The sequence below is a fragment of the Doryrhamphus excisus genome, linkage group LG13 (assembly GCF_037039965.1).
Source record: "Doryrhamphus excisus strain RoL-2023G ecotype Guam linkage group LG13, RoL_Dexc_Guam_v1.1, whole genome shotgun sequence".
Lineage (NCBI taxonomy): Eukaryota > Metazoa > Chordata > Actinopteri > Syngnathiformes > Syngnathidae > Doryrhamphus > Doryrhamphus excisus.
This window is the reverse complement of record NC_136369.1, coordinates 8862243-9150600: the sequence shown is the minus strand read 5'-3', so window position 1 is coordinate 9150600 and position 288358 is coordinate 8862243. Positions and strand designations below refer to the sequence as shown.

The 288358-nt window shown below is 39.7% G+C and overlaps 2 protein-coding genes across 21 annotated transcripts; both read right to left on the bottom strand.

The window, feature by feature from the left end:
- Positions 1–84151: 84151 nt before the first annotated feature.
- On the bottom strand, positions 84152–206526 carry sox6 (SRY-box transcription factor 6). 6 transcript variants are annotated; one of them, XM_058088518.2, is made up of 17 exons: positions 206494–206526; positions 186232–186303; positions 179912–179962; positions 166162–166402; positions 162731–162941; positions 146655–146744; positions 134559–134731; positions 133121–133189; positions 121224–121347; positions 118123–118202; positions 110015–110164; positions 108170–108350; positions 107885–108072; positions 97866–97971; positions 90509–90682; positions 89202–89418; positions 84152–87799 (listed from the first exon to the last, which is right to left on the bottom strand). In XM_058088518.2, exons 3-17 carry the CDS (start codon positions 179944–179946, stop codon positions 87490–87492), a joined length of 2349 nt encoding a protein of 782 aa, XP_057944501.2. In that variant the 5' UTR covers positions 179947–179962; positions 186232–186303; positions 206494–206526; the 3' UTR covers positions 84152–87489. The 6 variants fall into 6 exon arrangements, with proteins under 6 accessions (XP_057944501.2, XP_057944500.2, XP_057944502.2 ...); XM_058088517.2 differs by lacking the exon at positions 206494–206526 and adding an exon at positions 205118–205647; XM_058088519.2 differs by lacking the exon at positions 206494–206526 and adding an exon at positions 205118–205645 and having other exon boundaries at positions 121224–121344.
- A 7820-nt stretch (positions 206527–214346) lies between these two features.
- plekha7b (pleckstrin homology domain containing, family A member 7b) lies at positions 214347–282471 on the bottom strand. Of its 15 annotated transcripts, none has more exons than XM_078795560.1 (30): positions 282422–282471; positions 281456–281532; positions 281290–281347; positions 250692–250775; positions 246407–246506; positions 244431–244535; positions 243068–243140; positions 242536–242636; positions 238140–238318; positions 236209–236589; positions 235490–236030; positions 233179–233262; positions 231313–231447; positions 230667–230720; positions 229035–229115; positions 228351–228419; positions 227284–227364; positions 226393–226542; positions 225526–225627; positions 225301–225412; positions 224897–225099; positions 223836–224027; positions 223612–223729; positions 223383–223474; positions 222032–222253; positions 220561–220791; positions 218636–218769; positions 218313–218461; positions 216719–216871; positions 214347–214849 (listed from the first exon to the last, which is right to left on the bottom strand). In XM_078795560.1, exons 2-29 carry the CDS (start codon positions 281466–281468, stop codon positions 216732–216734), a joined length of 3984 nt encoding a protein of 1327 aa, XP_078651686.1. In that variant the 5' UTR covers positions 281469–281532; positions 282422–282471; the 3' UTR covers positions 214347–214849; positions 216719–216731. The 15 variants fall into 15 exon arrangements, with proteins under 15 accessions (XP_078651686.1, XP_078651680.1, XP_057945269.2 ...); XM_078795554.1 differs by lacking the exon at positions 282422–282471 and adding an exon at positions 281633–281952; XM_058089286.2 differs by lacking the exon at positions 282422–282471 and adding an exon at positions 281633–281952 and having other exon boundaries at positions 223383–223468.
- Positions 282472–288358: the final 5887 nt, after the last annotated feature.

The following is a 288358-nucleotide window of genomic DNA, read 5'->3' as shown; positions in this document are numbered from 1 at the left end:
TATCTGCACTAATTAGGCGTCATTGAGTCCATGATAGCCACACACAATAATGTGAATAATTCAGTAGAGAGATATATTTATGTAATTAATTGTTGATCACACTGTATTAAATTGATCTAGAGCACCTTCACAGTTAGGGACTTAAAACATATGTGTGTAGAATGTTTATGATTGATTTTCTTCTCAGTGTTCTGTTTTTTTTTTTTTTTTTAACAATCCTTAATCTTACATTGTCAACAGTAAGAATCCCAATTTGGTATTTCATCCATCTGACAATCCCACCTAAAATCACTCCCCTGCCTTTCTCTAACGAGGTTGAGAATTAGTAAACCTGCCTCCCAGCTCTCAAATGTTCCTTTCCTCCACCCATTTGCCCTCCTATCTCCATCCTCCTGCCATCTCTCTGTCAACAGTGGTTTTGCCTCTTACCACAGATCAAACGCACCTGCCAAGCCCTGCTAACATTCCTGGGCATGTTCACTAATTACCCACAAAGCCTTGCAGATTTATACCCCAAATAGGGGATTTGCCTCAAATCAAGGGCGGGTTTGAATTGGGATTACAATGGTTTTTATTTGCTCATTTGGGGAACACCCTCCTGGGACCATGTTATTATAGATCACTTACAGCTAATAGACCTCCTTTTTGTTCTTTTATGTATAATATTGCAAATAAGCATCCCCCATTGTATTCTCTATTTTGCATATTAAACACAAGCGCAGTAAAGAGCATTGTCCTAACTGACAATTTGTAGCGCACCTAATTAGGGAAAAGCTACACAATTCTATATTCACAATAGAGGCACAATCAGACAAGATGAAAACATGTACACATCATCTTAATGTCATTAATGTTATTAAAGAGGACTTATGATGCTAATTATTCAGCCCTTTTGTACTGAGTTGTGGAACCCCTGCAGAAAGCTTTCTAGATCTTTCAGAATCTGCACCTTTCCAAAATGGTCTGTTTTAATTTGAATTGTTGTTGTGGTTGTCGCTAGTTATAATAAGCTTGCAAACACCAATATCGAATGCAGCTCATGCAGCTATGATATAAGATAGTATTTCTATCCGTTTCGTTTTGAGTGTGACCCTCTGGAACAAATTAATAACTTTAACCAAGGCACCACTGTATACTAAAAGTGTTTTGCGTTAACATTTTTGCTTGATTGAAATTAACTAATTACATTTATTATTATAATTATTATTATTTTCAATGGATGATGGCCACTGCTGTCGATCAAGAACGAGAAGGCTCAAGTGTGGCGTTGGTGTGAGAGATATGAAGGTAGCCTCAAGCGTAAGTGGTAGAATGAATGTGAATGGCCAGTTCGTAAAGTGACATTAAATGTTTAACGACAGCTTCAGTTGTTCAGCTGATGGTATTTCCCATTTATTGCTTAGTTTTTAAAAAATGTTTTAAGCTTCTTGCTCAAGTAAGTCAAGACACAACCGGTTGTTCATCAAATGTGTGTGTGTGTGTAAAAACCTATTACATAGCCTTAATTTGAATTTTGGATGCCTTGAAAAAGTATTTAATAAAACTGTACCTTAAAATGTGCCTTAAATGTACCTTTTGGATTTGTGTGTACTTCTGGTACTTACAGCATTTTTATTTTGCATTACTTCTTAATCCTATAGCGTCCATGTGATGTAGTATTTTTAATTTGCTGCATTTTCCCATGGTGTGTGTTTTGTAGTGTAGATTTGTAGTGTAGATTGGTGTGTTTTTGGAACATTTCTGTGTTCGGAGCATTTGGACATTGCTGTGAGTTTACCCCCGTAGGCCATTGTAAATCACACATAGCCACCCCCCCCCCCCCCCCCCTGCACACGCATCCACACATCACACAATAAGAGATTTTCAAAGCAGAAGAATAAGTAATGCAGACACCACATGTCTGTAACCTGACAGAAACAATCCTCAGAGCTTCTCTTCAAAAGCAAATGAAGAGTCTTAATAAAGGCTTTCATAAAATGATCTCCTTTTAAGTGAGGCACCTTCCTTCCTTTACCATTCAACCCCCTGGTGAGCAAAACCTCACCGCATCAGTCTGACTTCCACCAATCAATAAGCTCTCTTTAAGGCGTAGTTATGCTTCCCCATTGCAGCATCACATTGTTTTTACACCAGAATGAGCACATACTTATCTAGATTTTTCTGCCTGCTGATAAATAAAGCACTAAAGTTCATGACCTGAATGTGGTTGTAGCAGGTTATTGCTTCACAGGTTTCATAGGAAGGCCTTATCTTGCATATCATTTACCGGTCAAAAAAAGACAATTTAGAGTAAGTGTTGTTGACTGGAATATAATCACTATAACTGAGACTGTGTGACTGTGTCATCGAAGACCAGATGGTGGAGCTAAAAACTCAGAAGAGAACAAGGCTTGTTTTCACATGTTCCTTCTCTTTCAGTTCTTGATTAGATTTGGAGAGCATATGTATGTGAGTACTGTGGTCTGTACTGTGTGTGTGTGTGTGTGTGTGTGTGTGTGTGTGTTTACACCCGGATAAACAACACTTACTGTAGAAATGAAACACGGCTCATTTTGTAGTTCTTGGCTATGGATGAATAATGGCTGAATTCAACTCTGCTGAAACAGGAACACATTCCACAATCTGCAGAGCTATTAAGTAGTGAAAAAAATACACATACATACATTTATAATTAAAAGAATTCAATGCTTAACTATCTGTGTTGATACATTGATGCTTTGAAGTGCTATGTAATTTCATCTCATGCTATACCGTATTGTAAATTTGCATCAAAAACACTGAGTGAAAGAGTATTGAATTTGATACAGAAAAAAGTTTTTGTTTGCAGATAAAAAGCGTCAGGCGTTGATTCGGTAAGCAAATACAGGCAGTCCAGACTTTAGCTTGCGGGAGTGCCAAGAAGATAGAGCCTGGAGACCCTCTTTTGTCGTTAAAGTCTCATGTTTGGTATCACTTGGCCTTCTCAGCGAGCTATATAAACAGACAAAGACCACTGGATAGTGTTTATTGTCCCTTGGCATATTGTAACAATAAAATGCATATATTATTAATGACATATATTATAATAATTACATTTTCCACCTATAACACAAACACATACTGTATATGTTGACTTACACTGGATTGGTTTTAGCATCTTAAATGCACAAAATGTACCAAAGGGGTTTTTTTCAGTCTTCAATTTTTCTGTATGTTATATGTGTGTTTAGAATTGAGAAATGTAGTTTTTTTATGTTTCATTTTTAAACTCATCAAAAGCTGTTTTTCAAAAGCAAACATATTTTTGTACTGTATTTTGTTCCCTGAGTGTATTATGTCAAACTTTATGTCATTGTATGGTCATATCACCTCGTAATAATAATAATAATAATAATAATAATAGTAATAATAATAATACATTTTATTTGTATAAAAAATACAAAATACTCAAAGACACTCAACAGAAGAATGGAGTTGAATAAAAGCAAGCAAACAGAGTAGAAGACACACCAAAATACAACATTAATTTGTTAATACACAGTTAAAACATGTGAAAAAGCGGGGCGGGGCACAGTAGTCAGACATAAAAAGTTGAACATTAAAAACAGATTTAAAGAGGTGGGTTTTTAGTTTTTTTTTTGAAACTGGGAAAGTCAGGGCAAGCACGGAGTGAATGGGGCAAAGAGTTCCAGAGGGTGGGGGCAGCGATGGAGAAGGCTCGTACTTCAGTACGTGACAAAAAAATAAAAAATACAAATAAAAAAATAAAAAACAACAACAAAAAAACTTAAACAATATTAGGAAAGCAGGAAGTGAACAAATGTAACAGTTACTGATTGTAAAAGTAGGGTAGGATTTAATAAGCTTTGCTTCTTCCTACTCCTTTTGGACATGTGGAACTGTGAACTGATTATGTGATGCATTCAATTGTAATCTGATGCATGTTCAAATGAAATAAAACTATTACCATGATCTTAAAATGAGATACTGTGATTATGTACTGTATTATTAGTAATTATTACTGTGCAATGTTCAGGTGTTTGGACAAAAGAAGAATTAAGCAGTAGATTAAATGATATTTCATTCCAAATGCATGCTGCTGTGTCTACGAGCTTTAATTGTTGACATTTAAAGGAATTTTTTTGTATGCATCTCCACTGTTTATGTAGATAACATTCCACTTAATTCCAAACTCTCCTTAATGTCTATCTCGGGGATATTCGGGTCAAATAAGAGGCACACAAACAATCAACTCTGTACAGAATGTTGAGACATCTGTGGATTTATTCACCCGTGTCCCACTCGGACCCTAAGGCCATCACAAACACCTGATGGCTTTACCTGGTGGCCCTTCACTCACTCACTGGATTGACATATCATGTTGTTAGATTTGGCAGGTGTTCATTCCGTGGAGCATCGGTAGCAGGCTTTCCATTTTATCAGCCCCTGGTTGGGGCACTGGCCAAAATAATTCTGCTGCAATTACCATATGTTGTGATTGTGTTTTTTGGAGCAACACTATAACATCTGTGTTATACTGGCATCCGGGGGCACACTGCAAGAAACTTCCCCACTCTACATTCTTCTTTGCATCTACTTAACATGTGTTCCCTGCAGTACTGATTTGGACACTATTTCGGAGCAAAGTTAAGTTCCTACATTTACATTCAAATCATTGGTGTTCCTTAAACACTTTTACACAGCAGCGTTGCATTAACGGAACACATTAAACAACAAACAGACACATTTACTGATGGAAGCCTCAATGAATTACATCAAATTGGCAAATGAGAGCCGCTTCCAAATGAAGACCACATTAGAGGATTCACTGGCCTACACAATTAATTATCTCCACAAACCTGTAACATCCATCAACTCCACAGCAAAGCAGGTAGGAAGTTAACATGGCATCCACCAGGGACCGGGATGAGGCAGCCAAATGGCTGGTGGTGAGCCGGTCGGTGTCAGTGAGGTCTCCGAGTGATGGTGCTGTGCTGGACTGTCATTTAACAACTCAAATTCAATGTATTTGTTATCGACATAATGCCGACCATGATTTTGGCTTAGCACCTTCACTTGTCATAATGAACCCCCCTGAATATCATAAAATAAATAATAATACTTGTCCATTTTACTGTATTTTCTTTATGATTCCAATCATTTTTAAACATTTTCTTAAGGAAAAATCACAGGATATATTACATATTATAATTTACAGTTCCATATGTTCAAAAAGGGGGCGGCATGGCGGTCTAGTGGTTAGCACGCAGACCTCACAGCTAGGAGACCAGGGTTCAATTCCACCCTCGGTCATTTCTGTGTGGAGTTTGCATGTTCTCCCTGTGCATGCGTGGGTTTTCTCCGGGTACTCCGGTTTCTTCTTAGTCATTTTTTTCACACGACTAAAATTAAATTGAATGTGAATGTGAGTGTGAATGGTTGTTTGTCTATATGTGCCCTGTGATTGGCTGGCTACCAGTCCAGGGTGTACCCCGCCTCTCGCCCAAAGACAGCTGGGATAGGCTCCAGCACCCCTGCGACCCTCATGAGGAAAAAGTGGTAGAAAATGAATGAATGAATGTCCAAAAAGGAGTAGAAAGAAGTAAAGCTTTGCTCATTCATTCATTTTCTATACTGCTTATCCTCACAAGGGTTCGGGGCATGCTGGAGCCTATCCCAGCTGTCTTCGGGCGAGAGGCGGGGTACACACTAGACTGGTTATTATACATCATGACTTTCTACAGCCTGGTAATGTCTTTAATGTAAATGTGACATCATTATTCTTTCTAATCAATCATATACACAGAAATGTCATATGGGAAACACTTGCGATACTGATGCTAAATTTGGTTGCTAGCAAGAATGGCCAGAATGTAAGGGATGTCTGCATCAATAATAAGTTCAGAATTATTTTTATTATCTTGTTTTGCATGAAATATTATTTTTATTCTTTGTTAAATGTAATTAAATGTTAATATTTGTGTGTGTCTGGAACGTATAGGTGGGATTTCCATTACTTCCTATTGGAAGAATTGCCTTGGTTTTGTTTTTTTTGTTTTTTTTTTATTAATGATGAAAACTGAGTTTCCACGGTAGTAGTTATACTCAACATTCTGTCATTTTGAATTAAATCAAAGGAGGACATTTAGGCAAAGACTTTCACATACAGTAGTTTCTGTAAACAGGAAAAAAAATATTACGTTCCTCTTGTTTAGGCTCAGTCCCGTTTACCACGTCTGGCCATGCCCTTGCAGTAAATCAAACTTTACAAGGCAAGATGGATTTCTCTCGTCTCAGATTTATTATCTTTGACATGAACACATGAGGGGGCGTTTAAGTCAATTATGCCGGCATTGCTACCTCGCTAATTCATCAGAGCCAGAGTAATTAATATTTCAATTAACTGAATTTGTAAAAAAAAATGAAGCTCTTAATAGCTTTCTGTACAGTCCATGAATGAGTCAATGACAGTACTCTCACCAATGCTTACTGAGAGGTACCAAAGGTAAAGAAATAGTAGGGCTGTCAAATGATTAAGATGTTCGGATCGGATTAATCACAGATTTGGGTTTTAACTGATTAATCATGATTAATCTCATTAGTAACTATGTCTGAAATGTGCCAATTTTTCTGTATTCTGTAGTCTCTTTAATAGTAGTATTAGTAGTCGCTTTACTAGAAGTAGTACATTTGAAAACATTTTAAATCACGTTATTATGAGCAATGAACAATGGAGGATTGTGTTCAGAGACATCACGTCATTTAAGGTAAATGTAATTTTTTTCAGTGTAATTACCAGCATACTTAAATGTAGCAAATTGTACATCTGAATGAACACTGTTTTCAAGAAAATATTCAGTTTTTATATTACTATTTCGTAGCGCGCAGACCTCATAGCTAGGAGGACCAGGGTTCGATTCCACCCTCTGCCATCACTGTGTGGAGTTTGCATGTTCTCCCCGTGCATGCATGGGTTTTCTCCGGGTACTCCGGTTTCCTCCCACATTCCAAAAACATGCTAGGTTAATTGGTGACTCCAAATTGTCCATAGGTGTGAATGTGAGTGTGAATGGTTGTTTGTCTATATGTGCCCTGTGATTGACTGGCGACTAGTCCAGGTTGTACCCCGCCTCTCGCCCGAAGACAGCTGGGATAGGCTCCAGCACCCCCGCCACCCTCATGAGGAAAAAACGGTAGAAAATGAATGAATGAATGAATGAATATTACTATTTCAAAAGATTGCATCTTGAAAATGGTTAGAGATAAAGGCATACTTTAAACGAGAAAAAAAGTTTGTGACGGAAGTAAACATGCTCATCAAAATGTCTGATCCACTTGTCATACTCTTCTTCTGTTTCCTGTCATGCAAACACAGCCATCATCATTTACAGTGGAATTTTGAACTCCCTTCTCCACTATTAGAAGAAGTGCTGCACATTCTGCCAAGACTGTTTTTTTTTAAAATCCCCCACTTCGTACCCACCACCACCACCACCATTTCCATAGTTTTGACCACCGTTGCTTCATGCACCGTATGTTGTCTTTTACATATGCTTTTCAAACTGTCTTGTTCCCAACAAATCATTGACAAATCTCTCATTTCAAGTGTATAATTAGGGAACCCAAACACATTGTTAACTTCAATTTGAATAGCACTTAACACTGGAAGAATCATGTTGGAGAAAAGAGTACATCAAAGCAAGCTAGATGAAATAAGCGACAGGCAGAAGAATATTCCGATTCCAAATATTGTGCCTTTTAATAAGGCTTTCTATAGATGACAAGGAGAGAATAGTTAAACTGTCATGGTTTGTCAAATACTTGCTTTGTGGAATACTTGCTTAATTAATGCGAATGCAGTCAGAATCCATTCGTGAATTTGTACCACTATAAGATGTTAATCATATCCAATCATGCACAGGCGTTCTCTTGAAAATATGTCTGTTTGCCTTAAATATCAGCTATTGCTGTACATGTCAGGAACACTCAGATCAAGTAAACGTAATTTCACAGATTCCTTTACAAATTGTAAACCACACTTTTATTTTTAGAGAAACATTTTCAATGCCAGGGGTGTCTATGATTAAACATTTTGTTCAAATTAATCACAGTTTTCAAATGAATTAATCATGATTGATCACCGTTTGGCATTATGTTTGATATATGCCCATTTGTGCTGTATAAAGCAAGATAAATGACAGGACATGATATATAAATGTGTATGTAATAACAGCTTCAAATGAACAGAAAGTTTAAATCAATCATCAAATTATTTGCCTAACTGACCTTTTATGCTCATTTTTCAGCACTTTATATTGATTTGTGGACTCCTATAGAGTAGGTAAACACTTGTGTAAACACAAGCTTTATAGTTCTTCCAGAATCTGCACCTATTCAGCTGTATTTTTTGGATGTTGTGGTTCCTGTAAACAACCATCTGTTTTAATTTATTTCATCTACATCGGGCCTGCAGGCACGCCCACTCCACTGTGGGTGGTCACACTCACCCACTAGCTGCAAACGGTATAGGACTTGATAATAAACAGCGATGTATCTTTTTAAAATGCCGGCTTTTAACATACAGCCGTATGTGTTGGATTCCGAATCCGGTCCGGAAGGAGAAACTGGACAGTTTGATGTTTCTCAAGAAACAAGTTTACTTCAAGACGTTTCTCAATGGTAAGTAGCTCTAGCATCTGCAACGTCTAATGTGGCAACTAATTGTGGTGGAAAACACAAAATAAACACAGGTAGGACACTGATAAATTGTTACTCACTGCTTGCTCTTCTGACTCTTTCACGCCACCAAGTAACATTGGAAAGTTTGCCGGCTAGTCCAGCTGCATACTGGCCCATGTTCACAACGCAGTCCAGTGTGAAATGCTGTTGACAAATTAAAATGCATTTCTTTAAACTATAGAGAATCAGGAACTCCTCTGCGAGCCATTGCTAGCAAGTAAACAGAGGAGCAGAGCTTGGAGAAGGGCGGGGAAACAGAGTTTGGGGAAGGCAGAGAGCTTTGCCGACTTACAGCCATGCCCATATAAGGAATCCTGCCCCTCTGTGACATCACAAAGGGGCAGTTTTACCACGCCTTTTGAAACCGAGCGTTTTGAGCCATCCCAAACTTCTTTTAGGGCTCACTTCCAAATGCTCAAACCTCATTATCTGAAACTTTGGGATCGTTTAACACGAGAATACATTCTAAGTGGAATACATTCTAACTAGATTTATAGGTCAGAAAAGTGGAAAAAGCACAATATGTCCCTTGTAAAGCAATAGTAGCAAAATCACACTTTAATCATGTTATTATGAGCTATGAAGGACTGCATTCAGGGCCACCATGTAACTTAAGTTGAATTCACATGTTTGAAGTGTCGATGTATTTTCCTGGCTTTCTGAGCATAGTACTTCGGCAATCAGAATTAAGTTAGAGGTCTGAATATCTATTTACTTCTTTTCTTTGTCTTTTGCCTACGATATCGCTTATCAACAATAATTTGTTTTACAATTATTGTCCTGCAACATTTGTTATTGTTACAGGTCTATGTTCAAGTTACAAAACAATGTCAGACAGTGTGGGGACAATAAATATGCAACATAACAGAGAAATGTGGCTTGACATGATACGCATGTGTTAATGATGGTAAAAATAAAAATAAATGACTTACCGCCGTTAACACGCTATTTTTTTTTACAGCCCTGGTTTTGATTCATTGTAATGATATGCAGTTGTAGTTTAGTTTTTTTCACTGGTAAGCAATAGTGTAATGTGATGAACTCCCTTGACAGCAACAAGAAACATAAAGATCAACTGAGCATAAACAAGCTGGAAAATGTTCCCATTCATATTCAATTTAAAAATTCCTATCTCTGTGTGTGTGTGTGTGTGTGTGTGCATGGTGATCGCATCCTACCGATTGCCTGCGCTTGAAGTACTGTAGATTGCCGCCTTTGACATTTTCCCATTGTGCATGGTGCTGCAGCAGGCAATAATTAAATATCAGGTGCATAAGCTGCTCTTTAATTTGACATGTGTGCTCGAGGCAATAAACACATGTGGTGCAGTGGGGGCTGCATAATTGCAGGGGAATAAAATATCATATCAAGAGTGAGAGGATCATTGTATCAGGTACCCGATGACAGCTCGTTTGATCATTATGCCAGGGCTAAAGAGGTTCGCTAATTAGTTGTCATTAAGACTCACCCTCTAATCAGGGCTCGCTCTTGCATAACAAATGTCCCCATCACATAAGTGAACAATAGCTTTAACCCTTTTAGGCCATGCGGATGCTGACACATTGGTGCGTTGGCATCTTCTGCTTGTTTTGTGACTTTAATTACAAATGAATTACAAACGGCTGCTTTATGCAGTGTAACAAATGCTCATTTTTAAACACTGCGGAACAGTTTTACTCCTTTCTAAATTATTTCCCTCATAATCAAATCATGTCTACAGTAATATGCAGCTTGATTTACTATGCAGAATAGATCCAACATACGGTCCGTGAGCAGAGATAAAGAAAGACTGCTTCCGTCTCACAGCAGCACAGATGCATTATATCAGCATAAGTGGGAAGGACTTCTTCAGACAACACCCTTGTGAGCGGACCCCAGATGTCTCCGAAACCTCGCTTGCCTCTCGCCATAACTTTCAAAGATGGCAGAAAGTGCTCCGGTGAGACACCCATGCATTATTAGCTGACAGTCCCATATAAATAATAAGGCACATAATGCCAAGTGTGAGTGCTTGGGGTTCTCCGCAAGGACACGCAACAGGTGCACCTCTCGTCGCCGCATCTCCATTTTGTTCAACAAAGCCTGCCTGTGCGAATAACTTCTTGTCTGAAAGCTTTGCCTGATCATTCTTTTATGTGCCACTTCGCAGAATGCACGACGTTCACAAGACCTCATGATAATAGGCTTGTCGGGATGCAGAGAAAGGAGCGAGACGCTTGTCAGAGTGCATATATCCAAGTCCCACCCGAGGGAGATGGCTCAGAGCACGACACATCAGTTACAGGACACCGAGAGACCATCTTCCTTCCTCCTGACATCTCGCAGTCTAATGGTTATCATGTTAGGGAGGGCCCGTGCTCTTGTCTGGGCCTGGCCTGTAGTCATGTGGAATCCATTAGAGGTCGCAAGCGCACAGGATGGACGGTCGATTAATAAGACAGAAGTAAGGCACTGGCAGGGGAAGAAAAGAAGTTGTTTTTTTTTTTATCTCTGTGTTGCACTGTACTCTCCATACGGGCTTGTTAAAGCAAACAGATGTAGAGAGGGAAATTGAAGAGGATGTCTAACATCATGGTTGCACTTCTGAGCCAAGTCTCTTGTGTAATCACAACAACATGCCAAATGGAAGCTCTCGTTCTGGCCACAATATTGAAGCAAATTCAAGTTGCTTGGAGTTGGCTTGAATGACCCGTTATATATTGAGATTACCACCGAAAACCACAACTGTGGTAAACAACTTTAGGCAGGTAAAATATAAACAAAACAATATAAAAAAAGCCCTTCAGGCACCTAATGTTTCACCTATTTCAAAAGGTTGTAGCTTGAAAATAGTTAGAGATAAAGACATACTGTAAATTTGAGAAATTATCAGTTTGATGCAATATTTGTGATGGGAGTGAATTAGTCAGGTCCCTGTCTACGTGATACTGTCTCATCAAAGTATCTGATCCACTTGTGATACTCTTCCTCATCTCTTGAGCATCACCATCCCTCTATCGATCCATCCATCCATTAATTGTGAATAAAAGTGCATTTATTTTTCAAGGACTATACTGCGATCCCCAATTTTTTTGTATTCCCACTATCCCCATTACCATTAGCGGTGTTTTGACAAGCCATCACATCCCCTCCTGTCACTCCAAACATGGTTTAGAAAAGCACCGGCAAAAGTATATGTAGTATAAAGTGTATTAACACCTACAGTTTGCATGGAACCACAGTCAAAAATGTACTTATTCAAAATAAGTTAATAAATGATTTCTGTCTCATGGTTAAATACAGCTTATCGTGAGTCAAAAATTTGCATATTTGAGCAAATTGCATGCATTCTTGACCTAAAGCATTTTCAAACAAATATAACATTCAGAAACTCATTCAAAGATGTGATATGTAGTAGTCTACACTGGTCACTAGGTGTCATTCATGTTCCTGTAGCAATTGGTGTTGTTTTGAGCTGCTGTTCAGAGTGTGGTCTAAAGAGGGCAGTGCTGCATGCTGGGTTAAAGCTTGCTTTTACAAAATTAGTCGTAGAAGAACAGAACAAGGAAGTGTTCATGCTGTGTTTTGAGCCTTGCCTGTAACTGTAAAAGTGACTATTATTGAATGTCTAGATGTCGCTAATAATTTTCAAAACTGGTCGTAAACATGTTTTCTATGCTCTAACATTTATAAATATGGAATCCTAATTTGTGGAATTTTGACTATGAATGTCCGATATTGGCTTTTTTGATGAAAACTGAAATGCTGATATTTGCCAACTCTCAATTTCCAATAGCGGTATGGGTAACATGACAATCATTAATCATTTTCAACTTTATTATTATTATTAAATTATATTATACTATTATATATATTATATTACTAATTATTCATTTTCTACCGCTTTTTCCTCACGAGGGCCGAGGGGGGTGCTGGAGCCTATCCCAGCTGTCTTCGGGCAAGAGGCGGGGTACACCCTGGACTGCTCGCCAGCCAATCACAGGGCACATATAGACAAACAACCATTCACACTCACATTCATACCAATGGACAATTTGGAGTCGCCAATTAACCTAGCATGTTTTTGGAATGTGGGAGGAAACCGGAGTACCCGGAGAAAACCCACACATGCACAGGGAGAACATGCAAACTCCACACAGAGATGGCTGAGGGTGGAATTGAACCCTGGTCTCCTAGCTGCGCTAACCACTCGCTCACCGTGCCGCCCTATTAAATTATTATTATTATTATTAAAATGTTCAGTAGCCTTTTTTATTGTAGCCTGTTTGATTACAAACTCAGCTTTACAGATGCCATGTATGGTCTGTAGTGTGTGCTGTGGGAATGACATCTACAATCTGTATTTTTTTTCTTTTATTCCTGGCCAAAAAAGGAGTCTGTTAATTGTGGGCATGGTGTATAGTCAAACTAGAGACAGATAACAACCATTAAAAACAATACAAATAATGGTATTGTTAAGGCGAATGCTTGTGTGACAAAAACACGCAAGACCTGCCACACAAAAATCCTAAACTGAGAGTGCTGCGATTAACTGTGCCACCCAAGCCAAGTCATTAGCCTCCTCAGCACCTGCACAGTTTCCTCCTACGTAAAGAGCTGTATAAATTAATCACACACATCCGTATGCACTTTGATGCAATTTATAATGCACATTAATGAAGGCTGACAGCTGTAACTAAAAGGCAGAATGATCACTTACAATTCAAATAAAAATCAGAGTGCAAAAACAAAAGTCATTTACACGACTTTTTTTTTCCCTGTCATGCTCTATTTTCATCATTATCCAGCTTTGATTTGTGCTGTTTTAGCGAAGGACGAGTGCATGTGAAAAGACTAAATGATCTGCAAATTGATGCGACACCGAGGCTGTGTCTCCCTCCCGGGCATGAGCTCTAATTGTGCATTGTGTGAAGGTGTAGTATGTGATGATAGAAAGAAGCTTTTTTTTTCTTCACCTCATTTTAATCTCAATGTCTGATCAGCTGCCTTTGTTGACTTACAGCTTGTTTAGAGGCTTTTGTATACTTCTACATCTTGCTTTATCTTGACTTATATATGAGAACTTATACAGTCTATTTTGTCTCCATGTTTTTGCACAAAAGGGGATTTTTTTTCGTGTCCTACGTTTCCAATGAAGAAGTAAACAGGAACTACATTAACGGCCAAAGATTATACTCACAGGAAAACATCATGAGCAAAACATTTCAGCTGACCTTCAGAGATCCTTAATTAAATTTTGGGCGTGTGGCGATGCTATAACTGATTTCATTCTTCATTATGGCCTGTAATGACATTTCTCAGCTGTCAGAAGCATTGCAGGGGGTTTGCTTGTGTGGCTGACGATGAATTAACCATTATACCGACCTCGGCAGCATCACCATAAAACAGAGATGAAGAAGAGCTTAGTGAACCCAAAAACTGCAGCACTGAATGTTTGCTAAAAAAGAATTACTTTTGAAGAGGCAAGTGGAAATTGAAACCGTATGCCTTTGTCATTTGGTAACCTACAACAACAAGGCGCATGCTGACTCCAGCACAAACCCATATGTCTTTGACCCAATTAAAGACTTTTAAAGACTTCTAAGGATGTAATTAGGATGTCAGTGTGTGTGGGTCAGCTGCAGTGTAGCATCCAGTGCAAAAGATACATTGCAAATCTACAGAAAGCCCAGCTGCAACAGTGAAGATGTGCACAGAGAGGGATGCCCTGAGCCATGATTTACACACGTGTAAAAAGTATGGCATTTTAAATACTAGTTCATATGCACCCAGTAAGCAGACCTGTAATTTGTGTTGAAACGAAAGCGCAAGGGAAACCTTTGTCACTGCTTGTCACCTGGTGATTGGGGTCTGAATAACCATAGTTTTTGAAAATTAAAAGGCTATCTAAAATCCTGTACCCTTGATTGACCCTTTAGTCAACTCTCAGGAGGTCAGGGCATGGGAAATGAAAAATAGTGAAGCATCACGGAACTCGTATCACAGATTATGTACTCTGTGTCAGAGTTTTTACTTTTTAGTACAACAAAAAGTTTATTGGTTACAGTTTATTGGTTTTTGATACAATTTATCAAAAACGTTGTCCAACATAGTAAATGTAAGGATTTTTTAGGACCGTACCCTGATATGCTGGGATTATGGTGAGCTATTCTGCTACGTTTTCTCTTTGAATGTGGTTTTTAAACTCCACAACTCCCCAAGAGACAAAATAACAGCTTAAAAAACAAATAATAAACCATGATACCAATAACAATATTTGTTTACTTTATTTTTTAAAGGGGACCTATTTTGCTTTCCTGGCTTTTCTGACCTATAAATGTAGTTAGAATGTTGTATTCTTGTGTTAAACGATGCCAAAGTTTCAGATAACGGGGTTTGCGCATTTGGAATTGAGCCCTGAAAGAAGTTTGGGATGGCTCAAAACGCTCGGTTTCAGAGCGCGTTGTAAAAATGGACGTTTGTGATGTCACACATGGTGGGCTTCCTTATATGGGCATGCGCTGTAAGTGAGATATGTTCTCTGCCCTCCCCCAATCTCTGCTTCTGTGTTTACATTGTTAGCAATGGCTCCCAGGAAGTGTTTCTGTGGGTGTAAGGAAAAGCTACATTTGTTTACAATTTCTAACAATGCAAATATCAAGCACACGTGGTTGGAATTCCGGATTCCATACCAGCAAAATAAAAATATCAGAAGAGCAAGCAGTAAGTAACAATTTACCATTGCCCTAACTGGGTTTATTTTATGTAAGTCATGAAACAAGATGTTTTCTGAGTAGCATTATAGAGTGTGCATACAGGGAGTTGGGTTCATTCATTCATTCATTTTCTACTGCTTATCCTCACGAGGGTTGCAGGGGCTGCTGGAGCCTATCCCAGCTGTGTTTGGGCAAGAGGTGGGGTGCACCCTGGACTGGTCGCCAGCCAATCACAGGGCGGGGGAGCGGGGTTGCTAATAGCAATTTCCCACAACAATCAATGGATCTCCCAGAGTTTTTTAATCACTTGTAGTCCCGTAAAAAAAATGATGATGTAGAAAACCTAATGCTAAAATTCTAAAGCTACTTACCATTACCATTTTAAAAAGATAAATCGCTGTTTATTATCAACTCCTATACCGTTATAAAGTTGGATTCAGCAGCTAGCAGCACAACACTGGAGGTCCTCCTAAGCACTTCAGAGAGTGACCAACCACAGCGGAGTGGGCGTGTCTGGAGGCGGGCCGTTGTTGGAATTCAATAAAAAAAAAAAACAACATATTTACAAGAAGCACAAAATCCAAAGAAACACAGCAAGAATAGGTTCAGATTCTGGAAGATCTAGAAATTTTTGTGTGCTAGTTATCGTGTGTTGCTGGGTCCGCTTTAAAATCATGTGCAGTGGGATTGTTGGGCTGTATAATCAAGGCCTTGAGCAGCATGCCATTGCTGCTGTGGTTGGATGCAATAAATTCAACTTCTTCAAAGATCCTATGGAGCTATGGATCCACATGCCTGGAGGATCCCATTGGCTGTCCGTCATGAAGGTTGTTACTGGAACCGAGTGCAGCCCAATAACCTTCGGACGGCATTTGCAAGAGAAGGCTTTGTAAGAACAAAAATCTGTCTTCATAGGCCACACCTCCATCAACGCCAAAAAACTGCTCATTTGGAATTTGCACTGAATTTTTCCATTTTTTTCCGCTTTGGCGTTTGATTTTGAGCTGTTTGCGAATACTCAGTGGATGCGGATGGAAAATAAAAACAAGGTTGAAAAACATCTCACATTAGCCTATGTATAATCACCTTCAGCCCAAGGCAGCCACTTGTTTTTATTTAAAAATGCTCAACTACTGTATGTTATCAAATTCTATGCTAATTACCAAATACACCTAATATATATATATTTTCTGTTCACAAGCAGAGAAGACGAGTAAGGTGTGGAGTCACAAAAAACTCAATAGACGTTAGATGCAATGCACAAGTTAGCCAGGGCTCTAGCATCAGAAAATAAGAGAACATGAAAATAAATCACAAAGAATTAAACACTAATTAAACTTTGTATTTTCATTTATATTTATGTACAATATATATCCTATATTGGTCGGGCTGTAGTTTCTGGGTCATAAGGACCTCATGTCCTCCTTCATACTCCTCCATATGAGGCCATCCAAGTGAAATACCAGTGGCTTTGTTAAATATTCATCCCCTGTCAATAATTAAATGCTCATTATTTGAACCTGAATAGTGCTGTGATTCCAAATTTAATGTGCTTCTAATGCACGGGGCGATCGGCATGTCTAATAGCGAGGGTGCATGATGAAAGGTAGATAAGTACAGTCATACCCATTCTTCTGGAGGAAAAATAATCCATGTTCCGGATGAAATATTTACAACACTTGTCCAGACTTTTTTTGAAGAACATCTGAGCTTTTGTATTCCGTGACAGTACAAGGTTTGGAGCAAATGTCAGTGAGAAGAAGCTTGTTATGTTTGCCCCTTTTTTTTTTTTAGATATATTAAATCCTTTATGAAGTGCCACAACATTATCAGCCGCCCACGAGGGACGTTATGACGTTACGCACAGGCCAATTTAGGTGATAGCATACAAGCAGGGCATGAATATACAATAAATATGCAAACAACAAGATCTGATACCCAAAGGCAGGATGCTTCATGATAATACAAGTATTGTCCTGCAGCCATCTTGCACACTAAACTCACAGTGCTATCAATTAAATATTGGAGGAAGTCATTCCATCAAGTCTTTTTTTTTTTTTTTTGCCTCTTTCGTAGGATTTGAAACACATCATTTCTTTCTTTGATGTCAGGCATTTTTCATTGTTTGTTGTTTATTATGATCTGCATACGAACAACTGAGAATTACCCAAGCTCCATTCTCGACTGTCTCACAGCTAGTGTGTACGGTGCGTGTACATGAGCTCTTGTATGGCTCAAGGACCTGTCTATGATGTAAACACAGGGAGGGTAAACACACAGGCAGTTGACTGCCTCCATTGTTATTATCCTGTTTGTATAATTAGCCTTATAAATTGCTCACATCAAAGGAGCTGTCCCCTGAAATACCTCCAATGTCTGTGTTGCTGTGAAAGACTGCACTGGGGGTGCATCTGTGGTCCTTGTCCCTTTGAGACATGTTCAACTTCTGTGGGGCATTCATTCAGTTTAAGCAGGGAATTGTAGATGTAAAAGTCTTTTGTGCTTATTTGTGAGTATTTTTCAAAGACTATCCGTATCATTTTCTACTGTGTTAGGAGAGGTTAAAACCAATAAATGAAGCCAGAGAACTTGAAAGGCAGTATTGACCCAAAATAGACCAGCACCCTTATTATTGTTACTTACTTCCAGCATGCACCTCAGTTTAGTCATTCATTCATTCATTCATTCATTTTCTACCGCTTATCCTCACAAGGGTTGCGGGGGTGCTGGAGCCTATCCCAGCTGTCATCAAGTGAGAGGCAGGGTACACCCTGGACTGGTCGCCAGCCAATCACAGGGCACATATAGACAAACAACCATTCACACTCACATTCATACCTATGGACAATTTGGAGTCGCCAATTAACCTAGCATGTTTTTGGAATGTGGGAGGAAACCGGAGTACCCAGAGAAAACCCGAGAAGAACATGCAAACTCCACACAGAGATGGCTGAGGGTGGAATCAAACTCGGGTCTCCTAGCTGTGTGGCCTGCGCACACACCACTCGATCACCGTGCAGCCCCAATTCACTCATCAATATTAATTTATTATTTACTGAGAAGGCGGCACGGCGGTCGAGTGGTTAGCGTGCAGACCTCACAGCTAGGAGACCAGGGTTCAATTCCACCCTTGGCCATCTCTGTGTGGAGTTTGCATGTTCCCCCCGTGCATGCGTGGGTTTTCTCCGGGTACTCCGGTTTCCTCCCACATTCCAAAAACATGCTAGGTTAATTGGCGACTCCAAATTGTCCATAGGTATGAATGTGAATGTGAATGGTTGTTTGTCTATATGTGCCCTGTGATTGGCTGGCGACCAGTCCAGGGTGTACCCCGCCTCTCGCCCGAAGACAGCTGGGATAGGCTCCAGCACCCCCGCAACCCTCGTGAGGAAAAAGCGGTAGAAAATGAATGAATGAATTTACTGAGAAAATGATCCAAAAATCTAAGACAGAATGCAGACCTGCCAACATGTATGCATTCTTCATACTTATGGTACGTATTTTATTGCTTTCGGTTTATGTCTGAAAGCCTATTTGCCCAACACCCATATGTAGCGCCTATGTAGTACACTTGAACGCATCATCATTGGAACACAATAGCGCGTGGACAGCATGGAGACCACATTGCTTTGGGTAATAACACAAAGAACGGGAGACCCACACCACGTGGAGTTGTGTTATGTGGTACTGTGAGTAATTAGTCTGTGCAGTATTTTTTTTTGTAACCGCATGCAATGACTATTATATATGCAGTTATTTATGTTTTATCATTTAGAAAGATCGCGTACACAGACCGTAAAACCGCAGCTTGTAAAACATTATTTCCTGTGTGGGTGTACTATTCGTTCATACAGCCCACCTCTGTGAATAAAAATGAGTGTTGTGACACATAAATTAATTCCAGTTGCAGTAACACCCCCATTTTATCTTTAATTACCACCGTTCACTGCCAACGATGGAACAACAACAAGCTAAAGGTAGCAATCAATTAATTTCTTTAAGATTGGCAGGTCTGCTGTTTGTTAATAAATGCAACCAGTATTGTACCCCGCCTTTCGCCTGTAGTCAGCTGGGATAGGCTCCAGCTCACCCGTGACCTAAATGAGGACAAGAGATGGATGCTTTTCCCAGACACACGCCCAACACTTCCACAAAATTTCAAAGAAATTGGTTATAGTGGATATTTTTTGCAAACAAATAATTCACCACTATGACGGAAATAAATATGTATTGTATATAATTTTTGGAAAAGCCGTTTGCCATCAAGACAAGTTACCAAATATCACTGAAGGAAGTAGAGCATTTACATATCTGCGTGACCTTCTGCCCGTTTCCACACAGTGCCAACACAGTGAATATTACAGTGGCTTCAGATGAATTCATTTCTTGGTAAAGAAACATTGGCGGTACATTTAATGACCGTTATGACCTGAAGTTAAGTATAAAGATGGGGAAGCGAAAGATGGGAGATGTGCTGATTCGGCTGCACTCTTGAGACGCAGGCGTGAACAATGATGGCTCGGCAGCTGGAGAGAGTGATGAGAGACAGAAAGTGTCTGAGTGGGTTTGCACAGATTTGATTGACATTACCAAAGCTGCTTCTGCCATCAATTTCATGCTGATTATTAATTAATGTATGTTACTTAAAAGCATATGCAAAATTAAGATTTAGTCACAAAAACACATTTTATATGGTATTTAAAGAATAATATGCATAATATATCACTTGTTAATATTTATGGGAAGGAATTTCAAGCATTTCTTGTCTTGGGATGGTCCGCTACTTAAAGTGTTGACTCTCATGATCTCAATTAATAACTAAGAAAGTGAAAAAAAAATGAAGGAAACTGGAAGCTTTTTACACAGAGGAGAAAAAGCTGTCAAGGGGAATTTACATCTTAGTCAAACTCACTAATGTGTAAAAAAAAATGATTAGCCTCTTTAAGAACATAACAGGATGAGTATGATGTTTTCATTGGTTATAAATCTGAACATATATATTTTTTGTCAAATGAATTTTTTGATCTGTCACTCTGATTTTCAAAAAACATTTTTATGCTTAAGCACCTTAAATGCTAAATTTGTATTGTTCATATGTAATAATAACATTAATTAATTAATTAATTCATTTTTTTATCCTCATTAGGTTCGCAGGTCTGCTGGAGCCTATCCCAGCTGTCTTTGGGTGAGAGGCGGGGTACACCCTGGACTGGTGGCCAGCCAATCACAGGACACATATAGACAAACAACCATTCACACTCACATTCATACCTATGGACAATTTGGAGTCGCCAATTAACCTAGCATGTTTTTGGAATGTGGGAGGAAACCCACCAAGGGGGAGAACATGCAATCTCCACACAGAAATGCCGATGGAAGCATCCCTAACTAATATTACATTGTACTATTTTAGTAGTACAAAATTGTGATCATTAATAACAAAGGGCGTAATTGCTTTTATATCAATATGGGGATATTGTCAGTTAATTCAATCTTGCTTTCCTCCAGCAAAAATGTTACCATTCTCGCCACCGTGGTTAAAGTTGCTTCCTTTGTAAAACAGTGCACGCCACGAGTCATCTGTCCTCATATAGCTGTACCCTGTATGTATGGAAGTCACTGGAAGGTCCTTCAAGAGTACACAAGGTTTTTGAGATAAAATAAATCTCTAAAAATCATTCTGCCAAGCCCTCAAGGGAGCGAAGCCATGAATTGACAGGCCCTGTGTAATTCTTGACAGAGGAAAACTTTGTGTACAGACATTCTCGCCAACGCGTTATTAAAAACATGAGCATGGTGGAAAATAAGTAAAGAAAGAAAAAAAAAATACTGATTAAATTTTAAGCAGCCGGCGGGCCGATAGTTTGCCTGAGGCATATTTGTCAGTTTCAAAGGGTGTTTTTATTAATTTTGTATTTTGCATTTTGTTAGTGGAAAGAGCTTAATCCACCGGGAGCGCCACAAGCTATAGCCAGCAAAGCCTATAGTGGGGAGGAAGGAGACGCATGAGCGTGCAAGCACATTTAAAGAAATCAGATCTAGATCACCAGCACAACCCACAGACCCGCCACCCACGACCTAAAACACACATTAACCACACATTGCTCACCGGAATTGTACACACAATGAACAGAAATAATATTTAACCACTTTATTTAAAAATGTATAACATTTTTCTTTGAACAGAATCAAATATTTAATTTAACTCTTTACATTAAAACCTTTTTGTCCCAATGTTATTTTTCAACTAGGCTCAATTAATTATTCAGTATGCCTGTTGTAGGGGGAGATTATACAAAATAATGAAATAACATAGTAGCACTCACAGCAGGGCCGGACCATCCTGTAAACTGTAGACCCTCCAACTATATGTACCCAAATTTAAACATTTATTCCTTATTCACTTAGGGTCCTATTCTTCCATGTGTAAGGCGGAAGAGCCTTACACATGAGTAGATTCTGTCTGCATGTGATTCTCTCCCTCTATATCAGGGGTCTCAAACACGCGGCCCGCGGGCCAAATGTGGCCCGCAGGACACTAGTTTGAGGCCCCCGCCTTGATATGAAAGTTTAATGTTAGTGCGGCCCGCACAAGTTTGATATGGATGCTGTATGGTATCATGTACCCAGAAAAATTTATTACGTTTGATTAATGTTCATGTTAAAGGTTAAATAACTGTTAATAGTTATCCTCCCTATCCGTGTGGAAGTGGTAAGTTTTTGGCTATTTAAGTTTAAAGGAAATAACTTGAAGGCTACCGTTTAGGTCGCTAGCTCTCTAGTTTGCGAGTTAGCATGTGTCTCAAGACCCTGCAGTTGCGCAATATGTTGTAAATAAAAAGAGTATAAATGTGACTATAGTCGTGTTTTGTCATGTCTACAGGGCTCTAATAATGATTTGTTAATTTTAATCTGAAAAAAATAATTTGTCTACCCACCAACTATATGTGGTTTCTTAAGTTTTTATTATTTGCCGTTTTATTGTTATTATTATATTTATTTATTTATTACTGATTGATTGATTTTCTTTATTCTTGATTTGTTTATTTATTTTTCATCTTATTTTGTGTAGAAAAATAAAAAGTAAGATATTTGAGAACAGTGGAATGTTTTATCAGAGCTTTTCTTGTAGAAAATCAAAACCAAAGCAAAGTTCATTCATTTTTCTGTTTTTAATAAATGCGTTTTTTTTTTTTTTTTGGAAAACCTAATGCGGCCCAGTCTCGCCCAGACCCTAGCTCCAGTGGCCCCAATTAAGTCGCCAATTAACCTAACATGTTTTTGGAAATGAAATGAACACACCATTTTAAATGATGATTCAGTGATGAGTCAACCTTATGATTCGATGTTTCAACAAAATAAAGAGAAGAACTTTAAGAGAAACTTGTATTTTCATACTTCCAATTCCAGACAGATAGTATTTCAAACAGCACTGAGCACGACCAACACAGGCTGCCCTCAGGCTTTTATTTGCAGAAGTTTTAGCTCCCGGCTACGACCGAACACTATTCAGTCAGAAAACAAAGCTGAGCAAGCCCTGTATGTAAGTGTGCACAATTCACATCACCGCATATGGCAATTTTCATAGAAAACTGTCAGTATTTGAGCAAGGTAAATCTTCTAATCCTTCCAACAGCTTTAATCATCTTGAAAAAGAAATGGCTATTAGCGATGTGTGTTCCATCTTCAAAATCACCTTTTATTTGAAAATACTCATAAAGCATTTGTGTCAAATCAGTCAGAGAGAGCGGTTTGAAGTATGCTACTTTGTTGTGTAAAGGTGAAGGAGTTAATTAGGTGATGGAAAGGTGACTGATGCTATGTACTGTATATACAGCACATACGACAGGGAGAGAAGCCAAGTGGGCTGCTAATCATGCCCTCCGCCCCGATACGGCAGCATTCATCTCCAAGCAAATGTTTTTGAAGTCAAGACTGTCAGTGCACTGTAACATGCACTCACATTTATTGGATTTCATCGAGACATCATGCTTTATCAAGATTGATTTTGAATAAATCTCAGATAAAGTACTAAATTACGTTTAAGTGACACGTTCAAAGATGCACACTGGGTTTTTTTTGTCTTTTTGGGCTGTGAAGGAAATTGTGGAAGTATAAAATGGCATGCATGCTAATCTAGGTCACTACCAGTACCTTAGATTTTGTCTGACTGGTATTTTATTCATTCATTCATTCATTCATTTTCTACTGCTTTTTCCTCATGAGGGTCGCGGGGGTGCTGGAGCCTATCCCAGCTGTCTTTGGGCAAGAGGCGGGGTACACCCTGGACTGGTCGCCAGCCAATCACAGGGCACATATAGACAAACAACCATTCACACTCACATTCATACCTACATTCACTCACTCACATTCACATTAACCTAGCTTGTTTTTGGAATGTGGGAGGAAACCGGAGTATCCGAAGAAAACCCACGCATGCACACGGGGAGAACATGCAAACTCCACACAGAGATACCCAAATGGAGATTGGAACCTTCTGAATGTGTGCCCACATCCTAACCACTCATTCACCGTGCAGCCAGTACACACATGAATAATAATAAATATAGCAACCTCTGATCAATCCATGTCCATTTCAGACTTAAAATAATGTACTGATGTCCCATCCATTTCTGGTTAAACCACAACCACTTTTGTTTTTTTTAATTTTATATCACAATTCCAACTGTTCAAATATGAGCAGGAAGAAGCAGACCTTATTGAATCCTACCATCTGTTTGTTTCACATCCAATAGCTAATATATGTCCATGTTATCGTGTATAGCTGATTTATAGGAGTCCACAACCTAATACAATGGGCTGAAAAATGAGCATAATAGGTCCTCTTTAACATTTCAATAAAACAACAATGACAAAATATAGGATGGACAAACTGCCTTTTTTTTATTAAACTGAGTCACAAAACATTGCAGGTATATTTTGAAATGTTTTAAAACTTTGCACACAGAGATGGTCGAGGGTGGAATTGAATCCTGGTCTCCTAGCTGTGAGGTCTGCGCGCTAACCACTCGACCGCTGTGCCGCACCTTCCTGGTATTTTTCAAATTTGACAGTTTGACTTTGGGGTATTTTATGTAGTGTACGTACATTGTGTGCTGCCAATACTAGTTGGTGCAACTTGAATCTGGTCAGGTGGTCTCAAAACTCTCATTTTTAGCAAAAACCTTCCATAACAACTCTACAAAAACAAGTTCAATCCTGAACTTTAATTCACCTTGAAACAAAGTCATCCTCTAAATCATCCTAAGAAAACTATTCAGGGTATATAATTTGTACAGATACTCCGGGAGGAGGTGCAAGGCCCTCCCAAATGGGGTTGAGGATGAAACAAGGCCAAGTTTTTCTTTCTAAACTCTGTCATCAGCATATTTACTCACCATAAATCCTCTGCACAATGATTGACGTTCTACCTCAATTGAATATTTCATTTGAAAGACCCTGCTGGTTGAAAATACTATTTTATATTCTCAAAAGCAACGTGATGACATTTAAAACATTTGATTTCTAGTTGGATGTGTTCCTGTTCCTCATTCTGTATTGAAGCATACAGGCACAGCACCTCATTGTGCTTCGAGGGACAATAATTTCTACCGACTGCTGGCAGAAATTGGTTAATTGATCACAGGCAGCTTTCCAAATCAAAGGCCTAGAGAGCAATTAGGAGCAGGCCTCAGATATGATTATGAATTCATTAAGGATGGCATTAATGAATTGTTAATGACAAAAGAAGGGCGATGCTCCCTTTTTGTACACACGTTAAAAGAAAATGACAAGTTGTCAGAACAGTTGTAAGTTATGGTCATAGTGTTCATAATGATAATTTAAAGAGGAATCGCACTTTTAGGGGAATTTTGGGATTCTATTTTGAAACAAATAGTAGTAGTTCTGATTAGAATTTAGCCATAAATTAGCTGCACTGCTGTATAAACCACAGGGGGAAATGTTGCGGCTTACACACCGGAATTTACAGTACACAAATTTTAACTACTCAACTGCAGCAACTACAATAACTAGAATATTATGGTATATGTCAAAGACTATTACAGAGAGATACAATTGCAAAATGCAATACTTCTAAGTCTTTCATTCTGGTATTTGATTTTGCTTTTAGCGCCTTCCGTGGAAAAAGAAAAGCCATTTTTGAACATGTAACAAGGAAGTTAAAAACCTTGTTTCTCTCAAAGTCCGTTTGTCAAAGTCCCCTGCCACCAGTAAAACAATCCACCCGTAAAGGATAGAGTAAGAACTGATGAAGACCCACAAAAATATATCATTGAAGTTAGAGTTTAGTAGAAAAATCTACCAAATGTCAAACCCTTTCACATCATCATGCACATTAAAATCAAAATGTGATCAGCAAAATTGCTGTCACTTGGTTGCAGAGTGGATACATTCTTCACGTAATTCCATCACCTCTGTATTGCTAGTTAAACTGTGGTACTCTGTGCCTCAGTGTTGTGGTTGGTTGTCTTTTAGGGTTTCTGCTTCAGTGCTCTTGGATAGAACATGACAGTTACATTAATGGATCCGTGTAAATTGCTGTCCACATCTAAGAAACAAGCAAAATTGAATACAAAAAAACCCATCAATGTGACATTCATTACCCATGTGACTGGATGAAATACAACTACATTCGTTGTAGGGGCCCCCAAATGGCAAGTCTTCTATAGTGAGCATCACTTTAACCAACCAAATATGCCCATACAACCCATACAATAACTATATTTTCTTAATATTTTTTCTCTGTTTTACATTTTTTGTAGGAAACATTGAACAAGCTTGTGATGGTTGTTTAGATGGTGGTTTGGCCGGTGATAAAAAGTAAGTTGGAAAACTCTGTTTGCAGTACTGAGACCAGTACAGTGAACAAGGCTGACACATTATTTCCCTGTTTGCCATCACTGCACGTTTGCATGAATCACCGATTTCATAGACCATTAAAAAATTATTAAATAGCAAAGTCTTACCGATCATGTACACACATACACAGTACACATATGGTATATCCATCCATCTTCTATGCCGCTTGTCCTCACTAGGGTCACTGGGGGCTGTAGTTGACCCCAGACGACTTCGGGTGAGAGGCGGGTAATACACCCTGGACTGGTCGCCAGCCAATCACAGGGCACATATAGACAAACAACCATTCACACTCACATTCATACCTATGGACAATTTGGAGTCGCCAATTAACCTAGCATGTTTTTGGAATGTGGGAGGAAACCGGAATACCTGGAGAAAACCCACGCACGCACGAGGGGAACATGCAAACTCCACACAGAGATACCCAAATGGAGATTGGAACCTCCTGAATGTGTGCCCACATCCTAACCACTCGTCTACTGTGCAGCCAGTACACACATGAATAATAATAAATATAGCAACCTCTGATCAATCCATGTTCATTTCATAAAATAATGTACTGATGTCCCATTCATTTCTGGTTAAACCACACCCACTTTAGTTTTATTTAATTTTATATCACAATTCCAACTGTTCAAATATGAGCAGGAAGAAGCAGACCTTATTGAATCCTACCATCTGTTTGTTTCACATCCAATAGCTAATATATGTCCACATTATCGTGTATAGCTGATTTATAGGAGTCCACAACCTAATACAATGGGCTGAAAAATGAGCATAATAGGTCCTCTTTAACATTTCAATAAAACAATGACAAAATATCACAAAACATTGCAGGTATATTTTGAAATGTTTTAAAACTTTGCATGCATGACCAAAGCATCATACCTTTCATGATACCTTCTCTCTTATGCAAAGATCATGTCTTGATCTGACAAAATCTGAAGTGACTTTGATCAAATGTGGAATTGCTACTGCTTCTGCTTGGACATTAACACTTTGTCAGCTGTTGAATTTCAGAAAAAAACCCACATGTTGTAAACAAGTGATGCTGGGATCGGCAGTGCACCGCCTGACTATCTGCGGTTTACTAATGTACCATTCATAATCATCTATCCATCCATTTTCTATGCCACTTATCCTCACAAGGGTCCTGGGTATGCTGGAGCCTATCCCAGCTATCTTCAGACAAGAGGTGGGGTACACCCTGCACTGGTCACCAGCCAATCACAGGGCATCATAATCATCTAATTATTTAATTATACTATATAGGAGACAGAAGTATTTGTTATCGATAACAATTCAAATCTTTTTTTACTGTGCAAGAAACCTTTCAATGGAATTCTCCCAATGTTTGATATTCATGAGATGAACAAGATGTAGAGGGACAAAGTAAAACAACACAGCGAGAGATCTTCTACTACAAAGACCCTGGTGAAGATCACGGGCTTGTGTGATATGAGGTACACTTGAAAGTACATCTAACACAAAAGTTGATCCGTGCTCGAGATGACCACACCATGTCCCAAAGACATGTCCAAAGATGAGTGAGTCAGTCTGCCTCTGTTGTACTACCAAATGTTCAGGCCTTACTTCACAGTCAAGGACCCGCTCTCATTTGTGTTGCACTGCACAATTTGGAAGCGAGAAACACAAGGTATTACTTGAACATTAAAATAAATACATTTCCATATGTTTGGTTCTTAGCTGCTATTTATCCACAACCCAACAGCCAAATTTGCCCTCCTAAGCTATTGACTCTAAGTCCGAAATTAAAATAAAATTAAAAAAATTGTTAAACTATTTAAGCCATGTCTCATTTTGTCCGAATAGTTTTATGTGATTAATTTTAGAATTGTTGGTGTGGTGAGGAGTGCTGACGGAGATAATTGATATTTCTATTATAATGTAATTGCTGAAGGGATCCTAGCAATATACTTTTTACCATATGCGGTTCATCATGATAACAAATGACAGTAACTTATAACTTGTCATAAATCCGATGAGCCCCATTGTGACAGAGTATTTAATTATAACATGTCTAATTGAAACACCCCTGGAACATAGTGGGATGTCTTCCTGGCTGTAGCAGGTTAAAAAAACATAATTAATTATGAGGTACCTCCCTCCCTCTTTAGTCTAAGTCACTGGTGTTCCTGCCTCAGTGAGCTGATGACATTTTCGGCCTCCCTTTCATCTTTCAGAGAAATGAATGGCGTGGCAGGAGCGTTATCAAATGAGCTGTAGAGCCTAGCCAGTGAATATGTCATTGAGTGTGACTTCTCCCTGAGTGAATTGTGATTTATCTGTATGGCTCTCTCGTCAGGTTAACTTCCTCGCATGCTGGCACCCTCACCCCCAGCTTGTATTTGACAGGCTGAGTCCATCAACTGGGGGGGGGGGCTCTACCTCTGAACAATGGCGTACCTGTGTATGACCCTCTATTCTTAATTCTTAAAATCATTTTTTTTTACAATTTTACATTGCACTGCCAACTGTCATGACTGAACATCTTCACTGATTAAGATAAAAGTGACCTAAATCCTGATAAAATGGTTGCAAAGTATCATGAGCATTGGCCCAACTCTGCAGGTTTTTCTTGGGTACACTGTTTTTGTTAATACAGTCTCAATTGCTTCCATTTAAAATTGCTAAAACAGCAATCTCTCGTTTATCATGGGTAATTGGTTCCACATAAGACTGTGATATGTGAATTTCCACAAAGTAGGATTCATGCTATATAAATTGCATAGAGGGTAGAAAAACTGTTCACAAAGTTTTAACATTACTAGAGCCCTCTGGACATGAACTAACACCCCTATAGTCACCTTTACACTTATTGTTATCCACTATTTAGTAGACATAATAAGTATGTAAACATGTAAATATGCCATTTAAGACTTATTCAATTATAAGGGTATCTGGTGTGGGAATATAAATGTTTGAATTTTAGCTTGGCGTGGGTTACGCCAACAACAGCAGCACATGTTTTAATCAGAAATGATTTGCCACATTTTTGAATGCTTCTTCTGAATGCCTTATATTTGTATTTTTGTTCATGTAGCCATATTTATGCTTGAACGCATAAAATGTCCATCATTTTATGTCAATAGGGCTGTATTGAAACACAAAACAGCATGATATATTAATGATATATTAATTAATGATTAATTAATGATATATTAATTAATATTATTTTTTGAAACCATGCTAGAATAAAGTTGGGAACTTCGAACTGTGACGAATGTACCTGTAAAGAAATTACAGTTTTGTGCAGAGATATATTTTCATTTTTTTTATTTGCTCACATGTTCTATTTAAACAAATTAACAAAAACATGTTGAGTATGTCTGCAATGGAATGCCATCCATGGCCACAATGGCTGTAAAATAACATGATGGTATCTGATATGGGTTATATGGAGTATTTCTAATTTCATTAGCATATTCTTTTCTTGCTTTAAGGCATATTTTATGATAATTTGAAACCTATTGTCAAATACTAGATATATGATGTATACTGTGTATATATGAAATCAGAATAACTTGAGATAATATGAGAAATTTACAATGTCAGAGAAATTGCGGTAACAGAGCAGAATAGTAACGACTGCACAAGCAAACGCGCCAAATCACAAATGTTCAGTATGAGCGCAGGCCAGCGAGCGCCAAAGGAAGAAGGAGGAATGGTGCCCAAGAGTGTGAGTGTACATTGGGCATTTACTGTACTCTCGATGAGTCCTTGAGTTTTAATTTCATTCTGCAGCTGATGTGAGGCCATTGACTCAAACATTTCTTTCCAAGTAAACTTTTCAGAAACTTGCAGCACATACCGCTTGAACTTGTTGACAAGATGCTATCTGATCTTCCTGCACAAAAAGAGCCACTTGAGAGTTGTTTATGCCTGAATGAAGTTTGTGTGAATAACTAATGCATTCATCAACCTACTGGAACACTGTTTGTGTTAGACAGGCTTTACTGGCTTATCAGGCAATCGATTACGGGGTGAGGGCTAATCCAAGAACATCTATCTACTCATCTATCTATTGTAGAAATGGTGATGCACCTTCCCAAATCTTCTTTAAGGCTTCATATCAGCCGACGTCACGCCCATGCCGTTCTCTGTTTGAGCTTGATTAGCAAACGGCTGAACCTGAACTACTGTGTTGAAATGCTGCCAGCAGACTCTCACCGCCAAATCAAAAGACTCACTGCAGAATCAAAAGACTTCAGTCTTTTTCTGCATAAACATGAGCGTAATGGAGGTGTGGGTGGTGGTGTGTTGTGTGGAATTCTGACAGCCCCCTCCTCATCATATATCCTTTCACCTTTGCTGTCAAATTCAAAATTTCATGCAATAAATGCATGATTTTAGAACAAGAAAACATAGATAAATTGAAATTAAATTATTCAAATGTATGGGCTTTACTAGACCGATGTATCCATTGCATCTCTTGCTATTCTTCTGGACATGATGTAGTCGAGTTGACTCAAGATTGTAATGCTTGTCCAACAAGACTTTCACTCGCCTCCCCTTCCATTAACTTGTACCCCCCCCCCCTCCTTTAAACACACTGAATGAAAGCAATACATAATAAAGACTACAAGAACATCTCATTAGAATAATGGCCATCAAGAGAATGCAGCCCCTGTGCTGCTGCTCACTGTCAAGTTCAGACTATTTGCTCTCGCGCTGCCACTGGTAAATGTCATGCAAAGAGACAGGTCATTTACATTTTTGATAAAATGATACTGCATTTTTTATTTGTCTTTGAAATTAAAGACTTCTTTAATCATTGTGGATGGAGAGGGACTTAGCCGGCGTACTCATGTGTTTCTGATTGCGTTAGAACTGATGTGGCGTGGCATGATGGATATTTAATAGTTGTGCTGTCCCTCTGTATCATGTCAGGATTCTGACACACACACACACACACACACACAAATGCTGCGATGCTCTCCAGGCCTGCACAGGATTGCTTTAATTAGTAGGCCCATCATCTCGGTTTCAAGATAAGCGGAGGAATTAGCAGTGCGATAGATGAGAAGAGATAAGAAAAATGTTTAAAACAATGCATGGTGACAAGATGCCATTCAAAAAGACTCGTGCAAAGTGATCTGCAGCATATAGAGTCCATGAGGTGCCCGTGGCAGCCTTGTAGCGCCCCAGGCGGTGCACTGATCATACCTCTCCCTCCGCCTTGTCATCCTCTACAGCTATGTGATTTGTACTTTGTGGCATAAAACTGACTTAACTTGATTTAAAACATCAAATGTTGTCATGCCAATAGTAGAAACCTCAAAGAAACGGCAACCACAGTTGCGTCACTAGTACCACGGAAACATTCATCAGCAAACTGGCAAGTCTATTCTTGATAATCTAGAGCTATAATGAAGGAACATAAAACGGCCATAGAAATTTGCCTAGAATACTTTTTATAGAAATAAAGAGGATAGATGGGAGCAGAGGCCAGAGAGCGATTATGTGGGAGAGAACAGCCACTCTTATGCTGGCACCTCCAGCGTGCGGGCCATCTGCATAGAGGGCCTGGAAATTGATGACAATGCTAATCACTGCCATGGAGGCCTTACTGGTGTGGATGAATGGCCATCACAGCCTCTAAACACATTGAGTAGTGCTCATCACACAAGGTTTTTTGTCTGGGCGTGCCAGGTCCACAAGCCTCCACTGGCCCCGCCCCTTTCCTGTACACACTCCATCCCTCTGTGGCAACATTTGTTTGGCTTCCTCTCAATTCAGGAAGTCTTGGTTCATGTCCCAGCACACATTAATTGACTAGACTAGAGGATACTCAGTCATTTCCTATTTCCCTATTGAAGCAATTGTTGTTCGTTATTCTTATTCATCATTCCCACCCACCCCCAAATTTGATCATGATGTGTTTCTTGTTTCTGTATCGGTCGTCACTTTCTTTCTTTCTCACAGTGCTTCATCCAAGAAACATGTCTGTATGGCCATTGGTCAGTGAGGTTCTGTAATGGAGACACGTGTCACACAATGAGGCAGTGATGTACTGTAGCCTGAGGTTATATCAAATAATCAAAGTTGTCTAGTGAAATTGTCTAGTGGTTAAGATCGATGTAGGTGGATAAACAGACTGTCAATTGCTTCTATTCTCAGAGAATTATAAGAATAAATTGGAAATGAATTAGATGAGCCCATAGAAGATGGTTAGAGGGCTGCTTGTGGGCCTTGGGGCCTGTCATGGTGATATTTCATCCTGATGGTTTCCAGCTGTAGCGCTCTATATTGTAATCTTGAGTGTGAAGAGGACCAGCTGCCTGGCAGTTCTAGTTTTGACTGCCCCTCCCTGGGGGGGGGGGGGTCACCTTTTCAAATGTGTGTTGTAAAGTTAAAATGAGATGCAACTTTATAAAAGAAAACAAAGTAATTACATGCCCTTTTGTAAAAGTTTGCAAGCGTACTCGTAATGTCGCTTGTATGAATGTGCTTCACTTGTTCATTCTCTTCATTTGAATGTCCTCTTGGCTTTCAAAATCCAGTCCCAAGTAAGAGATAAAAGCCCAGACAACTGCATTACTGCCCATCTTGTCAGCTTTGTTAAATTTAAACTCCATCTTTGCCTGCCAGGGTCTTAAAAGCTGAGCTGGCAGAGCGCGGGACAAGAAGTGACAAAAGCAGATGGCTGCAGCTGTGATTTGAGGAATGAAGAATCAACTCTAAATGCATTTTTACACATTTACAAGGCGTCCATTCTGTTCCCTATGAATCAATAATAGGCAACATGCGGGAGACCCAAGATACAATTATCCACTCTGAAGTTTCCTCCCTTGTTGCCACAATGAGCATTAAAGTTAGCATGCTGTCAGGTGCAATGTCATTCACGTTTCCTTTTAGCTCCAGTAAGTCCGTCTCCCGGGAATAACATATTTCTCTAGCAGTCATAAATTGGAGACTATTCACAGTGTCTTCTAATACAAAAACAAATATAAACACTGTACTGTCCCGTCAGGTTTAATATTAATTACAATCTGTGTTTTGTCACCTTTAAGTAGATGGTATCGAACCAACGCAGCTGTTTCAAAGATTGTCTGCATGCTTCATTTGGATGACTCAAGTCCCTCAGCATTGCTTTGGATATTGAGCCGTTTCATGCAATTATGAAAACCTCATTGCGCGCATAAAAGATCCATAAATTCAATTACTGTTTTCTTTTGGATTGTGTTGTGCCACATCAATGAATTGAGGCTTTTTTTCCAATTCAATGAGTTTTGAATGAATAAAGAATAGTCGACAGTAACATCTAAAGAGAAACATCCACAGGGGATGCTGAGACTGTTGTGTAAGGGCTACACTGGGAGGCATAAATAAATGCATAAATTGGCTCCAACTGTATAATTTGGATACAATGTTGTTCCCTTAACCAGCAAATTCTCTGTTGAGTTCCTGTAATCCATACTCATGGATATGGAATTGTCTTGAGCCATAGAATTGCTTCATAAAATGGAAAAAAAAAACCTTGCACAGGCATGTACTTTAACATCTTGCCTCATGTTCCCTTGTGTAGTTTCATGGTGTGAGGAACAGGGCATTTAAACATGTGAAAATATAAAATGCAGTGACCAAAACAAATATAAATATCTTCATTGTGTAACTCCAGGTGTAAATTATAAAAAAAAAAAATATGTGCACTTTTGGACATTTCCCTGTGGAGGGTGTGAGTTCGCCCCATATTTGGTTTTTACTCCTCATACATCGCCAAAACAGGCATGTTAGGTTGATTAAATCTCCAAATTGTCCATAGGTATGAATGTGAGTGTGAATGGTTGTTTGCCTGTGTACCCAGTCTATGCTGTATCTTCCCTGGGATAGGCTCCAGCATACCCAGCACCCTAATCAGGACAAGCGGTATAGCAAATGGATGAATAGTTGTATCCATTTCACTGAAATGTACCATTTACTTTTTAAATACACAAGAAGGAATGAGTCGTCTTCAAATAAATATGCTATATATCCTCTACACTGTATGAGCTATGTGAAGTTGGTGTCAATATTTAGACAAGTGGTGTCTAATTATTTTCAATCGATGGCCACATATGGGGAAATCGAAGGATGTGGAAGCCATTTTGACACTGTATTTTGTAAAAAGGCAAGTATTTTAAGACAAATGTTTGCGTTATAGTTGACAAAGCACATTACTAACACCTGTTATTTCACCTCTTTTTCCCGATTGTTGTTGTTGTTTTTTTTATTTTATTTAATTTCTAGAATGTGCCGCAGGCAAATTTAAAAAAAAATGAGATTGGGGCCGCAAATTCCCCAAGGTCGTAGTTTGGGCACACCTGATTTAGACAGAACTGTTAAACAGATCCCTGAGACATGAGAATCTCTCCTCTCTGTCTATTTACTGCAAACGGTTTTTCTACATAACATGGAGCGTGGAGCCACTCTGAAGTAACGTGAACATATTGGCTTGCATTTCTCGTCTATTTCTTTCTATTTCATTTCCAAATATTTTAACAGGTACAATTAACTGAGCACTGTTGTCACTGTGCTTTGTGAACTGTTTAGCTGATAAACTATTTCATTAAAGTCATTTAAATAAAATACAGCACTTAAAAATACATATAGTGTTCTTTTATATGGTACCTGTGTGATGTATTGGCAATTGTGTGCACACACATTGAAAATAAAAATAACCTCAGTCTAAGAAATCAGGAATAAACAGACAGTTTGACAGACCATTTGGTTAGGACAAATGCTAGGCATGAAAAATTGTTTGACGCTCTTCCATAAAAGCAAGTGGCAACAACCCATCCTTTAGCAAGTGGTAATGGCCTCTTGCTGTTAGGTTCAGTAGAAAAAGCTATTCATACTGTTATGTGATTGAAAAGAAAATTGAACCCTTTTGATATTATAAATGTGTCTATTACCGCATTTGCACACAAAATTTCTATGGAAATTACAGAGAAAGAAGTGATTCTGTGGAGGAAATATTTGGCTGTGATACACTGGGCTTTGCTCCTGTCTGAATATCAATATATTGTGTCCATTCTCGATAAGTCTAAAACATTGATTTTTCACCAGGTTGAAAGGCTACAATTACCATACTATATGAAAAGAACTTACCTATCGGATGAATATTTCAAGACGGTCATAAGAAATTTTACCTATTTGACAAGACATCTTGAAGGTGCAGCTCATATTTGAGTTAATAAAAAGCTCACTCGGGGAAGGTCAACTTGATACGGAGCACTAGAAAAAAAATCTGTGCAATCGTCCCTCGGTACATCACGGTTTGAAAATCGCTCCCTTTGCGGTTTTTCACAAATTTTTTCAATTTTTTTCACAAATGCATTAATTAATGTTTGCTGTTTTGTTTTTGCTGTTGACTATAGACGATTCACTCTTCATGCTCTGTGATTGGCGTGTGTAAAAACTAGGGATGAGCGAGTATACCACTATCTGTATCTGTTCATCCACCTAAATTATCTGTACTTGTATCCGTACTCGGGTCATAAACTGGAAGTGGGTGTGTTTTAACCAAAAATGGGCAGAGCTTAAAGTTGGTCTTAAATCTGTGCATGATTTCAAGTCTGTAATTGATTTGGATTGATCAGAAGTTGCTATATGTATATGCACAGAAGTGATCCTTGAGACTTTATTCTTTAATTTTGTATATGTATTATAATTATTTCATATGTATGAGCCAAACCTCCTGAAACAAGCAGAAAAAAACAGTCTGTGATTGATGCACGACCGTGCCCACTGTGTTGGAAAAAATGCATCATGTAGTTATGAAACAAGTTTAATATTGCAAGGTGCAATATTATGAACAAGGTGCATTCATACTCGTATCCGGCAAAAATGTATTATCCGTAACGGATACTCATCGTGAGCTCACAGTGAATTTGACCTTGATTTTTTGTCCACTGTTTTAAGTCTGCATATTCATTTCATACCAAATTGTTTTTTTTTTAAATAACTATCATTATAAAGCAGTATCTGTTCGAAAGTCTTTTTTTTTAAACATTAACGTCTGTTATACTAAGTATAACATTTTGTGGCATTGTCTTACTGTTATTATGATCAAAAAGTAGTTGGTTTTGAAAATATCACGTGATTTGGAGTTCGTGTCCATGTGTGGAAGTGTTTGCTGTGATTTCCAAGTGTCCCTGAATGCAGCCATAACTTGTGGCCAAGAAGTTAATATGTGATGCACCTGAATGCACCATTCATCGAAAAAGCTAGCACAGCACTGACAGCAGTTTGCTAGTTTGGATTATGCTTGCTGAGTATGAAGTGTCCATTATCTGTAATGTAAGAAGAAGCATGTCAGGAATAGAATATAGTACAATAATGTACAGTATTTAGCACCTTGGTACAGGTAAGGATGGCAGTGGAGGAATATTTGCCCATTAAGTTACTTTAAAAAAAAAATTCTTGTGGTAAATATTTACTAGATATTACTTTTCCAATGCGTTCACCATTTAGAGATGAAGTAAGTACCATAGTACTAGTTATTTCTTATTTCATCATCAGCATATGTAAATTAGGGAAATAGTTTAAATGTCTTTTTACCAATTAGACACTGAGATAACGATTAAGTTGGGATTTACATGAATGAGGTTGTTAATTTGTTCAGATTTAAGTCAGAGTTTAGCCATCACCGGAATCATTTTAGAGTATTTATTTTACATACGGCAAAAATACTGGCAAAAACAACAAAAAAAGAATTTGTATTGAAGGTACTACACCTAGTAATTTAACCCGTCATTGAACGCAAGCGGCTTTCTGATCGTTACACCACAACATTATTCAATTGCCTTAATGAGTGCATTTAAAGACTATTCAGCGATGCTCATATTTGATGTCTCAGGCCTGTTGTAAAACATTTTGAAGTCTCGGCAAATGGCTGTAATAGCTTCCTTTCAAAATGGTGATAATGATTATGGATGTATTCAAATGAAATTAAAACTCAAAGACTGCAATGCAAGTCAGTGTAAGTAACTTGAGAGCATCAATCATTTTCGCCAAGCTTACAGGACCACTGTCAATTCACACAGAGGTGCATTTGATGTCAGGCACAAAGGAAGAATAATTGCTTTAATTCAAAAGTACATGTTCAATGATAATCTCAATGAATGATCAAAAAGATATGTTTGCATTATGCTCAGGAGCAATCCAATTCCCAAGTTTTAGGACAGATTTTCACAGAATGTTTGGTAAATTGAAAAGCAGATGTTACTGTTTTTCCGCATTTGACACATGAAAAAGAAGTTTCTGCCTCAAGAGACATTAAAACCAACACATCATGATTGAAATTGGTATGTCGCAGAAGTTGGAATATCATTAAGAATCGTTCACATGTAAAATAAAAAGCAAAGTATGCACTAATTTTGGTCATTTGCTGAAGTGTTTCATTAAAAGTGAGACACTTTCAAGGCCAGCCTTGGAGAGAAAGTTGCTTCTTTCCCTGCACGGATCTGGAAAAATCCCCCTGGTTGTTAGGCTCCTCATTGGAAGTTGGAAAAAGTGCTGGGATTTATTTCCAATGTGATGGATGTGACCTGAGGACAACAGCAGAGGCATTTGCATGTGATTAGCAAGCCTGTGATTGAGTAGATGCACAAGTGGCATGCTGCGGTGTGCTGCTGCCATGTCATGAGGTTGTCATCCGGTGCACACGTGTGTGTGTGTGTGTGTGTGTGTATTTGAGTGTAAAACAAGCTCATTGGCTGCAGGTGTGAAAGTAGCCTAGGCTGTGAACTCCACACACTTCCTCTCTCACTCATTTAATTTCTATTTTTCTCTGATTTGGTTTTACACTGCTGCTGTGTGCTGATTTGCATCTGCTTTTGACACCCTTGTACAAGTCACTCGCAAACCTCTCCAACACGCACTTTCTCTTTTCCAAAATACACACACACACACACACAAAACGGTGACATTGATATTCCATCTTTGTACTATCATCACCGATAGATTACATCCAAGTTACATTAGAGAAAGCGGTGTCATAATTTTGTCGTCTGTTTTGTTTTTCGGTCCTTTCGTCTTACATTTGGTCCACTTTTTGACACGTGTGGGCGGCTATAGGCTGTCTGCAACATATGTTTGTGTTCATAGCAGTGTGTTTACGACAGGGATTTCAAGCATGGTTGCAGAAAGGAAGTGATAATCAAATCTGTAATCCAATTAATTTATCCAAGCAGCAGAATGAGCCAAATGCATCAAGCTGCTCTCGTCATGGACCTGTTCTACGATGGACCTTAAATCAAAAGCACAACATTAAGAAACAACATAATAATTACAATGTGAATCAAGACACCAGGCAGGGTTCATTTCTCTACGCATCATTATTCCATCAACTTACTTCCATGAACTGAAAAGGATGCATATGGCCCACACATTCGCTTTCTTTGTTTTAGTAAACATTTCAAGTGTGAATAGATACAGTCGTTATGTCCTTGTAGTTGAATAACCGGCATATCATACTATAGCATAAAACCCTCACTTTGGAGTGAAAAAATTTGTAAATGAAAGAAAACCTTAGTTTGTCCATATTTAAGGTAATTTCTGTCTGTAAAACATAAACTTGATTTATCAGAATATTTTTACTCTACAAAACTAATTCACTCAATGGATTTGGTATGTTATGTATGGAATTAAATGTTAATTGACTGCATTTTAATGGTTTGAAAAACAAGAGTTAAATCATTGAACAGCCGACCCTCATTTTTGGTACATTTTTTCATGTTAAACACAAATATCATTCGTGTAATTTCATGTTATATTGTATTTGAAATTTCACAGTCATCTATATTGTTTTTAATACATCTTTCAGTAATCGCTGCTTCCTAATACATAGTATGACACATAGTATGGGACACTGTTGAACAGTTACACCACAGGGGGGCGTTTGGGCGTTGGTTAGTTGGGAAGGCTACAGATTGCTACAGGTTACTGAAGAATAAACTGCTATGTTGGGAAGACGACTGTTTCAGGTCAGGTGCACTACTTGGCTACAACCAGCAGAGGCACTGTTGCTCTAGGATCAACTAGTTCATGATCAGCTGTAGCAGGGATAACCAAATTGTCCAAAACCTGATTGTGTTTGGCCAGTCGATCTCTGGGATTTCGCTGATCAATTGCAAAACATATTAGCAAATATACGGCACGGCTGTCTAGTGGTTAGCGTGCAGACTTCACAGCTAGGAGACCAGGGTTCAATTCCACCCTCGGCCCTCTCTGTGTGGAGTTTGCATGTTCTCCCTGTGCATGCGTGGGTTTTCTCCGGGTACTCCGGTTTCCTCCCACATTCCAAAAACATGCTAGGTTAATTGGCCATAGGTATGAATTTGAGTGTGAATGGTTGTTTGTCTATATGTGCCCTGTGATTGCCTGGCGACCAGTCCAGGGTGTACCCCGCCTCTCGCCCAAAGATAGGCTCCAGCACCCCCCGCGACCCTCGTGAGGAAAAAGCGGTAGAAAATGAATGAATGAATGAATTAGCAAATATAATGTGCACATATTCTGAACACTAAAAGTGTCTATATGACTTGCCGCTCTCAGCTTGAATCCCTGCCTCTAAGACCTGAGACCGGAGATGCCAGCGCATGCCACACCAGCTCGCCTCGCCCTGTGACGTGCACCTCAAACAAAATCTTTGCGCTGTGGGTCAATGTGCATGTAGTGGTGTTTGTGATCCCCTAAAACTGTAAACATACAGAAGACAGTGTAGTAGGCTGTTTTGTGGGCAACTTAGTTACTGTACATTTTGTCTAGCTGCAGGAGGGACACAAAAATCTATAATTGTGTTTCTATAATTTTGAAGGCTGGGCATATTTTTCATTATTAAAATTAACCTTAAACATATCTTGATTAGTTTCATTGCACTGACTTTTGTCGGACGCCCAGTGAGAACAGGCGGTTGCTTGTCTTGATGGAAATATAGAACAGAATGGAACAATGGTAAGCATGTGCAAGTCATAGGTCAGTCTAATTATGTATTCTTGCGAAAAAGAGACCTGACCCCATACAATCCGTACAATGATGCAATGATTTTCTAAAGACAACGTGTTCAATATATTTAGCCGATGGAATGGCAGGACCAGGTGGTCAATCATTGTCCCATTCTCAAAGCCCTTGATGAGCACTGAGAGAGATCACAGAAATAATGCATCATTGTTCTATCTAATTACAGCATGTCACAGACAAGAGCGTATTTGCATTTTAAACAAGTGCTTGTCCTGATTGAGGAACCATTGTTTTTTCATCAAATGTGAACACGGATGGCACGCTCCTTCTGAACGTGGATCACAGCTTTTGGAGACGCACCCTACAGAGCATGCAGTCACTCTCAGACATTTTCTATCAGTTGTTCAACATATTCTTTGATATATGCTTGTTTGTTTGTTTTCATTTCTCTTACACTTATGCATACTTCATGGATATGTTTTCTCCAACTGATGATTAATTTCATCTTGCAGCCTTCTCCAAGGTCTTTTTTTTTTCTATCTCCCGTTCCCAGTTCAAGCAGAAATGAAGAGAGGGTCTGAAGAGAAAGGGACAGGAAGACGAACTAAAAAAAAAAATAAAAAAATGCTAGACTCAAATATGATTTAAAGCTTTTTGACTGCTCTTGCACTATTTTCTTAGAGTGGATTTGAAGCAGGGCCGGGCTGCTTCCGGAATATCTTACAACCTCCTCAGTGTCTTTATCTACAATTCCACTTATTTACAGATCACTGAAGGAACATCTGTTCCAACACTTGCCCCAAATCTAAGAAGTGATGTTTTGCAATATACCATTTAATTTTTAATGCCGAAATTCAGTTCTCTTTCAAAACACAAGAACGTTCATAGATCAGCTCCTTTTGATGACAACTAAACAACATCTAATAGCCTGGAAATATAGTGGAATTCAAGGGATAAACAAAACTGCAGCAAACAAACCACAGTAATGGTAAACACTGCAAGTTGACAATAAACGCATAAGTTGGATACTACTGAACTTTCTCAGACACAAACAAGTCTTTGTACAAATAGTTAAGTAAACATTTATATTTGGCAGCATGCACACTCAATATCCTCATAGGAAATTCATAAAATAGTTTTGGAGCAGCAGTTTGGCGGTTTGAACCCTGGTTCATCCACTTTGCCTTCAGTGCTGCCCACATTGGTGTACAGTGTGAGTGGGTGGGCAGTCGTGTTTCCATCAGTCGACCACAGCACAGTTGTATAAAAATATAGATTACCATCACTATCAGTGATTACAGAGTGTGCGAATAATGTGGTTTGAGTGTAAAGTGGTATTTTGAAAGCTGCTCTGTATACCCAACCCACTATTTTTATGTTTTTTTTGCAATGTGAACAAAGAATAATGGAATGATTACAATAAAAATTGAAAACCTAAGGACCACACTGTAAATGTTCAAGGAAAGTATCAGCGACTTTGACAAACAGGCACAATTTATCATTTCAAGCTGCCGATCGTTGCCGCTGGTCGAAGATGTGACGCACCTGCATCTGTTCATCTGCACTGCAATTGAAGCTGGCCTAATGCCAACACTCCTTGCTTCGACTTCTGCCAAATGCTGCATATATTTGATTTACAATACACCATAATAAGCCATCACCTTAATTATTGCAGAGCGTTTATCATACTCGACCTTTCTTGTGCATACTTTAAGGAGCCACAAAGTATGGCTCACAATACAAACATTTGCATTTAGCCAAAAAACAATGGTCACTTTTCTCCTACTCATTTTTAACTTGTAATGTTTTTTTTTCTATCAGAACATCCTTCACATTTTAATAACATTGCTTTATCGTATATGCTACTTACCTGTGCTCATTAAGCATATTATGACAAAATTGATTTTATTGTGTGACGTGAGTGAGCAGTCTTTCCCGGACTGAGCTGAAATGTAAATAATAGTCTTACACTGACTGTTTGTATTGGATTCAGGAAATGGAACACATTTCATTACATCATGCGGTATATTCGCCTCACAGTGCAGTGTTTTCTTCCACTACTACCACAATGTAAAAGATTTGCTCATTACATAGCTTTTATGTACGGTCCAGGATATTTGCAGATAATGTTTTCACCCAGAGGGGAGTTAAAACACGGAGTAACAACCATAGAGCAAAAATAAAATCCAGTAGTGCTCATATTGTCATAAATGTAGAAATGATATTTTTTTATTGAACAATACACAATGCAAAAGTGTTTACAAGTACCCAGAAATGATAAAAAATAGAGTACATAAATACAATATAGATTATTACTTGGTTATGGCTATTGTTTAATTAATTTTGAACATGCACACAATCACAGTAAATGTCACACAACACAATTCACAATTCCCCATGTCCGAGAAGGAGTAGAAAGAAGCAAAGGTTATTCAATACTATCCATCATCCATCAATGACCATATATTTGTTCATTGTTCAACAGAGTCAATGATGGTAATACATTATTAATAACCGATTAAGTAGTTGAAGTAGTTATTATTTGACTATTAATTGACTGGCTTTTTACTGTGTCATTGTTCAAATTTGTTTAAATGCACATTTGGCATTGCCATTTTTCTTCTTTATCACTCCATGTTGTTGGTACAGGACAGAATCTTTGCATTGGTATACTCTCAACAAACATCAAAACACAACACCAAACAGCCGATAAACATATTTGCTCCAAGCCCCTCTTGGTTTTCAGCCTTTTCAGTAAATATCACAGGTTTTGCTTCCTCTCTTGCCAGGAGTGTTGTCATTGTCAGCGGCCTCACGTTGCTTTGACAGCTCGTAATCACACCTCTCGTGTCACCAGTCACTGTCCCAACAATGCTGCTTCTTCTGACTGTCAGTCACCGTCACGAGGTGGCATTTTCTCTGGGCTATGGTTGAACATCTGGACGGCAGGTCACATGTGACCTATCATTCTTGTTCAGATTGTTAATATTCCGATATGACTGTCCTATTTCCTCGTGTCAATCTAGAGGCTGCAAAGGCTGCTGACCCCATATTGAAAAACATATAAAACATAAACCTAGATTGAAAACATAATTCACACTGAAACACCACGTTCTTCTATTTCCATTTTCTTTTTCCACCATGTGGTTCAATACATTTTATGCGGTAGAAGTTGCTCCCACAAGGCCAAGAATATGAAAACTTTTGTCTTACACTGTCCGTCTTTGGCAAAAAAAAACTTCAAATGGAAGATACATCAAACACTGAAGCATAACACTTTGATCTGACTTTGAATGCAATGAAGTTATTGTCGCATTAAAATTTAAGGACTGGACTAGAAAATAGAATACTGGAGAGAAATCCTGTATTGAAATAGTATTTTTATACTGAAAATAATAAAACCTCCATATCTTTGAGATGATGAAGGTCTAACTTTGGGTTAGGGTTGGGTGATATAGACCAATATATGACGGATGATGGATAATGCATTTTTGCCGGATACGAGCATGAAACTAGTACATTTCGACATTATCCATATGCTCATTATGTATTCACTCATGCTCTGTGATTGGCCAGTCACACACAGTGACTGCCTCACCCGAGACCGACTCTGCAAGCGGCAGACAAAGTGGTCCTCAGCGGTGCCTCGTCCACGTACAAGACGCAATTGGGAAGTTGGCTCGCTGTTTGTCACAATGCCTCCACTTGATTATATTTCTTCAGCTCTATTTTGGTTTATAGCTAAAGTTACTTGTTAAAATTGTACCGTAACATGCTTTGCAGCGCTGCACAGCATTGTGCAGACCTACATTGACTGGCCACAACATTACACTTGATGCCGCACAGGGGAAGCATTAAGCATTCTGCATAAATGGCCGACAAAAGCGGGCTAAAATATCACACCCCTCTCAATATGTTGCAGTTTGCACCTTGCAATCTTAAACTGGTTTCATAAAATACACTGTGTTTTTAACAAGACAGCAGGCACGATCGTGCATCAGTCACTAATGGTGTTTTTTTTTTTTCGTCTGCTTGCTTGCTGGTGATAAAGTCAGTTGGAAAACTGCTTGTAGTACTGAACAAGGTGCTTTTGAAAAATACAGTCAACAAGGCTGACAGATTATTTCCCTTTCTGCCATGTTTGCTTGAATCACCAACTTTACACAGCTCATCAAACATAACTAAAGAATAAAGGCTCAAGGATCACATACACACACACACACAATACACATACAGAATAATAAACAATGCACATTAGCCGTTAGCGTTTCTATCTCACATTCCCCATGCTGACTGACATTAAACATGGTTGATACTGTCTTACATATATAGCAACATTTATACCGTCTTTTTGCTGTAGCCTCTCCTCCTCCGTATGTACACGGGGATCTTAGCGTAGCGACGGGGTGCTCAAAAAGTGAAAACAATGAAGCAAAGCGGCAAGGTACAAATGTAAAAAGATGAACATCCATAGCTGCACACTTGCTTAAGGGGTCGGTATGGCACAAAAAACAATAAGAGAGTAACAAATAAAGCACTATTAAATGCTACAAACACTGCAAAAGCTAGCTGCCATAACTTGAAACATGAGGCCACCGCATAAAATCCAGTCTATAGCAAAATGATGGATATGCTTGTTTTTAATATGGTGCTTAAAAGAAATATTGATATTTTTAAAACATCCCTACATTGCTCAGCCCTACATTAGGTTATGTGAAAATTCATGTTAACCATGGTTTTTGGTTTGAGTTAGTTAATCCACAAAGCAGAATACAGTTTGAGGTTTTCATGCACTTCAAAAACAAACACACAAATATCCACAGAGGCTTTTAAAGGACATGTGTTTGCCTGTGTTGTCAGCAGACCTCACTGTCTCGTGACGTATTACCATGACAGGCCGGACAGTATAATTTACCACTGATTAAACAGCAGGCTTCTTAACAGAGAGCCAAGGTTCATACGATTAACACAACTCATTTTTATGCAAGCATATATCATTACAAGAGTGGCATGCTCCAGCTGCAAACACAAGCAAACACTGCATCTTGTTCTGTCAAGGTAACGTAGCCTCGTGTTACAAGGCTCACAGCAGAGCCCAATAAAAAAAAAAAACGTAGGGACTGCATGTACGAGGTTACTAAAAAAAGACTAAATGTGTGCTTTTTTTATCAGTACATCTCGAAAGCTCATATATATTTCTGTAAAAGTAAAATACACTGGTCAGTGTAATAGGAATGTGTGTTGAGCATGCTTAACAGGTTACATTAAGGAACATCATGTTGTCACTTGCACAATTCAACATGTCTGAAAAGGAGTTAGAAGAACAAAAGTGTATTTAATCCTACACCTTACTCAGTTTGTTTACATCCTGTTGTCCCATTACCATTTACTAATAGAGAGTTAAAAAACTAAGATACAGTGAAGAAAATAAGTATTTGAACACCCTGCTATTTTGCTATTTCTCCCACTTAGAAATCATGGAGGGGTCTGAAATTTTCATCGTAGGTGCATGTCCACTGTGAGAGAGATAAACTAAAAAGAAAAATCCAGAAATCACAATGCATGATTTTTTAACAATTTATTTGTGTGATACAGCTGCAAATAAGTATTTGAACACCTGTGTATCATCTAGAATTCTGACCCTGAAAGACCTGTTAGTCTGCCCATTAGAAGTCCACCTGCACTCCATGTATCATCCTGAATCAGATGCACCTGTTTGAGGTCGTTAGCTGCATAAAGACACCTGTCCACCCCATACAATCAGTAAGACTTTAACTTGTAACATGGCGAAGACCAAAGAGCTGTCCAAAGACACCAGAGACAAAATTGTACACCTCCACAAGGCTGGAAAGGGCTACGGAGCAATTACCAAGCAGCTTGGTGAAAAAAGGTCCACTGTTGGAGCTATCATTAGAAAATGGAAGAAGCTAAACATGACGGTCAATCTCAATCGGAGTGGAGCCCCATGCAAGATATCACCTCGTGGGGTCTCAATGATTCTAAGAAAGGTGAGGAATCAGCCCAGAACTACACGACAGGACTTGGTCAATGACCTGAAAAGAGCTGGGACCACCGTTTCCAAGGTTACTGTAGGTAATACACTAAGACGTCATGATGTGAAATCATGCATGGCACGAAAGGTTCCCCTGCTTAAACCAGCACATGTCAAGGCCCGTCTTAAGTTTGCATATGACCATTTGGATGATACAGAGGAGTCATGGGAGAAAGTTTTATGGTCAGATGAGACCAAAATAGAACTTTTTGGTCATAATTCCAATAAGCGTGTTTGGAGGAAGAAGAATGAAGAGTACAATCCGAAGAACACCATCCCTACTGTGAAGCATGGGGGTGGTAGCATCATGCTTTGGGGGTGTTTTTCTGCACATGGGACAGGACGAGTGCACTGCATTAAAGAGAGGATGACTGGGGCCGTGTATTGTGAGATTTTGGGGAACAACCTCCTTCCCTCTGTCAGAGCATTGAAGATGGGTCGTGGCTGGGTCTTCCAACACGACAACGACCCGAAGCACACAGCCAGGAAAACCAAGGAGTGGCTCCGTAAGAAGCATATCAAGGTTCTAGCATGGCCCAGCCAGTCTCCAGACCTGAACCCAATCGAAAATCTTTGGAGGGAGCTCAAACTCCGTGTTTCTCAGCGACAGCCCAGAAACCTGACTGATCTAGAGAAGATCTGTGTGGAGGAGTGGGCCAAGATCCCTCCTGCAGTGTGTGCAAACCTGGTGAAAAACTACAGGAAACGTTTGACCTCTGTAATAGCAAACAAAGGCTACTGTACCAAATATTAACATTCATTTTCTCAGGTGTTCAAATACTTATTAGCAGCTGTATCACACAAATAAATTGTTAAAAAATCATGCATTGTGATTTCTGGATTTTTCTTTTTAGTTTATCTCTCTCACAGTGGACATGCACCTACGATGAAAATTTCAGACCCCTCCATGATTTCTAAGTGGGAGAAATAGCAAAATAGCAGGGTGTTCAAATACTTATTTTCTTCACTGTATATGTATAGCTTATAGAGTGATGAAAGAAAATGAAAAAAATAAAAGCAGTTCAAATACTATAAATAAATAAATAAATAATAAAAATAATAATGAAAAAAATAATAAATAAATAAATACATTTACAGAAAATTAAATAAATGAGTTTAAAAAGAAAAAAGCTTGACTTTACTCCTCCACTGACACCAACAGAATGAGACAGTTTTATGCTGGGAGATTCTACCAATCACATGAATTAACTGTACATTTTTCAATTTTTTTATTTAATTAATCAGGTGAAATCTGTCACTTCCTGCACTTTTGAAGGCAAAGAGACGACCCCCTGCAAAGAATCAATCACTGGCAGCCCAAAACTGACATTTGGTCGGGTTCTGATGTTTGTTTGAAGGACTGTCTGGCCGTAAATCGCTTACAATGTTTATTTCTTGGTCTACTGTTAGTTTCCCCGTGATTTGAATGATAATTGTCAGGTTGTGTAGTTATTATGTGCTGTAGTCAGTTGAAAGGTAGAACATGCAAGGCTAACTGAAGTTTACAGCTGTTAACATATCTGAAAATGATTAAGTTGGGTGGTCTATATTTGGGGTGGGGATCTTTTCCATTAGGGGATGATTAAATAGTGATGAAGTGGTGAATATTTACTGTGATATTACAGTGAATGCAGCATGTGACCCACTTTTCGCTTCCTCATCTTGAAAAGTCTAAACCTTTGATATTTTTTTTTGATTGCAGACCCTATTTGACAATCACTTTTATATTATCCTAAAAAATATTAAAATGTGCTTCTTCGGCACATCTTAGTTCCTTCCAGTGAATATACATTTATGTTTGTGTATGGGATGTGTGACTCGAGTTAGATGCGCCTGAGTGATGTGTCAAATAATCTCTTGGACATATCTGGAGGATGTTATTCCAGGAGAGGATATGGGGGTCGTCTCATGAAACATTTATCTGGGAAGAGTAGCACAGCGATGGCGAGAGACGGAGTGAGAGGATGGAATGAGGTACATAGAGAAAACAGCAAGTAATGTATTGGTCACATGGAAAATATCTTGACACCACAACTCAATTTACACTGAACATTACTAACGTAATGTTGGTTGGCAACCAGTCTAGGGGGTACACCGTCTCTTGCCCAAATACAACTGGAGTAGGCTCCAACACACCCCCGTGAAAACCATACTCCTGTAATCAAACGTTGCACCAATCTGTGTATGTAGTAGCCTGATACACAATAAAAAATGTAACTATTTAATTTAATATGTGTACATTTTCTATGCAATCCATGTTGTGTATGGCAAACTGCTGATACCGGCCATTGCCGGTATATATGTCACAGGTATTTTTATGCAGTGTTGAATTATTTAACCTAATAAAGGTTTAATAATTCCAAAATATTATCTAGGTTTGCTGTTGCATTATTTATTCCTTTACAAAGAATGGCTTTACTTGAACAATTGTTAGCGCTTGTGTAGACTAGTGTAGCAAGGGAATAAATGACTGCGGGTAACGGACCATGAGAAAGTTTGCTCATCTTGTGAATGTGAGGCGCCATCCTCTCTCCTCCCAGCGACTCTTGGCTGTGCTTGGCTGGCCTGCTGTGGTGCTTCAGCAGCGGAGCTTCAGATGCTGATAGATACCAGAGCCCTAGTGGGAGCCTTGGAGAGTGGCCTCTCTCAGATGGAAGAAGGCTGCTCCCACCCAGACAAGGTCATGCTGGCCTCTTGTCACTATCCTCTCAATAGACAGGGGAATAACATTCTCATCTAGGGGCCATTAGTGCCAGGCAGAGACCAATTACCACCAGCCAAAGGGCAAACAGTAAGCGGACATGAATGAAGCCAGTCAGGTTAAAGTGGTCATGCAAAGCTAAAGGTCGGTGTTGTCCTAATTTCAGTTTAAGACGTAAATAGGTCTGCACATAAATACAAGACAAAAAGGCTTAGATTAAGTGTGCTTTTTTTTGGAGTCAAGTAAATGCTGTCCATTAGGGAACATTACTGAAGGGCATTATTGTCATTATCCGAATTGTCTTGCTCTTATCGTTCAACCAGTGTCATTTGCATCAGTAATTTATCATATGCTAATGATCTGTAGATCAATAGGAGCCCTCATTGTTAAGACGAGCTTGATAATGTCCTTGGAATCATAAGTGAGCCATATGTCATTTTAAGTCAACTGAAAGGCAGAAGAGAAGTTTAATGTGCCCTTGACATGAGCCAGCATGTTATATAGTATGATACACTAGTGAGGCCAATTCTTTGTGATAGACGCTTCTAGAGATGAGCGAGTACACCACTATCTGGATCTGTTTTTCCATCTAAATTATATGTGTCCTTACCTGTTCTCAGACTGGGTGGGCCATTACACGGAAGTGGGTGCGGTTTCCATTGTTACATTATTTTAAGTCTGAAATTGACATGAATTGATCAGAAGTTGGCATATATATTTTTATTCAATTATATGTGTGTTTACTGATCTCCAAGACGTTTATTAATAATCTGTCAGCCTTGTTCACTGTATCACTGTATGTCTCACAGGCACTATTCACTACTACAAGCCAAGTTTTCCAACTGACTTTACATCACCAACCAAATTAGAAGAATACAAATGTGTTCTATTTTGTTATTGTTAGAACTGCCTTCCAAGAGGACGTAATGTCTGTTTTGGTCAAGTAGTTTGTAAAATAAATTACCTGCAAAAAAGCGACTTATGCATGTTTTTTTTTACCCAATTATTTGCCGGGCGGCATGGCGGTTGAGTGGTTAGCGTGCAGACCTCACAGCTAGGAGACAAGGGTTCAGTTCCACCCTCAGCCATCTCTGTGTGGAGTTTGCATGTTCTCCCCGTGCATGCGTGGGTTTTCTCCGGGTACTCCGGTTTCCTCCCACATTCCAAAAACATGCTAGGTTAATTGGTGACTCCAAATTGTCCATAGGTATGAATGTGAGTTTGAATGGTTGTTTGTCTATATGTGCCCTGTGATTGGCTGGCTGCCTCTCGCCCGAAGACAGCTGGGATAGGCTTCACCCCTTGTGACCCTCATGAGGAAAAAGCGGTAGAAAATGAATGAATGAATGAATAATCATTTACCATTATTTACCATTTATGGCCTTGTGCGACTTATACTCCAGAGCGACTTATAGTCCAGAAAATACGATATATATATATATATCAGTGTAAAATTACGAATGTCTAATGTCCAGAATACGACATATGACTTGTCTTTCAATATGTTTCAAATTAATAATAGTAATATATTATCAAGAAAAGAATCAAACAGTGATCACTTATTTATTAATTATTTTTTTCAGCAATACAGTGAGGGAGCGATGTTCAAACCCTAATTTAGTGAAAGATGACTGTATATTCTTGTCTAGAGCCTTCTAGACAAGAGTCTTGTAAAATTCATGCACCCTTTGGGTTGAGCATCATGGGAGCAAATACGCTGTATTTGTAAGGGCTTCTGTCTCACAGCACCTTGCTCTTAGATGTGAGGTACTACAGAGAAGTCATCCATATATTTAACTCCTGTTCTTCGCTCTCATGAAGTGATAGAAAAAACACATTCACATTCACAGGAAATACTGCCTTTAAGGTTTTTTTTTCACAACTCTGAATCTGTGAACATCTGCACGGTGTCATTGACGGGTCTTTGGGACTGCAGAATATTCCCCAGGTCTTTGTTACAGGTTGTCATAGTAGAAAACAACATGCGTCATTATGATTAACAATCTCTTTTTCATATGCGGCAGGCATCATGTCCACCTGCTGCTACTCAAAGGGATTTATTGCCGCTCTCATGGCAAGGTTTGCTCCCAATGCACACAAGGGGCCAGATTACACTTCTTATCATCAAAGCATAACCTGTCAACATATGGCAATAAACACCTTGATGCCAATTTTCATTTGCACATTTAATATTTGTGAAAAAAAATTCAGAAAGAAAATGCTACAACATATTGTCAAGTGGAAATGTTTCTTTCTGAAAAGTATATTTTATTTTTTTTTGGTTTGAAATGTTAAAAATAGAACTATCAAATTAGTGTTATTTTAAAAATCAGATGAGTCAAGTTTCAAATTAAATAATCATGATTAATAGTTATGGCCGAGTGGTTAGTGCGCAGGCCACACAGTGAGGGGACCGGAGTTCGATTCCCCCCTCGGTCATCTCTGTGTGGAGTTTGCATGTTCTCCCTGTGCACGTGTGGTTTGCTCCGGGTAATCCGGTTTCCACCCATATTCCAAAAACATGCTAGGTTGGACAATTTGGAGTCGCCAATTAACCTAGCATGTTTTTGGAATGTGGGAGGAAACCGGAGTACCGGGAGAAAATCCACGCATGCACGGGCAAAACATGCAAACTCCAAGCGGAGATTCAAACCCAGGCTTTCCTGATCTCCTGACTGTGTGGCCAACATACAGATCATTTGTCCACCGTGCGGCTAATCCCTCTTATATCACAATTAGTTGGTTCCAGATCTGACTGTGATAAGTGAATTTCCACAAAGTAGGTTTCCTTCTTTAAAAATGTAAAATGTTCGTAGTTAGAACATAGAATACCTGTATACGACCTTCTAAATGCATTTTTAAACATTATTAGAGCCCATTTGATATGAAATAACATGCATATAGTCACCCTAGTCCTTTGTAGACATAATCAGAGAAAATAAACCATTTAAGACAAAAGTCATGCTCATGTGTGTTGCAATGAATGTGTTGTTAACATGTGGACAGGAAGTGAATTAGTTCAGAGTTGAGCTGGGTAAGTTTGTCACTGGTATGTTTTACATACTGACACCTAGTGACCAGTGTGGAATAATGCATATCACAATTTAAATGTGTCCTGTGTTCTGAGGATGGAGAGATGTATTTGCAAGATACATACAATATATATATATATATATATATATATATATATATATATATATATATATACAATATAAGAAATTGCACCACTGTTGATGTGTTCTGGTCAAAATAAAGTTCTAAAAGAGTTGGTCTGTGTGCTTCCTTCTGCCATCATAACAGAAGTGTGGCTGAACATAGGTTAGTTTTGATAGGCCTAGTTAAAACACGGTTGAGTGATTGTGGAGTGATTGTTGTTTTTGGAAGCCGACAGACCAAACTCCACAAATCTAAAGCATACTGAATGTTTTAATTATTATGGTTTTCTCCTAGATGGGAACACGTCTACATATTGCCTCCCACTCCGCAGTTTCATGCAGTGTAGGGGTGATCAGCTGGAGGAAATCAAGCCCTCTCTGAATTTCCCCCAACTGATTAAGACAAACTGCTTTTCAGCCATGGCTTCCCCCTTCCTGTGCCCGACCAATCAATTAAAGTAATCAATTAAGGGCCTGCTGGCTGAGTCTTTGGTAATTGAGGGTTGAATAAACACAGACTGCTGATGCTGATGATAAAGCTGTAACAAAACCATAGGCATGTACAGCAAACAACCTATTTCCTGGGATTTGTTATCTCAGTTGAGAGTTAAAACACCAGTTTAAGTTATTTTTTTAAATTTTGTTGTTGTTTATTCTTCCTTGCTAGACAGTGTGCCCAAGGACGTTAAATATTGAATAAAATCATTAGCCAGGCTTCTCCAATTGGCCATGGCGACTATTTGAAAAAAGTGCCAGTAGAATTCAAACATGGCACTATGTTCCAGCATGTCCTCTAGTGGAAACAAATCCTCAGAGGAGGGTGAAAGAGCCTCTTTGGCCAAGCCGGGCATCTCCACTGCCTTGGCGTCAGGTCCAAGAGGTGAGGAGGCAGCCTGTACTTCAGGGATCCTCACACAAGCCACACAAGTCTCTCTCACTGAGTCACATTCATGGGAAAAAATGCATTTCTTTGCCATCCCTCGATGAAAAACACTTCAGTTATTTGGCAGTGCTTGTACATTAGATAGAGAAACTTTATTGGCCTCAAAAAGCAACACTGAAGGAAATCAAATGCATCTGTCATTTACAAGACTTTTGGGAGTATTTTTACTTTACACAGTGCAGGGGGTCCGATAACAAGCAGGATGGCTGCTTGGTTTGGGTCACTTTGTTTTTTGTTGTTAAGTGATTTGGAGTGTGTAATATATGATCTTCTTCTGCTCCCTGGCTTTGTGAGGCATTCATTTACTGTATGGAGTTTTTACTAGTGAGCAAAGACATCAGTAGACTCAGTGGGATTGCTTCTTCTTTAAGATCTGTGTGACTCTGCCTTGTTGTGGTCACCATTTATATACATGGAAAATCTTATAACAGGCTACAAGTATTATAATTGTCTTTAATTTCAGTGATTCACAGTGACGATGCTGGATTTTGTTTATTCATATAGAATATAAGCTCAACCCTGAGTAATATAAATTACTGTAACACAAATAACCTCTTTGGATTAGTGAAAAAACATTAGATCTAAACCTGATCCCCCATAGGCTTTATCAAAAGGCTCACTTTTAGTTGGTTGTGTGAGTAAATATTAGGAATATGTGGCTTACAGAGAATGTATTTTTGCTTGATATGAGTACGAAACGACTACATTTCATCGTTAACTGTATTTGTGTTTAAAAAAATGGTCATTATGTATTCACTCTCCATGCTCCTCATTACACCCCTCTCAATATGTTGCGGTATGCACTTTGCAATCTTAAACTTGTTAAATAAAATACACAATCGTGCATCAGTCACTGACGGTGTTTTGTTTTTTTTTTTTCTTTGTCTGCTTGCTTACTGGTGATATAAAGTCAGTTGACAGATTATTTCTCTTTTTGCCATGTTTGTGTGCCACCAACTTCACATAGCACACACTAAATAATAAAGTCTCAAGAATCACTTACACACACACAGTACACATGTAGCTGAATAATAAAAAAAACGTATAACTTATAGCAACTTCTGATCAATCCATGTAAATTTCAGATTTAAAATAATGTACACATTTAAGCCATGCCCATCGCCGGTTAAACCACACCCACGTCCGGTTTATACCCCGCCCACTCCGAGTAGGATATGGATACAGATAATTTAGATGGGTGAACAAATACAGATAAACGCAGCGGTGTACTCGCTCATCTATAGTAAATATGCTGCAAACTATTTTACTGATGATCATATAGGCTCATGGTATTTCATTGTAATTGTCATTTAATAAAATAATGTTGCATTTATCGTAAGTAATCATTGTAATTATAGTAAATAATCATAATTAGAAGTTTTAGCAATGACTCTGTATAACTAGAATGTCACTTAAAAGAGCACAGACCTTCACGACACCTGAGTTGTTTTAAAACATAAAAAACTACAATAACAACACCATAGATTTTGCCTTGCTCCATCGCGAGCTATGAAAGAAGTTAGGGATGGTTCTGAACGCTCGGTTTCAGAGTTTTTTCTAACACCGGCTGTTTGTGACAGTGAGCACAAGCTGTAGGCCCCGCCCCCGGTCAGTGGTCTACCGAGTTTTTTAAACATGGGTAGTCCCAGAAAAATGTGTTGCGAAACCATTTACACTTCCGATGTTGTGCCAACATTGTCTGCATTATGTAAACGCAGACCTCCATCCCCACTCTGAGTTCATACACGGTACGTCAGGGGTCTCCAGCCAGCATCTCCAATGTGTTTATTAATTTATTATCAACTCCTATACAGCTATACCGACAAAATTTGAAAATGGGTTTCGGCAGTAGTCCTGAAGTCTTGGGGAATGTTTGGGAGTGTGACTAATCCCAGTGGAGTGGGCATGACTGGAGGCGGGCCGTGGGTGCAATAAAAACAGACTGTTTTGGAAATCCAAGGAAATACAACTGGAGTATGTGCTGATTCTGGAAGATCTAGAAAGCTGTCTGTGCCATCTAGACCTTTGATCTAGAAAGGTTTTGTGTGTAGTTGCTCTATGGGTGTCCACAGCTTAATACAAAGGGTCGAAAAATGAGCATAATAGTCCCCTTTAAGTTCTCATCATAGAGCTAATACGGCGCCCCTCCCTTCCTAAAAACGTGTTTATTTTTTTGTATAATTTGTTAGCTAACCTGGGAAGCTGAGAGAACAAGCAACAGCAGGGCCACCATATGTACGGAATGTGCTGGGATCAGAGCACAGAAAAAATAGTGCTATGCATGCTCCAGTTCATTATCTAACAGCCACATAACATAATTTAACATTTCCTTTGTGTTCAGGGACACCGCGGCAATTAGCTAACAAGTGGGTCATCCATTAGCCAGGCCCGTGGCCCTGAGAGAGATATGAGCCTCCAGGGCAACACTCAACAATTCTCTGTAATAGAATGGCTAAGAGAGAGAGTCCATTAGTAAACATTTAGGAAAGCACGGAGAAGGCAGGTCTCTATGGGTAATTATATTACTGATTATTTACAACAAATACACTCTGCACTTCATTGTACTTTGTGCTTTAGTCCCATTTATCTCATTTGTGACAACCTGTCACTTGTGGTTGGTTTCCTGACGTTTACAGATACAGACTTCACACAGTCACCTCAAAGGAAAGCTGCACTTTTTTTTTAATTCTGCCTGCACTATGGTTATTTTAAACATTACCAGAACACCCTTCCTGGGCGTACTGATTTCACATAGTAATATAGAAATGAACACTATACAGAGCATTAACTTTTCCAAATTCAGACACAAAAAAGCAGCAGTGGCGGCTCCAGTACAGTATGTAGTGTTACCTTTTGGCTGTGCCCTGAGGTGTTTTGAGTGCAGTGCTGACCCACTGTGAGGGGCAGTGGGTGGTGAAGCGATTCACTGGTCGGCTAGTAGCTCGTCGGTGTGGTGTGGCAAGGTGCTACTAGGCAAAAAATGTAGTTCTTTGGTGTAATAATGTTAATAACAATAATAAATATGCAAGTCATATTATGTAAATGGATGAATTGTAAATGGATGAATTGTAAATGGACGGTTTGGGGTGGATTTTGGAGTTTTTTTCAGAAGGCTCCATTATAGGTGAATAGGTGCATCCGAGAATGCACAGAAAAATCAGGATTCCAAAAAAGTGCAGTTTTCATTTAAAGGGGTCCTATTACGCTTTTTCCACTTTTCTGACCTATAAATGCAGTTAGAATGTTGTAATCTTATGTTAAACGATGCCAAAGTTTCAAATAATGAGGATTGCACATTTAAATGTGAATCCTGAAAGTAGTTTGGGATGGCTCAAAACGCTCAGTTTCAGAGGGTGTTGCAAAACTGTTCCTTTGTGATGTCACAGAGAAGCGGGCTTCCTTATGGGTGGTGCTGTAGGCCAGATACTAGGGATGAGCCGGATACTCGTTATAAACGAGTATCTGTTACGGATAACGCATTTTTGCGTTTTGAGTATTTCGTCATTATCCGTATTTGTGTTTAAAGAAAATGCTCATTATGTATTCAACTATTCTTTCTTCACGCTACAGCGACCGCGTCTCCCTAGATGGCGTGCCTCATTCATGTACACGGAGTAATTAGCAAGTTAAAAACTGCTGGTGTTGCGTTGGTCACACTGCCGCCACTTTATAAGGTTATGTTAGGTAGGTTATTACTTTATTATGTTTCACCCTTCACGTTCTGTGATTGGCCAGTCGCACAAAGTGACTGCCTCTTCCAAGACGCGTTGCTTCAACAGTGGAGCTCAGCGGTGCTTCACATGGTGCAATTGGGAAACAGCTCGGCGTTTGTCACAATGCCGATTGTTTGCATTGGCTCGTGTTTTGTTGGGGGTAAGAGACATTACATTTGTTTACAATTCCGAAGTTCTTCATTCCCTACCAGCAAAAAAAGGTGCAGAATTTTGATTATATAAAAAGCTATCTACAGCTGGGATAGGCTCCAGCACATCCCACGACCTTCGTGAGGTAGAAGCAGTAGAAAATGAATGAATGAAAAAGCTATCTGTGCTGGTTATTGTGTGTAGCTGCTCTATAAGAGTCCACAACTCAATACAAAGAGCTGAAAAATAAGCATAATAGGTGCACTATAAGTATTAGATTAAACAGCATTTGTAGGAGGGATTTGTATATATACATGGTTTAAAAACATATAAATAATAAATAAATAAAATATAATACTGCAGTTGTATGATAATGCAGCCTGTTGAGTGAGCTCCCTTCCGATCCTCAAAGCCTGGCGGGAGCTTCCTGACATTGACATCCTCCTTAACTGTGCATAATTCCATTCTCTCAGTAGATGGAATGAAAGAATAGGCTTCACGGTGGGAGCCTGAGCTCAACAGGGATGACTTAGTATGGACACCCCTTTGAAATTGTTTACTTCAAAATAAATACTTAATACAGCATGCTTCTTTCTGATGAAATAATTCATTGAACACACTAACATTTGTAATAGCTAACCAGCCCCTTCACAACAGTGTTAGAGCAAGACTCAAGGTTGATCAATAGAGGCCTTAGGGGTTTTATTTTCTGTTCCTTGATCAAGGCTGTCAGATTAGTATAGGTAGAGTGTAAATAAGACTGCTCCTTGAGTAGACAGCAGCTCTGTAGCACAGGTTGGAGCATCGCTGCCTCATTAATACCATTAGGAAACCAGCCTTCGGGCAGTGAGGATGCAGAGCAGCCCGCACCGAGACTCAGTGGATACCTAAACAGTACGGCGGTACAATGGCTATGTGCTTTTCATGGCTTCTTGTTAACAAATGGTTGTGTAAAGAAAGAAAATTAGACATTAGACCAAATGGGAAGTTTGGGGCTTGTTGTCACATTTAAAACAGACAAAATCACATTTTTTTAAAGTTAGTTTCTATGACTGAAATTTTTTTCTTTATTTTTCTATTTTCCATAATTTTATGTAAGCAAATGAAACATTGTCAATGTACCATAAAGTGAAATATTGATAATGATATGATTGTCATCTATAATCTATAATTTGGGGGGAAAATCAGTCATTTATTTCCTAGTTTTCTCACAGGTTTAATAAACCCCAAGGGATAGCGTACCACTAATCTACCGTAATCAACTCTTAGTATAAGTGACGGGTCCTTCATTGCTTTGCAAGCAGATTTCCAACCCCTCAATCTAGTGGACAACCTGTGCTATTAAGACGTGTTTCATATTCAGCAAAACAGGTGAAAGTGAAAACTGCCCTTGCTTGCTGAAAGTCAGCTATTGACAGAAATGATAAGTGTTGATGTTATAGTAATAATCAGAGAGTGCACATGATTCAGCTTTAATTTCTCTGAGTGATATGCTGCTTCATAAAAACAAACCTCTAATTGTTTGTGCTAAGATATACATTTTAACCTCTCACAAAAAAAAGGATGTTGCTTTAAGCACGAGATAAAAACAAAATTACAACCTAGTAGTAGTTATCAAGGAAATAAATGTCTTTATTGCAACTCTAATAATATTATATATGATATGTAATACTATGCAATACACTTAATGTCATACTATTTATGTATTTTATGTTTCAATTTACAAACGTACATGTTAAGTTATTAAATTCAAATCGTACTGCTAATTGAGGCGAAAGGTAAACTGGTGAGATTGGTCTTTAGATTTTCTACTTCAATGACTTTTATGTCTGGACCTCCAGGTTTGGGATGGGGGGAGAGCTGAATGATTGAGGTTGCATGGATCCAGTACCAGAGATGGCCAGAAGATGGTACTGTACTATGGGACCAAGCACACTATGTAAAGTGTATACAATCTAGGTGAATTAAATACTGACAGAACTTGTAAAGTCCTTCCAAGTAATTAGAAAATGAGGGGCATATTTTTTTGTTTTAGAACAGATGTCCCTCTATCATGCTTTAATTTAGTGGATCAATGCAAAAAAAACCTGTGATGGTTAGGTTGTGGTTCTTTGACGGGTGATGGAAAAGTCTGACAAGTTGCAGTCACAAAACAGGCACCGATGCTTCCTGGTGCTTTTGTTTTTGAGTCTTCAAAGCCATGTGTTCTATGATAAGGTGGCGGAAACATAACAAAGTAACATGCAAAGGGGGTGGTGGGGGCACCTATGGAAAAGAATACACTTTCTGTCAATTGTGCTTACCTTATCCCCTGGCGGCATTAGGGAGTGGGAATAGGCAGCAGACGGGTCACTGCCGCTCTGAGATAGCATTCAGACCAGAGCACAAGAGTGGACCGCATTCAGCAGAGGGAACCGGGGGCCTCACATGACAGGATTGGACACAGGAATGGACAATGTACACTATCTTTGGTTTAGACACAAAGAATCTAGGGTTTTTTTTTGTAAGGTTTGGCAGGTCTTGCTTGCAGGCTCTCTTGTTTAGCCTATCTCTGTATTGACTTGCTCTATTGCTATTGCACAGAATTGCTAAATTAAAGTACTGTAGGCGATGTGCTTGTATTTTGTGATTCTTTTTGTCCATGATGGAAAAGAAATTGCGGCACTGTCACAAAAATCTTTTGTGTTTTTGCCGCTTAAGCGACTTAATGTCATTCATTGCTCTTAATTGTGTGGTTGCATGTGGTGAATTTTGCAATGCATTCAATGTTGTAGCTCATCGGAAGATGTGAGAGCTAAGCGTTTTTTTTTTTTTTTAATAAAATCACTGCTGCCACCCACAGAGACAGCATGTTACACTGGGTAAATTAGTATTATGATTTTAAGGGATAAATAGCCGTTGCACCTAATTAATCCAGCACATCACAGGAGGGGATGTGACACCATGAGCGCAATAGATCAAAGACCACACATCAAAGGCACCGCCACTGTTAGAATCCTACACAGGCAAGAAGGACATTTATTTCTTGTTTATTCCCAAGCACTGATGACCTATGAGATGAAGAATACAGCAATATAAGCTCATTTGCTTATTGGATGCTGCCTGAATGGATGGCCGATGGGTCTAATTGGTGTTGTAGGTCAATATTTGGTATGGTATGGTCTATTTTCTTTGGGCATGCTTCACAAGTTGCATTAAGGAACATCACGTGGTTCCATCTGTAGAATGGAGGATTTTAGTAGCAGTTGGCGGACAATCAACAGTTGTTTTCCTCCATCCATCACTTTCCTTCCCCAAAGTTTGGAGCTTTTGTGGTGGTGGTGGTTGTAGTATATGGTCAGATGCTATGTTGTTGTGAGGTCGCAGAAATGAATGGTCACTTTTAGTCTTTTAGTTCTGTACTTTGTGCTTTCCAGAATACAACAGTACAGACCTTTTTGGTGTGATGCCCCAAGTCTGTGGAATGGACTCCCCGATCATCTGAAGGCGCCACAGACATTAGACTGTTTTTAAAAAAGGTTTAAAAACATATCTTTTTAGAAAAGCTTTTATATAGCTTGCCTATTTTAATGCATATTTAATGTCTTTGGTTCACTGTGTGTGTTAGTTTGGCTTTGGTCATTTTCACCTCCACTGCTCTATCTATTTTAGATGTTCTTATCCTGTTATTGTGACACTTTTTATTGTAACTGTTGCACTTTGAGATCATTCATTTGATGTAAAGTGCGTTAAAATAAAATTTATTATTATTATTTATGAGGGGGTGAGAGGATGTCCCCATAACGGTAGGAGAAACACCGCATTTTAAGAGGCTAGCCACAACAAAACATTAAACAACGAAATATTTAACCACTAAAGTCTTAACAGTAAAGTTTCAGCCTCTCATCCACACAGAATCGGTGTTCTGTTGCCCAGAAAACGGAAAATCTGAAAATTTAGTTAAGACAGCCAACACAAAAACAATGACCAACTGCTACCATGTTGCTGTCACGTGACCAGAAGTGAGCTTTGACGAAAAACCAACATAATATCTAAATATTTAAACAGCTCCACCCGAGTCGACATTCTCCTCTTGCTTGATATTTTGTTGTCTTGTACCCCATAATGACTCGTAGAAGTTATTCCACTTCTTGTCTAGATGAGCCGTGGTGAGCCGTTCTCATCTGGATGCAACTATTTACTAATCTGGCTTTTTCTACAAAAAAAAATATCCTGTCTAGATCCAGTTGCTCTGCTGTCTTTCTTCATTCTGAGAGGTTCAAGACCAGAAAAAGTATAGGAGTGGATTATGTGACTCTACAAAGGAAACTAAAAAACATTGTGAGGTTGCTTTTTACATCTTGTCAGTGGTCATGTTATTCAAAGCAGTAGAACAAAGGAGTAAACTTGGGCCTTCACGCTGGCCATGCTCCAAAAATGCCAATGTTGTGCCAAGTGTACCACATATTCACTGTTTGCTGATGGCTGGTACACATGTGGTTTTTGCATATGCTTTCGTCTTCCACTTAAATCATCTGCGGTCCCTGGGCTTCCTTTTGACATCTGCATCGTTGGTGCTGCCACTGCAGCTTAAATTTTTTAAGCAAAGAAAAGGCATTTTTATGAAATAATAATGACCATTTCAGATTTTTTTTTCCTCTTACTGTCATCTTTCTTTCTCTTTATGTGTCCACCACAATATCCCCCATCCTCCCGATGTCCTTATCAAAATTTCTTGTAGTTTTTCCACATTATTCCTGTAGTTGCTTGTGTTTTAGGTATTTTATTTTCAGTAGTGTGCAGGATTACGATATCGCAAACTATTCATCCAATTTTGGGTACCTTCATTTGCTGCATCCTTTTGATGCATAATGACTCTAAAATCTACAACGGCAGCCTTAAACAAAGCTGGCTCTTGGACCCCTCTCCTGGGAGTCACTCCCTGATGTCAGGCATCCTATGTGATTGGACTTGGACTGATTTGGGGGGCTCAGTTGTATTTTTAATAATTCATACAACAGTATGAAGTGCTTCATTAATATACTATTACAAGCCCTGTTTTTTTAAAAAATGTGCTGTACAAAAACAATATATTTTTTTAGCAAAAGTTTGTTTGCTCCCAATTTCCAATGGGACACATTTCCCTGAAGCTGTGCATTTCAATGTCTTTTAAGAAGACCACTTTATTAATGACCTGCCTTTTGAGTGTTTAAAATGTATACCTATCAGTGTAAATGATGCATGGACTATCTGTGGAACACAATCATTTTCAAATAGACACTATTTGTTTTGCCTCTGCTCCTTTGTGTATCAACGCCTACAGCTTGTCTCGGCAGAGTGTGGATGTCACAAAGCATTAGGAAGTATGAGATTCACAATGTTCCATTTAATCTCCTTGACTTCCCCCTGTTAGCAGAGGAGCCAAGCAGCAGCGGAGAGAGCCCCAGCATCCTGTAGAACAAAGCTGGCTGACATGTTTGCCTGAGGGGCCTGCACTCACTCTCTCACTGGCATAGTCTGGGAGCATGTAAAACAATGAGAAAGCAGTCAGCTGACACATACACTAAGCTGCAGTCACTTTGAATGACAACAGTGCATATGAGAGCAGCAATGGGACTCAGAACAAACAGCTTTGCCAGTAGACAGAAAGAGGGAGTATTATACCTGTCAAGGAGTTTCCCACGTCAGTCAAGTGGAGAGTGAAAAAACATTATGGCTGAACAGGAACCCTGTCGTCCATCTTTGCATATACTAGGTAAGAATGATGTGGTAATGGTAAAGTCATATGATTTGTGGGGGGAAATTCTCAGAAAGAAAAAAAACGGATTTTCTTTTTCCATTTTTGATCAACTTCACACCCATAATTAGTTACTATAGAACTAATGAAGTAATGAGTAATTAATTTAGAGTAGTTACTGAGGAACTAACAGATGTGTAGTGGTTAAGGTTAGGCTTAGGTTTGTCATTAACTGTTGATTATTCATTCATTTTCTACCGCTTTTTCCTCACGAGGGTCGCGGGGGGTGCTGGAGCCTATCCCAGCTGTCTTGGGGCGAGAGGCGGGGTACACCCTGGACTGGTCGCCAGCCAATCACAGGGCACATATAGACAAACAACCATTCACACTCACATTCATACCTATGGACAATTTGGAGTCGCCAATTAACCTAGCATGTTTTTGGAATGTGGGAGGAAACCGGAGTACCCGGAGAAAACCCACGCATGCACGGGGAGAACATGCAAACTCCACACAGAGATGGCCAAGGGTGGAATTGAACCCTGGTCTCCTAGCTGTGAGGTCTGCGTGCTAACCACTCGATCGCTGTGCCACCCTAACTGTTGATTAGTCCGATAATATTTAATTCATTGATTAATTGTTGCAGCTGTATTTCAATGTAGTCTTTTTAAGTATGTTGCAAATTAATTGAAACTTTTATCATTATATTTTTCATTGAAATAAAGTCACACTAAAAAGATAATTTACATTATGTTTCCTATATCAGTGAAATAACTGGTTTTCTGACAATTACTGTATTCAAGGTCATTGCTTTGAAATTCCTTCCCTGGGTTAAAGAAAACATGCATTGACCATAGGTGACTGATACAGCTATGACAGATCCATGCAAACAGTCTGGGCCACAATTTAAACACAGCTGGCACACAGTTTCATAGGTGTGCATGCAGCAGGTAAAGTAGCCCACTCAAAAAGCTCATATGGCTCGTGGGGTACATGCTTCCACGCTTCCAGCACCTCTCTCATTAGCACATGGCAGGCTGCTAGTTGCTGTGGCTGGATCCAGAGCATGTCAGGAGCCATGTCTTGGAGCCACTTGAAAATGACAAGATGAGAATGAGGGCCAGGGCTTGGCATATGTTGCTGATTAGCAGTCGTCAGTTTTTACAGGGGGGGGGTCTCCATCCACACAACATAATCAGACCTTCTCCTTTCACACACTTCCTCTGATTGTCATTTCACACACTTTGACGATCCCTTCGGAAAAAAATAAAAACACACTGCCTTTTTATTATGCAAATCTTAGTTTGTTTAAAAAGATAAACCTTTTATTTTTCTTTTAGCTTGGGTGATCCAAATATGTTTTGATGATTTTTCATGTAAACAGGTCTTTTGGAATTAATGAAAGTGGAAAGCAAGTTCTCTGGCTTTTCCCCTCGGGGTGTTGTCAAATGTTGATGGATTTCTGTGTGCACTGACAAGTAAAAACTAATATGTTGAAAAATAAGAAATAACAAAACTGTTCTACATTTTAATGGATGAATTCAAACGGTCTGCACTTTCCTGTCCACCAGGCTGGGAACACAACTCCACTCACAAAACTTCCGGAGCCACAGTCGAAAACTGCAACATCTGGCTCCTCGTGTAGGCACTTATTAGGATCAAATTAAGTAGAAATGAATGGGATGATACATGACAGGGTGCAGATGTTCAAAGCCGGGGTGTGAAAATCTGAGGGCAGAAAACGCTTTAATGAATTCTGTGTCTTACAGCCGGGGTGAGGCTTTGGGTTCACAGGTTAGAAAAAAGAGGCTAATTAAAATCTGAACCAGACACACAAGAAAATAAATGTTGCATGTCGTTTTTTAATTCACCCGTCCCGTGCTTTGGGACAATGTTATGATTTGTCAGTTATTTGGCTGTGCTGGTTATAAGTAATCATGTTTTATTGTTGTGAATCTGTGATTTCATTTGTGAGTTCATCCTGTGCCAGATTGTTTCCAAAACATTGGAACTTGTGGTCAGATATGCCATTGTCCCATACAGTAGATGACAATACTACTGCTACTACTACTACGACTACTACTACTACTGTCAAAAAGTTGGAAGTTACAAACAAGGAAATAGTAATATGACCTAATATTTTTCTTTCCTTGGATAAATGGAAGAAGGTGGATGGTTCGATTTCTCTAAAGGCACCCCTGTGCCGAATTATGCATTGTAAAAGAGGTAATAATGTGGATGTATTGACTGCAATGCTTTACATTACATACACAAGGCGACTTTATTTATAGAGCACAATTCATACACAAGGAAATTCAAAGTGCTTTACAGAAAAAATACAAAAAAAAATGCTAAAATCATTCCATAAAATGATGTAGCACGGTGATAGCGTAAGCAATTCCAGTAAAAAAAAAAAACAAAAAAATACTCAACTATTTTTTGTAATCGAGGTATTTGAATTATCCAAATAATCGTTGCAGCCATGTATTAGTCGAATCGACAAAATTTAATAAATCAGATTTGACTATGAAAATACTTAGTCGAGTCTAAGACTTCCCTAGTCGAGATCATAACTGATTTTAAGGAGGTTAAAAATCCAAAAAGAAGAAATGAAAGTGAGACAAAAATATTTTGACTAAGCAATTTATTGTAAACAACCATTAAACTGAAGTAAAATGTTGATCAGGAATGTACTTATCCTGTACATACTTCAACAGAGTGACATGCTTTAAGATGATGAGTGAAGCGCTGGGAGTAATACTATTATTAGGCTTTCACTGATTTCACTGATTTCCTGGTGACATAATGGTAACCATAATGACCATCAAAATGATGATATATATGTAACTCGTTCAATACTATTCATCCTTGTATTTAGCAAACATCAACTACTTGGCTCATCCTTGTGCATTGTTTGAGTTCCTTACTCAAAGCGTTGTTCTCGCATATAAGTGTTTCAAATTTGGTTCTTCCCTGAGATCATATTTCTCTTCTCTTGTAGAGACTAATTGCATGACATTTATTGTTATTGTTAGCTTTATGGATTATTTTAGCTGTTTGAAAATTAACCATATCAGCAAGTAGTATTTGTGATTTTAGAAATAAGGAGTTAGTATGTTCTCTATAGGCGGCATTTTGGATTATCCTTAATAATCTTTATCAGTACATTTAGCGAGTGATGATTGCTTTTATAGTTATTACCCCATATTTCCACACAATAAGAACCCGAGAGCAATAAAGAGTATGGAGTGATTTTTGATTGATAACAAATTTTGATTATTGAGCAAATCTTCCATTGTTGTGTTGTTTAAACAACAGTTGTGTGTATGAATTTAGATGGACTCCACTGGAACATGCTTTGGTGTAGTTGTGTTTTGCTCTTGGTCCTGATGTTGGGGATTTGAGGCTTGTCATGGCTTCATTGGGGTTTCAGCCACACAGCGGGAAGAAGATAAAAAGGGAGGGCTTTGGAGCAAAAAAAAAAAAAATCGCAGCGCATTAAAAAGCAAATCTACTGCGGGGGATCCACCGACAGCTTAAGAGATCCAAGATGATTAAAGGGTCAGTGGTCATAGTCTTCAGGTTGAATGTATGTGACGCTGCTCACCTTGGTCTACAACAGATGCTGCCACATTTCACTTAAAATCAACAATATACTGAAGACATTTTGAAAGGTAAATCCAAGGTTATAGTAGATGATCACAAGGAGTTCAGCACATCTTTGGACTATTTAACATGGACAGTTGTTCCAATTCTTTAGACACCAGTTGGTCTCTATTTATTTGTTCACATTACATTTAAGTTATATGTGTGGTAGATGAATAAACTAAAACAAATCATCCTTTGATGAGGTGTGACAGCGGAATAGTCACAGTACATATGTCGGCCTGTAGCAAGAATACAAGATATTCTTACAAGAATATGATGTCAATTCACTGTATTTGAAGGCAGAGAAATGCTGAGTACAGTCATTCTTGGCAACTTTACGCTTCGAATTTCATGGTTTCACTTTATCATGGGTTTTCATAAATATATATTTCCTAAATTGTTCTGTTTTGTACTTGGTAAAAACATTTTTTTCATTATTTGCCTACATTAAACATTTTCAAGCATAATGAAACTTTAATAATAATCTAATAAGTACAAATATAAGGAATTCTTGAGACGCATTCAAAGACGCGGTGAATGATATGTCAGTAGGTGTCAGTAATGTTACCGTTAATGTTGACACACACAAGAGTTGATCAGAGTTGATCGCTGGAATAACAGGCTTTTATTTCAGGTATAACTTGTCTCACTTACAGGCCTAATAATCCCAAATAAAAATCGCTAATAAAAACAACCGCTGTTACTGTTACTACTGTCTGCAACTCTGAACCCTGACATCACTTCTTGTTCATCTTCCACTCTGTTATTATGCTTACTACATTGTGTAATACGAGTGTAAAGGTGACTATAGGGGTGTTATTTCATGTCTAGGGGGCTCTAATAATGTTTAAAAAAATATTTAGAAGGTCATCAGACTGCTCGATGCCAAATAAGCCCCCCTACCTGCCCACACGCACAACCAAAACTTTAAATTATTGTTATTTATTCTAAATAATTTAAATTATTTGTACAAATTACTGTTTACGCTGTACATTGTTGTTCATATTTGATGTAATCTATTTATTCTCCACATTATTATTTATTATTTATTATTACACGGGAGCCAGGCAACGACATTTCACTTTTCAATTAGAATTAAGCACCTCCCTTGTGAGGATAAGCGCAAGGAATAAGAAAAAGGATTGAATGAATGAGTCCTGCTTTACGGAAATTCACTTATCATGCTATCAGTATGTGGAATCAAACTGATTATCAACAGGATAATCTGCCGAAAATGGATGGTGGACGGATGGACTTTAACTAATATAATTGAACTTAATTATGCATTCATCTAGTTCTTTAAATGAGAACATACCCAGAAAAACCTTGTTGAGGACAAACTTTCCTTACTCCATCCATACAGTGAGTGTGTGCCGACTTCTGTGCCACATGTTGTGGCATCAATAACAGCCTCTTTCTCCTGTCCGGTGTCACTAGTGGAGACTAGAGTGTTTCACCAGCCAAATACCTGCTTTATCAAGCAACCAATTGAACAAGACAGTTCCTTTCATGCTTGTTGGCTCCTCCAGTGGTAATGGATTTCTTCAATGAGTGTTTCTCTTTCTCTAGGTTTCACACTTTTTTCTCGCCGTACTGCTGGGCCTTCTCCACGTCACATCTTTTTGCCACTGACTTTCATTTCTTAGGGTAAGTGATCCGTCACTCCAGCCTCAACCAGCATTGCCTGAAATCCGGCCTCACGTTTCCTCACCCCCGCCTGATATTGCACACTCTAATGCAAAGTGAAGTAGCACGCTTAAATAGCTTGTCACTCTACCCTTGCATCCCCCGGACCCCCCCAACCACACTGGTACACACCATACATACACAAATCTACCCTATGCACTTGTAAATCGCTTGGTACCTCCTTTGAGTCCCCAGCTGAGACGAGTGTACAGTGTGTCTGGGGAATGTAAAAGATACAGAGTTATTAAGCGGAATTCAAGTAATTGATTACACTAATTAAGACGGACACTTTGCTTTGGACTGAATGTGGTAGAATTTGTGATTGAATTTGGGGTCCAACTTTTTTTTCGGACGTGGCAGACACCCTGGCACTCTCACGTCATATCATCATCATATCAACACAAGAAATTGATAGTTACAAAAAATGTTTCTTACAATTATATATGATTATTATTATGTGTTTAAGGCTATAAAACCCCTCCCCATGCACTTTATACACTTTTCTTAGATAGGCATCAACATTTCATCACATTTCTTTCTTATTTAAACACTCTCAAAGCTTAAATTTAGTTTGAATTTTAATGACCAACTTTTGAGATTGGACATACATAAGTAATTAAGTGACTCAGACATTAATTCCTCAGACAATTGGCTTGTCCTGGCGCCGTTAGGCTGTAGTGTTTTTGTATCCTTGTTAAGACATGTTCCACCTCATCGTCCCCCATGCTCTGAAGATAAATTTACAGCACACCTGTGACCCTTGTGAGGATAGGCGCTAGAAAATGAATGAATTACTGATTTAGGGTCAAAAGCAAGTCATTATCCTATAGGAGTGAACATGTGTAAAGCATCCTAGGCTTATTGTCTGAGACCAAAGAATTTACTAAAGTAATCAGAGGAAAAAAGCAGGTAATAATCATAGAAATCCACAGATACAAGTCAGCTTTTCCTGTTTGATTACCATTTAACTGGTTGTAAAGAAATATCATCCTTATGATAAACGAAGGTATGAATCCGACCATACACGGCAAGACCAAAAAAAATTCTATTTATCAGTTTTTGATATGAGATTAAAAAAAAAAAGTCAACATGTCTTTGAGGTTTATGTATTAATTTACTAAAATCTATTAGGTTTAGTTTGGATTATAGTTTGGATTGTATGTCTTTGTCCTTCTTGTGGATGTTGGCTAACATTCAAATTGGCACTAATCAGAGATGAGGTTGGCAGAGATGAGGCAAGCTCCCTCGGACTGTCCTCCTGGTTAATAGCCCTCCTTTGTAAAAAAAAAAATAAATAAAATAAAAGTTTCACATCTTTATTGACTCTTAATTTGTGATAAACTTTTATTTTCCTTCTCTTGTCCAATGTTCAATATTTACTTAGTTTTAGTAAATGATAAAATAATTGATAAAATAATTATGGCATACCTAGACTAGATACATTTGGCTGTACTAGACTGTAAAGATATTTTAGTGACCAGGCATAAGGCAATAGGATTGTGTGCTATGATCTCTTTCCATGCTTATGATTTGCTGGCTACCAGGCAGTGGTATTTTAATGAGATCTATCAGAATTTCAGTAGATATTTATTGAGGAGGGCATATCAAAAGGCTTGTGCCGACTCTGGGTGGAGAATAATTCAGATAGTTATTTTCTAATTCTATGAGAATGAGAGACAAAGCCACACTAATCATGCTACTATAATAATTGATGCCACATTGAATTCTTAATTCACTGGCCACGCCATGGGCATCAGTGAAAGCCTAATAATAGTATTACTCCCAGCGCTTCATGAGTCATACAATTACTGGTGCAATGCCTGCCTCAATGTGCCAACTAATTAAATGAGAATAATAAAGATCATAGACGCAGAACTACAGTATAATTATGTGTTTGGACAGACAGTAGGTGTTCTCAGTTGGCTTCATTGTGCATTCATTATGTTCTCTCTTTCTTCTAGTCACTTTGGTTTAGTAACCCTATTACTAAATGCATAAGGGTGACAGAGTGCAAGCTGGAAGCTGTTGGAATGTGTGGGTGCAATTCTTGCTAAACATGACTTCATCGTCATCTTCAATTCTTTATTTAATCAGATAAAATCCCACAGAGTTCAAGATCCCATTTTCAAGGGTGACTTTGTGAGAGATGAGCATAATATATTGATTGATGGTTGAACAAGTAGGATTACCGTATTGACCTGGAATATAAAAAGTCAGAGGGGACATCTTATATTTGGGATGGAGAGACATACGTATACATGCAACTCAACAGGTGGTGCCTTTTCTTCCTGTGTCACACTGAAGAGATGCAGCCATGACACACGTCAATGGTTGGTCCAGTTAGCTAACAACAAGTGATTTTCCTATACTGTTGTTCCTTGTTTATAGTGGTTAATTGGTTCCAGACCTGGCCACTATAAATACATTTCCACAATTAAATATAAATAAATTAAAAGAGCATAGAATACCTGTTTATGACTTTCTACAAACAGGTTTTAACATTATTGTAGACGACTGCTAGCTAACAAGATAGCGAGCTAACCAGTTAGCTTCAAAATGATTTCCTTAAAACTTAAAGGAAGCAGTGATTTCGTAAGGGAGGCTTAGGCATTTGATTCCCCCTATAGTTATTATAGTTATTATAGTTCTAGATAATGCATTTTTGCCGGATACAAGTATGAAAATAGTACATTTCGTCATTATACTCATATTCATTCTTGAAGCTCTGTGATTGGTCAGTCGCACACAGCCATCGCCTCTCCCTAGACACGCCTCAGCGGTGCTTCGCAAGGTCAATAAGGAAGTATAAAAGGCACAACGTTTGTCGCTATGCCTCCGCTATTAAGTTTTCTTGTGAAATTATTATAATATATATAAATAATTCAAGAATAAAGTCAAGGACCAATTACACACATGCACACATAGTTTAATAATAAACAATACATATATCAACTTCTGATCAATCCATGTTAGTGTCAGATTTAAAATAACGTAAAACTTTAAGACCTGTCCATTTCCGATTAAACCACACCCACTCCGGGGTTATGCCCCACCCACTCCCACTCCGAATACGGCTACGGATCCAGATAATTCAAATGGGTGAACAGATACGGATACAGATACAGATAGTGGTGTACTCGCTCATCCCGAACTTTCTGTCTCTGGCTACCTCTGTCATTATGTTCATTCATTTTCTACCGCTTGTCCTCACGAGGGTCGCGGGTGTGCTGGAGCCTATCCCAGCTGTCTTTGGGCGAGAGGCGGGGTACACCCTGGACTGGTCGCCAGCCAATCACAGGGCACATATAGACAAACAACCATTCACACTCACATTCATACCTATGGACAATTTGGAGTCGCCAATTAACCTAGCATGTGGGAGGAAACCGGAGTACCCGGAGAAAACCCACGCATGCACGGGGAGAACATGCAAACTCCACACAGAGATGGCCGGGGGTGGATTTGAACCCTGGTCTCCTAGCTGTGAGGTCTGCGCGCTAACCACTAGACCACCGTGCCGCACCCCTAATACAGTCATAGTAAAATCTGCCATTATGTAAATTATTTCAACATGTTATTTTAATTAAAACTCACAAAGGTTCAGCTATTTGTTCATTTTTAGAGAGCATGTAAAAGACGCGATCATACCAAGTTGAATGCGGCGTATGGACATATGCCAGTGCTGCAGTCATCAGTATGAACGTCTTCCTTTGATGCCTGATTACGCAGAAAAACTCTTACAAAATGTTTGAAGTGTGTGCCTGTATAATGAACCCCAATTCACTTGAACTAATGCAACATTTGCAGGGAATATATCTTTTTAAATAAAAATAAATTGTGCCCACAGGGTCAAGGCGAGATTTAAAAGAAGATCACCCAAGACCAGCAAATGATTTAATAAGCCACCAGCTCTGATAGGGCAATGAGAGGAGCAGAATGGAGAATTTCAAAGTATATCCAATTAACATCAGTTTATTACTATGTCAATCTTTTCAGTGATGAAGTAATGGATCATGTGTGTTCGACCCATCAAATTGCAATTAAGTCAAGGTAAAAAAACAAGCTCTAAACAGAACAAATACTGTTTTTTTTTGCCACAAGCAGACAATATACGAACTCCACCCAAGCTCAGCTTTTAGCTTTGTTGGAATAATCATTAAAAATAGAAAACAACTTCCAAGGTTTTTCCCATCACCAATATCCCTCAAGGATTTTGTAAATGAATATTTAATATGACTTACATCTATATGATTGCATAGTAATTATTACTGGCCAAGTGCTTGATGGATTTGATGTAATTTGACTTGTAATATGCAAAATGTGCACAGCAGACAATGTTGAATCCCTCAGAAAGCATGGTTTAATCTTGAGCTGGATTTTTTTTTATCACCACCATCGTGTCTGCAGAGAAAATGTCCCAACAGAACAGAAAAGTCTGAAGATTTACAATTAAAAGGATTGAATAGAGGCAACACCTCTTCCGGCTGTTGTATATGTTGTAGTTCAATCAAATTTGGTCCCATTCCAGTTTAGACTGAATCACCTGGAACAAGAAGTCAAGGTCATTGAGCATAACATGGATAGTAAACGCCTGTTTAAGATCGCTGGACCAAATGAACTGTAATATGCAAGTTGGAACTTGCAACTTCCATGTCCATAGGACGTTGTTTTTATTGGTTAGCATTTTTATCTGTATCAACCTTATTGACTAGTTTAAAACATACTTTCCATGCATCGTCTCATCCTTATTATTAAAATGCTTCTCTACATTCCATAATATACGTAAATAAATTTGGTAATCATGACTATTCACCATTTGCAAATATGTCTGAAATGTATTTTTCTTCTTTCTCTTTAGGATTTTCCCTTCAGGGGTCGCCATAGCAAATCAATCTACTCCATCCAACCCTGTCTTCTGCATCTGTCTCTCTCACACCAACTACCCTCATGTCCTCCTTCACTACATCCATAAACCTCCTCTTTGGTTTTCCTCTCCTACCTTCCTCTCCTTCCGCCTCCTACCTGCCAGCTCTAAACGCAGCATCCTTCTTCCAATATAAGTCACTGTCTCTCTGTGATTTTATCTCCAAGGCCTCTAACATGTAATGTCCCTCTGATGTACTTGTTCCTGATCCTATCCATCCTGGTCACTCCCAATGAGAACCTCAGCATCCTCATCTCTGCTCCAGTTCTGCTTCCTGTCAACATGGCTGGTCTCACAACCTTTTTTTTACTGTATTTTATGACAAGAAAGACAAACAACAGAAGTATTAACAGCTCCAAATACAGAACATTTCAATCAAGCTAAAAGATAGCACACACGTCTGAACAAAAATGCCCAACTCTTGTCTCTTAACGTTGAATGACGTTTGAATTACACTTGAACTGTGTGATTGTGAGCAGTGAGGGCAACATTCAAATACATATACCACCTAATTGAAGTTGAAGTCACATGTTTTGAGTGTATAGTCTGGTATTTCCAAGCATACTTAGCAAATTGTACCTCTGCATTAAGAGTTATGTGAACAACGCTTCGCCAGCACTGAGAGTGCTAGAAAGAAGAAAGGAGAAAATTATGGATGTGTCCATGGTTTTCAGTGCATTATAGGAATGAATAAGTGAATTTAATGATGATGTTTTATATCAAGAGTGACTTTTATTTTGTGTTAGGGAGAATCATTTTCACTTCTAGTTTTTCTTTGACTTTCTGTATATTTAGACATGCATATACAGGAATAATAAGTATTTTGTTGTGATATTCAGAGTTTGGACTATTCGTGAATACAACTTTTTAACAAGATTTATTTATAGACTTATTGTAAACGAATGAGGCAATATTGTGATCCAGCAGCATTTGTATAATATTTGTGTATGCTACATGAACATTCATAAAACACTAAATACTACCACTAAAGTCTATGGAACCACTAAAGTCAAACTATGCATGAGGCACATCTGGAACGCAACTTACCTCATAAAAGCTTAGACTTTAGTGTTTTTACATCGGAAATGTTCATGTTACTTTTAGAGCATACTTGGACAGATAAAGGTTTTATGATAGTGACACTTTGACCCTGGTACGTATGTTGCCTTATATGCTATTAGAAAACATTTGCAATATTTCTACAGAGGTTGACCATTAAAATGTATTGTGTTACCATCATATCACTTTTCATGATAAACATGTATAAAAAGAGTCCAAAACAAATACCCTCAACTAATCATCATAAAGTGTACATTTACTTGTATTACTATTTGTAAATGTGCAAATATTGGTTATTGTATTCTTTTTATTCCTTTTATTCATCCTTTTTTATCTTTTACTTGTAATGGTGAGGATTATGAACTAATTATTTTTCATTTTTATTCACATACCCTCCATGACAATTGTTATATCCTTGTGGGCATTCATACCCCACTTTTGGAGCCTACCATATTTCTCACAACATATTGTGGCATATCTTGTTATTTTGTTTTTTTTTGAAGCACACAATATACAAGATCAATACAGACTTGTATGAAGTGTACATAAACATAGTTATATACTATATATAAGTTAGTTATATATATTATATATATAATATATTTTGATTAATTGCATATTACAGTTATTCATCAAGTGAATTTCTCTGTCCCAAATACAAATTTATTGAGATGCACCTGTACATAAGATTAAACATATCATGAAGACCTTTATCTGTTGCAAAAGCTGACTATAGCTATAAAAATATTGCATATTAATGTGAAATAGAATCTGCATGTCTTAAAATGAGTGTACTTTCGTGTTCAGTAGTTAAATCCATAGATTTGCTTATTAGACAGCTGTAGCAATAGTGTCATAAAAAGCGACACAAATCATATTCACTCAACTATACAAAATGATCAAAAACCTTTCAAAACACGATGATGAATCTTTTTTTTTTCAAATGTTAATTCATCAGACTACACTGTTTAAGTATTGGGCATGTGAAAAATGCATGAATTACTATTTAATGAGGCATTCTCAACATTTACATATTCATAAAGGTGTGTAATTCACAGATGCATGAGAGAGCTGAGTGATAGCTTTTGGAAGATAACCATATTCTAAGAAGCCTTTCTTTTTTTAGTTCCTCATGAAAGAAAAAAATGAGGGCGCACTGACACTTGAAAGAAAAAAAAAAACGTACGTTCATTCTTCCCTATAGGAATGCGGTCAAAGGCTTTGGGGGACAAATGCTCTGACGAGGTGCAATGATGTGAGACAGTTTGCAAAATTACATTTTCTGAAATATTGTCCCGTGTGAATTTTCAAAAGTTCATTTAGCCAGCCAGTGTCCCTAACAACTGTGCACAGAAGATCAGTTTGATAGATTTACACTGTCATCACCCTGGAGAAGGAAATATGCATTGCATCCAACACAAAATTGATTTTTAGCTTTATTCATATTTAAAAATCAATTTGGTATTGTGCTATGCCATATATTGCGGTTTTAGATTCACCACTTAATATAATGGTCATGTATAAGGGCTTTACTTTGATTTGGTAGTGGAATGCTATATGCAGTCATTCCTCGTTTATTGCGGCTAATTGGTTCCAGGCCCGATTGTGATAAGTGGATTTCATCAAAGTAGGATTCAATATTTATAAAATTAATATTTTCATACTTTCATGTTCATATTTATGAACTTCTTCTATTTATGGACTTCAATGTAATGTAGCGTTCTTACAGCATCACACAAAGTCAAATATTCTTTCAAATAAATGTAGTTGGAATGTAGTATTCTTGTGTGAAACAATGCCAAAGTTTCAGATAATGAGGTTTGCGCATTTTGAAGTGAGACCTGAAAGAAGTTTGAGATGGCTCAAAACGATCGGTTTCAAAAGGTGTGGTAAAAGTGCCCCTTTGTGATGTCACAGAGGTGCAGACATCCTTGTGTGCTTCATTGTTAGGAAGCACTGTGTGAAATAAATATTTTTAAGATATGGTGGGTTTATTTTGTAGCGCCGTCACGCCTTAATCAATTTGGTTTGGAAAAGTTAAAGCTAGGTATAGCGTTCATTTTTATGTTGCGATGTGAAATTAATGCACCCGGGAAGGAAGTTACAGTAATGCTTGTGCATGTTAGTACATGATCACAGCTACTGCTGCAATGAATATTCAAATAATTCGAGTACCTCGATTTGAAAAAAATATTCAATGTTTTTTTATCTTAGAGGAATCGCTTACATCACCAATGCGCATATGTCACCCATGCAGAGGATGGAGCAGGAAGTGGGTGTTTGAAAACTCGGGGAGATTAAAGAGGCTAGAGGAAGTGACAAGGCAATGAAAGAGAAGGAAAACAAAAAGTTAAACAACAATTTTTGAAAAGCCATGATTGAGTGACGCCATGAAATTCCAACCGTGATGTGGCGGTGAAAATAACAATTTTCAATACTCAGTCAGTCTTCCCTGCATTGTTTAAAGCAGTCAATCTCTCCAAGCTATGATGTCAGCATTGGAGCCGGTACAGTTCAAATGAAGTGTCTCCGGATGGTTTGGCTTGTCCTTCCTTTGGAGACGCCCTTGCATTGTCTCAGTCCTTTTGACAAGAGCTTTGTGAAAGCTGTCACAAATATGGGTCAAAAAAGCACAAATAACATTCAGATGGTCGCTAGGCTATCGGCAGAGCGATGCTCCAAAGAATGACAGGTTCAACAAAACCGCGTCTTGTTTTTCACCCTGACCTATTGTTTTTCCACATGAAGTCCAAACTGGGTCCTTTCAGCCTTGCCAGGATTGTGTCAGGCCTATTCGGGCTCTGTCCAGTTCTAGCAGCAGGCTTGGCCTTTTCAAAATACCACGCTGAGTCTGATTCACTCCTTTATTTCATTACATGAAGCGTCTCTTGGATGCATTGTGTTCAATGTCTATTGGCCAAGAACATAAACCATCACGTGATGGTGGCTGTTGTTGCCACCAAGTCAAAGTGCATTGTTTTTTGTCCAGTACACAAAATAAAGAAGCCAAAGCCTCACATTTTGGGCATTTACATCGAGAAAATGAAGAATGTCTCTTTCATGGATGTCTGGATGTAGTTCTTTGTCCAGATCTTCCCAAAACACAATGGATTCTTCCATGGTCCATGCTCCACTATACCAACAACATTTTGTGGAAATTGACTAATTACTTTTTGTGTAATCCTTTTCACTAACACTTGCACATGAAATTACAACCGTGGCACCGTGGTGTAGCAAGGGACAACTGTACATCGGCACCAAGTAGGAATTGGGTATTTAGTGTAAATCCGCTCCAAAAAGTCACAAGGTGGTCACGATCAAAACAACAACCAATCAAATATCAGACGAAGCTAACAGTTGTAGAAAATCTTAAAGGGTAAAATTGCGTTGGCGCATTTGAGGACGCTTAAGTTTGAGTTTAACCTTGCCGGACTTTTGGAAGGCACTTGTGAGCATCAGGCGCAGGCTTTTGGCAGCTGCACAGGGAGCCTGGTGGGTTAGCTCTTCTCAGGGAGCTGCTGCTCCGCACTAATCTATTTTAAACCATCTGTGAAATGAGCAAGATTTCTTAAGTCCTTCACCTCCAAGGATTAAAACATCACTAAGGGGCTGTGCTGTTCTTACAACCTCGTCTTGTGTCCATGTGGTGGAGAACGCTTGGGATCAACTTCTCTTCTTTCTTTTGCACACTAACTTGAAATGGAATGGCCTTTATTGTCATTATACAAGATGTACAACGAGATTGGAGAGCTTCTCCTTTCAGTGCAGTAGTCAAGTTTTTTAAAAAAGTATATAAAAGTAGAGTAAAAAAGACAAGTTAACAAGATATATACAAGATATATACAAGATATCCAAAATATACACATAGTATTGCACAGGAGCATATGCAGGAGCAGACATATTGCAGATATATTAATTTTAGTGCAATGATAAATGGGTCGTAGTGCAAATAATGACTGGTGTATACAGATGAGTAAAGTCACATATGAGTGTATTAGATGGAAAAGCAAGTGTACACATCACCCCAGTTCTGGCCTCCCTGCATTGGTTGCCTGTTCGTTTTAGGATTGATTTTAAGATTTTATTGTTTGTTTTTAAGGCGTTGAATGGGCTGCCCCCCAAATCCAGGTTTACTCTCCGGCGCGGTCGCTGAGGTCCAAGGGCCAGCTCCAACTTGTGGTGCCTAAGACGAGACTTAAGACCAGGGGGGACTGAGCCTTTTCTGTGGTTGACCCCAAATATGGAACTCTCTCCCCTCTCAAGTAAAAAAAGGCCCCCCAACATCGAAAGCTTTAAGTCTCGTCTTAAAACTCATTTTTATTCTCTGGCTTTTAACTCGGAGTGAGTCGTATGGTCCTGTGTCTTTTAGTTCTTTGTTTTTATTGTAATTGGTTTTATTTTTTATACTTTTATTGCTTTGTTTCTTGTTTTTAATATTTTAATATCTATTTTACTATTTTATTTCTTAAATGATCTTTTAGTTTTGGATTATTACTTTTTTATTTTACTAGTCTGTGCACTAGTATGTGCTATATAAATAAAGTGGCTTGGATTGGATGAATGATAAGAGTTAAATAATGTATACTGTACATAACGGTATTTTGGTTCGAACTCTCAATAGGCAGGTGTTACGCATCCTCACATGTAGTCAGCTGTTTTAAGAGGCCATGTAGTACCTCTGCCAAAGCCTGTACAATGAGGTAATGAGTCAACCCTAATGAGGAAATCTGATAAATAGCAGCTGTTCTTGAGGAAATGGGGGGCTGCCTGACAAATTCACAGGGTGCAGGCGCTGTAGCATTGAGCGTCTCCAAATGAGTAAAATATGCTTCCTCTCATTCCTCGCCTCAGTGTTTAGTTATCAGAGTTGTGAAAGTGTAATCCTGTAGCTTCACAACAACATGGCTCTATTAATAACGATGGGCTCGTTGTACAAGCAAACAGGCTTCTTTCACAAAAAAACAGTCTTACTTGCTGGAAGCTTTGGATTTATAGTCAAAGCAAACCTCGGTTTCACTTTTCATTTGAAAATCATATTTTTTCGGTTTAATTACTCTTTGACCAAATATAATGCTTGCAGTCAAACTGACCATATACAAAATGATCTGACACATTTGTAGGTTAAATAAAAGGCAAATAAAGTAAAGAAACAAAATTGTGGTTTTATTTTTGAAAAATTCTGTTTCATTCTTTCATTTTCTACCGCTTTTCCTCACGAGGGTCACGGGGGGTGCTGGAGCCTATCCCAGCTCTCTTCGGGCAAGAGGTGGGGTACACCCTGGATTGGTCACCAGCCAATCATAGCACATATAGACAAACAACCATTCACACTCACATTCATACCTATGGACAATTTGGAGTCGCCAATTAACCTAGCATGTTTTTGGAATGTGGGAGGAAACCGGAAAACCCACGGGGAGAACATGCAAACTCCACACAGAGATGGCCGAGGGTGGAATCGAACTCGGGTCTCCACTCATCCACCATGCAGCCAGATCGGAAACAGTTTTTCAATAAGTGCTCCTCCTCAACTGTCCCCAGCACCGAAGGCATCCCTCAAGGTTCGGTGCTTGGTCCTCTTTTCTTAACCTCTACCTCCTCCGCCTTGGCCAGATTATACAGTGCATCCGGAAAGTATTCACAGCGCTTCACTTTTTCTACATTTTGTCATGTTACAGCCTCATTCCAAACTGAATTAAATTAATCTCTTACCTCAAAATTCTACACAAAATACTCCATTATGACAATGTGGCAGGTTTTCATCCAGGATATCTCTATATATTGCTGCATTCATTTTCCTTCTATCCTGACTAGTCTGCCAGTTCCTGCTGCTGAAAAACATCCCCACAGCATGATGCTGCCACCACCATGCTTCACTGTAGGGATGGTATTGGCCTGGTGATGAGCAGTGCCTGGTTTCCTCCAAACATGGCGCCTGGCATTCACACCAAAGAGTTCAATCTTTGTCTCATCAGACCAGAGAATTTTGTTTCTCATGGTTTGAGAATCATTCAGGTGCTTTTTTGCAAATTCCAGACGGGCTGCCATGTTCCTTTTACTAAGGAGTGGCTTTCGTCTGGCCACTCTACCATACAGGCCTGATTGGTGGATTGCTGCAGAGATGGTTGTCCTTCTGGAAGGCTATCCTCTCTCCACAGAGGAACGCTGGAGCTCTGACAGAGTGACCATCGGGGCCTTGGTCACCTCCCTGACTAAGGCCCTTCTTCCCTGATCGCTCAGTTTAGAAGGCCGGCCAGCTCTAGGAAGAGTCCTGGTGGTTCCAAACGTCTTCCATTTACGAATAATGGAGGCCACTGTGCTCATTGGGACCTTCAAAGCAGCAGAAATGTTTCTGTATCCTTCCCCAGATTTGTGCCTCAAGACAATCCTGTCTCGCAGGTCTACAGACAGTTCTTTTGACTTCATGCTTGGTGTTTGTGCTCTGACATGCACAGTCAACTGTGGGACCTTATATAGACAGTTATTATATTTCCAAATCATGTCCAATCAACTGAATTTACTGCAGGTGGACTCCAATTAAGCTGTAGAAAGATCTCAAGGATGATCAGTGGAAAAAAGATGCACCTGAGCTCAATTTTGAGCTTCATGGCAAAGGCTGTGAATACTTATGTAAATGTGATTTTTTTGTTTTCTATTTTTAATAAATTCAAAACATGTCAAAAAAAACTTTTTTCACATTGTCATAATGGAGTATTTTGTGTAGAATTTTGAATTTTGAATTTAGAATTTTTATTCAGTTTGGAATGAGGCTGTAACATGACAAAATGTAGAAAAAGTGAAGCGCTGTGAATACTTTCCGGATGCACTGTATATCACCATGGTCTCAGGTTCCACTGTTACCCAACCAAAAAAAAAAAAAACAACAGAAATCTACGGTTGTTCAGGCAAATATGGCTTTGTTTACATTAGCTTCTTGTTATTAAGACTAGTTATCACGTGAACATCTGCTCTCACACGTGTAGTTTTCACAGCCAAAGCAAACGCTCCCCACAGTGCCTACCGGTTTCTGTTTGAGTGGTACTTTGTGGCAACACGGATTGGACCAAGATTACTGCCACGACGGAGTCAGTGTGATCACTAGGGTACGGCGATGACATCCATCCATCTCTCCTTTGACAGCTCCACCCTCTCACCTTCGGTCACCACTGTTCTTCAGAATCTCCAGTGGCTCCCTATCCCTTAACGTATCCATAAAGCACTCCACAACCAACCTTAAGGACTTGTTCCAGCTCTAGACCCATTACTGGACCCTCCACCCCTCAGACGCTAACCTAAAATCTGAAAATGACCTCCCAGATGACTTGAATCTATTCTCTTTTTGAAAACTGCATGGACCAAGAGTGTCGGTTCCATTGTTGTTGTCTATGACGTGTGTTTCATTTACTTGTACTTGCATTCAACAGTAGAAAATATCAACAATAAAAAGCAATAGATTAAGACGTATCCCATGTTTCCTATTTGAATATCTTCTGCTCAGCAGTTTTTTTTAATACACAGCTCTTACATTAATGTGAAGACAAATGCATAAACAACCAAGCCTTTTTCCTTTTGGCATTAGTTAGTTTACATGCAGGCTTGGAAAATTATGTTTAGATTTATGTTGCTGAGAACAATCTGCTGCTGAGACGTTAAACAGAGCAATGTCGGTGGTGACACACACTGACTTTCAGTACAATACTGTTAGACAAATGAAGCTGTTTGTGTAGATACACAAGCACTTGTACAACATTTATTGGCTTGAAAGGCAGATTGTCTTAGATTGGTTGGTAAAGAGCAAGAGGGAGGTGAGGGCCAGCCAGGAATGATGGACACACAATTCTCAAGTTGACCTCTGTCTTTCTCTCTCATACACACTTCCTTCTCTCAAGGTCATGTGCACAGAAATCAGCCGTTGGGTAAACACAAGTTGTTGCTCCTTTCTATTTAAAGGAATAGTTCGGATTTTTGACATGAAGTTCCTGAAGGTGCTGAAGAAAGTAGTTCCAGCATCTGCAAATAATATTAGCTTTATGTTTTTGGTAACTTTACACACGTCATTAATAATATACAGGGTGAACAGTTTTGGTCCCAGTATTGAACCCTGGGGGACACCGCATGACATATTTAATATTGCAGACTTACATATATTCGCCTAGCTAAACATATTACTTCCAGTTTGCTAAAAGTCTTCAAAACAACCCTCTGATTCGATAACTTTTTAGTTTGTTAACTGAAAATAAAATGTGGATATTGTTATTTTGATTGTATCAAAAGCCTTTTTTTAAATCCATAAATACTGCGCACTTTGCGTTTGCACTTTGGTCTATAACATTGGTAATTTCCTCTGTTATTTTAATTAGTGCTGTCTGTGGGTAATTCATTCATATTTATACATTTTTGCAACTTAAAGTATATACAGGTACCTGTCTGAAATGACAAATCACTGACTTACATCAGCGGGGTTGCAATCTCATCCTTTTTATTTTTTCCTTTATATTGAATTGGGATTCTAGTTCATTCATTCATTCATTCATTTTTTACCGCTTTTTATCCCAGCTGTCTTCGGGCGAGAGGCGGGGTACACCCTGGACTGGTCGCCAGCCAATCACAGGGCACATATAGACAAACAACCATTCACACTCACATTCATACCTATGGACAATTTGGAGTCTATCGTTTCATACGCTTCCACCTCTGACAAAAAATTTGGGATTCTTTCTTCCAGGTTTGGTTTGGTCCAATATTTACAAAGTAGTTACTGAACCGTTCAAATATCTCATTGGAGAATATGTCATAACTTTTGGCATTTCCATCTGTGAAATATTGATGCGGTCTGCTTTATTAGTACCATTCTTGATAATACTGTTTTGGATGCCCCATTTTTTCTCTAATGTTTTTATTTTGTCTAGTCATTGACTATAATATTTGGTCATACACACTTGTACAAAAAATATCCTATATAATGTGTTTTTGTAGTCCTTTTGTCATCCATCCATCATTTCTCCTTGTTTGCTTACAATTATCTGAATCAATAATAATATAAATAATATTATTTATATTATATAAATATATTTATATTATTTATATAAATAATATTACATTAGATAATAATAGTAGATGCCTGTCCAGTGGTTACCCTGAAATGTGAATATAATTGTCCCTCGCCACTTTGTGGTTTGAATTTCACTTTCCTTTCAGTTTATCACAGTATTTCCACAAATATATTATTTAATAAATCATGCTGTTTTGTAGGTGAATACAGCCAATTACAAGCCAGAAATATGCATCTTGAAACAACTTTTTGCCTAAATTAAGAATAAAATTAAGCATAAACATGTAAATTACATTTATTAGCAAAACTTTCAATATTAAAATATTTATAAAATATATAAATATTTCAAGTGTTTGTTTTTCGTACAACTTTATATATATTTGAAGTAAATGAAAGTTGAATAATTTTAATGCAACTGTATATAATAAGTATTAGTGCTGCAACACTTAATTAAATGATGATTCAATTCATTTACAACTTTTTTAGTATTCAATTAATCTTTTTTTATTTAAAAATATAAAGACTTTTCGTGTGAATATTTTACAATTTTCTTCTTTATCTTTGTGTTTTCGGCAAAACGATATATTCACACAAATCAACTTTGACTTTAGAAAACAATGATGAATTCATTCATGATTTTCTCTTCTGATATGTTGCAGATGTTATGTTTGTTTCGTATTGATTTGATTCGCCTACATCCAAACCGATAACTAAATTAATCAAACGATTAATCAGATTAATCAACCAAGAAAATAATGGTTAATTGCAGCAATATCTCTGACACACATGCACCTTATGAAATAAACCCAGGGAAGACAACAATGAGTATTTAAACAAAATGCCTTTTTAATTTGTAAGTGTCAACAGCAGTACAAAAGATGGAGTGATGTGAGAAGCTCTTTCGCTTTTACACAAAGGGAGGAGGAAATAGTTGAGGTAAATGAGTATAAACAGGCTGCTCTTCCACTAAGCCCTGTTAAGATTGTTACAATGCACTGAGACATACAGAAATGATATTACACCATATGATGCCTGAACTCATTCTTGCGGGGATAATTTATTATTTTTTTTACACAGTATGCACATTTCAATGATGCCTAGATGCACCCAAATATATCATTTATTTCTTTTTTTTTTACTAACTTGATATAGTAATACTACAAAAGCCTGGGAGATTGCACTCTACACACACACACACACACACTCTCTCTCTCTCACACACACAACCACTGTAAAATGATTCACCTTAAGTTTACCTCACATCAATACTGCACATGGAAACCTGCTGGTGTACACTAGGAAGCCAAGCCAAAAAAAAACAAAAACAAAACAAAACGGCATGTATTTTCTTTTGAGCAATATCACCTACCAAATAATCAGTCTTTTGTAATGTATAAAGAATGTGAACACGATGGCAACATGATGAAGATGAATTAAAAACTTTACATTGGACTGTACAAGATATTATGATAAACTATTTACATATTCAGACATAAAGTTCTTTTTTAAAGCAGCGACAGACACTATGTATTTTCTCTAATAACACCCGAAGAATACTTGCCATGGGGCCTAGGTACCTGCCAGGGAAACCAAAAAAAAAAAAAAAAAATTGTATTTCTATACGTAGACTGCCAACAATGTCAAAATAAGGGCTCTCATGATGGAAGAGCCTGACACAGTGTTGCTTCACAAACAACTGTAGAAAGAAAAGTACCTCCTCGACAGCAGCTAGTATATCATCAGTCCAGCATGTCAGTGAATTGTGCTGATTAAATTAACACACACACACACACACACACACAGCATTCCCATCATAGTCATCGCAAAAGAAGAAGAAAAAAAAATACAGTAAAAAGCAGTGAATCAGCATAGAAATGTTGTCCTTAGTTGTTCATTCAAAGCATTCGGGAGGGCTCCTTGTGCACATCATGTGACAAGAAAAGATTTTTGCCACTAATAAATTATATGCACATTCCCACTTTTCAAAAGCATGTTTAAAACAATCACGCTATGATGAGCATTAGTGCTGTTTGCAACATGAAAACACACTGAAGTCATAATTGGAAGTCAAGTGCTTCTTGTTTTTAGTGACCACCTTATTCTCATTGGGATTATTGGATTAGTGCTCTAATTCCAAATTCAGCATCTTCATGAGGTACAATGACTTGTCAGCTTTTTGAAATGACATAAAACAATGACAGAAAAAAAAATAGATTAGCTCACATACATAAGTTATGCTTAACATTCAAATAAAATAGATTTCCTATATATTAAGAATAAAAACCAGATGGTGAATTTTCAAACTCCAATTCAAGCATTCTAGTTGTCTCTGATTGTCCTTTTGTTGTTTTAGTGACAATTCGAAATACAAGGCAGCCCTGAAGTGTTCATCCATCACACAGCTTTGCATAAATAAACAAAATAAGTTGACAAAAAAAAAAGACTACATCAAATCTGGCAACTGTGAGTGCAAACGCACTTGAGTCCATCTGGGGAATTTTGTTAATGCATGGTGTGTTTTTTTTTTTGTTTTTTTTTTCCTCAAACAGATTCACATTAATCAGACAATTTATATCCAGTGCTTGAAACACTTCTGAAACAGCGTCTCCTTTGTGAGTTCGTGTTTTTTTATTATTATTATTTTGTCTTTTTTCTGCCACAAGTCAAGTTTCAGTTGGGTGAAGAGTCCTTTTTTTTTTTTTTCCCGTAAGTAGCCTTCACTCAGTGTGTGAGGCATGGTCATCAACATATTTACAATCACGTTACAAAGCAGTCAGCAAACAGGAGGAAAAAACATGTTGACTTGTCAGGAGAGACACTTTAAAGTGTGTGTTGTACCTCATTTTTGAGGGCTATAAAATAAATAGAAGTGATGAATGTGTACCAGTGAGTCTTAGCGGTGACCAGCAGCGAGCAGCCAGTGGGATCCTCGGTGAGCTCTTGTCTCAAATGGACGGATTCAAGGGCAAGCGAGGGGGAATAGCTGAAGTCATGCATTAATAATGGCGCATTTCACATGATAGCCAGTCGTCAGTCATTTTAATAATCCCCCACAGCTTGATGTACTTGTTCCATCTGCTCGCCAGTGCCTGGTGACTGGGCCGTGGTGGGCAGCCCTGTTGAGGCCTCACTTTCCAGCACTTTGATGGAGAACACAATGAGGGACTCACACCTCACTTTTATTGTTTCTAGGCCCTTCCTGGTGTTCCCAGATGGCGCCCCCTGGGTGGCTCTGAGGTTACTCTGGGCAGGGGTCAGATCAGGGCAGGGCATGCCGGGGAGGGAAAGGGGGGGCACTTAAACCTTGTGCCCTATAAAGAGGATCTGAGTGTTCAAATGGAGGAGCTTTATCAAGCCAAGGAGGTCACATGTCACCTTTTTTTTCCTAATGCTTGTTGGTAAGTGCACTCAACAAACAACACAATAAGAATGAGGAAAAAAGCATAAGTGCACTTGACCATGTTTGTCTTCTGTTCTACAAATGTCCTGCCGCCGATCTTAAGACGAGGACAGTAATCATCTCACTGCATCCGCCCCCAAAAGACTGTGCTCTGCTTTAAGACTTCTTAGTGTCAATTCAAGATTTACAATGTCGAAAAAGAATTAAGATTGAGGAAAAAAGAGCTAAGACTTTAAACTTGCCGTCCAAATGGGGGCTAAAGCGTTTAAGAGAAGGTTGTGGCGCTACACATTGTGCAACATCAATTTGAGATTGTAATGCCTCCAAAGCTGCCTTTCGTCGTTCTTCCAATCCTGCAGATTGGCGGCCTTTTGGCCCTTTAGCATTCTGGCCTGATTACAATCACTCAGATTAACAAGATGGTGGTAGAACTAGTGATGTTGCAGTACTGGTTCAGCCCAAGTGAACTTGAGTAACTTGGTTTGATGATGACTGCATGGGGAAGCTTGTCACCTTCTGAACCGACCGAATGAATCGAGCGTATCAATCATCTCTCTTAATACAACTTGTTTGGCACTGCTGCACTAAATCATGGAGACAAATGGAATTGTTTGGTGTGACCTTGTTGTTCTGCTAAAGTCGCCGTGATCACACACATTCACAAGCTGTTGGCTGGCACACGATACCTGAGTGAGGAACAAAATCAGCTAATTGTTCACAAACATGGTCAAATAATGTCGATTTCAAGTTCTGTCTTTTGTTTATAGGCCACAGCCATTATTTAGATGTCCATGATGACAACAAAAAAGTGTATTTAGCACAAGCACACACATGAAGAAACATTTAAGACCAGATAGCTTTTTTTTTATTGATGTTGCTGAAGCCACATGTGCATGCTGGCTTGTATCGTGTTTGTGTCCTTCTTTTGAGCGCTTTCAAACCTTGGGGGTGTCGTCTTGACAGTGTCACGTCCTCCTGTATGTCGGCTGGATGCCATTGGACCTCCGGGTTGGGGTTGGGGTCGGGGGGCCTCAGTTGGCGCTGACTGGCTCGTGTGTGTCATTTTCACTACTATAGTCTGATTTGGGCTCATCCTCGAAATCTTCGTACATGTCCATGTCGTCCTCTCCGTTGACAGCCTCGTTGTTGTTGTTGGCCATGGTGTTGGCCTCCAGCTTCATGTTGTAGGTGCTCTGGATGACGGGAATGGACGGCTCGGGACTCACCGACGCGCTCGAGCACTCTGACGTCATTTGGGGTGAGGGTGTTGTCGTCGCCATGGTGATGGCCCCTGGGTAGACCATACTGGCGCTTGTGGTGATGGGAATCTGTGGTGGCTGCCTGCATACAGAAGGAAGACATTGAGATTTGATTTTTTTTCCATTTGGAGTGGTTGAGAAATGCTTGGGTTGTTTGGAAACCCAAAAGCAATAGGCAGCTCCGCTCTGGATGATTGATGCTCAGGCCACTTAAGAGGCTGACTGACATGGGAACACCTGGAGAAGAGTTCTCCAGCACACCGCACACAGTAAATTAAAGTGGCCTGCAGGCTTGTTTAAGTCTATACTTACTTACAGCTTAAATCCTATAATAAGGTCTGCACTTCATGGCCCATTTGCAGCCTGCTATTGTCTGAAATGATTAAATCACTGCCATTGATTTAAACACACACATGAGGTGAGGTTAAGGCATAACATACTTGTGGGAGATAGTGTTAGATCGTCAAGTGCAGCTATTGTTATACAGTCGAACTTTGTTTATTGTGGGTAATTGGTTCCAGCGATGGGTGCATTCCGCAAAGTAGGATTCATTCATTCATTCATTCATTTTCTACCGCTTATCCTCACGAGGGTCGCGGGGGTGCTGGAGCCTATCCCAGCTGTCTTTGGGCGAGAGGCAGGGTACACCCTGGACTGGTGGCCAGCCAATCACAGGGCACATATAGACAAACAACCATTCACACTCACATTCATACCTATGGACAATTTGGAGTCGCCAATTAACCTAGCATGTTTTTGGAATGTGGGAGGAAACCGGAGTACCCGGAGAAAACCATGCCTGCACGGGAAGATTATTAATTATAATTCAATATTAATTATTTGATAATTTTCATAGTTAGAGCATAGAAAACCTGTTTATGACCTTTAACCCATTTGTCTGCCATAGATAGACGTAAACTCCAACAATACTGCTAGCTTTTTTAACACCACATTGCTTTTGCTGAGGCTACAGGAACACTGCAGGGATATGAGATATGTCTACCGTTCATGTAGCATATAGCGAGTTACCATGTTAACTAGTTAGCCGCCAATTTTTTTGTCAACTTAAGAAAGTGTTTCATACAGTGTGGGGACAAAGTAAGAAGTCAAAAATGTACCACTTTCACACAAAAAGGGAGAACTTTTTTTCACGGTCATGTTGGACTGCAAGCTAAGCTACTGTAATGTAAGGTGTAAATGTCTTATCAATGTAATATTACTGATGCCTAATGAATAAAATACAAATTATGACTTGTCTTTAAATATTTCTATCCATCCATTCTCTGCTTATCCGGGTCTGGGTCGCGGGGGCAGGAGTCTCAGTAGGGAAGCCCAGACTTGCAATATTTTTTTACTATAGTCAACCACGAAACAGTGATAATTTATTTTACTTTTTTTAATTGCGCTAAAGCGAGTGAGGGACTTTGAACCATAACGTAGTGAGGGACTACTATATTGCGATCTAGCTGGAGGTCATGCCTTACCCTACAGTGAAGAACTGCCTCATCTCTTGTCGCCGTGAACGCATCATCTGCTTATACTCGCCAATGCGCAGCTTTTTCCCGTCGATGATGCAGGTCCTCTTCGGCCGTGGTTTGTACTTGTAGTTGGGGTACTTCTCTAAGTGGAGCTTACTCAGACGGGCCTGCTCTTCGTAGTATGGCTGCTTGTCCTGGTTGGACATGGACTTCCACCTGGAGCCTGCATAACATATTCCATTGACTCTCATTAAAAGGTGGAGAGCGACATATTTATAATCAACAGAGAACATATTCAACAAAGAATCCAATGGAATGTGTGTGTGCGTGTGAGTGACAGGAAAAAAAGCTCAGATTTGTGTGAGTGTTATTCATTCATTCAGTCGCGGAGGGTGCTGGAGCCTATCCCAGCTGTCTTCGGGCGAGAGGCGGGGTACACCCTTGACTGGTCGCCAGCCAATCACCGGGCACATATAGACAAACAACCATTCACACTCACATTCATACCTATGGACAATTTGGAGTCGGCAATTAACCTAGCATGTTTTTGGAATGTGGGAGGAAACCGGAGTACCCGGAGAAAACCCACGCATGCACGGGGAGAACATGCAAACTCCACACAGAGATGGTCTCCTAGCTGTTAGGTCTGCGCGCTAACCACTAGGCCACCGTGTGAGTGTTAGTCAGTGTAAAAAATTGTTCATTAAAACGTCTGTAACTCAATGTCGATATTAACAGTGGTTAACTTCTTTTTACACTTGCATGACAGTTACCATACAGTATATTAAAATTGTATTGACTGTACAGTTTAAGAAAAGGTTTTATAATAGTGACAGTTTGACTCTGGAAGGGATTTCTCTTTCCAATGAAAACTACGTGTTCCACTGGCAATGTATTGTGTTCCAGCTTTTATGGTTCCACTGTAGTCTGTGTGGACGTCTGTTATTTGCCGTTGACAAGGGTTCAAAGAGTTTTCCATTCCACACTGTCTTGCAAGCGCTGAGTAGCTTTAGCACTTGAGTGAGACAAGAGACATTCTTTGGTGTCAGACAGTAAGCAAAGGAGACTTGATATGTGTGACTTTCCGGGCCTCTACTGTCATAATGTAGCACTTTTTAACAGCTCTGATGTATGGACTGGGCAACACACGTTTAGCCTCTGTCATTTTTTATGATAAACACTTATGCTAGGCACATGGCTCTAAATCATGTGTGCTCAGGTGATTTTGCCTCTACACACAGTATGATGACACTTTGGAATAGCCCATTCACAACGGAAAACACATTGTGAAGGTGAAAGGTATGTAAACGTACCTAAAATCTTGCTTATGTTGGAGTTATGCATGTCAGGGAAGGCCTGGAGGATCTTCCTCCGTTCGTCTTTGGCCCACACCATGAACGCGTTCATCGGCCTTTTAATGTGCGGCTCGTTGTTGTTCCTTCCTCTTGATTCCCTGAAGACTCTTGCCTCGGTAGATCCAGCACCTCCTGTTGAGAAACAATAACATGGTTGAGATTCACTAAGTAGTCCCATTGACCTTAATGGACCCTGGACGAGCCAAAGCAGGAACAAGAAGATACCAAGGGAGGTCACATGATGAGCTGTCTTAAAACTTTCCTTTGTTTACGATATGAAAGCTAACCCTGTGAGCATTGGCAGTCACTATTCAGTAGTACAGTCTTTAAACGACAAGGCCTTCATTCCTTCACATTCTACAAGTCCCTTGTTCATGTTTTTATCGTATCTTTTTTTTAACTTACAGATATATCACTATTTATTTTGAACGCACAGATTATGCTTTTACTTCTATTATCATAAATGCATGATTTTATGATGTTATTATTGTCATATACACCACATGTACATTGTATATTTAAAAATTCCTTAATTTCTATCATGGGACTAATAAAGTTCAGATTCTTATCATATAAGGTGTATAAATATATATGTATAAATCAATGCATATTTAATAGTATAAGTCGTACTGTCAACAGATTAAAAAACAATGCAAAGATTAATTAATTATGATCTGTAATTAATTTGTGTGATTAATCGTTTTAATCTCACCTAAAAAGTGCTGACAAAAGCTCTCACCTTGAGGTATTTTTGTGAAATTATTCAATATATCAATATATAACCAAAAAATGTATAAAGTCATTTATAAATGGTGTCGTACTGCAAATTTCTCATTTATTAGACTGACAACTCTCACATTCGCTTTCATGTCTCTTGTTTTCTTTCTGCTACTCACTGCTCCTCACCTTGCCCTCCCAACTACAGCGGCAGCGGATGCTAAACAAACCCAAACACAATGACAGCCAATCAATGTCCCCTTCATGGTGTGATTGACAATTGACGTCCACCCCCAACAACTTGAGCACAAGAAGCCCAACTCAAATACGATAATCTGTCATATGATGAAAGTTTTGAAAATAAATACAATAGGGTCGAATATTTTGGAGTGCAACCATATAAACGTGATACCCGAAAAAATTACCAAAATCCATGCACTTAACATAACTTGACATTTCATACCCCGCCCCTCCAAAAAAGAGGATAAGTGTAAACTGTAATGGACAGTTGCATGTTTTGTGTGCACATAGTCACACGTCTCTCATCAGTTGCTTACATTTCAGCTTGGCATCCATAAAATGTTCACGCTTGCCAAAACAAATAACAAACTGAGAAGTTGAGGCAGTTTGGGAAAGAAGGCGAGTTGGAAAAAAGAGTGCGTTCTTCACACATTTGTGATGAGATGGTTTCTCAATCAGGCCATTCACTATCAACATACTAGCAGAGTTTCTTGGCGTATTAAACTGTACATCAGACTGATAATGATTTCTGTTTGCATGCACATTTGCTTCCTTTTATAAGTAAGATGTGAAAGAATTAAATAAAAGCACTATGAATATTTCAACAAACAAAAACATGTTGATAAACAAGGCTGGAAAAAATAAGACAAAAAAAGCCTTCCATATGCTACGATACATCTTTAATGATCTCAAGTCTGCAAAAGAAAGCTTGGGATGACTCATGCATATTTCATCATCCACATGTGAAGCCTTCTCATTAGACCATTCCACGAGCAGCCTGGCACACATTACCTGGGGTTTGATTTCTATTATTATTTCAAATGATAAACAAAATCTAATTCTTAATGAGTACTGGTGAGCTCGGCAGAGACAATCTTTCCAAATCCAAATGGAGCTCTAATCACTGAAGACAGTTCCATTGGAATCATGACCAGCTTGAGGGTCTTTAATTCAGAAAAAGAGTTGTGCCCGTGGTTCATGAGAAAATGTTTCTGCTGTTCACTTGCAAACATGTTTCTCACAGTACAAAAGGCCCTGCTTCCATTTCCACCAGATGTTTGCTCTAACAGTCAGTAAAGAGCAACATTTATGATCCCCAGAGGCTGCAGGCAAAAAATAAATATTGTGACACTGCACAGAAGCTATAGTTTTTACTGTGTTATGGCTGCGGCCACTCACAATCACTGTCATTGAAAGCACCAAAACACGACATCAAACAATATAGAAAATCTGGCCATTTTTTGCAGCACTGTTTGGCCATAGTCATTTTCAGATTTTTATTCACATTAATGTGCATGCAGGCTTTTTCCACATCCTGATCCTACTTTGGTTGCCTATACGTGAACTAAAAGATATTTGCTTACACACATACCGTTGCAGCACATACAAAAATAGCAAGTGTTGCATTTCATCCGTCTTTAGCCTCTGGAAGGCTGCAGGCGGAAATAATACACTATCGCTGCTGTCACTGAAGCCCACAGTTCGTTAATTTCATTTAGCATGCACTCACTGTACAGGATGAATTGATTTCACTTTGTTTGCTTTTGACAAGCATGTTTATTGTGCAATGAAATGTGGAGTGGCGGAGGGCTGACAGTATCCATCAACGCAGGGCAATCTGCTGACTGCCGGGGCCAGATGAAGGTATTCATTAGCTCAGGAGCGCAGCGCTCACTCAGACAAGACAGCCAGTGTCTGCACCCTGGGATCGCTCGCTGTAATTTACGATGCCTCCCGGGCCATTACTCTATCACTGACACTGATTCAGCAATTTATATACTGGTGCGCATGCATATGGGCAGAGGTGAGCTTCTTATGGGGGGGAACAAAACAACTGCCTTCCATCAGCTTGTGCCACATCCATAGTTAACCGGGATAGCAGACATGTGACTTGCTCCACTGGAGGGAAGCCACATTAGGCATTTTTTTTTTCTCCACCTTCACACAACGTCACAGTCTGTTTATATACAACCATGACGTCTGACTCGGCAGTCTTAAATTGGAATAAGGTTTGTCATATTAACCATATCGGCCTAACTCAGATTACTGTGTTTCTGTAGTCTACCTCCAATTTGGAAATGATGAAAGTAGAACAGTAGAACCTCAGTTTTTGTTATTAATCCGTCCAAAAGATTTGACAAACCGAATTGTTTGTAAACTGAGGCAATTTTTCTCATAGGAAATGGGACAAACACAAATATGAACAAAAAATACTTTTTAACCGAGGTTCCACTGTATTTGTGGTAAATTAAATACATTAAAAATGTATTGTCATTTCATCACTATGTTGCATTTGCGATTCTATGGTCTTCATCACACTCCTCATTGTCCATAGTGGTAACTTTAGTGGTCGGAAAACACTGCTGAAATATTTGTACATGACAATACACATGATGACGTTTTTTTTTTTTTGCCCACAAAGTAAATGTTCAGGGTGTTTGCCACTGTGATATTTGTCTTGGAAATTGTATTTGAGACTTTAATGTATCTAAATTGGTTGAACACATCACAGTGAATATGTTGAAGAATGGCTATTTAAACATGAGAGCATGTATTGCTTTCTATGTAGATAAATCTGCCCTCCGCCTCCCCTCTAGTCAGGTAATATATGAGTGTATCACATTCAAGCTGCGCATTAGCCAGTCAGTCTCATCAAATCCCTTCAATCCAGAACAAGCAATTTGCTGCAATATTGTTTTCGATCTTTTCACTTGAAGGTCATGACACCGCTCTGACACTTTGCATATTGCCGTTAAAGTACATTTTGTCTCCACATGACAGGACATTTAGAAATCAGTTAGTTGGATGTGTGACTGTGTAAATAAACACAGATGTTTAGCAGTGACTCAGGCAAGCCCTCTGGTGATACTTGAGAGGTGGGGAGGGGGGGTATAACAAAGAGGGAGTGCTGCTTAATAGAATTTATTGTGATTCATGAGGCCGGTGGCTCACGTGCGACAGAGGGATATTACAGTGCCTTTTTAATTTGTCTCTCCTGTAAACCTTGCAGATGAACAGCATGAATTACAGAGGAGAAAATGGCTTTATGTTTATAGGGGGAGGAGGAGGGTAATACAAGTGGTGAGCGGAGAAAAGTGGAAAAAAAAAAAAAATCAGGCTCAGACTTGACCATGTACCCAGCCAGAGGGAAGCAGTGCTCCAGTTGTCCCCACCTCTTCACAAACTCTGCTCCTCAGGCTGCCTTTAGGCACACAAACTCTGCGTGGAAAGAGACAGCCTTTTCATTTATTTGAAAGCTGCCAGTGCACGGATGCAGCAGGGATGTGTCCTCATTCATTGAAGTCAAATTTAAGCTCATTTTGGATCATTCTGGTCATATCTCAACATTATCCGCTGATTCCGCCCATGAATTGACTCAAAATGAGTTGCAAGACTGAGAACAAGCCACTATCACACAAACCTTCATTTGTCCACCTCTGACTGGAGGCGACAATAGAGCCTCTCCCTCGGAGCAGGATCAGGTTGGATTAATGCTCATGTGCAAACAAGACATGACATTTGGGGCGCACGGTGCTCGAGCCAGAGCTCGAAGCATGCTAATTAAAGTGACACAAATTACGAGAGAGCTAAACCCCATTTAACATGTCAATCCCCCTTTTTTTCTTCTTCATTAAAAATGTCTCCCTTGCGCAGTGTGTGCGTTTGTGTGAGTGTGTGTGCTTACACCAGCACGTGCAAACTTGTGGGAACACACGGCCAACAGGCATCAACGTGTCGCTTGTCCTTTTGTCTTGACGAATGTATGTCATGTCTTTACTTTCACAACATCCGGCTTTGCACAATAAAGCATTCTCAGTCTCTGACACATGCAAACAATTAGATTAGCTGCTTGAATCCTTATTTCAGAATGGACCACTTTTCCTTGATAAACTAAGAGGGGAATTAACATTCACTTTTTTGTTAATTATTATTTATAAAAAAAACATTACTTAAAATGTATTATTTATAATCTTTTTCTAGGGAAAATAATGAGACCACCCTTTATTCAATGTCTTGTTCATGTTAACGCCTGCTACAACTAAAGGATCATATGTTTGGACAAATATAATAATGACAACAAAATGAGCTCATAAGAATTATATTTAAAAGGCCCATTTTTCTGAAATATTGTTTACAAATGTCTAAATCTTTGTTAGTGAACACTTTGCCGAGATAATACCCAAAAAATACAACTTCACATCTTGGAGTGACCTTTTATTGTGGCCAGCCTAAGTCACACCTGTGCAATAAATGTTGTCAACCGCCTGTGCAGCGGATAGTTCATGCAAGATAGGAGTGTAGTTGAACCAGTGCACTTCATTATACCTCAGTTGCGTCACTTTAACTCAATCAACAAAGGTTTGAATTATAAATTGTGGCCATCTCTACACATATTCATATTTTTGGAGTAAGTCTAAGGCCAGTCTACTGTTGTTGCAATTAATTATTACGGCCCTGCCTCACTGTCTAAGCTTCCTTCCTCTGCAGTAAAAACACAGCTTGAGTCTCACGATCCAGAAGGAAAGAAAAACAAGAAAACCCTTCAAACAATCAAGCCATATCAAAAGTAAGAAAACTAATATGGACTCTTGCCTTTCTTTCTATTCTGTGAGGACTTATAGCTAGCGATATCATCACACTTGGACGCCAAGATGCCACAAGTAAATCAACAAAAGGTGCAGAAGTATTTTTTTTTATTATAAGACCTAATACGTTTGAGGTGAGATCAGGCGTGTGGCTCGCGGCTTTGTAAAATTAAGGGTATCCTAGCCTTTTCCATTCCTCCTCCTCTTTGCTGTTGCTACACGCTTTGCAAATATTAGCTTAAGCAACTTAAAGCCTTCTGTGAACTGTTGTGATGACAGAGGTCTGCTGCGGCACACAGGGACCGCTCAGTGTGGCCGGCTGCTCGCTTTTCTGGAGATCACACTGAGGGGCTTTCACACCCTCTGCAACGACTGGGAGGTGGACTGTGTAATTTTCCCACCTCATCAAACTCCACTACTAAGGAAAAGTGTTCTAGATAAATCCAAATTCAGTCCATGACTACTCTTGCAACAAAAGCTAGAAGTCTAAAATCTGTAACCATCCTTCTCCCTCACATTTGGATGACTTTTGACCAGAAAATAACTTAATCATAGGCTTGCAAATAATTAAAGAGAGCACAAAACTGCATTTAGATAGAAGAACATTATATCAGGGAACCTTATAACAAGGAGTAAATATGTTGTGAGTTCAGTTAACACTTTGCGGTTCACATCATAAAACGCTGCTCCCCATCAATCAATGGTATGTGTTTTGCTTGTATACTGTATTCACAGTGTTGATGGTGTATTTTGAGTTATGCCTACTTTCTTGGCTCCTAGCCATCTCCCTCTGGGAACAGGACCTCTCTTCTGCTTTTGACCTCTGCCTGCTCCTATAATCCATTGGCCACTGGGAACACTGATGGGAGGCGTCCGGCGTGAGCCTTTCCCTTGGCCCCGTAAAGGAATTAAAACGACGACGCAACTACCCTGGTGTGTCCTCTTTCTGAGTTCTGACTCCAAGATAACTACAAGAGGAAGACTCTCGCCGGGGGAATGAGTGCTAGAAGATCAGTCCAAGGAGAATGGGTTCGACATACAATGAATGTGTATCTGGACATGAGTAATGTAAAACCAGCTAAAAATGACTTGATGTTAACAGGAGTCTTATTTGTGATGCTGCAAAAAGATGATGATGTGTTACATTGTCCTGAGAAATAGCTATCCTCCTGTCTTGAGACACTGCGAGGTATCAAAGATGAGTCAGAAACATTTTCCCCTTTGCCTTGGCTTTGAAGGACCATGGCAACAGCCACAAATATTGATGTCGGACAAACACTAGTGCAGCGTGGGTACTCCTCGCTTCTGTGATGAAGCCAGGGTCACAAAGAGAGATGACGCTTTGTCACGAGGGTGCTACCAAAATTTACTCTCCTCTGCCCGAGACCTCAAACAGGCACAACAGCAGCAGGGTTCCAGCTTGGAGAAAAGCCAGCTTTGTCCTAAGACACCATGGTCCTGCAGCTCACCTACCTGTGAAAACCTGCACTTGTTTGAAGCAGCATTCACCCTAACCCGCACATGTCTACCATGCATTTAGTCAGCAATTAAGCCTTTGGACTTTGGGAAAACGTCTGGAGGAAGCTCATCATATCTGAAATCCAAGTCCTGCTGTGACTTCATGCGTATGTTTTTGATTTTTGTTAGTAAATGCTAAATGCTAAACAAACTGGCCAAATGTTCTTTGGACCAGAGAACCAAATTCCAAGTGTAAACATTTGCAGTATCTGCGTGGAATCTTATGCAATAAATAAATACAATAAAGTCCTTACCATCAAGATCTTCAGGCCTGGTGAGGTCAATGACTCGATGCCCAATCTTTCCATCCTCTCCCAGCTTGCCAAGATGGTGCCCGATGCTCTCAAAATGTGCCCTTTCCTGCAAAATAAGTACACATACTATACTTTAACTGTCACAGCATTGGACTGTCAGCCCGTCATAAAACTTCAAATTGTGGTGGAAAAAAATGTGTTTTAATAGATCATCTTTTCATTAAGAAGTAGCATAGTGTGTTGTTTATCTGGTATAATAGAAAGCAGCAGGCGACAGTAAGACAGTAAGGGCCAGAGGTGCTGTAAATAGATTTCCACTTTGTGATCCTGAGCACACAATGGGGTCGTGGCCCTCTTTGCAGTGCTCAGATTTTCCTCTGTAATCTTCTCCTTACATGCTGCCTCCTCGTTTACAGCGCCCAGAGCCCATCATTTATTCAGAGTTCATGCTTTGGAGAACGCACCGTTTTCCCCTTTGCCGTGTCGCCTTTTTTTTTTTAAACCCACATTCAACTTGGCATGGTGTTGTACTTGACGCAGAGTGAAACCCCTGTCATTCAGCGCCTTGTGACAATATTAGATGTCATGTCCATGTGCATTTATGGAATAAAATAACAGCTTTTGGGAGGCCTCTAAATAGTTGATGCACATTACACTTAATGTATTATGCAAGGGGAGAGTGGTGACTGCTGCCGGCTCCATTGTTGAATGACCTACTTCCTCGGTGAATAGACAAGGTTTTAGCAAAGGGCTGTCTTCCTCTCTAAAGACTCAACTACAATATGGACACTTTGACTCCGCAAAGAGAATAGGCACATTTATTTTACTCCCAGGGTGAGCATACGGTGTCTGCCAACGATGTGCTGCCTGCACTGACCTCTGCCTCTTTTTTTCTAAACAGATACTCAGGTGGAGTCCCAACATGAGACTAAAAGCTCCCCTGCCACACCAACATAACGCACATTAATCTTTAAGGCCCTTCTTTGTAATGCATCGCCCCGTTTTGTTCCCACTCATCCAAACAAGAGGAGTTGTACCTGACATTTGTAGCCATCTAAATGATTCTGCAACTAACAACTTCTGGCTATTTGCTTACAAGAGTGTTTTTAAATGATGATATACTACGTAGCGGCGGGAAAAGAAAAAAAATGCGTCGTTCATGTGTTACAATTTATACAGCAACACATGCATGCACACACATATACACAGAGAAACATATTCATCACCCAACCATATTACTGCTCTTAATGAAAGAAGCTATCAGCCCGATGACAAAGTGACTGATGTTTGATTAGCTGGGCAGGCAATGGGCTGCCTCAAATGCTACAGGGACAGTCGGCGAGGAAAGATGCAGCGTTCACGGCTGCTATGTCTCTGTAATAAAGTCGTCATGTCATTGCGTTCGTGTGCTTCAATGGTCCCGTCCGATCAATCAAGCCCTTTTATAAACTCATGATCGTTAAGCAACATGTTGGCCTGAAAGGCGGAGAGAACAGGAACTATTCATCAATAAGTTTCATTAGTAACCAGTTCAGCCTCAGTGTTAAAAATTGTATGATTAGTTACAAAATCAGCACTGTGTTCCACATTGTGCCATGCATCATACAGAAAACATGCTTTATGGCTACTAACATTTTCATTTTCATACTTCATGTGAAGGTCTACTCAAAGTAACTTTCCTACCCTCCCTGCACTTGCTATGCTAATTATTCATCATGCGATCAGTGCAATATGGCAGCACAAATTTCCATAAAATTTTATATACTGTGCGTAATATACTTATTGGTTCTACGTGTGATAATTTATGTCCGTACCGCATCAGGGTTTTTGTTTTAAACCTTGAAAATATTCACTGAAGTAATGCTTCTTTATTGCCCACGCATCAAGTGCTGTGATAAATTAATGGCACTTTTATTATTTTATAGTGTCATTAAATTTTTACTGATCACTCTGATACAGAGGAGTAGCAAAGGACACGCAGTATCGAGGGAAGCAGTCTGTCTTGCCAGGAAAAGACTTGATGAAGAGCCCCCCCAGTATTTTATTGCTAATATAAAAACATCTTTGGAAAATGAACGGTGTAAGACTTTAGAGATAAAAATAACAACAAAAAGGTACATAAAAATGAGGTTGTTGTAGAAGAATAAATGATGAGAGGAGGGAAAGTTAAAAAAGCGGGGGAACAAAAGCTAAAAGTGAACACTTTCATTGGTCTCTCACATCGACCACGACTGCTGGCAAGCAACCAGTTTCTCCCTTAAATGACTTCAGCATGTAGCGCTCCACCCCACGCTAAATTTACAGCAATGCATCCCATGCTGCAGAGAACTGCCACCCACAATAATATCATCTCCTTGGCCCATGAGGCCCTTTGTCTTCAATTTTTTGATTGCGGACGCATTTCCACTTACACAAGGCTGCCCAGTGAAGACGTGCGTCACAGAGGAAGGAATAGACTTGTTGGGCATGGGGAAACCAAAAAGAAGCTCTTGTCAGTGCTGTAAGGAGAGCTTTAATCTGGCAGACCACAGAACATGTGCTGGAGGCCTGCTGCTCTGCCCACAGGGTGTATTCTGGGCAAAGGCGGGTGGCGGACGGCCCTGTGCATTGTGCGTACTCTTGCCCTATATTTAAGCAACACACTGCCAGTACTGACACTCTTTCAGCTTCTTTGTAAATAGCTCCAGGCTATAGGCAAAGCCATGTGGCCTAAAATTGTTCAAATACACATGGAAGTCAAACACACAGTGGGGGGAGACAATGGTGCAGATGCACGTGTGTGTTTCTGCAAGCAAGTGCACTGATTTTGGCATTTTTTTTTTATTTATCCAAACCATCCCGCTTTTCAATACCCTTTTGGAGTGGTATGCATGTGTAGGGTGGAGCTGTTGACAGAAAATTCTAACTTTTGTGTCCCTGTGGAATGTTATGAAATGAATGGGAACAGCACGTCATTTTTACAATGGAGGTCAGTTAGTCAGGCATCAAATGTCTTCCACTTAAGATATTCTATACAGGCAATGGTTACGTTCTATACGAAGGTTAATACAGTGTACATTGCATTCTACATTCTTGTAAACTCTTTTCTCTCCAATGGGGAAAATAATAATATAATAACATTCCATAATTGGGACCTTTAACAGCTGCAGAACCCAAAACAGCCACTTAAGTTTGATAATGTGCTGAACCGGCTTTGGTTATATCACACACCTGGTGTGAGGCAAGTTGAAGGCTTTGCGACCACAATATGTGGTTTTATGTATCATGTTTCAGTCGTCACTGTGGTCTGTGGCCCTCAAAATACGTCTCTGAGGATCTAAGAGCAAACCTCTCAACAGTCTGGTGAAGACAAAGGCCGCCGCTACAGCTCCTCATAGCTCAACGCTCATCTGTTTTGTATTTTTATTGTAACCGGTTGCCATGTTATTTATAAGCCTGCAGCTTTCCAGTAGTTTTTTTTTGTGAGTTTTGGGCCATTTAAATGTTAAGCGTATCCAGCCATGCGGTAAACCCGCAGTTCCTTTCATGCCGACTGTTGCTCTCTTTTTTTAAGCCGGCGCTCTGCCTTTGTTAAGGCTGTGCAGGCAGCAGCAGAATCAACAGTAGCAGCCACAAAAGGTTGGCATCTGTGTTGCTGCTGCTGCTGCCGCGCGAGTCGTCTTCAGCATCACACAGAGGAGACATATTTTGCCTCCATTTGCACTGCCAGGGCATCACCTCATTTGTTTAAAAGAGAAAGGCCAAAGGCTTTTGATTAAATTACAGGCTTAAACCGTGGAGATGGCTCACTAACCCCACTCTGGGCTTAGAGCCAATTTAGTGTTTATTGTTTGTCTTTAATAAAAAGAATATGGTATTCAGGATGACTTGTTTTTTTTATTGGAAGGAAAAGTCAAACTCACAAAATGTGTCCTTTCACAATTTATTTGAAAATACATTCATAACAACTACAACGTTTTTTTTTTTAGAATTGACTTATAAATTCAAATAAAATTAAATTCAAGTTATTATTACTACTATTATTATTACTACTACTACAGGAATTCTTCATTTATCACAGTTAATTAGTTACAGTGCTAAGTGAATTTCCACCAAGTACTGAAGGATCCGATTGGCTGCCTGTCAAGACATGCCGAATTCAGTTCAATAACCATCAGACGCATCTACAAGAGAAGGCATTTAAGAACAAAAACGTCTTCAAAGGCCTCGTCTCTTTTAACGTCACAAAATTGCCCATTTGGAATTTGCTGAAGCCCACCAAACATGGGCCACCGAATGAGAAAAAATGGAACCTTAATTGTACTGATGGCTCCAAAGGTACTGGCATTACAAGGAAATCCCACCTTAGATGTTTTTCCACACAGCACAGTGGAGGGGGCGCTACCAGGATCTGGGGTGCTTTTTCCTTCAATGGAACAATGGCGCTTCAGGTTCCACAGGAATAAGCTCACTCTTCTGTCCATGTGTTCAAGGTTATAATGGCCAGTTAAAATATAAATTATATGTAATATAAGATGGTCCACGTTTAGACGTTATTGGACACTAGAGGCATTGTGTTCTCACTGCAACAATAAGACTATAAACAATCTTTGTGGCCACACTTTTGTCATGTGTCTTTGAGTGCAACTTTTTTTTTTAACTTTCTGATTTTGAAGATGCAATAACAGTTGCACAAAATCAACCAAACCATTGCAACCATTACCAAATGACTCAACTCAACCAAGTTGCGGTCTTAAAGACAAGATGAAGCTAGAGATTTGACCTCGCAGGCACAGTTATATTCTTTGGGCAAATTGGACAAAGCATTAATGTAAGCAATTGTCACAATAACACTTGCTGGCTATAGTTATGTGGGAGCTTGGGGTAATCTAATTTGGATGGGCAAACCCTTGTACGCCAAGGATTTACACTGCAGCCAAAATGCTTTGCTTTGCAATTTCCAAGACAGCGGTCGAAAAGGAGCAGAAAATTGCTTCCAGGGCGGCAGACCAGACAAGATTATATTCAAAGTCTTTGTGATGGCTTTCCCTCAATAGAGCCCTGGCATCACGTACACATACACACACACACACACACACAGACATATGCAGGGAGGACCCGTGTAAGCATCACAACCAATAGGTTAGGAGAAGTGTAAGCTCCGTCTGAATATTTACAGGCTGAGATTTAGATAGGGGAAATGTACAATTGTAGTCATCAATACTAAGGAGAGGGGGTGCTATAGGGCAAAAAGGCCACTTCAATAGGTTAATACTGGCCTTTCACCTTTTGATTGCAGCTTGGAACATGTCAGCACAGGAATACATTTTATCTCACAAGACCTCCTGGGTCATCACAAAGGCAAATTCTAACTCAACTAATACAAGAGAAAGTATCTAAAAATCATTCACATTAAACGTTGGGTCCCCCTGCGGCAAATTCTGAGCCAAAATGTTTCTTGTGGCCAACATTGGTGAGAGTTTTCTGAAGTCCGCTCTACTGTACACGTCCTCTCAGCATAAACTTCACAAGATTAGACTTTTTAATATTGATAAATGTTTCCCACTGGGCTGCATTCAAACTGTGGTGGAGGGGTACATGACAAAGGTGCATGGAATTATTATGCATTTCCCCCAAACGACTGGGTCCCATCATGATGTGTTTATGAGGAGGGCGAATATCCAGTGTTTAGCATTAATCTCTGAAACTGATGTATGGAATTTTGGACCACAAAGGGTTTCCGGTCAGAGAACACAAAGTCATCAGATGGACTCATCTATAAATATCGACAGTAAATAAAAACTTTGAGGTAGACATGTATGCATGCATATTTGTACTTAAGGGAAGCTTGTACTTGTACCTTGTGTATTTATTGTTGACTTAGTGCTTGGGTAGTTGAGGTAATGATAAGTTGTCATGTTGCCACAGTTCATTGCACATGGGTTGATGTCAATATACACATTGCACAATACTCAGTGGTTGTCTGCATAATTTGAGGATTGGTTTTGGAGGCCTGTGTAAAGGCCCTAAAAAGGCCAGTATTGTTAGTCCAGTGAACGGCATCATGCCACGTCTATAATGTGAACAACGTCTCCAGGCACTGGGTATAGTGGGGACGGGTTTGAGCTACAGTGATATAGCCAGGCGTATGGGCCGTTCCCAAAACCCACAATCAGAAACCTGCATGAACGGCACGACACGACAGCGCTGAGGAAACTTTGGACAACCCTGTTTTAGCATATTAGCATTAGATAACTTACATTAAAATAACTCCTGCATCCAAAAGCGTCGGAAATAATAGCATTACCGACTTCGACACACAAACGGTAAGTGAAAGTTTTTAAATTAAGAGTCCTGGAGAATTCTTATCAAATCCATCTGTGGCGGTCAACATTAATTAGTGGTAGGCCACCAAAAATAAATTAATATATGGGTAATGCTGGAGGTACAATAAATCCAATGATGACAGTATGGTATTATTTTCCACACAACAAGCTTCCACTAAAGTAAGACAAATGTATAGAAGAAGTAAGGACAGTTATATTTACCCTGTATGGCACTGAGTGGAAACATACAGATGCTTGTTTTGTCATTCATCCATGCCCGAGCATGTCTGGTTATAGCTCCAGTGCATAATAGAAGGAAACAATTCGAAATGGTTACAAATGGATTCAGATCCAGTGTATTTGACTGTAGGCATACTGCTGCGTTCTTGGTAAAAGCCTCCTCTGGGTAGGAAAGAAAGAGTAAATAATGGAACAAAGTAATTGCTCTGTGCAGACAATAATACCTTTGGATTAATATTTCAAAAAGGTAAATTGTGGAAGGGTTGTAAAAGGTTTTATTGTACTGAGGGGATATAGTAAAAACAGACAAATAAAAAGACATGAAGAACAGTACCTCCCGTAGAATATGAATATTTTACATGTCCTCGGGTTAAAGGCTTGCATTTTCAACAACAGTTCTTCTAGGTCGGTGGCCAGGATGGAGATAGGGAAGAACAAGTAGTGATAAAGGTTAGGGTGGAAGGCATTGTCCTGTTCAGGCATACTTTGTAAGAAAACATGAATTGATCCATCTGTAAGCAGCACTTAGCCCACTCCTCTGCCCGGTCATTACAGTGGGATAAATCAATATTTAATATCCCCCACTAACAGCTGCACTGGATGATCTTAACCTCTCCTTAATCCCATTTATGTTACCTTTCTACAATGTTCCTCGTGTAAGCTCTCACCATGATAAACTCACAAACAAGAGACTGGGAGGGGAGCTCTTAAATACCACATCATATTTATGCCAGGTGAGGCACTTCCTTGAAATATTCATATTCTGTAACTGACCAGAGTGAAACCTTTTACCGCTCCGTGGCTGCCTGCTGGTTCTCTCTCCATCTCATTCCTCAGCTCGATTGTCGCTCTCTATGGCAGTATAATAAGGCTGACTGACGGTGATGGGCCAAATCTGTGAGCACACTTTATAAGTGGGCCTCTAATTTCACACCTTTCTAATTGGGACGCTGTCGCTAAAAATAAGCGGTGACATTATTTTTATTCTGCCACAATTTGTCTGAGCAAGACACAGCAGTCTGGTGTTAGGTGTCACTGAGAGACACGTAGGTGATGTAATGAATAGAAATAAATTACCCAAAGAGACTTTTGACTTGTGTAATTTGTTTTTGTTATTCGTTTAAAGAACAATGAGTCACTATTCTCAGAAACGTGTTTCTTACATGAGAGTCATAAACAACAACGTTTTCTTGGATATTTTGTAGGTTTTCATGGATGTTAGAATGTTGTATTATCGTATTAAATTATGTCAAAATTTCAGATAATGAGGTTTGCGCATTTGGAAATGAACCCTGAAATAAGTTTGGGATGGCTCAAAACGCTCGGTTTCAGAGAGAAGTCACCAGCTCCATTCAACTGGTGACATCCTTATATGGGCGTACCCAGGAACAAGCTGTTAGCTATACAAACTGAGTGCAACCAATCACAGCGGAGTGTGTGTACTCGTGGGTGGACCCTGGGTGGAATAAATTTTGACCATTTTGGAAATCCAAGGTAATACAGGTGGAATAGTTGCAGATTCTGGAAGCTCTAGAAAGCTTCATGTGCACGTTATCATGCTGTTGAGTCCACAACTCAATATAAAGGGCCAAAAATTAGCATAAAAGGGTCCCCTTTAACAAATTTGTGCATTTGTGCAAAGCACCTTACATATTGCTGACTCACTGTCCATGGGAGAGTCTCAAGTGCCAACAATCTGATAAAGAAGGTGAGAAACACTATTGAATTTGATTTTGCCAGGATCTATGGGATACTATAATCATGTTTATTATAATTATTTAGCATTGTTTTCTGCATGTGAAACAATTACTATTCTCAATAAAATGTATATCTGAGCGTCTGGAACTAATTCATTGGATTTGTAATATTCCCCATGAGAAAAAATTACCCTGATTTTTGTATGTTTCAGTTTTCATTTGGAGTTTTGGAATTAATAAATAAACAAAAACTGAAGTTCCTTAAGTTTGTGCAGGAAAAAAGAGGGAATAAAAGAATAGGCAAATCAGTGGGTGTTTAGATAGACAAGTCAGATTTGTCTGCTTGTTTTCGGCGGAAGACAGACTTTATCCGGCTGAGATAATCTTGATCAGCTTTTTGTGAACTGTCAATGTTGTGCACTTCAGCTTTCCAATGTAGCTGGGTTTTTTTTTCAATAATGTCAGCATTATTGAACTGCGGCATGTCAAGTCAAGGCACATTTGATGATAAGATCTCGTTATGAATTTCTATATATACCACTAAACACGTGCATCATAAAACAACTGCGAAAAAAAGGCATAAAGAAATGCAAGGGAAGTGAAAGGATGAAATCAGTAAAATGCAGGCAAGTGAAAGAAACGCTATAAAACATCAGTGCAAACTCCGCACCACTTAAATCGAAGTTGATTGCCACCTGCATAGCCGGGGCTCTCCTCCAAACACCAAATTAGAGGAAAGCAAAATAGATATTCATTGACTTTTTATTTTACATATACATTGACCTAGTTGAGGCTGTTGGTTAAAAGTGTCAGTTGGTGAAATATTAATGAGCATCGCTCCCAGTTCCTGCCTGCTCCACACAGCCAACTGGCAAGATGGCATCAAGCTAAAGAGAGAAGGACAGCTTTTTTTTTTCTCCCTCCTTGACTGACTCATTGATTGAAGATATTTTTAAAGGGAATCCCTGGGAGTGTATGCTCCCGGTACAAAGCAAGCCCTTCCTGTGTCGAGGGACACAGAGGCTTGCATGTATGCTTAAAATGGGCAAAGACTTCAGAGATATGTGAGGCCACACCGGGCACTGGCATGGCCTGTCACGGCCTTCACACCAACATCAGCAAACCCTCTCAACATGCACATGTATACACTGCCAGTACTCATCAAGTCTATCACGTTGGATGCGGATGAAGGAGTTACATACTTTTAAGATTACTGTGATATTAGAGTCACTATGCTCCATGTTTTTATTAGTTCATTCCACCACTACTTCAGTGTACTTCAGAAAAAGCTACATCAAGGTGCATGTGAATAAAAATCCGAATGCACCATCTGATGATATGAAACTGATCAGTAACACGGAGAACAACAATTAAGTGTCTGGGTTTGTAAACAGACACAAAACTTTTATTCAAACTATTTTAGTCATGTCACCGCCAGCGTAAACAGACGGCGTGGCCTTTCCAAAGCCATTAGGGAATAAATACGACATGATTCTGTTTTATGACGTGTCAAATCTGTGTTAAATGTCGGGTTTGTTTTTGGCACAAATATATTGTCTGGGCTCAGGGGCAGATCACCGTTTGCACACAAGTGACCATATATAAGTTGTAAGTGTTACGGACACCACATAAATAGCATAGACTGTGAAAGTAAAGTACAGACAGTGACAACATTGTTGATTCGAAATAGGACTGGTTGGCACACCGGGATGTTTTCTAAGTATTTAAGTATTGTAAATAAAACTGATGATTAAGATATATTAGTGGTAGTTCTTACCTTGTCAGCCCTGCAGTTGCTGAGGCCCACAGAGCTCAGAGCGGACAGTTTTGCCTCCATGCCCTGTTGGTGGTGTTGCAGCTGTTCCCTCTGGATCTGCTCCCTCATTTTACGAGCCTCCTGGATGGCCTTCATCACCGTGTCTTGGTCCCCGAACAGTGCTGTGGAGTTTAAGCTGGACAGGATGTCTGCACACACACACATATATGCACATACAGTAATGTCATTATTCTCATTTTTGCGGCTTTTATATGTGTATGAGGGGTCATTTTTTTTAGTTCTTACCTAGTGAAGAGCCACGGCCCAGGCTTCCTCCAAGTGGACTGGGGATACCACCCTTGTTGGCAAAACTGTTGGGGCTGCTTTTGCAGACAGGAAACAGGTTTTGTGTCGGAGAAGTTGGAGACTTGACCATGTCTGTTGTCTTTGGCCGAGCCGAAAGGTTGAGCGGCTGTGTTCCTTCCTCCTACAGTAGCAGAGATACAAAGTATGAGAGAGGACAGATGTTTGGACTTTTCCTCAGGTTCACACGCAGCACAGTTCTCTGTTCCTCAATGACTGTGTTGTGATTCATCCATCTCCTCTCCTCATCATCCTCCCCTTTTGCCGAGCGGTGCCACTGTGATCGTCCTCACAGTTGCTCAGAGCCTTTGTTCACACTAATTAAAACAGATCCTGTCTCTCTGTACATCTTCATCTGTTCTCGCTCTCTTCCTCTTTGGATGTGCACTCTGGTTCGTCGAATACATAATGACCAAATAACATTATGTGATCAATGACAGCTGTTCCATTCATCACATGTCGACTTGCATTATCTGCTTAATTAACCCGTTTTCTCATTTGGTGCATACTTGGTGTTACACTGTATATATTGATATATTAATGCCTAAATAATATTGCTATGAAATCAGAGGAGGAGAAATGTTTTTAGTGATGTACTTGCTGCTTATTGAGTGTGATGTAGGATAAGCCGTAGTAGTCTCTGATAAAAATAACAAACAGTTGGAGTCCATAACTGTGTTATGAAATTGTAAAAAGACATATGTTGGCATATGTTCAAGCATTATTCTAAGTCTTTAACTACGTATGTATTTATTAAAATATTGAAAAATGGCTAGAGGGCTTCTGGAAAGCATAATCAATAATCAATAAATAGAAGACTAGAATATTTACATGAAAACAATAAATACTGTATCATGTTTTGGCCATGATCTAAATGTCCCTGTGTATGTAGCAGTATTTGCACCCAGATTAAGACATGTGCTGCTGTTGACAGTCTTGTTTAAAGCCCAAGTGGCTCCTTGTCCAAACATATGGCTCAAACATAGGCTGCCCCAAGGCCTTGTTATTGCTGTGCCAATAACAGTTTGTCATGCAGTGAAGCTGAAAGCGCACAAACAAAACTAAAGGCCATCTTTTCCTTCCTGCAGATGGAGGGTTATCACAATATATATTATATCATTATCACTATATTTATATATCTGATCGTTTTTTTTGTCTTATTTTATTCTACAACATCTGTCTGATTTGAGATTGGTATGTTTTGCAGTGTATGTCATGACACAATTGCTATGTGAGTGTGCGCCAAAAATCTGACTGCTGTCCTGCTTTTTACGACGACTGATTTATAGTCTTTCTCCATTGTGATAGTATTAAGCTGGGCTGCTCCTAGTGGCCGTATGTTTCTGATTAGGGCCCAAGTGTGGTGAGTGAGGATGATGTAGGGTATACGGCCTCTCCTCTCCATGGAGGTCTTGTGGAATCATGCCATGCAGCAGCAGAAAAAAATACCCGGCCTCTGATTTGTTTGTAAGGCAAAACAAAATCAGCCATTAGTCTTTATATTTTGATTCACTTTTGTCAAATACAGTACGTCAGTACAGTGCATCATTTTAGATGTATTATTTTGATACATTTTAGATGTAGAAGTGTTTAATGGCTGGAGTGTAATTATATTATTTTCTCCACTGAGAAGATAAGAAAGACCCCAAGATTGATGAGCTGTTGGAGGCTGCTGTAACACAGCATCTATGTCACAAATGTACAGTTTCTAGTTTATAAGGACAAGAACAACTTGGGTCAAGTACGACGTACAAGTACGGCCTGGGCTAAAAAGGTTCAAGGTTGTACCTTGACTTGTGTGATAGGGCTGGAGGAGCTCTTGTCATTCTTCAGAGAGGAGGGAGAAATGGGCCCACTGGTATTGAGGGGCTGCGGAAGGGGAGGCATCTTGGCTCCGGGAGAGACCTGCATGCTGGCAAGTTGGGCGGCGTACAGTTGCTGTAGGGAGGCGGAGAAACCCGCAAGACGTTAACATTCAAATCCAGCCAACACTGAAAGTTTTATATTCTGTCTTTTCCTCTCCCTAGAATTCTCTCAGCTTCTGTGTCTGCCTTCATCTCTCTCTTTAGCGTCTTTCCTCTCTTTCCATGAGGCTGGCAGAGAATCTCCATCAAAGGTCTTAACTGTATTTCAAAGGCGGAACCCAGAGAGAGACAGCAGTCTCGAAAACCACACAGAGATGGCTCGCATTCAGAGTACTTGGAGCCCCTATTTTCCACTTATCACAGAGAAAAAGTTTGCCGAGACCTCTCATTGCTCTAAATCTATACAGCTTCCAATTTACATTTCTGGCCTGAGATTTAACTCCTAACGACCATGCGAGACAGTCCTATTAAACAACGGTAGAAACCTAAAACCTCAGTGGAATTGCTCTCACAGATTACGTTAAACACACGCATTATGAAAGCTTAGAAACCTGCATGAAAAACACTGCTGCTGTTTTCCTTGGAGTTCAGTTAGATTTCCAACTGTTACTGACATTACCACACAAGAGGGTGCTTTAAGTGACCAGGCAAGCGCTTACCAACAGTTAAGCCTGCTTTTGGACTCGGAAGCACAATTTATATATCTACCAGAGGCTTAAACTGTTGGTTATTTAAAGAGATGATGTGAAGTTTAAAATCTTTACATCAAATTTAAGGATGCACAATGGGTTTTTTTTCCGAGGCGATATCGCCGCTCCCATAATTTCTTGCTAAGACTGATACCCCTCACAATGACCGTTTGTATTCTTTTTATTATTTTTTTTTACATTTAGATTTAACTATTGTTTATGCACACATGGAGGTAAGAACAATTCAAACAAAGTTGGATTTAACAAACTATGGTAGCTAGCCATTGTGGTTTGGTGATATGTCAATGGGCCAGTAACAAAGTTCCGTCAGAGTAAAATGTTAGTAATAACAACATTGCTGTAGCTTGGTTAATATGCACGTCACATTATATGTATATGGAGCACCGTTGGCGCTTTTTGGAGTCTTTTTCGTGTCTTTTTACATGCAGTAATGTGCTGTCCCTTCTTATCTGTTTTTATATCTTTAGAATGCACAGGAAAGAGAAATACAGCATGTCTCACATAAGGATTGTAGATGATAAACAAAAAAGCCTTCTTCAGACAAGCAATGTTTGTAGATTCAATGCGGCTGTCACCGGGGAATCCAATTTCTCTTGCTCTGACCAATCAGCAACCTATGTCTCATTTCCTGATTGTGTTGGCCATGTACAAACTGCATTTGTGTGTGTAAAAAAAAATAACCTGACCCCGTTGCCTCACCTTTGGCAGCAAAGCCCAACAAAGCGCCTTATGTCCGTGCACCTATCTACAGATATAAACACATGTACGCTCCTGTAAGAAACTTTATCAGTACCACATACGGTGCAGGACAAATGGTCAATTCTTGCAGCAGATGTGGGAGAGTAAGATGGCCAGTGGAAATGACAAAGTGATTATTTTCCCACAGTGATATCACTGCTGCCCCCATCACAAAAAAGCCTTGTGTCTCCCTGTAACTTGTGTTCAGTGGTAAATGTGCTCTGTGGGTGTATTCGAGATTGACATAAAAAAAAATGGGTGATACCAGTGAGGTAGGGGCCACCATTCCTTCCCTGCCATGTTACGCAACATAAAATAAGTCAGAATAGATTCTGTTGGACATATGAGTGCTTGAATGGGAAGAACATTATTGTCCCGGAAAAAGAGCATAATAAGACAAAGTCATGATGACTGTCTTCAGCACTAATTAGCATGTCAGTGATATATGGTGAAACCATAAGAAAACAAAGAACAATAAATTGTCATTCAAGTATGAATATTATTATTGCGGGCTATGAAGGACACCCCTGTAATCTCGCTTGTAGCAGAATTTGTTAATGCTACGGCCAATGTGATACCAAAGGCTATGAAGTGACGCATCCCTGCCAAGGCTGGTCTCCCTAAGCAAAAGACATCTGCTTGCTACACTCACCCCACTTACATTTAATAGCTCCTTCTTCATATCGTCATGCCAGTTGGGGGTAAAAAAAGGTTCATGATAATGAGGGTCAAGCTCTCACTAAGGGGTATCTGAGGACAAGGTGAACATCTGAACCAAACTCCTGTCCCTTTTTTTTCCTCCTCACCTTTAGTGATTTATTTTCAGTTGGAAGGCAACCACTATAGCGGCTATTCTAGATCATCATCTACCTTATACAATTTAGCAGTATAAAAGTGTTTGTTTTACCACCTTCTGTAGTGCTTAGATTTGGCATTTCTTTGAAATCTATCACAATTTCAACATCAGCTCATACATTAAATCTAAGGTCCGCCTTCTGATCTCCTTATTCCGTCTCCCAATAGAGCGGAACTGATCTCAACAAGCATGGATTCAAAGTGAGTGCAGCATGCACAAGGTCAGCCTGTTAGCCTCTGCTAATTAAAAACAAGCCCTTTAGTAGACGCAGAGGTTAAATGGGGATGTGCACTTTTCTTTGCTGCCTGTGGCATTAAATGTAGATTACACTCTTTGCTGATGGTATTGGACAAAAGTAATGTGCACTAAATGATGTTAATTAAACATCAATCTTGTTATTTGGTCAAGTCTCAAAAATGATAAACCAGTTAATGTATACGCCACTGACTCATAACATTGCTCTATAATATATTTCTCCGTGCAAACAGTGGAACATACGCTATGAGAGAGAAAATAACCTGGTGTGGAAAAACAAATGAGTGTCTTGTTTTTCCTAAAGAAAGGCAGTGGCTTAGTGTGGCAATATTTGCTGGAAAACACAGTGGCACATATTTGTCAGACTTGTCGCTGCCAGCAATGATGGTATGTTTCAAATTTACCGCTGTGGCCTGTAACACCATGAGAATAAAAGACAAATGATTTGCCTTAAAACAATAACAACTGCTCATACCAATTAACGTCATCTGCATTTTATGGCCCTTTAGCATTATCCACTACCTGCCATCCTATCATAATTACACAGTACACCCTTGTGTGTGCATGTGTGTGTGTGTGTGTGTGTGTGAATGTCTCATTCACCTCTGCTTGGCCTGGGCGTTGAGCACTGGGCTGGATATGAGGGCATTAACTGTGCTTCAGTGCACCTCACCATTTAAAAGGCAGAACAGTGCCAGCCCTGTTTGCCACAAGGCTTGTACAGGCTCATTGCCCAGGGCAAGCAAGCAGGCTGACCCAGGCTAGGCCCAGATGTCAAGAGTGGTTGAAGGCATCTTGGTGCACTGTGCCGATGCTTTCCAGTATGGGCCAACATCTGTCTCATCTGCTGCACCCAACCTGCTCCACTCCACCCCCCATCCCTGGCTTGCTTTTACTGTTTCTATTTCTTCTTCCATTTTTGTTAGGTCCTTTTCTTTGCACTTTTCCATCTTCCACAAACACCACAGCCACAACTCCTTTATATTTATTGTGTGGACTCTCCAGGGCCAATGGCCCCAGAGCTGGTCATCCCATTCCGTGCTTCTCACAGCTCTCTACTCTATCTGTCCATCTGTCCCTCTGTTCACCGCAGCCTCCATCCAGCTGCTCATCTAGCCACCCTATTAGCCAGCCTTACATACACAGCTATTGCTGCACTTCTCGGGGTTACCTTCAAAGACTGGCCTCCTCTGCTCATAAACACAGAAACAGCTGCTCTCGACAGTATGGCAGTATACTTCTATCTGGCCTGCCCTCCACTCTCCCAGTCTTTCTTTCAAAGTCAAAAGTGCCTCACTTGTTAATGATGGAATCTGTGTCTTCACATCTGTACTACACAGGCGTTCACATCTAAACAAAAGGTGCGGTTGCTACACTCCCACGTTCCTCCTGTTTGTCCTCTCGGAGTAGAACACTGTTCCTTATCACCAGAGTCACTGAAACCAACGAGTGCTGTATCTGTCTGTGTGAGATCAGGTCTGCTAGTGGCTGAGCATGTGGGCAGCTTTTCATCTCTATAGGGAGAGCCTGTGTATTAAACTAATGTTAAGGCTTACCAGTGGCGTAGACCCAGCACTACACACAAGCAGAAGAAAAACTACAAAAGTGTGTGCAAGGAGCTAAAAGACAAATACCTGTATATAATCACGTGCTAAAGTTCAATCAAAGATAACTGAAATTCTTCTTCCTTGTTGAAGATGCTTCTCCTTTAATCCATTTCTGGTGAGAGCGTCTGCATGTTTTTGTATTATATCTTGAACTTTTTCAACAAGCAAGAAGAAAGCCTATTGCCTTTGAATCTAGTTTTGAAGATTGCCATGACCCAAATGACCAAGAATCTACACAAGAGGTACAGTGCTTACACAAGCTATATACACATTTTGTGTATATCAGCTTTGACAACACGTTTCCAATTATATATTTATTTTAATGCTGCCTGTACAATGTCTTAAAACTCTATATTCTTTTCATAATAACTGTCCTTTCACCTCCTTGCAGGGTCTGCAAAAGAATGAGGTCTGCATTTCTGTATTGGCTTTTGGAAAATAGTTTCTCACTCTGCAAATGTGCGAGCCACAAATGAATTCTTCTCACAAATAGATATGGCTTTTGTAGAATTAGAAAATGTCCTTCTTGCTTGTTCACTCAAATGAATATAGTAGATGTCAGGACAGATTGGGGCACAATCTAAGCACAATTTCCTCTGTTAGGTGAGAGGTGTCAATTGCAATCAGGGAAGGACAGGCGGAGATGCAGCCATTGTTTCCTGCTGATCCTGGGGCTACATCGCCACACAGTGTGGGCACTAATGAAGAAGGGCACGTTGCGCTGGGATAGTTTACCCACCTTCTCTCCTGTGAGTTGAGGACGAGAGCCAATCTGTCAGGAAAACATTGAGTGAAATTGCCCTGTTGTACAGACATGTGTGGTGACAAGCCACTTGCAGACCGCCAGCTAGCGGAGTGATGCTACCACCGTGTATTGACAAGCAAATTACAGGCCCCGGCACTCAAACACATCCGGCTAGATTCATTTACATCCATCAGATTTAAGCCTTTTGTTACCTTGTTGGGGTTTCTTCACTCAGAGAGAATGGGCGGGGATGAGGGCTGGATCTCAGACTGTTATGACAGAGGAAATTGTGAGAGGCCTACATATCCAACATTAAGAATGACGGAACGGCCAGCCTCCGTGACTGCATGGCTGATTGTATTGCCTCTGCAGCATTGTGGGAATTAATTCTTCCATTATGATTGCTTTTTTTTAACAGTCTAGATATTGAATCATTTAAACTGAGTTAAATGGTGAAAATAGTACATTGCTGTGCAGTTCAGAGGAATGGATAGCTTGTTTAAATTGTTTAGAGGTGAATCTAAAATGTTTTAACACATTTTAAAGTTAAAATTTCAAGTGTCTGAGCGTACACACAAGCAATCTCAGCATTCCGAACCTGGGGAGACAGAGCCTTCTCCATTGCTGCCCCCACCCTCTGGAACTCTTTGCCCCATTCACTCCGTGCTTGCCCTGACCTTCCCAGTTTCAAAAAACAACTAAAAACCCACCTCTTTAAATCTGTTTTTAATATCTAACTTGTTATATCTGACTGCTGTGCCCCGCTCCACTTTTTCTCATGTTTTAACTGTTTATTAACGAATTAATGTTGTATTTTGGTGTGTCTTCTACTCTGTTTACTTGCTTTTATTCAACTCCATTCTTCTGTAAAGTATCTTTGAGTATTTTGAAAAGCGCTATACAAATAAAATGTATTATTATTATTATTATTATTATTATTATTATTATTATTATTATTATTATTATTATTATTATTATTATTATTATTATTATTATTATTATTATTATTCCTTGGAACTCTGTGAGCACCATCAGATGTGCTCACCTAAAACCTGACAACCTAAGCTAGTGGTATTCTGTGGAATTTTGCATATGAATGGGTTCAAAAGGTCAGCAAGGAGTATATCACAATATAGCTTTCTTCTTTCTTCACTTCAGACAAAACAAGCAGTGAAACTATCTCATCCAATTCATAATCTGAATCTTGTTTATCATTAATCACAATATCATCATTATCACATTTGCTGAATGTGTTTACTTTTGCATCAATAAAAAATAAAAATATAAAAAAAACAGAACAAACAACCAAGGGCATCACTTGTGCAAACTCGGCATAACACTTCCTGTATTCGGTCATCAAGTCCAGCATCCTCGAGTACCACATCCAAGCTGAGCCATTTTTGGTTAACAAAACATAATGAACATTTTGTTGTTTTGGTTTTGCGTAACAGCTGGATGCCCTTTGGCTGCAGTGGAAAGTTTCTGTTACGGTTTTTGAACGGTGCATGCTGGTTACACGGTTGGGGTCTCAGCCTGTATCCATGTAACTTTTTCAATGGTTTCATTGGAAGTCCAATCATGGCTCTAAAGACAAGCGGCAACTCTATCATATGTGTATCACAATATGATGTTTCAATCAGAGTTGTCTCTTATGTGTTTTCCTAGAGGAAGTAATGGCAGTCACATGGTTTTTCGATCCCAGGCATGTCATAAAGGGCATGTTTGACTTGCCTTGCTGTTTTAAGGGGAGTCTCTCTGTGCAGGGTAAATAGCAGACCACACTCAGAATATGTGACAGGCGGACAGACTTCAATTAATGGAAAATGCATTTCTTTTTTGTTTACTGTGTTCCCTAAAGGTCAGCCAAGTCACGGTCTTGGTGGTGCTGCTTTTGCCCATTCCCAGGGTTAGATACAGGGTTAGATACATAATCAGAATTAATGACTTTAGACCTGTCTCCCCTCCTCACCCTAACCTTCAAATATATGTCTCATTTGACCTCATACACCACCATAAATAGACAGAGCATGCACCCATCCTTCCCAGCGTTTTAGAGGAAATTCTAAACAATACTATACATCATACGCAAGCCCATATGCTCAAAAGAAAGGAGAGCTCAGTGAACACCTTACATGCTTCTGATAGCGCTTCTCATGGGCGCATAATGACAAACAGCTCTTCAAAGCCAGCTGCAAGCACTGTTAGAACTTGCCAAGGCTCGTTAACACTGACAGTGGTTGCCTCCGAAGGACAAACTCCACACACATCAGTGTGCAAAGAGCCTCGTTTAATTTTGACATGCTTCTCTCATGCTGTTGAGCATCACATGTAACAGCTTTTCACAACTTTTACTGTTGTGGCAGAAACCGTGGCGTGGTGGCCACTTAAACAACTTCAACAAGCGCAAGTTCAGGTCAATTACTGTGTTTAAAAACGACATGATTGGAGAAGTCTAGACTGGATATTGTTAATATTTTTCTTCTCTAACTACATATCAAAGTACAGAGGAATCCTTATCACTTATTTGGTCACAAAGCTCACCAACGACAGCAACGAGCCCTGTCATATTCATCATAGAATGGGAAGGAACAAACCCAGATAATCATCTATATTAAACATTATAGCCTCAGGTTAGGCCCTGACCTGGGTTCAGCTTTTTTAAATACTGCGTGAGAAACATCCCAGAGCGGGTCTATAGTGCTTGGAGCCCATCCCAACTTTTTCTCCGGCTTTCTTTGCACACACAACCCGATATGACAGGTCACATTTTTGCTCCTATCTTCTTTTGTTTCTTGATAAAAATAAAAAAACAATAAGAAAATTATTTCCTCACACTGTCAATTGCCCTCTGATACATTTACTGACAGGCCATTAAGGGAAGCAAAGTGATTCTCATTCTCACTCATAACTATTATCTTCTTAACTCCTCTGTCAGAGAGGATAAAACCTCTATAAAACTGGATGAATTACATATGTAAGATGATGAGCGTGTGCGAGCGGGAGGGGCTCCAGGATTATTTAGTGTGTAGCTCATTACTTAGTGTACAGCTGCTTAGCCATCCTTTCTGCCCAGGGCTTGGCGGGCGTCCCTAGCATTCTTTGTCATAGCTCTGTGCATACCTGAAGCTGGAGGGGGCTGAGTCCTGACGCTGCTGCAGCTGCCATTGTGGAGGGAATGAACTGCACGGGGTAGTTATCACCTGTCAGGGAGAGACAACAATGCATACAGGTTGAGACAATGAGCTGGCCCAGCAGCAAGCAGACAAGTGCCAACATGGATCCCGGGTTCTCTAGTACATTAACACTGCCATGTGGCACATTGCAGTAAGCCCTCGGCTTCAAGCCCAAACATCTGCATTTAAAAAAAAAAAGGCTAAGTTGGTTTTACTGGAGCAGGATTACTTGGGAATGTCACACAGAATTCCCCATATTCCTAAACTTCCATAGCAGTCCAAATGTGACACCAGTTAGAATGAAGGTTCTTCTTTGGTATTCAATTAATTATTGTGGAAAAAACCCAGCATGTCTAGTCAAGCAATTTGTCCGGCTTTGGGGTTTGGCTATTGTGCACCACAATATTGTTCCTAGGAGATTGTGTTGGCATTACTTGCGTGTGAACTGGTCACAAGAGGCACAATAACAAGATTTTTTAAAGTGTGTGAGTGTCACAGTGTTCATCTGTGGGTAGCTGGTTTGAAGCATGTGGCAGAGGTGGGGGAAGAGGTGGGGGCAGGGCGAGTGGTGAGCGGGGAGTTGGCCTTTACTCAGACCCCACTTCTGCCTGTCACATCTCCTCACAAACATATGGCACCATTAGACCACAGACAAGGTAAATGCATATACCTTCTCTTTCACTTTGCCCCTCGCCTGCTTGCCTCACTTTGCAATCTTGTACAGCACACGCAGCACAATGTGATACGGGCCATGGAAATTCAATCCCCATTTAGAGGCAAATAAAATCACATGGCAGTAGTGGTTTCAAATAGTGCTGGGTTGGATGTACGGGCCTGCACTGTGGTTATTTCTACACCTCCTTTATTTTGGTATCGCTTTCTCCCTTGTCTTTCCGTTGTGCCTGTGATGTAGTTATTTGGGAATAATAAATAGCGGGATGTCTTTAGATGTCATGTGAAACCTAGAGGGGGGGGGGGGTGGGTCATGTCCTAAATGAGCCTATATTCAGCACATGGGCTGAACACAGACTTCAGCTGGATGGGTGCTGTCCCAGCTCAGTGTCATTGCTGAAACGAGTATTTTTTTTAAACTTTAATTTATGGTACAGTAATGGAACAAAATTCAAAAATGAACTGCTTAGCTTTTGCATGAAAATGCAAATTGGTAATTCTCCAATAAATACATTCATTCATTTTCTACCGCTTTTTCCTCACTAGGGTCGCGGGGGTGCTGGAGCCTATCCCAGCTGTCTTCGGGCGACTGGTCGTCAGCCAATCACAGGGCACATACTGTATAGACAAACAACCATTCACACTCACATTCATACCTATGGACAATTTGGAGTCGCCAATTAACCTAGCATGTTTTTGGAATGTGGGAGGAAACCGGAGTACCCGGAGAAAACCCACGCATGCACGGGGAGTCTCCTAGCTGTGAGGTCTGCGCGCTAACCACTCGATCATCGTGCCGCCCTCCAATAAATACAATTCTGAAATAAATAAATAAATAAAACGTAATCCAAAATGTAGTCCACTTTTAGTCACACAACCCAGGCTTGTGGAGGTGCGTCACAATTTTTCACTTGAAGTCCATTATTATTATAAAGCTGTACAATGACTTAAAATTGCATGAAGAAAAAAACTGTGAGAACTTGTTTTGGTGTTGTCTTGATGTGATGTTAACTCATGCCAGCTTTTGTGGAAAAGAAAGTGTGGCGTCACCCTGCAGGAACATGAGAGCTTCATGGGAGTGAATGCTTTGATATCTCAGTAAACAGCGTAGATGGGGTGGAAAAAGTCCTAGTTGTTTAAAAGATGATCTGCTTCTTGAAAGGCTGTGCTTGTCTCCCGCACAATGCCAGGCCATTGAGCACAGTCGGTGAATAGGGTGATGACTTACCGCCACGGTGCCTGCGTGACTGTGTTGCCATGTGAACACAACAGGGTTAGGGTAATAAGCAGTGGTCCCTGGGAGCTGTCTCATAATGATAACATCAGATTAGTGCGCTTTACTCTTAGAAGTGAATGCTTGGCCACTTCCGTCGAAGAAAAAGACCACGGCAGCATACTGCATACACTGCAGGTGGGTGTGATAACATTGTCCTCTTCGGGTATATTGTATTGGACGGTAGTGGGAAATAATAGATGTTTTGAAATACCTCTTCCGAAACAGTCATTTCCAGACTCCCTTAGCTATTTTTCTTCATGAAGTCATGCATTATGCAGCAAGCATATAGACGGCAGCCTCTGACCATGATTCCATAATAGCTTCTGTTATTTGAACTAAAACATTTTCTATGTCAATCGTATGTGCAAAAAGCACAGTGGTAAAAGACTCTCCCTCAGGCACTTTGTTTAGGCTGTCATGGCTCCGTAGTTCCAAAATAGCTGACATTTCATCCTGTGGTTTTATAGTTAATTCATTAACTGCACTTCCACACCTTTTAATGTTCGTCTGCAAACCTGCTGACTTCCTTGGGTTTCCTCTGCTGAGAGCAGTCATCTTCCATGTTCTGGTTGACTTTTTCAATACACAAGGACTTGCTTTGTTCTGGACATAACATTTTTGTCAAAACTGAGAAGACAAAACTAGCCTGTTTAAGTAAAGATACTCTATTTATAGTTTGTCACTAATTAAACACCGCCAAGATCAAGATACAGAAAGGAAGAATGAACGCATTTATTTTGCAGAGATTGATTACGTTTCTACACAGGTAAGTAAACCTGCATTCCCCTCTTTAGTTCTCAAAGCTATTCTAAAGAAAACCTGTTTCTTACATTACCCATAATGTATAGTTGTCAGACTGTTTCTTAAATAGTAGCATACAACAATAAAAAGGCTCTTGTTTTTTTTCCTCTCATTGGAAAATCCATCATGCATAGCTTCCATATCTGTTAAAACATTCCTTGAACCTAAATCTCAAGTATAGAGCAAGTTTTTGTTTGTTAGGTACGCTTAATTGCACACAATAAATGCCAATGGCAGAATGTGATACATGTGTCGGGAAAGCACAAGGGGGATGAAATGGCTTAAATTGCAAAGCATACCTGGCTTATACGACATTCCGGGAGGGAAGAGAAAGCCTTGCTGGGCGGCAGCGGCTGCTGCCAGAGTGCGTTGGTCGTGTGGAAAAATGGGGATCATGAGCGGAGGCATGTGACCCTGGACCTGCTGAACAGATAGAGAGCGGAGATCAGAGAGAGGCCTAAGCGGAGGCATGGTACACTGAAACACAGATTACACTCGGGTTGGGGGGAGTCCAGATCACAGTTCTCCCTAACGCATGCTGACAGGGGGCTCTGGGGCAATGTTGGACCCTAGTGTACTCACACACTACCTGGCAGATCTACGCCCACCCTAAGTCCAAAAAAACAGTTTGGCTTTTAGACATCAAAGGCTGCACGTATTGTTCCATCATCTGTCTTCATGACTTCTGCAGAGAAGTACTGTAAATGTTGTGTGAAGCATCCACCGGCTCCCTGACTGACACGGCAGAGATTCTTAGGCACACCTCAAATGCTGATAGAAAGTTTTAAAAAAGTCTTTGAGGCGTGTAGTAAATTTTTCTGCAACAACATGAGAAAACAGCAGGCAGCTGAAAGGTGCCTTCCACTTGATGTATTTCATTTTACTTTCTGCCTGCCTGTTGCAGGCTCATATTAACCTTCACCAGCCAGTCATTTGCTGACTTCCCTACAGGGAATATCAACACAAACTCCCCGCTTGTGTCAAGGGTGGGTGAACAGCTTATATCTCCAAAGTGCTGTGTGGGGGTTTGCACACATGCAGCAAGGTCCAATCTTACTGTCACTCTCTGCTTCCTGAATATCTTTGATGGGGAGCAGCCTGGCTACCATGGCCCTGCGAGGGTTAATCTAGCATCGGGCCAAGCCACCTCAGGGGAACCTGCCTGGAAAATGGGTTAATAAAGGTCATTCCCTAAAATAAACACTTTACAGAATGTTTCACCATTCAAGCCTCCTTAAAATCAACTTGCAATAAAAGCAGGGCTGGGTGCAATTATTGCCGCTGCATCGGGGCATGAAATCAGTGTGCTAACAGCAGCAACCTTCCCCTTTTGTTCTGATTATGGTCTGCAAAGATCTCCACTTTTTCAGCCCATACAGCCCATACAACAAACACACTGATCCATCCAGAGGTGCTGAGCGTTTCCAAAAGTTCATCCAAGTCAATTATAGAATGTCTCATGTCTCATGTATGTCTAAATGTGTGCTCTAAAATCAATGCTTCTATCACCTGAAACAACTACAGTATGCTGTGACAAATAATTGCTTTATAGAGGGATTTCCAAGGTGAAAGGTTGAGCAATGGATGTTGGCCTCACTTTTGTGAAACATATGGAAAAACACAATAATTAATGTCATAACATAACATGAGGCCAGTGACAGATTGGGATACACTGGGGAACACAGCTTTTCTCTGTCTGGCTATGTGGACACTAAAACCAGATGGGTTCTGCTGCTGAAAGTGCACCTTGTGTATTCAGAAAATGGTACTTTATATGTTTGAAGCAATTCATTTGAGAATAAAACAGCCCCTAATAACAGCATTTATTGTCAAATATTTTCCTCATTGTTGATTTTTTTTACCTCCTTGTATCGTATGGTTGGTGAAATTAAAACAGTTGATGGTATAAAAAATATTCTTGAGCAACTTAAAGTTCTTGCTTGTGCAACCCTGTCATAAAGATGTAATTATCCAATTCTGAGCAGATAAACATGGAAGTATGACATTTCACAATGAAAAGTGACGCATTTACATAATTTACATAATGTTGCAATTTAATTCATACTGCTTAACTTAGAGGATATAACTATTAATGAGGAAAACTCAACATTAAAACTCCAAACATTAAATATAATTTATTTCAGGTTATCAGCTTTTATTAGTTTTAATCATTTTTAAAATATGGTGCAAAATATACAGGATTTAACCAGACAAAACTGAGAGTTAATGTGTACTGGTGGAAAAATAAATGAATGGACGTGATTTGCAGTAATGAGCTTCAAGCATGAAAGTTTAATAAGCAGCAACTAATGTCAGAGCCAGGCAAATCAAATGCTGAGGAGCATCAAGGTGGGAACAAATAGTGGAGCTTACTGGGCCGGTCAATTATAAGTGCTTGCACATTGCAGTAGAGATGGTAGCATAACTCCGAGTTTTCAAAGTAGGGAACGTGAAAAGAAGTAGTGAGTGAGTGGATGTAGAGAGATACAGTAGATGTGCCAATGAAATGCGTAGCCAAGATGATTTGGAGGAGCTACATAATGAAGATGAGCAGATGTGTACTTGGACGGTGTCGTTCCTTTTTTTCCGTGTCAATACAACGGCATCATTGTGCTGGCGCCTCTTCTTTGTCTTAGCACTGCTAACAACTGGATAATATAATTTCACACCATCTGCCCCCCAAGCTTCATTAAAGAACCATGAGTGGGCAATCTTTGAGGAACAGGTGCTATTGTTTGTCCCTTAAGACCCAGCGCTAAGGATCTGACTCTGAATACTTGAAGAGGAGCATCTGTAGTGATCAGTCACACAGACTTGGCTGAGGTCCTCATCTCTGCCAGAACGCGCTCCAGCAGAGGTTTCCTGGGGAGCTCCCCCTTCTCTCAACATATATCATCAATTCAGATGACCCGATGAAGTCTGTAGCAGACCAGCGCACAAGCTGCTTGGCTTCGCGGGAGATGCCACTGATTGAGTAATAGAACCCACGTGTAGTTGTAAGGCAGGGAAACAGAACAAGGAGCGTATTGAAAGCTTGTGTAGTTGTTTATCAGGTTGCTTTCAAAGACAATTTATCCAGTCCATTCACAGGTTTTATTTCATGTGTTTTGTTACTTGCCTTAATGCTGGTTTGTAAAATAAAGTCAAGATATAGATAAGTACTTAAATACTGTGTGTACCAAATAATTTGCATAATTTCACAGTCTAATATAAACGGTCAATTTTTGCTCAAATGATCTCAAATTGAAGCGAAATGAGTAAAATGTAAAATGACTGGTCAATTGTACCCCTCTTCCTACAAGCCGAGAGGAAGTCTGAGAGAATCCCTGCGATCCCTGGAGAATGTTATGTAAGACATGCTACAATGTATTTGGCAGGAGCTGTACTCTGTACTTTAGCGTTGGTGATTGAGTCTCAAGCTTTGATGGAAACCAACACTAACATTGCGACTCTCCCACTTGACCCACCAGAAGAAATACACATGAACACCAACGAAGAAGTCAGCGAGCACCAATAAAGAAGAAGTTTGGTTTAACGTCATAAAAAAAGAGCGGTCGGCTGAGTGCAACATTGTTCTATTGGTACACTTTGTATATTGTGAATAAGTAAATCTTCTGTTGCAGTAGTTTGCGTATCTCTTCACACATCTAAATTATCTATACGCATATCTGTACTCAGAGTGGGTGGGGCATACACCACATGTGGGCGTTTCTTATGTCGGTGCAATATTTTCAGTCTGAAATTTACTTGGATTGATCAGAAGTTAGGGCTGCAGTTAGGGTCGAGTGGTTAGCGCGTAGGCCCCACAGCTAGGATTGCCAAGTTCGATTCCAAATTGTCCATAGGTATGAATGTGAGTGTGAATGGTTGTTTGTCTATATGTGCCCTGTGATTGGCTGGTGATCAGTCCAGGGTGTACCACCCAAAGACAGCTGGGATAGGCTCCAGCAGCCCTGCGACCCTCGTGAGGATAAGCGGTATAGAAAATGAATGAATGATCAGAAGTTTCTTTATATTTCACCATATACTAGTGTACTGTGTATATGTATAACTGATCTGTAAAACTGTAATATTTCACCATAGGCATAGGCATTAGCTACTGTACCTAATGTTGTGGCCAGTCAATGCAGCAGTCAATCAGTTACTGTTACCGCTGTCTGTCTACTGCCAACTGAAAATGAACAATATTCTTCTATTGTAGGTAGAAATACATTTAAAGGAAAAAAGCTGTATTGTCAAATGCACCATGTACGTTATGAGACAAGTTTACCAAGTAACTTTAGATATAAACCGAAATAGAAGTAAGCTGAATAAAACCTAATACAGTGGAGGCAGTGTGACCAATGCAAAACAAGCCTTATTAAACACGAATATGGATAATGATGAAATGTACTTGTTTCATACTCTTATCCGAAAAAATTATCTGTACCGGATACGAAAACCAACGAGTTTATAACGGCTCATCTCGAATAGTCAGCCACAACAGCCATGCACACGCACATCTCCCAGACGCTGAGAGCAAATAGAGATGTACAACACTGGCCTGGGCCTCCTGTCAGCACCCATGTTTCCGACTGTCTGATGAAGCTTCTTCAAAGCACACAGGGGCCTTAAGCCCCACCCTCCTCACCCCCCCCTTCAACATCCATGCACTGATCCACACTGGCTTCTGTATAGACTGCAAAGTGAATAGAACGAGGAGAGGAGTTGTTGCTTTTACTGTCAGAATCATTGAGTGTTAACAAGATAAAGAAGCTGTAAAAAAAAAACTCTCCTGCCTCTTTAACCCTCATGTTTCATGGTTATTAGCTTGAAAGGACTTTCTGTGTCTAATATCCTGATTAATTGCCACTTGACACCCGGAAACACACCTCTCACACTGATGCTTCTGTTAGATATTATCTGAATTAATTTGCTTTGAGTAGAGTTTGAGAAAGCAGAAGCATTACATGACAAAAAGGTGACTTTTTTGAGGGGCTTGCCGTCAAGATGTTGATATGTAATTTTACAAAAATGATTAAGAAAAAAAAGATCACAATCACACAAAAATAATAAAGAAAATCTCAATACATGAATTCACACGTAATTAGCTGTCATATCTCCAGCTCTCACTTTCGTTTTCACATATTCTATGGGAGGGATTTTCTGTAACTTCACCCAGCTGTTGCTGGAAGAACTGAGAGATCGCACTTCGTCCCCCCCCTCTCCGATTTCCAGTGAGTTGAACCGCAAACGCTGTGAGTGAGAAGAAATCACCTTTTTGTGAGTCCCATTTACCGTAAATTCCGGACTATAAGCCGCTACTTTTTTCCCAAACTTATTCAGTGATGCGGCCAATTCATGTAATTTTTCTAACGGCCGCCAGGGGCTCTCGAGTAGAAAAGGTAAGATGAAGACCGGTGGAATATATGCGTCGAGGAAGACTGCAACTTTTTGTCTTGTGCATAAATGAAATTAGCGTGAACATACCCTCATCATGGAAAATGCAAAAAGAAAGGCATATGACGCAGCTTTCAAGCTAAAAGCAATCGAGCTGTCCGATAAAGAAGGAAACAGAGCTGCTGCACGTAAACTTGGTATAAACGAATCGATGGTGAGACGCTACAAACAGCAGCGGGGACGATGAGGACGATGACTTCGATGGCTTCAGTTCAAAGGAGGAAGATGAAGACGGCTTACTGTGATTTTTACCAGTATGTTCTTTTACCAGACCTGTTTTACCAGACCTGTTATACTGTGTTGCTATTGTGTTGCTAGCGTGTTGTTAGCATGTTGCTACCGTTTTACTGCCGCGTCACAGGCACCATTTGTGAAGAAAGTTATATTATTATTACTGTTAAGTTATCTTATTAAAACTTTGAAAACTCTCTCTGTGTACCGTCTTTCTTTGTAAATATGTTTACATGTTTTATTGTGGGCACATGCAGCTTATATACAGGTGTGGCTTGTGTATGTACAAAATCGATTTTCCTCTAAAAATGTAGTGGGTGAGGCTTATAATCAGGTGCGCTCTATAGTCCGGAAATTACGGTAAACGTAAAGAGATTGTAGGGAAGCAGCAGCACTCGACACTAGACAACGGGATATGTTTTACACTCACCACTGTGTCCCCTGGGTGTCTTCCCAGAAGGAAGGTTTGATTCCTGTGTGTGAGAATTTGACCCTAAATGTGACAACCAACAGCTCTTTAACCATAGTTGTTGACTACAGGCCACCTCCCAGGCAGATGACTATTGATTATTCACTGATTCTTACATAGCAGTCACATTCAACAATAGTATGTACATATGTACATGTAGACATTTGATGCTGCGGATCTTTGTATCTACTAAATGAGGTAGTAGAGTCTAACCCTTTCCTACCCATATGACATTTTAAGTCATGTATCAAGAACAAATAAACAAGCTCCAGAGTCTTTCCACTGACCGATTTGGGTTCTGAGCAGATAGTCTTTGCTCAGGTTTGAGTGTGACTCTGCACATCAGTTGCGCCTGTGTGTATTATGCCAAGTGCTGCTCAGGATAAAGTGCAGCAAATCCACGCATTTTGAGAGTAGTGAGGTCAGGCCATCCAGAGGGAACAACCAATAGAGAACTTCTTGTTTTGCTAAGTCCGTACACAGTAAAACAAGCCTTCTTGGAGAACAGCCACTTCAATAAGTCTGTATTACGTCGACTGGAGCTTGAAAGCAGGGAAGACCAACCCATTGACCCGCCAAACACACACACACACACACACACACACAGCACTTGAAATCCTTGCACTCCTCCCCATCACACCACCTCACTGCATCAGAATTCTGAGTAAAAGTGATGGGTTGTGTTTGCTCAAGTACACTGAATGGCATCTCTGCACTCTGCTTTAATTTTATGCATTTTTCAGATTATGCAATTCAATGAATTTACTGTAAATAGCAAACTTTCCATCACTTGACTACAATGTATGTCATCTGTGGGTACACTGACATATATTTTCTCTATTTCATCCTTTAAAACAGATCATTTTGACATTACATTTAAAAGGATTTGCAATGGAGATTAGATTTTCTGAATGAATATACAGTTAAGATTTCGCCATGAAATAAAGGTTTCCATGGAACACGGCAGATCCATAGGGACCCCCCCTCAAACAGCATTTCTAATGACGAGAAAGAGCGAGCAGACAAACAAACCCACTAGTGTCTCTGAGACTTACATCATTATCTCACACATACGTCCACATTCTGTGGAAATGCACTGTTGTCGGGGTGCAGAAAGGTTTTAAAGTATATTTGACATGGATTATTCACATTGAGGAGGAGAAGTGAAAGTAGCCAGTATTCCAACAAAAGAGTGATGAAAAGAGTTGACTATTTTGGAAGTCATTACAAAGGGAATGCAAAAATGTACTAACCAAACAGTTATAATTTATTGATAAAGACCAACAAATTAAATTCATATCATTCTTTCCGATGGAAGACTTTGCAAGAAAAAATAACCCATTCATGGTGTCCCAATTGGGGAATGCTTGGACTCTCCTCCACCCGAAAAACAAGAAGCTCCTTTCTTACGTTGGCAATGGGCTGAATGCTTTGCTTTGCCACCCCCAGCCCTAAGAAAACACGCGGCCCCTTCACGCTACTGGCGCCCCCTGTACACAGTGGATCCTATTAATGCAAAGCTTTCTCCATGTGTGAGTGTAGCCACTGATGAATACGATGGGCATGTAAAGCCAAGGCAAAGACAAAACAGTTTGCACAACATTAGTTGAAAAAACAGGGTTTATGCATATCGGTAGGGCGAAACCACATCAGCTCCACACTGCGGGATGTGTTCTAACTCAACTGAAGGCAGCCCACTCCTGGTGTAAGAAAACAGGTGCCTCATTGTAATCCTTATGCGTTACGCCTAAGGAGAATTCTAACACTTAATTCTTTCTACATGCATGTGAAGTATGCGTTATCATTATTTAGGACCGTTTCTTTCAAAATGTACCCACCCACCAAGAATTGATGATTGGTATGACTTGCTGGTATACTAAATAAATGAACCTTTTCCATATCTGTGTTACAAACCCCTTAGGTGACTTATTTTAAGTAGACCCTCAGGTGTGATTTCACGCATTACCCACATTCATGTGGCACTTCTCAAATGGGGACTCTTAATTATGGGTGTTTAAACTGCTGAGGTGTCTGAATACACGCATATGCAACAAAGCGTGCCTTTTATTGTGTAATGCATGACAATAATGAGGGCGTGTTTACCTACACTCTTGCCTGTAGAGGCAAGAAGGTGTGGCATTTAACCAATGCCCCACCTTATATGCATATTTATTGACTTTCACATTTCACAAGGGAGAAATGTGAAGTACAACCTCTTTTTCTGGAGCTCGTCTGTTTGTATCCTTGCAACAAAAATGAGTTTTAGCACACAATTAGTGTTAAGTAGGCCGATTCGTTTGCCAACCCTCGGTGAACGTTGCAGAGACTGTTTCTGCCCCACCTTTTTTTAATGCATGATTAAGTCTTAACAGTGTGAGGATAGCTTTATTGTTCAATTTGCACACGACTATATAACATTAGCATTTCTTCTGCTTCCACACAATAAGTCACATTTCATAACTAATTAAATTGATCCCTACCCCGTCAGTAGAGTCCACTAAAGGGAATTGTTTGTATCCAAGTGTCAATATATCAAATCACAGGGGCTAATGAGTCAGGTCATGGTTTTCTTTTATCTTCCCTCTTGCATGTGCACATCTTCATCAGCTAACAGTCTCCTTAAATGGGGGCTGAACGGGCTGGACTGAGCCTCCCTGGGTGAAGGCCAAGTGTGTCTGACTAGGCTGTTAATGCCGCCACATAATCCTACTGGCAGGCTTTCTCCACACAAGAGAAAGCACATCATCAACACACAACAGGCTCTCACACATGCACACACATTCTCATTTCCTCATTCTGTTTTTCTCTTATTATGATGCTAACAGTTCCAATCTAACTGTGCTAATTAAGGCACTCGCGGATTCTCTTTTAACAATGTCTATTTTGAGTCTTTTTTTTCATTTTAGCCTTCGAGATAACAAACGCATCTGAGAACACACAAAGTATCCCTATTATCTTTGTGCAATTAACATACAGCCTGTGTTTATTTAAACTAATCTGACTGGTTTAAAATATTTACCATATCATTTTTTGAAGCCTTTGTCCTCTTAAATTGGCAACTAGGGAGAATGAAATTACTTACTTGCATTGGATTAAATGCATATTCAATTTGAACATACTGAAGAAGAAAGTAAAGGGCACTGCTTCTCCATTACTAAGGCCTTTTGTTATGAAATGAACAGTAATAGTACATCAATTGGCTGATTCAGTGTACAATATTTTTTTATATGATGAATCCAAATTGACGTTATTAGCTTCCACACTATAAAGATCCAATTTTAAGGAAGCCTTTAAAAGCTGTTGCGTTCCAGGACATCAGTGCAACGCTCCATCTCTCCCTTTCATCTTCACTGTCCTTTTTATGAATAACACACACACAGACAATCTTACTCTGGGCAGAAAGTTCAAATGGGACACTGGAAATTTTAGATTATGTTTTCTAACCATAGAGAGATGTATTTGGAGAGGAGATGAATGGGTAAAAAAAAATTAAAAAGTTGACTAAGGAAGGAAATGCTATGTGACATTTTAAAACTGCACTGTTTGTTCTATTACCATTTTCACAAAAAAATAGCAATTTTATTCATATAATTCTGATTAAAAGCTTTCCCGTTTCATCTGCTTTCTCTAGTCTGTTTGTGAAGATAAAGTTCAGCCTGACCTTTGAGCTACTATTTATTCTCTTGATGTTTGTATCTGTGTGTGGTGTCCTGTGTTGTCATCTTTGTGGATGTGGGTATGCGCATGCAACTGTGTGTTGTTGTGGAATAGAAAGCCATGCACAGGGCACTGCGGTTGAGGTCAATAGAAGGAACACAATAGGTTACTCATCATCGCTTAGCTTTTCATGCCGTCATTATCACATTTTGAGGGTTTTCACAACAACTGTTCTCTGATAATATATCTGTTTATTTGTCACATGTGTGGCATAAAGTCCTCAACGACTCTCCACTAAATCAAGTCAGAGCTAATCTTATGGTGGGATTGAATTAGTGCCAACCGCAAGGATAGACTGAGTGAAGAAAACAGGCAAGCTGAGGGAAAACACACAAAGCTGACGTTTTCAATAAGCCCTTAACATTGCAATCGAAACATCTGCTATCTTTAAAACAAGTGACATTGTAATCCCAAATTACAAAGACTAAATCTCTCTGCCTCTCTTGTAACAACAGTAAGACAGGATGAAGAGACTTGTAGCTATTCAAAGAGCAGCGGCTTGATTAAACTGCATTGTTGGCAACATCTTGAACTAAACAAAAAAAAAATACTTCTGTCAGATTCTCTTCGATCCATGTACAAGAAAAGAAGAAACCTTGAAAGCAGACGTGTAGCTTTTCAACAACAGTCTCAGGTTACAGTACCTGTGTTTCGGACAGTTTACGATTGCCACTGATTCCTCATCAATATGATGCCTCTGGCAATATGCATTATTTTAAGTTTCCTCCCCGAAGTCAAAACAGAAGGATTTTGATAGCCAGTGAGGTCTTCAATAAAGTTTAATGCTTTCCGAGCGAGCAGCAGAGTAACTGGATCCCTCAACACCACTCATCACTTTGCTAAAGGTCTCTGACATACAGGCTAGAAGCTTGTTTACACGGCTAATTAAGGCAAAGCTGTGATGTATTAAAATGGCTTTTTTAGGGCAGCTTTAATGAAAGCAGAATGGCACCAAAAAAAAAAAATACCACTGACTTGTCCTTGCCTGCCTTGGCTCTTCTGTCACCACACTGCATGTTGAGAAGGGTGTTGGATTTTAAACAATGTGGTATTGAAAGAGGTTTCTGTGGTTTTTATTATGTCATGATCGGCCGTGTCTGTTTTTTTCACGGACATGGGCAGTGGCTCAACTTTGGCTTTGCAAGATAATTATTAATATGTATGTAAGTGCTTGAAATGAACATTTAGGACTACTACCCTTATCTCACTCTCCAAACTATGCATCCAGGGGATTTTTCAGGTGTCATTAGCCTTTAAATATGTGACCAAAGTAGGGGCTGCTAAAATCGACATGCTCACTGAACACAAATGAAGGACCCTTCATGAAATCACTAATACCAGCACTCAGTAGTGTGCTTCATTGAAGAGTGTTTGCTGGATATGTTTTGAAATATGGATTTTTTTTTCAATCCATAGACCACTGTTGAAGTTGAAGGTGCTGTGGGAGCTTCTCGAGAACATCTTGATAACAGGTCTTTCATTTTCAAAAAGCCCTTAGCAGGGCATTTTTGGTGTCCCAGTAGTAGAACAAAAATATTCTAGTAAACTGTTGTAACAATATTATATTGTTTATCTGTGCAAAGATGTCCACAAAAACGATGAGGATGCCTGTTAAAAAAAATCTGGGAGGTTGGGGGGAGGGGGGTGCATGGAAAAGTGTGCGCACATATCTTGATCTGCATGCTCTGCATTAACATCATTTAACCAGGGAAGGTTGCAACCTTGAGCACATCAAGCCCTCATCTAGTCAGTACAATCAGTACTTGCAACAACGCCCTGCCTGGGTGGTCTTTCATTGCATCCGTCCATACCCTTATCAAACAGCGCAAGCAGAAAAGGAAAATGATAACTGTAAGGAAAAAAAAAATAAAGCAAGTGACGTAATGGCAGTGCATGTAAGAAACTCACAGGTTCTGCCAAAGTGTGCCACACTGGCCTTTTGAGACTGACTTATTTCAGAGGCATTTACCAGCCTCTTTCATGTCCCCCACCTCCAGGCGATGCTCCATCGACAGGACTCATTAGCTGTTGTTACATTTTTTTTTGGTTAATTAAGATGTGCTAATTATTCTCCTTCGTATTCTATAGCCCTCCCAGTCACCAACATGTTATTATCATTTCATTAGTGTAAAAAAGCCGTAGCATGACACAGAAAGATGATATGAGTAGAAATATACCAAATGGTTCGGTCCAGCAATGGTGCGCTATGTGGTGCGTTTTGTGATTCATTAATTTGAAAAAAAGAAATCCTATTTTAGTGATGGTCTTGTCTTTCACTTGAACTTATTGTACTCTGCTGCAGACATTGTGGATGGGGCCAAGAGTAACTCATGTACTGACCTGGATCTGCTGCTGGAGGAGGTTGATTTTGTGCTGCTGCTGCAGAAGCTGCTGCTGTTGTCTGGCAATCTGTTTGGAAACAAAACATGAGATGGGAAAACAGCATGAATGAGCGATAGAATGAAATCCGATTGTCTCCCCTGTTTAGTTAAGGGACAGTAGTTTTGTGGTGAGACATACGTTAATATTTTTTTTTTGTTGCCAGACATGAATGTCCATCAAAATATTTTCTTATGTATAATTGATATATGATATACTAAATGTACAATGAACTGCAAACCACATTGTCAAACTGGTGGCGAATGATCGTAAATGATTTAAAGGACAGGCAACCCAAGGTCCCACAATGTTTGAGTGACAATCATCCACATCGTAATCCTTTTCTACATCCCCGCTTGATTGAGCGTGACAACCTAGTTTTAAGTGTCATTTAATTTTCATTTTTAAATATAATTACAAAGTGTTCACTGTAAGATATTGGCCGTCTGCAAATGTGTCAAGATTAATTTGTGCTGGCTCCCTCACGAGTGTCAACAGCTAATTACTGCGTTGTATCTTGATGGCTTGATGACATTCTAGCTCTCAACAGGCTCCCTCGGCCGCCCTTTCTTTCACTCTCTTCTCCCCCGCTCGATTACTATTCCTACCATTTCAAAGAAGATTTAAAAAAAAAACTAAAACGCCTCATGTGTTCGTTAGTGCCACAATGTCCACAAAGCCTGCAGAGTTGAGGGTAGTTTGCAAATGAACATCATGGATTGAAAAAGAAATCAATAGAGTTAATCTATTATTAGTGTACTTTAAGCAAATGCATCACTTGAAGGTATATGGTCGATCTGTTCATTTACCCCAGCAAGGTCTAAGAGTGTACAGAGAAAACTCTGAGTGAACTCCTTGCTGATAATTGACTCATAGCCATTAGGCTGGCTGCTGATAATAAAAGTGTCGCCCGTGTGGATAGTTTGTGTCCTTATTTCTTCCCAGACATTAACACACTTCATGGCCTCTGCTAATTTGCTGATTTGTACAATATGGCTCATTGGTCTGATTTGTGCCGCAAATCTAATGCCAGACTCCTTCTAATAGGACTCAATTTATAAGATCTAGAGGACGTCCGTGTTTATATAACATTTAATTCTCACATCCCATTGCATTTCCTAGTACAAGTCATAATAATGTTTTTCCTGCTGCAGAGCACAGATGTGTGCGAGAGAGCATGACTGAAGTATCACGGGCTAAATAGAATGCGACTTCTTGTCATCATTATTCACAATTCCTTGTAAGAAGTCAGCTTTTATTTATAGTTCAGACCTAAAATTCAATATTGTGTTAAGTAGATGCAATGCATTTAATGTATTTTATTTATTTTTAAAAAATGGATCTGTAATAGCAATACAGGCAGCAATACAAATCATAGACAGGTGAACAGTTACTGTACCTGCTCCTGCTGCTGACGAGCTAACTCCATTTGCTGCCTCTGTTTCTCCATTTGGGAAGCAGCAAGCTTCTTCTGTTCATCATGGGCAGCCAGAAGCTGTTCTCTTAGGCTGATCAGCTGACTAATCATTGTGGAGAGCTGGTGTTCCTTTTCTGCCAGGCTCTCGGGAGTACCTAAAAACGGGACAGGGAGGCATGTGAGATGTGAAAGTGAAAGAACAAACAAGGTGGACATTCAGATGTCAGAAAAATGGTGTATGAGATCCCTTAGCTGAGGGATTTTTTTTTATTGGATAAGTGTATACTGCTGAATATAGAGGTTTCTATTCTACACACTGCAATCCTTGTGTTGCCCTATAGCATCGTACGCAATTTATAGTACAAAGAAAACCACATGCAGGGCAAGGACTTCACTTAACTGTGTAAGGTCACACAGCCTGTAGTTTTCCTGTTTAGAAAAATAAAGGCAAGCTATTGTTCCTTGCGTAGACAAAAAGCTGCAGGGCGCTATCACGCTGAGGTGACAGCTCAAGTCATGAAAAAAAGAAAATATAGAACTTGCAGAGGCTTTGGATTTTTATTCTATGGTCACTGCACTAACATACTGGACATGGAGTCCGGCCGCAAACAACCAGTGTTTGTATGCATACACTCAGCTCCTTGCGTGGTCACATGTCCACAGATTGTATGAGCTCCACTGCATTGCTCCCTCCATCCGAGTAATCAATGCTAAGTGATCCTACCATTGACTTACACAGCCAACATAATTGCCAGTGAGAGGCTAGACAGTAACTCACTCTCCTTCGACTGTACTCCTGTGTGACAAGCTGTTTGGGCAGAACACAGGAGTAAAGTGACAGAGGAAGGAAAGAGATTAGGACAAGTATAAAGCAATAGTAGTACCAAAAAACAGTGCAGCCAAATCTGGCTTCAGGCCAGCAGAAGCTGATTCTTTCCTGGGTGTCTTCCTCTCATCTCTGGTCACATCTGTCTTGAGTTTCTCCGAGAGCTCCCAGGGGCCCTCTCCACTCAAACTATTTTAATTTGACTAAACACCTGATTTATTTTATCTCTCCAATGAGAGAAGCCGTTTGTCTTAATAGCGCCTGTCAACCTCTGCAACCTATTCAAAGCAATTTACTGGCTGGCTCCTGTGAACCTGGGTTTGCCTCACTCTGCCTCTGCTGCTTGCTGCAATGGGAGAGCTGCAATAAACCAGTTATGCTCCTTACAAAAAAAAAAACACCAAAAAGCAGCTATTCATTGGGTCCGTGTGCAGATTGAATTGACTTCTTATTCATCCAACTGGACTTGTAGTAAATGGCTTAGCTGTAAAATTGATACAATCGCTGTCAATTTTGTTCACCTTTGTCAATAACTGTTCTTTTACAGGTCATCAGCAATACACATCAGTAACCGTCACAATAAATAACAGCTGTAGGGAGAGCAACAACAGGGGTAGCCAAGTGAAAGGGAGAAAGTAAACCATCACAGAGGCACGATGAGGCTGATAGACAACTAGATCTTTTGGAAATTATCACCAATGTACACTAATGTGCAGGATTTGTTTGATTTTTTCCCCGCAAACGCGCAAAGGGATCCGCTGGGTTCTTACCACTTGGTGTCCTGTCCAGACTCCAGAGAAGAGAATAGCGAACAGAGGGCCCATTGTTGATATGGTTAGCTGAAATGTGGGAAGCCCAGACTGCTATTTGTTCCTTCCTTTGCCAAGTTAGATCTTTGTTATTGCACACGTTTTTTTAAAATATTTTTTGCTACTACAAAAATTAGCGATACCCAGCTTCAAGGTAAAGTAAGCGTGCATGTGTTTTGGGAATCGGTTAGTGTACAAATCTCTTGCATTGTGGTCTAAATTATGGATCAGCCTTAAAATGCAGATAAAAGTTTCATTGAGTGGTGCAGAAGAGGAAAATTGTGGTCAGTGTCTCCTGACAAAAGAGGCCGTTTCCTGCATATTGTATGGCTTTTAACAGTGCTGGTGTTGGATTCTGCCTGTTAACATGTCTCCTCACATTGCGCCTCAGATTGTGGACAGACAGCCCAGAGACTGACACTACAAGCAGTCAGCCTGGACATGGTAACACTGTGTGACAAGCTCAGCAGGTGATTCTTTGATAAAACAGTCAAGGTGTGCTGAGACTGTCTGCTGTTCCAGACTCACGTGTTCATTTCAACAGAGGACAAGTCTCTGTCGCCCTCAACATTCACCTTTTCAGATTTCTGCCTCTTTTAAACATCACAAAGTAGGACAGAGAACATCAACGAGTGACTAAATAAATTATAAGAGGAAAACAAGCAGAGCCATGGTTGCTCAGGGAGGAATGGGGGTATTTGAGCCTTGCGGCCTTTGGATAAAAGGCACTTTGTAGGGGTGCGATTTGTTCTGTCCAATACTCACATCTCCCTCTCTCTTTGGCTCCCTCCTCTCTGCTCTAATCAAGCAGTCTCTAATTTGGGTTCCAAGTCCAGTACCGGGAAAAAGAAGGAGTCTTGTTACTTTGAAGAGTCCCGACTGAATAACACAGATAAAAGATTCAGGCACAAATAAAAGAAGAAAAGCGAGGGAGGCTGAGGGTGAAAAGGGGGAAAATCACAAGGCGCCCTATTCTCTTCCTATCCCTTGCTTAGGACAGCTGAGCCATTATGACCAGATCTGAGCTGTTTTTTTTTTTGTGCAAGAAGACTAGAATGTCTTTGTTTGTCATAAGTTATCTTTTGTGGATGTGTCCATAAGTCTACCCTAAGTACATTAACATGTGTCTAAACTCGCGATGCTCCCATCAATCAGCCACTTATTAGTATCAGCCGATTTCCGTGTAATCGTCATATGCTGATAAATGCATCTCAACACTGATCACAATAATCACCTCTGGCTCTGCGGCATGCAGCCTGTAGCGAGCATGCCCCGTTTTTGAAGTTTTTGAGGCTCACAATCTGAACGACATTCGCTCGTATGTACGTGACAGTCAGAAGTCTAAAGCAAATAACCCGAAAAATAAGTGAATTCTTCCAAGTCTATCTCGGTGGATGACACCGGGTTTACCGACTGCTCTCTCGCTTGGAACCCTGCTGCTCCAACAGAAAATGTGGTCTCACCTCCAAAGTCAAGGGTTAAAGGCCTATAGCCTAAAAGCCTGGCCAACAGCACTCATTATACACAAATGTCAAAATTTACACTTGTCCATGTGATTGGTATCGGATGATTCACTCATGGACAATGGGTATCTGAATCGGCAGCATAAAACACTGATCGGAGCATCCCTAGTCCAAACGCAAGAACTGTACACAGCTTGACTGTATAGCTATACGGTCTTGCATGCAGAACGTTCCTCAATCCGCTCCCTTCAGTCAAAAAAAAAGTATGTGCCTGTCATAAACAAATGCACACAAGTGTGAAGCCATCAGTCATCAGACCTTATTGTCGATTGTTTATCAGCAAAAAACAAAAAGCAGATTAAGAAACAGGATTAAAAAAGGATTGTCAAGCTAAAGAATCTTCCCTCTAAAAGTCTGATGGATTATCGGATCACAATGTCCTAAACCCAAGACCATACAAATAAGAGCTGTTAGTCCTGTCATGGTGGCAATCGTGTCCATCAAAAATGTACAAGCATCACTCAGCAGCATCATTCAGCATCCGCTAATAAACCTACTATCGTTGGAACTAGACCATTATTTAGCATTTTTCTATAATATTCACCTCCTGAGAAACTTGTTGAGAAAGTTCCAAATATCCATTAAGAGACTTTTCAAGGCACTTAACTATTTGTACATACTGATGTTAGTCTCCTTATATATGCTTCAACAACAAGAGCATGTGACCACATATACATCGTAATGTTTTGGTTATTTCTCAGAATTAAAATGATTTAAGTGCCCCCAGCAGATGCTCTCAAATAGCACGGAATTTGAAGTGTTTATTAATAACTGTCCACTCCATCTAGTGGTGCTCTGATGTGGATGGTGAACAGTGATGGAGACTAATATTTTGATGATAGAGGAAGCCACACTCTTCAGTATAATTATGTTAATCTAAGAAAGCTGCACCACTCCACTGCCCGTCCATGACACTGTTCAAGGTACTTCAAGAGAGACGCTCGGCCTAAACATATCACTTCACATGATTGTCAGTGACCCTGAAATTCACACACAAGGACAAAAAAAACGAAGCATTACCTGATCTTTGTGTTTCACAGCATTATTATTATTATTTAAGGTAATAATGCAATGTGATGAAGAGATTGTTGTAACAAAGAGTGGTCCATGATAAAGAAAAACCTCTGCAATTCATTTACTTATGTCTGTATTGTGATATTCCGATCCTTGTGCCCTTATATATAATATACATAAACAGTTTTCTGCCGTGAACAAAGCTCCAAAGACCATGAGGCAGTGCTCAAGGTAACAGTTTACTGTCTGCACAACCTTAAGTTCAATTAGGATTTCAATGTTACTTTTGTTACATTCATTCTAATGGTCACCACCATTAGAACTGGATATATTTGCTACACAGAGAACTTGATAATATTTTTTTCTTGAAGTATAGCAACACTTGGATGTATGTTGATGTATAAAAATGAAGCATTTACATGGATGGTATAGTATTATAATACTTTTTCAACTAAGCTTACCATATATCTTCTCAAGGAATAATACTAAAGAAATCAAACTTGGATGTGTACTTTACTCAATGTACAAATACCGTAGCTGAGTACCAAGATAATTATATATTGAAATGTGCTGCTGGCACTGGGAAGCTGTGATTCATTGAGGGAAAATCATGTCTTATTAACATTAGAGAGTATTCTGTAATGTAGATTTAAATCCTGAATATTACAAAATCTTTATACAAGGTGTGATTCAAATGGATTTGAATGGATGAATTGGATATATGGTAAAATATAAAATTGTACAAGTTATTAGAATACTTTTTTCCCAGTGTCAAAATATATATAATAATTTTTTTATACATTTTTGTATACGCAATGAACAGTATTTAAGCAAAATCAAAGAATTGGCGAATGTTCACTCCAGCTTGTTTTCCTTTTTCCAGCTTTGTAATATCCAAATGTTTTTCAAATTAGAAAAGTGATTAATACGCATATTCAGTTCAAGTACACAACTTATAAAGTCAGTATTTATACAAACTCAGAGAAAGCCACTAAAATGTAAACCTCAAACGCACATGCCAGCTAATATAAACACTTGCTTTCTTACCTGCATTTCTACAAGTTAAATTGTACAATTCATTAGAGGAGAAAAACACACAGTTGAACACTCCGCTACATTCATCTGGCGACTGTGGCCTGAGGAATAATGATTTACTGTGGGTCATATTTCAACTGAGTGCACAGGGCAAACACTTGACTGAGGTGTTGTGCACAAAATGCTAACTGAGGCATTTTTATATGGGAGCAAGTGGACAGATACTGTTTTGTGCGGTTTGTTTGTTTGTGCAAATGTAATATGTGAGGTGTTGATTTATTGTAGTCATCATTTTGGAGGCGGTCATTAGGTGTATATATATATATATATATGTATATATATATATATATATATATATATATATGGGCCTAATGAGAATAAGTGGCCTAGAAAAAGAATGACTGAATAAATGAATGTTATTTTTCATGGCAGAAATATCAACAGGAACACTACAAAATGTCCGAAAAGGAGTAGGTAAAAGCAGAGCTTATTTAATCAAACTTTCCCACGTCTATTAGTGTGTATATATATATATATATATATATATATATATGGGCCTAATGAGAATAAGTGGCCTAGAAAAAGAATGACTGAATAAATGAATGTTATTTTTCATGGCAGAAATATCAACAGGAACACTACAAAATGTCCGAAAAGGAGTAGGTAAAAGCAGAGCTTATTTAATCAAACTTTCCCACGTCTATTAGTGTGTATATATATATATATATATATATGGGCCTAATGAGAATAAGTGGCCTAGAAAAAGAATGACTGAATAAATGAATGTTATTTTTCATGGCAGAAATATCAACAGGAACACTACAAAATGTCCGAAAAGGAGTAGGTAAAAGCAGAGCTTATTTAATCAAACTTTCCCACGTCTATTAGTGTGTATATATATATATATATATATATATATATGGGCCTAATGAGAATAAGTGGCCTAGAAAAAGAATGACTGAATAAATGAATGTTATTTTTCATGGCAGAAATATCAACAGGAACACTACAAAATCCGAAAAGGAGTAGGTAAAAGCAGAGCTTATTTAATCAAACTTTCCCACGTCTATTAGTGTGTATATATATATATATATATATATATATATATGGGCCTAATGAGAATAAGTGGCCTAGAAAAAGAATGACTGAATAAATGAATGTTATTTTTCATGGCAGAAATATCAACAGGAACACTACAAAATGTCCGAAAAGGAGTAGGTAAAAGCAGAGCTTATTTAATCAAACTTTCCCACGTCTATTAGTGTGTATATATATATATATATATATATGGGCCTAATGAGAATAAGTGGCCTAGAAAAAGAATGACTGAATAAATGAATGTTATTTTTCATGGCAGAAATATCAACAGGAACACTACAAAATGTCCGAAAAGGAGTAGGTAAAAGCAGAGCTTATTTAATCAAACTTTCCCACGTCTATTAGTGTGTATATATATATATATATATATATATATATATGGGCCTAATGAGAATAAGTGGCCTAGAAAAAGAATGACTGAATAAATGAATGTTATTTTTCATGGCAGAAATATCAACAGGAACACTACAAAATGTCCGAAAAGGAGTAGGTAAAAGCAGAGCTTATTTAATCAAACTTTCCCACGTCTATTAGTGTGTATATATATATATATATATATATATATATATGGGCCTAATGAGAATAAGTGGCCTAGAAAAAGAATGACTGAATAAATGAATGTTATTTTTCATGGCAGAAATATCAACAGGAACACTACAAAATGTCCGAAAAGGAGTAGGTAAAAGCAGAGCTTATTTAATCAAACTTTCCCACGTCTATTAGTGTGTATATATATATATATATATATATGGGCCTAATGAGAATAAGTGGCCTAGAAAAAGAATGACTGAATAAATGAATGTTATTTTTCATGGCAGAAATATCAACAGGAACACTACAAAATGTCCGAAAAGGAGTAGGTAAAAGCAGAGCTTATTTAATCAAACTTTCCCACGTCTATTAGTGTGTATATATATATATATATATATATATATGGGCCTAATGAGAATAAGTGGCCTAGAAAAAGAATGACTGAATAAATGAATGTTATTTTTCATGGCAGAAATATCAACAGGAACACTACAAAATGTCCGAAAAGGAGTAGGTAAAAGCAGAGCTTATTTAATCAAACTTTCCCACGTCTATTAGTGTGTATATATATATATATATATATATATATATATGGGCCTAATGAGAATAAGTGGCCTAGAAAAAGAATGACTGAATAAATGAATGTTATTTTTCATGGCAGAAATATCAACAGGAACACTACAAAATGTCCGAAAAGGAGTAGGTAAAAGCAGAGCTTATTTAATCAAACTTTCCCACGTCTATTAGTGTGTATATATATATATATATATATATATATATATGGGCCTAATGAGAATAAGTGGCCTAGAAAAAGAATGACTGAATAAATGAATGTTATTTTTCATGGCAGAAATATCAACAGGAACACTACAAAATGTCCGAAAAGGAGTAGGTAAAAGCAGAGCTTATTTAATCAAACTTTCCCACGTCTATTAGTGTGTATATATATATATATATATATATATGGGCCTAATGAGAATAAGTGGCCTAGAAAAAGAATGACTGAATAAATGAATGTTATTTTTCATGGCAGAAATATCAACAGGAACACTACAAAATGTCCGAAAAGGAGTAGGTAAAAGCAGAGCTTATTTAATCAAACTTTCCCACGTCTATTAGTGTGTATATATATATATATATATATATATATATATATATATATATATATATATATATATATATATATATATATATGGGCCTAATGAGAATAAGTGGCCTAGAAAAAGAATGACTGAATAAATTAATGTTATTTTTCATGGCAGAAATATCAACAGGAACACTACAAAATGTCCGAAAAGGAGTAGGTAAAAGCAGAGCTTATTTAATAAAACTTTCCTATGTCTATTAGTATATATATATATATATATATATATATATATATATATATATATATATATATATATATATATATGACCAGTTGAGGCATAGAGTCTGTGGAGTACAGGTACAGCTGGGCTAGCCTCAAATCAGTCTCAGCTGCCGCTCGCCCTGCCCTGTGTTCTCCTCTTAAAGCGCTTCCACTTATCTGCTCGCCACAGGACCGCCTGTGTGCACCCGACCACTGTCATGTAGACACCATCCCCAAATTGATTGTGACAGTGTAAGAGCCACAATTTTCGTGCTTCAGATTTCAAGCTGCACATTTTAAAGCTAGTGTACAATGTTAAGCTTTTTTTTTTCCTCTTGCAAATTCCAAGAGAATGAATACAGCTTGTGTTCCAATTTAGTAACTAGATATTTTCCTACAGTTTGAATACACGCTTGAGCATCTTGCTTTTTCTTTTTTTTTTTTTTGCCCTCCCCCCAAAACTGGCATTCATCAGGGAAATGTAAACAGTTCTCTTGAGTAGCCCCTGCACATAGCGATGCATGTAGGACAGAGCAACCTTATCTGCCGTAGGACTGTGTATTACTGTATTTGTCTACAAATGTGTGCACAGTTCACTTGGTTTGGTACAGCCTACCGCAATCCCTTCGACAAACTAAATAAATTCTGGTTTTGTAACAATAATTATAAAACACTTGATTTTAATAATTCAACTTAGTAATGTAGAATGGGTATTTCTCATATTTTGGGGTTGGGAACCTTTTCGGCTCAGAGAGACATGAAAGCCAATTATTTTTAAATGTATTTCCATGAGAGGCATATAATATATTTTTTAACACTGAATATAAATAAAAATGTGTATTTTAAGGCAAAAACTACAATTTTAGAATATACTAAGCCTCTCCATTTATTATTTTGTTGTTATACTGAAGCTAATCAATAATTAAAATGCTTGGAAAGCGAGAGAAAAGTACATCTCCTTCCCTTTTTTCCTTCACTTTGTCATCACGATGGTGCAATGCTTGCTGAAACATGTCTTATTCCTTTGATTACCTCGTCTTTACCCAAAAGTCATCAAAAAGTTCATTCCTCACATCAAGCATGAATGTTTTGTTTTTCAAGTAACTATTAGCATGCCTTCTTCCGGGTGTCCCCCACTGGATACACATTGGCTTTACATTTGACTGTTTAATCGATGACATTTTATTACTGCATATTAGACACATATTATGTGCAGCAGCCAAACCTGCTCACTCCACAAAGACAAATTGCGCTGTTCGTTCCTGAAGAAATGTAAGGTACTCCTCATCTATTGTTCTTGTTTGCGCTCTAAGTCCATAATTAGGTAGACGGGAAGTTCACGTCTGTCATTAAATGGGATTTCTATAACATTTTACTTTAAAATGTCAGCAAAAAAAAAGAAATGTACAAAAATGTATAGTGTTAAAAAACGTGTGAGAGCCAGGTGCAGACATCAAAAGAGCCATAAATGGCTCGCAGGCCATGGGTTTAGAGCTCCGACGATTCTTCGAATAACCTTGATTACAAAAAGCGGGTGTTAAAAGATGCGTGTAGAGGCTAGAGTAGGCGTCAAGGCAATGAAAGAGGAAAACAAAACAGATGGAAAATTTGGCTAAACACCATGACGTGTATCCATCGGAACGCAGCACTTATGTACCGCAGTAGCAGTCCCCTCCTCATTCGCCGTCGCCATTGCTGGTGTCGCTGATGGATAAAACAACTATGTGGTAAGATGCACACATCGTTCACAATTGTCACCTATCGTTTGAAGCCACTATGTCGTGTAGGTCGTTCATGGTTTTGTTGCCAAACGCTTGCAGCGATGGACTCCAATAAATGCAGTGAAACAATAAATTGGTGTGGATTAATTACAGTCCATTACATTTTGTATAAAATCATATGACATTTTTAAAGTGAATGAACTTTAGTGTGGCAATATCACTTGCAATTGTACTTTGACAGCTAAATAAGGTATGAAAACAGCTGAAAAACTGACTGGTGAAAATAAATCCCTCACTGATGCACTTTTGTCAAACTCTGCTTTTTGCCTGCTGCTGTTGATGCTGACTACTGAACAACATAAAATCATTCATTTATTTTTGGCAGCTTATTTTGTTCAGAGTTAAGGGGAGTTCTAGGAGCTGTAGAAGCTGACTGTAGGCGAGAGGCGGGGTACAACATGGACTGGTCGCCAGCCAATCACAGGACACATATAGACAAACAACCATTCACACTCACATTCATACCTATGGACAATTTGGAGTCGTTAATTAACCTAGCATGTTTTTGGAAAGTAGGGGGTGGCTGGTGTACCTGAGGAAAACCCGCACGAGCGCTGAGAGGACATGCAAACTGCATTCAAAGAAGTCCAAGCTGGGATTGAAACTCACAACCTCCTGGCTGTGAGGTACGATGAAATACAAATTGTGTTGTAACAATTGTTAAATGACGATCCCCCCACTTGCCTCAATTATGTCAGTTGATAAGACAATAACAAAGCTGGCCAATCAGGTGTTCAGGATAACAAAACGAGTAAAAGGTGAGTGATTAGCATAGAACAAACGACAAGGACACACAACCAGTATGTACCGTATGTCAGCCTCTATTACCAAGTTTCTTTTATTCATCTCAAACCTACAGCCATGTTTTCCTTTTGTGGCTAGTTTTAACCAAACAATGAATGGCACGTCTGCTTCATCATAACACTTAAGATCTTAATCAGAAGGTGTTTTCTACGTGGCACTTTTGTTTGTATTTTAATTAGGCGGACCTTGTGAGTCTCCAACCCTGGACTCCTTTTTAATTGCCTGTATTTACCACATCAGGCAAACATCAAACGCAGAGAGGGAGAGAGAGAGACATTTGTAAGCACGAGCACAAAGCAGCCCTTTGAAATGTCTACAGTCATATGAAATGTTACGCTAATTAAAAACCTAAGGCTGCCGCTGTGATAGCAGAAGCATTTCTATTAGGAACCGAGGTGCACGGACTGTCTCTATAACTCAGGAATAGATAGTTGCTGTAATGTTTATTATCAGGCCTCCTACCTGTTTACAGAGCACCATTCATCAGCAGCGAAAATGCTCTGCCTGTAATTTAACTGAGCCGGTTTCAAAAGGCTAAATCACGCAAACTATTTTACACTGTGCATACAGCATGCGAGAGACAGGCACAATTAATCTAGTTTACCGATCATTCATTTGGAACAATAGCTTGATTTTGACATGATTCAAAAGTTATGTGAAGAGAGACGGGATGGTTTTCCTTGCAAATGAAACAAATCATCATTTGCTGAAAGGAATCGCGAAGGAGTAGATGAAGAACCGGTGACAGCCTGGTGTTATCAGCCAGCTGGTATTGTGCTTTCCTGCGCTGTATAAACACGCCAGCTCTCAGTAACAGTCGGTGCTAAGAACTAAGAAGCAGCCCTGCCCATCTGTGGTCCACCTTCACCCTATCATAAACAACCATAGTCGGGGAGTAGTGATTTGTGTTGCACTGTACTGCACTTGATATGCAACACGGGCCATTCACTGTCAGAAGGGCAACCTCTTTTAGTGACATCTCAGCACAGGGCAAGCTCAACAGTTACCAGGAGGTACCAGGAATAGCCTGCATGTGCTGCGGCGGAGCTCAGTCAAGGGATGAGACATCGAGAATGAGTGTAAATTGGCCAGAATTTAAGAGGCAGCACTTTGGAGAGAGTTGGACATTCCAACAAAAGACAAATGGGGGGGATATCAATGAGGAGTGCAGCCAAAGGCCTTTGTATTATTCAAAAGTACAAAGTTGTTTCTGAGATTATGCAGCAGCTGATAGGAATGTGGAATGTATGGTGTGATATTTGTGCTGGATGTAGGACTGTTCTTGATGAGATAATTATGCTGCGTTTACCTTTTACATCAGCCAGAAGATCACTGGTATTGAGCCTCTCCATCTTTTCTTTCCAGTCTTTAGAAAGCAGTTTCTCCATACATGATGATTCTGTAAAAAAAAATAAAAAATAAAAAATGCATCATTTTAGATAATTAAAAATCAGATGGAGATAAGTCATGGCATTTCTTTATGGGCAACTGTGAGAAAAGCTGAGGAGGAGGCAGACATTGTCGGCATCACGTAAGGGCAGCGACACCCATTAATCGGAAGGCAAGGACTGAGACTAGGTAGGCGTTCACATAGCTGGCAATGATGAAAATAATTAACATTTGTCCAGCAGACAATGAATCAGGGGAGGAATGGCTGCAATCTGCCATGCTGTCGTTGGGATAGCTGATAAAGAACACACTGGGCTAGCTGACCCAGACCTCTGCCATCCCAGCACTGCTTGTAGGTCAACTTGTTCCCATCAAACACCAGCGGCAAGAGCAAACCTCTACCTTGAGGCTCTATGTTCACTAACTCCTTTAAGCCTAAAGCACTAGAGCACAATGTCTACAAAATGGCATGCAGTTTCAAGGTGTTGAGGTGCAAGGTCCTCAGTAAACATGGTGGACAAGCTATGTGTCATGTGTGTCACATGACAGAAAACCTCTATATCTGACTATTATTTTAAATGTAGTAATACATGTAGTTAGAATGTAGTGTTCTTATGTTAAATGATGCCAACGTTTCAGATAATGAGGTTTGCACATTTGGAGTGAGCCCTGAAAGAAGTTTGGGATGGCTCAAAATGCTTAGTTTCAAAAAGCGTGGTAAAACTGCCCCTTTGTGATGTCACAGAGGGACAGACTTCCTTATATGGTTCATAATTAGGAAGCACTTTGGCCGTATGACCACAGTGGAGAGGGCATGCCATGGCTGGCGGGCCATGGGTGGAGAAAATTAAAATCAAAGGAATCAAAGGAAATACAGCTGGAATAAGTGCAGATTCTGGAAGATCTAAAAGGGTTTTCTGTGTGTGTAGGAGACCACAACTCAATACAAAGGGTCGAAAAATGAGCATAATAGTAATAATAATAATTTGTTTAAGATATTTCATTTGATGTTACCATTGTTTCAACAAATTACAATACAGTGTTACATTCCGAGAGATCAGCTTTTGACGCATCTCATCGTTCCACGTGTCCTTGACATCAGCCACAGATAGAAAGTGTTTACAAAGACAGTACACAAAAGAATCAGTCTTATTCACCTCTTAGCTCAAAACACTGATGCTCATCCTAACAACACGCAAACTTCAGAGGAACGAGGGAGTTAACGGGGTTCAGTTGTTTGTTGTTGCCTTGTTTAAGGAGGACTTTCACAGAGATCAAGCAGAGTGACCATTTTGTTTGATTGTCCACTTCCTTCAGCGTGATGGGGTCGACAGGACATCTTCAGCTCGGGGGTCATTATAACATTATTTCTGCTTTATTGACTTTCCAATTCCCAGCTCACAGTGTGTCCCCTTGACCCGACGAGGGAGGGAAAGAAAGGTTATGTGTGTTTCCAGTATGTTAACTTGCTGTGTAGCACATCAAACTAAAGGGTAATACAGGCTGGAGGAAGTTGAACTAGCATCCTAACCAGGAGTAACAAAAGCTCAAATCATTGTCCAGAAACGTCTGTGCATGACATTGATACCCTGAAAAAAAATCCTATTTCAGGGCGACAGTGACTTAGGAGGTACAGCAGGTTATCCAAAAACCTGAGAGTTGGTTCGATCCTTGCTCCCTCCGCCCACTCGTTGTTGTTGTGACCCTTTGCAAGACGCTTCACCCACCTTACCTCCAGTCCTACCCATGTATGAATGTCTGGTGGTGGTCGGAAAAGCCATAAGTGCAAAATGGAAGCCACGTTCCTGTCAGTCTACCCCAGTGTAATACGCTCACTTCACTGTGAAGTGCTTGAAAAGTGCTATATAAAATCAAATCCATTATTATTATTATTTTAAAGTGGGATTAGATAAACACACTCAACATATGTCAGCATGCACGCATATGCTCCTGTTTTTCCTTGTGCACACACACACACACTTTCATCGCAGATGCTGCTCCAGCACTTGATCATTAAGGAATGCACCAACTGCTGGAGATAATGTGGTGCCAGCTTCCATTCTACTCCAGTCCTTCCCCTCCCTTCCACCTCCCTCCCAGGAGAACAGCCACTCCCTCACTTCTCCATCCCCTCCGCTGCATGGGCCAGACCCGACCTGCCAAGTCTTCCAACAGGAGAGGCTACAGCTGGAATGCACCACTGTCCTCCCTGCCTTCCACCTGGAAGAGCTGAATAATGGCCCTGGATTAGTCAATAAAATAACCAAATGAATTCAAATAAACCTTTTCTTTTAAATTATATGCGCTTCAAGGAAACACTTAATGGAACAATTCTGAAGCATTTCTTCAAAAATGTTACTAAACAAGAATTTAAATTACCTTAATCATGCAATTTTATTTAACTCTCTGAATATATGAATGTTTGGTATGCCAGTGTATGGTATTGGCAAAATAATAATAATACCATCATAACACTCAATCATTCTATATGCGTTATAAAAAATTAAGGTATAATAAAATAATAATCCAAGTACTATTTAACTGCCAAGCAACACACTAAAAAGTTTTTGGACTACAAAAGTTTCCCATTTGTTCTCTTCACATGCACTGCAATTGATTCCAACAAAAGAAGGGTCTTGTGTGTTTATTTTATATTTCCTTTAGATGGTTCCTAACTCTCTCACACCCCCAACCCTCCCATTGCTTTTCCTCCCCCTCTCAAGATAAAATGCTCTGTAGCTCGGGAGCAGGCCATTCAGCTGGGATGAGAATGGAATGAAAACAATAGCCCTTATCAGGCTGTTATTTACATTTTCCCAGCATCGTTGCACTAGACAGCTTGGCTTGTCACCAAGCCCACATCACCCCACTGGACCCGGACCAACTTTCTCCAGCCCCAGCGATTCCAGCAGTCCCTGTGGACCCTCGCCTGGCACAGACCTCCTCCGCTCTGCAGTGAGCACAGATAGCAACATACAAGACAAAACTACAAGAGTGTGTGTCCAAGACGTGCTCCCATTGAAAAGGGGAATGTTTTTTTGGACTGCTAAGCCTGTCTGGGTCGCATTGTCTCCTCTGGGGCTGGTGCTCCATAGCTGGAAAAATGCCCTTAACCTTTTTTTTCCCTGAGACTTTTGGAGTTTCCAAGTGGCACTCTGAAACTGAAGAGTAATCAACCAAAATGCCAATGTTAATCCGCTATCAGAACTGTCATCTTTCTGCGTACATACTCTATGTTATTGATGTGGGTGAACAGGTTAAGGGATAAAGACACATAACACCTAAAAGATAAATTGGCAAGATAAACTAGTGCCTTCGTCCCATAATAACAACAATGCAACTGATCCTTATGAATCTTGACAAAAGAATTTTCAAGGTTGATATATGACATAAACAAAGTACCTGGCAGTCAGCACATCATGCCGGAATATCATGTTCTCTCTGAACCTGAGTTGTGAAGTTGTCAGGGGCTTTACTGCTGACTTTCTGTCCTTACATAAAGAAAAAACAAGGATGCCTCTCTTTGGCACATTTTTTACCCATAAAGTGCCCTCTGTTATTTTGCAAATAACTGGAAAGTTTGACTTACAAATATAAAACTGACAATGCATGTGTTATAAATATGGTATAAATAACCATGTTATTATTTAACTAATGAGTCCAGTGTATAGCCATGTTAATATATCCAGTATAAAACCATTTCCAATCTCAAAGGTTTCATTGACTACATTTGTTGATGCTTCAAAATGGTTTGTTACAACACGCAGCAGTGGGTGTTTGATTACAGTGTGTTGTCAGCAGTGAAATTGTTTCAACTGTCTGCCGCCACATTCTGAGCCTCTCCGTGTGCACCGTTCTCCTGGGAGAAAGATGATACTCACGTTTGAGTGTTTGTTGAGCTAAAAAGCCGCTGGCAGAGGAGAGAGAGGACTATCTAGAGAGAAATTAGCCACAAGTCAAGGATAACAGTCTGTGGGGAATATTTTGAAGGATTTGCAGTTTTGTGTTCCATGTTAAGCAGCATGCCTCTTCTCATTTACTATAAAGGGCTGCTTTCAGGTTTTATAAAAGTGGAACTTACTAACACTTACTGTGCATTTGGACTCAGACGGAATGTATTATACTGGTCGAAAATTATGGTGGGGGAGGGGGGATTCACATAATAGTCACTGCACCTAATTTGTCATCACGGACTCACCACAGCCACAGTAGTAGGAAAAGAAATCAGTTGCCCTTTTAGTGAATATGCACAAGGGAAAGAAATGGCAGTCGGAAGGTAAAAAAAAAAGTTTTGTGCTCTCGACTCAGAATCAAATGACTTTTTCTAGTTTTATCCATTTAACATTTGTCACCTGTAACTCCCCCCTCGTAGGAAAGTGTTCCTTCCTTCTCAGCAGTAAGAAATAAAACATAATCAAATGTAATGATTTGTGAATCATTGTAGCTGACCTGAACACATCAGCATCAGTGCAAGTCCAACACCATTTACTACATATGTACATATGTACCTCCAACTCACAAACAACTTCACACACAGCACACAACACAATAGGTGGATAAAAAAGGACAATACACTACCAATGTATAATGCAGAATATCCAACACTGTAATCATTTGACAGTCCTGCTGAATAAATGATCCATTGAGACTGATATTTAAATAATATTAGCAAAATAAAGAGGCTTTGGCAAACTCAAAAACAAGCCAAGGAACACAATAGGTGGATAAAAAAAGGACAATACACTACCAATGTATAATGCAGAATATCCAACATTGTAATCATTTGACAGTCCAGCTGAATACGTAATGATCCATTGAGACTGATATTTAAATAATATTAGCAAAAGAAAGAGGCTTTGGAAAACTCAAAAACAAGCCGAGGAACACAATAGGTGGATAAAAAAGGACAATACACTACCAATGTATAATGCAGAACATTGTATGACATTATTACATTAGGACTTACATATGTCCTTATAATGCGTCCTTCTTTCTTCTTTTCATACAAAATGACTAAGTAAAGTGAATACATTTTGGGAGCTTGGTGAATGTCTGACATTGTGTCTTGCACATGTTCACAGTAAATCAGCTGTGAAAAACATGAGGAAGGAATAATGTGGGGTTAACGGAGGAAGTACTGTATTAAGGAATATCTGGTTTGGCAACAGTTTGCCAAGTGACGTATGTAGAGGAAGCGATTTAGTCATTAAACATCTTTTAAATACACATTTTATTGATATCTTCGCTTAAACTGCATAGGTAATTCTGTGCATTTCCATGAAAATAAGATGGGATGTTGTTCATACCTTTTGAAAGCTCTTCCCCTCTCTCTATCTATCTGCATTTAGCGTTACAGACAGCTTTAATTCAGGCTCACATTTCTGTGAATGCCAGTCAGACAATGATAGGCTGACATCTACAGTAATTTGCCATCCACTCTCCACTGCATGGGAAACAAATCAAAAGTCGAGATTGATTTAAAGAAAGAAAATGACTGTGATACGCTCCAAGGAGCCCTTTGAATATCTTAATCACAGACACACTAAAAACAAGACCCCCATCATCACACCAAATAAAACATAATAATCAGAAGAGGCAGGCAGGGAAGTGAAATGCAGAGAGAAAACATGTTTTTGTCATTCAGCCGGTAGTCCCTGAGACAACAGCTGTTAGTGCCGCAAATACTCCTGAAGTCTCCATAATCATGCCGTTATTGAAGCAAAGACAAAAAGGGCACTAATTGCAAGGGAGCAATCGGAACGCAATAGGTTACACACCCGGGTGATGCCGCACAATGCAAATGCTAAAGAGGGAGCCAGGAGGGTAAAGAGAGAAAAAAAAACCATTCTGAGCACAACAGTGCGTTTGCTCATTTTCAGGCAATTACCTTTCCTCGTTTTCAACAGTTTTAATATCCTGTACCATTTCAAGAAGGCGTTTTGGGGCAGTTAAATAATTTCAGCTTTCAAATATGCAATTACTTGTTCTGGCATGCATAAATAAAAAGGTCCACCTCCTTCAGACATGGTAGACTGTTGTGGACACCTGCATCTTAACCGAGACCTACTCATTATTCTGCTTGGTGAACATGTTCATCTCCTCTCTGCTATCCTGTTGGAAAATGATGGGGTGTGCTTCATTTAAGGTTGGGATCCCATATGATTTTGTGATTATCCACGATTATTATTATAATCGAGAATAATCAACATATCTGCACCTAAAGTGGGTCCTAGTTTTATTTTTTACTGCTCTTTCCTTGGTGAAAGGCCTTGGCACACTTTGCAGGTCAAAATGATGATGCCATCCCTGAAATGGTACACAGTAGAGCAGTAAATTCCATCAAGGCTGAGTGACGCCGGTTTGGTTCGGCACCACATTATGAACCTTCGTAGACACCCGCCTCAAACATTTGCATATAATGCATTATTATTATTTGGCTAATTAACAAACAACAATAAATATATTCTTCTCAGCAAGAATAAATATGAGCAACTTGCAAGAAGTATTTAAGTAGCTCACTTGGGCTCTGTCCACATGGGAACACTCCTGAAGATGGGGGTTGAAAATATTTGCATCCACACTGTCCCAGATTAGTAAATAGTTGCATCCAGATTGGGACTGGAACGAATGACTGCACAGAGCACACCTATGTATGATGCTGCGAAGAGACACATAGATGAAACCATGTGACACACCATACTGTAGAAGAAGACACAAGTTTGTCATCTTCTGATTTCCAAGGCTGGTCTACTTATGACAAAGTTGAATTACATGTGTGTCATTTTGGGAATACAGGACAATAAAATACGTTAGGTCATGACACAGAAAATATTCAGATATTATCTTGACTTGTCATCAAAGCAAAGGGTCATTGTTTTTAAAAAGCAGCGGATTACTCATCTATATGGAAATGACAAGCTGGCATTTTCACCATTTTCTCGCCATAAAATACTGTTTCAGGGCACCCAGGATGCTGTTTCTGTGTGTACAATTCTTTGCTGTTTTGACCTGAAAACATTTCAGTGTGTGTGGATAGCCTCGTAAGCTCTTTTTTCCTGCAGGCAGTAACCTCCCCCTGAGCTTGTGCCTTTATCTGACCAAGGTGTTAATCCCATAGTGGTGACCTGGCCATTTGGAAAGGCCGTATACACAGACACAGCACCCCGACCCCTCTAAATAGAACACGTGTCTATCAAGCATATATGAATTAAGCATCCCCGGGAGGCTTCACCTCCTGAGCTGAGCAGCATGTGACTTCTCCCAATCCATTTTACTGCGGCACTTGGTGGCAATCAGGCTTGAATTATTAAAGTGAGCAGTGAGCAATGATCAATTCATTGCGGCCCTTGCTCGCAGCCTGCCCGGTCGTACCTCAGCAGAAATGACATTGAGAACACTTGAGTGTGCTTCCAGACAATGCACATAAATGTGACTTATGTCAGACCCAATATGTCAATAATCATAACGGTACAGGCTGAGGCCATGCCGGGTCTAATCCTGCAGAAATACTGTTTGATGACTGATGTGCCCCGTGCTAAGTAGTGCTGTGCATTGGTGCATATTTTCATTGTATTATTGAATACAAACAGTAATGAAAAAAAGTGTTTTGACATTTTTTGTCAGATTTGTGTCAGAGGCATATTTTAGTAGGAAATCATCTAAACCTATGTTTACGGAGGAAGTTTTTTTTTTTTTTTTACTCAAGGAGTATGGAAGTAGGAAGAGGGCAAGAGGAAAAAAGATGCAATCAAAACTTTTGCAAGGAGGCTATGAGGAGCCAAGATAAACAGTACTCAGAGCCCCAAAACTGCAATCTCCCCTTAAGCCGGAGAGTGGCAGCTGGCAGAACAGCTGGTGAATAGGATTAATGTCAGAAGAATGAAATAAAACTCAACATATGTCCGAGCCTGAGGTGTTGGGACTGTGCGTGATTGTGCCCCCGATGGATGCCATGTGTGCAGCTGGAAAGAGCTGCTGTGCTGCTCCGCTCTCTACCCCACAAGGTCACTTTTAAGAACTAGGCCTATTTAGTACTTGGAGAGCAAAAACCAACTTTTCTAGGCAACACAATCATTGAACAACAAACATGTGAACAACTGTACAAATAAATGGCGTCCAATGTTTTCTTTGACTACATTAATTTGTTTTTGTAAACCTGATAAAGCTGTATGGTTCTGTGGGTGGATTTACCTAATAGTGTTGGGCATTATTTTTAGTTATTTTGAGAGGGATGCTCACCATGGACTTGATTTAAATGTATAATTTCCATTTGATGTTAATAATTTTTGGGTCCCCACACTGCAATTAATACAATTAATGCATTGTATTGGAGCAGTATTTCTGGGTACTTTGCAATTAGGCTGTCAAATATAAACTCGCCCACTAATCAATGTTGGTATATCAAAGAAACTACCAAATTACATTACAATATGAAGCCTTATGTACATTAGAAGTACATTATTTCCAGTAAATACTTAAAATGTGTGTGAGTGGGGGGGGTATCTTCACATTTATTAGTGCATTATAATTTCACTCTAGGAAAATAACAACTTAAAGCAACAAATAAACAAAACGACAAGCGCCTTAATTTCTGCAGTTTGACATTTTCTTTTTAAAAAGTAAAGTTAATTACTGAATTTCAAGCTTATTTTTGTTTACAGATATGCCAGTGGAGGATACACACATTCTGTTTGCTGTAGTGTAAGACCAAAGGTCAAAAATTATTTAGTATTTATATGTTCAATAAGGGCTGCATTCAACAAATATTATTCCCAGGATGAATGTAGAAAGTAAATGAGTGCATTGTGCAAGCACACAATTAGTGAATAAATGAAGCCTGTAAAAATGCATGATATTTCCTTATACAGTATCAGCAAGTACAATACTTGAAATACTAAAGTAACTATATTACATATTAAAGATGAAACATTGACTTTCCTGCTGTTAAGTGTATCAATGTGCTGTTGTTCTTCTTGGTTAAGCCACAATAGAAGCTTTTCAATTGGGCCATTTCCTTTCTGCAGGGGTCTAAGCCATGCCGAGTGAGACCTACTGTGCAAAGACAGAGAACTGTGTCTCTCATGAGGGAAGGCTCTTTGGTCCCCTTCGCTAGAGGAAGCTGACAAACAACCAAAATAGCAACTAAGGAAAATGAGCACTACTTTGTTTCACAATGAAAAACATGCAGCTCGATCATTTTCTGTTTCAAATTAAGTATATTAACATAAAGGTTATCCTCCCGTTCCATGTGGAAGTGGTAAATGTGTGGCTTCTTACTTTGATCTTCTTTCCCACCCTGTTTGAAACTCTAACATAAAGCACTTTCCATTGTAGATGGACTATTTGTCAAAGTTAAGTTTACAAAAAAAGTTCATGGTTAACTGGTTAGTTTGCTGGCCGCCGTCCCTGTACCATAAGGACTTTGCAATCCAGTGTAAACAAGGAATAATAGGGGTGTAATGGTGGCTATATAGGTGTTATATCATGCCTACAGAGCTCTTTTAATGTTAAAAAAACATTTAAATATTAAATTTATTAACATTGAATCCTTTATAGCGGAAATCATTTTATCACGGTCGGGTCTGGAACCAATTAACCGCTACGGACAACTGTATATGGCAACAAGTTTTTGCTCTTTCCTGTATTATAAATTATGAAAACGATGTCCCAGCAAATGCACTTACACTTTTGTCCATCATTTTAAAGTCTACTCATCACAGGAACTGGAATGATATGCCATGGATAATGTGGCATTACAGCCTATTAAGCACTGGACTAGTGCAGACACAAACGATCACAGGTTACTTCCAAAGGGAGATGGCATTTGTCAGACCATTTTAATCATTGCCACTCAGGCTTTGCAGAGCAATAAAACACATTTCTATTCATTTCTTTTGACATGCTCATCTCATCTCCTGGCACATGTAGTGGTATCCGACAAGGAGCTGGAAAAGAAAAGCAGGAAATGGGAGGAAACATTTGTTTCATCACTGCTGATTAAAGAGTCTCTTTGTTCAGATAGCAACCTACAAAGGACTCGACATGCATGATTGCGGAGTGGCATAAAACAATGCAAATATGTTAATAAGTTGCATCTGCACTTGTTGTCATGTTTGCTTGTGTCAAGGCAGATCTCCTAGCGAGATGGCTGACGTACCTGCGACTTACAGAACAAGCTTGCTATGTGCTCTGAAATCATTAGCGAGTCACAGAGGCTGTCTGTGCCCAGGGTGTGAGTTACACTTCAACTATTTTCATCCTTGGTCAGATGACACGAGCTCTTTTGTGGGGCTGTGTGTGTGCAGAATGTTGGAGCTAGGGCGGCGATACTGAGCTGACACCATCCCCCAGTGTAACGTTCACATGCACTGCTGCAGAATAGCCACTGTTCTACCTCATTTTGACCCGCTTATTCATACAATTTGAAGTTTGATTGTTTCTTAGTTTTTTTCTATTATTTATTCAATTGAAAGGCAGGCTTCGAAGCCCACTGACAAATATAGAAGCATTAACAGCCTCTGCCTTCTTTCGTGTCAACGTTTCACCGTCGCTGCACCTCTCCAAATACTGCGGTGTCACATAAAAGCGTTCAACTGATAGTGCTGCAGTTTTTCTTTGCAAAACAAAACACATGGACATTTTCCAAGCTGCGGTATTATTAACAAGACTTGAAATGCAGTTGATGAGGTCTATCTAGCACTAGTACGTGTACGTGTGTAAAGACAAACAAGCCTCTGTGCAACCTTGGCTATGATTTGTCTCTAAGAAACACCCGTTTCCTCCTATCAAGGGGTTCCTGTGCAGCCAGAAACGCCAGGATCACAATGGGAGTTTTGTGCTTCGCGGGTGCATGGGGATACACTGAACAGCTGAAACCCAGGAAGATGGCCCCTGGAATGCTCCCCAGCAGTTGCTACTGTTGACTAATCGGAATATGAGAACTGGGGAAGGTGATCTTGAATGCAAAGAATGGCACATTGAAGAAGCAGCTGCTTGTTTTGTCATCTGAATGACGAAGACAGCAGCAGAAAGGGGTTCCCATTTTGAAACAGGCAACACAATCTATATCTTAGCTTGTGTAAAGTGAAACCTGTGCTGGCTGCCGTCATCCTACTGGGACTAGTCTGTCTGTGTTGTGTGAGGGATCTGCTTTGGAACAGATAGTAAATACATAATTCAGGAGGGGACCGGGCACTCTGCTTAGCCCATACACACTCCGTTTAGCCCTGGGCTCTGATCTCAGGCTGGCACGGGAGCAACTTTGTCACTAGAGAATGAGCCTGGGAGGGAGACAAAAATCACTGGGCGGGAAAATGGATTAAGTCAAGTTGACATCACAGTTAAAAAAGATGCAACACAAAATAAGTGGAAAGACAACATTTAAGACGATGGATGGTGAAATGAGATAAGAGAGTTGCATGATTTTTTGGGGGGGTTTTAAGTTCACATGTCAGACTGGCAGACTGCCCACACTGTGCAGCCGAAAAATCTATCTAACATCTACTTCACAGGGCGACAAGAGGGTTGATTGGCAGAGAGCAGAGAGCGGCTTTTGATCATATGTCCTAACAAGCGATTCCAGCTCATGTCTCTTCAGCCTGAACAGATCGACATTACCTATTCAAACAAAAGTGACAGACCAGAGCACCACGCCGCTGGGCTTGTGCACCATGCCACAGGCCAAGAAAGAACACACACACATACACTGACACACACACAGACATGAAACTACAGCAAGTTTTTTTTTTTTTATACCAAATAGATTACTTGCATCGGGAGAAGTCGCTGGCTGGAATCTAGGTAAAAAATGTGCAGCATATGATTAAAGGGGATGTGAAAATGCTTGACTGATATTTGGCCAGTGTGTGCCCGTGAGTCATGCCAGGAAGGTCCCGACCTCAGCAGCGGGACACTGCAGCCCGAGGAAACACAGACAGCGATGTGGCTGAAGAAGGCCTCAAAATCTGCAACCAAGGCAACTGGATTTCCTAACCCTCATTGCATATGCATGGAGTCAGAGGCTCATGCTCAGATCATTATAACAAAGATTCCTATTAATTAGGTGGGATAAAGCAGAACCAGATGACACGGCAGCTGGGATGAGATGAGAGGGGAGAAGGGAGGGAACTAGAAGAGGAGGGGAGACAGTGCATCAGTCTTTCTGGGGGGAGGGAAGGAGCATTTTATGATATGGTACCTTATACAGACTGTATTTTACAGAATATGTTTTCATGATTTTACGTTCATTTCAAAAAATGAACCTGCTGCCGCGATATTACACCTCTGAGTGCTAAGTGTCGACTCAGCAGGGGTTACGACACTGATGGAGAAAGTGTTACAACAGTGTCAAGAGTTGATCAGTGCTAATCAGACCACGGGGCTAAGAGCCCACCCTATTCTCTTCTTAAGCTTCCACACATCCTTGAATCTCATTACATGCCTCTAGTAATAGAGGATAATGATCCGGGGCTGCACACGCAATGCTGATCACTCAACCTAGTGTGCAGTCATTAGACAGTGATAATACACAACCTCACCAGGGGGATTACACTTAGTACAAATACAATGTATTGAGATGGTGTGTCTAATATGGACACATTTACAGTGCAAACAACACTCGACTGTCAAAGTGCTCCAGATGTTAAAATACTAAAGCTAGCTCTTATGAGCAGTTACACTGACAGGCGAACCACATGTCATGTTTTCACAATAGTTTCAAGGGAGTTGAGCCACACTGCATTGGTTAATGGTGGGAAACAAGTTGTATAAAACAACCAATAGGTAACCTCATTTTAAAAAGCTAATTTCAGTTCTTCTATTATTTAGTGTGATGGATAAACCTAATAAAATTTTGGACAGGAAAGCATTCAAGTAAACTAAGTCTAATTATCCGTCCTTGTCTTTGGGGCTATCGTAAAGATTCAACGCACAAAGTATTTTTGTGTATTGATTCTTACTCTAGTGCATTACATAATGTTCTTCTATTTCCATGTGCATCAAGTCAAAGTCACCTTGACTTTTTTATAATTGTAGCTATTTTGTTTTTCCCTCTCATACTTTCCACTGACACTTTTAACTACTGATGAGTACTGTATGGAGACGTATCCATAAATAATGCATTTACAATACCTAGTAAGTAAACACGAGTGAGAATCACTATCCCTGCTGGCAACTGGGTCTAATAGAGCTTTTACAGCAAAGGTGACTATTCAGCTAAATGCCGTGCTTGCTGCTTGGAGGACATTTTCATTCATTAGCACAGTCACAAGCACTTAAAGCACTTTAAAGACCCGGATAGGAGAGGAAGGGTGGAAAGATACAAAGGTTAAAAGGGTACGACTGAGGGATGTCGAAGGGATATTACAATGCTGAACATTGTGCCTATTGTTTTTAATGTTTCAAATTAACCGAGAGGCTCACAGCGTTAAAGAAACTTCATCAGGACGTCACGTCACTTTGAGGACAATGAACTTTCCTGACCAGGCAAGGGAATCCCGAGAAGAATGATAGCAGATGGTGAATAGTCTCAGAGGACCTCGGTAAACCTGATCAGACAGCAAACACCAAAGCAACAGAATTGGACACAACAGTTGTCATGCTTAGATAAGCGGTATATTTAGCTCATCTGTTGCTTGCAGGACATTAGCAGTGTCATTAAGGCAACAAATGGCTTCTCTAACCTTCTTGTGTGCTCTCAATCCTGCCCTTTTCAATCTTCAACCATATCTCTTTCCGTAAACAAAGAAGTAAGAATTGGATTTCGCTAGTTTCAGTAACGTTGTCTTGTTTTTTTCTTTGAGAGTCCTTCTCCCTCCATTTTACAGTAATCACTGATCACCACGACTGAAGCTCCCTGGAGGGTTCTCCAACACTGGGAACAACATTCTGAACTTTGTGTCTCTCTTGTCTTCTGCCATGTCTCCTTCTTAGAAAGTAATTTCCTCCAAGCGGAGAGTTTATTTTGGTGGCAGTGGTACACAGTGCATGAGGCAGACCAATTCTCTATTATTAACAGGAGATTAAAACAGCTGTATGGCACTCCAAAGCACCCTCTCTTCCCTGCGCTAACATACGGCCCTGGATTACAAGATGCACTTGACCATTTAAATTACTGCACCAACCAGGCTTCACCAGCTGGGGTTCATTACCATAACGTCACAGGAAGCACTTCCAAACTCACAGAAAATCAACCTTACAAGACGCATTGCAAATATTACGTGGCTTACAAAATATTACATGGGTTGGCACCTTCCTATTTGGTTTACCAAGTTGGAACCTATGCTCCGTGCAGAAACCTATGCTCTCAACATGCCTGTGTTTTGACAATCCCAAGAGCCAGAAAGAAGTATGCAGGCTCTCAAGCCTTCTCTATTTCTAGTGGCTCCCACACTGTGGAATGCCCTACCTGCTGATGTTAGAGCTGCTACCTCAGTAGAAATGTTTAAGTCCCGACTTAAGACTTATTTTTACACATTAGCGTTTAGTTAATAGTATTTCTCTCCTGTTTGATCTATGAAATTGACTATTATGTTGTTTTAATTTACTTTGTATATATTTATAATGTGGCATATGTTGTCCACTTGACATCCATTGCAGCCTGTTCATCCTGGGAGAGGGACCCCCCCCCCCCCCCCCGTGGTCCCTTCTCAAGATTATTTTTTTCCCCAAATGGGGTTTTGAGTTGTTCCTCGCACGGTTGGGGGTTCAAATCAGATCAGATCAGATGTCATCGATTGTTGCCAGCTTGTAAAGCCCTTTGAGACTCTTTTGTGATTTAGGGTTATATAAATAAACTTGACTTAAAATGAACATCCCTGAACTTTAAAATACAGTGAAACCTCTGTTAGGGTTATTAATCTGTTCTAACGCAAATTTAACACAAAGCAGATGAATTAAAAAGAATGAACATTTAACCTCACTTTTACCTTTTTACCCAGATAACTTTGTGTTTTGGTAAGACTTTTTATTTTTTTTTATTTTTTAGTGTTTCTGACACAAATCCTAGTGCTTGTTTGGCTACATTGTTGAATATTTTGCAGCAGTGATCAATAAGAAAAGCAGAGGCTTGTGGCGTAACTGTCAGACAGAGTCAACCACTGAGTCGACTAGTGATGATGTCATAGACGGACGAAGCTGTTGGTGGACAATGACTTCTGGTTTTGGTTGTCATTTTGAGAGTATGCTGACATGCTAAGGCTTTGTAATAAAGATACGTCACAAACAGAGTTGGACTCATGCAATGCATTAGTAACCCGACAAGATGTGCTATTTTGTATGCTATTGTGCAAGGAATGTATGCAAACCAAGGCACATTTTTTTGCATCAGTTTTCAACTTAACTACAAAACACGATCACTGTTTTGTACGCTAGCCAAGGTTCCACTGTATAGATATTGAGATCAATACAGGCAAATGCATCTCTTGTGAAACCATAAACAACGGGTCCTCTATCACCCCAAGACATAATAAGTGTCCGGTGTAATACAAAGATCATCCAAACAAACACTTAAAAAAACAAAGTGGAAAATGACTTTTAGGCCAACAGAGGTGTAATTTATTCATCTGATGAAGTGCTTAAGCTAAGAGCTCCCCCGACACTAAATAAGACACATGCGTTCCCAAGAGGGTTCAACATTTCATTGGATGTAGTTACATGACTACAGCACTAATTAAGAAGGGGGATGTGTTTTTGCTGCTCGTTCAAATATTTGTTTTTTTTTCACTCTTGATAGACTGCAGGCTGTGGGAGGGAAACATGGTGAGAGGTCTTTCAAATAAGACGTTGTGTAATTTCATGGATTTGCATTGAGGTATTGAGGTAGAGGAACAGTTTTTTTATGTGGAGTCATCATTGACAATGAAGAAAGAAAATGTTTCCTCACAAGTATCTCAAATATTCCGAAGTATATTTGTGATGTAGGAGAGAGAAAGGTTCAGATTTCATAGAAAGAATGGACATTTTGTAGCAAGCATATGAAGAGGGACAGGAGAACCCTACCGTCTTGCTCTGTCTTTGTCATCTCCTCCAGCTTCTTCTGCTTCAATGTGTCAACGACATCTGCCAGGCTTCCTTTGCGGCGCTCGGGAGTTCCGAATGCTGATGCACTCAGCAGGTCACCTCGTTCCCGGGCCCCCTCCTCAGGCTTGTGGGGAGAGGTGGAATTGTTGCGGAAGGAGTACAGGGAACATACTTTATTGCTGTCAGATTCCTGCATGTCAAGAAAAGACAACAGAACAACAAGAGTTAAGTTGTGTCTTTTTGAGCTTTTTGACGCAAAACTTCAATGCTGCAACTTGCGATTTAGCCCCATCAAAAGACTGCTGTCGTGATTTCATACAACAGTGCCTTGTGTTTTCAATAGAGCTATCTGCACTGCTAAATAGGATTTGATGTGAAAAATTGAGATGAAATGACAGGTACGCTTGCATAGGATGTATTCATAATACACGTCTGCTTGATCTGCCGAGACTACACAGAGAAATCTCCCATCTGTAATTTCTCAAATTGCTCTTGAGTGTGCATTTGTGTTCAGGTGACTGCTGTGTAATTTGTTCATTTTCTAGTGGAGACCTATTCTCAGCTGAGTGCCTGGAGACGTCGTAAATCTGCGTCCTGTCTAAAGCCGTTGTTGTTTTTCAGTCCCACCTGTGCATGGTTTAGTATTTAACTTAAGGTCTCGTCTCTTGCTAACTGGCTGGCTGAGTGCTCCCTGTGCACGAGCACATATGAAGAAGGAGTCGGGAAGAAAGGGATGGCACTTGAATGGGACCCAGACAGAAGCGGAGCAATGCGCTGCAGATGTGAGGTTAGAGTCGGCACAAGTGCCATGGCTGGGCGCTGCGTCTGACAGAAGGTAGTGTTAATTATGGTTGGTGAAGCAGAAGGTCGCTAAGCAGCAAGGAGCCGCTACCTTTAACAGGGGAACAGTTGGGACTGATTTAAATATTTGCCCTAAAAGTAAAGATGAGTAAATAGTAAACTTTCTCCAACATACACTGTTGACCTCTAATCAACAACAGTCTTGATTACAGAGTGAAATACAATGACAGAATTGTGTGAGAATCCTACATAAAAAGCCTGAAATGCCATAAAGTGGATGGCGCCAATTCCTTATCCCGGTGTGGCATGTCGAGCCCCAGGCAGAGTTGCAGTGGTGTGTAGGGTGGTCTGGTACCAAGCGCCAGGGTGGCACGACTGACTGGCCTGCTGTGCACCTCCCAACCTTGTGTTGGATGATTATGCAGCGTGCCAGAGACAGTGGAGAGTGCTTGAGGCCAGTGGAGGAGTGCTGGGTTAATCAGTTGGCGAGGGTTCAGGGCACAGCCCACACAGACGCATGGCACAGCAGTGGAGTCAGGTAATCAGCACCGCCAGGAAACATTCCCATTCCTTTTGCCTTATGCTTTTCTATTTTCTCCTCTGTATCAGCTCATACTATCATTTGTTGCTTTTTTTTCCTCAAATACAGTGCTGTAACCTTGTTTCACTTCTCTTTTCTCACTTTTAATTAATTACACTTTATAAAGCAAAACATCATCATCATTTAACAAGAAACGATGCATTCAACCTTTCATATCAGCATTATCTTTTTAACTCAAACGTTTTTTTTTTATATATATATTTCTAGTGTTACCTCAGAAACGAGCTTTGAAAGATAATGATATGGTTATATATCCTCTTGTTAAGCCAATAGGTATCATTTGATACATTTCTGATCCCCCATCATTGATAATGTTTTTCCCCATAAAGCAGGGGTCTCAAACTCAATTTACTTGGGGGCCACTGGAGCTCGGGTCTGGGTGAGACTGGGCCGCATCAGGTTTTGGTTCCAATTTTCTACAAGAAAAGCTCTGATAAAACATTCCACTGTTCTCAAATATCTTACTTTTTATTTTTCTACACAAAATAAGATGAAAAATAAATAAACAAATCAAGAATAAAGAAAATCAATCAGTAATAAATTAATAAATATAATAATAATAAAACGGCAAATAATAAAAACTTAAGAAACCACATATAGTTGGTGGGTAGACAATTTTTTTTTCAGATTAAATTAACAAAGCATTATTAGAGCCCTGTAGACATGACAAAACACGACATTTACAACATATTGCGCAACTGCAGGGTCTTGAGACACATGCTAACTCGCAAACTAGAGAGCTTGCGACCGAAACGGTAGCCTTCAAGTTATTTCCTTTAAACTTAAATATTCAAAAACTTACCACTTCCACACGGATAGGGAGGATAACTATTAACAGTTATTTAACCTTTAACATGAACATTAATCAAACGTAATAATTTTTTCTGGGTACATGATACCATACAGCATCCATGTCAAACTTGCGCGGGCCGCACTAACATTAAACTTTCATATCAAGGCGGGGGCCTCAAACTAGGGGCCCACGGGCCGCGTGTTTGAGACCCCTGCCATGAAGTCTTTCTTCAGTCTACATGTACACACACGCTTCTGGTACTGAATCTATTCCTATGTGTGCATGTGTGTCTGCTGCAATCTTGTAGTGCTGAGGATATGTGCGACCACCTCCAGAGCTCAGAGCTACTTCAGACGCCCTCTTGGGTGTCTTTACCGTACTTGCGTCTGTCAAAGACAACCACCTGCCTCCTGCATGCATATAGCTCACGAGTGCTTGTGCGGGGTCTTGACTCCGCTAACATCAAAGTGGCTATGCACTTAGAACATACAGCATCAGGAGAGTGGCTGCAGATTTATCTACAAGCTAGCTAACAACATACAGCGACCAAGGACATGACATGCTTTTAATATGGCAGCAAGAATGCAAGCTCAAGGGAAGCAGGGAAAGACAAAGTTGCACTCTTCTGGACACGATGCAGTTGGGATTTGTGTTATTGTTAATGTGGAAGAGTTCAAGGTCTTCTGCTTACTCCGAGAATAGATGATGCTTTAGTTTTTAGCTGAGCTGCTTATGAGAAGACCTCAGAGGTTTTACTATTCCATGGGGCTGAAGCTATGGATAGAATATCAGCTTCTTTGTGCAGGCCAGGGGACAATGAGTGCCTACCGAGACCAGATCTTCAATACCAAGGGGAGCATGGCAGTACTGTAGGTTACACTTGTGAGTGTAAAATTGAAGTCTGAAGAATTGAAAGTGCTCTTGAGTCCTTTCACTGTTTTTGAGATACGCTATTTTTTTACTTTTAGCATTTTAGAGCCTTTCAAGCTAATACAGACTCTATAATGTTTTTATGGTTAAAATATTAAGACTGACAAAGAGCTGACATGAGGTAGATTTACCCATCAGCAGGTATCTGGAAGTTAGCCAATCAGATGACCAGGGTTCGAGGATTAAAGACAGGAGCTTGTTTTAGACAGATGATGAACAGTACACAATCATAATATAACTTAAAACATGATATTAACATAATAACTTTGTCTTGTATTGTCTCACCATGCGTTGTTGGGCAGACATCAAGCTGTCCCAGTCACTCTCTGGAGGTACACTGCTTAGCGGCTGAATTTCATCAGGGTGGGTTTTTCCATGGAGCAGATTGTGCAGCGGCAGCTGTGGTGTGCAGTGGGCATCAACGTTCTCCTCTTTTTCCCAAGACAAGTGATCTTGGCTCATGGCATCATCTCCATCAACCACAGAGGCAAAAGGAGACGTGGCTTGCTTGGAAGACATGACTCTGCTGTGGAATGACAGAACAGAACTTGATCAATATACTGTATTATATATAGCTATATGATACTTGGCTAAGCGATGCACAAAAGAAATGTTTTTTTTTTCCCTGAAGGCTTCTGGAAGTACTATAAGCTACTGTTAGCAGTTTAGAACTATAAGAGGTGCACCTGTGCAAGAATGTTCAACCTGACAGTCATAGCTCAAGCTTGAGGGGTCTGCAGCAGGCTGTGGGGTCCCTAATCTTTTGTTTCATGCAGATGGATGGCTTGATCTCGGCCTGGAACTGTGCCTGCTTGGGGCCTGGGCCAAACCCCCAAGATACTCACTCAAGCAGTGGGTCAGCCAGACAGTAGGGCTATCAGCCAGAAAAAAAAATCACAAATAATTTAACCCCTCAAGCATAAAGAAGAATAAGGTTGCCGTTTTCTGTTGATTCTTGATTTTATGAATGCCATATTGAATGCCATATAGGTGGACTGTGCTGCAGTGGTGCATTTGGAAACATTTACACAACATAGCATAGTTATAAATAGTAATAAAGAGTCATAAAAAAATCACTACAGTACTACAGTAGTATCTGTTAATTACTGTGGCTTTCATAGTATCAACGGCCTGGCAGTTTTTTGATTTCAGTGACTCTGTGAACATGCCACATGTCCCGACAAGGGGTCTCATGATACACTCAACTCACAAGACAAGACGATACACAATATTTTGTTCACAAGAGCAAGACAAGACAAGATGTTAACATTATCGTGACAAAATATAGGAATGGACAGACTTTTTAATTTAATTGAGTCACAAAAAAACAACACAGATTGTTGATTGACTATGTCCTTGTCATCCTTACAACATTAAAACATAATCTTTATCCTTAATTATGGGGATAGTCCAGTGTAGTATGGGCGGAAACCTGTCTGTCCGTCTACCTATCATTCCCTGTGTTCTGTAATTAGGGTGTTGCCTCCTGTGCCTTTAGAGGGAATTTTAATCAGCCACTAAATTTTTACCTGTAATTATATCAAATGAAAAGTGATCTCAACATTGAGTACTGTTAATTGAAAATCAAAAAGTTTGTATGTATGACTGTATGTAACGGTAAGTGTGTATGTAACGGTAATAGAGGTATGAGTGATAGGAGTTTAAATTTGACTGTCCAACACGTTTGTGTGGGCATGCACTGTATGTGAGTGCTGTGGGACTTTTAACGTACTCTAATGTATTTTTTATTAATGCACCCAAAAAGCCTGAGCTCGGAGTATAAGAAACACCTCGTCCTCAATGGAGTGTGAGAGTGAAACAAAGCACTGCTTTTGTATTACACAGTAAATCAAGTGGCATTATTTTACCACTAAAATATTCAGTCTCTCAGGCACTTTTACTCGGAGCTCCAGCCATCAGTCAAACTGCTGAGGCGTGAGCAAGACAAGGGGATGGCGGGAGAGGAAGGGAGAGACTCCATCCTCCTGTAACATGTGTCTGCAGCAATCTTGTTCAAGAATGCAACACATCTGCGGCAGGCTCCATAACAGTATTTGTCAGCAGGGGTTAATAATTTATTAGCAGAGCGAGGAGGGCCATGCTCAGGCAGCTAAAGAGTGCGGAGAAGCGCCACTGCCCCACCCCCACCCCTGACAAGTCCCATACAATACCACCACATAGAGTAGGACTAAAAGGAAAAATAATTCTCAGAGAATATCTAAGGGTAAATATGGAATTGTACTTTTTTTTACTGGAGTCAGGATCACACAGAATGATCTAAAGGATTTTCTGAGCAGTAGATCAGCGCTGACACAATAAAAGCAATTTATGAGGTGAAAATAAGAACTCAGATTCAGTTCAGTGTGGGTGTACAAATGAATCATATTCTCTCAAAGATGTAGTCTGGAATTTTTTGTAAGATTTCCACAAAATCATCTCCAACTACGCCTTTATTAAAAAAAAAACACAGTTGAAGGCTTGAACTTCATAAATCCTTGACAGGCTGCCAATCATCATGCTTGATTTCACAGTAACAATGGACAGCTAACAACCCAAACTAATCAATACGTGAGAGAAATGTTGTCTTCCTGCCTACTTTTCCCAAGACAAGGCCCCAGTGATTTTGAAGACAGGGAGGGAGACACAAGGGGAGGGGGGTCAGCAAGCAAAGAGAAGGGCTCTATATATAGCTGACAATATTGGGCAGATTTGAAGGAGAGGACTTGTGTTCCCGGGTTGAAGGCTCATATGGCCTGGAATGCTTTGACTCGTGAATTGTTCCCTGTGATAATGTTTCATCGTCAAGGAAAACAACCTTAGCTTAATTGGAGAGTATTAGAGGGGTGTTGTGCACCACTTATCTCGGTGGTCTTCTGACTATCCCCTTTCCTCTTTGATGACTGACTTTCACCTGCTGTGTCTTCTCTGTCACACTATAGACAACGGTAATAGGTAACACGTCACAGTTAAGTTAACTCAGTCTACACTTGTACATCATACAACTAGATTTTCAAGTTGGGAAAAAACGGGAAAACAAGTGGAACTCAGTTTACATGTCTATAAAATGCAATGGTAACTTGGCCCTGATTCGAATGCCCTCTTCATGCCCTCATACCCAGTCTTTGGAGCTCTACCATAACCGAAAAAAACGAAAAGTCAGGAAAGGCATCCGGCACATAAAAACTGAAAGACAAACAATCTTGCTGTGGTGACCTCCAACAAGAGAAGTCAGAAGATTCATACATGTCTACAAAATGTTCTAAAAATGATGCCTTTCTATGTGATATGTTCTCCCTATTCCTCATTCAAACCAAGATGCCAACACAAGATCAAGATCTGGATTTGGCTTGGACTGTTGCCTCGCACTGTTAATCGGTGATAGTTTAAATGGGAAAATAAACGAGACTTTTACCAAATAAATTACCTTTACCTTGAAACAACTGTCTTACATGGGGTGTTCCTGCAAATACACACCTCTGTCCAATGGGTTGAACACACAAATTAAATTCAATTGCTTACAAAGATTATCTATTTTCATTAATGAAAATGAACATTCTGGCAATATGGGTGCTTCAAATGGCCAATTAAACCAAGGTAATATCACTGTTATGCTTAAATCTGCCATTTTAGCATACTCTTCCAGCTATTAACCTGCAAAAACGAATGTTATGATAAAGACTAATTGGTAAATTAGCCACCACAAGAGGAAAATACAAAAAGTAATTGTATAAACATTTGGAATACAGTTTGTGAATTGATTACTTTGGGGATTTGAAACGTGTTTGTGGGAAAGAAAGAGAGAATCATCTGCTCGTTTCCCTTCGGGGGTTCCTCCTGTTCTAACAGGTGTCGTGGTAGGGTTCCTCTGGGTTCTTCACCTGCCATAATGAGATATTACTACCTGACAGCTCCCAGCTGGAGGAGCACTGACACAGAATCCACCGTTTAGCACAATTAAATTATCACCCTCCATTGTGATTGTGCCATGCTGTGCAGCAGCCAGGTTTCTGGGTACATAATCAACTCATAATAAAGGCTGTAAACCGCGCACACTTACTCACACTTAGTTGCACACACACACACACACACATTTTGAGACACTGTGGAATTCCACAGGAATTTGGAACAGATGAATGTGTTTTTAGCTTACTGTGCTGTGTGTTAAAATCTCTTAAACCCTCAACTGTAATTAAAGATAATGATATTCAAATAAAGTAAATGACGGGGAAAATGCAGGTTTTCCACCAACTCCATTGCTTTGGCTGGAGAGTCGGTTGTCCAAATGAATTTGGAAAAATTGTTCCTCCATTATTGTTGACCTTCCCCTGCAAAAGTCAACTCAATTACAGCTGCACTTCATCCGCCACTTCACTCTCTCTCCTGATACCTTCTCTATTAGACACAGCCTCTGTTAGCACATTGCTAAGACCTAAACGATAGCTGCCCAGCACAAATTAGGCAAGCCACCTGAAGTGCACTTTACATATTGAGCTGAATATTGATAATTACTTGCAGGGTAAATTATTTGCAATAATATGCCGCAAGCGGAAGCGCCTTGTCGCTCAATTTAAACACTTGTGCAGCTGCCATGACAGCGGGGTTGGTGTCCTTGCTCCCTGTGTAAGGCAATGGCACACACAGGTGTGAGAGTGCTTAAGTGTTCCTGTCTGACTACTCGGGAAGGGTCGATGAGCACTCACACACTAAATCCCTCCTCGCCCTCTCCTTCACTATCTTCCTCCCCTGTGCCGATGGCCTCTTTGCTGATCCCAGGACACTATCTCTGAGCTCTGAACAGTCGCAGAAGTTCACTTGTACGAGATGATGTTAGTTACTACTGTTAACTAATCTTCCCACACCAAAGATGTAAATGTTAATGAAGTGACCAAATGAACACGTCTTAACCGATGAAACCCTTTTTGTCAAAGGACAAAATAAAGATGGAGACAACAAAAACTACTTGATGCTTTTTTTTTTCCCTTGCTATTTTTCACTGGACCTGCTGGGCGCTGGGGTTCCCAAAGGCCCTTCTGTTGCTGCTGCTGCTGCTGCTGCTGCTGCTGCTGCACTTAAGCAAACCTCACAGCAAGTCAGGCCGTCAACCAACACAAGCCTATTTGCTGAGCAACAGTGGGGCTCTGTGGCTTTTCCACAGTTGACAGTAAGTTATGAGCCCTTTGTGAGCAGGAGAAGGAAAACAGAGATCGGAATTTGGCAGGAGCATAATAATACAGAAGTCTCCTGTTCGTGGAACCTGAAATTTTCATGGCAACAATCGAGCATTGTTGAGGGAAAGAAAAGCAATGGCGACAGATGAAATATCGAGTGAGGGCCCCCTTTTTTGTAAAACTGTAAACAAAACACCATTCAAGCCATGTCCGCTCTTGTCATTTAATAACTTCTTCTATGCACTGTAAATGGCTGCACGTCAACAAATATACCATATACCATCTCATACAGTTACACAAGAGAAGAGAGATGAGGAGCAAGGTGGAGGGTGCCAAGCATCCAAAATAACAAGTTCCAAAGAGATGTACAACACGCTTTAATTATATAATTCATTGACCACACCAAAAGAGTCTGTGCTCTTTGTTTCCTTCTTTGGATCGTATATCTATTTAAGAGTTTAAAAAAGAAGGTTTTGGATATACTGGGTGGGGGTGGAACAAGAAGTTTTATGTGACAAATCAAAACAGGCTTTATTCATTTGCTCCACCAGAAAACTGAAAGGAAGAGCGGTTAGGCAAGCCGCTCCTCAAAGATTTATGATTAAGGCTTATTATTTTTTGGGAAACTGACATTGATTGCTGATTTAAGCCACTGAAACCAATTAATTTGGCCGTGCTGAATAAAAAGCATGGTCAACAGCGTGTAGCGTTCTGACAGGTTGGACAGGAAGAAGCAGCGTAAACGTGAAGGACTAAATGAACCGCTGGCACCCAGCTCTTTTTTGAGGTGGTTAAAAGTTACCTCAAGTGACTGACAGCTGATGCAAAAAATGTTTCAGGGTTGACTCACCCATCTGAGCAACTGCCCCAAAATTTGGTTCGCATAAAACTAAGATATGAATATGTGTTGTTGTTTTTTAACAGAAATTTTAAGATTCACGGGTCAGCACAGAGAAAATTTGAGCAAATGAATGTGAAACATACTCTTACTCATAATTCAACATGCTGACAGTCATGGTTGAACAAAAAAAAATGTGCTCTGCGCTCCAGGGAAGTGGGCGCTGTAGCGGGTTAGACGCTGACCAAAACACAAAATGTCTCATCAGTCTGCCACTAAGCAAGTGTCTGACTGCTTAGATTCGACTTCAGCATGGTCTTTTCTTGAGGTTTGCTAATATGTGTCTCACCTGACACTTCAGTCATGAACAAATTAAAAAATTAAGTAATTTTTTGTCTTAAAAACCCACAAGTGTGCAGTACAATTTGTATTTGTTTGGCCTCTGGTTCCTGGACATTCTCCTGTCCTGACTCTGTTGTGGTTTCCTACCACCACAATCATTATGCTCAGCTCTGCACAGCACGGTGCGGAGCTGCAGCCTGCATCACTCCATTTGGTGGAGCCACAAAGAAATAATCCAATCATCTCAAACTACTATATTCCTCTATTTCAACTGTGGCCTCATTTACACAAAGATAACTATTGTGCCTGCCTGAAAATGTCGTACCATCATTCATCTCAAGCAAGAAATCAGGCAAACATGTTTCCATTTTATTTAATTGAAAAAAAGAAATCATTATTTCATCATTTTGGATTTTAGGCTACTATGCCGGCACTGTGCTGCAGAAAAATCCATCCCGCAGTCAAGTATGCCTACAAATAAGAATGTTTTGAGCCCATGTCTTCAAACTTTAAGAGATATATTTTGATACACAAACTAAACAGATAGAAGGCAAATAGTGAAGTGAAGGCCAGACAAATATGTGATAAGGGGATAGGGACTCGACTCAAGCTGTACGACTGTTTTTGCTCTCCACCAACACACACAAGCATGAACCATGTGTCCGTCTATTTGCTTTCTACTGAAGTGTTGGTAGCAGCTGCATCTTTCACATATTATCCAGGGTGTAACAAATCCAAAAACGAAAAGGTCTCTCCCAAACTGTTGCTTTAAATTATGTTTTAATTATTATATTACCATATTATATACTATTATTATTTATTAATAATTATATATTATAATTACTCTATTATTTTTACATATTTCTAATAATAATCCATCCATCCATTTTCCTCCGCTTATCCGGGTCGCGGAAGCCCAGACTTCCTGGTCCCCGGTCCCTGGTCCCCGGCCACCTCCTCCAGCTCCACTGGGAGGACACCAAGGCGTTCCCAGGCCAGCTGTGAGACATAATCCCTCCAGCGTGTCCTAGGTCTGCCCCGGGGCCTTTTCTCGGCTGGGCATGCCCGGAACACCTCACTAGGGAGGCGTCCGGGAGGCATCCGGACTAGATGCCCGAGCCACCTCAACTGACTCCTCTCGATGTGAAGGAGAAGCGGCTCTACTCTGAGCCCCTAATAATAATTATTATTATTAAATTTATCCTAACCTTAACCAAATAATGTACATTGGTCACACTGCCACAGGGCATTGCAATAAATGTTCTCATTACAACAGATTGCCAAATCATTGTAGAATGATGCAACTCGAGTAATTAAGTGTCTATCAAGTTAGCAGCCTTAGTTACAGATTTTGTTGTTTAGTGTCATGAGTGTATTCAGTCAAAAAATTCTTGTCACTACTATTAGGAAGGCAGTCGTCCAGCATCGTATCAGCTAAAAATGGCTGCTAAATCACTCCTGCACAGTCTAAAAATACAGACCTAGTTTCCTCCAATAACACAGGACCTGAATTTTCTCAGTTTCCATGTACTGTATTGTTAATTGTGTATTGAAGCTAAGATAGGAAGCCCAACAAGAGTTGATCTATTCAAACAATTTTGACTAACACTAACAACAGCCCAGCACAGATTCTCTCTATGATGCTTTCTTGAAGCTATCAAACTTTCAGATTTCCCTGCATCCCCCCTCCTGTGTGGGTGTGCCTGCAAAGTGCTGCTCTATCCGCTCTTGATAATCTCTCAGGGATTGCATCACGGTGCTGGGTGTAAACCCATGGCAGCAACACTCTGTAACATGGAAGAAATACCTCATGTTGCACAGATTCATAAACACCTTGCACACTGACTGGCTGACTGGCTGGCTGGGCAGTCTAACCGGTACACCTGACAGCATGGGGCCGAGCATCTGAGTGACCTGAGTGACGTCCAGGAGTATGCAAAAACACAGCCACACAACTGAGTCTTAACTTTGTTTAGTGTCCTCGTTGAGCTCTTAGTGGGTCCCACTCATTATCAAATTTTACGGCAAAACCCTTGTTTCGTATAGTTACAATTGATGCAATATGAACCACACATGAAGAGTCAGCAGCAATCTACATACACAATAACTTCCGTAATTATATGAGCAATTCATCAAGGGGATGTGATTGCAGGGGAAGTGGAATAGAGTGGAATGGAGAGGAGCAGAGAGGTCTGATTCCTGGAGGACTAAAGTCTCATCACAAAACTAACATGATAATTGCAGTCTAAATTGAATGGTTTAGCCTTCGCAAAGAATTTCTTATTTTTTAAGGGTAAGTGGAAAAAGTTAGATTGACAGACATAAACAAAAAAGAGATAGCGTGTGTAATAATAACATCCTCATTAACTTTTTGTCTTGTCTTCATTGTTGAATATTGTTAATCTTTAACACAATTTGGAATTTGTGTCGGCAGTATGTTTGGGTAAATCCTTATTCTTCAACATTAAGCTAACAAATTTGCAGTTCATATATCAACTTATGAGAAATATACAGGAAATATATGCCTGCATTTCATTTGAATGTAATTCATAATTTCATCATGAATATTATGTGAAGGCGAGGAAATCAGTATGTCCTCCACTTCACCTCAGTGGCAATGCTGCCTTCACATTCACATCTCGGGTTCTGCTCATTGTCTGATTGCAGCAAAGAGAAAGTGCAGAAAAGTCCTCTGTCCCATTCTCCTTCTACGCCCCCCCTTCTTCTGCTCTCGCTGCCCGACCACAGGATTCATATTCATCCTTCAATAACGTTTAATTAGTAATGCCAAATTCATTAACCTACACTGCTGTTATGCTGGCCTCAGCCATAAATTGCCTTAATGTGAGCAGACGTTTTGCAGCTGTAATAAGGGACATAAAACTCAAAGGGAAACAGATACTGTTCCCCTGTAGTCATGGATCATTATAGCCAGGCAGTGTTTTAGAGCTAGCTGGATCATTTTAAGAGAAGCAGCCCTGCATGGCTTGATAAATCTTGGATAATTGAGAAACTTTATTGTGAAAATGCATTGCAATAATGCCTGAGAAACATATTTTTAAAGATGGAATTAAAACATGGCGTTCACCGCAGCACTGTTACTGAGTCAATAACTTAAGAATTCAAATATTACAGCGATTTATGTCGGGGGTCGTTTTTAAACACAGTTTATAGTAGTCAAAGCCTCACGAAAACTGCAGTTACACATGAAGAGTTGAATTTGGTTTTGGGTTTTTTGTGCTATGCACTTCCGAAAATAGTGACTAAAACTGAGAGGGCCTTTTTGGAGTTAGAGTTACATCTACTGAAATTACTGTGCACCAGTCGGAGGAAGGGGTGTGGAAATGAATGCCTGCAAATGAGGAGTAGCTGTGACCATGCAGTTTGTAGTTACTGCGGCCTGCATCAATGTAGCCAGTACACTTTGTAATGTGTAGTTGTTGGACTAAACTGAATGCATCACCACAAATCAGATACCAAGGAAGCTGTTTTTTTTTTCCACATGAACATTTTAGTTGTAAAATTTGTAGACCTGCTAACTCGAAAAATGAAAAGATGCCTTGTGATTTTCCAAAAAATTACATGAAATTAAATGTAATTTACATTAAACGCAAATCCAGAACAACCAGGTCTGCCATGTGTGGGACTTCCTGTCTTTGTGAGAGTGATAGAAGTTTTGCACCCTGGTGCGGCATTTGGGGGGGGTGAGCACTTGACAAGGTGTGGTGAGTTTTCGAGGCTTGCCATATGGTCATCCTTTGAGTAGCGGCTAAATTTGGGGATGAATACCGCCTCTTTTCAGATTTGGGCGCATGCAGACACTATGTAGCACTTTTAGTGCAGGAGGAACTTTTGTTGTGCGCGGGGCTGCATTGGGCTACGCCCTCTGCCACCATTTCTGACTCTGTGAACATGTTCATGGTGGGTGCACGTCACGGCACGCGTTTCTGCACTTCTCGTGTTTGGCTATCAAATGAGCATGCACAGCTCATGTAGACCGTGACGGTATCTTAGTTATTGTATTTTCCAAACTACATATTTGAACATGCTACATGCTTCTACATGTTTCCACATGCCAGAACGGTGAACGTATGCAGAATTTCTGCTTTGATATCATGTGAAACCCAGCAATTGCAGCTGGAAGTAATCAATGCCTTTCAAAATTCATTTAATTACAAATGTCGATCCAAAATGAGAGGAGGAGCATTACACGGAGGTGGGCTGTCCGTCCTCCAAACAAGTTGTATATAGACTATACCATACTATACTGTGCCCCGCCCCGCTTTAACTGTGTATTAACCAATGAATGTTGTATTTTGGTGTGTCTTCTACTCTGTTTACTTGCTTTTTCAACTCCATTCTTCTGTAAAGTGTCTTTGAGTATTTTGAAAAGCGCTATACAAATAAAATGTATTATTATTATTTTTATTATTATACTGTAAGCTGACCAATCACCTAATGGTCTACATCCCTGAAATGCAACAAAATGTATGGCTATTGTTTTTGTTATCTCTTCTGGGATGAACTTGTGAGTTTGTTCGTTGTACTCCTAAAAATCTTACACAATTGACAACGTTCTTGAATTACATGTTACATTTTCTGCTCATTTCTTCTTCATATGAACCTAGTTGGCGTAAATGCCACTTTGCTGAAGGGGAGGGGGTGTCTAAAAGTGTCACCTTTTAAGTCCTGGACATGAGCACGTTCTTACATTTAATTAGCCATGATTCTCTTGGCTCGGATGCTTTGTGATGAGCTGATCGAACTTTCAGTAAATAGAGATGTGCTGCCACAGCTACTTGTTTCTCTTGAGGCCTACCCCTGGAATAACAATAATGAGGCCATTATCAGCTATTGCTCTTTGAAAGCATGTCCTGCTAACAAAACAGAAGACATAGTTGTTGGGGTGCTTTCCATGCAATCAACAACCCATTGTTGCTCACTTGAGGACAATGAGAGTGAGGGATGAGGATCATAATGATTGGTCTATTCTGTCAAGAAGACTCTTTACAAAGTGTTCACTGAGGAAGGATGGACTTGATAGACTACAGATTGTCTTGAAACTGTCAACTGTCAGCTTCACAGAAAAAAAATGTCTGTTCTCTTTTTTTGCTTGTCTTGGCGCTCAAATGACCTCCAAGCTGCAATAAGGAAGACGCATGCATTTTGAGAAATGTCATAAGGTAGTCAAAAGGAGGGAGAATATATAGTTACACTTAAAAGAACATTTCAAGAGTTTGGCATCACGAATAGATGTGCATATCAAAATGTGTGATTCCACACATAGACTGAAACAGTCAAATTACTTTACTAATCACGAATGTCAGCTGAGTTTTATTGAATATGTCATCATGACTCCATCAGTTAATTGCGCATCTATGTTCCAACAATAACTGCATTACATATCTGGTCCAACCCCTTTGGGAATGAAGACAATGTTAAATGAAAACATATATACAGTTGTGCGCATGAATATATATATGCATGTAAACGTCCTTTGGGGTGAGAGTTGTAACAAGCAGAGCACTGCACTATTAGCTAAGCTCCATTGTGAGCCAGTGAGAGAGACAGAGCTGGAGGGCAGGAGGAATGCTAAGTGGGCCCCTTAGCCTAGTCAACCTTCAGTGGGTTTCATTTATCTTCATCTTGTTAGACTAAATTAATTAACAATCTCAATGTTACACACTTTCTCCTTTCATTACATCAAATAATGGCAGAAATGCAGGGGGAGAAGGGGGGGTCCAGCCCATTGGGAGGAGGCAGAGACTGAAGACATCTCTTTTCCTTGCTCTCTCTCTTTACTTACCTTCCTCTCTCTGTTTGTATAGCTGCCTGTCTCTCTCTCATTTTCTCAGCCTCATTATACAAACAACATTGGCTTTATACAACTATAGTATACAGAATGGTTATAAAACTAAATAATGAGGCTTCTGATAAACTAATAACAAATAGAAAGAGTTTTGAAAATCGACAGTTTTGTCATTAATCAGATTTAGTTTGTATTTTCATCAACCTTCTCTCAGCTGCATACAATTAGAGCTATTTTACAAAACTCACTCATGTTAAAGCCAAAATGACGACTTGCCACGTTTAAGAATAACAGACAAGAGATGCAAACTTTCCTTTGACCTAATTTGGTTGCTTGAGAAAAGATGCTGGGATTCTTCACTTGAGGAATTTCTTAACTGCCACATCCCTCCACTTCGAGCCTTCTCTTCCCAATCACCCACAACCCATGGCCCGCTCCGGTCCAATCCAAGAGAAAGGGCTAACCTGAAGTAAAGCCTTCCTTTAATCTTGGCCTGATTGTTGAGGCCAATCTCCATGATATATCTTTCTACAGGTGCTTGTCCTTTAATTAAAACGCATACCGACCAAAGAATGTGGACAACAGGGGTCTTTTTTTTAGTGGATCCCTGTTGAATTTGACAGATGTCCTTGCAAGATCACTGCTGTATATTACACACCAAAGTATCCAAAGTACAATTAATTACAAGGGTTTATAAACATTTCTATTCAGTTTGCAGCATCCCTTCAAAGAAGCCGAAGTGAATATCAGCAGCCTGCTCTTAAAAATGTAGTATGCCTGAATAAATCTTGTCAAATCATAGCAGATACACCACACAGAATACATCGGTACTTCCATGCCTAAAGGGAACACATTCAATGTATTTAATTATGGGAAATGTATAGAAAAGGTGTGTACATATTGGATTCCAATTCGGTTCCTGTCTTAGGTATATGTCTTTCAATATGATTCAGTAGATGAATAGGATACATGTCAGTGCATGAATGTTTTTTTTTTTCAGCTGTATTTCCTCAATGACGTTTTAGCCGGCAAGGGTAATGGTATCAAATTGTTCTTTCTTTTTAAAATACCCCCAACTGTTCATAGACGGAAAAATGCTGTTAATTTAATCAAATAAGTGACCTTTTGAAAAAGAAATCAAAGAGGATTCATTAGCTTTAGTAAAGTTTGGCTGACAGAGGCTTTGAAAGGCAGATGTTGCTGCTGTGGCTTCTAATGAGCCAACCCTAATTAGGGAGCAACACTGGAGCCTAGAGAAGGTGGTTTACTAGGAAAGGAGCCAATGGTAAATACATTCTCTTATTTACTTTCACTATGTCTAATGACAGCATACATTTTTAATTAGAATCACATGCAAAAAAAATGTAAATCTTTATGGTGAGCTAAGGACAAACAGAGAACACCGCAAGAAAGAAGTGTACATGGCAAACACGATAGGCAGGAGCTGTCCTAGCACAGCAGCCCTGGTTTAGTTGGTTAGAGGGGGAGGGCAGATAGGGATAGTGGTCGGACAAAAGCATGCGGTGTAAAGACCAGAAAGCCTGATCTGCTGATCCCTTAAGACGTGAAGGGGAAAGAAAGGGGACACCCCATCTGCATCCATGCCTTACGCTTATGTGTGCTTTCAGTCTGACTGGTGGCTATCAGGGTTGAGCATGCCTGTCTGCAACCACATGGACACACTCATCACACACAGGTTGGGTAAATATGTTAGAATCCATGTCTAACATAGTTCAAATATACAAACAAACACGGCACACACACACACAGGACAAAGTCTAAAGCTGACAATGTGTGGAGAAATTTAACCCCTGTTAGCCCACCGCCACCCTTGCCCGACCTGTGATCCTGAATGGCAACAACGGAAAAGTAACTAACCTCAGTAAAAAGCTGCTACGAAGAAAGCCTTCCATGTCAGCGTGTGGGGTTCTGGCAGGAGAAATCACAAAGAACCATTTTCACTATGGAAATGGGTAATAATCAAGAAACAGAAAAGCAGTGAAAAGTGGGGAATTCAAATGGAAGAAAGAAAAACACACAGATCATACATGTTCCTCTTATAATATGGTGTGTTTTTAATTAAATCAAAAATACAGCTACGCATCCGTACACTCATTTTTACAAACTGACATCATTAATTATACCTTGTTGCATCAAGGGAGTAGATTTGCATACAACGTCGGTTTGCACAGCGAGCCTGATGATATGTTTGCAACACGTAAACTACCGATCATGATACAGAACCTTCCCACAACTGTGTACAGATATATATACATGAACATCCAGCACTCTAACCGCAGATCCCAGTGCAGCTCGAGTTTATTCAGATCAGCCAATGGTGGTCCAGCTGCAGCACATGTGTGGCGAGGGTGCTGCGGCTTCTGGGAGCTCAGGCCACAAGGGATGCAAGATGGGCCGCGGAGCGTCACTGCAGGAGGATGTGGTCATGATGTCACCGCTTGTAAGGGTCATTCAGAATACTTATCCATAAAATACAGGACATGTCCGACAAAATGACTTCCAACATTTGGTGCGGTGAATGTCCGCTTTTATTGTGTTATGTTTCTTTAGAAAGGACTTGTATGTCAACAGATTTTGCGATAAACGTCTGTCAAGACATCCATGAGATCAACAATACAACAACAATACTCAACTTCTGGAATATATGAAGGGATTTGCACTTTGGTACGACATCCCTTCACTTGTTTTACATTTAAGGCCTATTCACTCCACAAATTATAGTTCCATCTGTTTTGAAAGTAAGCCCGATTCATGATTAACATAAGCGCAAACGACATTCCAGCCCTTTAACACTATTAAGAGTTTTAGTGATATGTGTGTAATTTGGCATTTTCTCTCCTTGCTGTCTTGGCTCAAGAGACAATGGAAAGAATGAGCCGGGCCCAAGGACACTGTGCCTTTCAGTCTGGCCAGCACTTAGCGAGGCAGTGGATCCACAAGGCCCAGAGGGCTCAGCCGAGACTTTTCTCACAATAAGGTGTCTGGGGAGGCGGGAGAGCCACAGCCAGGGGTGCTGCTGCTACGCTCTTTTTCTTCCACTCAACTGGACCGACCGCACATAATACCATCACCACACAAGCGCACACCCAGCCGGTGACAACGTGAGAAAACACCCGTCAAACAGTGCAGAACAGATCAAGCGTGTCTCTTCACTTCTTTGAGTGCAAAAAGCAAACGTTCTCCACTGATGGCACAAACAAAACATTGACTAAATCATAACTGACAGTGTTTATATATATATATACATTCACATAAGGTGTATTGAGAAACAGATACACAAAGAAAATGTGGAACAGATTAGGCTATGTTGGGGTTCTATCTATATATCATCATCCCATTATCCCTTGTTCTTTCACTCTTGCTCTCCCTGCCTGTGTTTCCTCAGCTGTGTCGGCTGTCTATGGTCCGTTGTGGTCAGGAACAACTGAACTTAGCGTATGGAAGCAAAGGTGCGGTTTGGAACTCCAGCTACCAAATTCAGGAAAATGTGAGTGAGCTCCAATATATTTGCTCCTTTGAGAGAAAAAAAGAACGCAAGAATGGCTTTAAATTAAGGCTTAACCACAATTCAAGGGCGGGGAGAATCGACATCACAAAGTTGGCCTGCGCTGGTTTGAGTAGCGGCGCGGCAGCCCTTTCGAAGAATAAGCCTCTGCCAGCTCCCTCTGCCTCAGTCTCCCAAGTCTCCCACCATCTGCAACAAATGTGCTCTATTAAAGCAGTACCATATGGACAACAAGCTAGCTATTAACACGGCTTCAGCGCATCCCCTTAACCTAGGCCAGATTTCAAACTTGCAGTCAAATTGACTGCTGATTTAATGCATCACCAGAAGCCATGTGGGTCTTGGCATGGGATAGTACTCTCAGTCTTCAGTCATTAACAGGCTCACAAAGTGTGTAGTGCACAGTGAAATGCAGATCGTGTCATTGGTATAACTCCTATCCAAGATATCGCTATCCAAAGTGAAGGATGCTGAGAACAGGACTGGTCCAAAGCAGGGTTCAAGAAAACTGAGCAGTGCAGAGTGGAAACTGTTTTCGGAGCAGATGTATACTTAAGGTGGCTGCAGGAGCTCTCTAACTGCTGCCCTGTGTCTCAGTCCTTCCACACTGATGGATAGACTATTTGCTCCATCTGCATGGATCCAAAGTGACAGTGATTAACCCTACAGGGTGTAAGTGGCGGTGCAGGGAGGGGGAGAACTTAAATCCCAAGTGGGCCCAAGCGGCCATGTTGACGCCTCTCCCCTCTCTGACTCATGGGGGGACCCACCCACCCGGGACCCACCCACCCGGGACCCACCCACACAAAGCCATGCTCTCTTTTCCTCGACCATGACGCCACGACCATGAGTCCTCTGTTCTGTGGCCCAGAGACAACAAACACGCATGCACACCAAATCAATTACAGCTCTGTGGTTTCAAGCCGACCCTGATGCTCACTCAAATTGTGTTGTTTATTTTTTCTGCTTAGATACTGTACAGTGTTAGAGTGAAAACCAATTGCTTTGTTCAGAGGCGTGCGCGTTTATAGTGTTGACTTCTATTTGTCTATTTTTTCAAAGTCAGAAATTATGCATATGCTTTTTGTGATGTCATAACATAATACTAGGGCTATTTGATTTATTTTAATCATATTAATCAGTTTTCAAATTAATTGTCATGATTAACCACAACTATATCTGAAATATGGCCATTTTTACTGTATTTTATGAACAGAAAGATAAATTACAGGATTATTTTTATTATTTATTTTATTTATTATTATTTATTTGTATCCATTAACAGCTGCAAATGAACTGAAAATTGAAATCAAGCTAAAAGATACCACACATGTCTGAAAATCTATTTGCCTAGCATTGGTTTCGTTAACAGTAGCATTACGAGCAATGAGGTGTTGCCTTCAATGCCACTTCTTCGGTCTGGTTTTAGGATAAACCACTCAACTGAATTGACACTTGCAAAAGTGACAAACGATCTTCTTTGATCTATGGATTGTGACACGTCCTCAATATTATTATTACTATATCTCAGTGGTGCGTTTGATACTGTCGATCACTCTGTCCTACTGGAACGCCTTCAAACGCATATTGGCGTTACTGGTCTGGTACTATCTTGACTTAGGTATTATCTCGGGGATTGGACGCATCATGAAAGTTATGTATGATAATTGGACCTCGGAGTACTGTGGTGTCAATTGCGGAGTTCCACAAGGATCAGTGCTTGGTCCTCTTTTGCTCAATATTTACATGCTTTCGCTCGCCGACATCATTCGCAAAGATAAAATTAGCTTTCACTGTTATGCTGACTTGGCTGGCGACCAGTCCAGGGTGTACCCCGCCTCTCGCCCGAAGACAGCTGGGATAGGCTCCAGCACCCTTGTGAGGAAAAGCGGTAGAAAACGAATGACGACATGGGACTGATCTAACCTTGAGGCGTGTCTCATTGATATTAAACAATGGATGTCCTGTAACCTTTTACTCTTACACCCTGACAAAACTGAGATGTTGATCATGGGCCCAGCTAAACAGAGTTGCCTGTTTCAGGACACCACTCTCAGTTTTGACAAAGTCATCATTACCCAAAGTGACTCAGTAAAAAAATCTTGGTGTGATATTCAATGCAATTCATTGCTTCCCACCATCTCTGCCACATCTGCCCTTATATTTAAGTGAAATGACTGACTGATGACAGTTTAATTAAATACAGACTCTTTGGGTGGAAAGGAGGCATGTGTGACAAGGTACTGTGAGCTTGTCCAAGCAATCTATAAATCCACATAGTCGTTGGCAACAAGTCACAGAAGGATACTGATAATTGGTCAAGCACACAAATCCACACACGCTTACTGTACTACAGCATATTAATTCTTCATGTACGCACACTTTCACTGTTACCCTGACTGATGTCAGTACACATCAATTGACCTCAGTCCACCAACATTGATGTACACACACACACACACACACACACTTGATGTAGACACACTTTTGCATGAAGCCACACACACCTCAGTCAGAGCTGCCAGATGAGTAGTGAATTAATTTGTTAGCCACTCCAACATTAGCAAGGTGTGTTGAAAGGTGTCTGCTCATGTTTCAAATTAAACGCGCTGCTGGTCAGCATTAGCACCTCGCCACCCGTCGGCAACTGACACTTGGGGGGGAAGGGGGGAGAATTGGAGGGAAAGAGCGGAGCCCATCCGCAGTTCACACTAGAATAATTAGAACATGTCAGGAGGAATTAATTTCCTCATTTTTCAAAAGGATACACAGAAATTACCATGTTATTATATGACAGGGTCCCAGGGAGTATTGGATTAAATTTGATTTCTTGCGCAGCCCACACAACAAATTAAAGTCATAAATAAGATGGAAAGAAACGGGGCACAGAGCATATGTTTATGGCGATGAGTGAAGCCAAGGGACCAGAAACAACTATCTTCATTTCATTTTATTTAAATCAGGCCGACACCGTGTGTCTGAATGACAGCAGTTGCTAATGGCTCCCGATTAGAGGTTCCTTGATATTAACGCAGAGATTCCTTCATTGCAGCATTCAAAAGTAAAGTGCTTGTGCTGTAACATTAACCTGTTTAGCTCAGAATCACTCAAACTATATTTTATTTCATTTATATATAAATTATAATATTGCCTTAATCAAGTATAGGATGACACACTTTGTCGTTTGTATGTAGAAGAGAACATCTATAAGTAGTTTACATTTTAATAGGCTGTTTATCCAATGTAAAAACACATAGCAGGCATCGTGTTCATCCATTCTTAGATTACTTAGCTTATTGCTACAGTTTCGTAAAGGCTCTCAAAATGGGTCAGCATTAGAGACGAGCACTCCCCTGGGCACCACAAACTTTAAATAATTTGCAAATCAATTAAGTGGCTACTCTAAACGCAACAGGGACTTCACACTCAAGGGTCACGGTGCATTATCAGTCTGAGACGATTCATGGTGTTTTGGGAGAAAAGTTCATGGTTGAACTCATTAATTCATTTTAGCAGACTTTTAGTTATGCATTAGTTTCCACAGCTGGGGTAGCAAGAAGATTAATGACATGTTCTTTGCTCCTGTTTTTCACTGTATAGTGCTCCTTAGTGAACTCTTGTCTAACACTACAAGGGATCATACCTTGAGATACAGGACAGCAGCCAAATCTATATTGGATTTTTATTCATCAAATAAATCAGGTTTATCATTCATTTAAATAATAACAATAAACCTTGAGGTTAGATCATTTTCCATGTTTAATCACCACTGCAAAGAGAAGCCAGACAACACCACATCTAATCCACTGAGAGCATATTTTACTTTAATTGCTTCATCATTTTATCGTACATCATGTAAAACACCGATCTATTTATCAGACGCATGTTTAGGACGATGTATTGAGTTCAAGTGTGGAGTTTACATTCCTGTCCCACAATAAGAGATATGTGCAACAATTTGTTCTGTAAATTTGTTCTCAGATCATTTGTGGTAATTAAGGTTGTAAAATTAAAACAATTGTTTGGTGCGCTAGTGGTTTCTGTTAAGCTACTGATCACTAATCACAGCGGGCTGTAAGTACTACAGAAGCCGTTTGATGCATAATACATGAAAAAAATGGCATTTATTTTACTGGGAAGTGCTGTTAAATTAATTTCTGACATAATTCCTCCACTCCATCGTCCCTTTCATCTACTGTATGCCAGAGGTCTAAGAATGGGGGCTGCAATTACATGCTGGATATTTGACAGATATACATGACTCAATAGCTTGAGACAAAAAATGCATTGTGGCACAGTGTTGAATGTATATTCACTTACTAGACAATGTCTGTTGATGATGAGATAAAATATATAGTACATATGCAAACAACAAAGGCCAAAGAAGACAATGCACTGAATGTACATGCTAAATACTGATAAACAAAATAAATAAAATAAGATTAAAATATCAGGCATAAAAAAAAGGGTAGGAAGATGTGTAGAAAATATGTTGCAGGAGATAATAGTGGAAAGTTTATCCATGTAAAATGTTGTAATTGTGCATACATTGTGTGTCAATCCAATCGTCCACCTCATTTGATGCAGGTGTTCAGTGTGGGTGACAAACAGCAGGAGACTAGAAGGCATGTGACAGGAACAGAAACAGCTCAAGAGGCAAATTGATACTTACAAAAACTGAAAGACTCGCTCCCCAGTTTCCAGCTACTCACTGGCAAATTGGTTTTGAATTCATGTAAATGACCTGAAAGGTAATCACAAAAAGACAAAAAGATGGCTTCTTTAATTTCTGTTTGTGCAACACAGCATTTGACAGTGCAGTCAGTATATTCAGTGACTGGTATGAAGTCATTGATGCGCATTAGGTAAAAGAATACAACAGGATCATGGTACATGGTTTAAAAACAACACGGGCCTTTGATAACAGTGTTTGCCGAGATTGGAACAAACAGAGACAGAACAAATGGAAGAGAATCAGGGCCACGTTGACTGTTGGATGAAGGTCAGTTTGTAATACAGTGCCCGTTGTTCTTTTTTACATTTGAGGGTGAATTCTTCCAATGATGCTCTTGATTTATTTAGGAGTCTTAGTCTACTAGTTTAAATGTGTCTGTTAGGAGATCCAAGTCCAAACGTTGGTAATTTCATCTTCCCACTTGCACATCGACATACAATAGTAATTTTAAAAAGTGTTATTCATGCCTGAAATAGCAACAGAAGCTTCCTCTATTCCACAAACATGAAGGACTGCCTGTTTTTAATTGCTTGTGTAAGATGTCAATATACTGTTCAATAAAGTTTTACTCTTTAAAAGAGAGAAGCCCTAGCTACACACAAACATTGACAACAGAAAAGTATTTTTTCTTAAAGCTCAGTTTTTAATCGCTGAAAACCTTTTTGTGGACAAAAGTTTTTTTTAGACACTTGTGTTCATGTAGACAGTGCCTACAGCTCCCTTGACAAGAAAGGAAAAACTGATCAGAGCAACCATGTTGGCAGATAAAATCGCCAGAAGCGATTTTCTGTTAATTTCCTCACATTATCTTGTTTTTCCACAATAAACCGCTATCTCATTACCAGCTGATTTATACAATTAGGCAGTATCAGTACTGCCAATTAAGAAGGCCAAGGGTTTTTTTTTTGTCACGCTTAACTGATCTGTCACTAATTTGCACTACAGCACCACAGCATCCAGCCAATGCTCGTCCTCAACAAGAAGACCAGATAAATGTTCTGCCAGCGTATTGTTATCTGAGTGCAGCATGGACTGTGTGGGCAGCTGAAGGATAAACACAACCAACCAGATAAAGGCAAAGATTTACAGACAGGTCTGAATGTAGTAGCCTTGAGCCTTGAGGTGACAATGGGGGAGAGGGGAGCCAGGAGTGACCTCGGCTCAATGGGAAGCTGTTGCATGAATAGCACCTCTGCCTTTCAAGCAAACACAATTTCACTATTTTGAACTGTTTTGAGCGGCAACCACCCACCTCTGGATTTGCACTCCATTAACTTATATTCAAGCTACAGATGCCCTCAAAATTACTGATATGATGACAAACCTAAACCTGCAGTTTGCAATGGACCAACAGGGAAATAAGGAAATACACACATATAACCAGTGTTACAAGCAGTGTTGGGCAAAGCAGTTATTTTCTAAAAATAATTTCCAGTGTATAAGCCACTACTTTTTCTTAAAATGTGAACCCTGCAGCGTATTTGGCCATACGGCTAATTTATGACCATATTCTAATTTAGTCACGTCTCCTATACTCGCAAGTCGGTGGTGAAATGGTAGCTCTTTATTTAGCAGCAGCCAATCAAGGGAAAGTCACGACAAACTTGTCAACCCCATACCCGCCATTGGCCAATGAACTGCCCAGGTGGGAAAAAAATGCATCATGGTAAGCAGTTGAAATAGTTGTTTTTTTAGTTCAAAGTCACACTGGTACTTGTCTTGTATATTTCCGAGCTACCTTTTGCGTGTTAAGTTGCTGTGTGATGATTTTAGCGTTTGAATAATCACCTCCTGCAATTTCCGATGGGTTGATAAGCTCATTATGAACTTTCTCATGGTTCATGATTGGCTCCTGTCAGATAAAGAGCTGCCTGGTCCTCACAGACTTGTCCATGCCACAATCTGGGGTTTTAAGATGTGGACACGCATGACTTATAAATAAATAAATGTGTTTTAAAAATTGAGACACTGTATTTAATTATATTACTTAAGGTTTATAGATTTTTATACAAGACTCCACTGAATTTAAATTTTATATTGTCATATCATGATACAGCTCAAAAATACAGTGATATATGGGTAGGACCATATTGCCCAATGGTCAAATTTTACAATGGGGGGGTTAAATGTTTTTGAGTGCAACTGTATTTATGCTGCCCGACAAACATGGTGACTTGCATGGAGGGCAATTCAGACATATAAGTGTATGCCTAATTCCTGTTTTGCTTCAGTAAACAGGAGCACTCATAATTACAGAGAGTTTACTAACCTCTGAATTCCTCATCTGATGTAATTGACAACAATAGCAGGGGAAAAAAATAAATGGGCAAATGTATTGCTTATTCATGACTTATTTAAGTCAATTATTTTGTCTGAGAGATAACAACAAAAGAATTTGTAATATCAAATAATGAGCGAGCCCAGATGATGTCATAATGAAATGCTGCAATCCCTGCAGAGTAATAAGAGTCTGTGTCAACCGGCCTATTGTAGCAGCATGCAGACGCTTTTTCCCGCTGTGAATTAGACCTACAGGCAGGAAACATTAAAGCAGTCCTAATTAGAAGGCTGGGGACTTATTAAAAACAATTGAAGTCAAGTGCAAATTATTAGTTTTTACCACATTTTTCCAAACCAATTGTCAGAACACTTTTGCTAATATAATAATACATTAATTCCTTTTTACATTAGAATAGAGGCAGTAGGAGTTGCCATATTCAAAATAGAAAAAGGGCCGCTACCTAGATTAGATTTTGCTGTTGAAATGACTTGAAACATTTTTAACAGGCTGATGGCTGTGTCATTAAAGCAGCAGCAGGGACTGACGGCACACAGCCACCTGTGGCATTTGTCTCAAAAAAGTGTCCTTTTCTCTCCTGTTCATGGGTCAAATCTTTATCTCACACATCTACACACACAAAGAGCACACATGGAAATGACCCAGAATGACTCATAAATGTAGCAACATTATCCAGACTCTACAGTCATAGTATAAGTTTCAGCACTGCTCTTGACCAGCGTTTTGCCGTGAATTTGTTACTGTACTGACACTTCAGGGGTGCCGCAAGGCTGGGAAAAGTTAGAACCATTCCAGTAAGGGGCCCCCAAAACATAGGTATACCTTAAAATATGATTTTGCTATCTGGGTTAACATTTTATATATATACTTATACAATGATCTCTTTTTAATTTGTTTTTGGCAATAAAAGTTCAATCCACATTGACAAAAAGTAAACATCAACTCATACTCAGCTTACTTTCTCACTGTCGGAAGTTCGATTAGCAGCGTTGAAAAAATGTTTTTCTTTATTTTCTTCCCCGCAGTCGACTGGCGCCTCACAGGCAGGCCAGCTGACTAGGGATCAGTGCACCCTGCCTCTCGGCCAATGCTCCAGCTCTTCTCAACTGCCTACGATAAGTGGTTTAGATAATGGATGGATATCTTGAATGAGTTTATAAAACATAGGGTAAGGGCTGTTCCTTTGTACTGGTGCCTCCCATGTTGAGAATGCTCATGCATCTTTAAAGTACACATCAAGCCTCAACAGTTTGCCTCCTGGGATTTGCTGTTTGAACTGAAGCTTCTTTTAGGGCTTTTTGAATAATAACAGTTTAATGTGCATGTTTGGTGTTCTCTCTGTACGCTTACTTTCTTTGTGCGTTTGCAGCCGGCATGTTACATTTGATTTTACCTGTGCATATGAAGTTTTACATGCTTCATGTACCTTCACAGTAATTACAAATGAGGATTTTTTAAAGTAAATATATGCCAGTGTCTTTACGTATGTATGCTTGCTTAGTTATAGTATTCTACTATTATCTATTTTTATGTTAATGTAATGAAAATAATTGTAACCCGAGCCAAGAACCACCTGAGGAATTCTGCTAGTGGTCACCTGGTAAAATAGCGTGTACATATGATACACAATGTCCATTATGTCTGTGGACTGTGTTATGACAGCATTTTGGACAGTACTATAGAAGCGTGGATATTCTTCCAAAACTCCAAACCAATCCAGCACTCCTTGAATCTAACTAAACACACGTGACTACAATAGCAGTAACCTATGCCATCAGAATGATGCACCAAACCTGTGTAATTATCTTTGCAGAAATTGCAGCCACACAGTCGGACAATTTTAATGCAATGGGTTGGACCTCTGACAGCCAACTCCAAAGGCAATTTGAGACATATGGTAAAAAAAAACATAGAATAATGTCTGTATTCAAAGCAAGACTTCACTTTTTTTGCTGTATTTCTGCCAACCAACCCCCATTTTAGTTGGAGTTATTCGGCGTCAGCGACAGGCTAGTCACATGCAAACAGTCGTTTCATTCACCAGCACAGCATTAACTGTCACTGCCTTACTCACCTCTCTTGTGTCCTTTTCATCTTTGTGCTGTGTGTCTCTGAATGAACTCATCCTGACACTGAAGCACCAAAGACCAGACACTTACAAAATGTCTTGCACCGATGTGCCAAGAATGTCTCTCAGAGTGACACTTCAGTGAAACTATCTTTGTTGAGTATACAATTGCCATTAGTCTTTTTGGCTGAATGACAAAATTAAAGCAAAGGGGAAATCAAATGTGCTCAGAAGCCGTTTACTTTGCCTGGTCAAAGCTCTCATGTGCTGCTCTGCAAATGCATATACGTATATATTTTCCCTCTGCATTAAATAAGAATAAAATAAGATTCAAGCTGTAGTGCTCCTAAGAGGAAACCATGCAACCTATCAATTCTCTTTGATTTCCACACATATTCTTCACTCAAAGCTTGTAAAGACAGAGAACAAAGGAAAAGGTGTGTCTTTCTTGCACAGCAGTGAGATCTCTTCGCTTGACTTCCAAGTTACACACTGATATTTTATTTCCCCTTTTATTTTGCCTCTGTCTCTGACTTGCAGTGTGTGGTGTGTGTATCCGTCTATGTGGATGGGGGCTGCTGGATTATAACAAGTCTTTCCCTCTCACCCAGGTAATGTGTTTATTTTCCTGAGCCCATCTTCTAGCTTACTGTGTGCCAGTGTTTCTCCCCTCTTATCACCTGGCCCTCGCGGGGCACTTTAGTCCCACAAATCCTGTTCACCACATACTGGTTTTAGAATCTGTGAAATGAATGCTCGAGAAGCGTGGCCACAATGTCTGCCTGTGTTGCCACTGGTCTAAAATGGGCTTGCTGTTGTTTTTTTTTTTTTTTTTGTCCAGGGAGATGCATAATGGAAGTTTTTAACACCTCAAAAGAGGCTGGGTCTTTGTGGAGCCACACTAGAAAAGGCTTCCAGTCTCCAGAGGAGGCAGACACACTGAGTGCCGCAGGACAAAGAGCTAGACTAGCGGGATCGGCAGGGGCATCACTCTGCACACAGCCACACACTTGAACCTACTGTACATATATACAGTAAATGCACTCACATACAAAAGAAATAAATAAACTTACATAAACATTGAATCAAGTTACACAGTACATCAGTAACATTTGAAGCGCAAAAATTACTAATTTAACTTACAACATACTGTTGCGCGCTCAAATAGTGGTCGCTGCTGAAAGTCAGTACACACTGTGTTTCAAGCCTCAGGTACATTTTCCACTCTAATTAAAGTGACTATATGCCGCAGGTTTGACCACCAACATTTGAACATAGTGCCAGTATGACATATTGCCTTTTCCTGCCTTGAGTATATAAACATATATAAACTGACGTAACACACACACACACACTATTCATGTTTTTGTCAGCTAATGATAACAATTTGGTGTAATTTAAGTTTAGCTACTAATATTAGCTGTCATTTAATGTCTAATCCATCATAACCACACAGTGACTCCAACTTGTCGGTCACTTCTCTGATATTACACTGTGTATATGCACACGGTACGGACATGCACATGTGTACCACACAGCCCTGAGTGACATTTTATTCGGCATGAAGGTAAATTTCCAACAGTGTTTTTTCAGTTTAATTCATAATTGATAAAAATATATTCATTTTTTGTACAATCTATTATTTTGGTACTCTTAGTAACATATAAACCCTGATTGGACAATGTTTTCTTCAAATAGCTTAGCAGAGCTTGAACTACATTACATTGATTTTAGCATCCTTAATGTACAAAATGTGGTCCCCTGCATTGTTAGTGGAAAAAAATTTGGAAACGCCTTCCCAAAAGTTAAGTATTTTAGAAAATCACTCCCTATGCTGCTTAGATAAACATTGAGAGGCAAATATTTCTGCCTTGTGCATGGAAGATGCAACCTCTATCAGGAGCAACATAATCAACCTGCAATTGTCTAATGGCTCCAAGTGGTTTCCAGTGACACACAGCATCTGTATTCAAATGATCCCCTATTAGAAGCACGGCTTAGCGTGAATATTTTCCAACAGCGTTGCAATGAAAATCAATCACATGGTGAATTAAACCAGAAAGGAAACAACTGATCCATAAATGATCAAGTTACAACAAGGCCGTTGTGTCTGCAAATTAAGCTGTGGTTTTATTTTTTCCAGAAGAAACGGGCACGGACAATTTAGGACTGGGCATAGTTTCCACAAACGACTTTTATTGCTGTGCAAAGTAGTCTTAGGTTGACGAATAATCATTTTCCAACTGAGGACAGAGGTGGAAAACATTTGTGGTAGAGTCGGTGACATCATTTCATTGCATGTTGATGTGCATCCTGAAGAGAACCTAAACTCAATAAGGTGATGCATTATTATTGGACAGAATGAATGACACCCAAAAAGCAAGGGTGAAGGCAATTAAAGAAAGCAGTATGTGAAAAAATGGCACACATGTGGCCGTGGTTTCAATCTGACAGTGAAGGGAGCATGCATTACTGTGGCTCCACCGACCCCAATACAGCCATTTACACAATTAACGCTATAACCTTTTTATTATCTTCTAAAGTTGGAGAGTTTATTTTTCTTTTTTTTTTTTAACCACCAATTAATAGAAGCATTTGCAAATGAAAATTAGTGCATTTAGGGATTGTTTGAGAATATTTCTGCCTTTGTAATCTTCTAAAGAGGGAAATGATTTAAAAGGAAGACACAAATCTCCAGCGACATGGCAGGAACTCTAGGGCACTTTCCTCTCTCCATTCTCCCTTTCTCGTCTCACTCACATCTCACCCGCCCTTTTCTCTCCATCTGTCTCCTAATTTAACTCTGCCTCTTGTTGCCCTCTGAGGTGGAAGGGTCAGGAGTGAGGGACAAGGGTCTGAGAGCTTGATTCTGGTTGGCTGTTCCCCTCAGAGAAAACAAATGTAGTGTTTGAGCCACTGATCACTTGTGTAATTGAGTTTAACACTCCTTTTCTGGATTAAAAAAGAGCCTTTGAAATAAAAGGTCAAATTACCTCTGGAGTCAGGCAATAAATAAGTCAAACAAGGTAAGAGGTTCCTGCCAGCATGTTGGAGGCAAATGTAATTAGAGGGAAAAACATGAGTCCCTCTTTTGGACAGTCAACCATTCTGTTCTATATTGGCGGTCTAAATCAGAGACTTAACAATTGTACAGCAAAGTAAAGAAAATGCATTCTGTGCGCAGCAGTCCAAATGCATGATGAAAAAAATTAACAAATACAATCAAAGAATTACGTACATCCTATTATTCTTCACCCACCAAGCCGTTATTTTTTCTCCCATTATGTAAGGTGTCCTCGAGGCTCATTGTCCATTGATTCCAGCATAAGGAAAGGAAATGGGCATAAGGCTTCAGTCTGGACTGGAAGCACAGAAAGAACAAGGGAAGGAGGCAGACAACCAAGCTCTACACCCAACTAGCTACAATGTGGCCTTTGTGACATAATGTGCGCCATACAGCAGATTGTGGAAAATAATCCCAAATTTACTGGTTCACGTTGTCCAGCAATAACAACTGACATCACAACTTGTGCCTCGTACGCCATATTTGAAGGTACATTTTTGGATTTAGTGTAGGATGGGGGGGGCGTAAGAAAAGCATTGCCAAGCAGTTATTATAGCCCCATCATGTCCTGTGAGCCTATTACAGCATGGGACAAGAAACTATAAAACACTACAGGCTCAGGCTGAAGGCAGTAGAGACTCTGACCAACCTCACAGCACACGTTTAATGAATTACTAGACCAAGATATAGCTCTTAAACAATCTGCGCATTTTAATTCTAACAGCAGATTAGTTAGTTTGTGTTGTCTGTCCTGTGCTGTAGCGCTCCTCAATACAAAACAATGAGAGCAGGACACAAAGGTTCTTCTAAGTGGCTGGCCCACCAACAGTAACATGAGGTTGGTGTTAACAGTGCTGAAAGCATGACAGGTGGGTCACATGAAAGATAACTCCCATTCATTTCACTTGTTCAACACATGCTTCTCATTATTCGACAAGACAAACTGACATCGCTCCCAGCAAAAGCCACGGCCTTTCATGGCCGCTATCACTCACCACAAACTAGTCTTTAAGTATCTTATATTACAAACACATACACATTGCAAAGTATGCTGGGAGTGTCCCACCCAGAAACTGGATGTAAATGTAAATACAGTACGCTGTATGCCCCAAAAAAGCATCAGTGGCCTAAGTTATAAAGGAAAAATACTAATCTTAAAGGGGACTTGTTATGCTCCTTTTTGTATTGAAATGTGGACTCCTATACAGCAGCTACACACAATAACCCGTGCGGAAAGCTCTCTAGATCTTTCAGAATCTGCACCTATTCCAGATGTATTTTCTTGGTTCTCCAAAATGGTCTGTTTTAATTTATTTCACCCATGGCCCGCCTCAGGGCACAGCCTGCTAAATAAATGACTTGTCCCCCCCAAAAAACATTTTAGAAGTAAAAACCTACAAGCACAAAAAAGCACACTCATCGCTCATCTCTGTATACAAATTAGTCAACACGCAGCACAGACTTTGTGGAAATAGAGAAAGTGACCCAAATAATAGTTAACTACAACTAAAAGCATGGATTCATATAATATTGGTTGTTAAAATCTGACTGTACGATGTTTTAATTGACTGTTAATTTTTCATCAAGGAGAATGAGGACAATCTTGGCACAGCATTAGTAGTGGAAATTTGGTCATTACAAGTTTTTTGCAGGACTATCTGTGTTCCAGACATTGGTGAGTTTGTGATTTGCACGCATGCAGGTAAGATGCTCCCTGTATGTACACTCTATAATGCTACAATAACAACTGCTTACTTACACAAAATAAACACAATCTTTCAGAGTGCAGCAGAGCAGGGGGGAGAGCAGTGTGACATCACAGGGAGCCAGTGATAGGAAAAAACTCTCTGAAACTGAGCATTCAGAGCCTGGATTCACTTCCAAATGCACAAATCTCATTATCTGAAACTTTGGTATTGTTTAACATGAGAATACAACATTCTATAGGTCATAAAAGTGGAAGAAGCAATTTTCAGTATTTCTGCCAATGTTCATAAATGAAAGCTAAAATATTCAGAATCACATGATTTGTCTTGAAAACTGCCCCCCTCCCCAAGTCTTTTCAATTCTAAATGATGTACTGTGTGAGTATTTTTCCAACCATGGATGTCAGTGTATGTGAGCATGTGTGTGTGTGTGTGCATGTCTGATCTCTCACCATCACACTTATTTTGCCAGCTGTGGCCGAATGGTAAAATGTAGAAATTGGAAAAAATATTAGCCCTCTTTTTTGAATAGACGATAGATAAGCACCTTTCAGCAATGGAGCCAGAAGAGTTTAAGCTTATTATGAATATCTTTCAGAGCGCAGAGGCTTGTACTGTAGAAATCAAAGGGAGTAATGGGCAGGTAAGCCAGTGTCATTTTAAGGAGGAAGTCAGTTGTGAAATTGTAAAATCTCAGGCACCTCCTAACAATATCCATCCCTTCACACTCTACCACAAAGGATTTCTAATGGCATGTCTATGAAGAAGGTTTAAAAGTCCATTGTAAAATGAAAGAACATCTGCTGCTAATCCTTTCATTGTTGGAGTCTAAGATCATATACCGTAATTTCAGGTGTATAAGTTGCTTGTTTTTTGTCACACTTTGAACCCTGCGGCTTATGCAGTGATGCAGCTAATGTGTGGTCATGTTCTGGTCTTGAGCTCCATGACACCAGCGGTGCCTCTTACAAAGTGAGTCCAACAGTGAGTGCTCTTCCTCGGGCAGGCGAGGTGAACACACAACCTTCGCGTTTTGGTTCTCTTGAGCTCCCCGGTACCAGCGGTGCTCCAAACAAAGTGTGTCCGACAATGAGTGCTCTTATTAAGGCAGGCGAGGTGGGACTCCACTGCACCATATTCATCCATGTTGCCACATCATCTTCAGGTCTCCTAATCGTTCCCCTCAATCACAGAGGTCTAATTGAGTCCTAATAAGCCATTTTCCCATTGTCTCTGTGCGCCTCTGTGTCACTCACAAATCAGAACATGAAATAGTGCATATTAAAGGGGCTGTCAAACTTAAAAGGACCGCTCCAGTAATATTGAAGGCAAGCCCTCTTAAGCTAATTGAAATTATCGAAAGCTTTACATGTGACGCTTAGTTCAGGCTTTGGGATGAAGTACAGCAGGCAAAAGCCGGTGCCAGCACTGAGGCTTTATTGGTTTCTCTGATGTCAGGTAATTGTTTAAACCTGATTTGGTGCAAGGCCTCATGCAGCCTATCCTGCCAAGACTGGAAAAAAAAGTCTTCTTGCTTGCACTTTTCTCTTCTGTTTCTTCTATTCTAATTCAGGCCGCTATTGGCTTCAAGCGAAGCCTCAATGATTCCATGTTCATCTTGGACAACCAGTGTTGGAGATGATGATCTCTGGCCACAAGTTGATAATGATGACTGTTTAATTAGAAGCCTTTCTTTGGCCTGACCACAACCCAAACTCCTCCACCCTGCAGATGGTAACCAATAAATTTAGCTTTTTTGAGGATGAGGAGGAACATTGTACCTCCCCGGTCTATCCTCAGCCCCACCCCTAACCATGAACATAAAGCTTTTCTCCCTGTTGACGCACAACCACAACCAGCCATATATATGTGTGCATTCAAGCATCTGCGTTGGAGGAGACCAACCATGGTTCTTATACACAATGTTTGCATACATTTGCCTGCAATTAGTTCCAAATTTTGCAGACCAACTTCGGCTGCTGTACGGCATTCAATATTATTAAATATATTATCCTTACCTCCGCCAAGGATGCTAGGACTTCCCGTGCATTTAGCCAAATAGCTTAATTTTGGAAGGATGAACTGTGGTCCAATGACATAGATAGACAAATCCCAATTATTTTTAATGATACTGTATGTATTGGAGGGAAGATCTATGAGGCATTTTTCTCTGTGTGTGTAAGTAAAACTAAACTTCTTTGCTATGTAATGTGTAGATATGATTCTGTATATGCTGCCTTTTGGACAGTGCATTGTTTTAGCACCAGAGACCACTGCGGTCTAAGGAAGTACATAATGATTATGGTTTTAAATAGTTAAACACTTGGTTAAGGTTAAGAAACACAATTTTTAGAAAGAAAAAGTTTCTTCTGATTTACTGCCAAACAATAATTTAGCAAAGAGCAAGACATTTGGCAGACATTGTAAGGCTGAGGACTGACTTGCGCCGAGCAAAGGTGAGGTTTTACAAAACTTTGTGGGTGCTGTTCATTTGTTCATGTGCTACACTGTCGCACACTGACCTTAACAAGTTTGTATGTTATCCTATTTAGCATTGCTGTTGACAGCACTCTCCCATCTAAGACCCCTCCACCAATTCCCCCCCCCCACTAACAAGCTCACCCAAAGTGTGTGTGTTCATGTGTGTTTGTGCATGTGTGTGTGTTCTCTATGTGGGCTGGTGTCGTGTGCCAGAGTGGCTATCCCCTTAGATTGTCAAAGAGGCTCATAGGAAATTTACAGCACGGGCCAAACCACAAGCTTTCTCTATCATTTCAGCAGATTTCTCTTTTTTTAGTCCCATTCAAGAAAGTGATTATAGCACGAGTTACTTTTTGGCTTTATTCTTTACAGGCGCTAAGTCGAGTCGGGCTTTCTGGGTTTTCCTCACCACATATGCTTATAAATATGCAGCAACCTAATATTCCAGTATGTAATGAGTTCATTGTTAGGCAAATAATTTTTTACACAGCTTGTTTCACTAGCTACTACCACTGATTAAATTGTTTTGGCATGCAACTGAAGTTGCGACTTTCTTGTGTGGGGGCTAAACATGCCCTTAACAACATTTCACACTACCAACCTTTTCCTGAAAAGGACTAGCACTAGATAATTTGAAAGCGTCCAAATGAACATGTAAAGTCACAGCATTACACGCTGTTGAATCAGGTGACATTCACGTATAATACGTGAGTACGTGTGTGCTGTGTAGGACAGAAGGCTTTTGTTTAGTTTCCAGCATTTTTTCTTGAAAAGCTTGGGAAAGCCATCAGACAAGATCCAATTCTCATGTTAAGTGCAGCATGATTGCATGTTTCTGACACTACTGAATCTAATGTTCATTTACCGTAGGCTACAGCGTTTACCGTTTGACTCGTGATTCACATGTTTTTTATTAGACACAAGATTGTGGAACAGGAGACCTCCTTGGTGTTATGGTTAAAAAGACAAATGTCCCTCAAAGTATGTCTCTTTCAATGAAATGTTAATATTAGAAAATTAGGGATGACCATTTTATTATCCACTGTAACAATGAAGAGTTTAAGTTATGAAGTAAAGCGCTGCATTCAGTTTAACAGTGAGGGGTATGAGGTAACATTTTATTTTTGTTCTGAGGAGACCAAAGAATGTGTCTTAGAGTTTTTTCATCGAGTCTTTCACGATGGATGCTCTTAATCATTGAATGTCAGCCAAAGACATAGTGAGATTAACCACGGTAAATGCCTTAACATATAAGAGTTAAACACAAACAAAAGACAACGACTGAGAGGTGATGCCATAGTAAACTAGCTGTGGTAAAACAAAATCCTTCCACTTTCTACCTAATAGTCAAATTGATTTATAAGCATTTTCGAGTGCAAAATATGGTTTCTAGCCCAATAAGTCTTCTATTTCCCATAACTGTTTCAAATGTCATTATAGCTTCTCCACAATAATCAGTGTTTCATCACTTTTGCCTCCAGGCGGAAAACAGTCACAGGAGTGAAGTAGGCAAAGACAAAGAGTTCAAAGTGTAATATAAGCTATACACAATATTCTTCATCTGTATGTGGAGATTCGCGTCAAGTCAAAAATAAAATGTGATAATTAAAAATGAAACTATTCTGTTGCTTCACTGCTTACAAGCACTCACAACGTTGTGCACATTGCACCTTCAATCTGATATGAAAACAGTTATGTGCCAATAAAAAGGGCTTCCAGAATCTTTACGGTTGTAATTGGGAGAGAAGAAGCCAGATTGGCTGGCCTAGTCAAAGACCGTGGAGCATATTTTAGGTCTCATGTCAGATCAAGCTGGCAGATACGCGGCCGTCTGTCAGCTTTCACCAACTAGATCATTTGTAATCGTACAGACAGGAGAGGCTTGTGTTAGGATATGTGCAATAATCCCTTCTCTTGCATCTTGGAAATATGAAACATTGGAAATCTAAATCTCTTATTGTGAGCTTGTGCAAGATGTTCAAAAAGAAATTCACTGATAAATAATATTGTGTTTTCTCATGGGAACCTAGTAAGAAGTCACACAAAAAGAACTGTAGGTTACAGCTTTATCAGCGTATCTGCACAAGATCTATACACAAGCCCCTACATTGATGCGCACCCCAAAAATGTCAGTCCTGCTGAGGTAACATAGCTTGTATAATTCAGTTATCAACGTATCAGTACACAATTAATCGTTTAAAGGGATCGTTTGGATTTATTTTTTACATTGAATTGTATGACATCCCTATCAGCAATGTACTACAGCAATGGTGACTTAACCCCCACACCCAACTTGGTCTCATGACTCCAGAGATCTGTGACAAGGAACGTAGTTCTGCTTAGTTACTGGGCCTGTTTAAATGAAGAGTTTGGCTTCTCATAACAACGAGAAACTCTTAGTTGAAACGGGCCCCTCAACTAAGCGGAACTACGTTCTTTGTCACGGATCTCTGACCAGAACTGGAACTCACAGGACCAATTGTTGGTGGGTAAGTCACTGTTGCTGTAGTACACTGCTGATGGGGATGTCATACAATTTGACGTTAAAAAATCCAATCCCTTTACGTTTACAATACAGGATCTTATTGTGGATATGTTTCTTCAAATTCAAAGAAAGAAATTGCAAATTGTCACTTTACAGAGTTGTCACCTTACAGGGATTTTTGTGCTCAATTCTGCAAAATTCATGTGAAAACAGGCTTCACTGTGCTATATCTGTGTCCCATGCAACTCAAACAAGGTGAAGGCTTTAAGGCTATCTATCGAGCTATCTATCTAGTGTAACAGCTGCCTGGGCCGGTCCAAGTGAAGGACTCGAGTGCTGAGTCCTTCAACTCTTTCTCTGAAGCAGAAGCTTGCCTACGAGAAGGCCTGATCCAAGTATAATGGGAGGGATCGCAAGGGTTGCCGTGGCACTTTTTGTGTGAGCTGCAGCGCAACAGCCTTCATTACGCTAATCTCTTTTGCCTTGTTCCCTCACGAGACACAAACGCAGGTCTGCAGAGCCTTTCCAATTCCAGCAGGACAGATACAACAGTAAACTGGCCAAAGGATAACCACTTCTTAGTGTCTGTCGTAATGTTGGTATTCTTCCACAAGGTCACCGTGCATGACTAATTTACTTTACGAGCCCTAATACATACATAGTGCATGAAGGTTAGTGTCAATAGGTAGTGAAAACATTACAATGTCAGGGAAGAAAAAATAACACAAAAGCTTTCAAATAGTAAATTGTTTTCTTTGGATTTCAAAAGAGAATGTCTGCACAATGAGCAGCGACTGACGTGACTGTTTGTTTAAAATTCAATTTCAACCACCTGCACTCTTTTCACACAACGTGACAGTTCTCAGCCTTGGTCGACATGCTGCGCGTGCGTGTGTGTGTGTGTAGCTGGTATTGTTCACATTGTGGGGACATACTGTAAGTGTTTACACGGTCATTGCGGCAACTCGCCTCCCTTCTGGGGACAAAATTACATCCTCAAAATGTCAATATTTAGCTACATTTTCAAGCCAAGGAAGTAGTTTAAGTTTAACACCAGCTTAGGGTAAGTGTCCGAGAAATTGTAGGAAACTGTGTGCGTATGCAGAGGCATGTGTGTGCGTGGGTGCGCGTGCGTGCGTGCGTGTGTGCAGGGACTCCATAATCCAGCACATTTTAATTACTGCCCGGTTGCTCTGTATTTCTCTTTGATATGGAAATAAAGGCAAGCATCCTCACAGAGCCACTGTACAAATGTTCATCTGATTCATAACAGACAATGAGCCCGACTAATTCCTGCACCTGATTACAGTCTAAGACCTGTGTCAAATATACACACCCACCAATGCCTCTCCAATTAACTCTCCATGTTAATGTGTATTTTTTTAATCACACAAATCAACAGTGGCAGCCAAGCATTGGTTGAACTACAGCATTTTGAAGTCAAAGTTAATTATGCACAACTATGCTATGGACTAAAGGAAAATGGCCAATTATTTTGAGAAAAAATATTCAGTGGGAGAGTGAATGATACAGACCAAAATGGGCCACTTAAGTTACTTGTGCAATTACAGTATACAGCTCCTGTGAAGATACACATATCTAGAATTGTTTTTCATCCTTTTCATGTCTGCTCTACTATTCACTGGCAGGCACTGTGTGGGACACAGAGGCCAGCGTAGGTGCTATTTGTCTTTGAATGCATCAGTCACTGAAAGAAAATATGTTCTATTAAATTGAGCAACCATTTTTAGCATTTAGGATGAGTACATTCACATTGACTTCGGGATGTTGCATTAATCCATTGCAAGTTCTCCCACAATGAGCGAAGGTGCAGCGTGAGAAAAGTCACTACTCCTTGCCGCAAGCACAAATCCTGTAAACCGCGGCGTGCTGACTCGTAAACCAAACAAAGTACAATGTTGTCAAGAAACAAGCCAGCAGAGACCACCACCAAATATGTCCTTGCACAGAGCGGGGTGCCTCCTTTTGCCACTGCCTCACCCTGTGGTCCCCGTGAGAGCATCATAACTTTTCAATTGTACTAACTTTTTATTGGACGGGACAGATTACATGCTCCACGGTGACCACATATTCCTGTCACTTTGGATCATTATTGAAATATTTTGCCCTGCAAATTAGTTAACACTTAGAAAGACAGATGTCACAACATGTGCCACCACATTTATTATCTGCTACCCTTCTGTTGCACTCCTCCTCTAACTTTACCAGGCCTGCTGTTGTTTACCGCTACTCATCTTGTTTATCCTCGCCTCTTATGTGCTCCCTCCAGTGCCACAAAAAGCAGGGCACCTTTTCCAAATGCACACACACACACACTCAAGTATGCTGTGTACTGTCACTTATATATCTCACATCACAATCAGCAGCTGTGTTGAAACGCACACTAATCCTACATGAAAATAAATGTAACACAAAAATATTGAAGCCAAATTATTATAGGTAGTGCCGAAATTATCTTCATGACAAGAACACACTTGCAATATAATTGTTTTTAAAAAATTCTGCATTACAGAGTGATACATTTGTTAATAACGGTGATCATAGTACTTTAATTGACTCACAAAGTATGTTACAGCTTCTTTTTACAAGGTGAAATTAAACAACTCACACAGCTTCAACTGTTTTAGCTCATGGTCTTTTTCTGCACCTTACAGGTTTGACATGTGTGTGCAATAACCAACAGCATGTTTAATAAATACAATAAAATGTGCATTTACTTTTTTTCTTTGATCCCTGAATGCTACCCAAACCTGTACATCATTAAGTAAATTCAGTTAGTGGCATGTAGACTAAACATTTTTTACCAAGACCACTCACAGCATTTTCCCCCTCATTCCTTAAATCAAATAATAATAATTTAATAGCAATATATGACGACGCAGGGGAAGGTTCCTCTTGCAAAAGAGGGATTTTGGACTTGGATATGTGCAGGATATGTTTAGACAGGTGAGCCATGTGGATTGTCCCTTCATACCAAAATTGAAGTCCTGCTTGCAAACATCTACGTGTCTTTTGCTGAGTTCAAGTTCACTGCTTGGACGCAGTACACGCAGCTTCATTCTCTTAGAAATATGCAAAAATGACTATTTGAAATAGGCGCAAATATAATACTTTGCATTTCTGATTAAGACAACTTCATATTGCCTGACTAACCGGATTTACTACAAACAAAATGCTCGTCATTTGCGACGCTGCGCATCTGCATTAATAAATAGCAATAATAACAGTGATTTGCAAAAAAAAATAAATGTGCGGAGATTTTGACGAGAGTTAAAGTGAGGTAGTGTGGCACCAAATGCACTCCTAGCTCTGCGAGAGTAACTCTCAGCGTGTGCCTGTACTGCCATCACAACAATGTGCTGAATGGGCAGTCTAATAATAAATGTGCCATTTAGACATGCATTTGGTGTCCAGGACCACCTTACCTTATGTGGAAACCTGCCGTCACGGCTCTGAACTTACACAATTGAAATCGCAATCAAGTTGGTCTTTTTTTTAAAGTTGCTCATATTAAGATCAGCTGTTGTGGTTTAGGGAGTAAAATACGGTTTTTGTTGTTTGTTTCATTAATTGTCCACAGGTGGTGTCATAAAACACACACGGTCAAAAAAAAGATAATACATGGCCACATATTGATTGAAATAGATGATCCTATTTTTTGCACAGGCCAGTGTTTTGCAATTATATTTATATCTCTTATTTATTCATATTTTACATAATTAGAAAATATTCTAATACATAATGTGCACAGGATTATTTGCAGATTTCGCAGCCCTGAACGCTGCATTCGAAAGCATAGCAATGTTTATTCTCGCATGACATGTACTGATTTATTTTTCGTTTAAATAGTCGCATAAAATGCACCAAAAAAATACCTTTTTTGAGCATTATTTACACTTTCCCACAAAGTTCACTTGCCAGCTCGCTGAGTTTCCACGCTTTGCTCTTAAATGGTCAAGAGTATATGCAAGTACATCTTCTCTAAATGGACAAGCCCTGCGATTGTTGAATTTAATTTATGACTTGTGCATTCTTTTGAGGTCAATTCCCCGACCTCTGGGAAAGTGAAGGAAGAGCGCCTTCATTCCCAGGCTAAACGGGGACACCGTTGTCTGTCATTCAAAAAATAGCTTTTGTCCCGTGCACATAATGAGACACGAGTGGAGTCGGACGTGAACGCTTTGGGCTCACAAGTCAGCCGGAGCGCACGTCACATCCTCAATGAATGGTGCAGCTTTGTGGAAACAAAACGACATTGCAAAGTTACGGGACATGTTAAAAAATATGCAGAAAAGTGTGAGACGTTTAAATAAAGTTGAAAAAATAGTGGGGACGTGTTGGCTTTGTTGTTGCTGTGAGCGCGCGCGCGTATGTTGAACAAGTTACCAAGTTTGAGTCCCAAGCCGATATTCGCATGTTAAAAGGGGCAAACAATAACAACAACAAGTTTTTAAAAAGCGTATTAGCGTTGAGTTTTATGGTGACTTTAAAGCGAACAGAGTCACTTTGAATGCAGCAGAAGCGCGCCTGTGTCATCACTTGTCAGCGCGCGCTGCCTGTCTCGTGCGCACCTCAGCTTTATGAAACCGGCTAAAGTTTGCTTGTTTTAAACTTCGTCTTAACTTCCAGCCTCAACTCTGCTTCTTAACGGACACAACGTAAAAGGAGAAAAAAAACACAAGTCAGACGTGTTGTTTACCTTGACGACGTGAGTCGAGGCGAATGTGTCCTCTCTCCGTGTTGAAAAAGACAAGCGGAGGAAGGAAAATGGTGGTCGGCCGGGCTTGTGTGTCAACTTAAAGAGTCTTGTTCAAGCGGCACCATCAGAGGAGGGTCCCGCACACGCATTCGCTCAAGTTGAGCTGTCCAAAAGTACAAGTAGCTTTTGTTACTCTCTGCTTTATCTCCCTCCCTCTTTCTCCAGCTATCTAACTCGCTCTCTCTCTCTTTCTCTCTCTCTCTCTCTCTCTCTGTCACACACAGGGGAAGACGACGGCGTGGAGCTGCTGTCAATCTCGACAATCAACGCTTGCTGCCATGTCGCAGGTATTCAAAGCATTCCCCCTTGAAGACATGAGAAAGTGAGTGTCCAGGGCATTGATCCGAAGGAGGGAGGGAGGGAGGGAGGGAGGCACGACTCACCCCTCGTCCCCCTCCTCTACTCCTCCTCACCCCTCCTCCCGGATGAGAGCGAGAGAGGGAGGCTGGCCGCAGTTTAGTCACCTTAATAGGCACACTACAACGTCCACATATGCACAACTGTGGACAAAGGATGGAGTCAACGAAGTAGAAGAAGTGATACAAAGTCTGATATCATAACAGCAGCAGGTGCTATGTAGAGAGACATCAATCATACCGTAACTTATCCCACCCAAAAGAAGGAATAAAATGACTAAAGTAAAGCTGCTGTCTCAACATTTACACATTTTACACAACTATTTTACGAGCGATGTGGGCACAGATGCGTTTTCAATTTCTGTCATTTTGCCACATTGCCTTACAAAACGCTTCAATCGGTCGATCATAAATGAAGGAGAAATGTATTATTATTGTTGCACTATTTTCAATAATCACATAAGAGGTCGACAATCAAATCAATTGTATATCAGAAACAATTCAGAGTGAATATTATAATATCTAGAAACGTGCAGGCAAATAACATCGATATTATTCACATAAATATTTGATTTCATATTATTATATCGTAAAATATTCTGATAATTATTTCCATTATTACACATCACTAAAATGACCAGCGCCAACTAAACAAAAGCCGATCTAAATAAAAATGATATTTAAGTTTGTAACTCAGAAGTAGGCCTGCAGGATGTAATTGTGAGCCAAATCATTTACATTCACTCAAACTGTCTTTTTTGATTATATATCAAATAAATTGTGTAAATGATTTTTAAGTTAGGAGTTAGGTCACCATCACCACCTCGTTATTCAACATCCTGCAGCTAGCGATGTATAATAATCAAGCAAATAAATTCAATACATTAAAGATATTTATAACTGTATAAATCATCTGCACCCCCGTCCTCACTGTTTAATGAAGCAAATAAAAATACTCACAATTAGAGGAGACAGCAGGAGAAAATGTTGATTGTTGTCTGTAGAGTCACACACAGCTAAAAGAAGGAGGAAAAGGTGGAGAGAGAAAGAAAAAAGCGAGAGAGTTGACGGAACAACTCACTCACTTCACACCACATCAGATAAGAAGTCAGCGATTTCTTAATTTCCTCTTAACGCACCACCACCTCAGATGTCCTTTTGTCATGAACGCGGCAACATCCTCACATCCAAATGTCACCACAAAAGTTAAAGAGCTGTGGAAATTAATTAAAATAGAATTAAACTTTTTTTTAAGTACTTCTGAACTCGGGACACTACCAAAATATGTCAATTTTATCAGCAGTATGATCATCGTGCATACATATGTTTGGTTTAAAATAACAGACAATCGTGTAATGACTCACATATTTAATTTTTAAATAAATGAGTTGCGATGAAGCGTTCAAGCTTTTAGAGGAGTTTCATGTACCTCATACGCCACCTTTTGGTCATTCCTGGTACCACAAGTAGTTCTCCATCCTTGCTAAATCAACGAAGGCCTTCAACCTGCAAAAATAATAATTTTGCTTATCATCCACAATCATTATATGAGACATGAGCATTAGTCTTTCTCTTTTCTGGGTGTTGAAAATATCTAAAAATAGATCAAAAGAGACATGTTGAGACCTTCAAAGACCATGTAGTCTGTGACCCTGTAGTAACATGTACATTCATCAAAACATGTAATACATGTCATATTTTAGTCCTTTTCAGCATTGTCGTATAATGTCCTTCCTGGGCGCGTTGATTTCACATAAAAAAATATTTAAAAAATGTAAAATAAAAAAATGCCTGCACTTAGTATTAACTTTTACCAAACTCTAAAAGAAAAGCCAAAACGGCAGCTCCAATATGCTTTACCTTTTGGTAGTAGCCTGAGGTATTGTGAACGCATTGCAACGCACTGCAAACAAGTGTGTGGTGAAGCTAGTCGCTAACCGACTAGCAGCTAATTATTATTATTACTATTAACAATGTTAATAGTAACAATGTTAATGGTAATAATCCAGTCCAGGGTGTACCCCGCCTCTCGCCCAAAGACAGCTGGGATAGGCTCCAGCATACCCCCACGACCCTAGTGAGGATAAGTGGCTTAGAAAATGGATGGATGTATAATAATAAATAATAACAATGGTTATTATGAACATAGCATTATATTATAATGGAGCAATGTTGGTGCTTTTTGGAGTTTTTTTTCCAGAAGACTTTACAATGTGTTTCCCATTATATGTGTATTTTTAGCTCCATCTTTTTATCTGTTCTTATATCTTTACAACGCACAGAAAAAAGACAGACGTATATGTTCAAAGGTTTGATGCCAAAATAAACATTTTCTTTAGGGTAAAATCAAGTTTTGTTCAGTGCAGGGCAAAAATAATTGCAAAGAAATATCATGTGACATGGTTCAAGTACAAGTGACAGTATCATTGTGGGACAAACTGTGATTACTTTATGTTTAGAAGCTGACATTCGAGCACATGTCGTCATGCCGAGGAACAGCAAAAGACAGTCCAGTGTGTCGGGGCGCAGGCCGTATTTGCATAAACTTATGAGCCTTTGATGCATCTTGAAATTCAAGTCTAGCCCATAAATATTTGAAGAGGAGAGTGCATGAAAATCAACATTTTTGTTACAATAAATTAACATGTGTTCATCTCCTGTTCTGCATGCTGGATGAGAGTGAGCGCGTGGAGGGGGCTGCTTTGATTCTAGTGGGTATTTCTTTATAGGTGTGTAGATGCTTCACATTCAGTGTTTCTCTGTAAGGAGTTTCAGTTATGTATATTCTCGCAAAAGTTAAGCAGCCACCACAACTACAAAAACGTACACAGATATGTCATGCGTTTTAATTGCATGTGCATCAGGGACACATGACAAAACATACTGAAACAAAATACAATAGATTCATTATTGAGAAATGATGTTATGTTGTGTCACCCAGTTTTCATTGCAAATAAAACCAACGATTCGAGGCGGTGCCTCTTTTAGTTAAATACAGACTTTTATTTCAGTGGCTATTTATCCTTTTCTCCCCTTTAGATTGCTTTTTACAGACATGTTTAATGTACAGTATATTGCTGTATTTAATCAGCAGCAGACTCATTTTACTGCTGTAGTAGTGCATGGCTGACAAGGAGAATTAAAGAGGCAGGAGGGAAAGGACATTTTTGCTGCTCTGCTCCACATTTACCACCAAGCCACTGAGCGGGATAAGTGATGCAAAAATAAAGGGATGCGTCGTCATTTGAGATTTGTAGTTTCTGAATATAAATGCAGGCTGTGGCTTAGTAACTCTTCAGTTCACAGCAGTGTCCTTGATATTTTTTATGGGGGTGAAGAGTGTAAATGTTTGTTTACCAAGACCTTACTCAGGGACAATCAAGAATGTGTGCACACATTGACCCGCTAGCAGAGGTCATGTGCACTGACATGAAGCAAAGGGCCGTCCATGACTAAAAACACCACTACAACTTTGTAACTAGCGAATGTAAAGTTATGCAATTACCCGAGACAGCATCTGCATACATGCAAATTATCCGCCTTGCAAAGTGGGACGCTCTGTTCTTATTATTTGACCCAAATCTCACTTGCAAGTCTGAAGTCCATCAAAGTTTAGTCAGAATCTAATATTTCCTTTCAAGTTAACAGAGGAGCACTGATTAATCGTGTTGAAATAAGAAGTGCAACTTGTCAGTTCTAATGATATAGTTTGGAGGGACAGCCTTACACATCTTGAGCCAGCAAATATCTACTCTGTGGCTCTCAGGAAATTAACGTGTGTGTATTTTTTTTTTCCTGTGGTCTTATATGGAATGTCTGAATTTGCCGTCATGCGTGATAGGACTTTAGCATGTATCTTACAACTGTAATATCCTAAAGACAATGCCATAAAACAAGGAATTGAGCTTTTGGGACATGGGATATTGATACATGTCTCTCTGAAGTGGCTGAGTTGTCTGTAAGAATAACAAAGGGAGGCAATGTACTGTAGTAGATTCCCAACCAGGAGCAACGGTGTACACCCTGGTCGCCAGCCAATCACAGGGCACATATAGACAAACAACCATTCACACTCACATTCATACCTATGGACAATTTGGAGTCGCCAATTAACCTAGCATGTTTTTGGAACCGGAGTCCCCGGAGAAAAAACCCACTCATGCAAACTCCACACAGTAATGGCCGAGGGTGGAATTGAACTCGGGTCTCCTAGCTGTGAGGCCTACATTCTGATAAGTAAATATTCTCAGTCATTTGATATTAAGCCAGAAAATAAACTCGTTTCCCCAAGGAGACAATAACCTGTGGCACAGCTGCTATCTGCAAGCAAATGGATAAATGCTGAAACGCTCAATTTGTCTGGGTTCAGGATAGTGTTCCGAGAAACATTTTGTATTTATTTTGAGTTCATATTTATTTATTTTCATTGTTTATTTATTTTCAAGGCATCATCCATCCATCCATTTTCTATGCTGGAGCCTATCCCAACTGTCTTTGGGCGAGAGGCGGGGTACACCCTGGACTGGTCACCAACCAATAAGACACATATAGACAAACAACCATTCACACTCACAAAAGCCGATCACCCAGGGCTAGTCCTATTGCAGCCTGCAGCCGCAGGGTTGCCAAAACCAAAACATCATGTCTGCCATGTGGATCTCTACCAACACACGCTACTAAAACTGTTTTGCGGGGGTACCACATTAAAAAGCTCTAATTGAATACAGCATTTGTCTAAATTGTGGTGATTTTATGGTTCCTTTTTTTCATGTTATATAGACAGTAACACTGAATATGAATTTACCAAATGTACATAAACCCATGCGAGCGGTATATGTATTGGTATCAACTGATTTCAGTTTTGGATTATCAGTATTGGAATCAGCAGCATAAATCTCTGATGGGATCCCTAGTTGTGGAATATTATTATGTTGGAGAATAATCAAAATGTATGAGTGAGAGGGTGCTCATGGTATGACAAAAAAAGGGGGTACACAAGACAAAACAGTTTAGGAAACACTGATGTACTGCACTTTTTCAAGACCTAATTCAAAGGGGGGAAAAAAACAAGACAAAATGGAAAGGAGCCATTTGGTGCCACCTGTTGGTTTGCAGGCATAAATCTTTTTTCCATCTTCCATCTTTTTTCAGACTGCTTTCATTGGGGAAAAATGAAAATTTTTCAGATTGATGAAAAGTAAAAGTTATAGTTACCAAACATCCTGTTTTCCCAGTTTCCATCTTTCCACGTCCTGTCCTGGTTGTCCTGTTTTTTTTTTTAAGAAAGTGATGAAAATGTCCTGGTTTTCACTGTTACTGTGTGTCATTGGGCCATTAAATCGAACAGCATGAGGGCACTCTGCACTACTTGGCATTTTTGAATTAGTGTTGCCAAAAAGCCAATGGAAAAGTAAGGTATATGCACAGAGTTAATCCTCTGACGCTTGCCAACTTGAAGTCTTGTAAAATCGAGAACCTCATAATACATTTTTCCCAAAAACATTAAATTCCAAAACTTAACAAGCGTTGGACCTCGTTTGCTTGCTGTGTTGTTCTGTTCAGTGTCTTTTGATAATATTTTGTAATATACCAGTTTTTTATCCATACAGCAGAGGTATACTTTAAATACATACATCTATTTCTGTACTGCTTATCCTCACAAGAGTCACAGGCATGCTGGAGCCTATCCTAGCTGTCTTCGGGCGAGAGGCGGGGTACACCCTGGACAAACAACCATTCACACTCACATTCATACCTATGGACAATTTGGAGTCGCCAATTAACATGTTTTTGGAAGGAAACCATAGTACCCGGAGAAAACATGCGCACGGGAACATGCAAACTCCACACAGAGATGCCCGAGCGGGGAATCGAATCCTAGCTGTGTCGCACTAACCACTCGTTCACAGTATAGCACTTTAAATACAATGAAATGATAAAGGATTGTTGAGTATGTCGTTGAGTGTCCTGATTTTCAGTCTTCAAAATATGGACATTTAGCTTCATAGTCTAATATGATGAGAGAAATCTCCCTCTGCCTTATTTTGTCAGTGTGTCAGTTTGACCTATGACCCCAGTGATTTTTGTTCATGGGAATTTGGAATTGTCAGTGGCCAGGAAGGGATCTTGTTTCATCTTCATGGTCCCAATGTATTCAGCCTTTAGTTTCATAACGAAACACGGTTCAATGATTTTACATGAGTCTTTTCCCAATATAACAGAGATTGATGCCTCGATGCTGCATTTATTGTCTTTTCAGTTGAGTAGCTAAATGAAATAAATTTCTCTTAGCCGAGGCAGCGTGTGTGTGTTGAGATGATTAAAGAGGAGGCTCAGGGGCATTTGCTTCATTTACAAAGCAGTTGCTTTTATGTGGAGAAAGCCCTATTCACTGTAGGTATTGTAAAAGCCTACCGTTTAAGGAGCATGAGATTCATTCATTGTTTAATGTAACACAGCAACTTTTCAATACACAGTTAATGATTAATGTTGGAGGGGTTGGCCTGATGTTATATTTAATATTCTTGTACTAGAATAATACACCTCAAGGCAGTGGCTTTGTATGAAGATGCTCTAACAAATACATTGTATTTTTGCAATATCCGTGCTCAGCATGATTCGAATCCAGTGTTCCTCTATTCTTTTTATAGCATGCGGCAAGAATATTCAGGGATTCCAAGCTCTTCAATTATTCAGCATATCACTATTCCGTTTCTTACATATTAAAAAATGTACCATATGTGAAGCTTGGAAATGATAAAACAGCATAATATACGGTTTCAAAATCAAAGCACCTATTGCATTGGCCTCCTTGGTTTTTGTGCTTGTACATTTGGACTACAATGGGGATTCCCACAGCATGCAAAAGAAGAGCCAAGTGTGTTTCTTTCAGAGCCAGAAACAATAACATTTATGCGATGACTGGGAGTTTCTTTTCTCTATGGGGAAAATTATTGCTTTTATTCAAATGCCCTGAACTATTTGTACATGAGCAAGGTACATGTGTCAAATGTTCTGCACGGCTTCTATAGGAAAAAAAAATCAGACTATAAAGTGTTTTATGAGCACTGGCATGATGCACTCATTCTGCTAATTATTTATTTACTACCTTAATTTTAAATTCTACAAAAAAACACCTCACTTGTCAGAAAAGGGAGCATCACATGTCTTCGTTTCATCTGCGAAAGCATTTCTGAAGCCAGTAAGTATTTAGTCAGGCATTACGGTGGGAGGCCTTGATTGTGTTTAACAGAACATGACCCAATTAGCATAATAGGCCCCTCGTTCATTCCCTTTGAAATCCAGAGCATAGAATAACAAATGTATATGAACCAGCAGCCAAACGTCAATACATGGGAGTTGCCACAAAGCTCATGGGAAGCCATGAGTGAATTTCTGCACAAGGAGGGGGAAAAAAACATCAAATTTTTAATTGCAAAATAAGCAGAACGGAGGATGCGGTGGGTCTCCTAGCCACCAGGGCCAGTGGGCGTTCTGGGGCCCACTGATCCTGCAAGAGAGACGGAGGCAGGGAGGACGTGGGAGCACCCACTGTGGAGCTGAGGGAGGTGCATCCTCCCTCTCAGGTGCTTTCAAAGCACACCACTTTGCAGACTGGGTGATCATTTCAGTCCAATTAAAGATAAAGAGGGAAGGGGAAAGAAGTGTGTTTGTGTATCATACAGCATGGTACCAGTGTGTGCACCAGGAACATAGGGACATGAATGATAATGATAGGCCTACCTGTTGCTAGCCTGGCCATTTGAGACCAACTTGATGGATTTGGGGGTTTGCCTTTTAATCTATTTTAATGCGAACAATATGCCAACAAATAGCATGCTAGCAACTTGTGTGGATATCTTGTCATAACATGGGCACATCTATTTCTTATAGCCAATAGCCAGTTGCTTGTTATGTGTGTTCTTGGGTTGGACCCCAGATGCAGAGGAAGGAAGCAGGAGTGCAGGGTCTTTTTAATGCTGGCTTTTGTCCAGCGTTTTGGGCAAAGTGTCCAAAACGAGGAGAATGCTGTCAGTACATGCAGCACTAACTCTAATAATAATAATCCATCTGCTTAAGAAGGGTGCGTCCTGTGGTCCCACCCGCGTCAACACAGCAACAACTAATCCGACAGGTCACAAAAGACCCCACAACAAGACCCAAAGAACTGCAGGCCTCACTGGCCTTGGTTAAGATCTGTATTCATGACACTAGGCAAAAACAGCCTGCATGGTGGAGTCTGTAGTGGTTCTGGCTTGATTGACGCCCTGGGCAGACCAAAACTGTAGCGTCTCTGATTGGCTGAATAAAAACAAAATGAATACTTTGGAGTGGCCTAGTCAAAGTCCTGACCTGAATTGCATTGAGATGCTGTGGCATGACCTTAAAAAGGTGTTCCATGCTGGAAAACCCCCCAATTTGGCTGAATTACAACAATTCTGCAAAAATGAGGTGGCCAAAATTCCTCCACACAGGACCGTGTGGGTTTTGACTTTTTTCTCCTTAAATCATAAAAAAGGTCTTGAGTAGTAATTTGATACAATTCATTTTTGGTTCAAGGTTATCAACCTAACCTGTGCTACTGTAAATAGTTGAAATGGTGTGGAATAAAACTCGAGAAAATCGACTTGAGTTGAGTTGACAGAGCATCCTCGACCATCTTCAAGCACAGCCTGGTTGAAGTCCAAAAGTATGCCTTACACAAAACCTACGTCTGTTTTGTCACTAAACGTGATTGAAGTCATTCAAACCATCAGACAGGCTGGCAAATTATTGTTAATGGCTTTAATATTCACATTTGAATACATGTCCATTGTGCAGAAATCATGTTCAGTGTGGATGGAAGCAAACAGGAGACTTGTAGTGCTACCCAAGATATGATATTTCAAGTGGTTTGGTGTAAAAACAAATCATATTGGTTGAAAAAATGTTATATGATATATCCAGTTTGTTCATGGAAAAACAACAAATAAGAGAAATGTTCTCCATAAAATCACAAAGCAGTTCAGTCATACTGTAAAAAATATCTAAATTCTTGCCATTTTTTACAGTGTACAGCTCAAAGTGCAATATCATATATATATATATAGAAAATAACTTTCTGATTAGTTCCATAGTTTAGTGCGGCAGTCTGTTTTCTTTCAGAAGCAACGCATCCCTTCAAAAAGTTGTTGCTGTTGCACAAGCAGGTTAAATATTTACTACATTCTTCTACTGCTGTATAGAAATGGATCCATGATAAAATAAAATCTCTTGTACAATCCCGATGTTTCTTTGCATTGTTGTCAAGCATCTCAATGTCCAGAAATTGCTTGAGCTGCAAAGGACAAAGAAAATTAACATTAATTAACATACAAAAAGAAACTGAATTATACAGGAGAGTCTTTTTGATGCCTCCGTTTTAAGCAATCTTGAAAAAAAATAAAATGATTCAGCACTCAGGGACTAATTGAGACATGATATCTATTAGAGCGGAAACCACCATGTCTGGACACAATTATGTTAAAATCCAACTGTATTTACAGCATGTATCCATAATTGAAATATGTCTTGTCATTCCCTACTTTTAACTATGCTATTAAGATGGTTCAATGGTCTGAAAGGTCAAAGGCCAAACACAAGTAGATGCTTGCTTTGTTGCTCTGCGGGAGTTCATTTACACCCATGATGAATATTTAATGCATGCTCGCCCACGTACGCTATACTCATCTCCATTCCCTACAGGTAGATCTTTCACTCCCATCATAAGTTTATCATCACATCCACCACAATCAGCATCTGTCAATTCTGTCATTCTTATTGTTTTGGGAGCTAATTTGTGCAGCTGTGCCAACTTGTGCAGCCAAGTGAAGATGCTAAATAAGTCTTATCTCTTTTGTTAATTACACACATGCTACACAAATAATTATCACAGTACGATGAGCAGATGTTGATTATACTGAGAGTAGATACATAGACAACATGTGCTCAAGTGCAAGCAGCCTTCCAAATAAACAAAACAAAAAGTTTGGAAATATGTGTTTGGTCTTTCTAGTTAGTACATTTTATTGTTTAGTTCTCTATTAAGGAACATGCAATTATGGGACGAGCAGCACAAATGCAGCCACTAAATGTGCCAAATCTTCACTTTAGTCCGGTAGATTGGGGTTGGAACCTGACAATGTGGAAGAATGTCTGGTTCAATGATTCTTCCTGGAAAAGTATGGTTGTAGGGTCTGCAGAAGGCAGGGATTCCGCAGTGCTGATTGCTGGTAGAGGAAGTGTGACGTTGTGGGTAAATAACAGTAAATAAGGGGCGATCCAAACGGAAATGTTTTCAGATGAAACCTGCAAAAATATTTTCATAGTTTCATCCTCATCCACACGGGAACAATGTTCTGGGTGACCTGAAACATCTTGCAGGGTGGGAAAATCTGAAAATGGCGGCTAGAGTTGATATCTGAATATTTCCAGTGTCATGACTCACTGCAGTCGACATTGTTACTGTATTTTCCTGTCTTATACTACCAAAATGACGCATATGGAATTTCACTTTGACACAAGTCTTGGAAAACTAATCATGACGGACTTATACACACACGTGTTCTTTCTTCTTCTTCTTTGGTTTTGTGTGTCATGTGGTCTGCATATCTGTTCAAAGCACCACACATAGGTGCGCCGTGTGTATTACATCGTTTTCACTCAGTCATCTGTTCCCCTCTGGAACGGATGCAACTATTAAGCAATCCAGCACAGTGTGGAATTTTTTTCCACCTGCCAACAACAAAAAAATCCCAAGAACGTTCCCATGTGGAAAGGGCGTTAATCTCCCTAACACTAACACACATTCCCTAATTTTGCTGTTTGATGTTTATAAGTGGCTGCACGGTGGATGAGTTTGTATGTTCTCCCCGTGCATGCATGGGTTTTCTCCAGGTACTCCGGGTTCCTCCCACATTCCAAAAACATGCTAGGTTTATTGCCGACTCCAAATTATCTACAGGTATGAATGTGAGTGTGAATGGTTGTTTGTCTATATGTGCCCTGTGATTGGCTGCCGACCAGTCCAGGGTGTACCCCGCCTCTCACCCGAAGACAGCTGGGATACGCTCCAGCACGCCTGCGATCCCCGTGAGGATAAGCGGTTTAGAAAATCAATGAATGAATGAATGTTCATAAGCATGCAAAAAATGCAGTTAGGCCTTACTTTTCATCTTGGATTAGACAAATGTGTAGTGAATCCCATTGCTTATTGGGGAAGAGGAAGGTGCCAGAGATACAGGAGGTAGAGGAGGAGGAGGTGGTGGAGGAGGAAGAGGTTCAGGAGGAGATGGGACAGGGCTGTTAGCCTGTGATGGAACTAAAGACAGGACAAGAGAAGGAAAAGAGAAAAGTAAAGGATATTTGCCACTACCTAAATGTCCTGGAGCATTTAGGTAATATACAGTACAAGTTAGGTCCATTTTCAGTTGATATTGTTTTTCCTGCAAATTGATGAATAAATAAAAAAATCACACCAAATGTTCAGGAATACCATCTCATCATAAAATATTATATTTTTGTTAATATTGTACTAAATTATTGTATAATATGTATTGTGGAAATATATATTTTTAGAATAAATAAATACCTTACAATTCATATATGTTAAATTAATTTACCTGTGACTAATATTTTTAATTGATTTAACAGATTTTTTACTATAAATAATGAAATAATAAATAAAACTATATATTGCATTTGCAACTACATAAAATGCCAGACAGTTACAAATGAGTGAAATTAAAGAAATTGCAATATTTAAGGAATCTCCATCAATATGTATTTCATTAAGAATGTAAACAACCAACCAAGTGATTATTGTTCAAGATATAATAGCCACATTCTAGTATGTTGTACTGATGTACATTGCATTGAAGTGTAACTTTGTTATTATAGCCGATGCCTTCCTTTTCCGATTGGCTGGGAGAAATCACATGGTTCCCTTTCCTATAGAGGGCAACCACATTTTGACTTAAGATTCCGTTACCAAAAAGTATTCATATTTTAATTGCAGTGTTACATATTGCTGCTTTTTTAGAGCAGGCATTGAAGAAGGCTCTCATGCATAATAGTATGGAAAAAGAAGAAAAGACTTCTTTGAATTCAAGGATGTAAAAGTGCATAAAGTACTTTCTTCCCTCTTCTCTGACAACATGCCACCAGTTATATTCTCTGACATTTCTCTAAGCTGGAAATAATGTTATAATTGTTGACTTTGCCTCAGCGTGCATGTGAAGCCTCCACACGGCTCGACAGCTTGAGTGCTACTGTGTGTGACAGGAGTGTGTGTGTGCATGCGTGTGTGCGTGTGTGTGTGTGCAGACAATCTGCAGCAGCTCCGGTGAAAGCGAACTCGCCTGCCTGCTGTAGAGCATAAAAAAGATGAAATGTAAGTGTGGTGTCTTTCATGCAGCTTCAGAGCTGCCGTGCGTTCAAAGAAGTGTTAATGATATGCAGAGTTTGACTGGGTCATTGATCAGCACACAAAATGGCCTCATCCAGTGAGTCCTCCCCTATCTCAAAGACTTCATGCGGACTCCAATTAGGGACCATGTGAGCTCCTGACACGGAATAATGTGAACTTATTAAGGAATGAAGAGCCCTGCTTGACTCTACACCTTACGCTCTCCTCTGCTCCGCCCTCATCATCTTCAAGTCAATCTGTAATCTGTTTGTTGTTTTTTTAAAGGCCTCGCCTTCACGTAAATGATCTAGATTTTTAAAAAGCAGAAAAAAATGGGCTACAATGAGAGACCAACCTGCGACACGCTTGCTTTTGAGGGAGGCCTCTGAGGCCAGCATGTAGGACATGGTGATGATCCTTTCCTGTTCCTGTAGAACAGAATCAAGCGACAGCAAGCTCACCTCTGACTTGTCTGCAGACAGTGGTGGTGCCAGGTTTTGAATGCTGTAAAACGCAAACAAAAATATACTGTGTAAATATCAAAATGACACTAAAATGTATTTTAAAGTTTCATAAAACCATCATATCTCCTATGATTGACTGTTTTACTAGATCACATTGGAACAAGTTCATTAAAACAACATTACCAGTGTACGATATTTTATCAAGTTAATGTACCTGGACTTTGCCAAGATGTTCTTGATCCGTTCCACCTTTCGATGACGGTCCTCCATCTCCTCAGGGCTCAGGGGCTGCTCTGGTTCCAAATCCATATATCGCTCTGGAATCATGACCTTCTGAGGCTTAGACAGCTGTGTGGAAATAGACAGGGTGTTTTTTTTACTTAAGCAGTAGGATCACCTGTCCTCTCAGGCCATCTAAAAACAGTCAAAAAAAGCCATGATAAGCTACTATCAGGTTGTTGTCAACTTAGATATGTTTTCTTACACATTTAGTACCGAGATTATAATAAAGATTTGATATAGAACCAATTTAAATCATTGTGATGAAAGGAATCTTTGATTACTAGTCAAGACAAGCTTGGCTCACATCTGTCAATAAAGCAACCTATACCTGAAAGTATTGTAAATACTTGGCAATTAATTGGCAATAGGGATACGTGACTGTAAAAGGTTTGTGTATCACTGTATTACACAATATAGTAGATATACGATACTTCCCGTGATGGCTATTATCTCATCATGTAATGCATATTATGTATTTTGATTGTCTGGCACAGTAAATGTGTTCCCTAGCGGTACTTATTGGCGGGTGGACAGACATGTATAGGACAGGAAGCTGAGTTTTAGCGCGCAAGTTTTAGTGTTAGCGCGCAGACCTCACAGCTAGGAGAACAGGGTTCAATTCCACCCTCGGCCATCTCTGTGTGGAGTTTGCATGTTCTCCCCGTGCATACGTGGGTTTCCTCCGCGTATTCCGGTTTCCTCCCACATTCCAAAAACATGCTAGGTTAATTGGCGACTCCAAATTGTCCATAGGTATGAATGTGAGTGTGAATGGTTGTCTGTCTATATGTGCCCTGTGATTGGCTGGTGACCAGTCCAGGGTGTACCCCGCCTCATGCCCGAAGACAGCTGGGATAGGCTCCAGCACTCCCCGCGACCCTCATGAGGAAAAGCGGTAGAAAATGAATGAATGAATGTTATTAGTGTGCCTACTTTTTGGCAATCCCGTCCAGCCCGTGTCTCGCTAAACACTGACACCTAGTGGCCAATGTATAATGCAATACTACATTCACAATTAGAATGCTTCTTCTGCCTTGTATTTTAGTTCATTAGCCATTTTAATCCCCGGAAATGCTTGACTTAGGCCTTAGAATACAGTACAATTTGCTTTGCTGTGTCATTTATTTTTGTATATATTTGGTGAAAAAACGCACTTGTGTGAGGGCACAATGTTTGAACCGCGATGCATTGAATGATAAAAGACGATGTATATCGTGTAGCGTCACTGTGAGTATTTCCTGTTTTCCAGACTTCTTTACTGTACAGTTTTTGTCAAAAAGGCTGGGTAATGTTCTGGATTATATGTTGGTAGTTTGTCTGTTTTTATGCACCTATTGCGTTGCTGTGTGTGTATGTGGGTGTAGTTATTTTGACACCGGGAGTAGGAATCACGTGTGACGCGGTAATGCTCCGCTAATATGGTATGCCTCACACAGGTAAACTACATTTGAGTACCATCTAGTGGCTTAAATGTGACATTACACCATGATCTTTGAATGATAATTGTTATCATTATTATCATTAATTGTTATCATTATCGCAAACTACTTTGAGTGTAAACCAATAGTGATGTAAGAAGTAACATGTATTGTGCAGCTACATTCTGGTTTGATGTTTTCGTCTGTCTATCTGAAAACAATGGATGAGATGAGATGGATCATCGATCCCCTCGCTACGAGCTCCTCACAAACCTGAAGCCCCCAACGGTCAATCTTTGTTCAAATGTTTTGCATTTTGCTACTTAATTTCACGGTGACATAATTGACGTGATGAGCTGCATCTAGCCCACGGGTCTTGAGTTGGACACCAGTGATTGAACAAGTTTTTTGAAACCCAAGAGTTGGTGCCTTCGTGTACCTCTTTAATTAAGTCCTTGTCATAGTCTAATGGTTCCAGTTCAGCGTCGCTTGTTGCTGGGGGCGTCATGGTCACCGAGCGGAAGGTCAGCCATTCGTCAGAATGCGATCGGGGTCTCTCTTTGTGCTCGGGGGGCCTCTCCTCCCCCTGGACGCTCCTCACTCCCTGAGCCTCCTCCCCTTGCACGGCTCTCTCCAACAGCTGCAGGTCAAACTCCTGCTCTCTCCTCCACTGGGCAACACACAGGGACAGAGAAGACAGGATGACAAGTTGTCTCATCAGTGAAAGCACAGTGGGGGGGGGGGGGGGGGCAGGGGCGTATCTTGACTGTAAGTAAGTCATCACTTGTATCCTGACACCACTGGAAAGTGTGAATGGAGTGTGAGTGTGTGTGGGTTAAGGGTTTGTACAGGTGTGGGGGGGAGGGAAGGAGAAGACATAGGTGAGCAAGCATGCTGACATAAACAAAGTAAAGACAGCATGCTACTAATAAGCTACAAACATAACACAAGACCAGTAAAACACAACACAAACACTGTGAAACACAGACGACAAAAAAATATAAGAAAACATGACAGATTTCAATAAATGTTTATTGAAAACACCGCAATATTACCATATAAAACACTGAGAATACACTTGGCCAATGTTCTATTACCGTCGGTATTCTCTACTTGGTACATCTGCGCAATCTCAGGAGATCCAACGCGAGTGCTTTTGTATCTTTGTAAAGCCTGGTTCGATGATGCAGCTCTCGCATTGGAAGGCATTATGTTGTATATATATATATAATACTCTAGTGTAATTAGTTCTGTAAAAGTATGAATTTAAAAAAAAATCATCTTAAAAAAAATTACAGAAACCACAGACGTCCATGCACAAACAATCAAAGAGCTTTATCGAGTAAAGCATCATGTAAAGCTATTTGATAATGTTATGATATGTTATGAGAGGTTCATTACATTTGGACAGGTCACATACAAATGCATGCGGACGTACACACACATATATATATATATACATACATACACTGTATATATATATAGTATATAAAATATACACACATGTACGTGTGTATATATATATATATATATATATATAAAAGTCTTTTATATATATTATATTATAAATCCTTTTATATACGTATAACACACACACACAGCGTAGGGAGAGAAGGATAGGAGGCGTTAGAAAGACAGCTGACATGATTGGTGAGAGATGTGTTGACATACTTGTATGTATGGATGATTTCAGTTAGTATCAGACATTGTTGTCTAGTAAAATGAATCAGAAAATATCATCTGTCAACTTATAAATTAGCAACATGCATGCATTATGTACAGTACAAAGGCATGCGCTAGCAATGTTTCACTTTGTGATGTCAAAAGGAAAGTTCGGTGGTCACTCTCAGTGTGCTCGCTGCCATGCATGAGAGTGTGACGTGTGCTGATGCTCTAGGTTAGAAACATACAGAACCAAAGTCCGCCGAGAGAGGGCGTGAGGAGGCTGAGGAGGAGGAGCGTGAGGATGGGGAGGCGTGGCGGTCTCCGTGGCTTAAGGTGCGTTTGCGTTGTCGCAGCAGAGCCTTCTGGTGCCTCTTCATCCTCTCTAGCTGCTCGTCAGCGCTCATCCTCCCACGCTGAGGCACCGCCTCCCCAGAGTAGAGACGCTCCAAGGCACTTTTTGGTCTCTCCTGGGAGACACGGAATAGTGTAGAAGATGCACATGAGAGGAAAGAAGAGAGGAATTGATGACTTTGCATTTGGTAAAAGGGGCAGTGCCCCAGCAGAAATATTTTTCTTTGTTTATGTATTTTAATATGTATTTGATTCACTGTATTGACTTAATATGACCCCAAATATACTCAATTGTCAAATAACTGATAGATGTAATCTAATGCAGATGAATGACAGGAAGGGGGAAGTCGTTTGGCACCACCTGTTGGTCTACATGTATAAATCTTTCTGGCTTTTTACTTAACAGTACATTGGGGTCAATGCAGTAATACAGTTGGGAAATGAATATGTCCTGTTTTTGGAGTAATTACCTGCAGTATGTCTGTCTAACACGTTGCAGTTTGTTAGTGGGTGTGACTGGCATGTGATAATGTTTACATTAATGTAAAGTCCCTGAACTCTGACAAACAATAACTGATAACAATAACAATAACTAACTAACAGTCAAGTCGTATTATGAATCACAAATGATTTGCATTGCCATAACTGGCACTCCACAATGTTATGATTTATTTGTATTGTTCTCTTGATATTGTTATTTATTTTGATAGTATAATAGTATAATTAATAATAGTATAATTCTCGTCACTGTCCACACAAGCTGTGTGCGCTCATTGGACAGTCGAAGTGCGGAAGTACCGAGTTTGATGTGCACCCACCACGTAGTCAGAAATGGTTGCAGAGTGCACGCGCGTCAAATGTCATCCATAGTCCGACGCAGCCCCGCACACAACAAAAGTTCCTCCTGCACTAAGAGTGCTACATAGTGTCTGCATGCTCCTGAATCCATTCTGAGGCGGTACTCACCCCTAAATTTTGCCCAAACGTGTAAGAACCGCAGATTGGGACCGGCTATTTAAGGATGATCACATCACAAGCCTTAAACTCATCACACCCTGCCAAGTGCTACCCAAATGCTGTACCAATCTAAAGCTTTTCAAAGCTCCACTCCGGTGAGACATCTCTCTTGAGGCACGTTTTTCAGGGTGCAAAACTTGTATCACTATCACAAAGACAGGAAGTCCCACACGCGGCAGACATGACTGTGCTCCTTATTATTCTAATTTCACACACGATGAATCTCACCTTGACAGCAGGAGCTGAAGTTGCTCTTCTTAGGGTCACGTATGATGAGATGCTGGAGGACTGATTCAGTCTGAAGGAAGAGGCAGCTACTCCTGAGAGGAAACCAAAAGAAAAAAAAAAACATCCACCCACAACTTGACATGACAGTTTAGGTCCGTGTTGAGTTTGTTAAGGCTACTTTTTATTTGTATTCACTGTAGAATGTCCAAGTGTAACCATGCTCATATACCTCTGCTAGGCAATGTCTGATAACCCCCATGGTGTCCTGATGCTGTCACACTGCTGACGCTGAAGCCATCTCCCGCACCCACAAGCTCAGGGTCACTGAGGAAAGGCCTGAGCTCCATCTGTAACACGTACGCACAGCAATTACAGTGACCACAATATTAGGTACACCTGCTATCTTTTTACTTGATACAGCTGTTGTATTGGATATTGGATCTGCCGACAGACCTTAACGTCTCCATTGGTATACTGGCCTATCTCTCTGTCCCGCTTCCGTTCATCAGACTGTCGCTTGAGGCCGCGCACTGAGGTGTGTCTGATGACTGTGGTCTCCCTGGGCAGCGGGGGCACAGCAGGAGGGTGCTCATCGGGACTGTAGACTTGAGGTAGAGGTGGTCTTGGAGGCACGTCTTCCTCAGGCTAAGACACACAACATGGATGACTTTTTTTAAAGGCAATAATAAGCACGTGGTTCCGAGCTGAGCTGTCCAGTCTCAATAAATGTGCTTTTCTGTTAGAATTTTGGCCGTGTGATTGGCTGGCGACCAGTCCAGGGTGTACCCCGCCTCTCACCCGAAGACAGCTGGGATACGCATAAGGAAAAGCGGTATAGAAAATGGATGGATGGATGTTGGAATTTTGTGCATTGTTGTGTATGGGTTTTTGTACTTTGACTTTGTACTTTGAACATCAAAGTACAAGTCAAATTAGTAGTAATAATAGTAGTAATTAGTAGTAGTAATTAGTAGTAATGTTATCTTAAAATGTAGCGCAATTAGCTCAAAAGCACGCAGCCTTTTGCCAAAGTTGTTTATGTGGGAATCTAGTAGGATTTTATACAAAATTTTGTATAAAATTAATATATATATTCATTCATTCATTCATTCATTTCTACCGCTTATCCTCACAAGGGTCGCGGGGGTGCTGGAGCCTATCCCAGCTGTCTTTGGGCAAGAGGCGGGGTACACCCTGGACTGGTGGCCAGCCAATCACAGGGCACATATAGAATTATCAACTGGAATGCACTGAAACTAGCAGGAAACAGACTAGACATGAGAACAACATTGGAGTTCATTGAAAATGTTTCTGAATTTATGAATTTTATTATTGCTAGAAATGCATGGTTGTAGACAAACACAATGTTTCCCACCAGGCATCTGCTGGATGTTTCTCATACATTCAGTGTGACTGCGGTTGCTCTACCTAGTGCGGGATGTCATGAACCCTTAAATAAGTCATAAATTAGTCAAATGTGTTATTTGTGTAATGAATAACAGCGTGCCACTCACACGTTTAGGTCCAGTAGTGCTGCTTGAGTTGTGGGGTGAGGGCTGATGACTGGGGGATAGCATAGGTGTTGTAGCATTGTGGCTATTGGGACTGAGGTGGGGGCTGTGCTGCTGCTGCTGGGACAATCTCATCTCCATAGCAGACGGACTTCCAGTCCCTGAAGGCACTGACGACGCCGACACTGAAGGCACAAATTTCCTCTCTGGAGTGGAGGGAAGATTCGGAGTATGCAAAGATATGAAATGTGTATAAACACACACAGGCAACCACAGTCTCCTTCGGGCACGTTCAAGGCATTAGTAGTAACAACAAGAAGCTTTCCGGGGACAACCCATACATGAAAATTAATGTACAATATTTGTGGGTGTCATCTAAGTATCTTATCGCAGCAGCTTCTTCTTACCTGGGTTGGTCACAGAGGAGATAGTGACTTTGTAGTTGGCTTTACTGCTGCTGAGACCTGCAATGACGTCCTCAACCCTCCAAAGTTCTTTTCTCATCTGGACTTTTTCTTGCTGTTCCACATGAAATGAAATGAAACAATGAAACTACTGTACATTTGTCGTATGGACGACATGAAGCTGGACTGATTCTCTCGCATACATCCGTACTGGAGACTACTACACACCTGAGAAAGGTCAGTACGGGTCATCTGTCCTTGCAGGGCTGATTTGAGCCAGTCCACATCTTTCTCCAGCCTGATGTACTCATTCCATGCATTCTCCATCTCCTGCACATAAAAATATAGGTCCAATTTAGTTCTTCATTAAGTCTTATCTTATTATTATTCATCACGTGTGTAAGCCATGTTTGTACATGTGTTTAATATTAATGTTGAGTCATTAGTTATAGTTACAACTTACTTTCCCTAGAAAGTAATGAAATATTGCGTAACTTATGTGACAGGGTGTAAAGTTATTTGGATTTACCTTTATAGTGTGAGAGTTGGTTGATGAGAATGAGGCATAGGGCTGACCTGGCAACTTGCAATTGTCAGGATTGAGTTTATCTTGTTTTTTGTTTTATAGATATCAGCATATAAAGTCGTGCCACATATCTCTGCCAGTAACATTTGATATCGTAATTAATTTGATTACCCCTCACTGGAAGAAAAATAACCTTCATAGTATTTCCCTCATCACACTAATTTAAAATTAGTGACATACTGTGGGGCGGCACGGCGGTCGAGTGGTTAGCGCACAGACCTCACAGAACATGCAAACTCTGTGTGGAGTTGCATGTTCTCCCCGTGCATGCGGGTACTCCGGTTTCCTCCCACATTCCAAAAACATGCTAGGTTAATTGGCGACTCCAAATTGTCCATAGGTATGAATGTGAGTGTGAATGGTTGTTTGTCTATATGTGCCCCGTGATTGGCTGGTGACCAGTCCAGGGTGTGCCCCGCCTCTCGCCCGAAGACGGCTGGGATAGGCTCCAGCACCCCCGCGCCCCTCATGAGGATAAGCGGTAGAAAATGAATGAATGAATGACATACTGTGGACACTTGGGATATTTCCGCCCTGATGTGCACCACATCCTCCTGCAGTAGTTTTTGCTGGTAGGCAATTTTCTCCATGTGGGCTGGCTGATCTCTGTACTGCTCCATCTGCTGGTGGGACACATCCAGCACTGACTCCAGCTTGTCCTGCAAAATCACATGAAGACACAGTCACGTGTCAATGTTTATTAATTCATCTGAACTGTATCTGTACAGTATATAAGAGTCATGTTGAGTGTGATAAATGTATAAGTCTGTACACTTTGGCAGCTCTGCAGTACTTTGTTCTGTCTAACGTTTGCAGCATTTTTTTTTGAAACACTGGCTTTTGAACTGTATTAAAAAGCAGCATTTCTTTTGCAATGACTTTCTGTATTGACGTTCTTAACCAAACGTCTCACTGAGTATTTTGCAATATTTTTCCAAGATGGGAAAACTGGGTCGGGTCATTTGAGGTGGGTAAGTTAGTGATGATGCCTTTCATGTTGCTACCACTTTCAAACAGCTTTAGCATCTATTACCTCTCCTAACTGCTACTATGTTACCTTGCATTGTTCCTCCACTCCACACTTTTGCTGTGTGTGCATGCAGGCTGCCCCGCCTCCCCCCGCCACATAGACAAAGCAACCGTATGTCTGACAAGAAGTCTCACTCTGTTTGCCGTTGTTCTATGAAACGCTATTGCTTTAAGAAGGGTCTAGGTGCTTTCCCTGCCTATTTGCAGATAAATTATTATTCATCTTGTGCTGAATTAATGTAATTATTATCGTGTGTTACACACTCATATTTATTTTTATATTAGCAGAGTGTTCAACAAAAATGTGGGCATGAATTAAAGCATCTATACAACCACACATGCTACACACAATAATATTTATAGAACAGAACCTTATCTTCCTTCAATGTGCGTATCTTGGCTTCTAGCTCCTGAAGGATCTTGTCTTGTTCACACAGTCGGCTTAATTTCACCTGGAGATAAAAATAATAATACATTTATATCATTATTATGGTATATCTTTATCATCATAATACAATATAGTCAGTGTGAATTGAAGAGAAGCAAAGAGTTGGCCACAGTTAGTGTTTTCAAAAGAAGTCGACCGTTTCAGCTAGATAAAATAAATTGATCTTCTCTGTGTGAAGACATCAATAAGTTTCATCTCCACAGGACTTTCTTTCTCAAATGCAGACAGATAAATGATCTACACTGTCTCCAGATTTGGTAACAGCCATTATGAGAAACTGTAATCAAATATCCACGATTTCATATTCACTTTTGGCCAAAAGTGTGTTTATTAGGAGTGACAGATGTGTTTTTCCGAGAAATGGGTTATGTGTTTATGCAAACAACATAAGGCTGCCAAGTTCACAGTCTTTCTCACACTGTATTTTTCTCAGATCTACTTATCATTCTGTTCAATTAATTATTAAGCTGTTTTTATTTTGCTGAGGCCGTATATTGTTGTTTTTTAATTGCATGAAATATTCATTGTTCTGACAAATTTTCTGGCAATTTCCTTATAAATTGTTAAAGTGGAACAATGCAAATGATGAAAAGCCAGGACATCCATCCTATTTACCTCTATTCGGCTGCAAACAAAGAGCGTGCAAAGCAGCGTCGGGCAAATCAAACTGAAAAATTTAACAGCTCCACATCTAACAGTCCCATTACATGTATTTTTCCCTTTAAATTGCAGGGAGGAAAATAAAAGCTGTGGTCGATACTCTTAAGACCCTCACTGTGCTGTCTGGGTGGGAATCCCAACTGTGTTGTAGTGTATTTATGCTCTCTTGCCTCCACAGTCTCTGTTTAAGTTAACACACACACACGTATACACAGTATATAATATACACTAAAAGACACACTTAGGTTGACAAAATGATCTTAGTCTTAATAATGATCTTAATAAGATACTTAACTCATCTCGTCATATGTAAAAACAAGATGAACTTACATCAGCATCACTTTCGGCTATCTTCACAGGCCTCAGTGCTTCTTTCCTGTGGCTTTCCCGTCCTGTAACCTGAAATAGCCAATAGTCACAGAACAACACAGAATATTTAACACTATTATGACCACATATTTGGATAATCGGCTTTAACGCTCCCAGTCAACACATAAATATTGCATGGCATCGCAACAAACAAGACAACGTAGCTACAAAAGAAGTTAAGCCGCATGGATGTAGAGAAGATCAAATAACGAACATGAACTGGAAAAACAAATATTAGTACGTAAGCTAGAGGCATTAACATTTAGACAAATAAGTAAATGTTACCTCACATGCACACCAATAAAATACAATATAGCAGAATTGTGCTTTATTATTAAGAATTTAATAGGATTCCAATAGAAATTCCTACTAAAAAAAGCACATATACTCTATATAGTTTCATTCTGCAGGAAGCCAGAGTCCCGCCCCCACCACCATCAAAAATAAAGGTCATCGAATGCAGTGCTTAATGGCATGCAGGAAAGCAAAAAGTAGACTTTTGGCTTGATCACATTCTCCATATCTTCTCACTGTAGTCTATGATTGGCCCAATCCAAATGCATCATCCTCATTTCCAGGGATGCATTACATTTGATTCCAAATCAGTAGAATTGTTTTGATTTTGCACACCAACAACATCCTTACATTGCAACAGAATCCAAAACCTGGAGAAGAGTTTTCAAACCCGCTGTGAACTGAAACAATCAGCGGCTCATTACTTTGGATCTGTTTTGGAACAGGAAATGGAGAGAGGGGTTACAAAATTATTGTTCATCATAAAAGTGGCCTCCCTCCTCTTTAACGGTCTTAATGTACTTTAGTGGATTTTTTTTTAATGACTCATGTACTGCAGTATACATATGTGACTGCGGGTTTGAGTCTCATAAAACACAATAGCTGCAGCATGCATTAAGAACCTACCACATTTTTATGTATTAGGGCCACATTGAAAAGAAAAAAAAACAGTATAGCAACTAAAAAACATGTTAGGTTACAAAAATAAAATTACATAAATAACACTGTGTACATAAAATAAAAATGTGTCAATGTTATAAGAATAAAGTTGTAATAATAGAAGAATAAAGTTATATTCATCCATATTTTACAGGACTAAGGTAATCTTAAAGTAATGTTGAATACGTTAATACAAATTCAAATTAGTTGTCTGAAGCATGCCCAGTATTTTACTGTATTTTATTGAAAGAAAGATAAATAAGGAACAAATGACGTGTCCCACAAGGGGGCGTACGTCATGATTGACGCGCATTGTGGCCTCTGATGCGCATTTAAAGGCAATGAGAGGCGTTCATTTCATTGGTTAAGATTACACTCGGCTATGTTAAACCTTCACACGCCTTCTCACCTCCCTCTTTGCTACTTGCACCGGTGGGAGGGATGGAGGCGTGGGTGCGCGGTGCTGCGCCAGACTGTGCTGCTCATGAAATTTACAAAGTGCTTTCGCCACACCCCATTGGCCCAGCGTAGGCACGGCACAGAGCAGGTGCGCTGCCCCTGGTGTACAAAATTAGAGCCCATTGTGGTGATGTTAGTAGTGTCCCTGAATGCACCTCGCTGTCACCGAGGGACAAGTGTCATTTTGAGGCTGAATGGACTAGAAATGTGTTTTGAAATTGGAAATACATATAAGGTGTTGGGTTTGCACTACTATTGATGTGTGTGGCAGATTTATATTTATATATTTTTAGAAAAGTTGTAAAGGCACAAGACTTCAATTGAAAAAGTTAAAATATAATGTGAAAATTGGTTGTAAATGATCTTATGATTGTCATATTTCAAGAAAAAAACGTAAAAAATATTACAGGCATAAAGTCATTTATTAGATTAAAAGAATAACATTGTATTATTATGGGATAAAGCTGTGCATGTATAAAAATGCAATACATCATTTAAGATTGTAATATTGCTGCATTATTCTCTAATATTATAACTTTAATTAAAAAATAGATATACAGTAGGAGGGTTTTTCATTTTGTATTCATATTTATATTTTATTCTTTTAAAAAATATATTATTACTATTATTACATGAACCTGAAATGTCACCAATATGATATGTTGATGAAGACAATAAAGAAGCCAATCACTACATTTGAACACGTTGACTTATCAAACAGACATATAACACATACAAAATGACGAGCATGCTTGGAGGCATTAAAAGCAGGGTGGGGGGTTAGGGGGGTGGTGAAGATGCAGATGTTGGAAGAGAAAAGGGAGGTGTACAGGACAAAAAAAAAAAGACTTTGCTGGGGCCCACCTTCAGATCTAGATACTCCAGGTCCTTCTTCAGTTGTATGTAAGTATCATCAGCCTTTAAATGAGCAGTGAAGAGATAAATCACTTAAAACGAAGCTGCAAAGGATGATGGGCTTACCATAGAACAACTTTCGTTTGAAGTTGCCCTCAATTACAGTTCACTTGTACTTTTTTTTTTTATCTTTAGTAACATGAAAACCAAAAATGTAATCAAGTATGTTGTATCTGCGGACTGAGCAGCAGTGTGCGGTGGTGGATGACCACATGTTCTAGGCAGACGATGGAGTTGCCTTTACCGAGCACCGCTGCAGCTTCAGTCTCTCTTTAAGGGAAGACGGCGGAATGATGGCTGCTTTAAAATGACAAATGCAGGCATGAAGGGACTTAATTAAGTTCAATGCCGTAGCAACCAACAAGCAACATGCTTTTAATGTGTGATCCTTACTAGTGTGTTTTCATATACACTCTCCTGGAATGAAGTCCATGCTAAAGTTGTACATAAGCAAGGCAACAAGACCGCATAAGTCAGGCAGGGAATGATCAGGATTGGCTGGGTGTGGATAGAAGGACGGGGGTGGTAGGTCATTGTGCGACAACAGGGGCTGCAAAATGTGGTCGAGGATGTTGAGTAAAGGGCCCCTGCTGACCTGCATGCTGGGGCCTAGGAGGCCGTTGTGCTGCTGATGCCGCAGATGAGCGAACACGTCACTGGGACTTTGCACACCAGCCATCTTGGCCTGGTGCCTCCGGAGCTGAATGAGGAGCAGGGTCAGCTCCTCTGGCTGTAGCCAGGTCCAGGTTTAGGACACAGAAGTATGAGTTACTAGTGACTAACAGTAAAACATTTGAGCAGAACTGTGGTTGAGCTGCTGAAAGAGCCCATAGGCGGACATAAAGTGAGCTAAAGCTGCTCTGTGGACAGCTAGAAGATGATGATTTATTGGTCTATTGAATTGATGACCTCAGGAGAAACATTCAGTAGGATATAAATATGATAACACCTTTAAGGTTGCGGCATAAGACAAAATGATTAAATCAACTGTCTTGGGTGGCAGTGGAACTAAGGGCCAGCATATATCATGTCAGGAAATGGTCAACCTTGGATTAGGATTAGATTTGGAAACATTCTTCTATATTTTTGTTGCTATGAAACACAGCTGTATACGCAGTGTTTAAAGTAGTATTATAACATTTAGAACTACACTGGAACCGATAGTATTTTCTGTCTCCCGTCTATGTTGTCATCAGTGGCTCGTTCTGTAATTCTTTGCTGATGAACACAGTTACACCACAAGTCTTTTCTTTTCTTATGGATCACGGCTGCAAAATAACCCACAGTGGAGCCCATGTTGCAAGTCCTAGCATTTGATTCGGTCAAAGTACGTTTTGGTTTGAGTAGAACTTTCTGGGAAGTATTGATGACCCTAAACCGAGCTTCCACCGTATCATAAAATGTGATGAAAGTGAGTCGCCTCACAGATGCATCACAAGTATTGCACTTTTGAATCATTATATGTGTCAAAAAGTGTGAAGTGTAAAAGGAAGTTAATCACTGTTAATACTAGAACATAAAAACATATAAAAAATAATAAAAAAATATAAAAACATAAAAAAAAAATCTAATTTATCTTTGTGGACCTATTATGCAAATTTTTCGACACTTTGTATTGAGTTGTGGTCTCCTATAGAGCAGCTACACGCAATAACCCACACAGAAAACTTTCTAGATCTTCCAGAATCTGCACCTATTCCAGCTGTGGGTCCTTTGATTTGTGCTTCCTGCCAAAACGGTCTGTTTTAATTTATTCCACCCTCCTCCGAGCCTCCTCCTGTCACGCCCACTCCACTGTGATTGGTCACACGCCCAAAGCGCTTCCTAACTATGAACCAGATAAGGAAGTCCGCCCCTTTGTGATGTCACAGAGGGGCAAGATTTACCACGCCTTTTGAAACCAAGCTTTTTGAGACATCCCAAACTTCTTTCAAGGCTCACTTCCAAGTACAAAAACCTCATTATCTGAAACGCTGGCATAGTTCAACACGAGAATATAATATTCTAACTACATTTATAGGTCAGAAAAGTGGCAAGAGCATAATAGGTGCCCTTTAAGTAAGTTTTTTTGATTTAACACACCTTGTTTTTGGGCAAAATGTAACATAAAAGCCAAAATAACAGCAAAACATTTGCCAAAGTTAATACTTTGATGCTGACTGAACTGACTTTTAATGAGATATGCTGAGGACTTGTGTCAGGCAAGATGGACGTCCTGGACTCTTAGTAATTTATGTTGCGCTAACCTTGTCAAGTTCAACTTGCACTGAAGGTTACATTGTATAATCATTCCCTCACCAGCCATTTTCAATTTGGGGAAGCCCACCTGAATGTTTGTTTATGAATAAAACCATGTTCTACCTGAGGTCCTATTGAAAACGACCAAAAGTTTTCATGTCATTATTTATCATCTATGTCATAGTGAAATGGTGTGAACGGTGTTAACAAAAGAGCTTCCTACCGTTTTGCCATGCAGGCTGGGTGCGCTGACAGTGTGTGTGATGTATCCCATAGATGGCATGGACCTTCTCTCTATCTGGGAGGTCTGTACAGAAGGCAATGCATCAACATGTTAACCATAGTTCATAGTGTTAAATCAAACAGAATGTCTAATTCAGTGCTAGAAACAAGCACATCACACGGAATCAAAGTTCATAACATAGCCTCCGAACAAGTCTGCAAACAAATATGACTACACAGCATATTTCATTTTCTTTTCCATCCATCTCTATTGGTAACAAGGTGCGCCCCTGAGTTTGTGACGCTACAGGGCTTGGGAAGATTTGACAGTTTTGCTGAACATACAGAATTGGTGAAAAAGCAGGCCTTCTATAGCCAACCTTAAAAGGACACAAACAACAAGAGATTTAATTAACTCCACATAAATTAGAGCAAAAACCTGCTTTCTTAAAATAACATTTGTTTGCTAGCAGCAAGAGCAGCACTGTAAGCCGTTCCCTCAGAGATTCCCAAGCCACTATTTTTTGCTGTATAATAGGTTTTTTATTTAAATGTGAGATCAGAAGAAAGAGACCGCTGCTGATGTTTGAGATACACTGGAGATGTTTATAGGGTGCTCACAAGCCCTGGGCACATTGGATTAGATGCTAATAAAACATCTCTCTTAATGATATTCCACAGGGATATACAAACACACACACACACACACACACACACACACACACACACACACACACCGATACTACGAGAGCCTCATCAGCCTTAAAGATGCTGGATACACCAAAACTAAGTTGGTCTACATCATCTAGTTCTCACAAACATTGCTTCCTCGCATGGTCACTGTGGCTGCCTTTGTTTGAAAATACAGTTTATCCATATTATAATTTCATGCATATAATTACACTGTGGGGGGAAGATCATGTGTGATGCTTTATATGAGGAGCCAAATGTGAGGCATGTGTATGTGTATGAGTGTTGGCCAGTGTGGTTCTGGTTTGGCAGGGAGATGCTGCATGAGGGTGTGTCGGGGCGTAGATGACACTCGCTCTTCTGTGGCGGTATCTGCATGCAATAACGCAGTGCAGGCTCAAACCACCTGTGGAGTGGGTGCGGACTGTGTTACACTGGGTTATTTTGGAGGGGTGATTCACTCTCACTACAAGTGTCAGAGTTCCGTTCTGGTGATGTAAGTTGTATCAATTATAGCTTTTAATTAACTCCTCAGTCACTCACACTGAACACATAACAAATGAAAGACATTCATTCATTCATTCATTTCCTACCGCTTATCCTCGCGGGTATGCTGGAGCCTATTCCAGCTGTCTTCAGGCAAGAGGCGGGGTAAACCCTGGACTGGTCGCCAGCCAATCACAGGGCACATGTAGACAAACAACCATTCACACTCACATTCATCCCTATGTGCGTAGGTCTCTTTGCTGTGTGGCCTGCATGCTAATCACTGTCCACCGTGGCATGCAACCTGATTGTGTGTGTGTGTGTGTGTGTGTGTTCGGATGTATTACTAACTGCTTTTGACTACACTTGTATAGTTCAGTTGTTTGAATGTAAGTGATCGATCGCTATGCAAAAGATGGAATTGTAGAAAACTGTAAAAAAAATTATAATCGTTGCTAACCAAAGATAAAAATCTAAATGTAAAAAAAAAACCTCATATGTCAACTTAGCAGGTTATACTGTATATGATCATCTTCTAGTTAAAATTATGAGATTTCAAATACACTGCCCCCTGTTGGACAACAACAGGACAAAACCTGGATTTTGAGTTTTACAGTATATCTACCATGCAGTATTAAGTTTCCTTGCAAGAAGTCCCAAAATGTCATCACCCATAAATTTTAATAAAATGTAACTTCAAGTACACCTGCAAGAGCTATGGAAATCCAAGAGCTGCATAAATTAAGTCTTCATTTAAGAAAATGTTTCTAATTATGGATGTAGTTTGAGAGCTGATTGTAAACACTTTTGGTTACCTTATGTAGCTACAGTATATTTGAGGTGGGAAATACACTGAAACATTGTTAGCAGAATACTGTATTATTAATGCTGAAAGAATGTGGATGAGGCCTTCATGTCCCCACTAATTGTCCACTGCTACATTAGAGAAGGATTCCTAATGCACGTATAGTTTCTGTTCCTCAACTTACTAATCCACATCATTCTTAGGCAACTTTGTAAAAATGGTGCATGTATCTAATTTGCAAAAGAAAAGCAGTACCAAGTCAGTGACAAGACATTGTATCCACTACAAGTAAATCGTGCCCTAAAAATGTTATCCATCAAATGTGTCAAACCTGAGAAAGGCGAGTACAGATGCGTCCGGGCGAGGATGCTCCTGTGTTGTCCACACTTGATAAATCATCCAGAGGCATGACTGTCCGCCTGCCTGATGGGGTGTGTGGCCTGCGGGGGGACAATGGTTTAAAAGACGGGGAGACTGATGGTGGGACCTCACAGGGAGATGGCGGCACAGAGATGGAGCGAGGCATCTCCACGGTGACGGTGAAAGATGAGGAGTCAGTGAATTTGGGCCCTGTGTGCACGGGCGCTGTCGGGCTGCCATGTCGGAACTGCTGCCTCTGCTGCCACTCGTACAGCTGCCACACCATTCCCTCCTTGGTGGCCATGCGCTCGTCTGTGGACATGCGGAAGTGGCTCAGTCGGTCGTGGGCATATTTGTAGTCGCTGGGCAGGTTACAGGTGGCGGAGGGAGAGTTGCTGCCAGATGGGAGGTGGGGAGACTTTGGTAATGACTGGCAGGAGGCATCTGCTGTGCTGACTTTCACCTTCAAGGGAGGAGTTCGTCGTGGGAGGTTGTATTCTGCAGAGGGAGCACTGACAGAGAAACAAACATATTTGTATGACTATTTATACTACATGTATATTCTGACCCTAAATCAGGTATCTTTTCAGTTATTCCTATGGAAGCTTCTATGAGAAATCTGTCCACTAGAGGGCATCATTTAACCTTGTCATATTTATTGAGTCAAATTAACTGCACACTCCCACTGACCTCTTTGGTGGGTCACCTTTCTGAACTTTGACCCAGTGCTCCACCTGGGCCAGCGTATTCTTCCTCTGTGAATGTTTTTCTGTGTCGCACCCCCTCTGGTACACCAGATTCCCGTTCTTTTCCAAAGGAGTTTGTCCTTGCTGTGTACTGTGATGGCCATTCCTTTGAGCGGCAACGTCGACCGAGGTCGGAGAGAGCCTAGACCTTCCTTGGACCTCCAGCACGTACCTCCCCTCATCTCCGGGAGCCAGTCGGCTCCCATCATCACGAAGGTGTTCCCTGTCTATCCTGAGAAAAGCTTCAGTCTGAGAAATGTTGTGGTTGACATGATTGGTCTGTGGAGGTGTCGGATGTGGGTTCTCATCTGGTCTTTCCATATCTCTGAAAGGTTAAAAAATACAGCATTACATAAACATATTAGCGCATCATGGCAAGCAACGCTTCTCAAGCAATTTGTTATAAATAAATATAAATATTAAATATGTAGTTGATTTGGAGGTTAATACATATAGACATCTAAATAATCCTACGCTGTCATTTTTTAATAAAATTCAGAAAAATTGTCCGACTGTAGATATACGGTTGCAAGTGGTGAATTTGAAAACTGTGATTAGTCTGGTCTTTTTTTCATCAATCAACAGCTCTATTTAATATCCACTTTAATTGACATATTGCCACAAAAACTTAACATTCTTGCCTGCAAGTTGGTCACATTTCAAGTTCAAAATGTTTGTCTGCAACTGTAAGTAACCAAAGATACAGGGAGAACAAGTACACTCTAACTGTGCCATCATCTAGTTGCAAATAAAAAATTGAGAATGTAGAGAATGACAAAAAACGTCCAAAGTCATCAAGAGGCCATGTATTAAATATAGAGAATGTTTGGATTACATAATGATATATTATAATTCCCTCATTCATTCATTTTCTACCGCTTATCCTCACGAGGGCCACGAGGGGTGCTGGAGCCTATCCCAGCTGTCGTCGGGCGAGAGGCGGGGTACACCCTGGACTGGACGCCAGCCAATCACAGGGCACATATAGACAAACAACCATTCACACTCACATTCATACCTATGGACAATTTGGAGTCGCCAATTAACCTAGCATGTTTTTGGAATGTGGGAGGAAACCGGAGTCCCTGGAGAAAACCCACATGTGGACGAGGAGAACATGCAAACTCCACACAGAGATGGCCAAGGGTGGAATTGAACTCGGGTCTCCTAGCTGTGTGGCCTGCGCGCTAACCACTCAACCTATATTATAATACATTTAATAATTTAAATGAAATGCTCATAAAGTCAATATTTACAATGTTGCACTGAACAAACTTCAGATCATGACTCAGATCAAGAAGTAGATGGTTAAAATAAAACGCTTCACCATGAAGGAAGGGCTAGTGTGTAAGACACACCACCAGGTGGCAATCTTACACAGTCCATCTAAACTAAGCACCCAGTCAGGAAAGCCATTTGTGATGCATTTCCCCATATATTCCTAGGTTATCAAACACAGAAACAGTGCACATTGTGTCTTGAGCTGTAAAAACAACCACTGTAGAAGAATAAGGCTCATGTCCAGCTGGCACAGTCTTACAGGTCTCATCTAGTCCCAAGCAGATGCACCTCAGACATTAAAAGTGACCTTGAACAGATGGTCAGAGCCCGACCTGCTACGGAAGAATGCCAAAATAATTCCTGGGAAGACAGGGAAAGGCTCAATTATAAAATAAAATCATTGAAGTTTGTAAGGCAGATGTGAATGTGTAAATGGTGTTGTGACACCTGCTTTCTTTTTTATTATCTCAATATCTCAATACACCCTGTGCACACAGATTTCTTTGCTTTAATGGAGGGGAGGGGAGGGGATCAATTATACAGCCAGAAGCCAGCCAATAGGAGAAGAGGCCTATTCTGTCCGGTGAGACTAACCTCTTAAAGGCATGAGTGTGCTGCATCAGCGCCGCTTGGTTCATGGCCCGGATCCAGCCATTCATGTCCTCCTGTGTGTCCGCACTGAAGAAATATGTCCGCATCCCGCTGTGTTCTGCCTGTGAGCCAATTACAGAGTTCTTATTGTAAATGTAGGAGCGCATTCCTGTATGGCTCGCCTATCAAAAAACAGGGAGAAAGAGCATAAAAAGATATGAGAACCTCAAACTAAAGAAATTAGTTTTAGTACGCTATGGAAAAAAAAAACATCATAATAATGTGACGAGATCTGCAAAGATCTCTGATAGAAAGCTGCTGCATGGCAAAAAGATTGTGATCTTCTTTGTAAAATAAGCATAATCATGCATGAAGGCACAAGAGGTGCTTATTTTGGTGATATAATCTCGATTTGGTCACAGTGGCTCTGCACCAAAAATAAAACACTATCATCTTAAGTTATTAGTGCATTGGCTGCAAAGCTCTTGCAGGGTTTCCCAAAGCGCTCAACACCCAGGACCCAAGCGTACTAAAATACATCATGTATTGCCATAACATTGACATATATTGTTCTCCAAGTAATGGCAAAGGCCAAAGCAGACACTCATTTATTATAACAAAGATAAATTCCCATCGTGTGTTTGGAAAACCCTTCTTGCGAGAGAAAAAAAAACTTGTAACAGTATATTGTAAGTCAGATAACATTGCCTGAAGCCCTGAACTATAAAAGCATCGAGGCAACTGCAAGCTGAATTACGTGATGTTCTTGAAACAGCTCTAACTTGTAATGGGTGCATGTGAAAGACACTGCGATTAAAAAAAAAAAGAATATGCAAGCATATTTTCAGAAAATACAGTGGCATGAAAAAGTGTTTGCTCCCTTCCTGATTTCTGTTTCATCAAACAGTCAAGGACAACACTACTGAACACAAAATGCAGTTTTTAATTAAAGTTTTTTATTATTAAGGAGGGTGGGAGGAACCATCACACTACCACCACCATATTTTACTGTCAGTATGATGTTCTTTTTCTGAAATTCTGAAAAGTTCAAGGTTTGTCTCGTCAGACCAAAGAGGATTTTTCCAAAGGTTTTAGGGATCATCAAGATGTTTTTTGGCAAAACTGAGATGAGCCTTAAAGTTCTTTTTGTTCAGCAGTAGTTTTGGAACGCTGCCCATGCAGGCTGTTTTTGCCCAGTGGAGGCATGAACACTGACCTTACAATCAGGAAGGGGACAAAAAAACAATTTTTCACACCACTGTATGCTGAAACTGATTCTGAAACTACACACCTACAAATGTTGATGAAGACAAATAACAAAAAAACAATAAAGAAATAAAATTGTGTCCGAAATGTCCCACCTCACCTATGATAATGATGAGCATAAAATGAATGATGACAAGGATGACAGGACAAATACCAGAGCCAATGAGAGCATTAACTATTGTTCAGTCGCTCCGCCCACTGCTCAGACATAATTGGTTTAAACTTTAGTTGCTCTGAGTTGCAACACACAACAATTTGAAACATAATTGAATCCATGACCATATTTGGCAAACATGCAAACACTAGTGCTACTTTGCACTGACACTGCACTTTCCTGTTAATCCAATTTCCTTAAGTGCAGATCCAATATGAAATGTGTCACTATCCAAATAAGACCAATCAAGCTAAAAGTGACGGCAACCCAAAGGTCTCTGGTATTGACCATATGCACCGTAGCTGTTTCACGACAACACTTGACCAACACATTTAGGAACAAAAAAAATCCACACCAGGTAGAATGTGGTGAAGTCACATGGACTAAGGATGGGGAGGAAGTGATGCTGGAAGTAAAATCAAATACCTACAGTAATCATGCAAGACAGGAAACTCGTGTGATTCAGGACGGCCGCTCGCAGAGAGAGAACAGAACTCACTCGGCCCGCGCGCACACACACCCGGTCACAATGGAAGGCGATTGAACAACAGGGAATGAGAGAAAGACAGCGAGATGAGCAAAAATAACATAGCGTCATCACGGCAGACGATATGAAGACCAACCACAAATGACTGAAAAAGACTGAAAAAGGTCAAGATCACACCAGAAATGTATGGTTGCAGATGCCCACGATGTATCCCAGTGGACATCAACTGCATGTATGCATGCACTCTAATATGCAAGTGGATGAAAGTACAATAACAATGTAAATCTAACCATCAGAAGTTTTTCAGGCAAAATTGTTTTTTTTTTAAAATCAAACAAAACAAAATCCCAACCACAAACAAAAACGGGAAAAAGTAAGACAAAGCAGCATGGCATTATTCATGTTTCATTTTCACATAGATAACACAGATAAGCCAAATACAAAAATGCTAATTACAACGATAACCTATCTCATCAAAAGTAAGGTTTTATACTTTTTTTTTTCTTACATAATAATCAACTGTTTTCTCCGGGTACTCCGGTTTCCTCCCACATTCCAAAAACATGCTAGGTTAATTGGCCACTCCAAATTGTCCATAGGTATGAATGTGAGTGTGAATGGTTGTTTGTCTATATGTGCCCTGTGATTGGCTGGCGACCAGTCCAGGGTGTACCTCGACAGCTGGGATAGGCTCCAGCATGCCCGTGACCCTTGTGAGGATAAGCAGTAAAGAAAATGGATGGATCATAATCAACTATGCCTCAATTAAGCTTATTTTTGTTTACTTCTGTGTCATCACTGATTGGTGCTGACAACCAATAACAACTTTCATTTGCGGCGAAGATCATCCCATGACTTGGCAGCCATTTGCAGGGCTGGTGAGGGTGTGCCACGCTGCGCCACCATGCGCCACCTTACGCTGCGCCACAAAATCAGAGCCCTATGTGTCATTGCAAAGATATTTGTTATATTTGATATAACACTGTCAATGGAACCAAAACCAAAACGAATGAATCCTTTACAGCAGTTAGGAAACATACATTTAAAAACGTATCCTACACTAATATTAAAATGGACTTGACTACTGTTGTGCTATTATTAATGCAACTTATGTGGCATTCCGATTCACTGAACTGTACTCTCCACATGAGCAATGAATAATCAATGAAAATAAAAACAAACAATGACTTATTTTCTTTGCCACCCATCACTGAATAAGAACATTGGAAAGTCTGCTGTGCTTAAAGTAGATATGCTAATTCATGAAAGAATCCTGCCTGGAATGCGTAAAGTTACCAATGCAGCAGAGCCAACCATCACAGGGGGTTATTAAAAAAGAAGGTTAACGACCCAAGCCCGACCATCTGGAAGAACACCTCAGAGCGAGCTAAATATTTCTTCTTCCACAATGTAAACATACTGTTGAGTGGAGAACGGGCTGACTGCTTGACTTTTTTGGCATTCCAAGCAATATAAAGCTGTATAACTTTTTTATAGATGCATTAAACTGAGCCAAACTTCTTAAACACATAATATCTGATTCTGGTGCATGTTTTGTGGCACCTCTACAGTGGAAAATAATCACCTTTGCGATGCTGGTTGATCTCCAATGTGTCTCTCAGTATAGTGTAAAAAATAACCTAACCAATTTTAATATTAACAAAAACAATAAATAACGATAAACAATAAAACTATACAAAAACAAACAATAAAAACTCCAATATTAACTTAAATGCACCTTGGTGTCGCTGTTATACATTATGTCCATAAAAAAAGCAAAACATATGCAAAAATGAACCGTTTAATGCGGTCTTCAAGCTTTTGCATAACTTTGGAAGCATATATTTTCATAAAATATACAATCGTATCACTTCAGAGGTTCCACTAAGGCTAAGGCTGAGCAATATATTGATATTTTTTTGATATTATATATTTCTTTTAAGCAAAATCAAATATATCGTTGATATCAATAAAGAGTGGATTTAAAGTATGGTAACATTTATTTGAGTTGCTGCTGACATTTAAAATGTGTTTCATATGTTGTTTTTTGTGCTTTTGGTATTACATGAGGATTTGAGCATGGCTAAGGTTTGTTATAAAGATGATTGATGCTTCTAAGTATTTTACTTTTTGTATATTTATCACACAAAGAGAATGGACTATTTTAATTTTGTGGCTATTTTTGTATAACTCTTTTTTTTATTATTTTAATGAAACAACTTCACAAAACGTCAGACTTTGACTTTGTGTAAACTCACCTTTTGGAAAAAAAATGTTGGGATATACTTCATATAACAATATTCAGATATGTATTTTCGCATACCAAAGCCAATTCCAGGTAAACGATGAAGTGGCTATGCTGCCTATTTATATCTAATAATGAATAATAAAACAATGATGACCTTCAAGCTTATAATCTGCATCCATGATGGAAGCGGTTGTCATCATAAGAAATAAACATTTGACACGTTCTGATGAAAGAACATTGTTACCTTGAAAGCATATTTGCGGTTAATGTGGTCCTCAGGTGCAACTTGTGAGATGACGTAACTGGGCAGAGGAATGCTACCGAGGACCGTCTCTTCACGGCTGTCTGAAGTAAAAAAACATAACGGCACACACAAACGTGTCAGTCATTGCCCCCCAAAACACACAGAAAACCACAAGTTGTGCCAAGATGTTTTACGATGTTTACAAGTGACTCAGGATTTACGAGTCGTGGGAAAAGTTAGTGAGGCGTAATTCATGGGTGACAACTGTATGAGTCAGGCCATGTGGCGCTAGGAGGAGGCTGTTGGTTTATCTTTTACTCTGGACAAACAATGGAGGACATCCATTGTAACATCCCCATCCATTTTCAAAAGGAAGAGTTCAGCAGAAGGGATGAAAAACAAATGTTAAAAAAGGGTCAGTAAGTCTAATGAAAGTGTTTCATTAATTACTTCATTGATTTCTTTTTATTTAAAGTTGATTTATTGCATTTTGCTGCAGTCAACCTTGGCTCAAAGTGCCTCTCATGCTCACCTTTGTAGTAAAACAAGCAGAAGTCGGACAAAACAAACCACTTTCTTTTCCACAGTCGCATTCCAGAGCTGTCCTGGAAGTTCACAAGGAAAAATGCACATGTTGTGGTTAGGATGATAACACAATAACATTTTCATTGACATTTAAAAGCACAGTCAAAGACACTGTACTGTAAATTCTACCATTCAAACATTTTAACTATTTGGCAGAATGTTACTAAAGAGACATTAGCCTGTTCATTTCAGGGACTTGCATCATGATATTGGATCCCGGTTTCTTTTAAAGGGAACCTATTCTGCTTTTTCCACTTTTCTGACCTATAAATGTAGTTAGAATGTTGTATTCTCGTATTAAACTATGGCAAAGTTTCAGATAATGAGGTTTGCACATATGGAAGTGAGTCCTGAAAGAAGTTTGTGATGGCTCAAAACGTTCGGTTTCAAAAGGCGTGGTAAAACTGCCCCTTTGTGATGTCACAGAGGGACAGACTTCCTTATGTATGAACTACCTGCCCTCCGTCAAGCGCTGCTTCTCTGTTTACTTGCTCTTGTTTACAAGTCTCCTAGCTCTCTGGCCTGCTCTCTAACCACTCATCCATCGTATTGTATTGAACAGAGAAATTAATCGCATTTTTGATTGCTGTGATATGGAAAGCGGTTAGGATTAAAAAGGCTCTGCTTTTTCCTACTCCTTTACTCCTTTACCTTGTATGTATGTTTGAAATAAACCTGACTAAATTAAGACATACTCAAATTCCGCAGCCTCTGCCCCGACCACCCCTACTCTACTGCAGGAGTCAAAAATCGTCAGAATAGGGCCCCTTTACATCCAGTATTAAATGTGTATAATTTTTGCACATACATGTGCTTTTATCTAACAGACTTGCCCCAACCAAAAATGTTTTCCAAGGCAGCCAGAGGATTATAAATCAATGTATATGTTGCAGGAGAGCATGAAAGGCCTTAAAAATAATTTATGTTTGTGATGTTAAAAGTGCCGCACAGAGGTTAAGTGGTTAGCATTTTGGCCACACAGTCAGAAGATCGTGAAGATCTGGGTTCGAATCTCCGGTTTCTTCCCACATTCCAAAAACATGTTAGGTTAATTGCCGACTGCAAATTGTCTATAGGTATAAATATGAGTGTGAATGGTTGTTTGTCTATATGTGCCCTGTGATTGGCTGGCAACCAGTCCAGGTTGTACACCGAAGATGCTGGGATAGGCTCCAGCATACCCCCACGATGGATGTTAAAGTTGATCCTGTCATAAATTCACATGGTTGTAAAAGAGACTACAATTATCCAACCCCCACACCCCCTCAGTGTAACAATGTAGTGTTGACATGACATCAGTGAAAGGTCACCTGTTTATACAGCCAGCCCCTCACTACGACGGGGATGTTGAGGTTCCGTTTAATAGCTTGATCCCTCTTGCCAAAACTATGACATTTGCTTGAACCTCTGGATCCCTGCAAAGACAAATAAAGATAAATGAAGTCATTTTGCTTATTAAAAAAAAGTACACCACATTTCACTTTTGAAGATATACATTCACCTTCAAAAAAAATAAAAGTAGATACAATTGCCAATGCTGTCATTGGCTGAAAATGAGATGTGAAATTACCAAACCGTCATTGCCAAGGATGTGCACATCCATTTATAAACAGATAACTTATATTTTCAGACAAGGTCATTGGAAAAGACATCATAATGTGTGGCATTTTTCTTTATTTAAAACTTGCCATTGGACACCTGCCATGACACTTACGGAATGCATAGACGAATATAATATAACTATCAAGCTACTGAGCCATTTACAAGTGACACAACTAATGAAAGTGCTGAATTAATGACATGATAGAAACCAGAGATGACACAAAATGCCAGGGAAAACACAAACACTATTAGGGTGCCTTCACATTTGTAGTCCAGTACTGTGGTCTGATGTCCAATATGTTTAAAATACAGTAAAGTCTCGTTATATCGATATTGTCGGGAGTCGGAAAAAATATCGATATAACCGAACTGTCGATATATCCGACCCTGCGTCGAACTGCATTAAAAGTGGGCAATAATGGACTCGACATTGTTCTATAGTATAGAACAATGTCAAGCAGCTTAAATCAATCAATCAATCTTTGCTTAAGGATTTCAATACCAAAAAAAAACACGGCGAACGGCTGCTTCCAGTCAACTTTATTTTTTCACACTTCCACCACCAGAGCACAGCACACACACCGATTCCCGCACTTCCTGGTTCACAGGTCATGCTCAACCCGCCCCACATAGCTGGCCAAACACATGCCTGCAACAGAAGAACCAACTGCGTTCGTGGTTTCTCTCGTCTGTATAGAATCTATACACACGAGAGAAACCACGAACGCCAGCATGTACATATGAAAAACAGTGATTATTGTAAGCGATAAAAAGATATCTGAATACAACACAATTAAATACATGTATTTGTACGCTTGTGTCTTCGTTGGAATAGGTGTGTATGCTATGTCAGTTGGTTCTTCTGTTGCAGGCATGTGTTTGGCCAGCTATGTGGGGCGGGTTGAGCATGACCTGTGAACCAGGAAGTGCACGAATCGGTGTGTGTGCTGCGCTCTGGTGGTGGAAGTGTGAAAAATAAAGTTGACTGGAAGCAGCCGTTCGCCGTGTTCTTTTTTGGTATTGAAATCCTTAAGCAAAGATTGATTTAAGCTGCTTTTGTATCGATATAAGCAGACCAAATTGGCTGGCGGGAGATGAAAAGGGCATCGTAGTAACTGGATTATCATAATAACCGGGTATCATACTAACGGAACTAATTATATCATAAAAGACTAGAAATTTGCCAGGAAATGAAAATAGTATCGTAATAAGCAGTAATTCGTTATAACCGATATCGATATAACGAGACTTTACTGTATATATTTAGTGTATAATCCAGTGTACTTTAGTATGTGAAAGTGCTGGATAAATGTGGTAAGTTATCATCATTATTATTATTACACCCATCATTATTATTGTGACAATTTGTCATGTCATTCTATGGTGAAACCTTTCAATTTGAGACATCCCTGTATTTGTTTTAGTTTGTAACAAGTTATACCAATAAAGCCGCTCTATACAATTAGTCTTTTGCTGTGCAATCCAATTTTAGTATGCTAGAAAAATGTGGTCATTAATCAGAATGAGATGGAGTACTTCACTGTTGATTAAATCACTTCATCAAAATTAGCATTTAGTCACCCAGAGGAGAAGAAAAACATTAAAAGGAACATTAAGTAAAAAAAAAAAAAAAAAACACATTCTGAAATTTGTTTTAGGACAACCTATCTAAATGTTTTCTTACCTTTGACCCCAAGGAGGCCTCCATTGCTGCTGTGGTCACAGCCTTGGTGGACTCTGTGACCATACCTGGAGATCTATGATTAGACATAGAGGACTCAAACCTACGGTTGCAGAGAGAGAAGCTCAGTTAACAGACTGAGTATGTTTATTCTCTGATAAACTGCTTTGAAACACATTGTTCTAGTAGAAATGATGCAACTACTTCATGGCATCAGGATGTAGGAAACAAGTAGACTAGATGTTTAATAAATAACAAATAGCGCTGTCTGTTGAGTGTGGACAGGCCATGCATCATACACTATAACAATTCAGAATGTATGTATGTCCCTTATGAAAAAAAAAGCATTTTTCCATCCAAGAGACTGAGTTTCCTGAATGCCCCATCAAACATAACTCTCTTATGCAGGCACATATTGATTTGCAGTGGTGGTTGTATGACATTGTTGCATCAACCTTATTGGTCATTTATAGTCATGATACAGTACATTGATTATGCTAATGTACTGTATTTGGACATGAGAATAAAGCAGTTCAGATGCTATGTAAACACATAAAGTCAGCATGATAATGTGAGTGACATACAATTGTGTGCAACATTATTCAGAGGATTAGAAGAAATTCCTGTTCAAACTTGCACTTTGAAGTGGATTTCAACTAAATCAGCTGTCGTGCCCCAAATTTTTCAGTTTGAAGAATTTCTCTGATAATAAGAAACATGAAATACACTACAGCATTCATTCATCCATCCATTTTCTACTGCTTATCATCAGGAGGGTCGCGGGAGTGCTGGAGCCTTTTCCAGACAGAGGCGGGGTACACTCTGGACTGGTTGTCAGCCAATCACAGGACACATATAGACGACAAACAACCATTCACACTCACATTCATACCTATGGACAATTTGGAGTCGCATGGTTTTCTCTCATTTGGGTGGCTTTATTTAAAAGTGGGCGGCAACATCTCTAGCTTTCTAGATAGCGCTACAGCACAAATGACAGCTCCTCCATACAACTGACAAACATGCTCCACAAATGCTTAACACATTAGTGCCATCTAGGGGCATTAAAGTGTAACTACAGGGCATATAAACTCACTGGCAAACAAGCCTAGAGTGCCCTCTTGCGGTCAGTGTGAAAAAATACTTATACTTAAATACAGTATAGTGTGTTATACCATGCACCAAACTATACTCAAAGTCGTAGACATGGTTCCGACTTTCTTCAGTGGAGAAATTGTCTATTATTCGCAAATCAGCCAATTTGAGTGAGCTAATCATAAATAATGTGATCCATTTCCATGACAATCTCGTCATTGAGCTTCTGCTTTGCTTTCTAGTGGGGTGACGAGCAGCACTCGCTCTTAGGTCTTCACTGGCCACACTGCCAGTATCAAGCAAAAAGACCAGCTAGAGATATACGACCAATGAGTGGAGAAAGCCAGATAAGCCAGAGAGAGCCCTGCTGCAAGGCCTGCGCTGTTGCATGAATCCTTTGCAGGATGCTTCCTGTCACATGAAGGGGACTGTTTTATGTGACACTCACTAGTGTGTACCGCTACTGTCATTGGAATGGTTTCCCAGGAGATTTGTTATAGTGTGTGTGCTGGAGATGGGCAATATTTCACATTGGTTAGTGCATCAGGACATGTGTTTCTACTGTAATCAAAGGGAAGTGGATCATATTAAATGTCACTCTTTTTGACCATTATGTTTGATAATCAATAAGGAAGTCCTAACAGCAAAGCATGGTCTGAAGAAAAGCAGCCTTGTTCTTGATCTGTTTTGGGGGTCTCCTGGGAAATTTTCCTCAACGGCAGGAAGAAACCCTGGAGAAACCTGCTTCCTCCTGTAGATTGAGAAATGCTGGGAAGTCCCTGGGGGTCACATTCAGCACTGGGATTAAATTGGGACTTTATTCAAAGTTACTCAGCAATAAGCTTTCAACTAGATTATTTGGAGTGACCCCCGAGGTGCTGTACTGATTCTTCTTTTCAATCAGGAGAAAAAGTAACTTTTCCTCACTTGCTGTTTAGACCATTGTTCATGGAGGACGCACTATTAAAGACTTATGCACAATTTTGAAGTTTGTTCAGACGCCATAGAACATGTATGACGAGACCTGCTGTTTAGCGATCTCTGGGATAGATCATCTCAAAGGTGGTCTTTCGCACCAAATTGATTGTTTGATTGACTGAGGTAGGTATTGACTGAGGGAAGTATGCCTCACGACTGTGTGTAACATGAAATGTATGAAACAGCATCAGTCCTCACTGGTCATCTCTTTCTGTATAATTCATACATAATGACAGCAGCCACACACACACACTAAATTTCTATGGTAATTTATCAATTTCTTATATTGCAGTACAACGTTGATTAGGATCATTAAACTGTTTCATAAGAACTAATTCTTATTAATCGATTCCATTCCATTCCAGAACACGTTTTTACAATTATACTACTTTTACATGCAAATTAAATGCATATAAATTGGTTGGGCAGCATATATCACAATAATTTTGAGATGTATCACAGTACGACAATATAAAATTTTAATTCAGCAAAATCTTGTATAAAAAACTACAAAACGTAAGCCATATAACTAAATACACTTGTCTCAAAATGTAAAGCATACTTATTTATTGGTAACAAAGTGGCTTCATGTCACCCATGTAATTCCAACTGCATAAGTAAGATATTTTTATGACACTTGACATGACATGGGCAAACTGCGCTTTTTTATTTTTTAAAGTAAAGTGTGTGGTGAAAGTGTATTTACGGCTAAGACAAGCTACATTCAAAAATAAATATGCTTCAGAAGGCAGCGGATGCGGTCAGAGGGACACAGCAGAGGTGGATAAACTTGCTTGAGTGCAGTTTTCCTTTAAGTCATAGTAACAGAATGTTCAAGAGAGGCTTGCTGGAAGTGTTTCTGAAGACCTTGCATCCTTGTTCACTGACACCCTGCTCATATTCCTGCACGAGGGACATACAACTGATACTATTATAGGACAATGTTATTGCCAGTGAGGACAGCACCTGACTTTTATACGTCTCCATAAAAATCCCAGGCAAATGAATTGCCATCAGTTTTGTGCTGCTTCAGGCAAACAGCATTTAGTAAGCGTCATATTTCACCTGCTGGTTTGAGGATGATCACATACCTGCTGGTTTTAATTGTGCTCTAAAGCTGTCACACAGCTTTGATGGCTTTGCAAAGGATGACATGCTGACAATGTCATAAAACAAAAGCAGCTGCCACACAACAATGATGCTCCATCCAGCGGTGTGTTTATTCATACAGAATGGCTGCATAATGGAACAAAAACATACAACTATCGGGCTTTTCAAAATTTCATCCTCCTTATGACTTCACTGTCATTGAAGAAAACTCCCGCAGTAAAAGTACACAGACACAAAAGGTACATTTGAATGCATCTTTCATCAGTGGCTGATGCTAGAGTCAGGCCTATCACTAAAAAGACTGTGGCGTCTCTGATTGACACGAGTGTAATCTTCCATCTTGTCAATGTCATGGTAGTTATTAATACATCCGTTATTGTGTCCTCTGAGAGTTCTATGACCATACTCATTTCTCCATTAACTCTTAATTGAAAGGACTGTATTTCCTCTGCTTGTTACAGACTATTAAACTTTGCAACTAATCAGATTATAAAGTCCCATCATATCACCTTGAACTATCCTTGAAACAGCCACTGCAAGGGTGGTCAAAGTGCAGCCCTGGTAGAGGATGGGCACGTTGGGGGCACACCTCGTTTTTTATTGGCCTTCCACATATTGTAAAAATAAATAAAAATAATATAACATAAGGGCTGCACAGACATCACAGCGAGGAGACCCGAGTTCAATCCCACCCTCGGCCATCTCTGTGTGGAGTTTGCATGTTCTCCCCGTGCATGCGTGGGTTTTCTCCGGGTACTCCGGTTTCCTCCCACATTCCAAAAACATGCTAGGTTAATTGGTGACTCCAAATTGTCCATAGGTATGAATGTGAGTGTGAATGGTTGTTTGTCTATATGTGCACTGTCATTGGCTGGCAACCAGTCCAGGGTGTACCCCGCCTCTCTCCCGAAGACACCTGGGATAGGCTCCAGCACCCCCCGCGACCCTCGTGAGGATAAGTGGTAGAAAATGAATGAATGAATATAACATAAACAAATGTTTTGAAGTGTGTTAAAGGGGAACTTTAACACACAGGAACTCACGCTTAACACATTGGAAACATTTTGGACACCCTTTGTCTAAAGCAATATCAAAACCAACTTACTTGTCCTCAAGCATGTATTCTGTGTTTTCCTGTGAAATCTGCCCGGTAATAGGGTGTCGGAATGATGTACACCTCAGGTTGTGGCTGCAAGACAAGAAATTGAGAAAATTAGTAACCCAGAAGGAGATACTTGACATTTTCTTGATAAATAAATGCAATTACAGTCGTCTCTCACTACATTGTGGTTCAATCATTGCTCCCTCATTCTATAATGTTTTTTTGAAAATTAATGACTGAATGACCGCTGTTTCATGGCTGATTATGGTATATTATTAGTCACAAAACATTGAAAGACAAGTTATACTGTATGCAGTATTTTGCTTACTTGGCACTAGTTACATTGATGAGGCATGACATTAAATTAGATGACCTTCACAATGTATGTAAGTCAGCCGGCATGTCCAGCATGAAATAGCTTCTTCCCCACTCCATTTGAAACCCTTTATCAACTTGGAAATAAACAAATTGGAGGCTACTGAGTTAGCTAAGTAGCATGTTATGTTTAAAGCAGCGACCGCCTCTTGCGTCCCTGTAGCGATCCCATAGCCTTTGCATTACAGTTGAGTAATGTCTTGTAAACAAAGAAAAATGGGAGTGTAAAGGTGACTGTAGGGGTGTTATTTCATGTCTACAGGGCTCTAATAAGGTTAAATATTCGACATTTCGTTGGCAATTTCACTGCTGTGTTATTGTGCAATGACAATAAAGAAAGTCTATGTCTAAATATCATATTTAAAAAGTCCTAAACAGTTTTCCTGTGTTCTAACTATGAACACATTCAATTTATTAATACTGAATCAAATTTTATTATCATCGTCAGGCCAATTAACCGCGATAATCAAGGGACTACTGTACTGGACGTTGTCATAGAATCAAGTAAAAGACTTGCACAGTGGTAAAGATATTACTTCTGTCATGGTTACTCTAAACCAACCTAAATCCTTTTACTATGGATTGGGACCAAAATAAACATCACACAGTTCTATGCCAACAAACATAAGCAGCATAAACAATAAAGTACACAAATTCCTCACCGCTGTACAATGCTACAAATACAAAATAAACATAAGTATAACATAAGCATGTTTACACACGTAATCCTCAAGTGCACCATAGGTAAACACCAAATATGACTGCATAGCTTTGCGGTCAGCTTTGCAGCAAAGTTGAGTGGTACAAACAGCACGTAGCAAAGATTTATAAGTTGACATTTCAGAAAAGTTCAGACGATATTTTGAAGAGGACTGATATTAAGAGATTGAGCCCACAGAAAAATATCAGATATAAACACCACATGGACTTTGGCAATACCACTTGCCATACCCTCTCCAACCCCCCAGACACACACACACACACACACACAGGCATTTGGCCAGGCTTGTTCCTGGTACCAACTCATCATTGGCTGAGCTGCACTGGACACACACTGTAGAGCACTGCACCACCAGCACATCCCCTGTTAATTAGAAAGCTGCATTCTTTGAGGCTTTTGTTTCAGCCACATTACTTCTGAACTATTTGTCACGGAATTTTGCAGCATCCCCAGTTAGTGCGGCAACACTGCAGCACAGAACATCTATTTGTTTGCAGCAAGTTTTTTCAATGCTTGTGGCAGTGGGGTCCCAAAGAGCAAAATGAACTCTTGTTCAAGAGCAAAATGAACTCTCGTGACTACTATGAAACTACCATGTAGTCATGAGAATAAAAACAAAACAACAACTTAAAGGGGACCTGTTATGCTCATTTTTCAGGCCTTTGTATTGACTCCTATAGAGAAGCTACACACGATAACCAGCACAGAAAGCTTTCTAGATCTTCCAGAATCTGCACCTCTGCTAGCTGTATTTCTTTGGATTTCGTGCTTCCCACGAAAATGATCCGTTTAAATTTTTTCCACCCATGGCCTGCCTCCATGCATGCCCAGTCCTCTGCAGTTGGTCATACCGAGTGCTTGAGACTTCCAGTTTGTGCCGCTAGCTGCAAACCCAACATTATAGGAGTTGATAAATGGTATAGGAGTTGATAAAAAAAAAACGTCAATTTATTCTTTCAAAATATCCGGTTTTGACATACAGCCATATGTGTTGTATCCCGATCCCGATCCAATCCAGAAGTACAGACTGGACAGTCCGAAGTTTCTCAGGAAAAGAGGTTTCTTCAAGACGTCTCTCAATGGTAATTAGCTTTAGCATTTTAGCGTTAAGATTTCTCCAGCATCGGTAATGTGTAATATTTTTTGCGGGACTAACAGTGTTTAAAAAACTTGGGTAAAGCCATCCACTGATTGTGGTGGGAAACGGCTATTATCAACCCTGCTTCCTGTATGCACACTCTATAATGCTACACAGGCAACCACATATGTTCCATGACTTACACAAAACACAGTTAGAACACTGACAAATTGTTATTTACTGCTTGCTCTTCTAACTCTTCCATACGACCAAGTGACGTTGCAAAGGCATCAGGCTTTAGCAGCAGTTTGTCGGCTAGTCCAGCTGCATACGAGGATACTTGACAGATCAAAATATTTGTATTTTGCTGGTAGGGAATCAGGAACTCCAACCACTTGTGCCTGGTGGTGGTGTAAACAAATGTGTCTTTCCGTTAAACACAAAGAAACACTTTTTACGAGCTGCTGCTAGCAATGTAAACACAGAAGCAGAGCTTGCGGTAGGGCAAAGTGGCCAACAGCCACGCCCATAAGAAACCTCCTTCTGAAACCTCCTTTTGAGATATCCCAAACTTCTTTTAGGGCTCACCAAATGCGCAAACCTCATTATGTGAAACTTTGGCATCGTTGAACACAAGATTACAACATTCTACCTGCATTTATAGGTCAGAAAAGTGGAAAAAGCATAATAGGTCCCCTTTCGGTTCAAAAACCTTGGCCAAGGTTGAAGTAACTCCTTGTGCAACATGAAATTGTGTCATGAAAACAAGTCAATATAAATAATAAGGCTTGATTAATAACACATTAACCACTGTGGTACATGGAGGAACTCAAGACTATAAGACTCAAGCTTCATTGACTCTGGGGTACTTGACAAAGACTGGACTCACTCGTGCTTACATCTACAGCTTGGCTGCTCAACTTGTTGGGCATGTGAGCGTTCCTTCGCATTTTCTTTGTTATGAGTGACTCAAGTGAATCAAGTACCCGATTCACTTCAGTGAGTGAATCACAAGAACCTGAGCCAGTAAGAGGAATTGAGTTTCCCATTAATAGTGCTTTCATTGCATCTTTAATGAAAAACACTTCAATTCCAAAGCAAATTGTATTTGTTTGTTTAGTTGTTGATTTACTAGTTAGCAGGCTAGTTTCTGGTTACGGAGAACTCTTAAGATATTAAGATCAGTCACCCCAAATGTATGTAAGTTTTTCATTTTTGTCATGATAAGTGACTGAGAGGAGTATATGTGAGGTGCTATTGTTTGACGTTATGAGACGGAAGCTATTTGTGTCCTTGTGTTCCATCTCGCAAAGTAAAACATTACTTATTCACAAATGTACACCTGCTTATCCTTTTCAGAGTCATGTGTGAGCTGGAGCCTATCCCAGCTGATTGAGGTACGAGACGGTGTATACACTGGACTGGTCACCAGCCAGTCACAGAGCACAGAAACAACAATTCACATTAACACCTATAGTCTCCGATTAACCTAACATGTTTTTGGAATGTGGAAGGAAGTCTGAGTACCTGGAGTCGACCCACGCTTGCACGGGTAGAAACAAGCAACATGAAACTCCTTGGTGTGCCAACCATCCACATGCACCACAAAATAGATGAGACAATATTTCTGCACCATCTCCACCTGTTTAAATCACATACATCCTTACATACATCTAAGCCACACTGACCAAAGGGTCAGCTGGAGTTTTTGTCTCCAAAAGCAGAGTAGAATGACTAACAATGACTCACTCAATGTGGCACTGTTTACATTCGCAGTGCAAATTGTACACATCCATTTAAAGTGCAAATTTCAATGACTTAAGGCCACTATCTTCTGTTGGAAATAAGGTGTGTTGCAGGTAAAGCAGTTCAAAGTTTTTGTGTACACACACCGGCTCTGCACAATGTAATCAGATCAAATGCATTTTTTTTTCTTTTTGAATGAATTATACGTTTTAAATAAAATAACAAATAAAAGACATGTATCGAACAACCTGCCTTTATAAAAATAATAATAATGCTCAATTTGTGTTAACTTAAAAACACATATATTATTGTGATTGTAGTTTGCAGCAATTACAGTATACAGCTTGCATGGAAATTACATCCTTTCTGCCTCCCTTGCTGTGCCCATTTCCGCAGGGGTCCATATTTAACCACAATGTGATCCCAATCCAACACAAGGATTTAACCAGTACACAAATTATAACTCCTTATGTTCTTCACAAAACATGCACATCGTCAGTCTGAACCTCTTCACAACACAAAGCAGCATATCCACTACAACCACACAATACACACTTTGACGACTCACCTGACATCGCACATAAAGTCATCATGAATCAGCTGCTAGTTTCCCTGCGATGCTACAGCTCCTGGGAATTCTCTCAACATTATCAAGACAGGCACAGGAAGCCAAGGATGTAGTGATGCTCAAACTGTGCAGTGTAACACTTATAGAGGGGATGGTAAAGTGTCAAGTCCCTCCCATCAGGGGAATACCTCAGCTGCTTATCAGATCCTCCTCCCTCTCTGTGTTTCATTTTTCTACATTCTACACTCCCCTTTTGAAAGTGCTACATTTGCTTAACATTTTTTCAAAGACAATATGCATGTGTGAACTGGAATCCCGAAAGATGTACACTCCTGTACTGTACTGTGCTTCAGGCATCAAAATAGTTGAAATAAAGATGTTGCTTTTTAACAGTATTTTGATTACTCAAAAGTGTAACCAGTATTTTTCCTCTGTGAATAAACGTGATAAACACAATGGAAGGGACTACTATAATCAGTCAGACGCCGTATCCACTGGCTTGGCCGTCTACTGTTAAGCAGATGATATGTTCTTATTAACATGGAATGTCATATGAATAAAAAATTAAATATGCAAAGCAAAGACCCAGAAATAAACTTGTAAAAAGGGCATGTCAAGGTCCTCGTATCAAGTTGTTTATCCCTCACATTGACCTGTGATCTATGCTAATAAGGAATTTCAAACTAATCCTGGTATGCTGGTGGAGACAGAAACATAAGCTTGGGTAAATATTGAATGGCACGTGTTGTAAACATATAGGGTTTGGTATATTTTGGGGGCGTTTTATAATCACTGTGGGCTGCACAGTGGACTAGTGGTTAGCGTGACTGGCTGGCAACCAGTCCAGGGTGTACCCCGCCTCTTGCCCGAAGACAGCTGGGATAGGCTCCAGCATACCCACGACCCTTGTGAGAATAAGCAGCAGAAAATTAATGAACTTTTATTTTCATAGCTTATTTCAACCAAACAAAGCCAATATGCTTGTTTCACCAGAACATTGAGAAAATGCTGGTATCCACAACTCTTCTCACATTATTAACTGCAAACCTGAATGAAAAGCAGGTTTGCCCACCTCCACTGTGCCCCTCCAGTCATATCCCGCTGCCTTCTGAACCGCCAATGTAGCCGACCCCCTCTTCTGTGTTCTAGGCATCCCAGAGAGGAGACAAAATGCCGGCAGTCATCCAGCAGCTTGGGACCACTGCTGAAATCAGTGCGCACAACGTGCTTTTCACGGTCACGCAATCTGTGCATGCTCATTGGGCAGCCAAACAGGGAACGTGCCGAGACATCCACATACCACAAACGTGCACATAGAGTCAGAAGTGGTTGCAAAGGGCCCGTGCATCACACGTCATCCATAGCCCGACGCAGGCCCGCACACAACAAAAGTTCCTCTTGCACTAAAAGTGCTACATTGTGTCTACATGCTGCAAAATCCTTACTGAGGTGGTACTCATCCCTGAATTTTGCCCACAATTGCAAGTACAGCGGGTTGCAACCGGGCTTTAGTCGCTGCCTGACAGTCAATTCTTGATTGACTTGACAGGGTGTGGTGAGTTTTCAAGTCTCATGATTACTTGACAGGTCAATTCTCATGCATATGTACCTTTTATTCAACATTTCTATGCATTTCAAATTATTTTTTGCATTTAAAACTAGACTTGCAAAACTATAAAATTGTGTCTTGTGTTAACATTATTGGCTTAGTGGAATGGAGGAAACTGTTTTGAATTATTTATTATGGGGAAAATCGATTCTGTTGGACGTCCATTTCGATTACAGTGTGACCTTCTGGAATGAATTAATGTTGCCAAGATTCCAATGTATGTCCCATAAAATGATTCTGTGGAGCAAATTGACCTTTGAATTTAAACCAGCACAGTGCAACCTGTTATTTGTTGAGTCCAAATGTGTTCAATGATGTTTCATGTTCCTGTTAATAGCATATAGATAGCATAAACTAGTAAAGACAAAAGATTTTAAGTGTAAATCAAAAGTAAGTCACTTGATCACAAGCCATGAACATCATTGTAATAGCTTATCGTATTGTGTTAGTCCTTGTCTTGTAGTTTGCAATTAGGCATAAATCAATGTTGTGATGCTCAACGAAAGTCATTTCATGCAGTTTAGCTGCTGATATGCTTTGCAGATCATATCAAAGAGCTGTCACAAATATGATTAATACCCACGAATTTTGAGCAAGCAGATGGTATGCTAAATAAGAGAAAACAAACCAGTGGATATGCACGTACCACAGCAATATTCAAGTCAATCAGCCCACCCATTGAGAGAAGGAAAGAGAGAGAGAGAGAGAGATCCTGAATCCCTGAGCATGCTGCAGCATCCAGACCAGCAGGCTGAGTGAAATAGCCCTTAATAACAGTGCACACTGTCTTTCTGCAAGCCATTAAGCAGATAAGCATTCTGCAGCATGATTTGCACAGGTTGACCGACCTTTATCAGTTTCATAGCAGAGCACAGCAGCCTGACTCAGTTTAATGGCTGATTCTGCTGCCTTTCAGCGTGCAAATCAAACATGTGCCACAGCGCTGACTGGTCTTTCCTCGTCATTGTCATTCACAACTATCATTATCGCCTTTACTACTCTAGTACAGAGAGTGGGCTGCAGCCATTACAACTTGCAGCCGTGTGTTTGCTGATGTATGCAATCAAAGACAACGTCAATACGACATTAAAGGAAAATATAAGCTCCTTGGCAACCAGCAAATCACTCCAGAACAAAAAAACGTGGACAAACACACAAAAGCCTCACACAAAAAAAACGCAAACACACGAGTGCCTGTGTCTTAACAGTCAGAAGGTTGGGCACAATCTGAAAGAGCAGTCTAGGCTAACACTTCATTAACATGCAAGGCACACACGCACAGTTCTGACACATCACAATCTATTGTCCCAGCGGTGCATTCAAAAACACCAGCAATCAGAAACACAAGCAAGGCAGCTAACTGACTGCTTACTTTTCATAAAGAGTTGTAAAGTGGCCAAACACTCTGCATACACACAGTCATTTCTTACCATTGGGATTTTTATAGCCAAGTTAAAATTCAATGTTCCTATTTCCAACAGAACTTCTAATTATATTTATAGTTTCCAAACACAGTATGTGCTTTTCCCTAACATGCTACTGCGGCTATTTGTGCATACACACTGATGTTATTATGGTGCAACGACGATGGGGGATGGGGTAATAGGCCAGTTTAAATGTAATATAACGTATAACTTTACAAATATACTTATGTGGACACTTAATTATGAAAACAAACACCAACATGCCTCTTCTTGCCAACTCTGGTGTCTTTCTTCCCCACCATTCCTCTGAACTGAGATCAGTACTTGAGAGAAATAAGCAGAGGTTCAAGGGCACCTTGTTCTGACAGACAACAGAGACAGACACTTTTACACAGCATGCACGTCAAGCTTCATAAAAAGGTCCTGGCCCGTCTCAGATGACGAGCTCACGAACATGTCACTGGCCTCGGGAAATCCCAAGTTAATTAGCAGTAATAGGTTGACTTTTCACCTATGGAGGCTGCGCACTTGTTAAAGTATGTATAGCATTCATCTGTGACATATTGTATAGGTCAGAATGTGGTGTAGGTGAATGGCACTTAAATGAGAGGATATCATCACAGTGAAACAGTGTGGATGACAGCAGCAATGGTGTACTACTAGTGTATTGCTTAGTATTTACACTAACTACAATACATGGCACACCAACAAAGGATAGATTTCCCAAAGGTTTTTTGTCCACTAAAGGTAAACCTCTGCAAAGAACATCATATGTCAGGGCTGTTCATCTACATAACAATAAGGTTCACAATTTTCACAACAGCAATTAGTTTCACAGACATGCATCCAATTTCTGTACCGCTTATCCTCACGAGTGTTGCGGGGGTATGCTGGAGCCTATTCCAGCTGACTCTGGGAGGCAGGGGTTTTACATACAGTACTGTGGAAAAATGCAAACCTACATGGGCCTACATGTAAAAAGCGATTGCCCCTCCATTATTAGTTATTAGATTTAGGGCGAAATCACTTTTTCCCACAGAGCCATGTAGGTTTGGATTTTTTTCTCCCTTAATCATACAAAGTTTCATTTAAAAACTACTCAATGAGTAATATTAAAATGTGTTCAATGATTTGAAAAATGTACGTATGACAAATATCCATCCATCCATTTTTTAATGCCACTATCCATCCTCATTAAGGGTCTTGGAGGTATGCTGGAACCTATCCCAGCTGACTTCCTGCAAGAGGCACCGTACACCCTGGACTAGTTGCCAGCCAATTGCACGGCACGTACAGACAAACAACAATTCAGACTCACATTCACACAGAGGTTCCAATTAGTCTAGCATCTATATTTTTGGAACGTGACTAAAAGCGGCTTCCAACAGAGGTAAAAAAGGTTAGTACCAATGAAGGGCTGCAATTTGCTATTGATCAAAATTAAGATTAATCTGCCTTTGGGGGAGGGTTCATCATCCCCTCACACTGACACTTCCAACTGAAAAAATGAGGTTGTAAATGGGATGTGACAGCACACTCCAAATTGCAGATAGGGGTTGATGAGAAAAATAGACCCAATGAACAATACAGAGCACCTGATGGATGTGTTACGTGACCTCTCGTCATATATACATGAGACTTTTAATAGACGAAATACATTACTCTTAAGGGACCCAAGTCCTCCTCTGCACTTTAGGTGAATTTGCTAGTGTATAATCTCTGTACTTTGGAAAAGCATTAATTTGGGAAGAAATAATGATTCAGTATGTTGAATTTGCCTATTGTGTTTCATTTTGTGTGTGGGCAAAAAAAAAACCTGATCCAGAGCATCTCTTGATGCTAAACAGTCCAAGCATATTGCAAAGCCAAACACAGCTAATCGCTTAGCCGTGCAATGTAGGACAGAAGGGGATGCAATACATTGGGGAAGGGTAAAGCTGTGTATTTCCAGCAGGAAATACACAGCGGACTTGAACACAATAAGCTGAGGGCAAGCAGAAAGGAAGGGAGGGGTGTTATGTGAAGTAACTATATTTGAAAGTACACAAATCACATTCAGAAAGGACCCTTTGTGATACTTATAAAACACTTATGACTACACTGTCATTAATCACACCATGGCCATTTGAAATTGGTTCTTATAAGAAAATTGTGTCCAACATGCAGAGTGAATGGGAGCATGAGGTTTGACATGGTGATGAGTATGCTTTATTACATCCTTATGAAATACATTCAAGCGGTAATTCATTTGAATTTGAACGACTCACTCTTCAGTCCTTTCAAAAGAACCCCACCAATGTGTAGGAGGCTTAACCAGCAAACAATCACTGCACTGTCAGCAGAATAAAAAACTCAAGTATGAAGCTTGAGCTTGGGAAACAATAAGGAGTCAGCTGAGATGTACATAAAAAACTAAACAGCAGGCATCAGACAGTATACTGCTACTTCTCATCTTTTGAAGACAACCAAGACAATATGAATTAAAATCTTCATTCCAAATAACTTTCAGACATCCTACAACAATGTATTCAAAGTGTGTTCCACAAAATATAGACGTGATGCTGGAATTTAGTTTAAAGGGGACTTGTGCTAATTAAGTTATTTATGTTATCATCATTATATCTGTCCAAACAAAAGTACACTTGGTTGCATCCAGCATTAAAGTGAACAAATAAAGTGAAGAAAGGAAGGTCTAATAATTTTTTCCATGACTCATTAGGCAACATTTTAAGCCAGGAATGCATTATTTCTATTTTGAGTGTTTACTATGGTTTACCATTTCATACAGCTACTACAACTACTACTACTACTATTACTACTGTTATACACAGTGGTCTGCAACATGCCCCTATCTGATTCTACCAAATACTCTTATTCTACGTACACACTCCAGTCAGCTTGCACGCTCATTCACTGACACAAATTGCATATGTTCATGGTCAGATTATCTTTCTGATCTCTTATCTATGTAATCCCTCAATATCCAAAACAAATTGAAAAAAAAAGATACAAAAATACTCTGTTTGACCTCGTGTTTTCTCATTTTGGTGCATCATTACACCGCTTCCGAACTTTGACACAAAACTAATTAAAGTCAGTTACCTCAAGCACAGCACATTTCACTGTTAGGAGATGTGCATCTAATGATAAACAACTGTGGTACTTTTGTGTATTCTAGCAGAAATGTAGCATTCCTCACATTCCTTTGTAGGAAGAGTGGATGTATTTACTTTATATATGTGAGAGATACATTACATATTTCTGACATATTAATTTAATCTTTGGCAAAAAAGAGGGACAGATAATCAGATTTGGTGTCATCACTAGCAAACAAAATCCCCTTGGACAATCCTATTAATACAAATGTTTATGTTTCCACATAAACATAAGTACATCTCTAAAATACAATGTAGCTTTAAATTACTGCAGATGCTCTGGGAAGCAAGATGGCAGTAGTGAGGTGTTTCAAATGATGCTAAAGCACACCATAAAGAATACTAATAACCATTATTAATTATGCAAATGATTCAAATCAAATTAAGTAATTGAGTTTTAATCTAGATTTGGGCAAATAGCATCATAAGTTGAAGCCAATGCAGTGCCATTCATTTGTTAATTTTCTTGTCCTCAGGTAGCTTTGCAAAAGATTTATTCATTTATTATCGTCTCCGAAACCAACAATGTTAGAAAGCGGTTTTCAGCAATAGTCTGGAGGTCCTCGGGTGTGACCAATCACAGCAGACTGGACGTACCCGGAGGCGGGCGGTGGGTGGAATTTATTAAAACGAACCATTTCGGAACGCCAAGAAAATACAGCTGGAGTAGGTGCAGATTCTGGAAGATCTACAAAGCTTTCTGTGTGGGTTATCATGTGTCGCTGCTCTATCGTCCACAACTAAATACAAAGGGTTGAAAATTAGCACAATACAGCATTAACTATTCTTCAAATGCAGCTACTGCCATTTTGCGGCCGTTCAACTTATTTGCCTCCAGCCACTGCTGTTAATGCCAATATTTTTTTTACCTAGTTTTTCATTGGAGAGCCCATTGGTTAATTGCTTCCTCTCCACACCCGACCACACAGTTGGTGACTCTCAGAGACTTCATTAAATAGTGAATTGAATTGTTAATAGGAGCATCAATTATATTTTTATTATTATTATAGATTCAACATTGTCCTCCCGATCCGTAAATGTATGTAAATGTATGCAACTTCTTCCTTGGCCATACGGTCTACTAACCCTCCATGGAGTTTTATCGTCTTTAAAGAGTTAAGAAGTTAGGAGACATTTAGCTGAAGTTTACCTACATACAGTATGTGCCTTGTTTTTTTCACACACACAGGGAGGCTTTCACACAATCAATTTAACCAGAGTAATTAAATAAATTAGGAGAGGTTCAACTTGGCTGAGAGAGGATAACTGAATTCAATGGCTATTTTTGGATCTTTGAATACAGAGAGTGGGGTGTAGACACTTTCGAGGCTCATTAAGTCAGGTAAGTGGTGGAAGGTTTAATGACGCACCACCCTAAACCTCAGTGTTACCAACAGAAGAAATGTATTATCTAAGCAGTCCTTTCACTGGAATTTCCTTGCACACACGCACATGCAGTAGAGGAGTGATTTACAGTTGATCATAATCTGGAGATTTTTTAAAAGGTCACAGTCTTAATAAGCAGAGAATGTACTCCCTTTTTTAAATACCCCAACCTTCTGTTCAGCATCACCATTACCGTCTTTTCCGATAGGGCGTCTCCCTTGAAAAGTAGTGAAGCAGAGGTCGCCTCCTTTCTCTGGTGCTGCCTCCCACCCTCCTGCCTATTCGTGGGTGTAATGTCCCATGAGCCAATTTTAGGTGTGTCATTTTTCAAGTCCAGCCACTCAAAGTTGCAGTTAACAAAGCCATGACCTGTATGGACTAAGCATACAAATGAGATAGAATGACTGCTGGCCACAAGATCAGAACAGTGTGGACATTAGAGCAGACATCACTCAGTCACGCCACATAAATCACAGCTTAAATAAATGTCCTAACTGACATCACAAACTTACCTGCGACTCTTTTTTTTGCCATTTTGCATCCTGACATAATTGATGGCTTAAAGGGGACCTATTTTTCAGCCCTTTGTATTGAGTTGAAGACTCCTATAGAGCAGCTACACACAATAACCAGCACATAAAGCTATCTATAGGTCAGAAAAGTGGAAAAAGCGTAATTAAGTGTGCTGTGTACGGATCCATGAGCCACACACATCTCAACATCAGGTTCACATTTTATATAGCGAGCATGTCACTTATCTTAACATATGGGAAACTTCGAAATACATAATGTAGTTATATCTGTATAAATGTGACATCAATTCTTACAACACACTCAAACATTTATCCTTAGAAAATATACATATATCAAAGTAACGCCATGCATCCTTTGTTTTTTTTTCTGTAAGTGGGCTTATGTGGTTTTGTGGTTTGGACACCCCTGCCCTAAAGTGTATACATATATCTGTGCGCATAGGTTGGTTCTGTGCTCAAAACAGACACAAGTCATGTAAACATCCCATTTGTCTTTTTTCAACACAGCGCAGAGGGGAGGACTGCAGCATATCCACCACTGTACTTGCATAAATGTCACCGAATTAACCACGAATACAAATGAGCATCACAATGATCCCAAGTCTGCTTACACAGACAAACGGTCAGTGGCCTATTATTAGGAACCGCAGTGAAGACCTCTCTCGGCCACATCATCAGACTGCACACTTAAGTCACTTGCACTCACAGTAACATTTATCGGTGTGCAATCAGAAGCGCATAAGCTAGAAAGCTATAGCAATCGATTACATATAAGGAGAGCGGATGAGATACACACCTGTAAGTCACACCATACGCCGGCCGCCTCTTGTAATCGACTTGTGAGGACTGTCCTGGTTGGCCCAACATGTTAGCTGCAGGTCTGTGATTTGCTGTGCTTTCCTCAATGGTGACTGCCTACTCACGCAGCTTACTCTGCTGCTGTTGCTGACGTCCTCTGCTGAGCACACTGGCATTGATTCATTCAAAACATCCACCATCCCACCGCTCCTGTGAGCCCGCTAAGGTGTAGCTACAATTACATGCACTCACTGAGTGGTCCCATCTCTGAGGGTATTACCCTTTTGACGGGTATTATTAAGGCCAGCCAACCTCACCAAGGTGTCTTTTTAAGAGTCTCTGAAGCACAAAGTTAAACCACAGGTACAAAGCATTAGCCATAAGCCATAATCTATCTCTCCACTCCCCCACATTTACTCCCTCTAGCCATATTCTTTCGCACCCCCCTCGCATCTGCTCATATTCTAGAGCTGTGCCTCCTCAACACAACGCTTCCCTGAACAGGACGCCCTCTCTGCTCCATTCTCTCTGCAGTCATCCAGAAACAACGTGTATTACAAATGGAGGATACTGGAGTCATGACTGGAAATTATACATAACACTTGGAACGCTGTTGTCTTTAGTTTGTAAGATCATTTGTTGCCCAATTTACATAGTGGGCGGCACGGTGCTCGAGTGGTTACCGCACAGATCTCACAGCTAGGAGACCAGGGTTCAATTCCACCCTCCGCCATCTCTGTGTGGAGTTTGCATGTTCTCCCCGTGCATGCGTGGGTTTTCTCTGGGTACTCCGGTTTCCTCCCACATTCCAAAAACATGCTAGGTTAATTGGCGACTCCAAATTGTCCATCGGTATGAATGTGAGTGTGAATGGTTGTTTGTCTATATGTGCCCTGTGATTGGCTGGCGACCAGTCCAGGGTGTAACCCGCCTCTCGCCCGGTAGAAAATGAATGAATGAATGAATTTACATTGTTAATAAATTTCACACCACAAACACCACATAATAAAAATCTTGTAAATAAGTGAATTCATATAAATAGCAATACATTGTTAACTCAATCAATCCAAGCCATAATGTTTTTATTTTACATGTAAATAACAATGTAGGTACAAATACAACAGCAATAACTATTATTCAATTTGGAATATTTGGAACTGAACTGTGTGTGTGCATGCAATCCCTTCAATGCGTAACCTCATGCATGCTACACTTCCCCATGCTTTTTCACTTCCTGCTTGCTGTGGAGCTGTGTTATAAAATACGTTTACATAGCAGATTCGGTATTTAAAAAGATGTTTAGAGGAGAGATTAAAAGTTATTGCATTATGGAGAGCTCCCGCTTCAAATGGTTCACTATTGCTTGAAGATTGTTAGTTAGCCAATGCTTAAAGGTTAAAAGGGGGGGCTTTTACTGGTAACTAGGTTTAAAAACAACACTGCAGTAGTAATAATAGACGATATGCACAACTGACAGTTAAGATAAAGATTAAATCGATAAAATGAACATGCACACGTCAGTCTTTTTGACTGAAAATGAAAACTCAAGAGCTTTACTTTACATTTGGCACCACCGGCTGAAGTTCATGACTGCAAGTTACTGTTATTTCACAGGTCACAGATCTGTCCTCACTCATGCAAACCTGAGACAGCCACATTATCAGAACAGGAGCATTCACCTCAAAGCAGTAAAGTCAATACGGTCCCTTAAATGGTCATGACCACGGTCAAGTATTTTTGCTACTCACCCTTAAATAATCAATAGTGAAACAAGTCAATCCAACTCAAAGGAAGACTAAAAGGTGTTCCCGATAGCAAAGACTGGAAGTAGTTGTTTTAGCATGAGGCTCAGTGAAGAGCAATGCCAGATGGGAATATTCTTTGTCGTCGTTGTTTCTGCTCGCCCTCTCTCACTTTAGTCATAGCCAGTGTGTGAACCACACTGCCTGCTCTTTCATTGTATAGCCCTCCTTAAACCCCTCCGGGGTTGAATAAAACGATAACAGCATCCACTTCCTCTGTTAAGAAAGATAAAAGAAAGAGGAAACCCCACCGGGAGCCATCATTCTTATTGGTGGCCAAAGATGAGCGTCTTTCACCTCTGTGTAAACTGCTGACCTTGGTCTTTGGCTGCAACCAGAGCGTCACATCTGTGCCTGAGCTCTCCTTATCAGATGACACCAGTAGGCTAGGGACGGAGGACACACTACAGCTGAGTGGCGAGCACAGGCTGATGTGCCGCTAAAGTCGATAATCCACAGACAGACTTATAGATAAGACCGATGAAGTCTGGATGATGGTGGTTTTGCTCGATCCATCAAATGGTCCACCAGGACAGTGTTCATATCTCACACTGTCAACCACTTTTAGGGTTCTTATTAAGACAAAACGAAGCTGCCAACATTGTGCTCTATCTCAAAATAGTAAAGGTCCCAAAACCCCCAAACAAGCGATAAATAAATGTCAAATGGCTTCAACAGCTAAATCTAGCAGCAAGACTTCCATCTGCTCCTAATTGACATTATCACTCATTCACACCACTGTGCCAGTGATTGGGAACTAAACAGAATCATACATGATTGGAGACTGATTTAGATATAAAAGGATCACAGAATGCATTGATTAGTCTTTATTTCATGAAAAAGAAATAAAACAAACGGTAATTATATTTGGATTAGTTTGCATCACAGAGTTCAGTAAATGCTCTACACAAAAAAGACCTACCCTGTCAGACAGGCATGTTCATTTGTCTTTTTTTACTCAATACTGCACTAATGGAAAGAACAATTTAGAATCAGGTAATCATGACAAATTCACACAATCATTGAACATAAGCTTACTCATTTCTGTTGATGCTTTAGGCAATTGCTTATACTGGATATTGGAAGCTAAAGTGGGCCTTTAACATCCTGACGTACGTGCTCCTATGTGCTGGCAAATCGCAAGGCCTGCACAATATGTGGACAAAATATTGCCAATGCTGGCATGTGCGATATCCATATAGAAAAGATGCTCCATAAATGAAAATTAATTAAAGGGGACCTATTGTGCTCATTTTCTGACCCCTTGTGATGAGTTGGGGTCTCCAATAGAGCAGCTTATAACCCGCACAGAAAACTTCATACATTTTACAGAATCTGCACCTATTCCAGCTGTATTTCAGTTGATTTGTGCTTCCTGCCAAAATGTTTGTTTTAATTTATTCCACCCACGGCCCGCCTCTGGACATGCCCACTCTGCTGTGATTGGTCACACGGTCAAAGTGCTTCCTAACTATGAGCCATATAAAGAAGTGCGCCCATCTGTGACATCACAAAGGGGCAGTTTTACCACACCTTTTGAAAGAGAGCGTTTTGTGCCATCCCAAACTTCTTTCAGGGCTCACTTCCAAATGAGAATACTACATTCTATGTACTATTCTACATGTCAACAACAAAAAAAAATAAAAAGAAATAAAAAGAATGTCAATGAAGCAGAAAGGCATAATGTAACTAATATAATAATAGATTTATCTTTATTTTAGTCATTTTTTAAAATTGCATGCACTTGTGCCATGGCCAGTTATGCAAATTACATGCCGATGTCATTTAGACCTCCCTGTATCTCTTTACAACAGATAGATTGCAGTCCTGTGGCAAACACAGCATGGTTACAGTTAGAACATGCATTGACTGACTTGGCTCCTTTGGCATATTTTAGTTGGCTAACAAATGCATGTTAGTCACCCTCCATTTATACCAAAATTAAATTACACCACAAGCCTGAAAACTGAGGAAACATTTTAGAGGAGTCAAAATGTGTGATCTTGCCGTATGTAAGCAACATATACATACATAGTCAAATACTCTACATGATGACTGTGGCTGCCAACTAACCAATCCTGTACTCACACGTGAGGTGAGACAAGAACAGTGCGGTTTCTCTCTCTCTCTGCAGTGGCTCCAGTCACACAGGCTCTGACAGAATGCGGCAACTTTCATCTGAATTAAATCAGAAAGCAGGCAGGCGTGCGAACACACACAGAGGCAGCTGAAAATACTCAGGTGCAGAACTTTCTTCTTGCACAGTTAAAGATGGTTTTAAGATGGACGATGAGTGAATATACAGTCAACTGTATACCATCTGTCAACATACACAGTGAAAGAGGACAGACTACATCATCAACAGGCCATTTAGCAATTCCAGGTCCTGACGCTGTTAAAGTTAAAGACGCTGTCAGCATTAGCGCCTGTACTATTTCAAACCTCATGTGTTTAATGAGTCGTGCGTCAAGGCCAGCTATGTGAGTGCTGTTCCTATGTACAATAATGTATATGAAAACCAAGACAATATTTGTTAGTACTCATACATACTGCAAACAACATGACCTTGAAATACATTTCAACTTGAGAACTTCGACACTACACAGGATACATGGTTCCATGCTGGCAATTTGGCAAGTGCCTCAGTTTTATAGTTCAAATGAGGAAGCCCGAGCTTAATAGTGCTGTCAAAAACAGTTCAGCTCATCATCCTTTACAGTAATTGCTCAGCACATCATCAAGCGTAATTTAACTACACAATCACACGGCCTGATTAGCAGAAAATGGAAACAAACTTACAAATTCTCAAATGAGCAGTAATATTTAAAGCAGGGGTCTCAAACTCAATTTACTTGGGGGCCACTGGAGCTAGGGTCTGGGCGAGACTGGGCCGCATCAGGTTTTCCCAAAAAAAAAAAAAACGCATTTATTAAAAACAGAAAAATGAATAAACTTTGCTTTGGTTTCAATTTTCTACAAGAAAAGCTCTGATAAAACATTCCACTGTTCTCAAAAATCTTACTTTTTATTTTTCTACACAAAATAAGATGAAAAAATAAACAAATCAAAAATAAAAATCAATCAATCAGTAATAAATAAATATAATAATAACAATAAAACGGCAAATAATAAAAACTTAAGAAACCACATATAGTTGGTGGGTAGACAAATTATTTTTTTCAGATTAAAATGAACAAAGCATTATTAGAGCCCTGTAGACATGACAAAACACGACTATAGTCACATTTATACTCTTTTTATTTACAACATATTGCGCAACTGCAGGGTCTTGAGACACATGCTAACTCGCAAACTAGAGAGCTAGCGACCTAAACGGTCGCCTTCAAGCTATTTCCTTTAAACTTAAATAGCCACTTACCACTTCCACACGAATAGGGAGGATAACTATTAACAGTTATTTAACCTTTAACATGAACATTAATCAAACGTAATATTTTTTTCTGGGTACATGATACCATACAGCATCCATATCAAACTTGCGCGGGCCGCACTAACATTAAACTTTCATATCAAGGCGGGGTTTCAAACTAGTGTCCTGCGGGCCACATTTGGCCTGCGGGCCGCATGTTTGAGACCCCTGATTTAAAGGGTATAAAGCTCACTTGACTCCCTGCATCTGATATTAAGTAGTGCATGCTTTTACATTTACAGTATGCTCCTGATCAAAATTTTAAGAATAGTTGAAGTGTTAAATATTCGTCCTCAAATCTAAAGCTTTTCAAACGCCAACCCGGTGATCTCCAAAAAGCTTCTCACATCCATAGTTATTTTGTGCACATGGTGGTAACAACCTCAAATTTCGTAGTGTTCAGACTTACATCTAATACCCAAAGGAAGTGCTCTTCATCGTATTTCTTACAGAGGTTGAAAGATCCATGACAAGCCATTCAACTTGTTTTGGTAGAAAGACTTACTATGTTTTTTTCCTGCCTGTTCCCAAAGGAATTGGAGTAGGGAGAAACTTGAAAGTGAAATCATTACCTGACAAGTGTCTCTCCGAGCATCAACTTGAACAACCTGCTTTTGAAAGCCAAAAAGTTTCTGTTTAGTGTGATCTGTGCCGTGTCAGAGAACAAGTAACTCACACAGTTTATCGCTCGTTTATTGTTTCCAGACCCAACCCTGAAATTCCACAAAGTAGGATTCCTTTTTTAGGAATATGGTCATGTGGGTAGTTGGTAGTGGAATATGTTGGTAGTGATTGTAGAGAAAACCTTTAAGTCTGGTGCTTATCTCACCAAACAATTTACAGCACGCTTGGCACACTTACTAGTTTTATTTAAATCGATCACTCCTTTTAAAATGATCATATTGCACCAGAGCGAAGAAAAGCTCTGACTTGCTCCGGAAGAAGTTGTTTGGTTCCACTTATTGTTTGATTTATGAATCTCTAAACCAGGGGTGTCAAACTCACGGCCCGCAGGCCAAATGCGGCCTGCAGGACACTAGTTTGAGGCCCCCGCCCTGATATGAAAGTTGAATTTGTTTCATTTGTTTTTTGATTTGTTTATTTATTTTTCCATCTTATTTTGTTTTAAAAAATAAAAATTAACATTAAACATTTATTTAATAATTTAATAATAAATAAAAATTAATTTGTTAATTTGTTTAATTTGTTTTTTGATTTGGTTATTTATTTTTCCATCTTATTTTGTGTCGAAAAATAAAAATTAACATTAAACATTTATTTAATAATTTAATAATAAATCAAATTAATTTATAATAATTATAATAATTTAATGTTTTATCAGAGCTTTTCCAAAGAACCAAAGCACTGTAAAAGTGGAGGGTATAGCAGAAGCATTGAAGACTATTATATTATATATATTTTTTATTAATATTTAATATAATTAATATTTATTAATGTTTTTATTTTAATTTTTTCTATTTTTAATATATATATATATATTTTTTTTTTTTAAACCTGATACGGCCCAGCCTCACCCAGACCCTAGCTCCAGTGGCCCCCAGGTAAATTGAGTTTGAGACCCCTGCTCTAAAATGGAAAAAGTGCATTTATGCTACATCTTTTGAGTTGTTTTGAAAGTCACATGAAGATGAATATGTAGTATATAAAAGACAAAAGGTCATTTGATTTTGTGGTAAAACCTTTACCAATCTTAGTAGTTGGAATGGATGTGTGGTGTTTGCACAAGGATTTATTAAAAGGGAATTAAGGTAAGCACCTGCAGGGATGCCACTCAAAGAAAATAAAATATTGCTAGAGCAATTTGATGAGGTTTGGACACAGGTTTTGGTAATTTTACCTTTCATTGTAGTTAACGAACACTTTCTTCTGCACCGTCACACACACCATTACTAGCCCATTGTGTCTGCCTTTGGGTGGGAGTCATTGTTTCCCTTTGGGAATTTGAAAAAACTGATGTTTTTCTACCTACCTTCAACACTTGACCTTTTTACATCAATATTAAATCAACCATTTGGGCCCAGCATGGGAAACATTTTTACATTCTTAGAGATTTGACACAAGTCTGGCCTGAGTGCTGGAGATAATGGTAAATGTGCTTCATTTATATAGTGACTCTCACTCTTAAAGTGCCTCTCCAATGTCACCTCAGTCAGCCTTTCACACAATGATGAAGATGGTGGTGGATGCTCCCACCAGCTCATTCACACTTTGATGACAGCTGCAAAGTGAGGGCTCTTTAATTTCCTCAAGGATATGGCGACAGGGCTGTGGGGAAAGACACCTCAGTAATCAGATGCTATTTACTGTAAATAGATCTTTAGATAGGATATTCTCCCCATGATTACAAATAAACATTGAATAATGGGTCTGTGTTTTATCTGAATGATAAAACATCATTTACATCAGGGGTCTCAAACTCAGGGGGCCACTAGAAGTGGGGTCTGGGTGAGACTGGGTCTCGTTGGGAGTAGGGCTGAGAAGCTCAGGGTACCTCACAACATGATACGATTTGCGATGCACGGCTCATGACAACGATAATATCTTGATGCAGTGATATGGTGACACAAAAGGTAAAGTAGAAGCAGAGTAGAAGCAACAAAATGGCAGTTGTGATGTATTCACTGAAAAGAGACGGCGAATGACACAAGGTTGAGCTTTCATGTCTGTCTTGCAGCCCGTGTGTCCTATTTTCATCAGACACTTCTTCCATCCTGCAAAGTCAACATCTCGTCCACACTACAGAAGCCAAAATGAGTCCATACTTTAGATTTTAGCTATGCTACCGGATCGTTCCATTTAACTTCACCGTCCGAGTCTGATAGTTTTTTCCATTTTTGCTTTTTTCACTTTTTCTTCTGTTGTTTCCGCCCAATTTTCTTCCATTCTGGCATGTAAATTGGTGACTCTCCTCACCGAGAAGGGACAGCACTAGGAGTTCACAGTGGGTGTATTTGAACAATAATAATAAAAACACACAATGCAAGGTAAGAACGTATCAATAATCCATAGTAGGATAGTTAGAGATTACGATGTTTGTCACACCCTTAACAAAGTTAAGTTACGAAGTTGCTGAAGTGATGTGTTTTGAATACAGTTGTTTATTATTCCCCATGGTAGAAGTTGCACTACATGTGTTTACTTACCTGCTACACGTTGTGCTGTCATTTTGTGTTAGTGCCTAGCGACAACCCCCCCGTCTCCATGTGAAACACAACTGTGCAAATGGCCCACAGGCAGTGAGTTTTTATACCACTGATTGACATTCAAATGTCAGTGATTTCAGTCCTGTTTGATATGTTCTGGATATTTTTGTTAAAAGTGTGTTTTTTGCAAAAGAACATTGTGAAAAATGAGCAAAGAAAAAAAAATATTTCTCTCAGTATTTACACAGATTGAGCCATTATTCCTAGTAAGTTGATTTTAATTCTACCGTACACGCTTGGGAACCATTACTCCTCCCTCACCTATCACCCATTTGGGTGTGCCATCACTTCATAATAAAATACTAACTTGCCTGTTTTATTTCAAGTCATTCTATTAATTTTCTATGTCAAGTGTCATGAAAAGATGACCAAGTTGCCAAAGCAAAACACTGTAATACATATGTAATGCTGGCCAGCAGTTGACGATAAGCTCTTCTTAAATGTTGGGTTCAAAATGCTGCTGTATTGTCCAAAAATGGCCAAAACCATTGTTTTAATATTTTTCTGTAAATTGTCCCCAATGCAGCAATCAAATTCATCAAGGAACCACTCTGACTATTTATGACTTTGATGATGACTCCTGAAACAAAGTCTTCCAAGAAATCTTACCACTTGTAATTACTAATCTATTGATTGCAATGTATATTTTAAGAGCAAAGTGGTAAAAAATGTGTGTTGTGGTTATGTAATCCCTCTTAAACTTTAATTGGCTAAGTGCTGGAGTTCAAAATATAGTACTCTTAATCAAGTGACGCGTTGTATAATTAGCCAGGAGACACATGGGACAAACTGAGAAAGCTGGCATCATTCATGTCTACAATTAATCAATGTAACTATCAGAGCTAAATTGTAGATGTACTCCCTCACCACAAGAGAATAATAAGTGGAGGACGAAGAATGTCTCCCAAAAGAGTTGTGAGTAAAAGGTCAAACTCAGCTTTACGCTCATCAGCAGTTTCTCAAAAGTACTATCGATAAGAGTCCCGATTAAATAAAGTCTGTTGGATCAGTTTGTCACATTGTCTCAGACCAGTCATGTTCAGGCTGTTATGGGTTATTATATCAGACATCAATATTGCAACCTGAGGCGGTTATAATGGGACCATATGTCAACTAAACTTTATGAAGTGCATTTGTATGTTAAATATTGACCAGTCCGGGGTGTACCCCACCTCTCACACAAAGACAGCTGGGATAGGCTCCAGCATACCCGCAACCCAACTCATTTAAAAACATTATCTACATACATCAAAATACAACAACCATTACAATACAATACAATGCAAACAAACAACTCAGATTAGGCACAGAAAGTGAAGATTGGGGCTGGAGCTGGTCATTGGTTTGAGCACAGACCTAAAACCTTGTTTTTTAATGCACGAGACTAGACACACACAAACTAAAAAGCATGTCTAAAAACCTCAGGTAGGGCTTAACAAGAAGAAACTGATGTTTGGGTTGGTCACCTGTCCAGACACAGTCTCAAGTTCTTGTTTTTTAATGCACAAGATTAGACACACGCAATCCAGAAAATGATATGTAAATGTTACAAAAAAGCGGGCTAATAAATTGACAATAAAAGCACAAATACTGCGGATTTCAGAAAACAACAGATGGAATGATACAGCACTCTACAAGAAGCAATGAAGTCTGTAAAATTAAATAATTTAAAAAAAAATCCAAAAAATGTTAACGTTAATGATGGAAATGGTAATATTAATGTTGATTATAATGATGGTAATAATGATAAAGATTATAACAATAATGATAATAACAATAATAATATTACAATGATAATAACAGGGGAAAACAAGACAGTGGCATGAACATGATTATATCTTGCAAAAAGGGGTAGGCATTTATAAGCTTTTGCTTCAGCCTACTCCTTTTGGGCTTGTGATCAGAAAGCTGAATACAAATGTAAATAATGGAAAGTTATATTTTGATTGATGTAAGAAATGCACTGTAATGTTGTATATATTTGCCCAAATAAAAAATAAAAAAAATAAAAAAAAAATTAAAAAAACCCTAGAGAGGATAAGCAGCATAGAAAATGGTGGATGGATGTTAATTATTCCTAACTATTTTAGTTGTTCTTACTGTAAAAAACAATGCCATGCTACCTTCCTGAGCACCAGCTGACAGTAAAGCTCCTAAAATACCAGTTGATTCCAACCGTCTCCCATAGTCACAACCTTTGAATAGTGGCTGAAAGAATAGGAGAGCTGGTCATGGGCCCCTGGGATGCTCTTTGTGATGCCCGCCCTTTTGCTTATCATTAGGGATGAGCGAGTACAATGTGTTCACCTATCTAAATGATCTATACCTGTACTCGGAGTGGGCGGGGCAGTTTAATCGGAAATACATTTGTACATTAAGTCTGAAATTGACGCGGATTGAAGTTGCTACTGTATATTTATTAATTTGCTATACTATATGTACAGTGTATGTGTATAAGTGATCTGTAAGACTTTATTATTGAATTATCTTTTAATGACCCATGAGAACTTGATTCATGCAAACAGGCAATGATGGCAAACAGGGAAATAATCTGTCAGCCTTGCTCAGTACTTCCAAGTGACTTTATCTCACCAGCCAAATTAGAAGAGAGCAGAACGAAATAAGTTTAAGATTGCAATGTACATACCGCAGCATATTGAGAGGGGTGTAATATTTGACTATAGCCATACAGGCACACTGTTTACTGCAGCTACTGCGCAACTGTACCTAATGTTGGGGCGAGTTAATGCGGCAATCAATTGGTTACTGTTACAACTGTCTGTGTACTGCCAACTGAAAATTAACACAATTTTTATATTGTAAGTATTTACACCTGTTTTATGATGACTTCATGGAATAAGACAAAAATACATTTCAAGGAAAAAAAGCGGTAATGCTAGCCCTGATGCATAAGTGGCTGACATAACACAAGCCTGTTCAGCAATGTGTTGTCAAATGCACCGCTTACATTACAACACAAGGTTACCAAGTAACTGTAGATACAAACCAAAACAGAGGCAAGCTGAAGAAAACCTAATAAAGTGGAGGCAGTGTGACAAACGTGTCAAGAGCCATTTTAAACTTTTGCCGTGTACAGGAATGAGGCACCGCTCAGTAGTGGTGGGCGGAATTATCCAAATATTAATAATGATAAATATCAAAATAACTGCTCAATACAAATGTAAAAAGATTGATAGTTAAGCTCCAGTCTCCTGTCTGGCTGCAGCGGCTTCATTCAAGATGCAACCTGGCTATGAGTCTCTGCTGTCTGTCACAGCGGAGAGTGAGCATTTTCTTTAAACACGAATACAAATAATGACGAAATGTACTCATTTCATACAAAAAAATACATTATCTGTAATAAATACTTGGTTATAACAAGTATCTGGCTCATCCCTACTTATCATGGTTAAACCAATGTAAATTATTGCCATGTGTAAAAACGTGCAAAGAATTTTAAAAAGCCCACATGCACACTTTCAGGGCTCACTGCCATGCCCGCCTCAGCTTTTAATGCATTCAGAGTGCATCTGTCATCTGGTAAAATGTTAAATCAACACTTGAATTACTATAGAAAAATTACAACAGTAGGATAAAACAAATTGCTCCGCTGTGCATGTTTGAAATAAAACAAAGCCATCAATTCGCAGTAAACACTGCAAAGTGCCCGACTTGATTTTAAGTACTTCATGGATTAAAATCTAATTTGTCTGTTTTGACCCAGTGAGATTTGATTTGCCTCTTTTTAAAACATACCATATTTGAAAATGAATCTAAAAAGTGCAACTAACCACTGGAATAGACTTATGGCTTGGTTAAACTAAAAAATAATACATTCCAAACTAAAATGCCTTGGAAGGAAAACTGCAATTTTGGGGGAATTTAACCTATCATCCACAATTCTTATTTGAGGCATCTTTCTCTTTTCTGTGCATTCTAAAAATGTAAAAATAGGCAAGAATGCAAAACATGGGGGAGCTCCTTGACAGTCTACCTAAACGGCACATAGTATGGGATGCAATGTCAAGTCCATTTGGTCTTTGTTCTATGCAGAGAACTCTGTGTGCAATCAGATTGCATATAGTACTATACTAGTATATAGCCCTAAAAATAACCACCACCTATGCACCAAGTCCATTTAAGAAATATAACGCTACATTAAATCGATTAATGACTATTTTCAACAATGTTAGATGGACGTATGCTGTCCTGATTGAAAACGTGCTAAACACAGATCAATGAGGTCGAATCGTAGTATGCATGCAGTATGCAGAATGAAGGAATATGCTAATTGTACCGCAGTATATCCCATATATATTTGTTCTTGCAGCTTTTACAACTAATAAGAAAACATGTAACATTTCATACTGAATACAGATATTCTTGAGCAAAAGAAAACTTCTTGTTAGCTAGGAACCACCAGACGGGCTACTTTAAACAAAGCTATAAGACCCTTAAAGGTCATAAAAGGACTAAACAAACAACCATTCACACTCACATTCATACCTATGGACAATTTGGAGTAGCCAATTAACCTAGCATGTTTTTGGAATGTGGGAGGGAACCAGAGTCCCAAGAGAAAACCCATGCATGCACGGGGAGAACATGCAAACTCCACACAGAGATGGCCGAGGATGCCAGTCCAGACTTAAAAACATTTTTTTTACAGACAATTTTCCGTCAATAAAAAAAAACGCTCAGCAAACACAACATAAAAGGTCACCTGTACACTTCCCAAATGTGATTTTATTGCAGCAGTGTCAGCTGCAGCAGACCCAGCAGTATAGAATCAGCCTTGTCCCCAGAGCAGAGAGTGTCGTGCTGTACTGCAGATGCTATGGCACTTTCTTCAAAATTAACCTGATGTCCCGAAGATACACATTTTCGTATGTGCTGGACACATTTATCATTCAATGCAATGAATGCAAACGTGTTTGCAGAAACTCTTATGAGCTATTTGTGTTATCATCATTATATATATTCAAACAAATGTAAAAAGCACCTTTAGTTGTACGAGGCATTAAAATGGATAGATAAACTGAAGAAACAAGTGTGGTCTAATCCTTTTTTTCAATGACTGTACATCAGGTAATATACTAAGCTTAGGGCAAATGATCAGCTATGCTATGCTGACTTGTCGTTACAAGCTCATTTCTGTAAAATGTACTGTTCTGCTTTTCAGTTTTCAGCTGGCTCATGTGGTGGTAGAGTAATGGTATGTCAACCTGCAGATTTCTGGTTCGATCCCCTGTCCTCCCATGTTAAAGTATCCTTGGGCAAGATACTGATCCCCCAGTTGCTCATTATGCTGTGTCATCAGTGGGTGAATGAGGTAACAGTGTCAAAGCACATTGAGTACATTGAAGGGAGAAAGCTGCAATACAAGTAAAATCTGCAAAATTTTAACTCTGATCACTGGGGGCATCATGAGACACCCAACTCACGAGACCAGGCAATGCACAAAATTGGGTCCATGGGAACGTGACAAAACAAGATTTTAGCATGCCCTGAAAGAAATAAGTTTGGGATAATAATAACAATAATACATTTTCTTTGTATTGCGCTTTTCAAGGTACTCAAAGATGCTTTACAGTAAGATTTAAAACAAAATAAAGCAGAAAAGCAGATTAAAAACATGCAGAACTAAAATAAAAGCACAGCAGTCAAGTATAAAAAGTCAGACATTAAAGATTTAAACAGGTGAGTTTTGAGCTGCTTTTTTGAAGGGAAGGTCAGAACAAGCACCGAGTGAATAGGGCAATGAATTCCAGAGGGTGGGGGCAGTGACGGAGGGGGCTCTGTCTCGCCAGATTGTGTGGATGGAAGAGGTCTGTCAGGTATGGAGGGGTCAAATTGTGGAGAGCTTTGAAAGTAATGAGAAAGACGTTGAATGGATGGCTCTTGAATGCTTGGTTTCAAAGGACGTTCTGAGAGTGGCGATTTGTGATCTCACAGATCACAGCAATGTCTCCCAGGAAGTGTTCCTTCAGGTGTAAGGGAAACCTACATTTGTTTACAATTCCTATTGAGGAAAACATCAGGCACAAGTGGTTGGAGTTCCTGATTCCCTATCAGCAAAAGAAAAATATTTTAATCTGTCAACGGCATTTTGCATTGGACTGTTCCGTGAACATTGTGTAAGTAATAGAGCAAAAGGTTGTCTGTGTAGCATTATAGAGTGTGCCAACAGGGAGCTGGGTGCAAATTACAAGCGCACCAAGTCTGGAGTTGCTAATGGCCATTTCCCACCACAATCGGTGGGTCTACCCAAGTTTTTTTTTTTAAAGATACACAGCATATCCAGTCTCGATCGATATTGATATGGTTGGTTTTGATATTGTGCTTAAAGTAAATATTTTTAAAATATCTTTATATTCCCCAGCCTGGGGCTAAGGTATGCACTCTGAGTCTCGTTTAGCAAAAATTGTACAAATTGTACTAAAAAATGCACACACTCAACATGAAGTTGGTAAAATTATTATTATTATACATTTTTTATCATGCAATTGATTTATGGATTATTATGACAAGCATAGTTAGCATGAGTCAAATGCAATCAGTATCAATGTACCACTCTGTGAACAAGGGTGGGGACTAGTCCCAACATCTACAGTACTTGGGTTGATTTGACAAATCTTAATTGAAATTTGAACAAATGTAGAATTACTACAGATTCTGCTTGGACATCAACAAGTAGCAAGTTGTTTTACGTACTTGGATGGAAAAAAAAACACTCACTGACGCTAACACTGTGAACACCAAAGTAAGTTTGATTGCAAGGTGAGTTTAAAGCACATAATGTGAGCTTCCAATAATGCCTTGCACACTACCAATTCCAAATTCCATTTCTTATTATTAGTTCACAGCCTTTGGTTGGCTTCTAGCTGACCTGTTCTTGCCATACAGCTTTTCTCCAAACAAGGAATCTCATTAGATCTTAATCTCGCAAAATCTCGTCACACGACCACCGACCATGCCGTTCTAAAGGAGTATTCACAGTTTGATGGAGCTGACCTCTTGAGTACTATTAGTAAAAGAAGAAGGAAGACCCCCAGTGTTCCTGCACTGTTACTGTCATACTTGTCATACCATAACACAACATCAAATTATTATAAAATATGGGCACATTGGTCTGTTGCTAAGAAGACTATAATAATCCATAGTGACTGCCTCAACATAATAAAAAAATCAAATTACTGGCATAAAATTCACTGATGCTGGTGACAAGAGGCAGAAGACAAGGTCTGTGATACCAGGGCTCTACATTAAAAACCAAAATGACTTGCCCATAGGGAATCCTTCAGGTGAAAACTACTTGCCCGAACTTGCCTCATGTAAAATGAAAAGACTGCCATAATGATATGATGTAATTTTTTGTGGCATCACATGAGAATCTCAAATAAATAAAATAATAAAATAAATAATACCTTACACATCGTAGTCGTAGTAAGCAGTGATATTTATAAGTTGTGCACCACAATGAAACATTATTGAATAGACACATTTGTGTACTAGTAATGTGTTTTTAATCCAGGAAAAAAAAAGCTCAATGGTCAAACAATAATTTGTGAAGCAAAGGTGAGAAAAATCCACAGAGAAATGGAACCGCTAGATTTTGTAGCTTGTGCAAAATCAGCACTTGGTATTGGATCTAATCGTGGTGTTTCATTGTGACCACTTCAAATTGTCACAGCAATGTGATTCACTCACCTGTGCCATCCTTTGATTTGCTGCCGCTAATAAAATACTTGTTTAGGAGGCACTGGTTCATCACTTTTTGCTGTTTCCTTCAGAATTAGACGATGTTGGCGGCGACGCCATGATGGATGTTTTTGTAGTCAAACGATCGCTGATTGGTTGATCGCGAACAAGAACGGGTGTGGGTAAAACGCGGACTGTGGATTACGGACCGTGGTCTAAATAAACGATTCTGATTGGTCCATTTCAAGATTTGCAAGGATTGCTTTGCAAATTACCACCGGAATTACACAGTCCGTGTTTTACCAACACCCAACAAGAACCGCTTTAAAAAAAAACTCTTGGCAGTATGGCATGCCAAAGTGCACTTGCCCGACGGGAATATCACTGATTAGATTTACTTGCCCGAATTTTGTTTTAACTTGCCCCGGGCCATCGGTACATCGTTATTGTCGAGCCCTGGATACGACACAATATCAGGACAACCTAATGACTGCTCATGATATTCACTTCCAAAAAGTTATAAAGGACATGTCACCGAGTCATTGGTCATCCATGTGGTGCATCTTGCAGATTATCAACTGAAATGCAAAAATGTCAACAACTTCACACTGCTACTTTCTCCAAATCTGTGCTCCCAATAATGCAATCATGTTATACATCTCTGTCACCACAAGGTCACACCCCTCTTCTGCAATCTTTACAGTCACTCACTCTCTCTCTCTCTCTCTCCCCCACATACACACCTACCTAATGGAGAGTAGAGGTCCTGCATGGTGCATGTGAGGAGAATTTTAATATCCTCCTTCCTGCTCTGCAAGGCTGCTACTTTTACTCACATAAGCAATTATTATTTATGTCACCAAACCAGTGGCGCGCCTCACTGTGTTATTTCTCCACTCAGTGCGACATGTTTCCAGCACTTAGATTAAACAGCAGTGTTTGAGGGTAATCTTAAACATACCAGACATGCCTGAACTGCACACGGAAAACACTTTAAATACAAACGGCATCACGTTTCAAGCAGCCAAACAATGCAACAGCGAGCACTCACTTGATGAAGTAGCTTGCTCCCTCGTCCGTGAAGCCCTCTTCCCATCCTCTTGGTAAATCTGAAACAGGACATACAATCAAAACTCGCGACATAGCCAACTGGAGCACCGCAGCAGCCGACACTTCGCTACAAGGCAGGTCGCGAATCAGACAATTTTGAGTCGTACCTGAACGTATCATGTGTCCGGAATTAACAGGCTCGCGAGTGCGCGGGTGAAGCCAAGTAGTGCCGCGAGTTTTGTCGCTGGAAGAAAGACACCTGTTACTTAATGGACGACATAAGAACAAACCTCACGATAAAGACTCGACAAAGTGGGGCCAGGTGACTGGCAAACGTGTCTCACTTTATAAAAAACACGCGGCCATCCCTACAAACTCCGTAAGACCAGTGGTCGGGTAGGGTGTCCCGTCCAAGCGGTGCCGCCATGATTCCTCCTTTCCTACTCGACTTTCCCCCCCTTCTCCCTAGTCTCCCTCCCTCTCTCTTCCCTTCTCCCTCCACGGACTTGTCCACTGAGTCCAGATAATCCCACCGCTAAAACGGCATACTTTTAAAGGGACAGATAGGTTTCGCTCCACCACTACAAGCTTGATGTCAATGGAGCTGATTTGTGTCGCTCGGTTGAAGTTTTGACCTCCAGCTAACAACAGAATATTCAATGAAGTCCACTGCGGGGAATAATAGAATGGTCCTCCAATAGGTACCGTGGATTCATGTGGTGCATGTGTGTGCAATCACAAATGTGTCTGGAAAAAATAATCTATAAAATTACCAATGTGCAATTAAATGATACATTTCAGAAGGGAAAGAAATAAATTGAGCTGTAGTTAAGTGATTATTGTCACAGCATACCATGCAAATATGCCCTCTAGTGGCTATTATCAGCATCAGAAGTGACGTCACATCACAGCCATTTAGGTTTTCTTTTTTTTATTTTGACAAAAATCCAAGTGTGACTGTTCTAAAGTGATCACCAAGTCATTTTATTTACATTTTTGGTCTCAACTTTTGAGAGTAGATGGGTTTCATGATTTTAAGGAAGCTAGATGAGCCTGTAAAATGCACTTCCTAAAATTAAACCTGGAGCTGTCAACTTAAAATGTGGAACAATAGAAGCACTGTGAATACGTACCTGTACGCAGTATTGTCCAACTTGCAAGTACTTCTAATAGCTGAGCTGAAAATCATTGAAATAAATCCGTAAGGAACTGTAATGCTGGTGATTACATTCTTCCTTTATTAATTATTTCTTGACCCAACCATGTTAAATTAATTTGTGATATCCTGTAGGATTCAATGTTAAACTGAACATTTTTGTAGCTAGAGCGTAGAAAACCTGTTGGTTTTTAACATTATTAGAGCCCCATAGACATGAAGTAACACCCCTATAGTCACCTTTAAACTCCTATTCATTGTTTACACCACATTGTGCTAGACTTATGCTACTTAGTAAGCGAGTGAGCTAACCCGTTAGCCTCAAATTTATTTCTTCTGAACTTAAGCAGCCAAAAACTTACCACTTCCACACAGGATTTCAGGATAACTTTTTTTCACGGATCTATACAGATCTATATTTCCTTTGATTTGTGCTTCATGCCAAAGTGCTTCCTAACTATGAACCGAACCGGATAAGGAAGTCTGCCATTTTACCACACCTTTTGAAACCGAGCGTTTTGAGTTTTGTGCAAACTTCATTATCTGAAACTTTGGGATCGTTTAACAAGAGAATACAACATTCTTGTGTGCTCAAAACGCTCGGTTTTAAAAGGTGTGGTAAAACGTCCTCCTTGTGATCACAGAGGGGTGGATTTCCTTATATGGGCATGGCTGTAAGCCAGATAAGCTGTCTTCCCTCCCCCAATTTCTGCTTCCCCCACCCACTCCCAAGCTCTGCTACAATTAGGCGTTACAAAGTAGGCGTGCCTAGGCCGAAAAATTTGCATAATACATAGGTCCCCCTTTAATTATTATTATGTTTTCCAATTAACTGTGGATAACTTCTTTTTTCATTTGTCAGACATTTAACAATGTCAGTTTGATATCATGACATACATGCATGAACTGACATTCAGCATGCACTGAATGTGAAAGTGTAGCTGGAAGCTTTTGACTGTCACCTTGGTCGTGTGGTTTTGGCAAGATAACTACCTGACATGTTACAGTAGTGCTTAAGTAGCATAAAAAAAGACCTGTGCTATTTACTAAACGTGCCACTTCATTTTGTTCACTTTGCTTTTGTCGAGTGCAAGTCACGGTCAAAGTACTCTTGGCACTAAAGTAATTTGGCTGAGCATTTCAGCTGCTATTTATTTGTGACAGGTAAAGTAGATATTCTATACGGAACAATTACGTATGAGGAATATTCCACTGAAGGCAGAAGCTTACATTATGTGTCAAACATTATGTGTTAAGTCCTTTAAAGTAGGAAAAAAAACATTTTATGAGCCAATTTGATTTTTTAGCTACATTTGTAGCTAAAGGTCTATGTGTAAAATAATTTACATATCATTAGATTTTATCTGAATGGCGCTTTGGTTGGAAATTGGACCTACAGTGGATCAATTCCAGTATTGTTTGTAAGGTCAAGCAGAATGGTGCAACATTAATTAGAGCTGAGGTGCTGTGCTGTTATTTTGCGTGTTATTCAACCAGCCTATTAAAAGGACACATATAATTGTAACAATGTGCACACTGCAGTTTAATCATCAGATGTCCAAGTCTCATCCAATTTCTGGTTTTTGACCTTGCTGTGATTTATCATCAACATTACTACTATGTATGCGCACACACGGGACAAACACACATGTACTGTATGTACAGTCCAGTGCAGCTCTGCAGTATATAATCTCAGCTGGATTCCTGCCTCTCAGCTGGCAGAGGTTCAGCAAGGTGACTCAATGATATTGTCTTCTCCTCAGAGCTTCCTCATGCTGAGTATGCTAAAGGCCCTGAAGGGGAAAATGATATAAAGACTTCTTATGAATGTAATATACTTTGGCTCCTTTGCTCGTGTGTAAATGAGTCATACCTGATATTCTCATTCAAGTAAACCTTGAATTTGGTTTTAGTGAGCTATGGCTAAAATGAGTATTCTGTTAGATAAGACTCAAAATCACCCATTGCGGAACAATTCAGACATGATCTTCTTGATCTTTGTACAGGATATTAGTTGTTGGTTATGTCATGGGGTTTTCGTGATGATATTATATTATTGTCCACAAGCTGAGCCATCCCACAGACACAATAGGGACTATCCATCTATCCAACTTCTTTCAGGGCTTACTTCCAAATGCACAAACCTCATTATCTGAAACTTTGGCATTGTTTAACACAAGAATACTACATTCAAACTACATTTATAAGTCAGAAAAGTAGAAAAAGCATAATAGATCCCCTTTAAAAATTGGGCTTTTGTTTAACGTGAAAACATTCATTCATGCATTCATTCATTCATTTTCTACCACTTTTTCCTCACGAGAGTCACAGGGGGTGCTGGAGCCTATCCCAGCTGTCTTTGGGCGAGAGGCGGGGTACACCCTGGACTGGTCATCAGCCAATCACAGGGCACATATAGACAAACAACCATTCACACTCACATTCATACCTATGGACAATTTGGAGTCTCCAATTAACCTAGCATGTTTTTGGAATGTGGGAGGAAACCGGAGTATGGGGAGAATATGCAAACTCCACACAGAGATGGCTGAGGGTGGAAACGTGAAAACAATTTTAATCTATTGTATGAATTGATATACGTATCTGCCAAGCAGATACATATAGTTATAGCTTATGCAATATGTTAGTTGGACCTGCAACCAGTCAGAATAATTGGTGGTTTCAAACATGGGCCTTCTCCTCACGAAAACTTAGAATGTTAAATAACTACTACAGATGAAAACAGTATTTTAAGCCTTGTTAACTACTACTTTGTCTTTGTCAATCCCCAAGGGTCTGCAGGCCAAATGTTGGGGTCTGTGTGTGTGTGTGTGGTTTTTTTTTTTGCAATAAATTAAGTTATGGCATATTATTAAAAAGTGCATAACTATGAATTGTAACATCCGGGACACACTATAGCAGGGGTGGGCAAACTACGGCCCGGGGGCCACATGCGGCCCACTAAGCGATTGAATCCGGCCCGCCTGTTGCTTTTTAAGTATTTCAAATTTTAACATACAATTTGGCAACATAACTTGCAAGTCGGACGTCTTATTTAGTAAAAAAAAAAACAAAAAAAATTACAAATTAAATGAAAATAAATAACAAGAAAAATATATATATTAACAATATACATATAAATAAATGTATGATATATTAAATGACTGATGTTTAAAGTGCTCCTGAAAAAGTTTTACAGATAAAATTAGACCAAAAAAATCTAGAAAAATTATAAGTATAAAATAGTGTGTATGTTAAATATATGTTATGGCCCCCCCGGACAATTTTGTTAACTCAATGCGGCCCACCAGTCAAAATATTTGCCCACCCCTGCACTATAGACTTTACTAGACTTTACTATGCTACAGTGTAGTCACAAATAGGTATAAATAATGTCTTGTGTGTTTGCAGATGGATGTCTGCAGTTTCAGAAAAGACACAAGGGCGCCCTCTGCTGGATAATATAGCTCAACACCGTCAAAGGGGACCTATTATGCTCATATTGAGGCACTTTGTATTGAGTTGTGGACTTCTATAGGGCAGCTACACACGATAACCAGCACATAAGGCTTTATAATGCTTCCAGAATCTGCACCTATTCAGCTGTATTTCTTTGGATTTCGTGGTTTCCATGAAAACGGTTTGTTTTAATTCGATTTATGGTTCGCCTCCAGGCACGCCCACTCTGCTGTGGTTGGTCACACTGCCAGTGCATAGAAAGAGTTCTGGTATGTGCCACTAACAGTTAGGAGTTGTCAATCGGGTCAACAGCTAGGGGATCAAGGTTCGGTTCCCTGCTGTGGTTTAGCTATGGGTGTAGCTGCTCTATAGGAGTCTACAACTCACTACAAAGGGCCCACTACAAAATGAGCATTATACGTCCCCTTTAAGAGAAGAATTAATGGATCATCCTGGTGATGTCCTCCTTTAATAACAAACGGAGGTGTTTCAGTGTTTATATAGTGAGGTGTGTTTTATTGCTTTTTCATCGGGATACTACAGCGGTTGACCTATTTTTATACTTGTATGACACTTAAGAATGTTAAAGTGTTACTTTGAAACTGTCGCCCTGGGACGGACTGCGTTTTACTGTGCTGTACTTTCGACACAGTTTCTCTAATAGAGCAGCAACCGTAAAGGTATAATTGTCACAACATAAAACTGATTCAATGTTCCTAATGTTGGCGATTTTTCAGATAATTGCTTCTGTTAGATTTAATGGAAAATACATGTGTAGATGTTTGGATTAAATGTAGTTAGCAGGGAAAGTATTGACTTACATGGTGGAGAAATCCCATACAACTGCAGAATAGCCTACCATGCCCACTAGGTGGCAGTCATAACCACAAAATAGAGAAAACGTTATTGTAATTTTGCAAAAAGGGACAGTTCTCAGTTTCAAGACATAGCTCCTTATCAGTCAAAGAATCGAACATTTTAATTATAAAAGGAAGGTAGACAGGTAACTTTAGCTGTCTTTCAGGTTGGCATCATAGACTGACTAGACACCTTGCTGTTATTTCAAACAGGACAGTGTGTGAACCATCTTTGATGGATGTGCTTTCACTAAGCATTGAGAGCATAACTAAAGGCATAATAACAGGTTATAAACATAATCAGCGGTTGCCAGCAGTAATCAGTAGCATACACATAAAGTACTTACTGTAGAACAGTAGCAAAATATGTCCCAATACTTATAATGTAAAGACTGAGGATGTGTGTCTGCCAACTATGATAAAGTCACATAACGTACTGCTGTACAGTGTGTCAAGTAGGTTAATGTCCTGTGTAGTATCTCTCGGGTACATGACACGATGATGTAAGACACGACAATACTGGAACCAAAACCTGTTAGTAATATTCCTAGACTATATTAGGAGAATGTGATGTGTTATCCAATATACACTAGTCCCAATTGCTCTTGTGTGTGATTGTGATGTGTGTGTGATTGTGTGATGCATCCATCCATCCATTGTTCACGCCACTTATCCTCACAAGAGACGTGGGGGTATGCTGGAGCCTATCCCAACTGTCTTCGGGCAAGAGGTGGGGTACACCCTGGACTGGTCACCAGCCAATCACAGGGCACATATAGACAAACAACCATTCACACTCACATTCATACCTATGGACAATTTGGAGTCGCCAATTAACCTAACATGTTTTTGGAATGTAAAACCCGCACATGCACGGGGAGAACATGCAAACTTCACACAGAGATGTCTGCACAATAAACCCTATTTAGTAAACTTATTAAACTTAAATTTAGTGAACTTATTAAATAAACTAAGACATGGTGTTGACAGTGGCATCCTAACATCCTAATGCAGTGGAATCTCTAGAATACTTGGATGTATTTTATCTTATTGGAGTAATTGTATTCATTCATTCATTCATTCATTTTCTACCGCTTTTTCCTCACGAGGGTCGCGGGGGGTGCTGGAGCCTATCCCAGCTGTCTTCGGGCGAGAGGCGGGGTACACCCTGGACTGGTCGCCAGCCAATCACAGGGCACATATAGACAAACAACCATTCACACTCACATGGAGTAATTGTATTTTATATTATAATTATTATTAGGGTTTCCAAGGTAAGGATTGAATACTTGGACTTTTCGATGAATATAGTGTACAAACATGTATTATACACAAATTATCCATAATATTAATTTTCTACACAATTGGTTTAGCTCTAAAGAGCACATTTAATTTGATTCACATTTTTTTTGCGGTGAAAAATCCCATTTGTCACACTAAGAGTGGAAAACAGTATATTTTTCTTACAAACGACTTGAAAAGAAACACATGCGTGAACGTGCCACCATATCACAGGCCTGATCTCTTGAGGAGGATTCTAAGAAAAACTATTGATCACAAATATTACCATGCAAACAAAATCAGATTTTTATGCTTTT

Excerpts from the sequence above, each read along its gene's own strand:
- sox6 (XM_058088518.2), bottom strand. The coding sequence starts at position 179,946 with ATGGAAGGCTTTCTTCGTAGCAGCTTTTTACTGAG. Across the intron at positions 166,403-179,911 it reads CGTAGCAGCTTTTTACTGAG|CAGAGTCATGTCTTCCAAGC; the intron begins GTTAGTTACTTT and ends GTCATTCCACAG. Across the intron at positions 121,348-133,120 it reads TCCTCCAGCAGCAGATCCAG|CAGGTCCAGGGTCACATGCC; the intron begins GTCAGTACATGA and ends CTATCTGTTCAG.
- plekha7b (XM_078795554.1), bottom strand. The coding sequence starts at position 281,715 with ATGGCGGCACCGCTTGGACGGGACACCCTACCCGACCACTGGTCTTAC. Across the intron at positions 228,420-229,034 it reads GTTTTGGATTCTGTTGCAAT|GTTACAGGACGGGAAAGCCA; the intron begins GTAAGGATGTTG and ends TGGCTATTTCAG. Across the intron at positions 216,872-218,312 it reads CAAAAGCAAGCGTGTCGCAG|TTCCATCACAGGCTAACAGC; the intron begins GTTGGTCTCTCA and ends TCCTGTCTTTAG.